General features: G+C 24.3%; 13 protein-coding genes and 1 long non-coding RNA gene across 20 annotated transcripts; 8 read left to right on the top strand and 6 right to left on the bottom strand.

Moving 5' to 3' along the window:
- Positions 1-250: 250 nt before the first annotated feature.
- Positions 251-58,805, bottom strand: LOC122503756 (solute carrier organic anion transporter family member 3A1-like). Its single transcript, XM_043614430.1, has 15 exons — positions 58,502-58,805; positions 22,356-22,666; positions 19,554-19,736; positions 15,625-15,678; positions 15,301-15,406; positions 12,270-12,486; positions 11,746-11,889; positions 7,380-7,595; positions 6,859-6,966; positions 6,537-6,773; positions 3,356-3,898; positions 2,898-3,087; positions 954-1,142; positions 628-779; positions 251-546 (listed from the first exon to the last, which is right to left on the bottom strand). The coding sequence occupies exons 2-15, from the start codon at positions 22,565-22,567 to the stop codon at positions 293-295; spliced, it is 2,805 nt and encodes a 934-aa protein (XP_043470365.1). The 5' UTR covers positions 22,568-22,666; positions 58,502-58,805; the 3' UTR covers positions 251-292.
- A 4,712-nt stretch (positions 58,806-63,517) lies between these two features.
- Positions 63,518-73,454, top strand: LOC122503778 (troponin C, isoallergen Bla g 6.0301). 2 transcript variants are annotated; one of them, XM_043614461.1, is made up of 6 exons: positions 63,518-63,772; positions 66,222-66,252; positions 70,922-71,065; positions 71,145-71,264; positions 71,571-71,702; positions 73,326-73,454. In XM_043614461.1, the coding sequence occupies exons 1-6, from the start codon at positions 63,770-63,772 to the stop codon at positions 73,352-73,354; spliced, it is 459 nt and encodes a 152-aa protein (XP_043470396.1). In that variant the 5' UTR covers positions 63,518-63,769; the 3' UTR covers positions 73,355-73,454. The 2 variants fall into 2 exon arrangements, with proteins under 2 accessions (XP_043470396.1, XP_043470395.1); XM_043614460.1 differs by having other exon boundaries at positions 63,520-63,793.
- LOC122503779 lies at positions 66,517-71,584 on the bottom strand. Its single transcript, XR_006301782.1, has 3 exons — positions 71,447-71,584; positions 69,786-69,947; positions 66,517-67,664 (listed from the first exon to the last, which is right to left on the bottom strand). It is a non-coding gene; the product is annotated as an uncharacterized LOC122503779 (long non-coding RNA).
- A 1,226-nt stretch (positions 73,455-74,680) lies between the features above and the next one.
- LOC122503777 (NCK-interacting protein with SH3 domain) lies at positions 74,681-84,839 on the bottom strand. Its single transcript, XM_043614459.1, has 9 exons — positions 84,593-84,839; positions 83,218-83,402; positions 80,628-81,503; positions 80,164-80,366; positions 77,750-77,853; positions 77,256-77,474; positions 75,911-76,083; positions 75,553-75,650; positions 74,681-75,462 (listed from the first exon to the last, which is right to left on the bottom strand). The coding sequence occupies exons 1-9, from the start codon at positions 84,618-84,620 to the stop codon at positions 75,372-75,374; spliced, it is 1,977 nt and encodes a 658-aa protein (XP_043470394.1). The 5' UTR covers positions 84,621-84,839; the 3' UTR covers positions 74,681-75,371.
- Positions 84,840-85,273: 434 nt separating this feature from the next.
- Positions 85,274-95,557, bottom strand: LOC122503803 (transcription initiation factor TFIID subunit 5). Its single transcript, XM_043614503.1, has 11 exons — positions 95,380-95,557; positions 95,034-95,219; positions 94,727-94,929; positions 94,286-94,482; positions 93,913-94,117; positions 90,098-90,217; positions 89,782-89,927; positions 88,269-88,406; positions 87,980-88,173; positions 87,537-87,828; positions 85,274-85,607 (listed from the first exon to the last, which is right to left on the bottom strand). The coding sequence occupies exons 1-11, from the start codon at positions 95,440-95,442 to the stop codon at positions 85,393-85,395; spliced, it is 1,959 nt and encodes a 652-aa protein (XP_043470438.1). The 5' UTR covers positions 95,443-95,557; the 3' UTR covers positions 85,274-85,392.
- A 1,760-nt stretch (positions 95,558-97,317) lies between these two features.
- Positions 97,318-109,898, bottom strand: LOC122503753 (annexin B9-like). 4 transcript variants are annotated; one of them, XM_043614426.1, is made up of 9 exons: positions 109,745-109,898; positions 106,549-106,603; positions 105,417-106,313; positions 103,129-103,305; positions 102,395-102,599; positions 99,439-99,591; positions 99,165-99,338; positions 98,893-99,074; positions 97,318-98,623 (listed from the first exon to the last, which is right to left on the bottom strand). In XM_043614426.1, the coding sequence occupies exons 2-9, from the start codon at positions 106,564-106,566 to the stop codon at positions 98,573-98,575; spliced, it is 1,857 nt and encodes a 618-aa protein (XP_043470361.1). In that variant the 5' UTR covers positions 106,567-106,603; positions 109,745-109,898; the 3' UTR covers positions 97,318-98,572. The 4 variants fall into 4 exon arrangements, with proteins under 4 accessions (XP_043470361.1, XP_043470360.1, XP_043470362.1 ...); XM_043614425.1 differs by lacking the exon at positions 109,745-109,898 and adding an exon at positions 109,009-109,412; XM_043614427.1 differs by lacking the exon at positions 105,417-106,313 and having other exon boundaries at positions 109,745-109,889.
- Positions 109,899-110,324: 426 nt separating this feature from the next.
- Positions 110,325-116,436, top strand: LOC122503755 (minor histocompatibility antigen H13). The gene is made up of 6 exons (XM_043614429.1): positions 110,325-110,542; positions 112,183-112,293; positions 112,432-112,514; positions 112,651-112,813; positions 114,620-115,113; positions 115,203-116,436. The coding sequence occupies exons 1-6, from the start codon at positions 110,354-110,356 to the stop codon at positions 115,273-115,275; spliced, it is 1,113 nt and encodes a 370-aa protein (XP_043470364.1). The 5' UTR covers positions 110,325-110,353; the 3' UTR covers positions 115,276-116,436.
- Positions 116,437-118,168: 1,732 nt separating this feature from the next.
- On the bottom strand, positions 118,169-119,592 carry LOC122503774 (proteasome subunit beta type-2-like). The gene is made up of 3 exons (XM_043614453.1): positions 119,403-119,592; positions 118,731-119,087; positions 118,169-118,434 (listed from the first exon to the last, which is right to left on the bottom strand). Exons 1-3 carry the CDS (start codon positions 119,491-119,493, stop codon positions 118,259-118,261), a joined length of 624 nt encoding a protein of 207 aa, XP_043470388.1. The 5' UTR covers positions 119,494-119,592; the 3' UTR covers positions 118,169-118,258.
- A 151-nt stretch (positions 119,593-119,743) lies between these two features.
- Positions 119,744-126,070, top strand: LOC122503771 (condensin complex subunit 2). The gene is made up of 3 exons (XM_043614450.1): positions 119,744-119,901; positions 122,120-123,620; positions 125,093-126,070. The coding sequence occupies exons 2-3, from the start codon at positions 122,259-122,261 to the stop codon at positions 125,786-125,788; spliced, it is 2,058 nt and encodes a 685-aa protein (XP_043470385.1). The 5' UTR covers positions 119,744-119,901; positions 122,120-122,258; the 3' UTR covers positions 125,789-126,070.
- A 138-nt stretch (positions 126,071-126,208) lies between these two features.
- LOC122503773 (probable malate dehydrogenase, mitochondrial) lies at positions 126,209-129,915 on the top strand. Its single transcript, XM_043614452.1, has 3 exons — positions 126,209-126,744; positions 126,883-127,269; positions 129,424-129,915. Exons 1-3 carry the CDS (start codon positions 126,343-126,345, stop codon positions 129,793-129,795), a joined length of 1,161 nt encoding a protein of 386 aa, XP_043470387.1. The 5' UTR covers positions 126,209-126,342; the 3' UTR covers positions 129,796-129,915.
- Positions 129,916-130,299: 384 nt separating this feature from the next.
- LOC122503770 (acyl-CoA Delta(11) desaturase-like) lies at positions 130,300-137,300 on the top strand. 2 transcript variants are annotated; one of them, XM_043614449.1, is made up of 7 exons: positions 130,300-130,457; positions 131,193-131,468; positions 131,999-132,129; positions 133,495-133,700; positions 133,935-134,123; positions 136,232-136,325; positions 136,405-137,300. In XM_043614449.1, the coding sequence occupies exons 2-7, from the start codon at positions 131,198-131,200 to the stop codon at positions 136,588-136,590; spliced, it is 1,077 nt and encodes a 358-aa protein (XP_043470384.1). In that variant the 5' UTR covers positions 130,300-130,457; positions 131,193-131,197; the 3' UTR covers positions 136,591-137,300. The 2 variants fall into 2 exon arrangements, with proteins under 2 accessions (XP_043470384.1, XP_043470383.1); XM_043614448.1 differs by having other exon boundaries at positions 130,300-130,461.
- Positions 137,301-138,042: 742 nt separating this feature from the next.
- On the top strand, positions 138,043-145,204 carry LOC122503782 (endoplasmic reticulum junction formation protein lunapark-B). 2 transcript variants are annotated; one of them, XM_043614465.1, is made up of 10 exons: positions 138,043-138,554; positions 139,455-139,496; positions 139,582-139,769; positions 141,571-141,757; positions 141,864-141,911; positions 142,119-142,371; positions 142,700-142,864; positions 142,962-143,153; positions 144,495-144,593; positions 144,732-145,204. In XM_043614465.1, exons 1-10 carry the CDS (start codon positions 138,528-138,530, stop codon positions 144,827-144,829), a joined length of 1,299 nt encoding a protein of 432 aa, XP_043470400.1. In that variant the 5' UTR covers positions 138,043-138,527; the 3' UTR covers positions 144,830-145,204. The 2 variants fall into 2 exon arrangements, with proteins under 2 accessions (XP_043470400.1, XP_043470401.1); XM_043614466.1 differs by having other exon boundaries at positions 138,045-138,554; positions 141,864-141,875.
- Positions 145,205-146,605: 1,401 nt separating this feature from the next.
- Positions 146,606-152,426, top strand: LOC122503781 (nascent polypeptide-associated complex subunit alpha). The gene is made up of 6 exons (XM_043614464.1): positions 146,606-146,754; positions 147,773-148,039; positions 150,634-150,753; positions 150,964-151,059; positions 151,144-151,302; positions 151,863-152,426. The coding sequence occupies exons 2-6, from the start codon at positions 147,785-147,787 to the stop codon at positions 151,875-151,877; spliced, it is 645 nt and encodes a 214-aa protein (XP_043470399.1). The 5' UTR covers positions 146,606-146,754; positions 147,773-147,784; the 3' UTR covers positions 151,878-152,426.
- Positions 152,427-209,022: 56,596 nt separating this feature from the next.
- On the top strand, positions 209,023-230,324 carry LOC122503730 (solute carrier family 2, facilitated glucose transporter member 1-like). Its single transcript, XM_043614391.1, has 3 exons — positions 209,023-209,101; positions 228,988-229,836; positions 229,945-230,324. Exons 1-3 carry the CDS (start codon positions 209,023-209,025, stop codon positions 230,322-230,324), a joined length of 1,308 nt encoding a protein of 435 aa, XP_043470326.1.
- Positions 230,325-243,793: the final 13,469 nt, after the last annotated feature.

Genomic DNA, 243,793 nt, shown 5'->3' with positions numbered 1-243,793 from the left:
TGAAAATTTCATTTTAGTCTACAGTTTTAACAAATCAATTAAATTCTAACGAATGGGATTCGTTTTTTTTTAAAAAGAAGGTCACGTATTCAAAATTATTATTATTATTAGTGGTAAATTATTTTCTAATAAATTTATTCTACTAGTGGGAGAAAAAAAATGGTCTAAGGCACAAAAAAAAATAATAATCTTACAATTCTACATTCATATTGAAAGAAAAGTAATTTACCACAAATAATAATTTTAAAAAGTGACTGATATTTGAAAATAAAAAGCTAGAATAAAGTAATCATTAAACAAGCAAATCGCGATTCTCGTTTTTATTTGGAGAATTTACCGTTTCAGTATCGAGATCATCGGGGGCCAAAAGTGCCTGCCTCGTATCAGAGATTTCCAAATCATTTTTTGAGCGACCCGAGGATTCAGTTTCCTCAAGATTCGTTGACTTTGTAGGCTCCGTGGGAGACGATATTGATGATTGCGTGGGATTTTCAGTGCTCGGCGAACTGCTTCCCACGTCCGTATGATGTGGTTTTTCTTCAAATACTAAAATATTCAAGGGAAAAATTAATAAAAAAGAAATCAAAATTAATAATGGTGAAAATCAATAAAATAAAAATTATTTACATTTGTCGAGACTGATAATAGAACCGACTAATTCATTGACTGTCAGAGATGGTGGCATGTCCTCCATGTGCTTTCTTCTTCTCACTAGCCACCAATCAATTAGAAATAGTGCGAGGGCGAGAATTTTTATTCCAGCACAAAGGCCAACGTACCTGAATTAAAAAAGAAAGAAACAATTTACAAAAGTCGAAGGGACAAATTTTTTTGCTTAAATAGAGAAGAAAGAAGAAGATAATTACTTTAAAAAAAAAAATAGAAAGAAAATAAATAGATTTTTAATTAGAAAAGAAAATAGAAAGAGAAGAAGAGAAAAAGAAAATAATTACTTGTATCTAAATTGCTCGATATCGTAAAGAAGGCAACGTCCTCCTTTTTCCCCGCAAGTGCTCTTCCATAACAAGCACGTTGAATCTATTAAATTTCCAAAAAGAATTGGCGCTGGTATATAGCCAAAAAGCCTAAATATTACAAACTGCATTCCCAAGGCAAAAGATCTTTCCTCCTCAGACACCGAACTGCAGGGACAAAATTAATAACAATTATATAATAATTTATCAATAAAATCCTGTAAGTAAATAATTGATAAAATTTACAGGCCACGAATCGATTTTAAGTCGATGAGTTGATTAAAAATACAAAAAAAGTTAAATATTTTATTCACTTCTTTGACACAAAACATTAATTTTGTATTTCCTTGATAATTTATAAATTCAATTATTAAAGAACTTCAATAACTTTGTTCAATAAATATTTAAATATGTACTTCATAATTATTTTTTTCACAGGAATTTAAATTTTTTAAATTTCAATTTGAAATTTTCTGAAATTTTATTATTTCTAAAAATTACAACTGTAATTCTTTCCAAGTTCAATTATTTTCAAAAAATTTAACTAAACTTCTTTTCTAAATCAAATATTTTTAATAATTTTCCAATAGTCTTCAAGAATTCAATTATTTAAATAAAAAAATTCAATTTTTTACAATAATTGTAATTGTAACTCTTCACAGTACTTTTTTAAAGAAGTTATTAAGGTGAATTATTAAAATTACGTAGATACCTAATCGAAAATATTGAAAATAATTGATTTCTGAAAAATTAAAATAAAGAAATTCAGTCTTAAAATTAGTATTTTTTAAATATTTTTTAATAATTTTAGAAAGATAATTGATTTTTCAATTATGTATAATTAAAAAGATGCCAAATAATTGAAATGTAGTTAAATCTTTGAAAAATATTCGAATTTCTAGAGAATATAAATAAATAATCAAGTTTTTAAAGAATTTTCATTAAAAAAATATAAAAATACATAATTTTCCCAAAATTTTAATGATAAGACTAAAAATATTGATTACCTTAGGTACTATTTTTTGAAGATAATTTAAATTTATAATAATTTTAAAAAGTTTTTTAATTGTTTAAAAACTCTGATAAACAAATTCTAAGAAAAACAGCTTTTTAGAAGCATTGTGAACGTAATTTTTCAAAAATAGGTAAATGAATTTCTTCAAAAAAAAAAAAACTTGATCAATTCAAAGAACTAATTAATTTTTTGAAAAATTTTAATTCAAAATTTTGATTATGATTGTTTACTCAAAAACTTTAATAATTCAAAAAAAATTTTAATTTCCTACAAAAATTCGAATGTAATAATTTTTTGTAGATATTTGAATTTTCAAAAATATGTAATTGAAAATATTGAAAATATAATTGAATTTTAAAAAAATATAATGAAAAAAATAAAGTAAATATTACATTTTTTAAAAATATAAATGTATTTATTTTAATATTGTTTTTTGAAGCTAATTTTCCATAATTTTCATTTAAAGATTTTTTATTTAAATTTTGGAGAATTCAATTATTTTAAAAATTTGTTATTAAAATTCTTCACGATTTAAATTTTGAATAATTTTAATAAAATACTTTTAAATAATCAATTATTTTCGATAAAATTTTACAAAAATTTCAATTATTCAATAATTTAATTATCTGAAAAAAAATATTTAAAAATAATTATGTATTGAATGATTTGACTAGCTAGGTTCACACTATAAAAATCGAAATAAGTTGTATACGATAAAAAGGATCTTTTGTTGCAATATTTGGAAGAAAAGCCGAAAAAGACGTAATTTTTGAAAGTTGCATTTTTTGAAAATAAAAAAAAGTCGAGGCCTGAATTTAAATTATTTATAAATTAAATGCAATCTTCTGTGAATTTAATTTATTTTAATAATTGAAATTACTTAATTAAATTAACTAAAAAAGTCTCACCGTAAAACTATCATTAATAGTGGCATTTGCGTGACTGCGACGACAAACGTCATGAAGAAGAGGAGAATAAGAAATGGAAATATCGTTCTACAAGGGGAAGTACAAGGCCCTGCTGTTGCCACAGGAACGACAGTAACTTCAGCAAATTCAGGAGCAACTGGTGGAACAATTGATAAATTGCTGTGAATACCTGCAAAAAAAACAAGAAAATCCTTTAGTTTTCATTTTTTTCTAAAATTACGCCAATTAATTTACAATTCATAAATTCTATCAATTTTAGAATAACAATTTTTTCCAAGAAAAACAGAAAACAAAAATATTGCCCTAAATTCTCTAAAATAAGTTCAGAAACATTAAAAAACTATTTTCTTCTAGTCAATAAAAAAATTTAGGAAAAATTTTCTATTTTCTATTGTCAAGAAATAAACGAATAAAAGAATTTATACGATCGTACTCACATGCGCAATTAGTGAAATTGGATTTGGAGCTGAAAGCAGTACATCCGGCATGACAAGGACTAAAGTATGTGAGACCATTATTTCCGCAAACAGGTTCAACATCGGTCATACGACACTCGCAACCAAAATTGCAGGCGGCAGTGAGATTAACTTGAAATGGTTCAAGACCTTTCGTACTGCTATTGTAATATGGAATTGTGGTCCCGGCCATTTTCACATTATCGCATCCAAGGAAAAATAATAATCCATAGCATGTGAGGCAAATAATATTCGAGACTAGAACAAATTGCACGGCGCCCTTTGGCCTCAATTCAAGACGTTTTAGTAGGCATCCACCAATAAAAATGCCAATGCAAGCTCCCGGTATCGCGATCGAACCAGTAAAGACGCTCGCTTGGCTCTTGCCCAAACTAAATTGCGTTTCCAAGTACTTGGGCAAAAATACGACAAATCCTGAAACAATCACTAACTCCATGCAGGCGCCTAAACACGTCACAATGTAAACTGGATTGCACAAAAGCCTCCACATACTTCGTGGAATGTCTGGAAAAAAAATTATTTATTACTTAGAAAGAGCGGAGAAAAAAAATTACAACTTTAATTCAATTATTAATTAAATTAATTTAAATTCTTTTTAAATAACTTAAATTTTGAACAACTATCATGAAATAAATAAATTATTTAATGAATAATTTTACTTAAATATTTCAAAATTATTTCAATTAGAATCAATTCAATTTTAATGAACTTAGATTTTAGAAAAATGTTAATAATTAAAAATCTTTTAAAATTAGTTAAATTTGTCAAAATATATTTAATTAATTATTCAAAATAATAGATTTATAGAAGAATTTTAGTTAAAAACACTAAAAAAAATTCAATTTTGAAGAAGTTACAAACGATTGTAGAAATTCAATTATTTTCAAAAGTAATAAAATTCTTATCACAAAATTCATTTATGTTCAAAATTTACAAAAAAATCTCGACAAAATTCCAATTCCTATGTTTATACATCAAAAAATCCTTCTTCAAAATCCAATTCTTTTCAAAAATTTTAATAACTTAGAATGAAAAATTTTAATAAAATTCTTGTCAAAATTTCAATTATTTTTAAAAATTTCCCTCATTTCAATGATTTTCAATATCTACTATTTTAATAAAATTACCCAAAAGAATTCATATTATTTAAAACCAATTTTAATAAAATTGTACGCAAACGTTTAATTATTTTGATAAAATAAAAATTTTACAGGAATTCAAATATTAACAAATTTTTTATGTTTCTTCTCAATAATTCAATTATTTTCAGAAATAATAAAACTCATCGCATACTTTCAATTACTTTTAATACAATTTTAATCGAATTCCTGGAAAAATGTAATTATTATTAAAAATTTTATTACAATTCGTCAAAAGAATTCAATTATTTAAAAATTTGTTAATAAAATTCTTTATAAGAATTAAATTTTAAGAAACATTCAATTATTGTATTAAAATTATAATTTTTTTTTCATCTTTAAAAATGATCTATAAATATAATTGTATTTTTGAAAATGCATTATTTTATATAAATTTACAAAAATTATTCTATTTAAACAATTCAATTCTCATAGTTGAACTCTCATAGGAATTGATTTTTTTAAAAAATTACAGTTATAATTTTAGAAAATAATTGAATATTTAAAATGTTATAACAGAAACTTTAGGAATTATTTAGATTTTAAAAAGTTTTTAAATTAAATTCCTAGAAAATTTAAGAAAAGCAAAAGTATAAAAATATTTAAATTTTTATTTTAAAAAATTATTAATTACATTATTTTTTTAAAAAAAATTCTTAAAGATTTTCAATAATTTTATTCAAAAATTCTAAAAAAATAATTGAATTTTGAAAGAATTACAGTTGCAATTTTTAGAAATAATTAAGTTTCATGAGCTTTTTTTATTGAAATTATTTAAAATTTTAATTCCTGTGGAAAAATAAATAAGAATAAGTTTTTAATTTTTTGTTTAACAAAAAGTATTGAAGTTTTGAATTATTTAATTTAGAAATTCCTAAAAATTTGTTTCTTGAAAAGATGTAATTAAATTTTTTTAAAAAATAATTGTATTTCCGAAAATAATTTTAAAAAATTGATAATTTTGTGAAATTTCATCTGAATTATATTTTAATAAATTTTATTTGTTTACTTTTAAAAACTATTTTGAAATATAATCGTATTTTTGAAAAATTCTAATTGAAAATTAGGAAAATAATTGAATTTTAAAAGAATTTAGAAGAAACTTATTACCAGGAGTAAAAAGTTATTATTTAATCAAAAATATTCAAGTTGCTGTTAGAAATATCTTCAATAATTAAATTTAATAAAAAGCTGTTAGAAAAGTTATAATTTTTAAAAAATGAAGAATTTTTATTAAATTTTAAAAAGCATATCTTTTAAAGTAACAGTGGAAATTATTGTTTTTGAACAATAATAATAATTATTATAGATATTCGTAAATAACTTTAACAGAATGATTTTTTTCAATAAAATTTTTTCCTTTCTATTCTAAAAATTCAAAAAATTTTAGTTTCATTTTCAATTAAATTTTCTAATTTACGAATATAATTTATAAACATTTTTGTCCTTTATTTAAAAAAAAAACTTTGAATTTTATTAAAACAATTGAAATTAAGAAATAGAATGGATGCAAATTATTTCCTTATAAAAATTGAGAATTTTCTACAAAAATATTAAGAAACGAGAATAACTAATGTTTTTCTTTCTAAAATAAAAAAATGAGTTTGTAAACAATATTATTATTGTGAAATAAAAATTTTTTAACAATTAACAATTTTCTAGTATTTTTTATGAATAAAAAGAAGAATAATTTGTATAATAATTTAGATCAGTCAAACGAAATTTGTTATAAAAAAACCATATAACGAAAAAAATTGGTATATTTTTTATTTGTTAATCATAATTTTTAAAAAAATTTCAATTTGTAATAATTATTTTATTATAAATCATGAAAAAATACCTGCATATTTTCCATTTGTCAAACAATATTTTTTAAAGAGAAAAAACCAAAAGCATACACAGAAACTAACTTCAAACTGCGGACAGAATGAATGAAAGAATACGGAGATTAATTAATGAAATTAATTAATTAATTAATTATTACTATTAAAAATTATTTTTACCTTTAATATCCTTTCCGTAAGCAGTGTCATCAGTGTCGATGACTTTCTTTATTTCTTTAGCGGGTTCCTTCTCCTTAATTGGCGGTGGTTTGCTCTTCTCGATAATTCGGATTTTTTCTTTCTCACGCTGCAAGGTTTTTGGGAAGCTGAAGAATGGAATTGCAGTTACAATGAGAAGCAAACCACATAGTAGAAATCCTCCCCACCACATTCCTACCCATCGATGATCACCCGGATCTATAGACAAAAGATAAATCGATTAGAAGATGAAAAGAAAAAGAGAAAATCAATAATAATAATAAAAAAAAGGAAAAATATTCACCAATGCTTATGATATTTCCAGCGAAAGAGTCCATATGATAGGAGAGAAGGAACGCTCCCAGAAGGAAGCCAAGAACTGGACCGAATGCTGCCATACTGTAGACACAGCCTGAAATCATTTTTTCCTTTTTAATTATATATTTTAATTAAACACAAATAAATATAAATATAATTATTATTTATAAGAAAGTACTATTTCTATCTATTTTATTCGTAAATAAATAATAAAAATAAATTCGAAAATATTTTTAATTTTATCGTAATTTAAATTCTGGAATCAAATCAAAAATAAATTTTTTATCTTTTTATTGAACTAATTAATATTTTATTTTCGTATTCAGAATTTTGATTTTACATTTTCATATTAATAAAGAAATAAAGAAAGAAAAATAATAAAAATAGCGTTTAGTGTAAAAAACTAAATGAAAATATAAATATTAAAAAAAACATGATTTATCACTTTTTACACTAAAATTTGTAATTGAATTTAAATTAAATTAAGAAAAAAAGTGAGGAATTTACCAATATACAGGGAAGCACTGTCTTGACTGACATGATCGTCTATGTACGTTGTACCTAGAGTAAAAAGAGGCGAACCCCCGCATCCTAATAAAAGTTGAGCAAGCACAAAAAGCAAAACAGGGCCAAATGTCGACGGAGTTCCTTGAATGCAATTATCACCTCTTAAATTGTTATGCGGCGCTAAGGGTGGTGACGCGAGACCAGTTGAAAGACGACCTAAAACACGAAAAACAAACATAAATCTCCATTTTTCATTCACAGGCAATATTTTTAAATTTGTCACAATTTTCTCCCCTTATAGTTAAAAAGCAATTTTCTTTCATTAAAATATGTTCATAATTTTTAATAAATATAATTGAATGAGAAAACTGAAAACTACAATTTTTATTAGAGAAACTATTTATGAATATTTTTACCATAATTTTCTTCTTATTCCATTTATATTATAGACAATTTTTCTTCAAAATTAAATTCGTAATTAAGGAATTAACTTTTCGTCTTTAAATTTTTAAATGGAATTGCCACAAAAATTAATTTTGTTTTTCCCTCACTTTTCCCTGATTTACAGACAAAATTTTGACTTTTCTGCTGACTCTAAAGAATATTCTGATTCACCCTAAAAATGATCAGATACTCAAAAAAAGGTTTTATTGCAATTTTTTTTACGAATTTCATTAATTGTAAAATTATTCGAAAACATCAATAGATTTATTTAAAATAAATATTTAATTATTATTTTTCCATAGGAATTAAGATTATCAAAAATTCCAATTTCAAACCTTTTTGAAATTCAATAACTTACAAGAATAATTTTTTTATTATAAAACATGAAAAAATCGATCACTCCGAGTCCTCGACTCGGAGCAATCGATTTTTTCATGTTTTATAAAGATGTCAAAAGAATAAAACCAATATTTTATATTATAAGAATGTTGTTACTGTAATAATAAGATGTAAAAGTTGTTGATCAGTGTTAATTATTTAAATAGTCAAAGATGTATTTTGTGTCAATTTTATTCGTCTGATCGTAAATAATAATAATAATATAAAAATGAGCTTTCGCTCCGCGACGCAGAGCCTCCTCAGATAATAAATCTGCGAAAAAAGGAAAAAGATTGTAAAATCCTCCCTTCACAAAAATATGCGAATCTTATAAGAGTTAACCTCAAAAACTTACCAAAACACGAGTAAAAAACAGATATTGTACATATATAATCATAAAAAAACTCTCCTCCAACGAAAAACATGAGTGACCGCCAACGACAAAAACTATTACAAATTAAACAAACGAAACATAACAATAAATAGAGGAAGAAAAACTCCCTCATTTTTTTAAGTCACATGTTGGCAGATGATTTTCTTTACAAACTTTTTTTTAAAAACGCGAATATAGTGCATGTGTTTGGTTGGTAAAACAGATTTCATTCATGCAACCTTTACGCACGGAATATAGGGTGCGTTACACTCTCACGAGAAGATTCAAAAAAAAAAAAAAGATTTTTTAAAAAAATTACATTTGGTTGGAAAATTTTATAATTTGTTTGTATTTAAAATTACATTTCTATAAATGTCATTGAGTGACTTGGTATCAGTTCTCAAATTTACTGAATTGGTATTTTTTACTATTTGGAACATTTCTTTGAAAGTTCTACGGGTGTAGCTCCTCTCTGTTTTTAAAATTTTAACGTTTTTAAATTGAAAAAGATGGTCATTCTCATGGGAGTGTTTAACAAGCGCTGATTTTTGATGGTCACGTTCACAATCTCTCATATGCTCTTTCACCCGATCTTTCAAATATCTCTCAGTCTGACCAATGTATACACTACCACACTCGCACGGAATACTATATACAACATGCGATTTCAGGTCGAAAGGTGTTAAATCCTTATTCTTAATAAAACAATTGTAAGGATCTTTTTCGTAGGAGAAAACCACCCCGATGCCAAAAGCATTATAAACATTCTTAAAAAAACAAGATAAGTCTTTACTGTAGGGTAAAACTATCATGTTCCTTGTATCAAAGTCTGTCCTCCTCGACACATTGTTTACATTAGAATTAAGAGACAGAAGTCTCATGTTCACATATTTTTTTATGAATGGTTCTGGAAAATCATTCTCTTTAAGTATATTAAAAATCAATTTTACATTTTCATCCTGAAAACTAATGTCGGATAATTTAATAGCTCTATCAATTAAACCATAAATGACTGAAATTTTATCTTTAACGCAAACTTCTGAATTGAAATTGACATATCGTCCTGAAAAAGTTGACTTTCTATACCAATTAGTTATAAGTCTATTGTTTCTTCTATAAATTTTTACATCCAAGAATGCAATCGAATTATTCGACTCCTCTTCGATGGTAAATTGAATCCTTGGGTGATAAGAGTTAAAAATGTCAAGCATGTCGGTGACACACTCTTCTGGTATACAGGTGATTATGTCATCGACATACCGGAAATAAAAAATATATTCAAAATTTAGTTATGTTTCGTTTGTTTAATTTGTAATAGTTTTTGTCGTTGGCGGTCACTCATGTTTTTCGTTGGAGGAGAGTTTTTTTTTATGATTATGTACAATATCTGTTTTTTACTCGTGTTTTGGTAAGTTTTTGAGGTTAACTCTTATAAGATTCGCATATTTTTGTGAAGGGAGGATTTTACAATCTTTTTCCTTTTTTCGCAGATTTATTATCTGAGGAGGCTCTGCGTCGCGGAGCGAAAGCTCATTTTTATATTATTATTATTATTTACGATCAGACGAATAAAAGTTGTTACTGTAACTTCTTCAAAATTATTTTCATCATTTCAATTCAATTATTATTTTTTAGAATTTCTAACTAAAATATTCTTTTCTAAATCAATTATTTTTAATAATTTTTTTGAAAAAGTTCTTTAGGAATTTTAAAATCCATTTGTTTACAATTCAATTTTACGAAATTTCAATTATTTGAAAGTTGTTCAATTAAATATATATGAAAATAAAAACTTCAAATAATTTCAACAAAATTCAATTAAATTTTTTCAAAAAGATTAATTTTACAGAATTGTCAGTTAAAACTATGAAAAATTCAAATTTTAAAATATTTTAATTTGAAAACTTTTCAAAATTCAATTATTTCTAAAAATAAAATTCTCATAAAGAATTTATCTACGAATTTTTAAATAATTGAATTCTTTTGACGAATTTTAATAAAAGTTTAAAGAATAATTTCATTTTTCGAGGAATTCGACTAAAATTGTATTAAAAATAATTGAAATTCTCCGATGAGATTTATTATTTATGAAAATAATTGAATCCCTGTAAAAAATTTTATCATTTATGAAAATAATTGAATTATTGCGAAAATATTTATAAAAAATATGTAAATAATTCAATTCTTGTGAAATTTTGATTATTTATGAAAATAATTAAATGTTTGCTTACTATTTTAATAAATTTTTTTTTAAATAATTGAAATCTTTTGGAAAATTTTATTAAAATACTAAATATTGAAAATCATTGAATCGAGGAAATTTTTTTTTAATAATTGAAATTTTGCCAAGAATTTTATTAAAATCTATGAAAATAATTGAATTTTGGAGAAGAATTTTATTATTTATAAAGATAATTGTAATTTTTGTTAGAATTTTAAAAATATTTTTGATAATGATTGAATTTCTTCGAAGAATGTTATTACTTTTGAAAATAATTGAATTTCTGAAATCATTTGTAACTTCTCCAAAATTTAACTTTTCGAAAGTGTTTTTAACTAAAATTCTTCTATAAATCTATGATTTTTAATAATTAATTAAAAAATTTAACTAATTTCAAAAGAATTTGAACTATTAAAATTTTTCAAAAATCTAAGTTTTTTAAAATTTCTAATGAAATTCATTCAAAATTGAAATTTTATAAAATTTCAAATTGAAACCTTTTTTGAAGCTAATCTTCTCATGAAAATTGTAAACGCAACTATTTTAAAATCCAATTAATTTTGAAATATTTAAGTAAAATTATTCATTAAATAATTTCTAAGTAATACTTTTATGATAGTTCTTCAAGAATTAAGATATTTAAAAAGAAATTATTGTCAGAAATAGAAAAAATTGAAGGTTTTGTAATTAGAATTCGTGGCAATTTCATAGTTTATGAGGCAAACAAAAAACACCAAAATTCAGAATTTTCTTATGAATTCTAATTTTTTTTTTCTAATTTTCTAATTTCTAATTTTTCCAGTACTTTTAATAAAAATCCCTGACTTTTCCCTGATTTGTGGCAACCCTGAATGAAATATTTTGCTTTTTGTGGTAGTCGTAAAATGTAATTAATTAAGATTTATTTTCCATTTTAGTGAGAAGAAAAGAATTATTCAATTTCAATTTACCTAGTCCCATATCCTGCTCACGCAGCGAGACTCCACGGCAAATATTATCTGAATTGGAGGCATTGGAAGTGGTTGTGAGGTTTGGTTCAGCTGTAAAATGCGGAATGACAAAAACCATTGAACCTAATCCTGTTATTACCGCACCTGGAAAATAAAGAATATTTTTAGCAATATTTCACCAATGCATTGAAACTAAAAAACAAACTTCACTTTACTATAAATTTCCATTTCTTTCAGAAGAAAAACGACTTTAATTTCTTAAAATTACAACTACTTTTAATTTATTTTTTTAAATTCGTAATTCAAATATATTGAAGTTTTTTTAATATAATTGAAGTTTTTTTTAATACAATTGAAGTTTTCTCAATATAATTGAAGTTTTTTAAATTAAAGTTACATTTTTTTAATTAAAGCTTCTTAATATAATTTAAGTTTTTTTTAAATACAACTAAAGTTTCTTAAATTTAATCCAAGTTTTTTTAATACAATTAAAGTAATTTAACAAATTGAAATTTGATACTCACCGATTGCTATCCAAACGGGAATGTGTCTTCGACTACCGAGATAACTGACAAAAATAACAGTAATAACATTTCCTATTTCATAAAAGCTTGCTATGAGACCCGAAAGACTGGACGGGATCTCAAATCTCTTCTCGATCGTTGTGATCACAGAATTAATGTACCCTGAGCTGAGTGCTTGTTGTAATGTAACAAGGAAGGACAACAAAAATACAAAGACCTGCAACAGAAATAAGAAAAAAATGTCACATACATCAAATACAATAAAATGAATGAAATGAATGAAAATCAAAAAGTTTTACAATCTATACGCGTTTATACATATGTAAATAAATAAATAAATCTGTATATAATTTATAAGAGAAAAATAAACATAAACTTTCCCGCGGGCAAATGAATAGTCGATATATACTTTATTTACACACGTGAATTTCTGCCAAGCAAACTGCACGTGCGGTGTAAACTATTTAATATTCATAGGAAAAGTAGCATGTGAATACAAAGTACTTTAAAATACGATAAGTGTATAGATTTAACAGAAATCTGATTAATGGTATAATAATTTATATTTGTCCTTTTATGTCGAGTGTAATCTTTTTTTTTGCTTTTCATATTAACAATAACATTCTTTTAATATTTAAATTTCTTTTAGAAAAAATTAGTTTTCAAAATAGAAAATAAATTTTATCCTTTTTTGTGAATTTTATTCTTTTTGCTAATTTTATCATTTTATAAATTTTATTCTTTGACAATAAATTTCATTCTATTCGTTAATTTTATTTTTAGACACTTTACCTTTAATTTTTAGTAAACCAACTTTTCTTTTATTAGAAACTTTTTACAATTTTTATACTTTTTTACTTTCTGGCTTCGCGCTCGTTAATTAATTGAAAAAAAGTAGCAGAAATAAGCTTTATGACTGAAAAGAAATAGTAAAAAAGGTATCTATCGAAAAATTAAATTTCAAGACTAAAATAACTCATTCTGGTAATAATTTTAAATCTATATTTTTGTAAAATTCAATTATACTTTCTGATTTTTCAGTTAGAACTATTTAAAAATACGATTAAATTTAAAAGAGTAAAATAAAAAAATTCTTTGAAATTATTATAATTATTATTGAAAAATATTTTCAAAACATTGATTTTAAGAATTTCTTTAGGTTATAATTTTTGAAAAGTAAATTATTGTCAATAATTCAGCCTAATAACTTTTTTTTTAAAAAGAAAACCATTATAGTTGTAATTTTTAGAACTAATTAAATTTCAAAAGATTTGAAGTTGAATTATCTTCAAAAACCTTATTTTTACAGAATTTCTAAATTAAATTATTCAAAACTTCAATAATTTTTGTTAAATTAATATTAAAATACTTATTATATAGTTTATTCTTCAAAAAGAAATTAAAATTTTTAATAATAATTTTAATGTCAAACCCTTTGAAATTTAATTATATCTAAAAATTACAAATATAATTCTTCCAAAATTGAAAAAAGTTTTTAGAATCCGATATTAGTAAATAAATAAAGTAATGAATTGAAATAAATTAATTAGTTTGGTATAATATTGAAAATTGTATCAAAATTTTTAAACATAATTGAATTCTTTCGACGAGTTTTATTAAGTTTTTTTTTTAATAATAGTTGAATTCTTTCGAGAAACTTTATTAAAATTATTTTGACACTAGTTGAAATTTTGCCAAGAATTATATTAAAATTCTTGAAAATAATTGAATTACTGTGAAGAATTTCTTTGAATGTTTTGAAAATTATAGATTTTTTAAAATAATTTTAATTGAAAATTTTGAAAAGAAATTGAATTTTATAAAGAATTTCTTACAAATTTTTAAAATAATAGCGTTTGTTAATAATATTGTAATTAAACATTTCATTATTAAATTATATTATAATTTTTAGAAAATAATTAAATTCTCCTCAGAATTTTGAATTCAATCAAGTAATTTGATTAAATTATTGAAAAATAATTGACTTCTTTCGAAGAATATTATAAAAGTTTTTCACAGTAATTAAATTATTTCTATGTATTTCTTTAACTTTGTTAATATAATCGTAATTAATAATTATATTATTAACTTTTATTAAAATTATTGATAGAAAAATGAAATTCTCTTGAACAATTTTCTAAGAGTTTTTCGAAAATAATTAAATTCTTTCGAAGAATAATTTTCTTTAAATCTTTTGAAAATAGTGTAGTTTTTTTAAAATAGTTTTTTAAAATAATTTTAATTAAAAAGTTTAAAAATAATTGGATTTTACCAAGAATTTCTTTCAGAGAAATTGCAAGTGTAATTCAAGAATTGTAATTTTAATGAATTGTAGATTTTTATCATTAAAGTTGTAATAGTTAAGAATTTGGATCAAGGGAAATTTGAAGCGACTAAAATTCTTATTAGATTAGATTAATTTGAATTGATAAAGGTTAATTTAGTATCTTTGTATATATTAATGAAACGAGGTGAATAGGTGAATAGATGATGATTCATGAATTTATGATTATTTTGAAGAAAATAAATATTAATTTTTTTATTTCATTAGCGAGTTCAAAGTAATGCAAATTCTCAAGAAAAAATTAAAAAATACTTCTTAGTGTCACAAATCTAAAAAAATGTACTCAAATGGTAGCAAATCGTAAAAAAAGTAATAAATAGCAGTTTTTATTAGACGAATACAAAACCTGTTCTTTTATACTTTTACAAAAAAAAATACAATATTTACTGTTAAAAGTAAAAATAAACAAAATAAAAAATTCTTTCTTAAATTTTGAAAATTGAATCATGTTTTTTTTGTTTTTTTAACATCTGCAAATTTGTTTTTCGTCAAATTAAAATAGAACTCAAAAAAAAATTTTAAATGAAATCATTGAAATGTATTTTCGAGACATTAAATTCAACACTTGCAACTTTCCAGGCCTCATTGTTGGATAATATGATGGATTAATGTATGTGTATTTTATGACGACACGTGATTTATTGCATAAAATGAAACCGAACAAAGAACAAAAATTTGATTACGAACCTTAATACTTGCAAATTTTTGAATGAAGGCCGGTCTACAAGTTAGGATTCCACAGTCCTTTGAATCAGGACTGAGAGGAGGTGTCTGTGGTTTTTCCTTTTCAGTTCTGGAAAATAGGAAAATTAATTAATTTCAATTCTCACTATAAAATTACGAAAATTAATTAGAAAATTTTAAAAATGTAAGAAATTTCAAATACGAAAAAAGTCTTGTATAAAATTCCTTATTTTGTTCTAAAAAAAAGAAAAGAAATAAAAATTGAAGAAATTGGAAAAATCGAAGAAATCCTCTAAGCAGAGGAGATTTGAAAAAATATTAATTTACCTGTCTATCATGGAAGCACTTGGATTCCTGCTATGACATTTGATGACAAAGTCTCTGTAAAAGTGCAAAAATAAAATGATGCATGATGTGGTGAAACTATTTCAATTCTTTGTTTATAAGAATTTAGATGGAAAATAACATTTATTTTTCTTCCTCTACATCTTGAAAAGCATAATAAAAAGGAATTGCAGCGACAGCGATTAAATCCCTCTGGGAATAAACATGCAGTCTTATGCATTTTAATATTTTCCCAGGCCTCAATTTATCAAATCTCTCGCGCAACTCTATAAAAAAAATTTCTTTGTTCACAAATCATCAAGGAAATATTTTATTTTCAATGATGATTTTTATGTAACAAAAAAAAATTGCAAAAACTGTTAAATAAACCATTTTTCCGTTTCTAGAAAAAGAATTTAAAAAAATTACACAATAATTATAGAAGATAATTTCTTTGTGTTTTCCCCCCTTTTTTTTATTACCGCTTTTATAAACTAAACTAGATTTTCCGATTTATATATTTATTAGGATAAAACTTTGAAACAATGGCAGTGAATGTGTATTAGTCAGAAAATTTCTATGATACGTTTATAAATTGTGCCATGGCCACCATGAGATTACTTTCTACCCGCGCGAATAGGCCTCCATATTACTTTTAGCGAACCATGTTTAGCATTTGATCATGAGAAATATTAAAAACTGATTTTTTTCGCAAGCAAAACAAGTAATAATTCTTTCATAATTCCTTCTCATTCGTTAATCACTCTACTACAATTTCAAGGCTTAACTTTTAAATGGAATTTAATTCATAAATTATTTAATGAATAGATGCAATTCTTTCTTGTGTATTGCTCAAAGTGAATAAGAAGAAGAAGAAGAAAATGTCTTTGTTGTGTGTAAAAAAATTTGAAATTCATTTCTCTCTTCCTGGTTAACATGCGCTCTTTCATTTTTCCTAGGAAAGAATGTTTTACTTTCATAAGATTGTCTTCGGGGCATTTAAAAAAAAAATTACTCACTTCAATGAACGGTAGTTTATAATTAATTGTAAAATTATTCGTCGCATGAAAAATGATAAAACTTTAACTAATGGTACTTTTAAAAAATAATTCTAAAGTGATTGATCATTTTCGGAAATTAACATTTCGTTTTCGAAATTTCAGAAGTGGAAAAAAATAGATAAAAAATTATTAGATACACAAGGAAAATGCCTCTAAACATTTTTGTATTTTCATTTACGAATTGTAATCTTCCTTTGTGAAATTATTGGAAACATTAAGATTTATTTTAAAAAGATGAATATTAAATTAGTATTATTATTTTTCCACGGGAATTAAAATATTGTCAAAAATTTTAATTTATGACCTTCTGAAATTTAGTCTAAAAATTTCTAAAATTTCAACTGCAAATCTTGAAAAATTTAATTATTTAGATATTTAATTAATTGTTGTTTAAATTTTTATTGTATAAATTTTAGAAAGTTTAAAGTTTTATTTATTAAAAATTTTAAAGTATTGAAATTTATAATTTATTTTAAAGTTTTATTGCTTAAATTTTCAAGTAAAATAATTCGCTAGATATTTATAAGAGAATTGCTACAAAAATTTGTTTTGTTCCCACTCTAAAAACAAGTTGTTCATTTTATGACCATTTACCTTTCTCAATATATAAAAATTGCGGTTTTGCAAACTTTTGAAAAACTATGTACAAAAGGGTTCGTCCAGAAGATTTGTTAAAAATAAAATTATATAAATCATTTATAATTTATAAGTTGTTATATAAATATTTGGTGAAATTTACACTTTCATTTGCCAATTGCTTCTTTTTTATGATAGAATAATCATTTTAAAATATTAATATTAATATTAAATAAATTATGAAAAAAATACAAAATTTGAATTTTTTTTTAAAAAGAAAAATATTTATTAATTTGATAAATTTTGATAAAATATATACTTTGTATACATCAATCGATTCGTTTTCTTGTCAGGAATGTAATTTTGAGAAAAATTAATGAAAATATTAACAAATAAAAAAATTATTTCAAAAAATACAAAAAAAAAATTTTTTCTGAATTTTAAAAAAATTGTATAAAAAAATTTTTGTAGATATTTTCAAAAATCCTTGTGTCAGATTTTAGGTATTAATGACTGCAATAAACCTGCAAAATTTCAGGACAATCCATCAAAATTTGTCTGAGATAATTTGTACACAATTTTTGTGACATACACACACACACACATACATCTGGACATTTGCTCATAATTGAATATACATATATGTGACGCTCCACGAGAAAAGGGACCTTATTTACTCTTGTCATAAGGTCCCTTTTCTCGTGGAGCGTCACATATGTTTTAGATGAAAATGAGTCCATATAACCTTCTTTTGAAAAATTGAAAATCGTCACCAATGAAAAGCTTCCTCATGAGGAAGCAATAAGTAAAAAAAAAATGTTTCTAATATTTATAAATATCTTTAATTGTAAAATTATTTGAAATTTATTCTTTTTTGAATAAACATTTAATCATTATTATTATTTTACCAAAGAAATTGACATTTTTAAAAATTTCTATTCAAAACCTTTAGAAAATTTAATTATTTATAAAAATTTCAACTATAACTCTATATCAAAACTCAATAATTTTTAGAATTTTTGAGTAATTCAGTAATTTAATTAATTTAATTTATTTAACTAATTTAAGCAATTTTTTAAAATATTCTATAAATGTAATATGAATAATTAATAAATATTGTATGAAAATTCTTCAAGAAATAAATTTTCTAAAATAAATTGTGTTTCTAATTTATTTGTAAATATCTTCAATTTATTACAAAATTATTGTTATTATTACTCACATTATCAATAATTCTTTTAACATAAAAATTTAATTATTATTAATATTCTTCACAGGAATAAAGATCTTAAAAATTTCCAAATTCCAAACCATTTGTGTCAAGTCTGTTATAGATAATAATTTTAAAAATGTTCTTTGAAAACGGAATTATTTAAAATAGATTCAATTGCGTATTCTCTAAAGTTCAAATATTATTGTTAGAAATAGAAAAAAAATTCGAGAGGAATAAATATTTTTGATATTTTCAAAGATCGCTGGATGTCAAAAACAAAAATTGTCATATCAATTCTAAAATTTTATTTTTTCACTATTTTTCATGAAATTCCTTTACTTTTTCCTTATTTCTCTGACCGATTTTACTTTTCCTGATTGTTATCTGATCTCTATAGAAATAATTTAAAAACACTTGTTCGATAATTTTTTAAAATGCTGATCCCCAATTTTTTGAACGTTCAAATGATAAAGAAACATTTTTCATTGAAAATATTTTCAAAAATTACTGATTGCTATAAAAATTGAAAAAATTAAATTTAACATTTACAAACTTTGTAAATAATTTTTGGATACGTGACGAAAAATTGTTGTAATAATATTTTATATTTAAGAAGCTTAATAAATTTTGCTCATTTGAACGTTTAGAACTTTGGGAACATAAAATACATTCAATTTGCAAATTCTCTAAAGTTTACTTATTTTTGTCAGAAATAGAAAAAATTCCAAAATTCGGGGTAATTTAAAAGCTTTCAAAACGAAAAAAAAGAAATTAAGTGTTTCCAAAATAAAAAATCGCTAAATGGCAAAAACCTTGAATTTTCTTGTAAATTCTCAAATTTTGATATTTTTCCAATACTTTTAATAAAATTCCCCCGATTTTTCTTTGATTTCTCTGACCAATTTTATTGTTCCTGATTTCCCTGACCTATATCAATCCTGTGACTGAATTAACTATTTATTACGATTGAATTTAATTTTGCATTTTTTTTTCACTTGTAGATAAAATGTTATTTTCCAAAGAAAATAGTCCAAAAAATTTGCATTTTGAATAAAATTGCCAAAAGGAAAATGCCAATTCACCTGTGGTCCATAATGCCAGAACTTGGATTTCGACTATGACATCTAATTACAGTATCGTGTGTCAATGGCAAATCTGAATTTTCGCCAGCATTACCACCGGTGCTCTCTGCATACAAACCAGTCATAGCATACATACTCTCATTCCTCCTGTGTCCAGAATGATAATTGCTACCCGAGTCCGACCTGTTGGAAAGAAAAATTCAGTCAGTAAGGTCAATAATTTCAAAATTGCTCATTTACACAAGAGCGGATTTCAAATTGTGTCAATTTTATTAATTTCTACCTATAGGTAATTTTTCTTCTCTCCAATTTCAATTGAAACGAAAATTATTTTATTCCTATTTTATTATTATTTTTTAATTTTGTATCATTTATTATTTATTAATTAATACTTACTATCAATATTAATAATCCCTTTCGCTATCTTTATTCTAAAAGAGAATTTTTTTTTATAAATCTTTTCAAAAGGAAATAATAAATAAAAAAAATAAAAAAATGATTTCCTTATCATTTTTTTATTATTCATTATTAATATTCATTGTCCCTTTACTTTGTCTTTAGAGGTGAATTCTTTTCGAAAATCTTATTAAAAGTGTCGAGTAAAATTTTCTTAAATACTTGCACGATTATTAATACCTGTCCAGACACAAAATGCCTTTATAAACATTAAGTCTATTATATTCTAAACCCATGGATTCTGAAATCTGATCTCTGTCGGATTTTCTTACCCTAATATCGATACGTGAATATAAATCTGAAACCCTTCAAAAAAAAAAAAAGGAAAAATAATATAAAACTACTGAGTATAGGCTTCTTGTATATCTAGATTGCAAAAACGAGATTTGAAAGTCACCAACGAAACGATTTTTAGATATGAAAAGATAGTTGGAGAAAAATTGTAATTTCAGACCTCAGATTAAAATAAATATTCAAATGTTATTGAACAATATCAATTATGTAAAATTTTCAAAATTAATTTGAAACCTTTCGAAATATAATTATTTTTTAAAATTGCTACTGTAACTATTCCAAAATTCAATTATTTTCTGCAATTTTTAACTAGAATTCTTCTCTAAATCAATTAATTTTAATAATTTTAAGAAAGTTCTTGGAGAGTTTAGGCAATTATTTAAAAAAAAAGAAAGTTCATTTAAAATTCGTCTGAAATTCAATTGTTTTCAATTCAATGTTATGAAATTTCGATTATTAGAAAGTTCTTTAATTAAATAATATTTATTTAAAAATTCAACTAGTTTCAAAAGAATTTTAACTATAATGGTTCAAACAATTAGAATTTTCAATTCAAGTAACTCAAAATAAAAATTTTCAAACATTTTAATTTGAAACCTTTTGAAATTTAATTATTTCTATACATTTTTACTAAAACTCTTGCAATATTGGATTATCTTCTAGAATTTTTAATTAAAATTCTTCTGTAAATAAATTTTTTTGCTAAACTTTAGACAATTATTCAAAAAAATTAATTATTTAAACATAAAAATTCAATTTTTTTTTATAAAAATTACAAACTGTAACTTTTTGTGGTTTTTTTAAAGAAGTTTTCAAAGTAAAAAAAAAATTTTAGAAAAGTTTCAAAAAAATTAAAATTTTTAAAGATTTCAATTAAAATATCTATTAAAATTTAATTACTTCTGATAATTCCTGATAAAAGGTTTTTAATATTCAATTATTATCTTAAATATTAACTGAAATTCATTTTTAAATCAATTTTTTTTTAAATTTCTAAGAGAATTCAATTATTTAAACAAAAAACAAATAAATTATAGAAAAATTGATTACTTCTTAAAATTGAATTGTTATAAACAATTTTATCAAAATTTTTTTAAATAATTGAATTCTGTCGAAAAATCTATGAAAATTTTATTAAAAATAATTTAAGTACTATGAAAATTTAATTATTTATGAATAAAAAATAATTCAAATAATTGAATTGAATAAATTGAATAATTGAATTAATACCTATAATTAATACAAATTGAATAAAAAATAATTGAATTAATATGCCTAATTAATTTCAATAACTGAATTTTTGCAAAGAATTTCATTAAAATTTTGGAAAATAATTGAATTCTTTCGAAGAATTTTTTATTAAAAGTATTAAAAATAATTAAATTTGTTCGAGAAATTTATTAAAAATTGCAGTTAAATAATTAAATTCTTATAAAAAAATCTTATCAAAACTTTTAAAAATAATTGTTTTCATCGTTTACATACGAAGAGTTTTAAGAAAATATACTTGATTTCTTTCGAAAAATTTTCTGAAAATTGTATTTTAAATAATTAAATTCCTGCATAGAAATTTTATTATTTATGAAAATAATTTTATTTCAGCACAGAATTTAATTAAACTTTTTCTTAAATAATTAAATTCTTTTGAGAAATTTTATAAAAAAAGTAAATATTGAAATTCAATTATTCAAAATTATTCAAATTTTCGAAAATTATTTAATCGTTTTAAAGACTTTTATGAGAATTTTTTCAATTGTTGCAAAGAATTAAAAACTTAAAATTTTTGAGAATAATTTTTTTATTTCAACTATTAGCAGATTTAAAGTGGAGTAAATTCTCAAAAAAGAAAAAAATTATTTTTTAATGTCTCAAATCTAGAAAAAGTATCCAAATAGTAGCAAATAGTACAAAAAAATATGAAATAATAGAGTTTTGAGTGCGAATCCTAAAAACGTTTTTTAAAAATGTTCGGAAACAAAAATTGGAGTAAAAAAATTTCTGTTCGGAATTAAATTAGGAAAATGGGGAAAAAATAAATTTTCTTTTTTTTACCTTCTGTGCCCAAAGCCAGTAAAATCGCTAGTTTTGTGAGTGCCGTCGGAGCGTTTTTGGCTAAAGGCACTTGATATGCTTTCAGCTCGTTTATGGCCACTTTCTGACCATTTGTGACCAATAAATCCACCGCCAGATTCCGTTCGTCTATGGCAAAACATACTGGATGACGAGCCATTTCTCTTGTGTCCGTTTGCGTTGTTTGAAGCCATCTTTTCCCTTCAACGACCCTAATCTCTTCCTCTTTGAAAAAAAAGAATTCTAATTACGTTGCTCTTCGCCACGACATAATTGCTACATCCTCCAGTTTACTGCAACAAACAAGACAACATTACAATTAATTCTCTATACAGTAATAATGATATTATAATTACGCTACAATTAAAACTATTATAAACCAGAAAGAGAAAGGAAATATCAAAATAAACAACAAATAATCAGATGCATAATAGAAAACATTCTTAAAGTTCTCAAAGTTCAAAATGAACATGAAATTTATTTTTTTCTTGTTCAAATTAAAATTTTTACAATAATTTTGCGAAACTAAAATATAAAAAATAATACCTAACAATTATAAAGTTTCTAACACCAACTTTTAATTCGACGAATTTAAATTTGACCAATTTTTTTATTAATTCAATTTTTCATTAGAAGAATATAAATTTAATCAATTTTTCTATTAAACTAATTTTTAAACAAAACGAATTAAAAATAAAACCACGACTATAAATAAAAGTTCGAATAATTACAATTGGATTAGTTTTATTCTCCAACAGGTTTAGATTTAAAATTTCTATTTAGCATGAAAAAATAAAAACCATTTTTATTTAACCAACTTTGCTATTAATTCAATTTTTAATTTGAGACGAATTTAAATTTTACCCATTTTTTAAAGAAATTATTAGCTAAATTTGAAAATTAAAAAAAGGAATGTGAATAAAAATTTGACTAATTACAATTGGATTTAATTATAAACATTTCTATTTATCAAAAAATTAATAAGAATAATTTTTATTTTACGAACTTTTCTATTGATTCAATTTTTAATTAGAGACGAATTTAAATTTTATCAATTTTTTAAAGAAATTATTAGCTTAATTTGAAAATTAAGCAATGAATGTGAATAAAAACTCGACTAAATATTATTGGATTTAACTAAAAACTTAAAATATTAATAGTATTTTAGCAGAAAATTATTAATTATTATTTTTCAACATATTTTTATGTAACCAATTATTATAATTTAAAAATCAACTTTTAATTAGACGAATTTAAAAATAAATTTTTAATTAAAGAAATTTAAATTCTTTTCATTTTGAATTCTATTTTAGTTCAAAATTCTATTTAGTAGGAAATTTAATTTAATTCTGTAACAATTATTATTAGAAAATAAACATCAATTTTTTTTTTCTAAATATTATTGTGGCAATATTGTTGCGTTATATTTTATTAATTTACTAAATGAATAATTTTTTTCGTTGATAAACGTTGTGGACTTCAACGTGGTTTTAATTAAAAATTTCTATTTAGAAGAAAATTATTACATAACAATTTCTATTCAACCAATTTTCTATTAATCAAATTTTTAATGAGACGAATGATAAACAGAAAAGAAAAGAAAAAATGAATTAATTTTTAATCAAATCAGATTTTTAATGAAACAAAAAATTAACATTTATTAATAATTCAGTTTGAAACCAAATTTATGGATTAAAAAGCAAAAGTTTAAAAAACGAAAGTCTGACGATTAAAAAAGGGAAATAAAAAACAATTCCTACAGCATAAAGAGAATGTTTAATAAAAGAAATGACTAATGGAATGAGGAATGAAGAAAAGTTCTTAAAGAACAAATTAATTATATTAAAAGTTTCAAGACTACACTTTAAAAAAAAATCCGTATTTTGAATATTTACTTTAATATCCTTTTTGATAATCTCTACATTCTTTCACACCTTTTTCATTAATAAAAATTAAAAATTAACAAAAATTGAAAAAAAATTTTCCTTTTTCTTTTTTTAATTTTTTCAAGTCTTTCTTCGAAATTTGTTCCATCTCTGCATTCTTAATTTTGGACTAATTAAAATAACACACTGGCATTTCCTCACACAGAGCCAAGTATAGAAACTGAAGAATAAATTTTGAGCATTTGTGATTGTCATTAACACTCTCTTTTGTTTCATCTTAATGAATTCCTAGGCAGCAGTGTGCTTGCTGCTGCTGCTGCTGACAACTTTTTTAGATTATCGATTCGAGTTGCTCTTGATTTTAGCTCTCATTGAAAAATTGAAGAAGCTTTATCCAAGCCACAAAAAATATATTCTCAAAGAAATAAAGTGCAACTTTTATTTACTAAAAAAAAACATTGTAACAAGTTTCTTTTTTTCTCTCTTCTCTTTTTCTTTGGTTTAAAAAAAAAAAATTTCTTTTTTTTCCCCTCGTAAAGTGTTTCCTTGAACTATTATTATTCATAATTATTATTATATAGTGGACGATAAAGTCTCTTCTTCATCATTTGACTTTTTGTCTCGCAGGTCTCACTCTTTTCTCTTCTTTCGTTATTATACATATCAGCACCGCGCACTGTTCCCATTTAGATTGATCCGGAGAAATTACACTTCTTCAAAGACAAAGAAACATCGTATGTGTCTTTAATTGACGACAATTATTTCCAATTGGAAACTGAGACATAGAATTTATTATTCATTACTTTTTTCTATAACTCTATTTGTATATTTATTTCTCTTTTTTATTTATTTTCTATTATTTATTTATTTATTTATTTATTATTTACTATATTATTAATCGACTAATTACTTTATTATATTATTATCCTATTTAACTTTTGTCAGCATTTTGATATTTAATTTATTTTTTATTATTATATTTATTTATTCAATTTACACGGGCAAATATTCAGTTATTATTTATATTTTTCATTGTCTTGTAATAAACGTAAAGTGTTTTGTTTATATTTCACTTTTGTCATGCAGTTTTTTATTTTTTTTATTTTATTACATTTTTATTTATTATTCAATTTATTATTTTAAATATTTTGTTATTTCTTTACCAATTTAATTTTTTACTATTTTGTAATAAATGAAAAACTTTGTTTATATTTTTCTCTTGTCATGCAGTTTTTTATTATTTATTTATTTATTCAATTAAACGGCCAAATTTTCATTTATTATTTATACTTTTCATTGTTTTTGTAATAAACGTGAAACTTTGTTTATAATTTACTCTTGTCATGCATTTAAAAAATGATTAAAAATCAGTGAAGAAAAATTGCTACCGATGTGAATTAGTGATTTTTATTTATTCAGATACATGGAATTTTTTATAAATAAAAAAAGACTTTTAAATATACAATACATTTTTTTGAAAAAACTAATATTTTTGTCAATTTTAACTATTGTATATTTTTTATTATAATTAATATAGTTTAATAATTATTTTCTTCCTATAAAAAAATTAATATTTAGAAAAGAGTTCAAAAAAGAAGTATAAAAAAAATTGCTCATTAAATATTCGATGAGTTTTTGATGTAATAATTATTATTTTTAATATTTAAGAATTTTTTTTTAATATTCAAACACAATTTAAATTTAAATAACATTAGTTAATTACAAATTTAATATTTTATTTAGACTAGGTAATTATAACATCAAATTCTAATTCTACTTCTGAATGAATAAAAGTATAATACTTAAATAATATTTATAGATAATATTTAAATAATATTTATAGATATAATATTAAAAATAAAATTTTTAATAATTGTTTAAATTTAGACTAAAAAATAAAAAATTAAAACAATTCAAAAATAGCAATACAATTTAAAACTTTATTAAATTTAAGCAATAACAATATTTAAATAACATTTAAAAAAATAGTTTAAAAGTGAAGTATGTACAAAATTGCTCATTGAATATTTAATGAGTTTTTTGAGAGAGATGTTGAAGTTTACAAATGACTGCGTTATTCATAAAGTATTTGGTTTTTTTTTCCTTCTTTTTTTGGCGCAACTCACACCTTCAGGATGTTTGCTAAAATCTCCACAAATTCATAAGTGAAAAAAAAGTTTTTTCCTCTTTACATATTCTACTTTATTCTCCACGCGAGCTCCTTCACTCCACACATGTTTTTTGTATGTTTTATATTTTTATTTATTTTATATTTTTTTTTCTTTTGTTAAGTGTATATTGTCTGGGTGAATAAGAAAAAAATATTACTTTGAACTCGTGTATAAATATATATATATATATATATAGGGTTCAACATTATTTCTGGAACACTGCTTTTCACTTTCATTTTCTTTTCAAATAAATACTTTTATACATTTTTATGATGTTAACAGAGTAATATTACATATACAATATATGTATATGCAGGTGGACAATGCACTCGTAAGGAAATGTCTGTTTGAAAATAACAAATTTTCGGTTAAAAAATTGCGAAAATTAAAAATAAATAAATTTTTAAACTAAAAATAAATTTACTCTCTAAATTTGAATTAGTAAATTAAATGTTTACTAATTTAAATTTATGACTGACTTTTTTGCTTTTGAATTAGTAAATTTTACTTATAAATAACCATTAATTTATTAGTCAATTTTACTAATTCAAAAGCAAAATAGTCGGTCAATAATTCAAATTAGTAAAAATGTTGACTATTTTTATTTAATTGCTTTATTTTATTTATTTACTTGAATTAGTGAATGACTTAATGCTTATGAATTATTAAAATTGACTAATAAATTAGTAGAAAAAATGACTATTTATTAGTAAAATATACTAATTCAAAAGCAAAAAATCAGTCACTAATTAAAACTAATAAACATTTTTCTAATTCAAATTTATAAATTATAATAAATAATAAAAAAATCTAATTCGTTGACTCTCAGTGATCGTTTATTTCACCAAATTTTTACCTACAAAAATAAATAAATTCAAAAATTAGTTTTGTTTCATTTTTTAAGGAAATTTTTCGGAAAATTTAGAAAACAAAATAATTTCAAATCTTTATAATTTAATTTATGCATATTTATATTTACATATAATTAAATTTATAATTTAATTATTTATGCAATATAGTATAATGTGAAATGTTATTACTAATTAAAATCACATGCAGTAACATACTAATTATAGTTATCAAATAAATAATATAATTTACAATTTAATTTAATCATTTTAATTTTTTTCTTTTCCAAATATTTTTTATTTTTTTTTTCAAGCATTTTTCTCAGTTAAGCAAATATAGTTTAGAGTAAATTAAGCGTTATTTGCTTTCGAATAGCTTTTGTCAAACGGGATTTTATCGAAAATTGTGTTTCGCTCTGTAAATTAAGAATTAAGGTTTCGAGTTGTGTGCTCCGAAAACGATTTCTTGTCCTTTAATTCTTGTATACCTATAATTATATAGAGTTGAAGGCGGAAATTCTTTGCATTCGAAATATTTTGTGCAAGAGTTCATTAACACGCACTGATTCATAATCGCGTAGGATCAAAATTATAAAAATAACTGTTAAGAAAAAGTACAACATTTAAATATTTATTTTCAATTTATTAATACCGGAATTCAGAAAACAAAAATTTGAATTAATTACTCATTGTCAGTATTTATAATTTTTGTATACGATTTCTAAAATTGTTGAATGTAAGTTTGTAAATACAAATTGAAAAAAATGTTTTCTATCAGTATATTTTAATGCTAATGATAATAATAATAATTATAATTAATAAAGTTTTTCATTTTTATTATTAATTACTAAAACTATTATTTGTTTTTTGTGTATACTTTTGTTTTTTTTTTATAAAAAAACATTTTTTGATAAATTGAAAATGCCTATATGTAGTTTGAGTTTCTTTTTTTTATAATAATATTAATATTTATAGAAAAGTTAAAAGAGTGAAAAAAAACTTCTTTTGGAAAATTGAACAAGTGAATGGATTTGATGTGTGTTGTCTCGTTAAAAAGCGATTTCAAAAGTTAGTAGCGTTACATGAGTAAAATAATTACAATAATATTAGACTCCTTTGTGAAATCCTGCTTCTTTGAGTCAATGAAGAGAGCTACTTATTTTTTCAGGGTATATGAACTCGCAATATTTTTGTAGTACACATTTTAATTTGCATCACTTGCTGTTCTTTTCCTTTTCGGTTCGATGATCTCGTGACAAAACAAACGGTATAATATATTTTTCAGAGATGAAATATATATAAAGTTCCGCGACTTTTGTAACGGTTCACTTTATTTTCGTTTAACTAAAATCTATTCTATTCAAAAATATATGTATAACTCTCAGCGCATTTGATTATTCTTTCATTTTTATTATCCGCTTTTCATGACACTATACCATTTTTGTACAACTATTTATTTTTCTTTCTTTTTATTTAATTTTTATAACTAAATTTTCATAACTAAATTTGTATAGTAGTAAATATTTGTTTATAAGATTAAATTTATATAACACTCAATATATATTTTATATAATTGTCAATTTATTTTGTCATTTCAACATTTTTATTATTACTCAAGTTTTTTTAATACTTCGTTTAAATTTGAAAATTTAATAGAAAACAATTAAAATCATTGAAATTAAATATACAATTTTCTTTGTAAATTAAAGGAAAAAAGATTCTTACTGTTGGGCTATTTTCATAAATAAATAAATACTGGAATAATAAAATGGTTAATTAATAATTAAGTAATAAATAAATATCTAAATATTATTTAAAATACTTTTATTATTCCGAAGTAGATTTATAAATAATTAGTCTTTGCTATTACCTACAATTGTTTTTAATAAAATATTTAAAGATATTGTAAATTGTATTTAAATTTAAATATTATTTGAATGCTTAAACAAAGTTCTCATTTATTAAAAATAATAATATTACATTAAACACACTCTTCGAATATTTAATTACTTTTTTTCCACTTTCTTTTAACTAATTTTTAATCATTTTTTAAAAAACTTCAGTAAAAAAACTACTGAAAACTACTAAACTACTAAACAGCTACTAGAACTACTAAAACTAGTAAAATACTACAGTAAAAAGTAGAAAATATTTTTAGTAGAATTAGTGACAATCAATTTTCCCTAATATTCAAATTTAGAGAGAATGTATTTTTACTCTTTCCATAAATTATTTTTAAATATAAACAACATTTTTTTTGATTTATTATAAAATAATTAAAAAATAAATAGGTGTATAAATAAATAAGAAAATTGATAATTAACTTATAACTTTACATCTTATAAATAGAAAAATATTTAAAATAATAAATTGAATAATAAATAAAAATGTACTAAAATAAAAAATAATAAAAAACTGCATGACAAGAGTGAAATATAAACAAAATTTTAAGACGAGTGCAGTAGCGTCGTGGTTAGTGCGCCTGACTGTGTTAGTTTGTAGATCGTACGTTCGATTCCCCCCAATGTTAATATAAACAAAATTTTACGTTTATTGCAAAACAATAAAAAATATAAGAAATAAATGAAAATTTTCTCGTCTAAATTGAATAAATAAATAAAACAACAATAAAATAAAAAAATACCAAAGAAGCTTAAAAAAGTAAAATATAACAAAAATTATCCATTTATTAATAGGAAATCAAAAATAAGAACTAAAAAAATTTTCAAAAGTAAAATGTAAAATTAAATTTTAGAAAGAATTAGACAAAACTGCATAAATGAATCTCTACTTAAAGTATAAGAGTGTATTTATCAATAATTCAGAAATAAAAGAAAGAGGAAAGCAAAAAACCGAAAAATATAAATATCTGAGCTTTATAGTTTCTTTTTTATATTGAATGTCGTATTTCCGATTTCCAAATGGTGAGAATAAGAACAGCTTTGTGAAAAGACGTCATGCAATTTGAGAGGGATTTCAACCCTGATGGAAATAGCGACCTAGAAATCGACCTATCTATATTATTATATCTACTTATAAAATTCACCACGCGATGGGTCATTCAATCTTTAAAATATAGAAAATATAATAAGAATAAGAATAAGAATAATAAAAGTTACATTTCTAAAAAAGAAATTAAGAAATGGAACCTAAATGGTCTCTAAAATTAGTTACAGATGAAAGGAAAATTATTTTCGATATAAAATTTTCCATTAATTAAGTGAAGTGAACCTTTAATTAATCAAAATGCGTCAAATAATGCAGACTTCGAACTGAATTTAGAAACAAAAGATAGTATCAAAAGTCTCATAAAATGTTCGTAATAGTTTCAAATAGTTGCACGTTATTTACAAATAATGGATTTTAATAAAAAACACAAAAGTGTAAAAATAAAAATAAAAAAGCGTCATAAATGTACGTTAAAAACAAAATTTATTATTCTCATAATGATAATTTTTTTTTTAATTATAAAAGTTTTCGAGGGGTAAAATGGTGGTTTAATTTCTCCACTTGAGAACGCCAAGGACATCACTAGGTGGCATGTGATTTTATCAACCGAACTGACATCTAGCGGTGACCTTGGCGTTCGCAGGTGGAGAATAGCATTTCCATATTAAATCACAAAATGTTCGTCAATATTCGTAATTCTATAATTATTTATAAAAATTTAGAAAGTTTGACAATTAATGTAAACGAATTTCAATTTTTAATTTACTTTCCTTTTCGAAACTTTTATCGTCTCTAATTTTTTTATAGTCTTAGAATTAATTTCTTCACTAAATAAATTGATATTTAAAATCTCGGCTTTAGAAATAGTAGCATTTGTCATTAAGAATAATTATTTAATAATTAATTATTTTAATTTAATAATTATTTAATTATAGGGGAGAGTGGTCCTAAGTTGGCCGCCTAAGCAAATTGATCGAAAATAGTAACAAAATGAAATTTAATCACTTCGGCAAGTATATATTAGTGTTCAGAGATCGTTTTGCTATAATTTTGTGGTATTTAGAACGTTATAGAATGGCTTTTGTAATCTTAATACAATAAATAGTGAAAAGCTGCATTTTGGACATTTCAGAAATAGCGGTCCTAAGTTGGCCACCACTTTTTTTCGCTTGTGTTTAAGGAAGAAATGCATATTCTTTTCAATTACGCAGAAATTTTACAAATTTGATACATTTAGGAGAATAAAAACGCATTATTTAACTATTTTTGTTTAGAAAATGAAGCATTATTTTATTTCATTTATTTGCAGTGGTGGATGGCTGTAGAGACAGGCGTTTTTGTACTATGTTTTTTCTAATGTTTTTTAAACCATTTTTTTTTTTTGTTTTTTGTCTTTGTTTACTTCCTACGTTACACTTTTACGGTCTTCCTCGTGATGAAAAACACAAAAAAGAAGTAAAACATAAATATAAACAAACAAAAACAATAGGTGGCAAACTTAGGACCACTGTAGATTTTTACAAGTTTCAAATTACTACGCTAATAAAAAAAATTTAATTAAAAAATCAACAGAACCTCTTATTACAACATTAAATAAAGGAACTAGCGCACACACTCATTTAGAAATTTTTAATTATTTATCTCTTGTAGCTGCTCTCGAAAAAACAAGAAAAATTAAATTTTTTTGGTCGTAAACAATATTATTGTCCTCACAATGCGTAGAAGAATCTTAGATTATAATTAGGTCCATAAATTATATCATGGTTTATCAATATATCATACCACAAAATTATAGATTCATCCAGTATACCATCTCTGAGAAATGCAGGGTGGCCAACTTAGGACCACTCTCCCCTATTCTTTAATAACAAAATATTCCCAAATTTTTTTAAAAAACATCACGAAATTTTCCATAACAAAAATTTTCGTATTTCTCGCACTTGTAAAAATAATTTTTAAAAATTTTCTTTTCGCAAACATTGCAAAATTCAATTTCACGTGCAGAATAAAAAGCATATCGAAATATAACAGAACAAGATGTTATTTTGTCTGGCAAACGATTGGCATAATCGTGAACAAGATTATATGATGATGATTATTATTCTAAAACCAATAGATTTTTCAGTCACGCGAATACATATTATAGCTTATAGAAAGAGAGAGAGAGAGCGAAATTGTTCAATTTGAAAGTAACTTTAATCAATCTTCTCTCCTCTTACTTATAACAACGATCTTTCCCTTATAAAATTATTACTCCTATTTTCTTTGTAGAAAATTAATAGTTTCAAACAATTCTCCCAGAACTTTATTATAATTATAAATTTTCAAACTTTCATACATGTTTTACACATTTTTATATTATGAAAAACTTGCAAAAACAGTTTCAGTCTACAGCAAGTCTCAAAAAGTAATTACAAAAGTGCATTATGTTTATATTAACATGGAGAAAAGAAGAATGAAGTTATAAATTTTCCACGGGATAGATAAAACTTTGAAATATGTTTCAGTGTGCTGTCGCAAGTTAAAATGTGAATATATAGTGGTATCAAAAAAAAAAAAAAAAAAAAAAAAATCCGCGTATCTCGAAATCGATTTGAAATAGTATACATATGGAGGATATCTGGCACACTAGACTCATTGCCACGAGTTTACTGAAACTTGTGTAAAGAGTCAAGGACTTTTCCACCTACAACCAATTCATTAAATCACATAGCACCTACTAGAATTTTTATTCACTGATGTATATATATATGCATATATACTCTAAAGAAAAACAAGAAAAGTAAATAAAACAATTATCAAGATTATAACAACTTTTGTGGAATTTTTTTTAAATTCTCCTATTGTCCAAAAATATACCCTTTAAATATATTATCAAAACGAATTTGTTAAAACGAACTTTTAGTCCATCGATAATTATTATTTATTTTATTTTTAAATAAATAATTGGATCTAATTAAAATTATTGTACACTTAGTGAAAAATTATTTAAAAGAATTTTAAATAATTTGATTTAAATAATAACAGAAATTGTTTCACAAATTTTTCTCTAACTCCAATTTTTAATTTGACGAATTTAAATTTCTACAATAGTTTTCAAATAATCCAATTTTTAATTAGACGAATTAACCCTCGAAGAACACACCTCTTTTTTAGACTATTTTTCAAAGCTCAACCAATTTTAAACTGCTCATCTAATCAAGCTAAAGAATTTTTTTAATTATAGTTTAAACTCTGTAGAATAAGTCTGTATACTTGAAAGTCCTTATTAAAAATATTAAAAAAAGATAAAAAGCTTTTCGTAAAAAAGGGTGGGGTCAATAAGACCCCATGTGTTCTCCGAAGGTTAAAAATTAAACCTCGAAACTAAAAATTCAACTAATTATAATGGGATTTAATTTAAAAAATTTTATTTAGTAGCAGAAAATTATTAAAAACATTTTTATTTCACCATATTTTTATTAAACTAATTTTTCTATTAATACAATTTTTAATTATTAGAGGCGAATTAAAATTTCACCAATTGTTTTATTAACGAAAATTTTAATTAGCAAAAATTGAAACATGAATGTGAATCAAAATTCGAAATTTCTAATTACATCCAATTATAATTGGATTGAATTAAAAATTTGTATTTAAAGCAAAAAATTATAGAAAATAATGTTTATTTTTCCGCAGCTTTATTTAACCATCATTAAACCATAAATTTTAATTAAACGAATATGTAAAAGACAATTTTTAATTAGACGCATTTAAAAAACAATTTTTTATTAAATGGATTAAAATTCTATTTTTATTTGAAATTGGATTCAATTAAAATTTCCCATTTATCAACACAGAAAAGAATAAAAAATAATTTTTATTTCACCGTCGCATTTTTATTATAGAAAAGAAAATTTTCCAAATTACAGAATTCTCATTTACGGTTGAAATTATGTAAATTTTTTTAAAAACCATGTTGAATATATATTTGTTTAAGCAGTAAAATTTCAGTTTTTAGAATGTCATAACAATGAAATTTTTTACCATCTTCACATGCAACACACGTGTTGGAATAATGTACACATAAATTTTGTTATCATAATTTTCCAACTTAAGAAAATATTTTGTCGATAAACGGAAGCAAAACTTTACAATATTTACAAAATTAGTAGGTGTAAACTGTATTTTTGTAAAATTCATTCACAATTTTCTAAATATTATAATTTTCCGGAAATCATTAGCAATTTAGGAAAAAATTCAAAGTTTTGCTACATTTCCTTTTTTACAAAACGAGAAAAAACAATTTTTTTTCAGAACTTTATTAAAATGTATTATAACTAATATATTTGGGTAAATAATAATTAATTATCAATTTTAATTAATTAATAATTAATTGTTGATATTAATATTAATGAATGAATTAATTAGTAATGATAATTAATGAATTAATTAATTATCAATAGTAATCAATGAATTAATCAATTAAATGTATAAATTTCTAATTTGTATTTAGAAAACTATTCTCAATATTGGTCAAACATAAAGTCATTTTCAAACAATAATTTAATCTTCAACATTGAAGCCAACCGCCGAATGAATTTATAAACAAAAGAAAGAATTAGAATTAATTTTATAAATAAGAAAGTACATTGTGAATGTCAAGGTAAACTTTAAATAAAGACAACAGAATAAAAAGCAGAATCACTAGGTTTAGTATATTAAAGAGAGATATGTTAGTATAACTTTTTATGAAGAAAAGCCGCAGTTCGTGCGTTTATAAGTCAATTACATTTTTTCAGCAAAAGAAAACAAAATTTTCTCCTTCAAAAAGAAAAAGAGAAACTAATAAATTTAATTTTGAAAAATTACCATTTTTTTACCCCTCACAAGAAATATTGAATAATATAAAAAGAAAAAAGTTTTTTTTTCAAATTTCACAGTAAAAAGAAAATCTTATTTTAAGGCTCGAAAGCTGCCTTAAATTAAGATGCAACATTTTTAAGACAGTCAATGTTGAATTTACGCACGTTTTTCGTATCCTTTAACATTATAGCAGACAGTGTTGAATTTAAGGCAGCTCTTAAATTAAGATTTACTTTTTACTGTGTTGTATAAAATATTATAATATATTATATATGTTAAAATGATAAAAGTAGGACAAAAGAAAATAATTCCACTTTCTCTGTGATTATGATGTTATAGAGAGAGAATCTTTTTCTCTTTCCACTGTGTTGGGGATTCTCGATTACTGGAATAAGAAAAAGTAATTTAATACCGATTGCGTTATAAGATTGGTATTAGCTCATGACGATGGTGGAATTAATGAAACATTTGCCGAGTAAAAAAAAAGAAAGTGACAGCGACTTTTGTAATAATCAGCGGGAGGAAAAGAAATAAACATCAACTTCGATTTACCTCTTTTAATGACTTATTTACTGTTCCTGGCGGAAAAAAATAAAAAGGATGTTACTCCAGAAATATTGTCAAAATATAGGGAATAATTTACATATAAAAATATAATTCATTGTCTATAGAAATATTACCTTTGTTTACAATTTTTTTCGCAATTTTTTTTTTGCAACATTAAAATTATATTCTACTATAACACTTTTTCTTTTTTATTTGTATTATTGTGTCACTATTCTTCACTACAATTAATTTACTAATGGTTTTTTATTTTCATACAGTTTTCAATATAATTTTTAATTACAATTGCTAAAAAAATATTAACGTAAGAGAGAATCCATATGTTTAAAGTTTAACAAAGACTTAATTTAAAAAAATATTTATTCTTCTAACTAATTAATTTAGTTAATTAATTATTAATTAAATAATATTTTAGAACTATTTTACAATGATCTAATTAAGCATTTTTAGTCAAAATCCATACAAAATTAAGTAATTCAATGCATTTGTCCAAAAACAAAAAAAATTTTCTTCGAGAAAATTAAATGCAGTTATGCTGTTATGCCTTTCTTCCACAGATTTGTCGATTGCTAAAATCTTTGTGTAATTTATTAAAATGTTCTATTTTATATCATTTGACGTAGAATATTTTAAACTTTTTAATGATATATTTGTTAATTTTCTGACATTTGTTTTTACAGAAAAATCGTGATTTAAAGATTGGTATGTTTTTGGAAATTGCACGTGCGGAGCCGTACTGATAATTTCCGACGGCAGTGTATATATATTATTTAAATACATTTTTTAATAATAAAATAATTCTATAACTAATAATCTTATTTATTTATTTACTTATTTACCTACATTAAAAAAATGTCCTTTTTTATTTTACTATTTTTTTTCTTCTATTACAATTATTTTTCCCTTTCTAATAAACTTACAAATGTGCAGTGTTCCTATAATATTTTATTAATGCATATAAAAAAATATCAATATTTCCGTGTACAAATAGTTGATGATCTATATAAGTGAAATTATTGCTGGAAAATTACGACTTTGTTAAAGGACATTTACTCAATATATTTATTAAAAAAATATATTTATTTTTATTCATATAGATGGGAAAAAAACCGGGTCACTCAAAAATATATATAATTTTCTCCATCACTCTGCCGCGTCATATTTTTATATTTGCATAGCCCCATTTTATAAACACATTTATTTACATTTTTCTTTCATTTTTTCATATTTTTCTAATGATTTTTCTAATGATTTTAATTATTATAATTATTTAGCAAAAAAAAAGTTAATTCTAAAATTAGTAATAATTTTTATCATATTTTTTTATTGTATGCATTACACGAAATAATTATTTTGCGATTATATCAAAATCGTGATAAGGAAATTTATCACTAAATTTAATAAATCAAAGAGACTTTCTTATTTCCTATTTTGTGTGACTGACACATTTTCCCCCCTTTTTGTGATTATTTATATAGATGATTAATTGAAATACATAACAAAAGTTTTCCTAAAAATTATTCTCATTGACTAAAAAAAGTACATAATTATATTATATTTTTGTACATCAATGGAAAAATTGAAAAGAAAAAATGGGTTTATACTTTGAAAATTATAAGGGATTAAGAAATGAAGGAATACATTTCCAAGAATAACAAATTATGTATTATATATGTATACCTACTTTCATAATAATTCTAAGTAAGATGATTTTTATGCTGATTCACGAAATGAAATAATAATTGAGATAATTTTCTCATTTATCTCGAATTGCAGTAAATGTGTATTAACGAAACTTATATATATATATGTATGTATTATGGCTACATTTACATAATTATTATGTTTACGATTCAATAATTTTAATATACAAAATCTAGTTTCAATGTATAGATCAGGAATAATTAATTAGATCGGGTACATACATTATTTTTGAATATTTAAAAACTATGCATTTAAAACATTTTTTTCTGTATTAAAAAGAAATAAATAACTCAATAAGAAAGTAAATAAGTTTTATAAATAACTAAATAAATAAATAAGTAGGAAAATTAATAATAAATTATTAAATTATAATTAATTTATAAATAATAATTTAATTAATTAATTAATAATTCAGTAAATTAATAAATAAGAAAGTAAATAACTAAATACATCAATGAATAAGTAAATAAATTATTCTACACGGAGAAACTTTTAATACCACTAATTCTTAAAACTGGTGAGACATTTTAGTATGTTAGGTTAGATTCAAGGGAAAAACGACATAGGTTATAGAAATTGCTATTGAGACTATCAAAAACACTCATTCAGTATATATTTTACAGTTCTTCATAAGGAAACTAACGAAAATTAGTATGTTGTTTTAGAAAGAAAATAATAATTTTTGCAAAGTTGGGAAAGCCATGAATTAAAAAGAAACACAACAAATTAATTGTCTATAGATACTCATAGAGACGATAGTGATACTTGGATCTGATGGTAGATGGCATTAGTGTATGTCACTGTAACTGTAGGTAAATATATTTAACACGACGTAAGAACCTAACCTATATTATTAACGCACACACGCACACGCAAGTAAAGACACGACGATTGGTCACGGAAACCGAAAGATCGCACGATTCGTTAGAAGTACACAGCTGAATCGTCCTTATATATTAAACGAGTGGAAAAATATGTGCCTTCGAGAGAGAGCATTTTTTAAAATAACTTACTAATCAAATTATGTAAATAAGTAAAAGTCGTGAAAAAAATTATGTTATATTGAGGAACAGTTCTTGAATTTAATTTGGCATGAGGAGACATTCACGTTTATTAATAAAAGGTTTTTTTCTTTCATACACGTGTGAATTTCAACTTCGAAAACATTAGGGTTAGTTCGCGACGTCAGGTGATGGACTCGGTGATGCTCGGGCGAAATCGGTTAAGTCCGCCCGCAGTCCTTCCAAAATTGGTATGTTACGTTAGAATGTCTGTTATATATTCTATCTATATGTGGAAAAAAGGTTAGAATTACCGTATTATTTCACAAACAAAAACTAGCATTTTATTCTTTTCTAAAGAAAAATAAGACTATTTCTAATGCAGATAGTAATTTTTGTACACCGAAGGTTGCTTAATATATAACGAACTTATCATATTTTCGTATTAATGTTGAAATTATTAGCACAACGCACGAAAAATCCTCACATTCTAACGTACTTTTAGAATAAAGATAACCAAATATATTCAATATTAGAAGAAAAAGTTTCTCCGTGTATAAATAAATAAAATGAATAAATAATCAAGCAAATGAATAAATAAATATGTAAGTGAATAAATAACTAAATAAATAAACAAATGAGTAAATTAATAATCAAACAAAGAAAGGAGTAAATAAATCAATAACTAAATAAGTAATTAAAAAAATAAGTAAATATGTTAATAAACAAACAAAAATTTTAATAACTCAATAAATAAATTAATAATTAAATAGAGAAATGAGTAAATACATAAATAATTAAACATATAAATAAATAACTAAAAAACCGCTGCGGCGCTGCCAAGTTGTACGATTTTTTTCGTAAATCTCGTTGTGTTCATTTCATGAACACTTTGCTTCCTCATAGAGATAATAATAATAGAAATCAATAATATAAAATGTTTTATATTTTCGTTAATTGATATTCAGCCAATTTCATTAAAAGTTAATTATTTTTTTTAATTGTTATTTTATAATTGTTTATATTTCTTTTGTTATAAGTAATATGGATTAAAAACAAATAATTTGTTAAGTAATAGTTAAGGAAAAACTCTTAAATAAAAAAATTTTAAAAATGTTATTTTCGACAATTTTTTTTTATTTTTAAAATACCAATAATTTCGTAATTTCTGGTCGAATCAAGTTGGCAAATAGGTCAATCGAAGCGTTTTTTAATGCTCTACAAGTTGGAAATGATACTTTAAAAGTTACATTTACATTTTTCAACAAAATTTTTAAAAAAGTCTTATTTTCCAAAAATTTAGATTTTTAAAAGTTTAATATCTACGGATAATATGGACGAAAAATGTTTAGTGATGGCTCAAAAGATGCGTCTGAAAAAACTCTGCAAAACTAAAGAAAAACATTTATAGGTGTCCTAACATTTTTTTAAAGTTATGGTCAAAAAACGTTTTTTTGAAAAATTAAAAATGAAAAAAAAAATTAGTTAAACTTCATGAATCGGGCTGAAAATACTCTCATTTTATGTCCCCCGAGGAGACCTACAATTTAAAAAAAAAATTAAAGCCTTTAGCTCTTTCTGGTTCTGAGATATTGAGGCAAATGTAATGTTAGTACAAACACACACACACACACATCCGGACAATTTTTTTAAATACGTTTTTTGGACTTCTGAGTTGAAATTACATAGAAATTTTTATTTATTTATTTATAACATTTATACGGGGAGTTCCTGTGCATATATAAAGTACTAAAGTATTAGGCATAATAAAAACATTTTTATAAATATGTCAAAAAATGACAATCTAAAATTATTTTGCTAATACAAAGCTTCCTTTATGAGGAAGCAATAATTGAATAAAAAACTTAATAAATAACAAATAAATAAGCAGGTAAGTAATTGAAAAAATAAGTAAATATGATAATGAACAAGTAAAAATTGAAATAACTCAATAAATAAATAAATCAACAAATAAACAAATAAGTTAATTTATTAAGAAAATAAATAAATCAATAACTAAATATGTAATTAAATAAGTAAATAAATAAATAACTCAGTAAATAAATTAATAATCAAATAGGAAAATGAGTAAATAAATAACTAAATATGTAAGTAAACAAATAAGAAAAGTAAATAAGCAAATAAATAATTATTGAGTAAATAAATAGGTAAATAAATTAGTAAATTAGCTAAATAATTAATTAATTAAATAAATACATTTTTATAAAAAACTATGAAAATTTGTTGTATAAATAAAAAAAATTTTATTATAAAGATTACTTTACAAAAATTAAATAATATTCGTAAATATTCCAAAATCGATTCTTTTCCTTTTTTTTAATTAAATCCCTAACTGAATTTTCTATATGACGTGATAAACTAAATCTTCCCTCTTTAAATAAAATATATGGACATATACATAAATATACACTAGCGTTAGGTTTGTCCTTTAAGGTTAATCTCGGGTCACTTTGTGTCAAAAATAAATTCTCTCTCTCGTGTAAATGAAGAGCTTTCAGTATATCTCCCACGTTGCGCCAAAAAAGATACAAAGTTCTTTGCGTGTGGTAAAATAAAAACCAATGTCTCGTTAAATGACCCATGGTCCAAATAAATCTTTGTCAATTTCAACGACGCACGTGAAATGAACTAACTACGAAAATTTAATTCACTTTTTATTGACTAATAAAAAAAAATTACACACACATTATGCAAATTATTTTCTTCATAAATATATAATTACAAAAAGCAGAGGAAAATTTATTCTTAAAATTATAAAGGAAATTATACAAAAATGAAAAATTACATTTCCCCCTCCCCTATTAAATAAATAGAGAATTTTGACTAAATTTTAGATGGAGAATATAGAATCAAATTCATAAGAGTGAAATATTTACTTAAAAGCAAGAGCTTTAAAGTCATTTATTATATCGCTTGAGATAAAATATAAAATAGAGAATTTTCCACTCGCAATTGCTTTTTGGGGTACATATATAGAAAATAAATAGCAAACTAGTTTTATCAGTCACATGATTGACGTTCTTATATAATATTTTATCTCCACACGATATTCTGAACCCTAATATATTTTTGGAATAGATCCAAGTGGCATTGAAAAAAAGTTTAAAATGTGTATATAAAGAATATAGGTATAGGAGCGATAAAAAAAAGGGACACAAAAAAACATTACCCGCATTGCTGCTTTTCAAAAGTTCACCATCGTGTAAAAAAATTAGAACACTTTTTTTTACCTATATTTAAAATTTTAAGAGTAAAATTTTAAAAATTTATTTTTTCCTTCTCTGTTTGTGTTAAATAAGACGAAGTTACCTAACTGGCACGAGCGGAAATGCATTTACGAAACTAAACTGACAGTTTTTATTTTATTTTTTTTTTGCAATTGAAGAAAAATTCGAGAAAAGGAAAATTTTTTTCTCTAAAAAAATAAGTGTTTGTGGGGATATTTCTGGAACTTTTAACTTTTCGTTACGGAAAAATAAAAAAAAAATTTTCGGGGCACAGTGTTTTGAAACTTTCTTTAACCCGTTGCCTGTTTCCGACCCACGGGTGGGTCGTGAAAAAGTATGGCCATAACTGTTTCCGACCCACCCGTGGGTCGTGTTCACTATCACTCAAAATAAATATAATTTGTATATAAATTGATAGATATTTTTCTTTATATCAAAATTATAAGAAATTATAAGGGTCATTAATGATATTTTAGAAAATAATTGAATAATTAGTTATAATTTAAATATATTATACTATTTGAAAAAGTATCTGATTCCGCTGGGCAGTTTGGGACAATCATGTTGCATTTTCCTCAAACAGTTAAGGGGTTAAGTATTTTTCAAGCCGAGAAGACATTATAATTCTATGCAAAAATAATTTTTGATAATTCTGTTTAATTATAAAGTCAACTTATAAGCTTAATCTCAAGATATAATCTCTAAATCTGAATTTTTTTTTATATTAAATTAAAATGTGCAGATTCGTTTACCAATCAATTAGTAAATTTTTTAAATACTAAACATTTTATTAATTTTTAGTAGAGAGCAACTACTTAGTAGAAAAAATTACTAATTTGATAGCAGAAAGTTACTAGAATAGAATAGAATTTATTTCTTGATGTTTTACATCTCTTTCAGCCTTAAAAATGCAGAAAGTTACTAATTTGATTGTAAAATATTTATTAAATGAAAGAGTGAAACTTTACAGTTTCAATTAATAGATAGTTTACCTTTAAATTAAAAGTAGTTTTCTCTAGTGTTAAATATTAAATATTCTAGTATTAAATTAGTAGTTTTCTACTAAAAATTAGACCAATCTTTAGTTTCAATAATTAAAATTGAATGTTTCATTGTACAGTAAAGATATTCTAAACTGAAAAAATTTATTTGAATCAAATAAACAATTTATTATCTGATAAATGTCTATTATTGCAAATAAATATTTATTTGTATCAAATAATTCTTATATTTAAGACAATTAAATGGTATTTGCCTAAAATACTGAAATTACTGGGTCAAATAGTAAGTAGTTCAAATTTATTGAATTTAAATAAAAATTATTTCATCCAAGTAAATATTTACATGATAAAAAACAAATGATCGGTTATTTGATTGAAATAAATTTTCTTTTCAGCTTAAGTTTGATTAAAATAAAATATACTATGTTTGATTCAAATGAACTGGTTTTAATTTTTAAAGGGAGGATTTAGTTTTGAAAAGGAGATTTTTCACAGAAGCACAAAAAAAATTATATCGCAGCAAATACAGTTAATTTTAAAGACATTTTTCTGTTTCTATTAGTTGCAGCTTTTTCAAATCAGAATTTATTGTTCAAATTTTACTGTTAATTACCTATTTCTTTTTAATTTTACATAGTTTATGAAATTTTTCTAAATTTGTTTAGAACACTACTTTGGTTTTGAAATTCAATGAATTTTGAATAAATTTCAGTAAACATTAGTAAAATTTATTTTTGACAAATTTTTGGAAGAAAATTAAAAAATTCTTATACGCAAAAAATTAACTATGGAAATATCTAGTAAAATTTTCGCTATTAAAATCGTTATTTTCAGAGTAAATTTTATGATATCTGAAGTAGTTAGTAAAACTTATTTTAGACTTGATAAAATTTCTTCCAAAAGTAGTAAAATTTACTATATATTAAAAATTTTAATTTCCAGAATAACTTTTACTATTTCTAAAGAAAATTTCTTTATGAAAAGTAGAAAAATTTACTTCGGAAGTAGTAAAATTTGCATCCGGAAATAATTTTTTTTAACAATAAAATGTATTTCGTTCCAAAAAAAATTTGATAAATTTTTATATACAAAAATTAATAGTATAGAAATAGTTAAATTTACTATTTGTAAACATCGCGTTATTTTAAGAATAAATTTTATAAGTATTTGAAGTAAATTTTATTAAATAGTTAAAATACACATTCAACTAAATAAAATTTATTCTGGAAATAGTACAAAAGTTGACAGAAATTTCAAACAATTTGGGTTTTACTTTGCAAGTAGTAAAGAAGTTATTTTCTATATTCGTTACCTCGTATAAAGAAATTTCTAAGTTTAAAATCTCTGAGAATATAATATAAAAAGATTTTTATAAGTTTCCAAAAACTAAAATTTTTCTAAAGTTTGCAAAAAGTAGAAATCTATTTCTTCTAAAAAAAAGGTATAACATTTTCTAACTTACAAGAAAATGACAATTTTTGAAAAATTTTCTTTTAAAAAAAGGGGAAAATAAACATAATTTTAGGTGCTTTAGATTTAGAAAATCCTATATTTAATTTAAGTCATTTAAGGCGTTAAAAAAGGGCCTGAAGTTTAGGGACTTATAATAAATCTTATTCACAATATTGAACATTGTTGAAAATCCTAGATATATTACAAATGGAATAATCATTTACTAAATAGAAATCTTTTGTAAATATTTGCTCGTTTCAAAAATAACTATATTTCCAAAAGGACAAAAAATAAATAAAATGATATTTTGAAACGTTTACAAGAAAAAATGAAAGAAAGGGGTTTCATAATTTCGATTTTTATTTTCTAATTTCGCAGATTAAAAATCAGTTAACGTTTGGCTATTAATAATGGTACCTATATGCCATTAATCCAAAAAAGAAATGCCGTCACATATATTACACTTAAAGTCAACGCCAGCAATGGAGAAAGTGAACGATTGCTATAATCGTCGATTTCCTCTTTTCAAAAATGGGGTTAAGGTCGATCATCAATTATTATGTAATCGATTAGGAAAAAAAATTGTGCGTGATAGAAATTTTACTCTCGTTTTTTTAATATTATGTACATATATATAACTTTCTTTTATATGTCCACTGCTCCGCATTAAATACTTTTTTTCATGTCCCTAAATGAATTTTTTTTTATTTCTTTTTAAATACTTCAATTCTCTTAAAACTTAAATTTTGTAGCTTTTCCGAACTTTACAAAAAAGAATAAAAATATCGCATTATACAGAAAATGAATTGCGAAAAAAATTCGTTCACAAACAGAACTCTTCAGGGACATATTTCCTTTTAGATTTCCAATCAATAGCCCAGATATAGATTTTCAATTCATATGTTACCGATAAAATAGAATTCATAAACCGGAAAAGGCCTTGTAGAAAAATTGAGTTCGAAATTTATAAACTTGAATATATATTCAGTGACATGCTTTTGTACATAAAGAGAGAACACATTTTTTTTATTTCCTCAAAACCTTGAATTTTTTTTTTCAAAATTAAATTTCCATCTCTCTTTCTCTCGAAATAATTGAAAATTGAATCAAACAGACCTTTGTCAATGAAAAGTACATAGCACAACAGTTTAAGTGCATTAGAAAATATAAACAAAATGAAATATTCAGACTTTGATTCGATAATGTGTATCAAAAGTTTGCAAACAAGTAGGAAAAAAATCGATTTGTACAACTGCATTTTAGACAGTTTGAAAGTCGATTGCAATTAATTATAAAAGAGTCAAGTCTCGAGCATTAAACTCACAAAATAAAAAAGTTAAAAAGTTTCCTTACGCTCAGATTTAATAAAAATAAGTATGTAAATTTTCCTTCTTTGTATTGAACTAAAATTAAAAATTGTATTTGCATAAGAAAAAAATATTTCAAAATTGAAAAAAATGCACTAAATTTAAAAAAAAAATTTTTTTGAATTTAAAAAAATCCCAATTAGAATTTTATAAAAGGAAAAATTATAAAGATGTCGATATTGATATTATTTTATTATTAATGGAGAAGAAATTGAATGAATGACGTAAATATTATAAATTCACCTTTAAACATCCTGTTTCTATTGACAATATATGAGTCAAAGTAAAAAGAAAAAGGTCATCGGAGTTTAAAAATCCCGTTATTTTTTTCAAACGAAAGAGAACGCGCATTTATTTCAATTTCAGTTTCGAATTTTTAAATCCGCCTTTTTTTAAGGAAGTGAAAAGAAACTTTATGTAAATTTTTGTTTTGCTATCAAAACATATATATAATGTACACGGCACAAAAATTTCTGTTGTGTCTCACGGAAAGAAATATTGTTAATTAAATTAAATTAAAAATAGAAAAATCGAGGTATAATATTTATATACTTTTTGCAGTTTTTAGAGATGACAATGTCACTAATTCAAATTCTTTTATTCATCTCGTAAGGTAAAAATAAGTTCAGTGCATTTTATTAACCTTTTTATTTATAAAATAAAATACAAAAAATTTGAAATTTCTTAAAAGTATTTCTGCTTCAACTTTTACTAAATCCGAAGAGTAAATTTTACTGAATTTTGATAAAAATTTCTTTAAAAATAGTAAAATTATGTCCCTAATTAAAGTTCGAAGGTTTATTATTATTTTTATTTTTTATTATTACTAATAATACTAATAATGCTGATAATGCTAATGAAACTAAAATAAAAATTTATTACTTATGCAAAATAATGTTTCCTATAATAATAGAAAATTAATTTTTAAATAAATAAATGTTTAATTACAATATTTTTCATCTCAGTTCAGTAATTATCCCTATAGACATTCGAACATGTTCAAATTAACGACGATTTTCTTTTCTGTTTCTTTAAAATTTGAATTTGGTTAAAAAATATTGTTTTGTCAATATTTAAAAAAATTCATTCCTTTCTTGAAATATTGAATTAATTTATATTTTTAATTTAATTTCAGTTATTTTTGAAAATATTTAAATAGAAAAAAATAATCCTGCATTTGAACGTCATAAAACAATGAAAACTTTAGGAAAATTAGTAAATTTTAGTATAAAGTTAGCGTCGATGCTTAGCGAAAAATTATTATTTGTGGTTTTTAGAGACGAAAATGTCACTAATTTTACTTCTTTCATTTAATTTTGGATTTAAAAAATCACTAAAGTACTTTTATAACCGAAAATTTTTGAAAAAATTGTTTAATTTTCTTTGGAAAAAATAAGTCTCTGAAGTTAGCGTCGAAAACCTCCAAATAGTAAATTACGACGCTGAGCGTTGACGCTAACTTCAAAGACCTAAAAAAATTATTGTTTTCGATGCTCAGCGTCGACGCTAATTTCAGCTACCTAATTTTTAAAAATAGTGAAGCACAGAAAACTATTTTTTGTTCATTTGAACTTTCGAAATTTTAAGAAAATGTCAAATTTATTTCAAAAATAGTAAAAAATACCAGAAATTAAAAAATTTTATATTTAAATTTTTTTTATGTGTTTGAATATATATAATGAAAAGAAGTTAATAGGTAAAATATTACTAATTCATAATAAAAATAACGTTAGTAATATACGAAATATTTTTCTGTACTCCAATATTTTAAAAAATTACTAGACGAAAATGAAAAAAATATTGTAATTCAACATTTATTTAATTACAATTGAATTTTTTAATATTACAAAAAGAACAATATTTTGTAAATAAAATTCAAATAAGTAAAAAGTTTTCTTTGCCTATAAATTTGCATTTCTCGTAGAATACTTTTAATTATTCAAATATTCAAGAAAATTCAATTTCTCAAATACAGTAGAGCAATTAACAAAAAAGTAAATAGGAAAAAATAAAAATATAAACTACATCGCCATACACGACAAAAACAACAATCATTTAATTAACCAGGAACCTAATTTACTACAGAGAGAGAATTGGATGTTACACATATATATATACAGTGCAGTAGGAGATGGAAGTTTCATTTCATTGCGATGGAGCAAGAACTTGAATAATAAATGACAACGACTTTCTTTGGGAGCGACGTTTTTAAAGAATATTATAATTTTAAAGAGCCTTTTCTTGTTTTTGCAAAGAGGCAAATGCTCTCTTAAAAATCGAGTAAATCTTGCATGTATAAGAGAGACGCGGCAAAAGTGAAAAAAAAGAGAGAGAGAGAGAGAGAGATCTACAAATATCAAAATGACAAATAAGTGGCGAGTTCCTTACACTCTTTAAATGACTCACCACTAATGTGTGTATAATGCACGTGGTTTTATTATATGCTGTATATACATAAATGTATATTTGTATTTTGTATATGCATACGCATCAAATCTATACTGGGATAGTCAACACAAAAAAAAGATAATTTAGTCAGAATTTATTAAACTATACAAGTAAACGAGACTTATCTTGACTTTTCAGATAAAGAATTTAAAAAAAAAGTGTAAGTCACGTGTTATAAAAATTCCTGCGATGAAAAAGAAATTTTTGTAATTTCTATTTTACTCCTAATTTAAAAAAAAACTTATTTGGGTTCTATTTCTATTATACTGTTTTTATTATTACTAAAATAATTATTACTACTACTACTATTATTATTAGGTACTATAAATATTACTGTTTTTATTATTATGAGATACTATTATTATTATCACCTGCAATATTATTATTATTATTATTATTATTATCATAGGGTAGAGTGGGGTAAAAAAGCCACATTTTCACTTTTGATGCTGTAAACTCTGTATTTAAAATTTTTTCCTCAAATTTCCAATTGTTATTGAAAGTTTAGTTATTAAGCTTGAAAATTCTTGACGGAAATATTTTCAGGGTGTCTAGTAATTTAGAAATATAAAATTCCCGGGGTTTTCCCGGTTTTTTCCCGGTATGTAAATAATTTTCCCGGATAATTGAAAACTAAAATTTTACAGTAAATTTAATCGTAATATTTGTAAAACTTATAATAAGAATTGTATTGTGATTTACTTGACGGTAATTTCATGTTTAAAATCAAAAACAGGTGTCGCATCACTGTAAAAATTTGGCACAAGCTTCCCAGTGGGCAAAAAACCATCATTGTTTTAAAAACGTTCCAAAAATGTTTTTAGAACGTTTCATGTCTGCCAAATAACGTCCCAATAACGTTATATGTTTCTAAAACGTTTTAAAAGCAATGGAACGTTTTTGGAACATTATTTGGCAGACATGAAACGTTCTAAAAACATTTTTGGAACGTTTTTAAAACAATGATGGTTTTTTGCCCACTGGATTGTCACATCGAAAATCATTTCCCATATAAGTTAGGTCTTAATTGGACAATAATAAAACATTGTCTAATATACGAAGAGAATCAATATACAATTCGAAATTAAAAAAAAATTAAGTTACGCGTTGAAAAAATGTAACTATTTTTTCCAACAACATAATAAAGTACTTCATAAAAAAATTCCCGGATTTAAAAGAAAATTCCCGGGGGTTTCCCGGTTTTTCCCGGGAAAAAAAAAATTCCCGGGGTTTTCCCGGTTTTTCCCGGATTCCCGGTTCGCTAGACACCCTGATTTTTTATCTCATGAAAGGACTAAGTTATAAGAGTTTTACGAAAGCACTGCAAGTGGCTTTTTTGCATCACCTGGTGGGGTGAAAAAGCCACCCTACGATTTTAGCAAAACATGTTATCAATTTAGGTATTTTTATAGTTTTCCTTTATTTATATGACAAATAGTCTTATTTGAAAAATATTTTAATAATTATGAAAGAGTTTTTAGCAAGCATAATTGAAAATTATATTAAGTTTACCTGTTTTCGATTTGCACTGCCAATTTTTCGTACCTTTTTTAGAAGTTCTCTTTAAGTTTCACCACAGATAACATACTTCGTTGCAACCGTTTATTCATTGTTTATTTTTTTAATGCACTTTGAACTACTTTTTCGTCGTGTTTAATTAATTTTATTCAATAAACACGAGAAATTTTGTGAAATAAGAAGGTTAGTTTAAATAGAAAACAAGTGAATTTCACAAAATATTCAATGGATTTTTTGCCCTGGCTTTTTTACACCCAAGACCATAAAGAATTGTAGATTCAAAGCATGTTGAAAGTAGGCTGAAAATTTTGTCTCGGGCAGTTATTAAAAAAGCAAAAATAAATTTTTAATTCAGTTCAATTTCCAAAAATTAACATTGTATACGTTTTCGGTATACTTTTCTCCTTATGTACAAACATTTACTTTTATTATTCGTTCACTTAATCAGATTGTATAATATGTTTGAAAAGTTCACCAAAATGTTTTCAAAAAAGCAACAAAAAATTAAAATTACAATAAAAACAATATTAATCTAGGTACAACATTCAAATTAGATTCAAAAGTTGCGTATTACCTAATAGTATTTATATTCTATAATTTAAACTAATGAAGTAAATGCCATTTAATTGACTTAAATAAAGATTATTATTTAAAAATTCATAAGATTTTTGTTATAACAATTATCATTTGTTTGTTTATCATAATCAGAAAACAGTTTTAACAAAAAGAAAGTATTATATAATTAAAAACAATCAAGTGTATAATTATTCAGGGTGGCCACTTTTTTTGTAAAAAAAAATTCACGGTCATTTTCCGGTCCATTCCCGGTCATAAATTATTTTTCCCGGTCATAAATAATAACTCTGAAAATAAATTATTCCATGAAAGATTGAAAGAATTTCCTGATTTTAAGACAAAACTTTGACTTTTTCCCAAACCTTAAAAATATTTTAGTTTACTCTAAAAATAATTTTTAACTTAAATAGATTTTTTGAAATAAATATTTAATTATTATCCATTATTTTTTCATATAGTAGGTACTCAAATTTCAAAAAAAAATTCAAATTTCAAATCCTTTAAATTTGAATAATTTTTAAGAATTGCTACTGCAACTTATTAAAAATTATTTTCAAAATTTCAATTCAATTATATTCTAGAAATAACTGAAATATTTCTAAAATCCACTTGTTTACAAGACAATTTCATGAAATTTTGAATAATTTGAAAATTTTTCAATTAAATATTACATATTTAAAAACATAACTAATTTGAAAAAATGTGAATAAAAATATTTTTAAAGACTAAATTATTCAGAATTTTTAATTAAAATCTTTTAAAATTCAACTTTTCTAAAACTTCAATTTGAAATTTTTTAAAATTCAATCTATAATAATATTAGTAATATTAATTTAACATTCTAAAAAATCGAAAAATTTGCTTATGAATAATTGTAAAAAAACTAATTGATATTAATGAAAAATACGGTTTTTTAAAATTTATTTTCTAAGAAAAGAAATTTTATTTATTTTTATTTACTTTATTTATTATTCAAAAATTCATTTTTATAAATTTCGTATCACTTTTGTTCTAATTAGTTCAAATTTTTAATAATTTTTATTTGTTTTGTTATAATAATAATTGCAAAAAAATTTTTAAATTGATTTATTTTTCATTATTTTATAGGATGTGAAATTTTTTCTCTTTGAAATTTTTTTGACAAATTTAATTAAAATTATATTTTGTTTAATTATTGTTAGAAATAGAAAGAATTTAAAATTAAATTTAATATTTTCTTTTTCTAAGTCTGTTATGTTGGACAACAAAATTCATAATTTTCTTATAAATTCTATAAATTGAATATTTTTATAGTACTTTTTATAAAATTCTCTGACAAAATATAAATAGATTTTATAGAAGATCATTCAATCTTTTTTAATGAAATATAGTTAATACCTAAGTCTTAAAATAAATATTTCTATTTTTTCTCACAAAGTAATGTGTGTTTTTAAAAAAAAAATTCCAAAATCCCGGTCAAGATCAAAATTCACTGTCATTTCCCGGTTTTTCCCTGTCCAAAAAAATTCACTGTCATTTCCCGGTTTTCCCGGTTTCCCGGTCCAGCGGCCACCCTGATTATTGTTGTCGTTGTTGTCGCCGTTTTGTTGTGAAAAAATCATAATATATAAAAAGAGGGGACTCGACGTAAGTATTATCGATATAATATATTTATAAATTATGAAAAAAAGAAGGGCAAAAAAATAACTTTTCTAAAATATATGGTTACGCATTACTTGAATGACTTCTCATTATAAATTTCCTCTCCACAAATTTTATCGTGTTTACAATCTGTTTTACGTCAAAAATTTTTTAACCCTAGGCAAAAGTAAATTTACGTAGGAGCTAAAATTGTCAAAACCTACACAAATTGCTTTATTTATTTTAATTTAATATGCAATTTTATGCTCATTGTATTAATTTTTATTTATATATTTTTACGACTGACATAATGGTTAAAAATGATTAAAACACAAAAATAATTTAACAACTTTAATGAAGTATTTTCTTCTCTTGCAGTATCCTGTTTTATTAACACGTATCAAGTTGAAGTCCACAACGTTGATCAACGAAAAAAATTGTTCACTAAGTAAATTAATTACAGATAACGCAGCAATATTGACACAAAAATGTTTAGAACAAAAATTGATGTTTTTGTGTTTTATTGATAATTGTTTTACAATTAAATATTAAATTATAAATAATATTTGAATGTAAATGAATTTTTTTCGTTGATCAACGTTGTGGACACGTACGCTATGTGTACATATATTTCGAAAATCTAAATATAGTGTATTTTGATATTTTTATTTTGTTATTATTATTATTAGTTATTATTATTACTATTTTTATTATTTTGTTGATCGTATACTTATTTCTTGCAATTTATTATATAAATTAATTTATACATAGTGTTATTATAGATTACTAATTATAAATTGATTCATAATAAATTAGATTATATATAAGTATTATTTTCCTAACGTTTGCAAATGAACGAATATTTTTCAAATTTTATTAAAAAAATGGTCATTTGAACGTTCGAATGCTTATCGACATTAAGTAATAATTCATTTATTATTAGATTAATTATAAATTAATTAAAAATTAATTCGGAATTAATTTATTGTGTAATAATTAAGAATTAATAAGCATTGAAAAGTGATTTACGAATTTCATTATAAAAGTTAATGATTAATTTACATTAATCATAAATTGAAAATTCATAACTAATTCATTATTATATACTTGTGAAGTAATTAATAACACAGCCAAACTAAAAAATAAGTGATAAATTATGTGTAAAATTTATAACAAATCTTATTTACTTCAAAACAATTTTTTTAGAGAAAATTTATTTTCATAGAATTTTCGGTATTAAAAAAATTATAGTACTTCCGTATTGCTTATTTTTTTCACGCTCTAACTATAAACGAAGAAGACAATAGAATCGTTATAGGAATCTTTTATCAACTACTGTTTGTGTCTAAAAAGAGGATTAATATCATTCTTCATTTTTCCCATGTTTCGCTTTGTTATTTCTTGGTCAATAATTAAAGTAAGTGAATCATCTTTTGAAAACGTTTATCTCAAGGAATTTTGGAAAAAAAGAAAAGAAAATTCTTTACTTTCTATAGAAAGAAATCTAAATATAGATACAAATGTGACTCCAACCATTTGGAATATTTTCATTATTTATTCAAATAAATTTTTTAAAAAACGATAAAACAAAAATTTTTCATAAAATTTCTTCACTTGTTTAAAACATATTTTTGAATTTATAATTTCTATTTTATTACCAGCTATAAAAGAAGGAAAAATTCTCAAACTACACTCTAAAAAATTCCGTTGTTAATTTACAACGTCGGACGTTGGAAATAATTTGCTTCACGTCCGACGTAGTAAGTTTACAAACTGCTAGTATATGTATTAAAACATAACTTGAATGCAATTTTACAATCGCAGCGTGTTATATTGCATTCAAGTTATGTTTTAATACATACTAGCAGTTTGTAAACTTACTACGTTGGACGTGAAGCAAATTATTTCCAACGTCCGACGTTGTAAATTAACAACGGAATTTTTTAGAGTGTATTTAAAAATTGGTTTAAAAATAATTTCTACTTGCTGTAAAAAATAATTTCCATTTTCTTTTAAAATAATTTCTATCTTTTTTTAAATAAAAAAATTAATTCTCTTCAAGTAAATATAAACGTACAATTTCCAGCAATGTTTATAAAAGAGATAAACTATACAAACTTTGCATATACATAGCATCTGTATATGAAGATTCTGATAAGACTGTTTTGATAATGAGAGAAATTCTTATGTAATGCAAAAATATGTTGCAATAATGCTGTATTTTACGAGGTATTGTTTTTTTTATATATCAATGCACAAAGTGATGATGATAAATTCACAACACCGCAGCTGATAAAAAAAAATAATTCAATATACGATTTTTATTCAATTAAATATTCCCGTTTATATAGAAAAAATAAAAACAAAAAAGAAAGAAAGAACGATTAATTCTATTATTAAAAAATAAACGAAAAGAGAAAAAAGGCACTCTCGACACGCTTAAAATATAAAAATCAAATTTTAATTACGCAAGCGTATCAGTTTCATAATTCACGCAATTTTATACTCTCAATAATTTTTCTATCACACGTTTATATAGAGTCAGATGTTTTTGAAAGTGCGATTCAAATACATACGTGTTCTCCATTTTAATGTTTCCATAAAAAAGATTCATTATGATTGTAAATATGTATAACCAAAAAGAATCAGGTGTTAAAATGAAGATGATGAAAAGAATAACAGTAACAATAAAATAATTATAATAATATAGTAATAATAATTAATATTGTAATTATTATAATAGTAGCAATGATAATAATATATATCAGAAATGTTTAAAAATATTTTTAATAGCAAATATTTCGTTTTTTGAGCGTTCAAAATAATAATAATTATTTTAATTATTTTTTAATAATTTTTTAATTATTAAGATTAATAATAATATTAATAAAAATAAGAATCATAATGAATTTATATTGAAATTACTTATATATTTATAAACGGGACATTTTGTATTGAAAATAAATAAATAAATAAAAATGAATAATAATATTAATGAACAAAAAAAACTATAAAAAATATTCCTAAGAACTAAACAAAAAGAAAACCTCGTTAAGAAACAATTTTTAGAAATTTTCCACTTCAACATTTTAAAATTATAGTTTTCTTCTAAAAATCAACAATATTAAAATATATCCAGATGATAAAGTCAATATTTGAGGAACTATTTTCAAATATATAAATTTTTAATGTCATATAGTGAAGTTATGTTCTTTTCGTGCACGACAAAGATATACCAACCAAAGCGCTATTATGTGGAAGATTATTTTTCAACAAAATACATATTATATAGTCCTTCAGCGTACATGTAGTAAATATTTTTTTCCTCAAAAATTACTTCATTTTAGTGCAAAAAGTGAACTAATATAAAATATGATCTAGTTTATTTTTTTTTCTTTTAAGAGGAAAGAGAAAAAAAAATTCTATACACAAAAGACACAGGAAACTGGTTAAAACAATTAAGAAATCCAATGCCACTGAATATAAAAGCCATTCGTATATATTGTCGCGAGGTCAATGCATTTACCAACAATTTAAATCGAAATAATATTTTTACAACAACTTCATATAGGTAGAAAGAAAAGAAAAAATAAAAAGTTCTCATAATACTTCCAAAGACAATTAAAAAGAAAAATGAACTGAAAATAGTTTCGAGAAATATATTTTTATAATAAAAATTCTAAAGGGATTTTTTTATAGTTTATATCTGTCATTTATTATAAATAATACCAATAAAAAAATTTTTATTCACTACCATTCTCCTAATAATGAAAACAATAATAATATTGATATTTACTACCACTCCCCCAATAATAAAAATAATTAGTAATAATAATAATATAAATAATAATAGTAACAATAACAGGGTTGACACAAAATTAATTTGAGAATTTTCAAATTTGTTTACAATTCAATTTTAAGAAATTTCGATTATTCGGAAATGCTTCAATTTAAATATATATTAGAAAATAAAAAATTCAAATATTTAAAAAAAATTTTTAAAAAACTTTTTCAAAATAATTAATTCTATAGAGTTGTTAGTTAAAATTATGAAAAATTCAGATTTTCAATGATTTTAATTTGAAACCATTCAAAAATTCAATTATTTCTAAAAAAATCCACGCTATTCAATTATTATCTAATGTTTTAACTAAAATTCTTTTTTAGGTCAATTTTTATTATACAGAATTCTTTGAAAATTGAATTTTTTTAAATAAAAAAATAAATAATTTATTGAATAATTAAATATTTCTTATAATTGAATCCTCGCAAAGAATTTTATCAATAAATTTTTAAATAATTGAATTCTTTTGACGAATTTCAATAAAATTTTAAAGAATTTTTTAACATTTTTTTAAACATTTTTCGATGAATTCGATTAAAGTTATATTTCTTTATTTATTTAATAAATACAAAAATAAATAATTTTTTTAATAATTGAAAATTCCTTATAATTGAATTCTCATAAAGAATTTTATCAACAAATTTTTAAATAATCAAATTCTTTCGAAGAATTTTAATAATATTTTAAAGAATTTTTTTTTTAACATTTTAACATTCTTTAAACATTTTTCGAGGAATCAGATTAAAATTGTATTAAAAATAATTGAAATTCTGCGATGAGATTTATTATTTATGAAAATAATTGAATTCCTGAAAAGAATTTTATTGTTTATGAAAATAATTGAATCTCTGTAAAAAAATTTATTTTTATGAAAATAATTGAATTATTGTGAAAAAATTTATAAAAAATTTGTAAATAATTCAATTCCTGTGAAATTTTTATTATTTATGAAAATAGTTTAATGTTTGCGTAGAATTATATTAAATTTTTTTGAAATGAATAAATTCTTTAGGAAAATTGTATTAAAATAGTATTAAAATTTTTGAAAATAATTGAAATTTTGACAAGAATTTTATTCAAATTTTTGAAAATAATTGAATTGTGGCGAAGAATTTTATTATTTATAAAGAGAATTGAAATTTTGACTAGAATTTTTTTTAAATCTTTAAACATAATTGAATTTTTGTGAAGAATTTTATTACTTTTGAAATTTTTTCCTGATTTCCCTGATTTGTGGCAACCCTGAATAATAACAAAAATTATAATTTTATATTCAACACCATTTCCCCAATAACAATAATAAATAAAAAAATAATATAAAAATATTAACAAAACAAATACTAATAATAATATAGAATCAAAATAATAAATAAAAAATAAATTATTTAAATTTAGAAATAATAATTTACCATTTTACGACGGAGTAAAAATTTTATAGAAATTTGTAAACATTGTAATAAATTCAATATGGAAAATAGAAGAAGATTGCCTAATTTTCCAAAACGAAAACAAAATTCTACTGCGACGTTTACTCTTCTCGAAAAAAAGAGAGAAGTGAAAAAAAAAGAAATTCAAGAATGAATTGAAATTATACCGTGAAGTGTTGTATATACTGTGTTTTAATTCAATTTTAATTAGTTTTGTTTTCTAAGGAAGGTTATTGCATCACGGCAAATCATAAAGCAGAAAATTCTCAGGGAAAATGGCAATTTTCCAACAATGCCTGATAGTATATGTAAGGCTGAAAAGAAACGGAAGAAGGTTTGTGACTCTTGAGAGAGAAAGATATATGGATGTTGAAGTCATATTTTATATAAAAGGAGCTTCACTTTCTTTTATAATTTTCAAAAGGCTCCGTGTGTAACACAAGATTCCCTTGACAGTGACTTGGTGTGTTGTCTTATTTCGACAAGTATACATTTACAAATCGATTTTTTTTTTTTGCGGAAAAATTTGAGACCCGAAAGGAGTGAACGACATCCTTGATACACGATACATGAAAGCCTTGGACAATCCAGAAATTATTCTAAATCCCTGGGTTTTAAAATACACGTTTGGAAGAATCCCTGAAGTTCTCATTTTACGCTAAATTAGGAAAAATGAAACAAAAGAACGGAAATGAGAAATAAAGTCGTTTCTTCCTTAATTGTAAACACTCCTCTCGTATTCTTATCTTAGGTATACAAAAATTACATACCGTTTATTAATGAAACGAAAACGAAGATATTTTTTTAATGCACTTTATTGTGTATATGAAAAAAAATAATTCTGAAGAGGAATTTCATAAACTTTGATTTATATTTAAATTGCTTAAATTAGTAAATAGTGTAACAAACAATATAAATTAAGGTCAATTTTATAGAACAATTAACTAGATCAATATTTTTAAAACAATAGCAGCTGTTATAATGTCAATTACATTAATTCAAACGATTCCAAACAATAAAAGAATTGTTGTTCATAACCTCATTTTTTTTTAATTTGAGAAAACGTTTTTTTTATTTACCAAGATTGCTGATACCGGATTTATAAAAAGCAAAGGTTATCAAAAAAAAAACTTTGTCATTTAATATTTTATTTCATTCGAAATAATCAGATAAGAAATTGATAAGAGAAAAATGTAACAATTAAACATGAAACATAAGAACACTAGTAATTTAATTCAATTCCTAAATAATATATAAACAATGAAAAACGATTGTTTCACACAACAAAGGGGATTTTTTCCAAAGAATTATTTCAAAGATTTCAAAGTGTAACAAAAAAGCAATTCTGAATTATTTACATAATACCGATTTGAAACATGATCTAAATTCTAGTGCAATATTTCGAAATTTGACCGAATTTTCTCAAAATGTGATACAATATTCAGATTTGTGAAAATGAAACTAAATAAGGATGGAATAAAAGAAAAAAAACAAAAATTAGAGAAAGAGATTTCCAGAAGATTTTCACAAGTATTTTGAAATATTGAATTTCTACTTTAAGGGATTTTTTTCTGAGTTAATTTCTTTGGGAGAATTTTTTTTGGAGAAATTAAGTCTTTCGAGATGAAGGAATTTTATCTGTTGGAGAATAACACTCACCAAAGGACGCTGTTGCGAGGTACTCGAAACTCCTTTGTATCCAGGGTAGTGAAAAATCCTTTTATGATTAACACAATGGTTTTTTCGTGAACCAGAAAGCCCAATGACACTTTCACAAGCACCTTAACTGCACATTAAATTCAATTTTCCTCACACAATCGTCCTCACTGTCTTTATCACACGATTTTATCATGAAAAAAAAACGCGGAAATCACATGGGGGAGCAATCAAACATTAAGTCGCATTGAAGAACCAGCTGCTCCAGCTGGCAACTGTGTGTTTTTGACCGACGAACTGAAATGCGCGCATGCGGTTGCAAATCGAACGACACTAGCGCCATTTCCTTTCCCTTTAAATAAAAAGAGCGCGCTTTTTCAAAATTCAAAATTTCTTACTTACCGACCGAGTTTCCCTCCTTTTTGAATTTAAATTTAAAATCAACAACGCGGGTAATAGTAAATTATTAAAATTTATAATAATAATAATAATAATAATAATATAAAGTAATAATTAATTATAATTATAGGAAAAAGTTAGAAAATTACGAAATAAAATAAATAATAGAAGAATAGAAATAATAAAAATAGTTAAATAAATAAAAAAGTTAAAATAGTTAAAAATAAAATCAATTAAATTATTTAAATTAATATTATTAAATTAATTGATAATAATAGGGGAGAGTGGGGCAAAATGGGGTAGGCGGGTCAAATGGGGTACCTCTGTTTTTCCATGATAGGTACTTTTAATTTTTTTAACCTCGACATATATCATTCATGTTGATAAGAAACTGTTATTAATTATGAAGACACCCGAAAGAAAATTTTTTTTTGAAAGTTATACAACTTTTAAGTTTTAAGCAAAAAAAATATGAATTTTTTTCAAAATTAAAGTGCTTACCAAACTTTTTGGGTTAATGCATTTAATTTGGCAAGTGTGGGATCTTTTTCAGTACTTATTCTAGAGTAATTTCCAGTAGAATAGATTGTTTCATTGTTTACAATAACTTGTAAACATTGCATTTTGTTTTAATATGCAGTGTGGGGCAGAATGGGGTACCTAAGTGTGGGGCATGCCGGAAGCTACGCCGTTCCATTAAAACTATTTAAAAACATTATATTATGCATATTTAAAGGTTTCCTGCAAAAGAATCGATATTTTTGCTTCGAGGCATTTATACTATCGATGTTTCATTATCGATATATCGATATTTTGCAAAAATCCATGTTTTTTTGTTAAATTCTAATAAATATTACTTGTTTTTTCATAGTAATAAAATATCCTACTTTTTGTTCATATTTATAATCTCATACAACAAGAATTTAATGAATTTTGAAAAAATATTCAATGTTTTGTACAGTTATTTGATGCCACCCCATTTTGCCCCACGGGTTAGGCAAAATGGGATTTTAGCACTTTCTTAGAAAATACGATATAAGTTCTTTCAAAAATTTTTTTCTCCGCTATTGTCATAATTTCCTCAAAGCCAAGTGTACAAAGAAGAATTCTGAAGTTTAGCTGAATCGATTTATTCGTTTGGTTCTCTGTAAACAGCCAATTTCAAAAAGGTACCCCATTTTGCCCCACTCTCCCCTACTTTGAAATTCATTTCAACAAATTTTGAATATTGAATAGAAAAAGATTTCTAGTATTTTCTTGTATAAAAGAAGATAAAAATAAAATAATATAACTGATTTCAAAAAAGAAGAAACTGCGATGATTGAATAATTTTTTTATTTCTTGATAATTTCAAAGATATCAAATTATGTGTATAAATATTTTCGTTTTTTAGTATTTGGCACCGATTCACTTATACTAAAAACTCCTATACCTATTTCTATTTCGTTATTTTTACAATTCTACTCTTCTTTCATTTCTCCTTTCTCATTATATTCCCCTTCGGAAAATTTTTTTTCCAATTTTTTTTTTTGGATCGATTTTTTTTTCTTTTGCCCTTTCTTCAAACAAAAAGTTTCCTATTGTTCTTATAAGTAGAGACATTTCACTATTCCCCCATTTTTGGCACCCTCACACTTATTTTTCCACTTGTCAGGATTTTCTGCGCTTTTCCTTTTGTTTCTTTGTCCATTTCTTTACCTTGGATATAATCTATTTTTATCGTCATTATTTATTTAATAATATTATTATTTCTCATATCTGTAGTTTCCCCCTTTTTTTATTGCTGGTGCAAAAATTAGAAAAATCTTATATTAATTGATTGAATGTATTATAGGACTTTTAATTATTGATTCATTAAGTAATTAACGAACTGATTTTGTTGTGTAAATAAAAAATTAAATGAATTAATTATGTTTTTCTATTTTTTGTTTATGAATTTTAAATCACATTTTTTCGTCGTAATAATTAATGTAAATGAAATTAATTAATAAAATTTATTTATTTGTTTATTAACTAGTTTATTAATTAATTGGTTAACTAATTTTTTTATTAATCAAAAATTGAATTAATTAACTGAATAAATTTTTTGTTAATATTTATGAAATTCTTTTCTTTTCTTGTAATAATTAAAAATTACTGTAAACAAAATTATTTAACGTAACATTTATTTACTTCTGTAGTATTTAATCTACTAATTAATTAAACAAATATTTTTCTTGTATTAATTAAAAATTGAAATATTTAACTTTATTTTCCCAGTTTCTTTATTAATTTACGAATTAGGAAATAGGTATAATTATTTTTCTTATAATAATTAAAAATTACCGTAAACAAAATTTATTAATAGCATTTATTTATTTGCTTATTAATTATTTCGCTAATTAATTAAATGACAAATTTTTTTTACAATTCAAAATTTAATTAAATAACTGCATTTTGCTATTTTTCTTTACACAAATTTACGAATTATGAAATAGTTATTTTTCATACAAGAAAAAAAATTAACAGAATTTAATTATTTGTTTATTAAGTTTACTAAATAACTATTTTTCTTGTTAATCAAAAATAATTGTACTAATTAACTGCATTTTTCTATTTTTTTTTTTTGTTTTCATATTTACGAATAATGAAATAATTATTATTATTTTTCTTACAATAATTATTAATTAACGAAAATAAAATTAGGTAATTAATATAATTTATTTATTTGTTTACAAATTAGTTCACTAAGTAAATATCTATTTTTCTAGTAGTAATCAAAAATTAAATTAATTAATTGCATTTTTCCATTTTTTTGCTTTTTATTATGAAAACATTATTTTTCTTGTAGGATTAAATACCATCGTCATCAAAATGAATAAACAGCAGTTACAAATATTTTCATTAACCCACTTTTTAATTAATATAAAAGAAAATAAATTAATTGCGTTCACCTCTTTTCCATTTATTAATTTATTCCTTTATATGACAATGAAAAATAAAATTGAAATAATGTGAATTAATATAATTTTAATTAATATAATATTGATTTCTTTTTCATAATTAAAAAGGATTATATTTCACATAAATATTCTATTTTTCATTATAATTGTTTAATTTTTAATTATTACACAAGAAAATAAAGTAATTGCATTTATTTATTTTTTACTTTTTATTTAATTTATTTATTTGCAACAATGAAAAATAAAAATTAAAGAAATTCAATTAATATAATTAGGAGTAGAATTTTAGTTTCCGGAGTTTGAAAATAATATCTATTAATACTAATTATAATAAATAATTAAACAAATAATTTTTCATCTAAATAAAATAATAATTAATAAATATATTTATTAATATTAACAGCAATTAGTTAAAATAATTCTATTAATACCTAAATATTAATTTATTTATTATTTCGAATTAAAGATAAATAATAATATTAATTTTTAAATTATTATTGGTTGATGAGTACTGTCAAATAAATATTTACTTGAAGCAAATAAAGTTCATTTGATTTACATAAACTACGCGCAAAAAATTAAGTATTTAACATGAATAACAATTAATTGATTAAAAAATTAAAGCAAAAAAAAAAAAAAAATTTGTCGATATATTTTATACAAACAAAAAATATTTGCCACAAGTAAAAATTCTTTGCTGTATTATTTTAAATAAATATTGCATTTACAGTAATTATTAGAAAAAGTGATTATTTGGTGGATGATAGAAATATTTGTCAATGCAACTAAAAAGGAATTTACAAGTAATTAAGTTAATTAAATAAGTTAATAATTAAGTTAATAATTATTAATGATAATAACCAATTCAGTTAAAAACTAATTAACTAGTTAATTATTATCATTTTTAATTGGAGAATTCTTATTCTTCCATCAATAATATTAATTAAACTAATTAAGTATTAATTACTAATTTAATTATTAAATACTATTTGTTAATAAAAAATTAAGTTAGAAAGTAATGAATTAGCTTATTATTATCATTATTAATTACTAAATCCTTATTTTTTCATCGATACCTAATATAAATTAAGACAATCAATTATTTATACATCGATAATATTAATTGATAGTTAAAATTCATTAATTATTAATTACTGAATTAATTAGCTGATTATTATCATTTTTAATTGCAGAATCCTTTTTTGTTCCATCGATAATATTAATTATAGCTAATTAATTTATTAATTACTAATGTTAATAATTAATAAACTTAAAAACTAATTAACTAGCTAATTAATTATTATAATTGCTAATTAATTATGAATGGCCAAATCCTTATTTTTCCATCGCTATAATTAATTAAGCGCCAAAAATTACGATCAATTTAAAAGCTCCAATCAATTGAAATTACGTTCGAAGCTTTTTGGGAAATTTGAACGATAAATCCCCCTAAGATAATGAATTTTTATACCTTTTGGTAAAATAGTTAAGCTTTCGAGCTTGCAAGTTCCAAGAATAGCGCAAGCGCAAAAAGCTTACGACTGTTGTTGTTTCCAAGGAGCTTTCGGACGATTGGCTGTAACATACAGCCAATGGGGAACTTTTGGATGTTGAATTTAAACTTTTTCCGGTTTCGAGGGATTCAAGGGGCCACGGGGGCAACTACGCAACCGCTATAACAGTCGTTTGAATATTACCACCGTTTCTACCAACAACTCGCGACAGTTTAAGGAATAAGCTCCAACTCTCAGTAACACTCTGGATAAAAAATTTTATTTGTGAAGAGTTTCATTTTTTTTCGAAAAAAAAAGAAAAAAGTTTCGTTCTCATTTTTGCTCAAGTGAATTAAATTTTGTTTTCAAATTTTTATTTTTTCTCTTGTATATATATATATTTTTTTTTTTGAAGTTAAAACCACTTAATCAACACGATGGTATGTTCTATTGATGATATTGTAAGTCGTCGCCCTGGTAAAAAAATTCCTTATTAAGTTTTTTATTTTTCTTTATTTATCTCTCTTCTATTTTCTCTATCTTACTCACATTCACAAACACTTTTCTCTTGAGAAAATTCTTTTATTGTAATCAATTGCAAGACCATATTATTTTCGATAAAAAAGTATTAACAATTTTTGCTTCTTATTATTGTGAAAAATTTAGAATTTAATTTTTTAATTTCATTTAATTCTAAAAAATCTAGAATTTCTATTTTTTTAAATTGTTAAATTTCTTAAATATTAATTGTTAATTAATAAACTGTTTTTTTTATAAAAATAAATTTGTTTAAATTGAAGTTAGAATAAGAAACTTTTAATTGAATTTAAAAATATTATTTAATTTACAAAAAGGAAGTGTAATTTGGTAAAGAAATAAATAAACTGTAAATCGAAGTTGAAAACAATTTTAAATTGAATTAAAAAGAATTTTTTTAAATCGAATTTAAAAAACACTTTTTTTAAAATTGAATCTATTGTTTAATTTTGTAACAATTACATTATTTTCTTTTAATTATTTTTTAAAATTCAATAATTTGAAGTAATTTAAATTGTCTTTTTTTTAATAATTAAAATAAGGATTTATGGTCTGTTTTTGATTAAAATAAAAAATTTTCTATTTGCATATCTGTTAGCATTTATATTGTGACTATACTTTCAATTATTCTATCTTGTGCATTAAAAATAAGCTTTAATTTTTAACTAGTACTGAAAAAAATTAATACTTTTTCTATCTTCTACTTTTTTGTAAAATTTCTCATAATTTCTTTTAATGCTCTGCTAATAAAATAATTTGTTTATAAATTCTCTATTTGTATAAATATAATTTTTTATCTACAAATATATTTCAGTTTATTAAAAAAATGGCAAAATTACAAATATTTATTGAGTTTATTTAATTTAATTAATTATTTTATAATAAAAAGGCCTAAATGCTAAATAAAATTAATAAATAACAGTATTTAGACCTTTTTGTTACGAAATAATTGAAACATGATTTTAAGGAAAAGCAAATATTAATTAAACTAAATTTTAATAAAAAGAAAATATTAATTTTAATAAATTTTAATAAAAAAATTCAAAGTTAATTTAATTATATTTTTATTTTTGCATTTTGTTGCAAATATTAAAAAAAATGAAAAAAAATTATAAAAACTTCTCACATACAGTACACTAAATACAACAAAGACCTCAATGTTAGTTCAAAAAAATATGTAATAATTTTTTGTAGTTATAAAAAAAATTGCCTATTCCTAATATTCTATCTCTTTTTCTACTGTTTCCTCTCTTTTTCCTTCTAAACGCCTGATTATTGTTCTTCTACTCTGCATTTTATACTCTCCTCGTGAAAATTTTTGCATCTTGATTTCTTTTTTCTTTAACAAAAAAAAAATACTTTTAATTCAGAAAATTTTAATTTGAACAGAACAATTATACATTGGAAAATTAAATTACTAAAAGAATAGTAAATGTGTACAAAAATAAAAGGAAAAAAAATGTTTAAAACAGAAATTCAATTTTTAAATTTTTAAATTTGGATATCAAGAAATAATTAATTTCTATAAAAAAATATAATATAAAAATAATTATTTCAATTTTTTTTTTTGATTTTTTAATAGAAAAATATCTAATAGTCTCAAGAAAATAATTTTAATAAGAAATAAATTTATATTATTTACTTATTAATGATTTGAACAATTTTCTTTTTCTTTAAATTCGAGAAACAATTCATTTAACTTAAATTGAAAAAAAAGTAGAAAAAATTTTCTAAACAATTGAAAATTTTCTTTTTGACATCAGAATGATAATTAAAATATTAAAAATAATTGTTATTGATTTCTCGCATGAATAGCTGGCATGAGAACTTTTGCGCTTTTGCAAACGTAATTATGAAAAAAAATTTTACTTTCAAAATTTCAATTAAAAAAAATATCGATTAAAAAAAATTTCATATTAAAAAACAAATGGAAAAAAAAAATTTTGAAAAATTGAAAAATTTTTAATTTTTTCCCATTAAAATAATTTAAATGAATCTGAAAAATTCTATTTGTTCAAAACTTTATTTAAATCAAAGTAAAAATATTTTTATTTTATAGATTAAATTAAATTTAATAAGAACTTTAATTTTATTTAATGAAATTTAATAAGAACTTTAAATTAATTTAATGAAATTTAATAAGAACTTTAAATTTATTTACTTAAATTTAATAAGAAGTTTAAATTTATTTACTTAAATATAACAAGAGCATTAAGTTCAATTTTAAAGAAATTCTAAATTTAATCACTAAATATAGCATTAATGCATTGTTTTTAAAATTATTTTTGCCGCATCTTTTGTTCGTTTACAAGAGCAAGAAATAATCGTACATTTCTTCGTATTTGTTTATAGGCTGACGAGCTCCCGCCAGAGCAGATTGCTGGTATGTATATAGCAAAAAAAAAAAAAAAATAGAATTCTATAATCTATTGACTGAAAGTCGATAAAAATTGAATTCACCGAATTACGTCAGTTTCAAATCGATACAAAAAGCAGACTTCCTCTTATAAATTCTTATCCCACGAAATACAATTCACCCTCCAAACAGTCTTGGTAATAAAATTCAAACAATTTTCTCCTGCAAATATAATTAAGTTTTCGAATTATGAAATTTAAAAATCATTAGCGAATAAATATTATTTCCTATTTAACAATATTTATTCTAATATTTATTTAATAGAAAAAAATTTATTGAAATGATTTAAATAATTATCTAAATATTATGACGATGATTATTTCATTCTTATGGAGAAAGCTATTATTATCTCTTCCGACCCTAAATTTAGTTTGTAAATTTATATTTTCCTGAGTCGTAGGTTTTTTTACGCTTCATTTTATTTCTTTTTATTTTTACATGAGTCATTGACAGGCTCTGGTTTGATTTTTAAATAATATGTTTACATTTTAACAAAACCTACATTTTAGCAAAAACGTTTCATCTTCTGGTGAAAGCTATTTGTCCACGATTCATTTTCCATGTTCAAAATCGTGAATCAAAATGATGGAAGCATATGTTATTCAACCGAGCTTTTTTTTTAAATTTTCTATTAATAAATGCAATTTTTTCACTCATATATCAAATTTCGCTATTTTTTCAAGTTTCTGCAGAAGGCGAAAAAATAAATAGTAAGCAAAATTCTTTTCTATTTATTGTTAATAGTTTGACGAAAAAAAAGTTTTGCATTAAAATAAAAATACACTTTTTCAGTGTAATTTTCTAAAATTGTATTTTTCAATTTTTAATATCCGTTGGAACTGTCCTTCGATGTGTGGACAAAAATTTTCATGGAGTGTTCCAAAATAAACACAGACCACCCGCCCTGGACTTTCTCATATTATTAGAAATCTAGATTTTATATACGTTCTCGTCGGTTGTTTTAGAGACGCGAGTAAATTTTGAAAATGATTGTTTCCGTTGAAAATGTTCAACAATATGTTCTTTATCGTTACAATATTGTTACTGGTATTATTATTATTATTATTATCCAATTGTGAAAAACGACTTACCTCGTTTATTCTCGATCGAACTAAATTTAGTTCTTCTCAATTTGACTAGATGTTTTGTTCGTCTCTCTTTGTCTCTCATTTCAAACCAAAACGTCATAGGCAAACCTCATTTACACGTTCCGGAAGGTGGCCCGGGGTCTGTAACTATCTTTAGTCCTTCTTTTAAACCAAAATTGCTCCCTTCACTCATCATTCGACTAGAAGTAATCCAAAAAGAAGATATTCCCCTCGTTTTCTTTTTTTTTCTTTACTTCAAATATTCCCCTCGTTAATCCGCAGCAGTAGTGCCTAAAATAAAAAGGAGATGTAAATAATTAGGAAATTTAAAATAAAACACGATTTGAGAACTGGAGTTTAAAATTACTGTTTTTAAATTACTAAAAATATAATAAATTTTATAAAAAGTAATTAAAAAAATAATGTAAAAAAATGTAAAAAAAATATTATAAAAAAAATGTTTGAAAAATTAAGTAAGGGAAAATGTAAAAAAAAGTAATGTAAAAAGTAATGTAAATGTAAAAATAGTATTAAAAATAATTAAAAAGAATAGAAAATGATTCTATTAGATACAAATATAAATTATGGAGCTATTTATTTTTTAGTGGTTGATGTTTTGTTTTAAAAATGAGAATGTAAAAATGAATTATTTGAAATGAAGATATTCAAAATAAAATATTTTGCAATAAAATTAATTTGTTACTTGTAAGAAGTATTCAGATATGATTCTAAATTTTGATAAGATGTGACGGAGAAACATGGATTTCCGGAAGATTTCTCCTACTTAGACTAGTTTTTAATCAAATTATTTACAATTTGTCGTCTATTCTGGCTGTATTCCAAAAACAACTCTTAAGCAAAAGTGCAAAAAACAGGCTTATAAAACTTTTTTCCAAAAAAATTTCCTTCAAATTAAAATTTATTCTCATATTTCTATGAATGCTTATTGTCATTTTTAATATATTTATGGTATACATATTTAGAATATTCATTTCAATATTTAATTCAGTATTCATTGAAATTTAATGAAAATTTATGATTTATTAAAAGATATAATTCTTCGAAATATAATCCTTCAAAAATACAATTTATTATATTTCAAAGTAAGTTTTAAAAGTACCTTATAAAATTAAATACTTTCAAATATAAATTTTGTTTCAATTAAATTTGACAAAACTTTAAATTGTTTCAATTTTTTAAATTATTTTCGGATATTCAATTATCTTCAAAAAAAATATATATTAATTACAATTTTACAAAAATCTAATTTTTTTTACAATTTCTACAATAAATTATTCCAAAATTCAGTCATTTTGTTAAACAAATATTTATAAACTTATTAATTGTTCTAATGGAAATTTTAAATTAAAACCTTTTGAAATTTAATTATTTCTAAGAATTGCAACTGCAATTTTTTCGAAAGTCAATTATTTCTTAGAATTTTTTAAGAAATGTATTTAAAACTTACTGGATAATCATATATTTATTTGAATAATTCGTCAACATTTTTTAAATATTATTTTATTTTTACGATGATTAAAATGTTAAAAAGATTTATATTTGAGAAACTTTTAAAATTTAATTATTTATTAAAATTTCTGTCAAAACGGTTAATATTCGATTATTATTTTAAATTTCAACGGAAATTCTTTTTAAATCAATTCTAATTAGAATTTAACGATAATGCAATTATTTAAATACAAAAATTTATGTAAAATATAATTCTTTTCCAAATTTTTAGTTACAATTCTTCAAAACATACAATAATATTTAAAATTTATTTTAATAAAATTGGAGAAAATTTCCTTTTTTTTAATTTTAAAAAATTGTAATTACGATTTTTTAAGAACCTCCTTTTTTCAGAATTTCTAAATATAATTAATTTTTGTTTAATAAATATTTGAATACTTATTGTTATTTGGTTGTTCACCAGGAATTAAAATTTTGAAATTTAATTATTTATTAAAATTAGAACTGCAATTCTTTCAATTTTGGAAATATTTTCTAAAATTTTAACTGAAATTCTTTTTCAAATTAGTTCTTATCACAAATTTGTACGTGAATTCAATTATTTAAATACAAAAATAAGTGACAAAATAATTGATTATGTATTTCTAAAAATTGCAACTGTAACTCTACTTATGGATTTTTTTTAATTTGAGAAAGAATATTATTTGTTTTTTTTTTAATTTAATAAAATTCAATTTTAATTAAATTAAATTAAATGAAAATAAAAATTGAAATTAAATTAAATTGTTTCGCAATATTACTTTCAATATTTAAAGAAAAGCTTTCAAAAATAAATTACACAAAAAAAGAAACTTCTTTTTCAATAACTCCTGATAATTATTTAGCTGGATCTGAATAATTAAAAATTTTCTTAAATAATGACTAATAAAACATTTTTCTTACAAGTTAAACGTTAGAGTTTCGATTTCTTCCTCCGGACTTTGATTTCGAAATTCGTTTATTCGTTTGCAAATCATTTCTCTCAATATATTGCTCATTTTTTCCATCAGAATTGCGAATCCCACCAAAAATTCAATGAGTCATTTCAATCATTATTTTGCCCATCTGGAAAATAAGTTTTTGAAATAAAAATTAACGAATTTAAACATTTTTATTATCAAAAATCTCAATTTTAATCAATTTCTTTCGTAATATGTCTATTAATTATTTTTGGGCAGTCTTTCTATAACTAAATAATATTAAATATATAATTAAATATTTAGTATCTAATAGTAATTTAATTAATTGTAACTTAATTAAATATTTAATTTAAAGATTTAATTTCAATTTTTCTTTAAATATCTATTTAATTAAGTTACTTAAAATTATTATTTAAATCAATAAAGTGAAATTAAAAAAAAATTTACATTATTATTAAGATATAAAATTGAAAATTCCTTTGATTTATTTTCTGAGTGTTAAAGATATTTATCAAATTGCAAAATTCCATCATGACAAAAATTGGTTTTACACGCGAGAAAATAAACACACAACTTGAAATTTATTGGTCACTATAAGATTTAATCGTGTAATGAATGTTTATAAGGGAGATCTCGTAAAGCATATAGAAGAAATCAAGAGGATTTCTAGAGCACAAGTTCTAGAGAGAAGTTGAAAATTCTTCTTCTTTTTTTTTCCTCACTGAATTAACGTTAGATCGGTCGTGGGTGATAAATAAACCGTCTAACCGGTAAAGAACGATGTTGCAGCGAGCCAAATAAGTTTCGGGCCAGAATCGCAAGGGGAATGGAAGGAAGGGCATTAACATCGGATCTAAATTCGAACACATTGGCGTCAGCGTACGCTTGATGATTTCTACACTCGGAAAACCAAATTTAACATTCCCTTATAGACTTTCATTTCATTTTATTTTCAATTATTAAATTATTATCCACACGAAGCTTACTGTAATAATCAGAAGGTTCATAACTTATAATATTTTCGAGAGTGAAAAATAGGGGAAAATAGAAAAAAAATAGTAAAATATAACAAGAAATAAAAAGTTACAGGATGTTTAAAAATATTTTCTTGATTTACAGTCTTGCGCAAAGCTTTCGACAGTTTTGACAGGGAAAAGAGTGGAAGTATTCCTACTGACATGGTAGCAGATATTCTTCGACTTATGGGTCAACCTTTCAACAAAAAAATCCTCGACGAACTTATCGATGAAGTTGATGCCGACAGTAAGAGAAATAGAGAATATTTTTGAATTTTCTATTTGAAACGAGGGGAGTAATAAATGTTTTTTTTTTTTTTTTACAGAATCTGGAAGATTAGAATTTGAGGAATTTGTGACTCTCGCCGCAAAATTCATTGTTGAAGAAGATGCCGAGGCTTTGGAAAAAGAATTACGAGAAGCTTTCAGACTCTACGACAAAGAAGGTACATATTGTAACCTAATAATTAATTATCTCAAATTTTCGAATTTAACAAAAATTAAATAAAATTTCAAAGAAATGAAAATAACACAAAAATGAAATAAAATTAAAAAGAATTGATATAAAATTGAACGAAAATGAAATAAAATTTTTAAAAATGTATAATTTCTTTGTAAAAATATTCACCATTTAGTAATAATTTTCATTGTGAAAACTCTTCTTGAAATGTCCGTTTCTTCTTTAAAAATACTCTTTTTCTATTTATTCTTTTTGAAATAATTATCCATTTCTTTGGGAATTTTTTTTTTAGGCAATGGATATATTCCAACGACATGCTTGCGCGAAATCCTCAGAGAATTAGACGATCAATTAACTGACGAAGAACTTGACATCATGATTGAAGAAATCGACTCCGATGGCTCCGGCACAGTTGACTTTGATGGTGAGCTAAAAAATTTACAAAAATTACTTTCAGTCAAATACAACAAACAAAAAAATCATTCCTCTTAAAAAGAGTTTTCCAAAAAAAAAAAAGAAAATCAAAGTATCAATTTGCATATTTTGCAAATTTCAACTTTCGTACTTTCAAATTTCATTTCCTCTTTTTGAGTAAAAAAATTTCTAAATTTTCATTTCCTACTATTTAAAAAATATTAATTTTACTTATTATAGTAATTTTATAATTTTATTTCAGTAATTTTATATTTTTATTTTAGTAATTTTATAATTTTATTTATTATAATAATTATAATAATAAAAATTAAAAAATTTGACTTGAAATTCAAAGAGAGAATTTGCTTGGATTTGAATACTATATAAAGTAGATTTTGGTCTTTTTCGAAGTTTGATCAGCAAGAGAAGGAGCACTTAGATCTCAGAGAGAAACACGTTTATTTATACATGTGCCATAATTTGGAGCGATCTCGTTTCCGCGCGCTACTTTAACTCGGGGGCGTAAGGAATCGTCGTGATTTATCATAACAGTTTTGCAATACACATACTAAATTTCCCGAAGCGATTGGAACCGATATTTCGCGAAAAGACCGAATCATAAAGTTGCTTTTAAAACCAATATCAACAAAATAATAACGCAAATTCTCAATTTTATTCAAAGAAAAGAGAAATAAAAAATCTACTTATTAGCAGAGTCAAATAATCACTACTACCAATTTTATTCAGTACTGATAAAAAAAACAAAACCGAATTGGAAATTCAAGTCACAATTAAGTAAATTTAAAATTGATTTTAATTAACTCTTGAGATTATTACTTTGAATTGATTGCTGACTTTCAAATTTACCATTTTTTAATTTTTCGTAATTTTCAACTAAAACATCCAACTAAAATTATAAAATTAATTAGTAAAATTGACATTAATGAGGGACTTTTTGACAAAATATTACCCACTTGTGGAAAATTAATGATTTATGTTAATCGTGAAAACTCATTAAAGCAATAAAATTCAATATGATTTTCAATTAAAATGAAAATGAGTTTAAAATAGTTTGCGAGACATTTAATTTAATTGGCCATTAAACTTAGGGCAATCGTAGAAATGTTGTGCGATCAGTTTTTGGCGAGAATTTTCTGGCTTACTTACAGAATTCACTGTATAAAATGTGTCAGATCATCAATCATAAACGAGGAGCTTAGGTTGAACAGAAAATTTTCCAACGCGCAACGAAGCGTAAAATTTGTGTAAATAATACTTCCACTCATGTTGGATGAAATTTTACACGAGAGTAGAAAAAAAGAAGAAGAAGAAGAAGAAGAAGACGAAACACTTCTCATTTTCCAAAAGTTCAGTATCAAGGACTTGGCATTCATCAAACTTCTTCCTACTTTTCTCAAAACATATACACGTATAATCCACCCACAGCGACAAGCTCTCTGAAAGAACATGACATTTATGATTTATTACCTGCATTTGCGATTTCTATCATCGTGAATGCAAAATGCGTCAGGAAATAATATTTCCTTTTTTCTATTCTATATATGTTTGTTAAAAAAAATTTCACTTACTCAATTTTTCGAAGTAATATTGAATTTTTTTTTTCATCTTCCAGAATTCATGGAGATGATGACTGGAGAATAAAAACAATTGCAGAGGGAGATGAAAATTGTCCAAATTGGTGAGGCAGTCATCAGTCATCATTTTACTTTTTACTATTTTCAACAATTCGATGAAATTGTCTGAAAAAAAACACACCAGAAAAAAAGTAATGTAAGTCAGATGGAAGGAAAAAAAATAACATCTTTTTAAAATATTGTCCAAAGATGATAAAGCGACTCTCTCTGGACTCTATAATTCGACAATCAAACTTTGGCTCCATTTTCTAATAAAATATAATTTCTACTATACATAAGTCACACTACACTCCGTTCTTACAAGAGCCTATTTAATTTTCCATGGTCAGTATTTATTGTTATTAATAAAATTCGCTAGAAAAAAACTTATCGTCTTATTCTTCACCAAATAAAAAACCAAATAATTATCGAAAGAAAACAATTTAATAACAGTTAAATAAAAATAAAAATCCAAAAAGAAAAGAAAACTTAAAACTGAAATAAAAAAGTGAAAACTAAATCAAAGAGGATTTAGTTGAATAAGACTTCCACTCTCCTAAATCTTGATTTATTTAACATTTAATAATTACAATCACAATTAATTTGAGAGTCCTCCGTAATTGACAATAGTCACAAACATAACAGAGTTTTATCGGTATTAATAGAGATATCGATAAAAAAATAGAGCCGCTAGCATTAGACTAGTTTTTTTTTTTATTTTATTTTTCGATCAAAAATTCTCGAGCGAAATCAATTTTTGTGCTCTGGCAATTCTTTTTCGTACGAAGAAGCGTTTGACTTGGTCATGGGCACTCGATATAAGAGTGTTTATTTAATATAATAATATCGCATAAACTTGGCATAGAATCAAAGGATTCACTTAAAAAAAAAAAAAAAAAAAAAAAAAAAAAAAAAAACTTAAGAGTACAATAGATCGTTATTTCAAGAAAATGAAATTTTTACTTAAATCTCTAACTCTCTAATCTTATGACTTAGATCTCTATTTAGATTTTACAATAAATTAAAGACTAGACTAGTAGTCTCTACGATATTTAATCGTAGAATTGGCAATTATTTATATTCTCTTCACTACATTTTGATCATTTATTATTTATATTTATAATATAGTATCTCAATATTTACGATCAGCAAGATAGAAATATTTAAAATCACTTTTAGCAAATTTCGAATATTTAACATCACAATTTGGCAATTTTAAATATTTAAAATTAACTCGTACATTTTAAATATATAAATCTAAAATTCTTTTCTTTTATTATTTTAAATTATCTAAAAATCACTTTTTGTATATATATTTTAAATATCTATTCCTTTTTCTCTTGTATACCTCAAATATCTAAATTTATTTTCTCTTGTATATTTCAAATATCTAAAAATTCCCTTTGAATAATTTATATTCATTAAAGCTACCTTTTGTTTGGACCAATAAAAAAATTAATTGGCCAAAGAAAAATTGGAATGACTTCATTCTTCATCTATATACAATAAATTCGATATTTTTAAAAACTTTTCGACTTTTCCTTTAATGGAAATTTCAATAGTAACTAATTTAAAATTAATAAACTTCTCAAACTTGAAAATCTTTGGATTTTGTCATTTTGATTTTCTATTGTACTAATTAATTATTAATTGAATAATAACGAAAAAAAAAATATTATAGAAAAAGTAGTTTCGATAAAATATAAGAAAAAAATAAATACTTTCTGTTAGTCATTATTAAAAACAATTATTCTTTTGGAACAAATATAAATGTTCTCTTTACAGCCATCTCTAGTGTATATAATTAAAAAAGCGATGAAAAATAAATACACGATTCTTTTTTACGTTAAAAAAATAAATTGTCTACTCTACTTTTTCAGTATAATATTTCTTTTTTGTATAAGGAAATATATATGAGAGAAAAATAGTATATCTGTGTTTTTTTTTTTGCATCGAAGGAATCGTCGTGAAAAGGCTTCTTAAACGAGGGTCTGTAGGTCGTCTTCGTCTTCCACCTTGACAGATGAAGGTGATTCAAGTAAATGTCACATTTGAAATAAATGTGGGAATTCATTGCTAATATCTCGCACCAATTGTTGATCCTCTTGACTTTCAGCAGTTTCCTCGCAAAATATTCTGCAAAAACATAAATCAACTTAGTGAATTAATAACGTAATGATGTGCAGTTTATTGCGATAATGCAACAATATACACGGTATTATTAACCTTGTGAAACTTTTTAGAACATCCTCCGAACGATGTCGATGATCATTATAATTTGATGTTCGCAATACGCGACGACACAATTCCAAATATTGCCTTCTCTAAAAATATTAAAATTTCTTTTTATTCATTATTCTTAAAAATTCTTAGATATTATTACACCTCTGGGCCAATAGGCTAAAGTTTCAATAAACGTTTATTTTTAATTATTAAATAATAAAAATTAAAATATTACTTTTTAATACAAAAAAATAGTTTTTTTTAAAAACTCTTAGAAATATTTGATATTTTTGAAAATTTACTTATTAGATATGAAAAAAGTATTAAAATTCGTTTGAAATATGCAAATTTAAAAACATACCTTATCACCTGGTGAAATATCAAATAATTGCCTCAAAATAATATCAAGCAGAACCTTCACGTCATTTGTGTAAAAAAGATTAGCCGTAATTTCTTTACTGAATAAATCGACAAACATTTTCAAAACAGAATCTGGTGGTGCCGGTTGATGATCGAAAATACGAACAGGATCCTCTACATCAGAAATAGAAATTAATATTTTCTCAAAATGTCTAACAAAACTATGATTTTGAATTAATAAACAATGGAAAAAAAATAGAAAAAGATATAAAATAAAAATAGAAATAGAATTAAAAAATAAATTAAAAGATAGAAATAAAAATATTGGACAAGTGCGAGTTGTACTCGCACTGCAATGGCGGGTTCCGTACACAAATATTAAAACAATACTTGCAACAAAATTTTAAAAATTATAGTTCCTCTGCTTATTATTGTTTACAATATTAGATACCTATACAATACTTTAATTTTTTTTAGTTATTTTTTTTTATCAAATGATTTTAATATATTTTTTTAATTGTTTATTTTAATTCTACCAATTACCGATCAATGTTGCAAGTATTGTTTTAATATTTGTGTACGGAACCCGCCATTGCAGTGCGAGTACAACTCGCACTTGTCCAATATTTTTTTATTTTTAGTTAAGAAATTAAAGTCAGAAAACAATCTCTCATTTATTCTCTTAAAATTTTACTCTTCCTTAAAATAATTAATGCCACGTATTTAAACTAAAAAAAATTAAAAAAAATTTTTTTTTGATTTTTTTTCAAAAAGTTTCTTAAATAAATTTTTTGTCGTCAGACTGTAATAATACACTAGGATACCAATTTTCAGCTCATTAGATCAAATAATGTAAAAGTTAGTGAAAAAAAAATTTTTTTTTTTAAATTTTTTAGTTTTTCCTTGACAACGCTATGGCCATCATTACATATCAAGTTCTCTATATTTTTCCTGTAATATTCGAGTAAAAATACACCAGCATGCAAAATTTCAGCTCTCCATGTCGAATAGTTTAGAAGTTAAGGGGGGGGGGGGATGGTCACTTTTTATGCATTTTTGGCCAAAAATCTTGTTATTTCTTTGACAACGCTATGCCCATCACGTCCAATCACATTAGCTTCCTTTTTCCTGTAATCTACGAGTGAAAATACATATCTGGACCAAATTTGAGCTCTTTAGGTCAAATAGTTTAGCCTCTAGGGGGGGGCAACGATTTGGCTACGGACAACAGAGTCTCACCAATAGGGTTCCGCCGATACACCGTAGGTGTACGGAACCCTAAAAAGAAATAAAAAAGAAATAAAATAATAGAAAATAGGAAAATTGGTAAAAGAACAAAACTTTACCTTCTCGATTCAGAAGAAATAAAATCTTTTCTGTAAAAACTTTGGCAATGGTTCTCCCTTTAAGAGCATTCAAAACAATATTTTCCGATGCCATAAATTGCAAATTGTACGATAGAATGAGATTCACAAACAGATCAGGAATTTGATCGTCCAAATCTGTGTCCGGCGGTTCTTCAATTAATTCAAATAAAAATTCTATAAAGTCCATTCCGAGTTGTTCTGTTAAGAGGAAAGAAAAATAAATATTAATATTTCGGTAGTAAAAATTCCAATGTAAGTAAAGAAAAAATTTGCAAGTAAAATATAATATAATATAATATTTTCAAATACCTAATAAAACTATAAAAATCAGTAAAAATAAAACATTTTTCTTTCCAAGAAAGAAAAATTCAGAATATTTAAAATAAGTGAAAAAATTTATTCAAAAAATACTAAATATAGTTTTTGGTATTTAAAATATTCTTGATATTTAAAAAAATAATTGCAATTATTACCTAAATGCGTAATTGGCATTGGTTCACCCATGGAAAATATCATTGTGAGTAAGAGAGACGAATAATTCAATTTTGGCACGTTTCTTGGATTAGCCCGCATATCTCTGTGTGAAAAGAAAATTATTAGTTTTAAAGAAAAATATTATTCTACAACTATTCAATTTTTTTTGAAAACTTTGATAAAATCCTTCAAAAGGATTCAATTATTTTCAAAACAATTTTAATTAAAATCATGGAAAGAATTTAATTATTTTGAAATATTTGAATAAAATTTATGTAAATAATGTAATTATTTTCCTAATTAATTAAATTCTTCGCAGGAATTCAATTACTTTCAATACAATTTTAATAAAATTCTATGCAAGAATTAAATGATTTCAAACTTAAAATTATAAAAGTTAAAAAAAATTATCACACTTTTTTTAACAAAAATAACTTTACTTATTAAGTAACGCAAAATTATTGAAAAAAAATCATTCCTTCTGGATCAATAAATAACAATAAGTATTCAAATATTTATTAAATAAAAATTATTGAAGTTTTGAATTATTTAATTGTAAAAATTCTGAAAAAATGATGGTTTTAAAAAATCGTAATTAAAATTTTTCGAAAATAGTTCAATTCCTGAAAATAATTTTAAAAATTAAAAAGATGGAAATTTTCTGAAATTTTATATCACAAAGAATTTTATTTTCTTACTTTAAAAAATTATTTCTAACCTATTATTGTATTTTTTGTAGAATTCAGGGTGTCCACTATTTTCGTTCAAAAAAATTCACGGTTATTTCCCGGTTTTTTCCCTGCTTTGTCCTAATTTTTCCCGGTTTTTTTTTCTCATCAAATTTCAATTTATTTGATTTCGAAAATAAATAAATCTACAAATGGCTTTCAAAATTTTTATTAGAAGTTTTTATGAATAATTATATTATAATTGAATTTCTGCAAACAATTTTACTATTTATAAAAGTAATTGAAGCCTTCCAAAGAATGTTATTACATATTTAAGAAAATAATTAAGTGTTTGCGTAGAATATTATTAAATTTTTTGAAAGTAATTGAATTTTGGAGAATAATTTAATTATTTATAAAGATAATTGAAATTTTTAGGAGAATTTAAACAAACTTTAAACATAATTGAATTTTTGCAAAGAATTATATTACTTTTGAAAATAATTGAATTGTTTTTTAGAATTTTATGGAAATTTATGAAAATAATTGAATTCTTGTGAAGAATTTTTTTTTAAAATAATATTCAAATAATTTAGTAAATCTGAAGAATTTTACTATTAATGGAAATAATTGAATTCTTGAGAAGAATTTTTTTATAGTTTCTAGAAATAATTGATAATAATTTTCGAGGAATTCGATTAAAATTGTATTAAAAATAATTGAAATTCTGCAATGAGTTTTACTATTTATGAAAATAATTGAATTATATTGAGAAGAAATTTTATTTATTTTTAATTGAATGTAAAGAAATTTCAATTATTTGTTTATAAAAATGCAATTATCTTGAAACAATAGAATTGAAAAATTTCAAAAATCTCATTTTTCAGAATTTTCAAATAAACTTTGTGAAAATTCAATTTGATTAAAAAATTTTAAATGTATCTTTTTTTAAATTACTTAACTAATAAAAATTTTAATTATTAATCTTCGCACTAAGAATCATGAATACATTAGAATGTGATTCTATATAAAATTCAATTATTTATCAATTACTAAATAAAAATACTTTAAAAATTCGATTTGTTAAAAAGTTTTTAATAAAATTCTTTAACAAATTTAATTATTTTCAGTTGAATTTCACAAAATTTCTATTAATTCGATAATTTTTTTAAATTTATTTCCATACTATATTTGAATCAATGACTGATTTTTTACTATCAAATTAATTATTTTTAACTAATTCAAATTTAGAGAACAGTATAAATATATCTATAAAAATTGAAATAAAAAGCGATTTTTTAAAAACAAATTAAAATAATAAAACTTTTTTTAATTTGGTGAAAGAATTTCTGGCTTATTCTAGGTCAAATAAAATTCCTGGCTATTTCCCGGTTAGTAGACACCCTGATTCAAAATTGTATCTAAAAATTTGGAAAATATTTAAAAAAAAATTGAAACAATTAAAAGTTTTGTCAAATTTTATTGAAATAAATTTGATATTTAAAAGAATTTAATTTTATTACTTTTAAAAATTGTTTTGAAATATAATCGTATTTTTTAAGAATAATATTTCGGAAAAATATATCAAAAAGGTGAGAAAAGAGAAAAGGAAATAAAATCAACTAACTAGAAACTGCGAACAGATTACTAAAATACAACCTTTTTTTTTAATCTATATCAATAATAATTGATATAGATTAAAAAAAAGGTTGTTTTGTAATTTTTGAACTAATAATTGAAAATACCTGGCCATCTCCATTGGCAAAATGCTGTTTAACATAATTGTCAAAGCTATCGGATCAAGACTGCACATCACTCCGAAAGATTGTAAAAGTAACTGCCTAATAGTCCATCTAGGTTCCATTTGATAATACTGAATCAACGTTGTCACTCCATTATATTGATCTTGTCTCAAAACATACCTTGAAACATTGGCATCAGCATTTGTCTGTTAAAAAAGCAGCAATAAATAATTAAATATAGTATTTTATTCTAAAATTAAATGTCAGATTTGTTATTGATAAATAAAAATTATAGAAATGATAAGTTAAATAAGTAGAGAATAAAAGAATCTTTTGTTATTAATAATTATAGAATTGATAAATAAATTTAAAAATGGAACAAAAGAGACATAGGTATTTTTTATTAGAAAATATTTTGAAAGAAATGATTGAAATAAGATATTTGGATAAAGAAAAGTAATACTTACAAGAATAGAAGTAAGCTCTTTGATATATTCTAAAATTATGGACTCGTCCTCATAAAGCATCCAGCTTCTTTGTTGAGAATCTTCCTTGCAAGTAGTAAGCTCTTTGAAAATTACTTTTAACCTATTAGCATCGTAAGTCTCCTCAATTGTCATTTTTGAAACACTAAGTGGAACTTGAAGTTGATTTAAAATCTCCTCCAAATAGTGACTCACTGAATGAGGAAGAATTTCATATAAACCCGCGACAACAACCGAAACGGCAACTTTTGACATTTCATAACTAAGTTGTGTATTTCGTCTCACTTGATCCAGTAAATGATAAGCCGTCCTCGGATTAATATCAGCCATACTCGATGTTCTATTCTTCACAGGCGAATGATTTGGCGATTTAATTTTATTTTCACAAATACTTTTTTTTATTTCCTCATCTGGCGGTGGAATTGCTTCGGAGGCCGATTGACGTGTTAAAGATTGTCTTCGTTTCTCACTCGTCGAATCGCGTCGAGCTGGTGGTGTTAATTCAGTTTTTATTGGTTTAATATCATTTTCAATATTTTCAATTGGCGGATTACTGTTTATTGTGGCGTATGTCACACTACTTGTTGCTGATGATTTATTATCTTCTGTGGAATTACTACTGACTATGGGAAGAGGAAATTCATTATTATCCTTGTCGGGTGTTGTACTGCCAAAATCAGGTGGCATTGGAGCTTGTTTTTTTGTTTTTTTACCCTGTTCTGCATGGCGTTTCTTATCCTCTAATTTTGATAAAATCGCCTGTTTATCAGTGACAATTGAACCTTCTTGCTTGTCACTGTTCCCCGAGAATAATTTAATACATTCATCTAAAAAGTCTATAAAGAATTGAGGTTGAACCTGGAAAAGAAAAGTGGAGAAGAAAAAATATTATATTCTTGTTTATATTTTCAGGCTTTGCACTCGATAGTTAATTTAAAAAAAGTAGCTTTAGAACTGAAAAAGTATTTGTCTGACTTTTTTCTAGATTTATATATATATAAAATATTAACTTTTTTTCTCATTCTGATAATAACTTCAAATCTAAATTTTTGTAAAATCCAATTATTTTCCAAATTTTTAGTAGAAAAATAAAATTCTTTTGAAATATTAACTTGATTTTAATGAAATTTGACAAAATTTTAATTACAATTTTTCAAAAGACTAATTTTTTTCATAATTTCTAAATTTATTAATAACTAAATAATTTTTGTTGAATAAATATTTAAATTCTTATTTATTCTTCAAGAGGAATTTAAATTTTTACTAATATCAATCAATCTTATTAGAAAGTTCTACGAGAATTCAATTATTTAAGTACGAAAATAAATAAATGATAAAATAATTGATTATTTCTTAAAATTAAATTCTTATAAAGAGTTTTATCAAAATTTTTAAAAATAATTGAATTATTAAAATTCTTTAAATAATTGATTTTTCTCGAAAAATTTTATGAAAATTGTATTTCAGAAAATTCAGCTCCTTTGAAAATTTGATTATTTATGATAATAATTGAATTTTTTTGAAAATAATTAAATTCTTGCGAGGAATTTTATTAAAATTAAAATCAAATAATTGAATTTTTTCAAATTATTTAATTAAAATTGTATTAAAATTGTAAAAATAATTTAATTCTTACGATAAATTTTATTAATCATGAAATAGTATTTTGAATACTTAAAATTAAATTCCTATGAAAATTTTATTACTTATGAAAAAAATTGAATTTTTGCGAAGAATTTTTAAAAAAATTTTTGGAAATGATTGAATTCTTTCGAAGAATTTTTTATTAAAAATCTTGAAAATAATTAAATTCTTTCAAGGAATTTAATTATAATTGCATTAAAAATTATTGATTTTATCGCAGAATTTTATAAAAACTTTTCAAAATTATTGACTTCTTTGGAAAACTTTTCTTAAATTAGAGAATATTGAAAATAAATAAATATTTGCGAAGAATTCTTATACTTTGTGAAAATAATTGAATTTTTTTGAAGAATTTATTATTTAAACTTTTTTGAAAATAATAAATTTAATTCTTTGGAGGAATTTTATTAAAATTAAAATTAAATAATTGAATTATTTCGAATAACTTAATTTAAATTGTATGACAAATAATTAAATTCTTACGATAAATTTTTTTAATCATGAAAATAATTACATTTTTATAAATGAATCTAATGTTTAAAAATTTAATTAATTTCGTTCAAAGAATTTTATTAAAATTTTTTTAAAATAATTAAATTTTTTTGAGAAATTTTCTTAAATTAGTAGATATTAAAAATAATTTAATTTTAACAAAGAATTTTATTATTTATGAAAATAATTAAAATATTGTTAAAATTTTTTTTAAAAATATTTTCAATTGTCTCTAAATTAAAATTTTTGAGAATAATTTTTTATTTCAACTATTAGCGAAAATGATTTTTTTTTAATTTTATTTAAGAAGATGTCCAAGTCGATGAGATTTTCTCATTATAACTCAATGTAAAAATCCAATCAACTTGGACATCTTCTCAAATAAAATTTTTAATTCTTGATAAATTATAATTTATAATTAATAATTAACTCATACCTTTTCTGTCGTCGCGTAATTAGAAGGAATAAAACCAACTTGACCCTCTTTGTTTATAACTTGCCACCAATTCCTTTGTTTTGTATTTGATTGTAAGAGAACAAAAAGATCATTCTCTCGAAAGCTGAGGGCTTTATGAAAAGTTGCATTAAAGTCATACAAAGCTTTCAGCATTTCGTAATTTCCTGGGAAAACAAATTTCAATGTTAACTTTTGCTTAAATAATATTATTAATACATAAACAATTTTAATTTAAAATTAAGATATACGTACAATATTTTGTATTGCAATTAATATTTTATACATACTCGTAATTAGTATTTCCAAAAAGTTAAATATAAATTTTAATGAAATATTATAAAAATACATTTCCTCTAGTTTTATTGATATAAAAATAATAATGTCGTATTAAATCCATTATTATTTAATTATTTAATGCAGAATAATAATTATAATTATATTATTGTGAAGAATAATTTATTAAATTACAATTTCTCGAATTTTAATTTTACATAATAAAAAAACCAAAAATAGAATTCAAATGCCACGCCTATAAAATATATTCAAAACTATGTATTGATTTCAGTCAAGGAAATTTTTGCCATTTTTTAATACATAAATTTTGTTTTAGAAATCCGAAATATTTTTAAACAATTTGCTAGCTATTTGAAATTGTAATAAACAAATTAAAATTAGTGACATTTTGAAAATTCTTTTCTGCAATTTCTTTTTATGATAAAAAACTACTTCTAATCTTAATTACAAATTGTATATTTTTAAACTCATTATCTAATGAGTCAGAAAAATAGTTATTATAATTATAAATAAGAAACGTGCAAAACTTAAATTTTTATGAATAAAAAATTGTTGCTTAATAACTGATTAGAGAAATAAATTTTTTTTCAAAATTACAGTTTAATTGACAATTGACAGAAATAATATGCATTATACATGAAGTAGACAAAAACATTTTTCGTTGTTTGCGAAAAAAAATTTTTTTGCAAAAAAAGGACATTGTCAATAATCTTTGGTAACATTTGGGTTATTTACAATTTTCGATAGTTATGAATTATTATTTAATAAATCGCTTTAAGTGAATAAGAAAAACAGGTGAATAATTTCGATTCGAAATAAATATTCGTTAAACGTGAATTTAATGAGCGGAGAAACTACCCCAATATAAACATGGAACATTCCTTGCACCCAAACGTCAAATGATTTTTGAAAAAAGGATAATTAAGTATTCAAAAATGATGATGGAAAATAAATTTGTATTAAATATAATCAAAAATAAGAGGGGGGATTCATTTTCATTCAATCATTTTCGATTTTTGGAAATAATAATTAAAAATTGAAATAAAAATAAAAGACTTACCTAACCTAGCCTGATTATTGTCACCCATGGTCGAAAGTGAATGATTAGTTAATCGGTAATATTCACTATTCGGGGCAACGCCCAGGTGAAAAGTAGACTATTGAACCTGCATTTACTATTCAACATTAGTTTCACTTTCATTTGAACTCGATAACATCATTTTTATTATCCTTTTTCACTTTCGGTTTATTATGCGGTGGTTTGACAAGCAGACAAGAAAGTCGCACTTTTGTAGCAGACAAATGGCGCAAAAAGGCGCAAAAGTACAAATTGAAGATGTCGCTTTTTGCAATCGGGTTACCGGGTAACTGATTCTATTTTTAAATTCAAATTTGCCCTATAAAATAAAAATATTTTTATTATATAAATAATAAAAATATAAATTAATATAAATTCTAGATTAATTTCCTTCTTTTTAAATTAAACTTTTTGTTTACAAAACTAGTGTTTTTTTAAATAAAAACTTTTTTTCTATTAAAAAATATAGAAAATAAATTAAGAAAATAAGTTTTTATTAAATTTATTAAGTTTATTAAGTTTAGAAAAGAAAATAAATTAAAATTACTTTAGTAAAAATTTGTAATTATTTATTATTACTAAATTAATTTAATATTAACAGTATTGTCAATATTAGGGAATTTAGGGAAATATTTGGTTTGATGATTTAAAAACAAATGGGAATTACTAATATTAAAATTTTTATTATGAACAACTTTTATGATACAAATACAAAATATGAGTTTGTACAAGTTCATACGAATGATATTAATTTTATTTTCTTTAAATAAATTTCGCTATTGTTAGGAGGACTCGAACATACCGACGCCATAAAGAAGATTTCTTCTTGTAAAATGAAGAGCTAGAATTGATGAATTTTTTGTTGAGAATGTTCTCAAAAGATAGGATTCGGCGTTTGTCCTCACATCAGGATTATGAGATACGTTCACATCTTCCAAACTCATTTCCTCTGCCAATTTCGTAAAGTCCCATAATTTTATGGTACAATCCAAACCACCTGTGAAAAAATTATTTTTTTTACATTCTTTTAATTCTAATATTTTATTATATAATTATTATGTTTCCATAGGAATGAAGATTTTCAAAAATTACAAATTCAATAACTTTTAAGAATATTTATTATAAAACAAGAAGATATCAATAGTCTCTCAAAAATAAAAATGTCTCTCAAAATTATTACGTTTTATAATAATTAAAACTTGCTAAAATAATTATTTTATATTATAATATAAGAATATTGTTACTGTAACTTCTTTAAAATTATTTTCATCATTTCAATTAAATTATTATTTTCTACAATTTTTAAATAAAATTCTTCTTTAAATCAATTTTTTTAAAAATAATTTTTGAAAAAGTTCTTTGATAATTTTCAAATTCATTTGTTTACAATTCAATTTTACGAAATTTAATCAATTATTCAGAAATTCTTCAATTAAATATAAATAAATATAATATATAATTTAATATAAAAAAATTCAATTAAACTTTATGAAAAAAATTAATTCTACAAAATTGTTTATTAAAAATATCTTGATAAATTTTAATAAATTTTTTTAAAATAATTGAATGTCTCTCAAATTTTTAGGTATAATTTATGAAAATTATTAAATGTTTGCGTACAATTTTATTAAAATTTTTTTTTTTTAAATGATTGAATTCTTTTGGGAAATTTTATTAAAGTAGTAGATATAAAAAAAATCATTGAATTGAGGAAAGTTTTTAAAAATAATTGAAATTTTGCCATGAATTTTATTAAAATTTATGAAAATTGAATTGAATTTCTGCAGAGAATTATAATACTTTTGAAAGTAATTGAATTCTTTTGTGATAATTCATTGAAATTGTAGACATTAAAAATAACTGAATTTTTACAAATTTTTGAAATTAATTCAATTTTTATGAAAAATTTTATTAAAATTATTTTGAAAAAAATTGAATTGTTACAAAGAATTTCATTAAAGTTTTTGAAAATAATTTAATTCTTTGAAGAAATTAAATTAAAAATGTATTGAAAATAATACTTACCTAAATTGTAGCAAAGGTTTTTAAAATAATTGAATTTCTTTGATAAATTATAATACAATTTTTTAAATTTTTTTCGAGAAATTTGATAAAAATTGTATTAAAAATAATTGAAAGTCTGCGATAAGTTTTATTATTTATAAAAATAATTTAATTCCAAAAAAGAATTTTATTATTGATGAAAATAATTGAATCCTTGTAAAAAAAATGCTATTATTTATGAAAATAATTTGTAAATATTTGAATTCTTGTGGAATTTTTATTATTTATGAAAACAATTAAATTTTTGTGTAGAATATTATTAAAATTGTTTTTAAATAATTGAATTCTTTTGGAAAATTTTATTGAAGTAATAGATATTAAAAATCATTGAATTAAGAAAAGTTTTTAAAAATAATTGAAATTTTGCCAAGAATTATATTAAAATTTTTGTAAATAATTGAATTTCGGAAAAAAATTTCACTACTTTTAAAATTTAGTTGCATTTCTGCAATCATTTGTAATTGCTTCAAAATTCAATTTGTTTTAGTGTTTTTAACTAAAATTCTTCTATAAATACATTATTTTTAATAATCAATTATATATTAAAAAATTTAACTAATTTCAGTGAATTTTAGTTTCTAAAATTTTCTTTAAATCTAAGTTTTTTTTATATTTTTAATTAAATTCATTTAAAATTGAAATTTTACAAAATCTTAAATCAAAATCTTTTGAAGTTCATCTACTTATGGAAATTGTAAACGGAATCCTTTTAAAATTGAATTAATTTTAAAATATTTAAGTAAAATTTGTTTAGAAAACATTTCCAGGTTTCCATGTTGCGTGGCAACCCTGAATATGTAAATATTTAAAAAGTTTGATCCTTGATACTTATTTGATTCGTGAATGATTTTGATTGTTTTACCTGAGACAAGAAGAGTTCCGTCTCTACTAAATGAAAGGCATTGAATAATGCTAGAGTGTCCCGATAATGCAGCTACTAAATGTCCATGTGCAAGATCCCAAACCAGCACACGATGATCTGCACCTGCAGACGCCAAAAATCGTCCCTCCATAGAAAATGCAAAAACGTAAATTGGAGCCTTATGACCGGTCATTAATCTCACTTGACTGCCTGAAACGCAGTCCCATAAACGAACAGTCATATCACTTGAACCCGTGGCCACGTAATTTGAATTCGGATGAAATTGAACAACCTGAAAGAAAATTTTTTCTGATTACAAAAATATTACGAAAAACAGAATTTTAATCTTTAATTAAATTTAATTTACTAAATTCTTAATTTTATTTAATTTATTAAATTCTGAATTTATTTAAATCTAGGATAAAAGTTTTCGTGTTCTTTACATCAACATCCGAATAGTGGCCGGCAAATATTCGAAGAGGTTGAGGACTATCGGATGACCAAAGTCTCGCCGTTTTGTCGTGACTCGCTGTCGCAAAATAATGACCGTGGGGAGAAAATTTCACATACCAAACTGGAAATAAATGACCCTTGTAGCAGACAACACACGTCCATGTATGAAGAGACCACAATCTCACTGAGAAAATTAAAAATTACATTCAATAAGAATAAATTCATATTTAAAAAAAAAGAAACTAAAAAGCAGAAATACGTGAAAATATTTAATTTTACCTGTTGTATCTTCAGAACAGGATAATAAGAGATTTTTGTCAGGACTAAATGATAAACAATTAACTGGTCCACTGTGTCCATGTAGAAGCTTCACCGATTCTGATGTTCTCTCATCCATCATTCTTACCAAAACATCATCTATTTAAATAATATAATAATTTAACAAATTCAAAAAGGTACTTAGTTTTTTTAGTATATTTAAAAACAAATATTTAGCATTTTTAATACGTTTAATAATAATAATTATTATTATACAATAATAATCGTGATATTCTGTCCTCACGTAAAATTATAGGGCTTTTTGATTCCAAATTGTTTTACGACTCAAATTGTCATGTCGAATGTTTGACAATTAATTTGTAATAACAGCATTTTCACAAGACATGTAAAGTAAGGAAATTTTATCAAAAAAAAAAAAATATCAAATTATTGAAAATCTTAAATAGTCTATGAATTTTCTTTCTCAAATTAAAAAAAATTTATAAGTAAAACTACAGTAGCAATGTTTAGAAATAATCATTTATTTTGTCACTTATTTTTGTATTTAAATAATTGGATTTTCGTACACATTTTTGATAAAAATTTATTTGAAAAAGAATATCAGTTAAAATTTTAGAAAATATTTCAAGAATTCAAAGAATTGCAGTTCCAGTTTTCAGAAATAATTAAATTTCAAAAGGCTTTACTTTGAAAGTATTTTGAGATTTTAATTCCAGGTAGACAAATAAATAACAATAAGTATTCAAATATTTGTTAAACAAAAATTATTGAAATTTGAAAAATTTTACTTAGAAATTCTGAAAAAATGGGGTTTTTGAAAAATCGTAATTAAAATTTTTTTGAAAACAGTTCAATTCCCGAAAATAATTTTAAAAAATTGAAAAAACAGGAAATTTTTTGAAATTTTATTAAAATAAATTTTATATTTCAAAGAATTCTATTTTCTCACCTTAAAAATATTATTATATTTTTTTGAAAAATTGTAATTAAAAATTTGGAAAGTAATTAAATTTTCCAAAAATTTTTGTGTTTAAATAATTCAATTATCGTTGAATTCTAATAAGAATTTATTGGAAGAAGAATTTCAGTTAAAATTTCAAAAAATAATTGAACATTTGAAGCGTTATAACAGGAATTTTAAGAAAAATTTGTAAAGGTTTTTAAACTGAAATCTTTTTAAAATTGTAATCGCCGTAAAATTATAATAATGTTTAAATGTTTATTTTTAAAAATTATTAAAGTTTTCAACAATTTTATTCAAACTTTCGAATAAAAATTGACTTTTGAAAAAATTGCAGTCATAATTTTTAGAAATAATGAAATTTCAATTAAAATAAATAAGAATCAGTTTTTAAATATTTGTTTAACGAAAATTGTTGAATTTTTGAATTATTTATTGTAGAAATTCCAAACAAAAAATTTGAATAATTAACTCTATAATAATTAATATGCCAAAACTTAATAATCCAATTAAATTAAAAATTCTTTGGTATTTCATTTAATATTCACTCACCAGCTTCTGTCACAATTTCAGCGAGCTGTTCAGTATTTTTCATTCCTTTCAATTTTTGAGGAAGGAGACTCCAAACTTTTATAACCGAATCGCTAAAACCAACTCCCAATAAAGTGGAATCTTCTGAAATCTCTACGGCCGTAACACTGGATAGACAAAAAAATGTAAATAAAAATTCGAACACAGCTAAATATAGATAATTATGATTATTAAATCTAATTTTGTAATTTAATTACAAAATTATCAAATAAAAAATAAAAATAGAATATCTAGTGAAAATAATTTCTGAATTAATAAATATTTCTATTTAATTTACCTGTGAACTACATTTAAGAGTGTGTAGAAGCAAATCGAAGGTAAACTTTCAGGACCAAGTTGAACACGTTTCGTTGCTTCTCTGAGAGCTTTAATTTTCTCCATTTTATCCGCGTCTTTTCTATTAGAACCAAAAGTTTAAAATTCATTCTAATCTAAATGTATTAATTATCAATATATATAATCTACATTAATAATCGTTGTATTCCGGTGATCTGATCACAGTATGAAGTTTGTTGCTGTTTGCTTTTTTGATTCCTAACTTTTTAAATAATATTCCTTAATTTTACATGTTTTCAATTTTAAATTTAATGGAGTTTTTTTTGATAATTTTTACTGACAATTAAATTTTGAAAGTAATTGAATTTTATGACGATTTTGTCCTATTAAATTATATTAAAATTATTCATAAAAAATTAAATTCTTTTAAACAATTTTATTAGAGTATTTGTAAATAATTACATTTTTTTAAAAAAGAATTTAATTAAATTTCGTAAAAAATGTAATTTTTTAAAATAATTTTAATTGAAAATTTTGAAAATAATTTAAATTTACAAAGAATTTTATTAAAAACTTTTGAGAACAATTGAATTGTTTAAAAAAATTGTATTACAATTTATAAAAATAATTGAACCTATTGAAGAAATTTTATTAAAATTATCTTGAAATTGAGTTTTTTCCTAGAAATTTAATTAAAATTGTATTGAAAATAATTGAATTTTTCAGAAAAATTTTATTATTTACAAAAATAATTGAATTCTTGAAAAGAATTTTAGTATTTATAACAATAATTAAATTGTTTCGAAGAATTTTATCAGAATTGTTGAAAATAATTGAATTTTTATTAAAACTCTTGAAAATATTTGAATTTAAATAATATTTTAAAAAATAATTGTATTCTTTCGAGAAATTTTATTAAAATTATGTATACAGGGTGGCCACTTTTTTTGTAAAAAAAAATTCACGGTCATTTCCCGGTCATAAATTATTTTTCCCGGTCATAAATAATAACTCTGAAAATAAATTATTCAATGAAAGATTGAAAGAATTTCCTGATTTTTAGACAAAACTTTGACTTTTTCCCAAACCCTAAAAATATTTTAGTTTACTCTAAAAATAATTTTTAACTTAAATAGATTTTTTGAAATAAATATTTAATTATTATCCATTATTTTTTCATATAGTAGGTACTCAAATTTCAAAAAAAATTCAAATTTCAAATCCTTTAAATTTGAATAATTTTTAAGAATTGCTACTGCAACTTATTAAAAATTATTTTCAAAATTTCAATTCAATTATATTCTAGAAATAACTAAAATATTTCTAAAATCCACTTGTTTGCAAGACAATTTCATGAAATTTTGAATAATTTGAAAATTTTTCAATTAAATATTACATATTTAAAAACATAACTAATTTGAAAAAATGTGAATAAAAATATTTTTAAAGACTAAATTATTCAGAATTTTTAATTAAAATCTTTTAAAATTCAACTTTTCTAAAACTTCAATTTGAAATTTTTTAAAATTCAATCTATAATAATATTAGTAATATTAATTTAACATTCTAAAAAATCGAAAAATTTGCTTATGAATAATTGTAAAAAAACTAATTGATATTAATGAAAAATACGGTTTTTTAAAATTTATTTTCTAAGAAAAGAAATTTTATTTATTTTTATTTACTTTATTTATTATTCAAAAATTCATTTTTATAAATTTCGTATCACTTTTGTTCTAATTAGTTCAAATTTTTAATAATTCTTATTTGTTTTGTTATAATAATAATTGCAAAAAAATTTTTAAATTGATTTATTTTTCATTATTTTATAGGATGTGAAATTTTTTCTCTTTGAAATTTTTTTGACAAATTTAATTAAAATTATATTTTGTTTAATTATTGTTAGAAATAGAAAGAATTTAAAATTAAATTTAATATTTTCTTTTTCTAAGTCTGTTATGTTGGACAACAAAATTCATAATTTTCTTATAAATTCTATAAATTGAATATTTCACAGGCCAACAAAATTTTGTTGCCCAACCAATGGAAGCCAATTCTTATAGGATTTTTTTCGTTGAATCCGAATTTGACCTTGAAAATATTGGATTGGCTCTAGTTTTCAAGCAATTTACGTTTCAATACGCAAAATACGTATTTTTTCCATTTTTTGAATGTAAGTAAAACCAAATACCGAAACAGTACATTTGTCCGCATAGGGCCAAATTAAAGCTTAAATACTGCTCTTTAATATCCAAAAACAAAAAATTTAATTTATATACAATTTAACCTTTAATGTCTAATGGAACATACGTTGTTTCATAAACGTATAGAAAATAACATTACTTTCGACCAGGTAAGACAATTTAAGTAAAAATTAGTCTCTCTATGGGTATTTGTGGTCGCTGCTTAGAAATATGTATTCAGATTTTAATATTCAAAATGGCGGATTCAATATGGCGAATTTTTTTTTATTTTACATTTCTATCATAAAGGTGTAAACTATTTTTAAAAATTAGTCCGACATTTTTAATTTTTATATATCATAACAGATTTATAAGCAGCGACCACAAAAACCCCCAGAGGGACTAATTATTACTTAAATTGCCTTACCTGGTCAAAAGTACTGTTATTTTCAATCCGTTTATGAAACAGCGTATGTCCCATTGGACATTAAAGGTTAAATTGTATATAAATTAAATTTTTTGTTTTTGGATATTAAAGAGCAGTATTTAAGCTTTAATTTGGTCCTATGCGGACAAATTTACTGTTTCGGTATATCGTTTTACATCCATTCAAAAAATGCCAAAAATGCGTATTTTGCGTATTGAAACGTAAGTTGCTTGAAAACTAGAGCCAATCCAATATTTTCAAGGTCAAATTCTGATTCTACAGACAAAATCCTATAAGAATCGGCAATAACATTTTAGGCAACATGCAATTGATGAAATTTATTTTTATAGTACTTTTTATAAAATTCTCTGACAAAATATAAATAGATTTTATAGAAGATCATTCAATCTTTTTTAATGAAATATAGTTAATACCTAAGTCTTAAAATAAATATTTCTATTTTTTCTCACAAAGTAATGTGTTTTTAAAAAAAAAATTCCAAAATCCCGGTCAAGATCAAAATTCACTGTCATTTCCCGGTTTTTCCCTGTCCAAAAAAATTCACTGTCATTTCCCGGTTTTCCCGGTTTCCCGGTCCAGCGGCCACCCTGGTATATTGAAAATAATTAAATTCCTTTGAAGAATTTTATTATTTATAAAAATATTTTAATCTTGCGAAGAATTTTCTTATTTATGAAAATAATTGAATTCTTGCGGAAGATTTTACAATTTATAAAAATAATTGAATTGTTTCGAAGAATTTTATCTGAATTTTTGAAAATAATTGAATTTTTTGAAGGAATTTTATTAAAAATCTTGAAAATAATTAAATTTATATTAAAAATCTTGAAAATAATTAAATTTATATTAAAATTCTTGAAAATAATTAAATTTATATTAAAATTCTTGAAAAAGTAATCGAATTTTATTAAAATTGTATGGAAAATAATTGAATTGCTCTAAAAAATATTATTATTTATGAGAATAATGAAATTCTTGCGACAAATTTTATTAAAATTTTTGAATAATAATAAACAAGAATATTTAATATTATGTACTTAATAAGTGAATTCTTTAAATTTTGAATCTGTAATCATTCAAAAATTGATGTTTATTTTTGAAAATATAAAATTTTTTAATTTAAAAATTAATAATAAATGTAATACCGCGTTCCGCGCGTATCATTATTCTTAAAATTTTACTTACAAATTTGGCAAAGGCATTCTCCCAACAGGCGGTGCGTTTGGATCGGATTTTGTTTTCTTCGAGAAAAGAGGATCTTTCTTCGGTTTTTTCTTCTTCGGTTTGTCACCTTCACCACCTCCCGTGTCTTCTTCCTCTTCCTCAGGAGGATTCACACACTGGATCTCGGGCTCCTTTAGAAGTCCGTAATAAACTTTTGCCTTATTGTCTAAAATAGAGAAAGTTCTAATTAATTAAGTAATAAAATAAAAGTAATTGATTAAATACCAGAGAAAAAATTATTCAATTAATTAAATAGTAGAGTAAAAAAATTGCCAATAAACACTAACTTATGAAAATAAAAAATTTTAATCAAATTATAAATTTGATTAATTACCTTGTCTTGTCGCTTCTCCTAAAGTTGCACCCGACGTGGCTTCGATTTGTTGCTTATTTCTAGCAACGCCTTCGTACATATCGAAATAAAGTCGCTCATTAATGATATTTAACAAGCTATTACACTTTTTTTCTTGTAAGTGACGTTTTAGCATTGATAGCGTATCCCTTGACATTCTTATTATAAATTGATTTGATCTAAAAGCGAAGGAACAAATCAACAAAATTATTAGTCATCTTGTTTAATTTTCCACTAGCAACAATTTTTCTCACTCACTTTTTTAAATAAAATTAGCAATTTTAAAAACAATTTTAGAACTTAATAATTTTTAGTTCAAATTTTTTTTTTATAAACTAACTTAAAACTGAGGACAGAATGAATGAAAGAATACGGAGATTAATATTGTTAATAATTAATAATTCTTTTAAATAATACACATACTTGAATGTATCAATCAGTTCATTTCCATCCATTTGTTCTCGTTTTGTCACATTCGACAATCGCTTCAAATCGGCCTGATAATAATCCTCCAAATTCTCACTATATTTCTCCAATATCTCCTTAGCTTGCTCAGAATGATTATTGTACACCAATTCCAAATACATGTGAACCAAAACTGGATATAAAATTGTGCCTAATTCGTGCTGCAATATTTTTTTTTTAATAAATAAACATTTTCCCATTCTGAGAGAGATCTGAATTTTTTGAGAAGTTACAAAAAAAAATAGAAGGAGAATATTTCTCTTACCTTATAGATATCCAAAGAACCCTCGACGAATAGTTTTAATTCACTGTAAGATTTTTCATAAAGTGCAGGATCACCTTCACTTTTATAAGCAGATAAAACATTGCTTACTTCCGAATCAGTCTGTTGGTTTTCTTCGACATGAACATCACTTAAATTCGCCTCTTTTCTAAACAAATCTTCAGTATTCTGAAATAATAAAACATTGAATACGGGAAAACGATTTGCAGTTTATTAAAAAATAATTATTAATTCAGTAAATTGAATAAGAATTGTCGATAATGTTTTCTGTTTACTCTTGATTTTTCAGGTTAGAATTTGTTAAAAATGTATTTTTCAATGTACTCACTTTGAAATTATACTTTCTAAGAAGCTGTAGCATAGCCAGCATAGTATTTTTATCGTTATCCATGTTGGATCTTTTTATTAAGACACTTTATACAATAATAATTGTTACTTTTTAAAAAAAATATTCACTCAGACATTTAATGTCACTTTGGCATTTTTGTATACAAATCAACTGAAGTTGTCAACACTTTACGTTCTCATAATGCTTCACAGAGTGCGCTGTTCTCACTTTGCTGCGAAATTCAAAAGATCTAGAATTTAATTTCAATTAAAATAAAAGATAAATTTTTCTTTCTTTATTAAAATAATATTTATTTTTATATTGTTCAAAAATAAATATCCTTAATTTATATAATATTTTTTAACTTTATTTATATTTTTAATTTATTTCAGGGTTGCCATAAAAATTTAATTCTGTTTTCCCTGCCTCGATTTCTTCATACTTTATAATAATTATTAATTATTCAATTATTATTTTCCAGAATTTTTAACAAAAATTCTTTTTTAAACTAATTAGTTTTAATAATTTTTGAAAAAGTTGTCTGAAAATTTTTAAATCCGTATGTTTACAATTCAATTTTACGATTACTCGAAAATTTTTCAATTTATATTAAAAAATAAAAACTTCAAGAGTAATTTAAAAAAAATCAATTAAAATTTTCCAAAAAAATTAATTCTACTGAATTGTTAGTTAAAAGTATAAAAAATTCAGATTTCAAAAGATTTTAATTTGAATCCTTTTCAAGATTCAATTATTTCTAAAAATTCACGCTATAATACTTTTAATATTCAATTGTTATTTAAAATTCATTTTTAAATAAATTTTTTTGGACATAAAAACGAGAATTCAATTATTTAAATACAAAAATAAATAATTTATTGAATAATTTAAAGTTTCTTAAAATTGAATTCTCATAAAGAATTTTATCAACAAATTTTTAAATAATTGAATTTTTTCGACGAATTTTAAATATTTTAATAAATTTTTTAAGAATAATTAAATTTTTCGAGAAATTTGATTAAAATTGTATTAAAAATAATTGAATCCCTGTAAAAGGTTTTATTATTTATGAAAATAATTGAATTATTTTGAAGTAATTTGTATAAAGTTTGTAAATAATTGAACTCCTGTGAAATTTTTTATATTTATGAAAATAATTAAATGTTTGTTTAGAATTTTAATAAAATTTTTTTTTAAATAATTGAATTCTTTTGGACAATTTTATTAAAATAATAGATATTGAAAATCATTGAATTGAGGAAAAAATTTGAAAAAAATTGAAATTTTTACGAGAATTTTATTGAAACTTTTTAAAATAATTGAATTTAGGAGAAGAATTTTATTATTCTTGAAAATAATTGAATTTCTGCAATCATTTGTAACTTCTCCAAAATTCAATTCTTTAAAATGTTTTTAAATGAAATTTTTCTATAAATCCATTGTTTCTAAGAATTAATTAAATATATACAAAAAAAATTTAACCAATTTCAGAAGAATTTGAATTATTAAAATTTTACAAAAATTTAAGTTCATTAAAATTTCTAGTTAAATTCATTCAAAATTGAAATATTATAAAATTTGAAATTAAATCCTTTTGAAGGATTCTATTTATGAAAATTGTAAACGCAACTCTTTTAAAATTCAATTAATTTTGAAATATTTAAGCAATTTTTTTTATTTAGAGTTTTACTATTTAAAAATAAGTTTTAATTTATATTTTTTTAATAAAAAGACTATATTTAATACTGACGAAACATTTTGTTTTTACTATTTCTAAAGCAATTGATTATTTTAGTTTTTTTTAGAAATAGTAAATATTTATAAATTGTTTTTATTATTCAATTTATTTATTTTATTATGATTTTCATTTATTTCATTAATTTATAGTTTAATAACTATTTTCATATTAATTTAACATAAAAAATACAAAACAATCAATTCATAATGAAAATATTGTATTTCAAATCGAGAGAATTATTACAAAACAATTATGGGGTTAGACCACCCTGAAACTTTTTAAAAATTGAATTGTTTTTGCTCAACAAAAAGAAGACATTTTTTCACTTTAGGAGAAGATTACTTCGTTAAAAAATTACGAGCTGAATCAGGGCCACCATCAAGGAATGTCAAGCGACAAGTGCCTCACAAAAAATCCTATACTATATGTATTTTTAATTTTTCCCGAATGCCTTATTTTCATGTCGTCAGGGTGGTCTAACCCATTATGTGTAACACTAAAAAGTGCAGTCAGAACAAGAACATTAATATTTAAATGTAAATTTTCAAAATTTTACCACAAAATATATTTATATATAAGTATAATATAATATAATAATTTCGCAATGTATAGCAAAAATGTTTAAAAATATATACTTTCTAAAGTCGAATAAATTTAAAAGGAATCAATATTCAAACATCGTTGGCACAGCGACATAAAAATTTACAATACTTTTAAATAGAATTTTTAAACACATTTTGGTCACAGTTAAGAGTTTAGGAACATTCGTTTAAAAATTGCAAGTACATTTTAAAAATGTATATCAATATATGATTTGAATTCATTACTATTCTTGATTATTTAGAGATCTTCAAAATTAATTTGCAACAAAAATGATTTTCTATAAATAGTCCACTTTATTACTTTTTAATATTTTTTTTAAATAAAAAAATAAATTATTAATAATTTATTAGTAAATAAAATAAAATTCGTTTTATAGTAAAATTGAAAGTACATGAAAATTAAATAATTTTTAATAAATAAAGAATATAAATGTATACAAGAAAAAGTATTTACCATCTTCAGAAAACTAATATGATCAAAAAATTTTGAAGATCTCTAAAATTTAGTCAATTCAGACGGAATTTTTTCACTTTTTTTTAAAAAATACATTCAATTGTCTATAATTTCGATGTATTTTTATCGTTCTATCAGTGTATTTTTTTCATTCTATTCAATTTCGCATTCCTGCTAAGAATATATTTTTTTGGCTAAAATTTCTTTAGTAATTGAATATTGTATAGAATATTTTTTTTTTTCAATACTGTGAAGAGATTATTTTCAAAATTTACTTGAGATTCTTTTGCAACGCACATCAATCGAAAACATCTATTAATAATAATTAGTTATCGAAAAATGCAAGATTACGGACAATTAACATGAAAGGACAAATGTAAACCAATAAATATTGGTGGATTACGAAATAAGAGCGAGCAGACATTTTTTATAGTGTCCAGAACAGTCTCCCTGAAAAGAAAAGAAATACGTTCCATTATAATGAATTTTTAAATTTTCAATAACGAAAAGCAAAGTAACAAAAACGACAAATTAAGAAAAAAAACCTAAAAAAGAAAAAAAAACTAAAAACAAAAAGTGTCAATAAAGTAATAAAATATGCAATAAATGAAATTTTGTCTAAATTAGTAAAAAGAGAGAAAAAAACTATTAGTTTTTACAAATATAAAAAACCTAACTGATTGGTATTTATAAAATTAAGTTTCTAAATAATTACTAACCGAAATCATGTCTTCTAACGATTTTCCGTATTTTTCCGTGAAAGCCTCTTTAATCTCTCCCATGTCAATTTCCGACCGAGTGACAGCAAGACGAATCAAACGTCGATCGTTCGTTCCAATTCCCTTCATACTCTTATAAAGTTGTTCTGCAAAGAATCCTGCTCGATCTTTGACAACTTTCACTGAAATAATAAAATGTTCTCTAAGTAAAATTTAAGAAGGCAATATTAAGAGAATAAATTGTTTACTTATAAATTTTATTTTCTAAATACCGATTGCAACAAGAGCTTTCTTAATATCTCCGGAGAATTCATTCTCAATTGCTTCTTCAATATCGTGTCCTGTGATATTTGCATATTCCGAGAAAATTTGATGCAATTGAGCAATATTTCTCTGTACGAGAATCGCATTAAATACAGACTCGTCAGTTCCAAATTGAAGTTCACCTTAAGAGGAAAAAATTGTGAGGAAAAATTTTAATTGAATTTAATTATATTTTAAATATTGTAATTATTTCTTCAAAATTGAATTAATTAGTAAACGTACCAGCTTGAAGAAGTTGTCTAGCGTCTTCTCGAGCGGCTTCTGGATCAATATTAAATGATTCGTCACGATTGGCACAACACAAGGAAATCATCAAACGCTTAAAATGTCCTGAAGTGTCGTCCATTATATCATCTTCCAATGGTTTGCCAAACACTAAAAAATTTACATTTTTAATTTAATAGAAAATTAAATTAAATTAAAAAGATTTATTTGAAAATAATTGAATTCTTTCAAAAAATTTCTTTATTTTTTTTTAATAGGTATAATCGATTTTGTTAATAATTGTAATTTAATAATTTTACAATTAAATTAAATTTCTGAGAAGAATTTTATTATTTATAAAAATAATTTAAGTCTTGAGAAAAATTTTACTAGGTATATTTATAAAAAAATTGAATTGTTTCAAAGAATTTATTAAAATTTTAGAAAATAATTTAATTTTTTCGTGAAATTTCATTTAAATTTCATTTCGTGAATTGAAAATAATTGAATTCTTCCGAAGAATGTTATTATTTATAAAAATAATTGAATTCTTCCGAAGATAATGTTATTATTTATAAAAATAATTTAATTCTTGTGAAGAATTTTATTAAATTTTTTGAAAATAATAAATAATAATAATTAATTATATGTGAATTTATTAAATTTTAAATCTGAATAAATTATTCAAAAATAGAAGTTTATATCTAAATATGAAGGTTGGGGTACAATGTTTCTAAAACGTATTTTCTAATTTTTCATTTTCTAAAACTTTTCTTTTCTAATAAAGATGAATTTCTAAAAAACTTTTTTCTAATGAAGGCGATTTTCTAATTTTCTTCTAATAAAGTTTTTAACAACATTTTAAAATAATCTAGTTAAAAATCGTAATTAACGAATAGAATTATTTTTTTTCTAAAGATATTTAAAATTTTCAAAAAAAAAACTGTTTATGAATATATTAATTTTTGAAATTTTGGTATAAAAATGATTTCAAAAAAGAACAGAATTTTATTAAAAAATTGTGTTAAGAAATAGGAATTTTATAAAACTTTTTCTTCATTTTCAAAAAGAAAGTCATAATTTTTTGAACAGAATTGTGATTGAGAAGCAGAAAATATGCAAAATAGTTTCTATTTTCTAATCTTAATTTTTTTAAAACAATTTTCTAACTTTTATCAAAATTATGGAATTTTACAAATTTCAGGAAAATAAATATTAGAAATCATAAATTAGAAAAACTTTTTTTTGACAAAAAGGGTTAGAAAATATTTTTTATAAAAAGTGACAACCTACCAAATATAAAAAATTGGGTAATTTGCATAATAATAATAATAATAATAATAATAATAATAATAATAATAATAATAAATAATAATTAAAGCTATCACTCGGCAAATTTATAATAATAAAGTTGAAATTATCGATCACTCCGAGTCCGGTTGTAAAAAAATATAACAAATTTTATTACGTTTCAACGGCACGGCCGTCCTCATCAGAAACTAAAATTTTATTAAACAATTATTAAAAGAAATTACATAAACAAAATAAAAAATATTCTTTAAATAAACAATATAAATAAAAAATTCATAAATGACAAAATTATTAAAATTTCTATTACCAGTAAGATTTTTTTTTTTTTTTTGTAAAAGAATAAAAATATTGAACATTTGAAAATTTGTAAATTATCAAACGTTCCGATCAATGCAAATTGCTACTTGACACTAATCAAATATAAAACTATTACACAGTAAATAATCAAAAGGTCATTAAACTAAGTACAATAAGTGAAAATAAATAGGAAACGTCACAGTACGATTAAACAGTGGAAATCACAAATATTTCCTATCGTTAAGAAAACGATAGGATAGGAAATAATTTGTGATTTCCACTGTTTAATCGTACTGTGACATGTCCTATTTATTTTCACTTATTGTACTTAGTTTAATGACCTTTTGATTATTTACTGTGTAATAGTTTTATATTTGATTAGTGTCAAGTAGCAATTTGCGTTGATCGGAACGTTTGATAATTTACAAATTTTCAAATGTTCAATTTTTATTCTTTTACAAAAAAAAAATCTTACTGGCAGGGTGGCCGCAAGATTGACTTTATCAATTTCCCTGACATTTCCCTGACATTTTACTGACATAACAACGAATTTCCCTGACAAAAATTTTTTTGTTTAGAGCAAAAAATGTATTGCATTACCGTCTTAATTTCTTTAATTGCTCTGACAAAAAAATTTTTCCTGACATTTCCCTGACTTTACTGACAAAAATTTTTTTTCCTGACATTTCCCTTCTTCTTTAATTGCCCTGACAAAAAAATTTTTCCTGACATTTCCCTGACTTTACTGATAAAAAATTTTTTTCCTGACATTTCCCTGACTTTACTGACAAAATATTTTTTTTTCCTGACATTTCCCTGACTTTACTGACATGTGGCCACCCTGTTTACTGACTTTACTGACATGTGTCCACCCTGACTGGTAAAAGAAATTTTAATAATTTTGTCATTTATGAATTTTTTATTTATATTGTTTATTTAAAGAATATTTTTTATTTTGTTTATGTAATTTCTTTTAATAATTGTTTAATAAAATTTTAGTTTCTGATGAGGACGGCCGTGCCGTTGAAACGTAATAAAATTTGTTATATTTTTTTACAACCCGACTCGGAGTGATCGATAATTTCAACTTTATTATTAATAATAATAATAATAATAATAATAATAAATTGAAAATCATGTTTCGTGCGTAACATTTGCTAGTAAAAAATATAATAGAAATAGTAGAAAATAATAGAATTAATAGAAAAAATAGAAATAATAGAAAATAATAGAAAATAATAGAAATAACAGAAAGTAATAGAAAATAATAGAAATAATAGAAAAAATAGAAATAACAGAAAGTAATAGAATATTAGGTAATAGAACATTTCAAAAATATTTTTAAATTAACTAAAAAAATACTCACTCGACTCGTAGGCTGACTTAATGACACTAATTTCGTGATTTGAAAGTGTGCAAAGAACTTCAATGAGTACATTTTCATCGGTACCAACACCTGACATTGCTTCGTGTAATTCTTTTGCGTAAAATTGAGGCAAGGGTGTCATCATAGCAAGAACAAGATTTTCGAAATTTCCTGAGAGCTCGGATTTCAAGTCCTTGATAAGATCCTATTTCCAATGAAAAGCAAACATTACAGCAAAAAAATTAATAATAATAATAATAATAATAATAATAAAAATTTCTTTTTTATCTACATTTCAATTTAAAAAGCAAATAATATTACAATAAAGTGTTCAATAATAATTTTTTTTCTATCTAAATATTTAAATTCTTAAATTATTATTTTTAATTAAAATTTTTTAAAATTTAAAATGAAATTAAAATTAATTCCTAATTATTTTTAAATGCAAAATTAATTTTTAAAATTCAAATTTGTAGCATAATTTTTATAAATTAAACAGAGGAGAATTTTTATCTTAATATTCACTTGGGAGAAAGTTCACAACGTTTATGATCAACGATTAAAAGAAATAAACATTTTTTACTCAGGAAACATGAGGTTGAAGTTCGCAACTTTTTTTAAAACGAAGAACCAAAAAAGAAGAAGAAAAGTGTTTTTTCATTAAAATCGTTGGTTTGAAATGTCTTCCAAATAATCGTTGATTATAAACTTTGGAAACTTTTCATCAACTTTACCTTTCCGTAAAGAGTCTTGAATTGAAGTTCAATTTCCTGTCGTTGCATATTGGGACGATAAGCCAAGACATTTATAATTGCCTTCTCGTCGGTTCCAAAACCTTTCATCGCTTTTCGTAATGCTTCAGCGTCAGCTCGTGGGTCGAAGTCCTCCTCTGGCACAACGGTCGGTGAAATCTGAAACAAGTGAAAAATTAATAAAATTAGAATAAATTATAACAAAAATTAGCGTTTAATAAGCAACTAAAGCATGTGACCGTATCTCCATTATTCTTGCTTTGTGACATAGATTTTTGGATTTCTTTTTTGTAAGTATAATAGAAAGAATAATTCAAATAGAAAGAGAGGATAAATGGAACGGTTGAGACGCAGGACAAAATACTTATGAAGCAACAATTACAGAGAGAATAATGAATAATTAATAATGAATAATTAATAGAAGTGAAACTGCTAATTTGTAAATAGGAGAAAATTATTAAGGATTTTAGCGGAGTTAAATTTTTTTACCTTAAAAAATATTTGTAAGAAATATTTTTTTTAACATACATACAAATAAAATACCTGGAAAATATTTTTAAATTTACATTATTCACATTAAAAAATTAAATTAGGACAAGAAAAGGTAAAAAAAAATTTCTATTTTCTCTCTTACGAAACTCGGTTTTTGAATTAGTTCCAAGTTTTATTCAATATATTGCTCTCATTTCTCGTTTTGGCCTTGAACAAACGTCAATTTGCATTTGGTACACAAAAAAAATATTATCTCACTCACGCTGCAGTCGATTAAAGATTAAAAAAAAAGTCGTTTACTTTATTCAATGCAAAAACGTAATTGTTAATTAAACAATTAATTAACCTTTAATTAATTTCCGAATTCACTTATTCAAAAATTCAAACATTTTGTTAAATAAGAAAAAATTTAAATTCTTATTTATTTTTTCAAAGGAATTAAAATTTTTTAAATTTCAATTTCAAATATTCTGAACATTAATTATTTCCATAAATTAACACTGCAATTTTTCCAAAATTTAATTATTTTCAAGAATTTTTAACTCAATTGCTTCTTTAAATCAATTAATTATCAATAATTTACCAAAAATTAAATTTTAAAGTTATTAAGAAGAATTATTAAAAATATGCACCAGAAAATATTGAAAATTTTTTAAATTGTAATAAAAATAGGACTATATAAACTAAATATTTCAAAATTTGATTTTTAAAAATTCTAGTTAAAAAAATCAATTATTTTAAAATTAAAATTCCAAAAAATTTTAATTAATACTTAAAAATTCTTTTATTATAATATGCCGAAAGTTTAATTATTATTGAGAATTTCTAAATATACTTTTTAAATTATTAGGTACTTACTTAAAAATATTTTTAAATCAATTTTGAATAATAGATTTTTTAATTATACCTATAATAATGAAAAGTAATATTATTTTTTGATAATAATTTAATTTCTTAAAAGAATTCTTGTAAAATTTAAAAAATAATCAATTTTTTAAGAATTTCAAATAATAATTTTAATTTATTTATTTTTTGTAGATATTTAAATTTTCAAAATATACAGTTGAAAATATTGAAAATAATTGAATTTTCATTTTGATTTTTAATAAAATTTTTGAGAGAATTTAATTATTATTTGAAAAATTTGCAATAAAAATTTTTCAAAAATACTATTTAAAAAAAAATTAAAAATTTTTAAAAATCAATTATTTTTAAACTAAAATTTTCGAAAATTGTAATTATTTAAAAAAATTTCTTATATAATATACCGAAAGTTTAATTATTTAAAAAAATTAATGAAAAACAAATTTTGAAATATTTGACTACATATGTAGTTATTTTTCACACTATAAAAATCGAAATAATTTACATTATATTTCATGCCCAAAAGTGGTATTTTGTTGCAATATTTAGAAGAAAAGTCGAAAGAGTGCATTTTTTCGAAAATAAGTTGAAAAAGACGCCTTTTCTAAAAAAAAAAATGGTTGAAAAAAAGTCCAAAAAGTCGTTCTATCTGAGGCCTGGAATAAAAATAAAGAAGCAAATTTAGTGTTTAATTTTAGTTAAATTCAAAAACTTGGCTAAATAGAAATTCGGCTAAACAAAAAATTCTTCACGCAAAGTATTAGCAAATTATACTTCTGCTACTATACTTCATGAACAACAAATAATAAATAACAAACACAATAAATCTAGTTAAATTGGAAAACAAAATTGGTTATCGTTTCAATAAAGGAGAATGGAAGGAATAAGGTGGCATGATTTTCTTTTAGTCTCACCTTGGGTTTGGCTTTAGTTATCCGGGGGGTTGGGGCAGCATAGTGAGTTGAATAAGAAGACCTCGAAGCAGCTTGTGGTGGAAAATTAGCCCCAGTCCCCTGCCCCCCGTGATAGCTCCCGCCTAAGTATGGAGATGAAACTGGAGTTCGAGGAAGGGACGAAGAATTAGGACAGTAGGAAGGATTTCCTAAATTCTGATCTAAATCAGGATAAATGCCACCACTTCTCGGTGGTAAATGCGAATAGGAATTAGAAGATTGATTTAAATTCATGCTTTGAGGTTGAGGCATTCCCATTTGATGACTCTGATGCTGAGGCATTCCTATAGGCATTGGCATTCCTGCTTGAGGATAGCATTGCTGTCGTGGTTGTTGTTGTTGTTGTTGAGGAAAAGGCATCGAACTGGGAACATGTCCTTGGTTTGGATAGGGATTTGCAGATGGATAAGAATTCTGATGGTGACCCGAAGAGGGATAAGGACCAGAATATGGATTAGGACCAGAAGAAGGATAAGGACCAGAAGATGGATAAGGACCAGAAGATGGATTAGGACCAGAAGAAGGATAAGGACCAGAAGAAGGGTAAGGACCAGAAGATGGATTAGGACCAGAAGAAGGATAAGGACCAGAAGAAGGGTAAGGACCAGAAGATGGATTAGGACCAGAAGAAGGGTAAGGACCAGAAGAAGAATAAGGAGAAGATGAGGGATAAGGCGCTGGACCGGAAGGATAAGAATTATTAGGTTGAGGCATTCCGAAAGATGCCGGAGGTCGTGAGAAACCTAAATTGCCACCTGGATTATTAGGCGGAGCACTCGGGGCAGAGGGTGTACCTGGAGGAAGACCAAAGGACGTCGGTGGATTTTGTCCCGAAAATGGCGTCACTGGCGGTCCCCCCTTTCAGATTTAAGGAAACAACGAAAAATGTGTAACATTCGGTGCAAACTACATAAATAATTATTTTCTAATATCAAACAGTTAGTCGCAGTTTTTTTTTCATTAAAGTGAATTTCCTTCAAAGAAAATCAAACTATTAATCAAATGAAAAAAAAAGAAAAAAAATTTCCTACAAAAAGAATCACGCAAGTTACATGAGAAAAATAATCAAAGATTTTATTGATAAGAAACGTACCTGATAGCCGTAACTCATTTTGTTTACTTTTCTACTTTCTTATCAGTCCTCTAATCTGAAAAATGAAAAACAAGATATTGTTAATTGTACGGTAATTAATTAAAAATACAAATAATTCCTAATTAGAACTCTTTTTTTACAAAACCTTTTACATTTTTTTCTTTTCACAAAATTCATTTTCTCCTTTTGTAAAGGAAAAGTTTTTTTAAAAATATAATTCCATCTAATATGAACTATAGTAATAAAGATTGTTACGACATAAGTGGTAATAATATAATTATATTTCTCTGGTATTATATTCTTTTCGAAAGGTAGCCGGAAACGAGATAAAATAACAAAGTTGGCTATAAACACCAGTTGGGGATAAATAGTAATTATTATAATTGACAAATGAGCAGAAAAGTGAATTTTTTAATTTTAAATAAAAATAAATTCGGTATTTTCCGGAATAAAAGTAATTCAAGTAATAAGTTAATCAGGGATATTACAAAAATTAAATTTTGTTTTTTCCCAACTTTTCTGTGATTTACAGACAAAATTTTGACTTTTCGTTGACACTAAAAAATATTCTGATTCACTCTAAAAATGATTAGATACTCAAACAAATTTTTTATTACATTTATTTACGAATTTCTTGAATTGTAAAAATTATTCAAAATTTCAAAGATTTTAATTTAAAACCTTTTCAAAATTCAATAATTTCTAAAAATTCACGCTGTAATACTTTTAATATTCAATATTATTACCTAAAATTTTAATTGAAATTCATTTTTAAGTAAATTTTTATTATAGAAAATTGTACGAGAATTCAATTATGTAAATACAAAAATAAATAAGTTATTGAATAATTGAATGTTTCTTAAAATTGAATTCTCATAAAGAATTTTATCAGAAAATTTTTAAATATTTGAATTCTTTCAACGAATTTTAATAAAAATTAAAAAATTTTTTTTAACATTTTAACATTTTTTGAGGAACTTGATTGAAATTGTATTTCTTTATTTCTTTATTTAATAAATACAAAAATAAATAATTTATTGAATAAGTTAATATTTCTTATAATTGAATTCTCAAAAAGAATTTGATCAACGAATTCTAATAAAATTTTGTGATGAGTTTCATTATTTATGAAAATAATTGAAACCCTGTAATAATTTTTATTTATGAAAATTATGGAATTATTGCATAGAAATTTAGAAAAATTTGAAAATAATTGAATTTCGAAGAATTTTATTATTTATAAAGATAATTGAAATTTTAAAAATAATTTAATAATTGAATTTTTTTGAAGAATTTCAGTACTTTTGGAAAGAATTGAATTTCTGAGAAGAATTATTATAAAGATAATTGAATTTTTGACGAGAAATTTAAAAAATTTTTGAAAATAATTGAAATTTTGCCAAAATTTTTTTTAAAACTTTGAAAATAATTGAATTTCTGCAATCATTTGTAACTTCTCCAAAATTCAATTTTTTTTAGTGTTATTAACTGAAATTATTCTATAAATCCATTATTTTTTGAATTAATTAACTGATATATTAAAAAATTTAACTAATTTCAGAAGAATTTGAATTATTAAAATTTTTCAAAATCTATAAGTTCTATAGAATTTCTAATGAAATTCATTGAAAATTGAAATTTTACAAAATTTCAAATTAAAACCTTTTGAAGTTCATCCATAAAATTTTGAACGAGACTCTTTTAAAATTCTATTAATTTTGAAATATTTAAGTAAAATTATTCATTAAATAATTACTAGTAATAATTTTATGATAGTTCTTCAAAAATTTAAAAAAAAAAATTATTGTCAGCGATAGAAAAAAATTGAAGGTTTTGTACAATTAGAATTCGTGGTAATTTTTTAGTTTAGGTATACAAAAAAGACATTAAAATTCAGAATCTTCTTATGAATTCTAAAAATTTAATTATTTCCAGTACTTTTAATAAAAATCCCTGACTTTCCCTTGACTTCCCTGACCTGTGGCAACCCTGTTAATTAATAAAATAAATAAATATATAATAATAATTATAATAATAAATAAAATAAATTGAATTAATTATTACTAATTGCAAAAGTTTCTGACGTAATACTCATAAATTAATTGCGAAATTTTTAATTTACAAATTCAATTATCAGAATTATCATAAAAAATTAAAAAATTAAAAAATCAATTAAAATGATACCTGTTTTATCATTGAAATAATTATGTTCTTTTTTAATCAATGAAATTTATCCGCTATAAAATAAGACAATTGAAACAAATATAGATATACACCTATAGTTATTGAAATGAGTCACATCTATATAATGTTAAAAATAAAATTCTCTACTTTTTTTTCTATCGATCTCACGTTATATTATTTAAAAAAAACATTCGCTCTGCAATAATAATTTACAATTGTAATTTTTAAATTCTTATTTTTTTGAAAAACCGGGTTTAAAAAAAACGTTCGACTTACCGATTTTATTATATTTCCTGGGAGAATTGAAAATAGCAAATTATAAACTCGACTCTTGGTGAATCTTAACAATAACACGAATTAGTAACAACTGGCTATCTGCAATGGGTACAGCGCAAAAGGTACAACTGAGTACAACTAGAGTGAGATAGACAAGAATGCGACAATTCACATATAAGAATGAATCATAATGAGTGGGAGAGAGATAAAAAAGAGAGAATGAGGGGGAGAGAAAAAAGTATTCTCCTCAACTCATACGTCAAAGAGCCACGTCACTGATTTTTACTGTTGCAACAACCATTTCTCACTAACACAATTACTTCATTATTTAAAGATATAAATTACAATGTATATCCGTTTTATATCGTATTATAGGAAATTCTTATATAGAGAATAGAAAACACGATGTCTACGCACGTTGGATGAAATCATTCTTTGTTTACTAATATTTACTATTCATATATATATATAGTTCAAATGAATCACGACAAATGTAAAAACAATCGTTAACTTTATTTATAATATGCGAATTATTTATCAAAACTATCTAATGTTTTGTATAATTATCTAAGATTTTAAAGAAGCAAATAAATTGTAGGTTATGTTGCTTACCGCGACACACTCTGTTCTGTCAATTATTTGATGGAATAGGCAACTAATTTTTTAGTTTCATCAGTTTGACATTTCGTAGGAAATATTATTACAAAATTAGCTGTTTATTTAAATAATTTCTTACCTTTTGAACCCTTTTTAGTTCACTTCAGTTCACGTTTGTTACAACAATAACGACAATATTCGTACAAGTTAGCTGTCAAATTCAATAACAAAAGACTTGCAGGATGACCAACCCGACTAATCTCTCTGCTCCAATATTGGTTATTAAATAATATGAAAACTTCTATTTATATTATTATATTAATCACTCCATAAAAATAATTGCCCGTAAATAGCTATTTTTCTTAATTTTTCCCTAATGCGGTCAATAAAAAAATTTTGATTTTATTATTTTTGAAAAAAGTATTTAATTTTATCATGTTTGCAGATTTGGTATTTGGTACTTTATAGTGATATTCAATTCTTTTGAAAATTATATATCAAGATTTTGCCAAGAAAATCTTGATTTACAAGTTTAAACACTGTACTTAATAACACAAAAGTAATTTGTTCCGCACTTAAGTAGAAATCTTTTTTATAAAAAATAATTTTAATTGAATTGAATTAACAATATTAAAGTCCTAGGGGAAAACTGGGTGGCTGAGAGATAATTAACCTACATTTGGCAACACTGCATTCAGCTCCACTTGCTTCATTGTTCAGATAACTTCAGTTCAGTTACGTTCCCAAAATGGCAGACATAGCGAACACTGTTATTAATCAGACTCTCGAAAATATAACAAAAAAGGAAAATGTTACCGGCAAAATTCCCGCAACTCCTGAAGGAATGGCCGTTGCCTATGGGAGTCTTATTATCATGGCAGTTATACCAATATTTTTTGGTAGTTACCGGTCTGTTAGACACCATAAGGAACAGCAGGTTAGTTACTGTTTTGTATTCTATACTATTTAATCTCTTACGTGTACTTTATCCTCATTTCAAAATTTCAGGGAAAAAATTAATTTCCCCCTTTTTTATTCTCTAGAAAATAATTGATATTGATATCTACAAATTTTTCTTTTTATTTCAATCATTTTTTTATATAATAAAATAACAGTTTCACGTGTATTATACTTGGAGAAAATTCTTCAATAAATATCTTTCAGTAAAAGTTTAAATTTTTCAATTTAATAAAAATGTTAAATTAATATAATAGTCAAAATTTATTGTGTAATAGAATTTGGGTTTAGAAATAATTTGCAATTTTCATTTTTCTTGAAATGTAAAGTTTTTTTAAATAAAATACTCTACTGTTAATGCCACGTGTTATTTCTTTTTTGATATCATACATATGTCAACGTTGTCATAATTTCTTTTTTATTTTTATACGTTTTTAAGTAACATATTTTATTGTTTCCAGAAACTATAGTTATTAGTTTGTACTTTTTGAATTCATTCATATAAAATGTATACTAAACAAATTTTATTTCTAATAGACTTTATTAATTCTATAAATTCTAATTAAATAAATCAAGAATATTTTGATACTTTTTCCTCAAATTGATAATTAAATTATTTATTCAAGTTGATAAATAATAACCAGAAGTAATTTAAATATATGCAAGTTTGCTAACATAATACGAATAACCTTGTATTTTTTAATTTACAAAAGATAAAGATTCAGAGCATTTATTATGATAAGGAATATGTTCAATTAATATGATATTGTACCTCGTGTTTGCATATTTGGTTTATAATTAAAATTTTTTATGTACATTTTTTTAAAGGATGCCCATTATTATTGATAAGAGTAATTTTTATTAATATTGGCACAAATTTTATTCTTTATTAATTATATAATTATTTTGTCATTAATTTAGTAAAATTTAGATTTAATAAATAATTTAGTCGATGTTACTTCTGGAACTTACTTATTATAATTTAAGTTATTTTCGTGTATTAAATAAATGTCCGTCATATAAATATTTTTAAGTGTGTTCCAATAGTTCTGAACGTTCAAGTAACGTATCAATGAATTTGATTGAAAGATTTCTAAATGTTAAATTTAAGTTTTTATTTTTTATTAGCATCAGTAATTTATGAAAATATTAATTAAATTAAATTATAATTAATAACTTTTCGATTAATTTTTCTAAAGTAACTCGATTTTTTAAATAATTGAAATTTTGTAAAATTTTATTAAAAATAATAAATTTGTTAAATAAATAAATTAATTATATGTAATTAAAAATCTATTATCATTCAAAAAATATTTTAGAATATTTTTAAACAATTAATTGTAAGAATTTTGTTATAATAATATTTTAAAACTTAAATATTTTCAGTATTTTCAATAATTAATAAATATTATTAATAAAAGAATAATATATTAATATTAATTAATTAACTATTAATATTAAATTATTCTTTTATTAATAATTTATTTATTTATTTATTACAAGTTTAACGGGTTATACCCTTGTTTAAATAAACAAAAAATAGAAAAAACTATAAAGTAAATTTTAAAGCAGAAATTAATTTTTACAACAAAGATAATAATGATTATTATTTTCTTTTAGGAACACTTTAAAACAAGTGGAGAGAAACCAGAAACAATGTCACACAAAGAAGCTGCAATGTTCCCTTTTGTATCAAGTGTAGCCTTGTTTGGATTGTATATATTTTTTCAGGTATGTATAATAAAATTAAAGAAATAAATTTAATGATAAATAAATAAATTATAATGAAATAATAAATATTTCATTAAATCTCTTTTTTTTAATATAATTATAAAATTTCTTTACTAATTTTATGTTTTTTTATTGCAGATATTTTCTAAAGAATATATCAATTTGTTATTAACTGTTTACTTCTTTTTTATTGGTATTTTGGCACTTAGTCATCTTGCAAGGTAATTATGAGAAGAAATTTTTGTATTTTTAAATTACTTTTTTTTTATTTCTCTTAATTTCTATTTTTAATTATTCTTCTTCCTACTGCTGTATTATATTTTTACTGCTATAATATTTATGAACAATATTTTACAGTCCACTGATCTCATCGTTAGTACCCGCTGCGATACCAAAAACAAGATATCAAATACATTTTACCGGAGATGATGATGATATTATAAATTATAAATTTACCCTTCATGACATTGTCTGTCTCTTTTGTTGTTCTATCGTTGGAATTTGGTATATCTTAAAGAAGGTAAAATTTATTTCAATAAAAGTATTTATGAATCCAAGTATTTTAGTTAAATAAAAGACTTGAATTTTTCCTGATCGAATGGTCAGAAATTGAAGATCTTTTATTTAGTTAAAATTATTCAGGGTTGCCACAGGTCACTCATAAACTATAAAATTACCACGAATTTTCTAATACGAAACCTTCAATTTTTTTATTTCTGACAATACTTTCTTTTAAATTACTCAATTATTGAAGAACTATCATAAAAATATTAATTATGAACTATTTAATGAAAAATTCTACTTAAATTTTTCAAAATTAATTGGATTTTAAAAGAGTTTCGTTCAACATTTTCTTAAATAGATGAACTTCAAAAGGTTTAAATTTGAAATTGTACAAAATTTCAATTTCAAATTTGAATTTGAATTTTGTTAATATATATTTAATTAATTAGGTATTAAAAATAATGGATTTATAGAAGAATTTTAGTTTAAAACAATAAAAAAAAATGAATTTTGGAGAAGTTAAAAATGATTGCAGAAAGTATAAAAAGTAATAAAATTCTTCACAAAAATCCAATTATGGTTCAAAAAATTTTTTTAAATTCTCGTCAAAATTTCAATTATCTTTATAAATAATAAAATTCTTCACCAAAATTCAATTATTTTCAAATTACTTTCAAAAATTTTCATCGATTCAATGATTTTCAATATCTACTGTTTTAATAAAGTTTTCAAATAGAAATTATTTTCATAAATAATAAAACTCATTGCAGAATTTTAATTGTTTTTAATACAGTTCTAATGGAATTCCTCAAAATATGTAATTATTTTTAAAAATGTTATTAAAATTAGTCGAAAGAATTTAATTATTTAAAAATTTGTTGATAAAATTTGTCATGAGAATTCAATTTTAAGAAACAATCATTTACTGAATAAATTAAATAATTGAATTCTCGAAGAATTTCAAGAAACATTCAATTACTCAATAAATTAAATAATAGAATTCTCGCAGAATTTCAAGAAACATTCAATTACTCAATAAATTAAATAATTGAATTCTCGCAGAATTTCAAGAAACATTCAATTACTCAATAAATTAAATAATTGAATTCTCGTAGAATTTTCTAAAAAAATTGATTTAAAAATGAATTTCAGTTGAAATTTTATATTTAAATAATTTAATATTAAAAGCTTGTAGCATGAATTTTTAGAAATAGTTGAATTTTAAAGGGTTTCAGATTAAAATCTTCGAAAATTATAATTTTCTATACTTTTAATTAACAATTCTGTAGAACTAATTTTTTTTGAAAATTTTTAATTCCATTTCTTTGAAATTATTTGAAGTTTTTATTTTTTATTATTTACTTAATTGAAGAATTTTCGAATATTGTTTTAATATAAATTATAAAATAATGATTTTATCACTCGATCAGCTTTCTATTGTTATAAAACACGAAGAAATCAATCACTCCGAGTCTTCGACTCGGAGCAATCGATATCTTCATGTTTTATAACAAATACTTTTAAAGTTGTTTAATTTCAAATGGTTTAAAAATTGAAATTTTTTGAAAATCCTAATTCCTATGGAAAAATAAGAATGATTAAATATTTATTTAAAAAAGAAGTTATTGATGTTCTCGAATAATTTTACAATTAGAAAAATTCGTAAATAAATTTTGTCTTGAAGTCAGGGAAAAAGAAAATTAAATTTTTGTGGCAACCATGTTATTTAAACATTTTCTTTTTGTTTAATTTTTTTCAATTTAAATAATTACATGCAGAAATTTGAAATTATGAAATTAATGGAAATTATTATTTTTTACAGCACTGGGTGGCAAACAATCTCTTTGGAATTGCATTTGCAATTAATGGAGTTGAACTGTTACATTTAAATAATGTCGTGACGGGTTCAATTTTACTGGGTGGACTCTTTATGTACGATATTTTCTGGGTTTTCGGTACAAATGTAATGGTAACGGTTGCCAAATCATTTGAGGCACCAATTAAACTTGTTTTCCCTCAAGATTTAATTGAAAGGGGTCTTGGTGGTAATAATTTTGCAATGTTAGGTTTAGGCGATGTTGTTGTACCTGGAATTTTCATCGCATTATTGCTTAGGTTCGATCATAGTTTAGGTAGGAAATCGAAAACATACTTTTATACCACTTTCTTCGCGTATTTTATGGGATTGCTTATAACAATGTTGATTATGCATTTATTCAATCACGCACAACCGGCACTCCTTTACTTGGTACCCATGTGCATAGGAACTCCTCTTTTACTTGCACTTGTCAAAGGAGACATCAAAGCCCTCTTTTCGTACGTATTAATTAAATTCATTTCATTTTAATCAAATTTATTTTTATTTCAATCTAATTTATTGTTAATTATCAAAAATTTTATTTCAGATATGAGGATCATCCCAATAAACCAGAGGAAACACAGACGCAAACGCAAGTTGACGCGAAAAAAGAGAAATAATTTTTTCATATACTTAAATTATTTGTAAAGTCGTGTGAAACATAGATAGCATATTTTGTGATTCATTCATCTCGATAAGAAAAAAATATTTGTATCATAGATAATTGATCATGAAAAGAAAAGAGAAAATGAGAAAAAGGAGAAGCGCGGAGATTTGTAATATATTTCATCGAAGTACCTCATATTTTGCATCTATGTTTCACATTAATGTGGTAAAAGGACAAGTTCCACATAATATTAGGAACTTTTCTTATTGTCATTAGTCAATGATAAACTACGTCTTAACAGTGAGTGAGAAAGTACTGATTTTTCCTAAACAAACAAAAAAACAAAACCGTAGTCTTCAAATTGCAATTTGTTTCTGTTAAAATATACACAGTTCCTTTTTTTCTAAAAAAAAAATTACTTTCCGTTCAATATGCAACAGATTGTGATCAAGTACTGAAATTTAGTGAATTTACTAGACTTTCCTTCGATATATTACACTTCTTACACTGTCCGTTAATAATTAAGCTAATTAACTGTTCATACACACAATTAAAAAAAAGCATTCCGCTATTATTTTATAACAAAATTAAAGAGAGACTTTTCGATTAATTGTTGAAAACATGCCAGTTTATTTATTCTTTTTTATCATGTTTCTTCCAACCCTTTTTTTAGGGTTTCTTTTTGTTACTTTTTTGTAATTATTGTTCTATATAATTATACTAGATATATATACATATTTTTATTGTTAAATTTAATTATAATGGATGATTGTATTCAGTTATAATTTTATTACAAGGCTTGTAATTATTTTATAATCTACTTTTATATTTTCGGTAAGACTTTTCTTTTAAGTACTTCGGCACTGAAAATTTCCATTTTTCTGGCATGTTATCAATTAATATATCGAATAAATAAAACGAGTAAAAAGATTTTTTTGGCATTGCAAAAAAAAAAGAAGAAATCCTTGTAATAATACAGGGCTAATATTCGCGCACAAAATTTGAAAAAAAAATTTGTATTCTTCCATTTAAAAAAAAGTCAAAAATTGTTATTTATTCGTATATATGTATATCTATACTTGCGATGTTTTAGATGTACAAATCAAATCGCTATTTGGCATCGCTTTAAAAATGTCCAAATATTTAATAAATATCATCTTATAAATCCTTTGAATTAATTTTGTCTTTTTCTTGTCATCAGGCCTCGAATAGTATAACTATTCTTGTGTAAAATCCAATCAAATTTCGATTTTTATAGAGTAAAAAATAACTAGTAAAATCTTTCAAAAATTATTTTTGAATAACTTGTTTTAATTTAATTTTTAAAATATATAATTAAAAAGATTCTGAATAATAGAAATATTGTAAAATTTTATTGAAAATAATTATTTTTTTCAAGTATCTAATTAAGTATTTGATTAAAATTTTTGAAAATCAAATTTTGAAGAATAATAATTGCAAATTTTGTAAATAATTCAATTGTCAATAAAGTTGAAAAATCTTCAAATGATAATTTGATAATGAGCAGAGAATTAATAAAAATTATCTTCAAAAAATTATATGACAATAATTTTTTAAAAAGAAATTCCTAGAATTTTTTTGTTACAATTTTTAAAAATTCAATTATTTTCAATTACATATTTGCAAAAATTCAAATATCTACAAAACAATATCTAGGTACATTAAAATTTATTTTTAAAATCTTTAGAATTATTAAAATTTTGGAGAAATCAATCATTTTCAAAAATTTTTAATTATAATAATTCTTAAAATTAAATTAAAATAATTCATTGATTAGTTTTTTAAATTGTTCAAACAATTTTTCAAGAGATTCAATTATTTTCGAAAAATTACATTACAGTACTTTACAATTTTTTATCATAATTTGCTAAAATTCAATGTTCTTCAAAAAAAGTAAATTAAAATTTTTAAAACATGTACTTTTCTAGGCTTATCATTAAAATTTTAGAGACATTTTTTTAATTTTCATATTTATAATTAAAATTCTAAAACTAGATTCTAATTTTAAATATTTTCCAAAATTTCCTTTAAAAAATTCAGTTATTATGAAAATTTTTACTAAATATCAATTATTTGTAAATCTTTTAATTGGATACAATAAAAAAATATTTAAAAACATTAGGTATTTAAAATTGATATTTAAATATTTTTAAATACTGATTTTAAGAACTTTTTTATTATATAGTTTTTTAAAAATAAATTATTCTTAATATTTTAGGTTAAAATATTTTTAATTGTTCATTCATTTTTTAAAAAATTATGAATAATTTATTGTAGTTACAATTGTTACGGAAAATTGAATTTTTATATTTAAGTAATGAAATTCTTGAATAACTTTCTAAAAATTATTTAAAAAATAATTTATTTAGAGAAGAATCTTCAGGAATTGAATTTTTAAAATATAGGTAATCCTATTTAATAAAAAAAAAACTTTTAAATCATCGAAATTTCGTAATATTGAATTCAAAAACAATTGAATTTTAAACGAATTTTAAGTGAACTTTTTTTTAAAAATAATTTTAGGCTTTTGAAAAACTTAAAATTTTTGAAAATAATAGATTTAAGGGAGAATTCTAATTAAAAATTCTAGAAAATAATTTAATTTTGGAACAGTTATACATACTAACAATTTCTAGAAATAATTGAATTTCAAAATATTTTAATTTAATTTTTTTTAAATTTCAATTAATATTTAATAATGATATTTAAATACTTATTTTATGAAATGATTCATCTTTTGAATAAATTTAAAAATTCTAAAAATTAAAAATAAAATTTATACGACAAATCTGAATAAAATAAACGATTTTTTTTGCCTCTTAAAGTCGATCCGATGCCTGTGTAATATAAACTATATTAAGGCTTCACAAATAATTTCCAAATTGTTCCAAATTCCTTATTTTTATTGAAATTATATAATAATAAAAACAATTGTTTTCTTTTTTTTATGTAGAAAATATTGAGAGTTTTATTAATTAAGCTTTCGCTGCATTCTCGACTGCTAGATTCTGTGCCATTATTGGTGCCAATTCCGTGATTCCATCCTTTGATACCTTTTGTACTTTAAAATTTGGTAGATTCACAATTAATCGCTTGTGAATTTCACGAACACATGTTTTCATTAGTTCATAGGCTTCAGCTTCTGACATCGCTGAAATAATAAAAATAATATAATTCAATAATGTAAAATCTTTATAGTGAATAATCCTAATTGATTGCATTTAATTTTAATTTAACTTTAATTAATTTAATTTATAAATTGTAATTCATTTTAGTTTAGTCTTTTTTCTTTCTTTTTTTTCAATTTTAGGTTTTTTAATCTTTAACTAAGTGTAAATTTTTTAACTATCATTAATAGTTGTAAATATTTTATTAGTTTTAAAAAAATGTTTACAATTTGAAAAATGGCAGTTTTTTAAAGAAATTTTTAAAAATTGAAAAACTTACAAGGATCGTAGAGCCTGTCGAGAATGGTGAGAGAGAAGAATCCACCATAACCGTGTGAAGCATAAGGAACTTTTACGCAGGCTGCTAAATAATCTATGAAATAAAGTTCGGGACCAGTTTCATCGTCATGGCCAGCCAGCAAAAGATTTACGTTGTATGGCGTGCGAGATCTCAAATAATCCGCAAGATTTCTACGAGTGTAACTGGCTACGGCTTTTGGCGATAATTCGTATCCATTTCGCATTTTATAAAGTTGCATATTTTTACTAATGTACTCGGAAAATTGAACCGAATCTCCAGCTTCTCCAGAGACTGCCATTATAACCTTTTCCGAAATCTTGTAGATTTTCTTCTCGTCTGCAATTTCGTTTCATTAACTACTTTTAAAACATTTTATAGTTTGCATATTTTATTTATATTTATCGTACAATACTTGTAAGAAGAGCAACAAGAGTTATCAATAAAATATAAAAACAAACCAAACAATGGATACTTTATCTTATACAAATAAGTAGACAAAATAATTAATAATTTTAGTGATCAAGTAGATTACGGAGTTAAACATAAACTTCGAATAATAATAAGCATAATAGAAATATAATTTACAAATAAACAAAGTTTCAGGAAAATATGCGCAAAGTTTGAGGTTAAGTACAAAAATTAAACTCTTACCGCTTTTTAATACAAGTATAGACATTGTATTTGTCATGTCTGCAGCAACAAGTACAAAATCCTTAAATTGAATTCCAATCGAACACTCCATTTTGTATATGAGGAATAAACAATAAATCCTTTAAAACACAAAACACCAAACTCACTGTTTCCACTATCGAAAAATCGTCTGTCATCCGAAAGGAAAGCTCATTTCACCGGCGAATATTTCCCTTCATTCAATGATCTCATTGGCTCATTTTCCGAAATTCATGAAAACTCTCCTTTACTAATTTAAAACTCACATTCTCTTGTAAATTTGTCCACTATACTCCAATCAGAAGGCAGAGTACAATACTTGATGTATTTCGGAACACACTCGCGCCAAAAATCATGTTTATACGTTAAAAATGTCAACCAACGCCAAATAATTTTTTTTTCATCTCTAATTGCTTGCATCTTGTAAAAGGATATTTTAAAAACTTTTTAAATTCAAATTATTTCACGAATGGATAATAAAGTAAGTGTACATATTAAAGGATTAGTAAAATTTTGTAAATTTTGTGTGTGAACTATAAATGTTTACGTAAACATAACCTATTTTAAAGACGCAACTTTTTATTCATTTTTTTATTAATTATTGTTAACATAATTAATATAAAAAACAGGCATCACAAATAGTCCCCTTTTTCAATGTTGTCATCTTTTCCCTATGTTTTGGTGATTTGTCCCCTTTTCCACCTTTTTCTAATAAAAAATAAAGAAGTTTTTCTTCTTTTCTGAAATCTTTCAAAGTGTAATAGAAGAATTTTAGTTAAAAACAATAAAAAATTAGAATTTTGGAAACGTTACATATTATTGCAGAAATTCAATCATTTTCAAAAGTAATAAAATTCATCGCAGAAATTCAATTATGTTCAAAATTTTTTTTAAATTCTCGTCAAAATTTCAATTATTTTTATAAACAATAAAATTCTTCTCCGAAATTCAATTATTTTAGAAAAATTTTAATAAAATTTTTAGCAAAATTTCAATTATTTTCAAAAATTTTCAATATATTAAACTATTTTAATAATAATTTTTCCAAAAGTATTCAATTATTTAAACAAACTTTTAATAAAATCATTATCAAACATTTAATTATTTTCATAAATAATAAAAATTTCACAGGAATTCAATTATTTTCAAATTTTTTACAAACTAAAGAAGAATTTTAGTCAAAAACTCTAAAAAAAACTTGAATTTTGGAGAAGTTATGAGTAATAATACCAATTTTTAGAAATAATTGAATTTTGAAAAGATTTCAAATTCAAATGTTTGTAAAGACTAAATTTTTTATAAGTTTAATTAATAATTCCGTGCACAAATTTTAATTTCAGTTCTGTTCAAATCAGTTAAATATTTTAATATATATTTAATATTAGTCCCTTATATTAAATATTATTTCAAAAACTGTAACGCCAATAATTCTTCGAAAGACTTCAGTTATCTTGATAAATATCGAAATTTTTCCCAGAAATTCAATTATTATCAGGAATTTTAATAAAATTTTTTTTATAAATAACAATATTTATTACAAGAATTTAATAATATTTAAAAATAATAAAATTCTTTGAAGAAATTGAATTATTTTCAAAATTAAAAAAAAAATTTTTTATATAGATATTTTTAATTAATTATTAAAAATAATGGATTTATAGAAGAATTTTAGTTAAAAAACACTAAAAAGAATTGAATTTTAGAGAAGTTTCAAATAATTGCAGAAATTCAATTATTCAATTATTTTAAAAAGTTTTAATAAATTTTTTTGCAAAATTTCAATTATTTTAAAAAAGTTTCTTGCATTAAATGGTTTTCAATATCTACTATTTTAATAAAATTTTCCAAAAGAATTCAATTATTTTCAAAAAATTTATAAAAATTCTAAGCTAACATTTCATTATTTTCATAAATAATTAAAATTTCACAGGTATTCAATTATTTACAAATTTTTTATAAATTTCTTCGCAATAATTCAATTATTTTCATAAATATTCGAATTCGAATTTTTGAAAATTTGAATTTTTCATATTTTTATAACTAACAATTCTTTAGAATTAATTTTTTTGAAAGTTTAATTGAACTTTTTTTTGAAATTATTTGAAGTTTTTATTTTCTAATATAGTACATTTAATTGAAGAATTTCCGAATAATCGAAATTTCGTAAAATTGAATTATAAACTTTGAAAATTCTCAAACTTTTTCAAAAATTATTAAAAATAATTGATTTAAAGAAGAATTTTAGTTAGAATTTGAAATTTTTTAAATCTTAATTGCTGTAGAAAAATAATAATGATTAAATATTTGTTTCAAATAAAACTATTAATGTTTTTGAATAATTTTACAATTAAAAGAAATTCGTAAATAAATGTAATAAAACATTTTTTTGAGTGTCTAATAATTTTTAGAGTGAATCAGGGAAAACAAAATTAAATTTTTGTTGCAACCCTGATTAAAATCGAATCATTTTAAAAATTTTTATACAATCTATATGATAAAGAATTTGAATTATATAGGTATACAAGTTGTATAGACAAATAAATTTTTGTAGGTTTTAATTATTTTTTTTTTAAATTAATATTTCTTCTTCCTCTTTTCACCTTTTTTTGAGTATAAAAGATACTGTGATGCCTGCAAAAATAAAAAAGTTTTGTATTGAAGTGTTTTTCAAAATTTAATATTTAAATTTTTTTCAACAGATTATATTCGAGGGTGTACAACGATTTCTATTTTAATAGTTTTGTCTTAAAAATTTGTCAAAGAAGGAACCGTAAGTAAAACAAAAGTGGCAATAATATAATTTCTATTTTAAATAAAAATATATAACATCTTTCAAAAATGGACAGAAGAAAAAGTTTAGGAGTCGCTCTACTTACAAATACAGTCGAAATGAATGAGGGAAATTCTTCTCCATTAAGAAGAAGATCAAGTTTCGGTCTCACAATACCAAAGTCAGTTTCGACAATTGTTGAAAATGACGACGAAGCAGAACGTTTGGCTCGACGAAAGGATCGTCGACAAGAAATATCGGAGACACCAACATCGTCAACATCAGATAAACGTCGTTCTCTTGGTCTATCGAATATTGCACACATTCCGGCGGGACAAATTTCGGAAAAAATCAGTCAATGCATCAAACTCAGTACTGAGAATAAAATTAATTCAAAAAATGCCTTTGGTTTGGAAATTATTGATTTCATGACATATCTCATTAAAAAGAAGGACAAAGAAATGTCAAATTTACAAGTGGCCAGTACATCTTTGGATGTGAGTGCAAAAATATATGGATTTCGTGTCGATGGCGTTCACACGGATATGTTGAAAATGATTGGCGGTCTCGATAAGCAGGACAAGAAGAATGATGAAAAAAATGACGATGAACAGGGTGAGAATGCTCAAGGTGTTGAGGGGAATAATGAGGCAGATATGCTGACACAAAAAAAGAAGAAAAAACGTTCGCCGAGAAATATTCTCGGTAGTGAAGAATCATTCAAATGTAATGTCGATGTTGTTAATCCCATGTCATTATTAATGGGCGAAGGCGATTCACAAACGACAGATCTTTTATTTCAAGCCATGTTGCCTTTACACGAAAATGGAAATATTTATTTAGATTCATTTAGTGGTGTTGTCTACGATACAGTGCCCGAGGATAAGCCGGCGGTATCAAAAGAAATTGAATTTTCCAATATTAAAATCAATAATGATCATGAAATTTGTCCTCCGTTTTCGAATTTTCAAATTATTGGTTGGTCGGTTGACGATGAACCGGAGGAACAACCTCACAATGATAGTAAATTTCAATTTGATCTGGATGCAAGTTTACCGGCTGATGACGTTGGTAATTCGCGAATGGATATTTTCGATGTTGATGACGATTATCACGAGGATGTCGATAGATTCGGAGCGAATACGAGACAAGTGGAGAATATTGTTGATTTTAGTGGTGTCATTGCTTCGAGTTGTACCAAAAGCAATTTTGAGTATTCATATCTTCAGGACAGTTTAGCGAGTCAAATACAGTGGGTGGGACCAATGCATTGGAAGGTTCGTTTGAATAAATCAATTGCCAATAGTAGAGTTGTTGGGAAACCGGCGGCTCACAAGGATACCGTGAGAAGAAAGAAGGAAGTCACCATTGATCAGAAGAAAGACGAGGTCAGGGACGCTATTCAAGAGAAATTTCTTCCTGGTACTGCGGTAAGATTCTTTTTTATCACTGACATTTCAGGAACTGTTTCTTTTTCAGGACTGTTTTCAGAAACGGCGATTTTTTCGAGATCGTATTAAAAAATAACATTTCCATCTTCTTTTTCAAATATTGCAACAAAATACCTTTTTTTGCGTATAAAATCCAACCAATTTCGATTTTTATAGAGTGAAAAATAACTAGTAAAATATTTCCAAAATTATTTTTGCATAACTTGTTTAAGATCATTAAATTTTTGAAATTTATAATTAAAAAAATTCTAAATAATTGGAATTTTGTAAAATTTTATTGAAAGTACATAATTGTTTTTTTTCAAGACTTGAATGATGTTTTAAGAAATCAAATTTTGAAGAATAATAATAATAATAGCAAATTTTGTAAATAATTAAACTTTCAATAATTTTAATGAAAAACCTTCAAAAGAAAATTTTATATTAAAAATTATTAATGGAAATTATCTTTAAAAAATTGTATTAAAATAATTTTTTAAAAAGTAATTCTTAGAATTTTTTCGTTACAATTTTTTAAAATTTAGTTATTTTCAATAATTAAATATTTTTTCAAACTCAAATATTTGCAAACCATAGTTTATAATATAATTTCTTTAAAAAATATTATTAAAATTTTTGAAAAAAAATCATTTTTAAAAATTAAATTTAAAATTCTCTTCAAAAAATTAATTATTTTTTTAAATTGTCCGAAAATTCTTTTAAGAAATTCAATTATTTTCAAATAATTTTACTAAATTTCAAGTATTTCGAAATGTTTCAAATATGTATAATTAAAAAATTTAATATCTTTCAAAAATGAAAATTTGAAAATACAATTTAATGAAAATTAGTTTCAGAAAGTTGTATTAAAAATTTTTTATAGGAACTACCTACTTCTTACAATCTTTAATTAGAATTTTTTTTAAATTAAATTACTTTCAATATTTTTAATTCTATATCTAAATTTTTGAAAATTAAAATATCTACAAAAAATAATTATATTACGATTTTTTAAAAAATCTATTTTTTAGAAATATTATTAAAATCTTGTTCAATGAAATCATTTCTAAAATTTTAATTTAAAATTCTTCAAAAAATTCATTTTTTTTAATTGTCTAAAAATTTTTTAGAGAAATTTAATTATTTTCGAAAAATTACATTAAAATATTTTTGAAAAATCTACTTTTTTAGTCTTTATTATTAAAATTTTGGGGAAATTGAGTATTTTTTTATTTTTAATTAAAATTCTCCAAAATTCTTTTAAAAATTCTTTTTGAATAATTTTTAAAAAATAATTAAATTTTCGAAATAAAATTTTGTAAGTAATTGAATTTTGTATAATTTTATTGCAAATAATTGATTTTTTTTAAGTATTTCATTAAAGTTTTTGATTATCTAATTTTCAAAACAAAAACTAATAAATAAGATCTAAATCAAATAAATCAATAATCATAATTTTGATTCTTTTACAGATAAAACTCCTCGTGAAAACGGCCAAAGTTGGATGGGCAGAGGACAAAATAACTTATCCAAAAAACGAGCACTACGATATGAAAAATATTGGAACATTTTATTTCCGACCACAATTACACTTCAGCATTCCTCGAGAAGAAAACATAAATGCAACACATTTGTCCGATGAAGTTGATAATTATGATTATAATAATGATAACGATGTCTCGAATTACTGTCCAAATATTCAAAATGACGACTATCAAGGTGGCGATGACAATGATAATGGAGCACTGAGTGGATTTCATTCCGAAATGGAGCACATAACACCATCGCAGGGAATATTTGCCGGTGATAATTTAGTCGCAGCACCAATAATAGCAAATAAAATTTTCATTCCATATTCTTTGCGTGCGAAGAAAATTGATATGCGTCAATTGAAGAAAACCATTTGGAAATGCTTGACAAGAACAATGTCCGATAAGGAGAATATCGATATTCGTGAGGCAGTCGAGCAGGAATTGGCCGATAATGTTAAGGAGGAAAAAAGCTTCTGTTCCGTCTATCAAGATTTGCCGAAATTCCTATCGAAATCAAATTCAGAAGCTCTGAGTTTACCGATTGCTTTCGTCTCGATGTTACATTTAGCAAATGAGAAGAATCTCGAAGTAAAATCAGTTGAGAGTTTAGATGATCTTCGAGTAAAACAAAATTAATTTGGAATTTTTTATAAATTCCAATTTGATGACTTTTAACTCATCAAATTTAAATGATTTAAATTTGATAATTAAAATTTGATTGATAACTAAAATTAAATTAAGAACATTTTAAAGAAAGTTGTAGTTGAATATAGAAAAATAGTTAATACGAACAAAAAAAGCTCTCTAATTTGTTAAGTGTGAAATTAATTGCCAATTGATTGGCAATTAATTATGTATATAAATACTCAATTGAGAGTTAATGACAATAATTAAAAATAGATTTTTTTTTATAAAAGACTTATCAAGTAATAAATTTAATAATTCTTTTCTAATCCTTTTTTTAATTTCTATTTCCCGTTGGCTTGGAGAATTGCGAAAAAGCTAATCTTTTTTAATTGATTAGAACGAAAGGCAGTTAACTTCAATTGATACAAATTTGACAATGTTTGACACATTCCGTTAACCTCTTGGAAATTCTAAAAAAAGTATATTAGAAAATATTTTTATTGAATAAATATTTTTATTTAAAGAAGAAGAAATTTAGAAAATAGAATTAGGGAGAAATTATTATGTTTCGAAACAATTTATCGAAATTATCAAAATGTGTGTTACGACGGGTGAAAAAAAAGATTCTCAATAACAAGGAAATTTCAAATACGCCAAAACCATATAAAACAGATTCGGATAAGTTGGAGAGTGAAAAGGATCATCACAAAAAAAATTGTCGTTACAATGAATTCAATGAATTACTACCGAGTCATAAAAGTAATGTATCTATTGGAATTATTGGAAGTGGATGGACTGCCGCGTACGCGACATTATTGCTCAAGCAGAATCTTCTCGTAAATCGTATTCATTTTGTCGACACAAGAAATACACTGGAGGGTGCTATAACCGATGCATCATTTATGGACACCTCGCCGAAAATTAAATATTACAAAAAGAAGTTTATGCGAAATGCTCTCAAAGACGTGAGTTATTGTTATCTACTCATTGCAGTATTTTAATATCATTACTATTTTTACTATGTTTACTATTTATTTAATTATATTAATTAACGATTGAAAAATTGATTTTTATTTCTAATAATTGTTTCTCCTCCTTTATAGATGGACATAATTGCTCTTTTGGACGAAAATGACTTTAAAATGGGAGACTCGTCAATTTACGCTCAATTCAGATCGTCCGTTAATTACGTTCGTAAAACAGCGGAGAAAATGGTTAATTCATGTCCGACGGCAATGGCAATAATTTTCGCACGACCAGTGACAGCAACATTGCCCTTGGTTTCGGAAATCTATAAATCAGCTGGATGGTATGATCCAAATCGAATAATTGGATCTGTCGCTCTTGAGGCAATGCGCGTGGAAACTTTTACATCAAGACTTCTCGATTTGAATCCTGCTTATCTCACAGTACCGCTTGCTGGTGGGGCTGATGTTTTCTCCACTGTTCCTTTATTATCAGTCTCAAGACCCGTCAACGAATTTAAAAAGGTACAAACTCTCATTTTTAATTCATATTCATAAAATTAACAAAATGAAAAAAGAATCAATGAATTTTAAAAGGTTTAAACTCTCACTTTTAATTCATGAATAATAATATAAATAAAATGAGGTTTCGCACTCGTTAATAAATTAAAAATAATGGGAAATGTAGCTTTAAAACTGGAAAAAAATTAGTAAAAATGTAGCAATCGAAAAATCTTAAGTAATCATGAATCTATTTAATTTAATATCTACTATGTTAATAACGTTTTTAAAAAAAATTTAATTATTTCAAAAAAATTTTAATAAAATACTACGTAAACATTTTTTTGTTATTTTCATAAATAATAAAATTCTTTTTAGGAATTCAATTATTTTCATAAATAATAAAATTTATCGCAGAATTTCAATTATACTTAATCGAATTCCTCGAAAAATATAATTATGTAGTCTTAAAATTTTTATTAAAATTAGTCGAAAGAATTCCATTATTTAAAATTTTGTTTATAAAATTCTACGCAAAATTTAATTATTTTCAGAAATAATAAAAATTTCACAGAAATTCAATTACTTACAAATTGTTTATAAATTTCTTTACAATATTTCAATTATTTTCATAAATAATAAAATTTGTTACAGGGATTCAATTATTTTTAGAAATAAAATTCTTTTTAGAAATTCTGTTATTTTCATAAATAATAAAACTCATCTTAGAATTTCAATTATTTTTAATCAAATTACTCGAAAAATGTAGTTATTCTTTAAAAATTTTAATTAAATTCGTTGACAGAATTTAATTATTTAAGAATATTTAATTTGTCGATAAAATTCTTTAAATGAGAATTCAATTTTAGGAAACATAAAATTATTCAATAAATTATTTATTTATTTTATTTATTTATTTTAACTAACAATTCTGTAGAATTTTTTTTTTTTGAAAAAGTTTAATTAACTTTTTTTTTTAAATTATTTGAACTTTCTATTTTTTAATATATATATTTAATTGAAGAATTTCCGAATAATCGAAATTTCGTAAAATTGAATTGAAAATTCTCAAAGAACTTTTTAAAAATAATTGATACAAAGAAAAATTTTAGTTAGAAATTCTAGAAAATAATAATTTTTGAAAAAGTTACAGTACAAATATTGAATTAAAGAAGAATTTCTTTAATAATAAATGTAATAGAACATTTTTTTTGAGTATCTAATCATTTTTAAAGTGAACCAAATTTTCTTTAGGGTCAGGGAATAAGTTAAAATTTTGTCTGAAAATCAGGGAAAATCAAAATAAAATTTTTGTGACAACTCTATTATAGTTATAACGCTTCTAATATTAAATTATTATCTAAAATTTGAAGAAAAATTCATTTTTAAATCAATTTATTAGAAAATTCGCCGATAATTGTATTATTTAAATACAATAATATTTAAAAATAATTGTTTAAAGTTAGAAAATAGAATTCTTTGAAATATAAAATTTGAGAAACTTTTCTTTTTTCAATTTTTAAAAATTATTTTCGGGAATTCAACTATTTTCAAAAAGTTTTAACTATGATTTATTAAAAGTCTCATTTTTTCAAAATTTTTAAATAAAATATTTCAAATTTAATTAATTTTTGTTTAATAACTATTTCAATATTTATTGTTATTTATTTGTCCACAAGGAATTAAATTTTCAAAAACTTTCAAAAACCTTTTGAAAATTAAAATAAAATTAGAACAACTATTCTTCCAATTTGTGAAATATTTTCTAAAACTTGAACTGAAATTCTTATCAAAAAGTTGTACGAGGATTCAATTATTTAAATACAAAAATAGGTGGTAAAATAATTATTTCTAAAAATTGCAACTATAACTCTACTTTTGGATTTTTTTTTACTTCGAGAAAGAAAATTCATAGAATATTTAAGATTTTCAATAATTTAATATTTTTTAAATATTTTTAATAAAATTTCCTCACATTACTTATTTTCCTGAATTATGAAAATCCTGTTATTGTCAAAATTCTAGGGGAATTAATTTAATAAAAACACTTATAACTCTATTTACAAATAAATTGTCAAACTTTTAACATGACAATTTGAGCTGTAAAACAATTTGTCTCGAAACTCAATGAAATTTGAAACATAAACGAGTGTCTCATAAATAAAAATTATTTTCCAGGCCCATGAAGATCTGCTGCTGAGTAAATTTCAAAATGCCGAGAAAGAATTATCACGAACGGAATTTGTTGGTCCTGTGCTATCATCAGCGACTGCGATTGCAAAATTTCTAACGACTGTCACGGCGGGATTGAATGGTCACAATAAAGCAATTGCCTCGGCTTACATTCGATCGAATGCATTGCCATTTTGTCGTTTTTTCACATCGGAATTGCAATTTGGACCGAATGGTGTTGAGAAGAATTTTGGCCTACCAAAAGTTTCGCAAAGAGAAATTTTACTTGTCGAGAAATCGGTGAATCTTATCAATGAATATGTGGATGTCGCAATCAGTGAAGCACACAAGCAAAGGGAGGCAAAAATTGCAAATTGATCATTTTTGCAATAAAATTCATTTGTTTTTAACGAGAAAAAAAATTTTCCTAATATTTCCCAACAAAATACGAATTAAATATTCTGTATATATAAATATGCATTTTAATAATCGCGTTTTTAATATAAATATAATATCAAAATACTTTATATATCTATAAATATTTTTCTACATTTTAAATAGTAAGTTAATTTAGTAATTATTTTTCTAAATAAAATTTGATTTGTTTTTAAATTAAAGGTGTTTTATGAAATTATAAAAAGGGATGGAAATTATAATTATAATTACATTCTTATTGAAAATATGTTAAAAACATTTCTATGGTCGAATTTTCCAATGGCAATTATTTGACAATTATTTGCCAATCAAGTTAATTAAATGATGAATTAAATATTCTTTTTCTTGTATTTATTATTTAAAATTTTACCGCGCTGTTCCCCCGATAAGTCAGTCAACGGCAAGCTCGAGAATCTCATGCGCTTGTCTTACAATAAATACACAAGCTTTTTGAAGATTCTCTTCAGTTTCAATTTATGAATAGTGTTTCTATTTCCAAATAATTTACTTTACACTTTAATAAATATTTTATCATTCAAATTAATTATTTTAATGGATTTTAATAAATTTTTGAGATTTGAATTCTCACTGAAGAACTGGAAATTGCAAGTAAAACAAATTCTTTATTAATAAATATCTAGATAATTAATTCATGTTAATCAACATATTTTATTGATAAAAGTTTTATTAACAAATATTTTATTAATAAATATTTTATGAAGAAATGTTTTATTAATAAATATTTTATTAACAAACGTTTTATTAATAAAATATAATTTTTGTCTCAGTACAAGTACAAATTTGTTCAGTTTGATAATTATTCTGTTTCGCATTATTTTACACTTAATTATGCTAATTAACTTTTTCTTATAGACATAAATTAGGTAATAATAATATTTAAAAATAATTACCATTTTTATATTACTTTTATATTACTTCTGCATGTGGTGCATTTTATTAAGCAAAATAATATTTCATTGTTATTCATGAGATATTCTTTTAGATTGATCTTTGTTATTATTTACATTAGTTTTGACTTCCAGTTAATTTTTCTGTGACTTTGGAATTTTGTTGTTCTTGACATTCAAAACAAAAATTCAGAAATCTTAAAGTTACAAAAAAAAAAAAAAAAATTGACTGAAGGACGAAACTAAATTTAGGGAAAATAATAAAATTATTATTTAAATTATAATTACAATTTTTTAAATAATAGTTTATTTTTGGCAAATAATTAACTTAAGTTAAGGATATATTTGTAATTAATATATTTTATTTTTATTATTATTATTATTATTATTAATCTTTTACAATATTTATTAATGAAAATGGCATTTTTGTAGGAAAAATGACCCCGACGATAGGAAACGCAACTGTCGGAGAGACGACAAAGTCGGTAGCAAATCCATTAGATAAGACTTACGTTAAAGAAAAGAGTGAGGCTAAATCTGGAATATATGACGGCATAGAACTTCAAAAACCTTCAAAATTGGGACCTTTTGAGTTTGACAATCAATTGCTATGGAATTATATTATCTTCTTTGCTGTCTGGCACAGCATAGCAATTTATGGAGCCCTCACGTTTCCTTATCTCACTCACAAATTAACAGCGCTTTGGAGTAAGTTTTCAATGGCAAAGTTATATTATATTTTTCTAAAAAAAGCGAACTTTTTCTTTAAAGATTCACATTTTTTATTTAATTACTTTAGTGGCAATTTTTTTCATTTATTTTATTTACGTATTATTTATTTATATTATTTGCAAATTTTTTATTCATTTATTCTATTTGAAAACTTTTATTTACCTAATCAATATAATTTTATTTATTTGTAAATTTCTTATTTATTTTCATTACAATTTATATATTAAAATTATAGACGGAAAATAAATTTTACCTGAAACAGTGATAAGTTTCTCTAGAATAGCGAAACTATTAATTAAAGCAACTAAAAACTTCGTTAATATAGTGAAATTTGGTGCTGTTTTAGATAAAAATTGTTCTTCGTGTAAATGAAAATATAAATTTATAAAAAATTGTAAATTAAGATAGAAATACCTATTATGTAGTATTATATTACAAATTTATTTATTATATTTGAAAGAAGGAAATTTTTCAAAAATTAATTAATTAATATTCTTTTTTTTAAGTGTTGGGGGTTTACACTTACACGAAAATTGGAGAAACGGCAGGTGCTCATCGTTTATATTCACACAAAGCCTATAAAGCAAAGACACCATTGAGAGCGTTGTTGCTCTTTTTCTACTATTCCAATGGCACAGTAAGTCAGAAACTATTAATTTTTTCCTTAAATTTTATTTGAAAATTCTCATATAATTAAATTTTATCAAGTCTTTTTTTTAAATTCTCAATTTTTACGTTGAAAAATTTTCTTCATTGTTATGATTTATTTTTTATAACTTTGGTCATTGTTCATAAAAAAATTGTTTTTTTTGCAAACAAATTTATGTTTGTGTAAGTATTTTATGTCTATTTTGCTAAAAAATTATTTTGAGTTTAGTAATTATCATTGTTATTGAATTTTATGAAGAAGAATTTTATTAAAATTGTATTGAAAATAATTGAATTCTTGGGAAGAATTTTACCTACTATTTATAAAAAAAATTTAAATGTTTCCAAGAATTTATTAAAATTTTAAAAAATAATTTGAATTGTTATGAAGAACTTTATAGAAATATTTGAAAATAATGAAATTTTTTTGAGAAATTCAATTAAAGTTGTTTCGAAAATAATTGAATTTCTTTAAAGAATTTTATTAAAATTAAATATATTCAAAATAAATAATTGAATTCATCACAAGAATTTTTTTTTTTTGAAAATAATTCAATTTTTTCAATTTTTTTGACGAATATATTTAAAAATTGCATTGAAAGTAATTTAATTTTTATATAGAATTTTTTAAAAATATTTTGAGAATAATTGAATTATTCTTAGAGAATTTTAAATTTTTGTTGAAATTGAATTTTATGGAAATTTTTGAAAATAATTAAATTCTTTCGTGTAATTTTATTTAAATTGGATTAAAAATAATTTAATAAAAATAGTTGAATTGTATTGAAGAATTTATTCAAATTTTAGGAAATAATTGAATTTTATGGAAATATTTAAAAATATTTGAATTCATCCGAGAAATTCAATTAAAATTGTTTTGAAAATAATTGAATTCCTACAAAGAATTTAATATTTATAAACTTAATTGAATTCTTGAGAAGAATTTTACAATTTATAAAAATAATTGAATTTTTTCGAAATGTGTTAAACATTTTTTTTTAAATATTTGAATTCATCCGAGGAATTCAATTAAAATTGTTTTGAAAATAATTAAATTTTTTAGAAGTATTTATTAAAATTTTAGAAAATAATTGAATTCTTTCGTGAAATTTTATTAAAATTTTTAAAAATATGAACAGTAATAATTAATTTTATACTTAATATGTGAATTTTTTAAATTTTGATTATGAAATTATTTAAAAAATTTATATTTGAAAATAAAAAATTTTATAATTTGCTTAACAATAGTAAATTGAATATCACGTTCCGCGCACATAACATTTGCTATAGTTATTAAATAATGAATGTGATCGAGTGAAAATAAAAAAAATATCTTAACTAAAATTCTTTACAGTTTACAATCAGAAATTGGGTAAAACTTCATCGGCTTCATCATAAATATGCTGAGACTGATGGCGATCCAACAAATCCAACTCGTGGATTCTTTTTTGCTCATATTGGTTGGTTAATGATGAAGAAACATCCGGAAATGATTAGGCGTAAGCGACAAGTCGATATTAGTGATATCAAAGCAGATCCACTTGTGCAATTTGGAGACAAGTAAGTTTCACTATTATTTGTATATATTACTAATGAATTACGAAATTATTAATTTACTTTTTTCAAAAATTAGTGAATTCAGTAGCTTTGTTTATTTAATTTAATGTTATTAAATTAAATTTATTTAATTAGTTAATTGATACAAATAATAATTATTTTGTAAGTAGTTATTTATTTTAATTTCTGAATAATTATTAATTAAAATTTTCTCTTTTTCTTTTGTTTTCCAAATAGATATTTCACAATTTGGAAATATTTGCTGTGCTTCATTTTACCCACTATTGTTCCAGTGTACGCTTGGAATGAGAATTGGTACTATGCAATTCTTTCGCAATGCTTTATTCGTTACATTTTTCAACTGCACGTGACATTCAGTGCCAACAGCTTTGCTCACTTATGGGGTCATCAAAGGCCCTACAACAAGTAAGAAACATGAATTTGTATTCCATAATTCAAGAAGTCGTTTTACGTTAAAGTTTTATTTTTTTACGTAAATCGTTAAAAGGATAAATTTAAAAAAAACTATATTAATATTGGCCCTTAAGAATTATTCCAAAATCAGGGTTACCTCAAAAATTTCATTTTATTTTTCCCTGACATTTTTAAATAAATATTTAATCATTATTATTTTTCCATCTATGTAGAACAAAAGATTTTTAAAACTCAAATTCAAATCTTTTTGAAATTCAACAACTTATAAAAATATTAATATATAATAAGAAGATATAACAAGAAGATATCAATCACTCCGAGTCTTCGACTCGGAGTGATTGATATCTTCTTGTTTTATGTAGGTATAATAATTAATAAAGATGACCGAGTCATAAAATTATTATTTTACATTATAAGAATACTGTTTCTGTAACTTTTTCAAAATTATTTTCATCATTTCAATTCAATTTGTATTACTTTCTAGAATTTTCAACTAAAATTCTTCTTTCAATTATTTTCAATAACTTTTGAAAAGGGTCTTTAAGAATTTTCAAATCCATTTGTTTACAATTCAACTTTACGAAATTTCGATAATTCGGTAATTCTTCAATTAAATATGTACATTAAAAAAAAAAATTCAATTCAACTTTTTCAAAAAAAATTAATTCTACAGAATTGTTAGTTAAAAATATGAAAAATTGAAAGTTTCAAAGATCTTAATTTGAAACCATTTCAAAATTCAATTATTTTTAAAAATTCACGCAATAATGCTTTTAATACTCAATTATTAGGTACCTAAAATTTTAATTGAAATTCATTTTCAAATCAATTTTTATTAGAAAATTCTACAAAGAAATTTGTTATCTAGAAAATTCTAAATACAAAAAAAATAATTTATTGAATAATTGAATGTTTCGCCGAATTCAATACTCACAAAGAATTTTATCAACAAATTTTCAAATAATTGAATTCATTGGAAAATTTTACTAAAATTTTTAATAATAAATACATTTTTCGAGGAATTCGATTAAAATTATATTCAAAGTAATTGAAATTCTGCGATTACTTTTATTAGTTATGTAAATAATACAATTACTAAAAAGATTTTTATTATTTATGAAATCAATTAAATGTTTGCGAAGAATTTTAATACAATTTTTTGAATTCTTTTTGATAACTTTATTAAAATAGTAAATATTAAAAATCATTGAATTCAGGAAAACTTTTGAAAATAATTCAAATTTTTAGGAGAATTTAAAAAAAATTTTGAACATAATTGAATTTCTACGAAAAATTGTATTATTTTTGCAAATAATTGAATTTCGAAAAAGAATTTTATTCTTTATGAAAATAATTGAATGATTGCGAAGAAAATTATTTTAAAAAATTGTAAATTATTGAATTTCTATGAAATTTTGATTATTCATAAACATAATTAACTATTTGCGTAGAAATTATAATCAAAGTTTTTAATGAATTGAATTCTTTTGGAAAATTTTATTAAAATACTAGATATATTGAAACTCATTGAATTGGGGAAAATTTGATTACTTTAGAAAATAATAATTGAATTTCTGCAAAATTCAATTTTTTTTAGTGTTTTTAACTAAAATTATTCTATAAATCCATTATTTTTAATAATTAATTAAATGTATATTAAAGGATTTAACTAATTTCAGAAGAATTTGAATTATTAGAATTTTTCAAAAATTTAAGTTCTTTAAAATTTGTAATTAATTCAAAATTGCCAACGTAACTCTTTTAAAATTCAATTAATTTTGAAATATTGAAGTAAAATCATTCATTAAATAATTTATAAGTAATTATTTTTTGATAGTTTTTTGAGAATTAAGATATTTAAAAAGAAATTATTATGCGAAATAGAAAAAATTGAAGGTTTTATATTAGAATTCGTGGTAATTTCATAGTTTATGAGACAAACAAAAAAGACACAAAAATTCAGAATTTTCTTGTAAATTCTAAAAATTATTGCTGAGTATTTTACTATTTTTTAATAAGTCTGAGCTTTGAATATTTATTTTCTTTTTTCGTTTTCAATTAAAAAATCTAATTTGACTAAATAAAATTTTAATCAACAGGAACATCTTTCCAACGGAACACAAAGCTGTCTCCATTGTAACCTTGGGCGAGGGTTGGCATAATTATCATCATACATTCCCTTGGGATTATAAGGTAAGTCGCAGAATTTAAATTATTTTTCAATTCTTGAATTTATTTTTTAGCTCAATTTAATTCAACATTTCACTTTTAGGCGGCAGAACTTGGAGATTATTCAATGAATATAACGACGGGCTTTATCGATTTATGTGCTAAACTCGGTTTGGCATACGATTTACGGCAACCGTCCAAGCAATTAATCGAATCTGTTTGCAAGAATAAAGGAGACGGCACTCATCCTCTGTGGAAAGAGGTTCATGAACCTATTGCTACTCACTAAACCTATTTTCATCCAAAAAAGAAATTTTCATTTTTCTCTCAATAATTTATTATTTGTTTTACGAAAATTCAATTTGAGTCTCAACAATTTTTACACCCCCTTAGAATTTTATTTATAATTTAATAATTAATTTTAATTTTTGTATAATTTTATTTCTTAATTTTGCTTTGTTTCCCTATCAATCAATTTACTTTCTTATTATTTAAATGCTAATTTTCCAAGTGATTATATTAAATTCGATTGAAGTATTTAGTAAAACAAATCTATATTCTATTCGCAATGAGAATTTATGAAATCTTTTTTGGTCCACCAAAGATTGATATAGGAAAAAAGACTGAAAATGTATAAAACATTATAGGAATGAAAACCAAAAATTGATACAATTTTTTTCAAGTGATAGAAAATTAAAGAATTTTTTTTTTCATTAAAAGTAGTCAATTTTGTGAATTGCTAATTAAAAAAAATATCTGTGAAAAAATTGTAGAAAGTGATAATCTTTTCTTTTAATATTTAAAAATAATAGAGGAAGTGTATCTACACACTTTCAATATAAGTATTTTATCGTATAACGAAAAACTCCATATTTCCCAATGTTTGTAATATTTGAAATTTTTATTTTTAATTTTTAAATAGAGATTGCCCAAGAATTCCTCATATTGTATTTTGTACTTGGATTCTTAATATAAAAATAAAAATGCAATCTCAATGGATTTTAAAAGAATTTTTCTCTCATTGTTGTTAATTTTATTATTTAATTAATAATTTTTAAATTATTATTAATTTTTTGGTTAATTGATTTATTAACAATTTAAAACTTAAAAATAATTCAAAACCTTCTTGCTTTAACTTTCAATTTTTATTTTCTATATCGAAAAAAATCAATTCTGTCTTAATATTAATTTTAATAAATACTAGTTTTATACTTTAAAATAAAATTTAAAAACATGAAAGATAAAACAAAATGATTTAATTTATAATAAACATAATAATAAAAAAAATAATATAAATTGTTACAATGAAAATAATTCAAAAGTTTTTTTCCAAATAATCAAATATGCAAAAAGACATAAATAAAATTTTAGTTTAAAAGAAAATGGTTAAAAAACACCTACATATTGATAAATCAAAAGTTATTTTTAAATTTCTCTTTATTTTTCATTGATAAAGTCATCATTATTGCATAAAAAGTGATTACGAGATTAATAAAGAATATCAAAAACAGTAAAAAACAAAAGGACATTCAACATTTTAATTTTATCTTAAAAAAACTCATTTACTCTTCATTCTTTTATTTTAAAAATAGTTTTTGTAATTTTATTGTTTAAATTAAATATTAAAAAATTGTTTTCAACTCTCTGGTTTTCAATGTTTATATTGCGCATAATTTATGCGCATTGATGCGCAAAACGCTCATGCGCAGTTTTGGTGTTGACTTGATTTTTTGTTCGTTTTGCCGTTTTCATATCGTTTGAAATCTGGCTCCAGAAAAGTGGAGAAAAAAAATATATACGTAAATGGATTTTGTGTGATAAATTTTTTTAAAATTGTGTATTATTACATATGAAATTTGTATTTGTCTTGAGTTTATAAATTATTTTACATTCAAAAGTGATATTTAAAAGGAATGAAAAGGAAATTATAGACGCTTTATACATTTTGGTGAACTTGATTGAACTTAACCGCAAAATTTTATTTGCGCGAATATATATTTTGCTTGGAGGTCTTTATTTTCTATAAATATCTTGAATTTTGTGGCATTTAAATTTGGAAGCTCATTGAATGCATTTCTCATTGAGAGGTGAAAATGACAATTAACATAAAGTTTAAGTTGTAATTTTTAGGAGAAATAGTCCATTATTCGTGCTTGTAAACAATATGCTTCTATGAAAAAAGGAATATTCTTTGAAATAATAAATCTTTGACTTGAAATTATAAAAATGGGTAATATCGTATCCAGATTTCGTGTAAGTATATTTTACTCTTAATATTTGAAAATTGTTATATTATCATTTTCCGGTGAATCATGTTTTTAAGGTTAGGATTCTAATTTTTTCCATCGCGTACAAATCATCTTTTTTTGAGGAAAAATTTAATATTTGTTATTAATATTATTTGTTATTATAAATATTTATTTATCTGCAAATTTTACTTTCTTTGTACTATCATTAGAAATTATTACTTTTAAAATATATGGATTTAATAGTTTTTGACATTTCTGTTTCTCGGCTCAAATCAGAAAATATTGAATGATTTTTCGAAATTGGACGATTAATTTATGTACAAGTATTAAAATGTAAATTAGACATTGTCATTCAATGACAAAGCAATAGGCAATGAACTCTTGAATTGTTATATTTAGGAATTCTTTATATTATATAAAATGAGAACATTTGTATGTAGATATAATTTATAAAAATACATAGTTGACATTTTTTCTAATATAGAAACTATCGGTAAATTTCTCCTCTAAAATTATTTTGCCTTAAGAGTTTTTTTTACTTAAATAAAATATATTTAAAATAGTTTTTTAATGATTCAAATTGATGATTCACTATTCTTCCTTTTGTGTGCCGATGCACTAGACAATTATGAAGTCAAGCCTATATTTAGAAGAAATGGTGTCGGAAATAAATTAACATTCAAGTCTTTTGCATTATAAAAAAAATTATTCTACTCACGTAATTTCTAATTTTATTCATTAAAAATTCATCCCTTAATTTTCATGTCATTTTTCGAATTTTCCGCTATCTTCTATGGATTTTAGACACTTTTTTTTATCCAAGAAACGTATTTTTAATTTTCGAATTGTTAATTTTATTATTTTATTGAATTTAAATAATTGAATTAAATTATTTATTTTTCAGAAAAAGAAAACAACCATAGAGATTCTTGAAAATCTTGACAAGGTACAGTGGAAGTAAATTACAAATTTCTTTTGTCTTCATTTAATAGTAATTAATTGAATTTTTTCTTGAAATTATTCTTTTCCAGAATATCAAAGAAATCGAAAAATATGGACTTTTTACTGAACAAAGGCACAAAAAAATAGTTGGAACTTTAGTTGCTTATAGTGTTATTCTGTACATAATAGCAGCATTAACATGTTACTTCTATTTTTTTCCTACATCGCCATACGATCAATTAATTTACGTCACGCCGCTGCTCATCTTTCCTATATTGTAAGATTTTCTATTTTTCTCTATACTGCTATAGATATTAAAATAAAATCAATAGAGTATATAGGAATAGTAGGTAAACTAATATAATAATTTAATATAAAGAAAAAGAGTAAATAATGAATTATTTTTAGATAAAACAGGGTTGCCACAGAATTGGTCAGGGAAATCAGAGAAAAGTCAGGGATTTTTATTAAAAGTACTGGAAAAAATTATATTTTTAGAATTTATAAGAAAATTCTGAATTTTTTAAATCTTTTTTGTCTGACTTATAAACTATGAAATTACCACGAATTCTAATATAAAACCTTCAATTTTTTCTATTTCTGATAATAATTTATTTTAAATAACTTAATTGTTGAAGAACTATCATAAAATTTTATGATTTATGAACTTATAAATTATTTAATGAATAGTTTTACTTAAATATTTCCAAATTAATTGAATTTTTAAAGAGTTGTGTTTACAATTTTCATAAATAGATGAACATCAAAAGGTTTTAATAAAAAATTTTAAAGAACTTAGATTTTTGAGAAATTGTGATAATTCAAATTCTTCTGAAATAAGTTAAATTCTTTAATATACATTTAATTAATTATTAAAAATGTCAATTATCTTTATAGATAATACAATTCTTCAACGAAATTCAATTATTTTCAAAAATTTTCTCCAATTTAATGATTTTCAATATTTACTATTTTAATAAAATTGTCCAAAAGAATTCAATTATTTAAAAAACAATTTAATAAATTTCTACGCAAACATTTAATTACTTTCTTAAATAATAAAAGTTTCACAGAAATTTAATTATTCACAAATTTTTTATAAATATCTATCTTTGCAATAATTCAATTATTTTCATAAATAATACAATTTTTTACAGGGATTCAATTATTTTCATAAATAATAAAATTCTATTTTGGAATTCAATTATTTTCATAAATTATATTTAATATAATTTTAATCAAATTTCTCGAAAAATATAATTATTCTTAAAAATTTTATTAAAATTCGTCAAAAAAATCCAATTATTTAAAAATCTGTTAATAAAATTCTTTATGAAAATTCAATTTTAGAAAACATTTAGTTATTCAATAAATTATTTATTTTTGTAGTTAAATAATTTAAATTTCGTAGAATTTTTTAATAAAAATTGATTTAAAAATGAATTTCAGTTATAATTTTAGATAATAATTAAATATTAAAAGCATTATAACGTGAATTTTTAGAACTAATTAAATTTTGAAAATGTTTCAAATTAAATCTTTGAAAATCGGAATTTTTCATACTTTCAACTAATAATTCTGTAGAATTAATTTTTTTGAAAAAGTTTAATTGAATTTTTTCTTGCAATTATTTAAAGTTTTTAATTTCTAATATGTACCTATTTAATTGAAGAATTTCCGAATAATCGAAGTTTCGTAAAATTGAATTGTTAACAAATAGATTTAAAAATTCTCAAAGAACTTTTTTAAAAATTATTAAAAATAATTGATTTAAGGAAGAATGTTTGTTAAAAATTCTAGAAAATAATAATTGAATTGAAATGATGAAAATAAATTTGAAGAAGTTATTGATGTTTTCGAATAATTTTCCAATAAAAGAAATTTGTAAATAAATGTAATAGAACTTTTTTTTTTGAGTATCTAATAATTTTTAGAGTGAATCAGAATATTCTTTAAGCTCAGGGAAAAAGTCAAAATTTTGTCTGAAAATCAAGGAAAAGTCAGAAAAAAAAAAATTTTTTGGCACCATGTAAAATTAATTATTAACTAACTAAAACTAATTATTTTTCTCGTTCTAGGATAATATTTGTCAAGAAATTGGTATCTTGGTATTATAAACGTAAGCTTCGAAGAAATGAGGAGAAATTATCATCAATGCAGAAAGATAAGAAGAAAATTTTGGATGAAGTAACGGAGACTGAAACCTACAGGAAAGCCAAAGAAATTTTATTAAAGTTCGCACCTGATCAATTGCGAATGTCTCCCGTAAGTTTAGCAAAACAATTCGACATTTATTGCAATTTTTTTCTACTTCTATAATTTTTTTTAATCCTTAAAAAAGTATCCTAATAAAAAGTACTTTATTTTACAGCTCTCGCCTCAGGTTAGTGAAAAAAACAATAAAGTGAAATTACACCAGGTAATGTAGATTAAAAAAAAAAATTAAATTCAATGAAAATTTGAACTATTTGCCGAAATTTAAAAAGGTAGACATTTTGTAAATTCCAGAAAAAGAAAATTTTACAAATTTTAAATAATAAAAAATAGAAAATAAATGTAAATAACTAATTATTTACAGTTAGTAAAAATTGTTTTAATGCTGATTTGTAATTATTATTTATTGCAGCCGAATTATTCCATAACTTCGTCAAGTGCAGAAACGCCTCGTCGAACAAATACTCCGCTAACATCTGGACCAGTTCTTCCATCCGGTGTTTCTGAATTGAGACGAAGGGCACTTACATCAAACGCTGCTCAAACCGGTAGATTATCAAATATTGGACCATATACTACAGCCATTGGTTCACCTCTCGCATCTCCCCTTGCGTCGTCGAGTTATCAGCCAATTAGGGCAAACAATGCACCAACAACCGGTCCCAGTAATTACTTTTCTTTTAATAAAACATTCGCAAATTTTTTAAATATATTTAAAGGAAAATTTATTAATTTATCGAATTTATTAATTCTAATAATTTTGACAGTTAAAGAAAATCTAATTATAGATTTAAATAATAATTATATGCAAATATTATTATTTAAAATTCTACGTATTTTTTTGAGTAGTATTTTTTAAGCTCCAATTAATTTTGAGCGATGCGTAGACAAAAGTCTGATTTTATAAATTTGAATATATTTAAAAAATAGAATTGAAATATTCCAAAAAATATTTATTAATATGTAAATTTTCTTTTCGTTTTTAAATTTTAGCTGGAACTCCACTTCCTCGGCCAATACTTCCACAGCAGAGAAGCTATTTAGATAAACTTGTCGAGTATCTAGTTGGAGATGGTCCATCGAATCGATACGCATTGATTTGTCGTCAATGTGAATCGCATAATGGAATGGCTTTGAAGGAAGAATTCGAATATTTCGGTAATTGCGAAACTAAATGTCAAAACTAAATTATGATCCATTAATACTAAAAAATTGAAAAAATTGATATTTATATATTGTTTAATTTTTTTCATAGGATTTAAATGCTGCTACTGTAATTTTTGGAATCCAGCACGAAAACAAAAACCATCGGCTCCTAAATTGGACTGGGACTATAATCCCTTGAGTTCATCCTCAATAACATCGCTTACAATGGCAAATCTAGGTACAAATTTACAAGCTCCAAAAAGCTCAGACAATGACGGGTCGAGCAGTCCTTCGGAAACTGGTAAGTTTCAGTACTAAAACCTACTAGAATTTTCTACTAAAACCTACTATTTACTACTATTTTTTATGATTTGCTACAATTTAGATGTTTTTTTTTATTTATGCCACTAAAAACTACTTTTTTGAGAACTTGCACTAGATTAAACGCGCTGATAGTTGAAATAAAAAAATTAATATTTGTTCTCTTCAAAATAATAGTAAATTCAAGAATTATCTATTCTTCTTGTTTCATTAATAGCTTTATAAAATTTTTGTTACTGAATTTAACTTTATTAATCCAAATGCATGTAATTTAATCTAATCTAATCAAATTTTAGTAGATTCAAAATTCTCTCGATGACAATTTTTAATTATTAAAGCTTTAACTGTTGATAAAAAAACTACAATTGATTAAAATTCCAATACATTAATTAATTCACAAGTTAATATTTTTTATTTAACATTTTTTAGCATCTTTTTTGAAAAATAATTCCTTCTTTTATTCTATTAGAATAAAAAAAATCTACTGATCTCACAGAACAGAGAAATAAGAGAACAAATTTTACCCAAAGTATAGTAGAAAAATATCAAATTATTGACGACCTTAAATTCTCTTTGAATTTTCTTTCTCACCATCAAAATTTTGAAAACACCTTAAAGAGTTACAGTTGCAATTTTTAAAAATAATTAATTATTTTAATAATTATTTACTTTTGTACTTAAACAATTGAATTCTTGTAGCTGAATTCAGATAAAAATTGATTTAAAAAAGAATTTAAATTACAATTTTAGAATATAATTGTCTATTAGAAACTTTATTGTAGAAATTTTCAGAAACAATTAAATTTCAAAAGGTTTTCAAATTTAAATCTTTGAGAATTTTAATTGCTGTAAAAAATAATATAATTAATATTTAAATATTTATTTTGAAAAATTCTAAAAAATATTTGAATTTTGGAAGAATTACAGTTGTAATTCTTTTTAAAGTAATTAAATTTTAGAATGTTTTACACTTAAATTAATAAAAATAAATTTTTTTTTTGAAAAATAAATAACAATAAGTCTTTAAATATTATTTTAACAGAAAATTATTCAAGTTTTGAATAATTTAATTTAGAAATTCTGAAAAAATGAGGTAGTTGAAAAATTGTAATTAAAATTTGTTGAAAATAGTTCAATTCGTAAAAAATTTTTCGAGATTTAAAAACGTACACGGGTCATTTTAATGCCACGAGAAGCAGGCATTGCGCCTGCTTCTCTGACTAATTTTTTAAATTGATTAACGAGTACGAAGCCGGTACTAGTAGAAATTTACAAATCAACAATAAATATAAAATAAACGAGTGTATTTTCTTTCTTACAGATTCGGACATTGAAGTAGTCGAAAAACCTGTCGAAACGCCAGAAAGTGAAACATTCGAAGAAGAAGAAGAAGAAGAAGAAGCGGGAGAAAAGGATACAGGTAAATTAATTTTTTTCTAAACTTAGTCGCATAAAATTAATTTAAAATTAAATATAATTATTTCTATTATTAAAAATAATAAAAATAAAAAAATATATTGAAAATATATTGAATTAAACTTTAATTACAAAAAAATAGGCGAAAGTCCAATTGGAAATGAAGAGGAAAGAATCGAGCAAGTTAGAGAGGAATCACAGAGTGAAGTAATGGAGGTCGATCAATCTCCACTAAAGTAACTAAATTATAATTATCCATATAATTTAATTGTCTCGATTTTTGAGAGAAAATCCACAAAATGTACCATTTTCATTCAAAAGGTCAATTCTTGAATGTGATGAATATTGATCTTCTATATTTTATAGGCACACTTGAATGTGTTTTTGTAAGCAAGAAAATAACATGCAAAATATTTCTCGAATATTTATCTCAAATGAATTTTTCATCGAAAAAAAGAAGTTAATAAAATTGACGAAATATTAAAGGCCACGGCACTATTAATATGACTAGAAAATTCTCTTGTTTACTATAAATGCTCAAAGAAATTTATCGCATAATGAAAAAGTTTATAGTTAAAAAAAAGGAAAAATTCGTAAATTCAAAAAAAAAAGAAAGAAAATTATTTCACACATGAAAAAAATAATTTGCATATATATAAAAAAAATGTTTTGCATAAAAAATATTATAGGTACACATAAAAGTGTTGTGCACTGGCAAAATCTTTTTTGCACATAAAAGATTATTTACACAAAAAAAATGTTAGAGAATGATTTAAGTTTAAAAAATGTACACTGAAAAATGTTTTACATAAAAAAAAGAAAGAAAGAAAAAAAAATTGTTGAGCAAAATCAAATTTGTATTTTTAGAAAGCAAAATGCATTTTTCAAAATGTTTTCAAAAATCATTTTTGTATTTTACACTTTTGGAAACTATAGAAAAAAAAATCATTCAAACATAAAACTTGTACATAATATTAATAATAATCAGGGAATTAAGAATGAAAAATAAAAAAAAAGTCAAATTTACATGAATAAGGACAATAGAAAATTAAATCTAATTTAAAACTTTGTTAAATTGAGTTATCTCGTGTGTGTTTTTGTATTTAGTTTTATTTATAAATTTATTTGTTTATTTATAAATAAAAAAAACTACGTTAAAAAAAAATGTTACTATGGGTTTCGATAAAAATATATTTTTGGGATATTCAACTATGTTTATAATATATTAGAATAAATATTGTGATATAATTTTTCTTACGTTAAACAAGAAATAGGATTACAAAGAATCGTCGAGTGCATATTATTATATAATTCAAGTAGATTCAATAATTTTATTTATTTGACATTCTCTCATTTATGTGTATGATTGTTAATAAACGTTTAATGTCGCGATTTTTAATGTAAAACTTGTATCACAATTTCGTACACAATTTAGCACAAGTAATTAAAATAATAATAGTTCTCATTTTTTTTTACGCTATGTTGAATATTCAAAACTGATAATTGTAAACTATTTAAGAATTTTGCGCTAGTATTAATCTAGGCAATATTATTTGCCATAAAATATTGAAAAAAAAATTATTAAATTAATTTATCAATAAAAAAGAAAAGAAAAAAATAGACTGAAAAATTGATCCTTGGATTAATTTGTCATACAATCGACGAATCTCCAATCGCTAAATAGTTTTTCTGTGTAATCAATTTCATTTATTTAATTAAAAAAAAAAACTTCGTAATTTTTCTCAACGAAGGAAATATTTTTAAATAATAATAAATAGTCTATTAATCAAAAATTGGGGAATTTATTTACATACCTTTTTGTTAACTGGTGAATTTATATTTTACTTTTTTATTTAAAAATATTTATTTAAATAAATTTGAATAAAAATGAAATTCATATTTCGCGCCATTTATCGCACTTTGAACCTTTGAAGGTCGTTCCACATTTTCATTTGTACGCATAATATTGGACTACATTTCCAGGCATAAATTCTGATTGGCTGAGGCAAAAGTCAAAGAAATAGGCAACCAATGAAAAAATCGAGTGTTCCTAAAGTCACGGTTCTTTTTAATCTCTCATGAAAACTAACCTCAGTGTCACTGTAAACTGTGAAGAGATTAAAGTCTCTGTAAAGTGATCGTTGAACGACAAATTATTTTACAAGGTAAATCCTTTATTTTAATCAACATCCTGAGTAAATGTAAGATAAATTCCAAATTGCTTGATAATTTATTAATCAATATTGCTATTTTTAACAAAAGTGCGCGATTTTTTTCCCCACCAACCACAATGTTAGTCTTGAAATGATATATGAATTATCTTGTTTCTCAAGCATTTAGCATCATAATTCGTTATTCGTCAACTATTTAACATTCATTTATAATGAATATTATCTATGGGGATATTTTTTGTCAAGAGATTAATGTGAGAAAGGGAAAATTTGCAATCATTGGGGAAACCGGTGTAAATCACGTTATACTTTTCGTTGCTTTGTTAGGCGCCATAATAAAAACCGCCTTTAATTGTTGATTTCGTATGCATCTGGTGGATTTAATGTTGTACTTTGTGTGATTTCGGTTGAAATTTATAATTAGTCAGCGAATAATTATAAATTCGACAAGTTTCCTTAAAAAGAGAATCGAACTCGTATATGATTATAGTTGGTTTAAGAGTGGGGTGGGGATGAATGGTTATATATGGAACACGTGCCGCTCTATGGGGTTCTTGGTTTACTTCAGTTTTCTAGAAAAAAATATTTCTTATGTTATAAAAGATGGGAGTAAAATAAAATTTAAATTCTCTAAGTTAATACTGTTCTATATTTAGCTTTCTTGATTACCTTCGGTTTTTTTCGTTAATTACTTTCTAATCACTCAGTTGTTTCTTTAATGCAAGTGGATATATTACCCTGAAGAGTATTTTAATTGTTTTTAATGGTTTTTGATGGATTTTAATAATTTTTAAAGATTTTTGAATTTTTAAAAATTTTCAGGAAATACTGTCTTGTTTGTTCATGTAATCTCTCTTATCAGTTGTTTGAGTGTATTTTGTTATATTTGTGAAATTTCAAATTTTTTTCCGTTGGGAGTAACATGCCTTGGACTCGCGAGTAATTTGCGAGAAGGCGATGATTTTAATTCTTGTGGTATTTTAATTATTGCAATTATATTGAATTTTTGCAGACTTAAAAAAAAATGCCAGAATTAACTGAATTGGACAAGGCTGCGACGTCTGAGCCTACCAAAGTGGAGGCTGCAGCAGCTGGATCAGGAAGTGATTCAGATTCAGATGACACTATTCCTGAATTGGAAGACGCCGCGACAGAAGATGCTGTCGGCTTTCCAAGACCCACTGTCACTGGACTTCCCATTGACATTGTGTCGAAGGCGAAACAAAGCCGAGGCGAGAAAAAGGCCCGAAAACTCATGAGTAAATTGGGATTGAAACCAGTAAGAAAATTGCATTTAATTGAGATTAATTTTAATAATAATCTTAATGGTTTATTAATGAAATTAAAATAATTACTTCATAATAAAATATACAATTATTTATTAATTAATATAATTATTCAATAACAGGGTTGCTACAAAAATTTAATTTTGTTTTTTCCTGATTTCCAGAAAAAATTTTGCCATTTTCCCTGACCCTAAAGAATATTCTGATTCACTCCAAAAATTATTAGATACTCCAAAAAATGTTCTATTACATTTATTTACAAATTTCTTCAAAAGTGAAATTATTCGAAAACATCAATAACTTCTTTTTTAAATAAATATTTAATCATTTTTAAATAGAAATTAAGATTCTCAACAATTTTAAATTCAAACCTTTTTGAAATTCAAAAACTTATAAGAATATTATTACAAAACATGATAAAATTGATCGATTTTTTCATGTTTTATAATAATTAAAGTTGATCGAGTGATAAAATCATTATTTTATATTATAAGAATATTGTTACTGTAACTTATTCAAAATTATTTTATAATTCTTCTTTAAATCAATTATTTTTAATAATTTTTGCAAAACTTCTTTGAAAATTTTCATATTAATTTGTTTACAATTGAATTTCATGCAATTTTGATTATCCGGAAATTGTTCAATTAAATATATACCTAGTAAAAAATAGAAACTTCAAATAAATTCAAATACACTTTAGGGGCCGTTCAAAAAATACGTAACGCTATTTTTCGGAAATTTGGACCCCCCCTCCCCCCATGTAACGCAATGTTGTATACATTAGCGCCATTTTTTCTACTGACCGTAACAAATAGCTCGACCCCCCCTCCCCCCAAAAAGCGTTACGTATTTTTTGAACGGTCCCTTTTTAAAAAAAAAATTAATTCTACAGAATTGTTAGCTAAAACTAAAAAGTATAACTAAAAAAGTATGAAAAATTCAAATTTTCAAAGATTTTAATATGAAACTTTATCAAAATTCAATTATTTCTAAAAATTTACGCAATGATGATTTATTGAATAATTGAATGTTCCTTAAAATTGAATTCTCATAAAGAATTCTATCAACAAATTTTTAAATAATTGAATTCTTTCGACGAATTTTAATAAAATTTTTTAAGAATAATTACATTTTTTTAAAAATTTGAATAAAATTGCATTGGAAATAATTGAAATTCTGCTATGAGTTTCATTATTTTTGAAAATAATTGAGATCCTAAAAAGAATTTTATTATTTATTATAATAATCGAATCCCTATAAAAACTTTTATTTTTTATGAAAATAATCTAGAGCTGTGCAAAATTCGAACCGAACCGAGTTTAGTTCGGTTTTGGGGCGCTGAAATGTCAAATATTCGACATCCGAACTGGGCTAGTTCGAATGTCGAAAAACCGACATTCGAACTAAGCTAACTCGAATGTCGAATTTTCGACATTCGAACTAGGCGAAAAAATTCGAACAGTTCGGTTCGAATTATTTTGCACAGCTCTAAAATAATCGAATTATTGCGAAGAAAAGTTATAATAAATTTGTAAATAATTAAATTGAATTCCTATGAAATTTTTATTATTTATGAAATTAATTAAACATAATTTGAATTTTTGCGAAGAAATTTCTTACTTTTGAAAATAATTGAATTCCTGTGAAATTTTTATTATTTGAAAAAATATCTAAAGGTTTGCGTAGGATTTTATTAAAATTTTTTTAAATAATTAAATTCTTGTCGAACATTTTATTAAAATAATAGATGTTGAAAATCATTTATGTAATTGGAAAATTAAAAAAAAATAATTGAAATTTTGCCATAAATTTTATTAAAATTTTTGAAAATATTTGAATTTCTGAGAAGAATTTTATTATTTAGAAAATTATTTATTTGTCGAGAATGTTTAAAAAATTTTTAACATAATTTAATTTCTGCGAAGAATTTTATGACTTTTGAGAATAATTGAATTTCTGCAATCATTTGTAATTTTTCCAAAATTAAAATTTTTTTTTAGTGTTTTTACCTAAAATTCTTGTATAAATTCATTATTTTTAATAATTGAAATTTTATAAAAGTTTTAATTAAAACCCTTTGAAGTTCATCTATTTGTGAAAATTGTAAACGCAACTGTTTTAAAATTCATTTAATTTTGAAATATTTAAATGAAATTATACATTAAATAATTTTATGATAAGTTCTTCAAGAATAAAGTTATTTAAAATTCTAAAAATTTAATTTTTTCAACTACTTTTAATAAAAATCCTGAATTTCTTAACTTCTTTGACCTGTAACAACCCTGAATAATATAATTATTTAATAACATAATTATGTAATAATAATACAATTAAATTGTATTGTGATATTAATAATAGAAATATTTCTCTGAATTTTTAATGTTTTGGAAGTAAAATATTTTGGAGTTTAGCAGTCATGAAAAAAAATTTAAATGATGATAAATGTGAAGGTTTCGCTTTTCAATTTCACAGTCGTAATCGAAACGTGTAGAGAACCTTGGCAGACTGATAGTTTTCCATTTTGAAATAAAGCACTTTCGAGCGCATTTAAAAATAGAGAGTAAAATGAATTTTTCATTTTCAGGTGCAAGGCGTTAACAGAGTGACAATTCGCAAGTCCAAAAATATTCTCTTCGTTATCAACAAACCAGACGTCCTTAAAAACCCAGCTTCGGACACTTATATCGTTTTCGGCGAAGCCAAAGTAATTGAATTCTCTATACAAAATATTTTATTCTATCTTTGATTTTCAGTTTTACTTTATTATTTACTATTTTTTTTTATTTGCTTTGTTTTCATTCACACGAAGTATAAATTTCTTTTACGTGTGAATAAAAAGCAAAAAAAAAGATGTATTTATTTAATTACGGGTTTGAAAATCGAAATAACTAATTTGAAATTGATATTCTTTTAGATTGAAGATCTTAGCCAGCAAGCCCAGGTGGCGGCAGCTGAGAAGTTCAAGGAACCGCCAGTTATCACAGCAACTGAAGCAGGTGGCAGTACGACGGTAATTAATACGAAATTATTCAAATATAAAGCATTTGAAGTAAAAGGAAATTCTTTTTTACATAATTATTTGTTCGTTCGATAGGTTGTGGCACCAATTCAAGAAGAGTCAGAGGAAGAGGTTGATGAAGCGGGCGTCGAAGAAAAGGATATTGACCTAGTAATGAGTCAAGCGAATGTCTCGCGAGGGAAAGCGATCAGAGCTCTCAAGAATAACCAAAATGATATTGTCAACGCCATAATGGTATTTTAATTTTCTCATCTACTCAAAGATTTTAATTTGCAAACTTTTTGACTAAAATATTTTTTAAATATTTAAATGGTATATTATATTATAAATATAATGTAAAATATATATTTTATTATTTATTATACATAGTTCGTGTCTTTCGGCTTTGAACAAGAATATATAATACACGGAAAGAAAGCTTTATCTGGAACAACGATAAGTTTCTCTGTAATATAGCGAAAGTCTCAAAAAAGCTGAAAATTTTGCTATTATAGTAAAATTTATATCTGTTTCAGGTAAAGCTTTTTTCCGCGTGTAATATAATAAAAATATGAATAAATTTAAGTAAATAAAAAATGATTCAGCAAAGAAATATAATAAACATTCACTTAAATATTTAATTAAAAAATGCCAATATGATGATCATTGTGAAGGTTTCGCTATTTTATTTCACAGTCATTAATTGAGAACTGTTGAAAACCTTGGCAGACTGACTATACTATCAATTTAATTTAAATTTACTTCTTGTTGCTCTAGAATCAATAAAATAATTACCTATTTTTTTCTGTTAACAGGAGCTGACGATGTGATGAAACAATTTTGAAGCATAATAGGCTACGGTACATTATAATTCACAATGAGGCCATTCTTTTATTTGTGTATCAACTAATCACTTTCTCTCTCTCTCTCTCTCTTTCTTTCTTTCTCGCGCTCTTTCCCTTTCCCCCTTGTTTCAATCCCCTTATCCATTATTAACTTCCTTGACGAAGTAAATTCAACATTCAACAATTTTTGGTCTCGAATGAAGAAGAAAAATTCATGTATATACACAAATTCAGTAAAAAAAAATAAACTTTTAATTTGTCTTCAAATCGTGCAAAAAATGAGGCATTTTTTTTGTAGCAAGTAAAATAATGAAACTTGTAAAAAAAATGACTGTTCTTTGATTTTTAATATTTGGAAAATATTTCGAATTCATGAATTTAGGAAATATTGTATAACCTACAGTGGATAATGTGAGATTTTACGTTTTCGAAATTTATGACTAGTTCGGAGTTTGTAATACAGATGACAGCAAGGTTCTGTTTTCAAGCAGTCAAAATTAATTTATGCAATAAAAATTATTAATTTCTGAAAAACGACGAATATTTCGTTCATCAAAACCTTCTTTGTAAAAAAAAATTGTTACAAAAGTTAAAAATTTATAATTTTAATTTTAATTTTTTCAAATTTGTAAAGTAAGTTTAAGTTTAAATTTGTTTAGATAAAAAATTACAAACTTAAAAAACGAATTTAATTCAAGTAAACGATTACTTGTCTATTAAAAAATAAATATTTTTTATTCAAGTCAATTAAATTAGTATTAGTTGTTTCAAATACTGAGTTTATTGGTTCAAAATTGTAATTGATTTAAATAAAAATTTATTTGTTTTATTTTTAAAATTAAATTTATTTAATTGCAGAATTTATTTGAATGCAATAATGTTTATTTAAATCAATTTTATTGATATAAAATTTTAATCAATTAAAAAAATTAGTCTCATAGGGTTGCCACAGGTCAGGGAAGTCAGGGAAAGTAAAATTGGTCAGGGATTTTTAGTAAAAGTACTGGAAAAATTATGGCTTATAAATTATTTAATAAATAATTTTTACAATTTTCATAAATACTAGATTTATAGAAGAATTTTAGTTAAGAATACTAAAAAAAAAAATTGAATTTTAGAAAAGTTACAAATGAATGCAGAAATTCAATTATTTTCAAAAGTTATAAGAATTCTTCGCAGAATTTCAATTATCTTCAAAAATTTTAAAAATATTCTCGTCAAAATTTCAATTATCTTTATAAATAGGAATAAAATTCTTCATCGAAATTCAATTATTTTTAAAAATTTTAATAAAATGCTTGGCAAAATTTCACAGGAATTCAATTATTTACAAAATTTTTAATAAATTTCTTCGAAATAATTCAATTATTTTCATAAGAAATAAAATTTTCACAGGAATTCAATTATTTAAAATACAAAATTTCATAAAATTTTTCAAAAAATATCAATTATTTAAAAAGATTTTTATTCGTCGCAAGAATTCAATTATTTAAAAAAATTTAACAAAGTTCTTTTCAAGAATTCAATTATTTTTATGAATACTAAAATTCTTCACCAAAATTCAATTATTTTTATAAACTTGAATAAAATTCGATGCAAGAATTCAATCATTTAAAAATATGTTGATAAAATTCTTTTTGTGAATTTAATTTTAAGAAACATTCAATTATTCAATAAATAATTTATTTTTCAATTTAAATAATTGAATTCATCTAGAATTTTCTAATAAAAATTGATTTAAAAATTAATTATCGAATAATTGATTTATTATTTATGAAAATAATTGAATTATTGCAACGAATTTTACTACATTTTTTTGAGTATCTAATAATTTTTAGAGTGAATCAGAATATTCTGTAGGGTCAGGGAAAAAGTGAAAATTTTGTCTAGAAATCAGGGAAAAGTCAGGGAAAAATAAAATAAAATATTTGTGGCAAAACTGTTCAAATACGAAAATTATTTGTTCAAAAAACAATTTACTTGACTCCAATGAACTTTTTCTTGTCTATTATGAAATGAATATTTATTTGAATGAAATAATTTTAATTTAAGTCAATTAAATGGAATTTGCGCTTGAAATACGAAAATTATTTATTAAAATACAATTTATTTGATTTTAATAAAAAATTTTTGTTTTAAGTTTTAAGTTAATTTTTTTTTCATACGAAATAATTTTTATTTTAGACAGTTAAATGGCATTTGATTCAAACATGGAAATTCTTGAGTCACAATTTCTCTGATTTAATTAAAAATTCTTTGATTCAAGTAAATATTTATTTGTATGAAATAATTTTTATTTAAGTCAATTATTTGCTTCAAATATCCTATGGAAATTATATTGGTTCAAATAAAATTTATTTGATTTGAATAGAAATTCTTTCATTTAAGTAAACATCTATTTGAATAAAGTAATTTTTATTTAAGCTAATTTTATTGATATAAAATTTAAATTAATTAAAAAAATTTGTTTTAAATACGAAAATTATTGGTTAAAATTAAATTTTTTAAATTTAAATAAAAATTCTTTGATTCAAGTAAATATTTATTTGTATGAAATAATTTTTATTTAAGTCAATTATTTTCTTCAAATATAGAAATTATTGGTTGAAATAAAATTTATTTGATTTAAATAAAAAATTATATGACTCAATGAAAATAAATGTTTACTAATACAAAAGCAATCGGTTATTTGAACCAAATAAATTTTTTTTCAGTGTAAATTTTGTTTTTAATTTACTTTTTCTACATTTTTTTTTCATTTTAAAGAAAAAAATATTTCTCCCAAAAGATCATATACCTAATAAAACTTTTTATATTATTCCACCGCAAAGGAAAAGTAATAATACAATATTTCATCGAGACAAACTATAAGATATGAAGTGTGTGTGTGTGTGTGTGTCTGGAAAAGATGAAAATTTGAAAAAAAGAGTTTTCTAAGTCGTTTATTGCACATGTTACCGTCGAAGATGTGCAAGAAAGAGGAGCGCGTTATTATTCGAAGGGGAAATCCTCCTTTCATATACAATATCGCTATCTTCTCTCTCTCAAGGGTTTTGCTAGATTCCTCACAGACTAATATTTGAGAAATTTTTCCTTTTTTTCCACCCTCCTCCATTGGCGACACGTGGTTGGGCTGTTAAAAAAACCCGCGTTATTGCTTGTGAAAAAGTTCCGCAAAAATCGTCACGCGATAAAACGCAAAAGAATAAGAAGAAGAAAGAAAAAAAATTCTTCAAATGCCAAAAGAAAAATTCAACCGCACACGAACAACTTTAATAGTTTTTAACTTTAATCTAAAATTTTGCACATGTTTCCACTTTTTAAGTTTATATAACGAGGGGTGGGGGGAGGTAAAGACACATTTATCTTTGTGAAAAACTTTTAGATTATCATCTTTGGAATTTAATAACTGCGGTTTTTATAATATTACCTTCTTTTAATAAAAGTGTCTTTTTATTTCTTTTTTCTTTGTTTTTTTCGCTTCTCTTTTTTATTTTTGTCCATTTTCTTTAGCGCTATTTTTTATTTAATTTTTTTATTGACTTTTCTGATTTTTTATATGTAACTTCAGGGAGTCTACTAACCGGAAATCCGGAAGAACCGGGATTAAGCCAGGAATTTTATTATTTTAATTTGTTTTTAAAAAATTGCTTTATCAAATTCAAATTTATAAATTTAAATTAGTTAAAAATAATTAATTTAATAGTAAAAAATCTGTCACTGATTCAAATATAGTATATGTAAATAAATTTTTAAAAAAATATCGAATTAGTAAAAATTTTGTGAAATTCAACTGAAAATAATTAAATTTGTTAAAGAATTTCATTAAAAACTTTTTAATAAATCGAAATTTCAAAGTATTTTAATTTAATAATTGATAAATAATTGAATTTTATAAAGAGTCACATTCTAATGCATTCATGTTTCTTATTATTAGTACGAAGATTAATAATGATTAAAATTTTTATTAGTTAATTTAAATAGAGGTACATACTTAAAATTTTTTAATAAAATTGAATTTTTGCAAAGTTTTTATAAAAATTCTGAAAAATAAGATTTTTGAAATTTTTATAAACAAATAATTGAGAAATTTTTGAAATACATAATTGAAATTATTTTTCATACAATTTTAATCGAATTTCTCGAAAAATGTAATTATTCTTAATAATAATAATAATGAAAATGATAATAACAATAGTAATAATAAGACTAAAAATAGTAAATTTTATCTATACTTGTCCCAATTTTGAAATACACATATGATATTTACATTTTTTCATTCTATTTGTCACTATAACAATAAAAAAACAAAAAATATGATTTTAAAATGCGCGATGAAATGAAGTAGCAAATGAAGCGATGAACATGTTTGAAATGGTTTTAAATAGATATTTTTTTTCGTGTGACTCCTGACACGCTTTGTAAAGAATTTTAGAGGCGATTAATTTTGCAAATTTTTAAATGTCGTGGCCATTTAAGGCGATGGATATAAAGTGAAGCGTGACGTGACATGACATTTGTTTGTGCGTGACATAAAGATGTCCAGGCAAAACGGTGGACGACGACGTGCGAAGAATTTACAAACTCACTTATATATATAGCATATACACAAATATACACACACGTTTATAATTTATATACCTATGTATATGTGTGTGTGTTATATATAAATGTATATTATTATCTGATGTCCTTTTATATTATATATATGTATATGTATGTGTATTATTATACATTTACTGTCGCAGGGTCGTTAGTTATATAACAATGATTCACTTCCTAAGATGGATTAGCGACCCATCAGGGAATATTTTTGCCAATTCACCCTGTCTTTTTATTTTTACATCTAAATTTCACTTTATTCACTCTTCACATTCTCATTATTTGTATATTTAACAATTAATTACTATTTACTGTATGTTTACTAATTGAGGGGCTGGATGCTATAATGTGTTACGCGCCATGTTAAGTGAATGGCGCGTAACACATTATAGCATCCAGCCCCTCAATTGTATAATTTATTTATGCAATCTTTCATTACTTTTTCTTAGATACTTTCGCTATTCTATAGAAACGTATTGCTGTCTCAAGTAAAATCTTTTTTACCTTTTTTAATAAATTTTTGATTGCATTATATATACAGAGAAAACATTTTTTTAATCCAAAAATATTTAACCAAGTAAAAAAATATTTTTGAATTAAAGATATTTTATAATTGAATTCAGCGTAATTTTTATTGAATTATTATTATGTTTAATTCAAAAATAATTTTCGGTTGACTGAATAACAAAGATAATTATATTTGATTCAGATATATTGTTTTTCAGTGTATTTTTCAGAAAAAAATGGAGATATAGAAGAAAAGAATGCATTTTTTGAATTAATTATAATAAAACATATAATACAATAATGTTATAATATAATAATAATAATGTTTATTACAAATTAATTTTTTCATTTAGAAAAAATATAGAACGAATCGTAAAAAAATGAACGAGGAAACTATTATTACTTTTTAAAGAAGTTCATGAAGAAAGAAGCAGCACTGTCTAAAAAATCTGAAGGAAGAAACTGAAGAGCGCATGAATAAAGAATTAATGGACCATATTCAGGGTTTTTTGCACTAAAGAACAATTTTTTCAACAAATAAAAGAGGAGAGAGAAAGAAAACGATTACAAACACGAAATTGGCTTAAACTTCTTACATAAAAGAAAGAAAGTATTACAATATAATACACTTTCCTTTTATTTTAAATATCGTGCAAGTTTTAAAAAGTTAATACGGTAATAATAAATATTTCCAATTTATAAAACATTTTTATGACTTCCTTAATATTTTTCCATTTGGAAAAATTTTATTTAATTTAAACATTTTCTTCAATTTTATATATACAGAATAGTTAGAAAAATATTCGTTAAATTTTTTTTAGTAATAATAATGGACAAAGATTAAAAGATTTTTAAAATATGAAGGAAACAAATTTTCATGATTTTCATGTTCTAATCATATTTTTTGGTTTCACAGCTTTTATAGTTTCTTACAGAAAAATATTACATAATATCTATATAAAATACAAAATTACTTGACAAATAAAAATCATCAATTTTTTCCATTTGTTTTCTATAAAAAAATAAAAGTTTTGAGTTGAAAAATGTTTGACTAATAGCAGTTCTGCAGATTTTTTTTATTTCAGAAAAAAATTTGAATCTTAATTATTTTTTAATCACAATTTTTAAGGAAATTCTGATTACTTACAGAAGAATTAATAATAATTTATTTTAATAAAACTAATTAAAAATAAAATTAATTAAAAAATAAAATACCTAATAATAATAATAATATTACCTAATAATTATAATTAATAATAATTATCTTAGTACAATCAACTATTTTTTAAAATTATTTTTTAAAAATTTACTAATAAAAATAAATAAGAACATAATGTGCACGTGTGCTTTGCTTGTGTAATGCTAGTTATGAATAATAATAAAAATACTAATTATAATAATAAAGTTCTTTGAATAGTAAGTAAATTTAAATTAAATTACTGTAAAAAATAAGTATTAATTGTTTTAAGTCTGATTTTGATTAAAATAATACTTCAATTAGTCCAAATATTGTCTAAATTTCTGAGTAGGAAACTGATTTCAAGACCTAAAATTGCCATATTTTTATTTTAAGCTCAAAAATGAATTGAATTTAACCCTTTGAGGACCAGTGTTGCTTTCAGGCAACATGAACATTTTTTTATTAACTCGTGCATAAATTTCTTAATTTTCAAAACTGAATATTGAAACAATAATTTTCACATAGTCTGGAAAATTTCGTATGACAGACACTGGTCTTCAAGTAAAAAACTTCAATAACTTTCCCTGAAAAGTTTGCTTAAAAATCAAAAATCGCGATTTTTTAAGAAAAAATTTGGTCCTCAAAGGGTTAAGAAAAAACTTTTTTGAGTTGTAAGTACTGTAAGACTTTGTTTATACAGTGATGCGCATCGCTAATTAAAATAAGAATAAATGAAAATTTAACATTTTAGAGTTCAATAACGATGAGCTATAGAGGTATACAGAAGAGGAACATCAGAAGACAGACAGGAGAAAATTTTTCTCTTCCGGGATACGCACGCAGAGGTTTTACTGTCAATTTCACATGGGGGCTATATAGTGGTTGTTTACAGTTTATATACGCAAAGACGATGAGCTCTCGTTACACGAGAAACTAAACTCTACCTTTAACGATCTCCATTTGAGGATTTCCGCATCGTATGGAGAATTATATATACCACCAAGGGGTCGCGTGCCATTCCATCTCTAAAGAGAAAAGGGCTTTGTTGTTCTGCGAGAATATATAATGGATTTACTATTAAACCTATTGGTATTCACATACCTAACAAGAGAAAATGCAAGGGAAGAAATTAATATATTTCTTATTCTTTACTGCTTCTGTATTATTTCCTTCGCGCTTCTTCTTTTTATGCAGAAGAGTTTATTCAATTTTTTTTTCGTTTTTTTCGAATTTTCCTCAGATTTGAACAAAATTAATTTAATTATTAGTTAATTTTTCCATAAGATTTGTATTATTTTTATTATTTACTTACTTTCTGCCACCTCAGTTCTTCATCTTTCTTATTCTCTATTAGTTTTTTTCACTTGTCTTTCTTATTTAAATTTCATTTCTTCATGAGTCTTTATTTTAACTATATATATTTCTTCATTCTGCCTTCTCAGTTTTTTCTTTCTTTGTCTTATTCACGATTCTTGCTTTTCTTTTATCAAGCTGGTTAACTTATCTTTCTGACTTTTTTTAAAATTTTATTTCATTTCTTTTTTTTCAATTGTTTCTTTTTTATTACCTCCATTCAAATCTCTTGCAACATTTTTTTTCTAGTTCTTTTCATTTCTCCTTTTGTTTATTTCTTCATTTCTGTCTTCTTTGTTTTTTCGTTTATCTTTCTTAACTAATTATTTGCTTTACTTTTCTTTCATCGACTATTTCTTCATCTTCTTTATTTTATTTCTTCACTTCTTTCTCTTTTATTTATTCAATTGTCATCATTTAATTTTATTTCTGATTTATTTATTTATTTTCAAATAGGTACCATCTTTCCTTCTTTTTTTCTATTACTCATATTCTTTATCGTTTCTTTTATTTTTCATTCTGTTTATTTCTTCACTTATTTTTCCTTTTTCTTTATTATCTTTATTTAATTTTATTTTTGAAATTATTCATTTTCAAATACCTACTTTTTTGTTTTTTTTTCTTTCACAACGTTTCCTCATCGTTTCTTTTATTTTCCATTCTCTTTCTTCACTTTTGTCTTTTCTGTTTTTCTATTTATATTTCTTAATCAAATAATTTGTTTTTTCTCTCTGGTCGGCTATTTTTTCATTATTTTTCCCTTATTTCTTCACTTGTTTCTCTTACTTTTTCGTCTTCATCTACTTTTATTTAAAAAAAAAAATTTCCGCATTTACTATTTTGTTTGGTTTTTTTTAAATATTTTATCTCTCATCATGTTTATTTCTTCATTTCTGTCTCACAGTTTTTTTGTTTTTTTATCTTTCTTATTCAAATTATTTCCCCTTTCTTTCCTTTATTCTTCTAATTGGATAATTGATCTTTATCCATATTTTAATTTAGTTATTTCTTCACTTGTTCTTTTGTTCTTCTTCCTCCATTAAACTTTCTTATTAAACCTATATATATTTTTTTCTTTAAGTATAGTCTAGTATAAATATTTTATCATTTCTTCACTTATTTCACCTCTCCTCATCTTTTCTTTATTTTTAACTATTTTTATTATTAATTTTTCTTCATTACTTTATATCCGTATAGTCCTTCTTTATTTCCTTCGATCGTAATCTTTTTATCCGTTTTCTCTTCTTCTACTTCATCATATATTCTATCTCTTATATTCACTTTATTTTTAAACTGTCTTTTCTACAGGTTTATTTCTTTTTTTGTCTTTTCGTTTTCAAATTATTTCTTCTTTTCTATATTCTTTCTTCAGGTTAATTACTTTCTTCATCGGCGCGTTTACTGTCGTTATTTCTTCACTGGTTTTTTATTCATCTTTCTTCTTCTTCTACTTCTTCTTTTCTATATTCTTTCTTTCTTCAGGTTAATTAATTTCTTTATCTTGTTTACTGTCTTTATTTCTTCACTGTTTTTTTTATTCATCTTTCTTCTTCTTCTTCTTCTACTTCTTCTTTATATATATTCTATCCCTTATTTACTTTATTTCTAAACCTATCTTCTCTATATGTTCATATTTAAATTCTATCTCTTATTCACTTTATTTCTAAAATAATCTTCTTTAGGTTTATTTCTTTTTTGTCTTTTCGTTTTCAAATTATTTCTTCTTTTCTATATTCTTTCTTTCTTCAGGTTAATTAATTTTTTCATCATACGTTTACTGTCGTTATTTCTTCACTGGTTTTCTGTTTTATTTTTTCATTCATCTTTCTTCTTCATATTATTTTTATTACTCCGATTATTATTGCTATAATTATTATCTGTAACTAAAATTATTTCCTTTTTTTTATTCTTATACATAAATTAATATAAAAAGGAGTGAAGAAAAGGCAACAAGGCATATTGCCTTGTTGCCTTTTATTCACTCCTTTTTCACCGCTCTTATCCCGCTTATTTCTTCTTTTATACCCCTCTTTTCTTCATTCCTTCTTAATTCAACTATCTAACTTAATTTACCCGTTTTGCAAAAAAAAAAAAGAAAAGAAAAAAAGATAAAATTATACAAAACTTGTTTTTCCTTCTCTTTTTAAAAATGCAAAAAACACCGATCAGAAGAAGCGAAGAGGGACGATTTCGAGAAATCGATGATAAGCATATATTATTACATTCAATATAATATGAGATTGGACGCAAGACTGAGGGGAAAATTAAGTAGTAATTCAAAACTGTTGGCTTCTCACGAGAGAAACAGAGAGAGAGAGAGAGAGGCTTTGAAGCGATAATTCGCACGCGGACCCAGTGTGTCGATCGCCTTCTGAGATCAAGGTCGCTCGGCAACTTTTGCTTGCTTTTGCTTATGCTTTTGCTTGCTTTTGCTCTAAACGGAGGCTCATCTCAACAGAAGGTAGCAGCGTTGATCCTGAAGCGCCGTCTTCATCAGTATCATATATATATATATATGTATAATGTATGTGAGATAAGAAAATGTTTTCGACACTCAAGCATAGGTTTATATAACTTCCTCCTCTTATTATTTCTTTCTTCATCGTCGCATTGCATCTTCTTTTGATATAATCACCTGGAGGCATGTTCTTTCGAATATAATCGTGAAATAATGGTGACAGAATGGCAACGAGGATGGTGATGATAATGATTCGTTCGATGATGGTTTGTACACACACGTATATATATAGAATAATAATATTATGCGTGTGTATTCTGCTGAACTGAAATGAGTGCAAGTAAAAGAATTCGTGTGTTTATAGGGCTTGAAGCGATTGCTCGACGCCATTACTCACACCGTTTGCGCTTGCCACATGGCACGTCATCTTCTCTCATACGCACGTATCTTATTCCTTCCCCATACGCACATATACTATATTCTTCTTTTGAAAAAACTTTTCGTTTATGCCAATGGCGTGTATTTTGAAAAAGCAGGGGGAAATTATATTAAATTGTGCAACAGAATTACAAAAAGAAAACAAGTTTCTAATATGGAATTTTTTTCTTCTTAACAAGCTTGCGGCAGGAAAATTATTCGGTATATCGCATACTTCAAAATAAATTAAAATATAACATCGAGGATTGAAATAATTCAATGAAAGCTGATTTTTTTCAAAACGTTTCACTAAAAATTATTCTACATTATGAAAATTCATTTCCAGCAAGCAAATTTTGAAAGTTTCCCTTGAATTGAAATATAATAGTGAAAAATATGTAATTAGACTGAAGGGGTCTTTTCAATCGATTATAATAATAGGTAACAGAGGGAAGATGAAAAATATTTCTTCGCATTATCCTGCGAATGCTGGAAGGCAAACTTCTCCTTCTCTCTCTCCTGCCAAATGGCCCAAGAGAGAAAGAGATAATTATCTCCTTCAACGCTTTGGGTGCATTTCTCGCGAAAGATGAGCGTTTCTGAAATAACTATCCAAGAAGAAATGCTCTTCCGACAACACACACTTATATATATATACACCATACCTTCAGTCGACAAAGCTACCATTTGCGGCAGTTCTCTAATTCCCGCCCCATCACACCAGTCTTTACGATGAGACATGGCGCATTTTCGAGCAACTCGCAACTTATATTCAACCGTGTGCCGGGAAATCTCTCTCAAGAATTCTCTCTTTTTCTTTCTCACTCGTTTTCTTTATTTTTCTCTCTCTCTCTCTTTTTTTTCTCTTTTTTTTATTTCTCTTTCTATATGTACCGAAACAAATTCTCGTCAGATATGGTTCGTGCGCCAAATGCTTTCGTTATATATATATATATAAAGAGCGCGTAATATTATCGGAGCGCACGTTTATATACATCGGGGAAGAGAGAAAGGTGGAGCAAACACATTGGCCTCGAAAAAGATGGCCGTGGTTCTCGACTGTATTTATATCTATACACCTTTAATCCTCCAACGTGTATAGAATCCATTTTTTTTTCGCCCGTTGATAGGTATTAATTTCGAAGTCTCTACGCCCCGCACTTCTTCGATATTACTGCTGCGCTGAGGGAACCACAAAAATCCCCTGGTTGTGCTTAGCGCAAACTAAAACATATCTAACTCCCATCAGGAATATATGCGCATATGGCCACAGGTAGTCTGGCATTTTGAAACATTTTTTTTAATGATAGTATATGTCATAATGAAACGCTATACAATATTAATGTGTTCATAAGGAATTCGGAAGCAGCTGGCTCTTTTAGAGATATACAGTATATATATATTATATGTGTATTCATTATTATTCTGCTTTATATATATAGAGGGTATATAATTATACATATAGCAAGATTGTTTTCTAATGGCGGAAATTTAAGAAAATAAAAAAAAATTCAAAGATGGTTTTAGAGCAAATTGTTTTCTATTTTGTTTCCTTTTTGTCGATTTTTCTCCTCGATTCTTTACGCGCTATATTTCTTCTTCTCTTCTTTTTTCTCTGTGGATTATTTAATGTCTTTATTGAAAGTGATTTTCAAGAGGAGGTCTCAGTTTTTGTTTTATTCATGCTTTTCTTTTTTTGCTCATAATTTTCTTCAATTCAGGATTGCCACAAAAATCTATAATTTTATTGTTTTTCTTTGATTTCGAGAAAAAAATTTTGACTTATTCCCTGACCCTAAAGAATATTCTGATTCACTCTAAAAATGATTAGATACTCAAAAATATGTTCTATTACATTTATTTATGAATTTCTTTATTTGAAAAATAAAACATCAATAACTTCATTTTTAAATAAATATTTAATTATTATTATTTTTCAATAATAGGGATTTAGAAATCAAAATTTTTAAAAATTTTAAATGGGAGCGTTCACAGATGATGTCACGCAATTTTTCGGGATTTTAGACCCCCCTGTCACGCAATTTCATTCAATTTCACATGTAAGAATACATTGTGTCACGTTTAGTACAGACCCCCCCCCCCTCCCCCCAAAAACGTGACATCATTTGTGAACGCTCCCAATTCAAATCTTCTTGAAATTCAATAACATAAAAAAATATTATTGTAAAACATGAAGAAATTGACGATCGATATCTTCATGTTTTATAATAATAATTAAAGATTACCGAGTGATAAAATCATTATTTTTATATTTTATAATAAGAATATTGCTACTGTAACTTCTACAAAATCATTTTTATCGTTTCAATTCAGTTATTTTTTAGATTTTTTAACTGAAATTCTTCTATAAATTAATTATTTTTAATGATTTTTGAAAAATTTCTTTGAGAATTTTCAAATCCATAATTTTGTTTACAATTCAATTTCACGAAATTTCGATTATTCGGAAATTCTTCAATGAAATATATATTAGAAAATAAAAACTTCAAATAACTTCAAAAAAAATTGAATTAAACTTTTTCAAAAAAATTAATTCCACCGATTTATTATAGTTAAAAGTTGAAAAAATCAAATTTTCAAAGATTTTAATTTCAAAATTCAATTATTTATAAAAATTCATGTTTATCCTAATGCTTTTAATATTCAAATATTATTTATATAATTTTAACTAAATTTCATTTTTAAATCAATTTTTATTTGAAACTTCAACGAGAATTCAATTATTTAAATTCAAAAAAAATATTTTATTGAATAATTGAGGCCTTAGATCCAATAACTCGCCCGACGCTCGAAGGCACGCGCTAATACCAGTCGGGTAGCAGTGAGTGGCCCAGAGGCGCTCACTGCTCACTGACTGGCAGTTGCGCGTTCCTCCGAGCGTCAAGCGAATTATTGGATCCAAGGCCTCAATTGAATGTTTCTTAGAATTGAAATCTCATAAAGAATTTTATCAACAAATTTTTAAATAATTGAATTCTTTCGACGAGTTTTAATAAAATTTTTAAGAATAATCACATTTTTTGAGGAATTACTATTTATGAAAATAACTGAATTCCTAAAAAAAATTTTATTATTTATGAAAAGAATTGAATCCCTGTAAAAAATTTTATTATTTATAAAAATAATTGAATTATTGCGAAAAAATTAATAAAAAATTTGTAAATAATTGTATTTTTTTAGAAAATTTTATTAAAATATAGTTGAAATTAAAAACCATTGAACTGAGGTAAATTTTTGGAAATAATTGAAATATTTCAAGTATTTTATTAAAATTTTTAAAAATAATTTAATTGAAATTTAGACAAGAATTTTTAAAAATTTTTGAATATTATTGAATTTTTGCAAGCAACTTTATTTCTTTTGAAAATAATTTAATTTATGCAATCATTTATTATAATTTCTTTAAAATTTAATTATCTTTTAGTGTTTTTAAACTAAAATTCTTTTATAAATCCGTTATTTTTAATAATTAATTAAATATATTTTAAAAAATGTTACTATAATTTCAGAAGAATTTAATTATTAAAATTTTTCAAAAATCTTAGTTTTATTAAATTTCTAATGAAATTTATATTTAAAATCAAAGTTTTATAAAATTTCAAATCGAATCCTTTTAAAGTTCATCTATTTATAAAAATTGTAAACGCAACTCTTTTAAAATTTAATTAATTTTGAAATATTTAAGTGAAATTATTTATTAAATAATTAATAAGTAATAATTTTATAACAGTTATATTCTAGAAGTTATTTAAATATAAATTATTGTCAGAGATAAAAAAAATTGAAGGTTTTGTATTAGAATTCGTTCTGTAAATTAAAAACTAAAATCTTAACATTCATTTCATTTATTCGTGGAATATATTATTTAAATATTATTATAATTTAAAGTTTTTATTTTTCTTATTTTTTCCTAAGGAACCTAGATTTAGTCCAGATTGGCTTTCGGAAAATTTCTACGTGGAATAGAAAAAATCTTGGAGAAATATCACAATGGCAAAAGAAATAGAAACTAAATCATAAAACGAAAAAAAAAAATCAAAAAAGGGAGTAGATTCAAAATAAGATATACAAGAAGAAAATATAAAAAAGAAGAATAGAAAACAATAGAAGAGATACATCACCAAAACGAATAAATAATGCCAAGAGAAAATAATAAAGAAAGAAAGGGAAAAATTGTCAAAAATTTATAATAATGAAAAAGGAAAAGAAGAGAAAAGAAGAAAAAAGATACAAAAATACCGCATAGAATAAACGAAATGCAAATATATCTTTTGACGTAATTTTTACACAGAAGCTGAAGTCAAATCCTTCCAATGTTAATTAGATGCTAATTTGAACGCTCCACTTTATCTACAACTGTTGCACTCAAAAACCACACCAATTGTCTCTCTATGGAACGAGAGTGAAAAGATGAAAGGAAAAACATAACTCTCTCAAGTTTGTATCAATTCTCATCTCGTACACATTTCGTTATGCTCTGCGGTAAAACAGACCCCAACATTAGTCAAAATACACTGTGTGCGAAGGTCTCGTGCAGGTACATAATTTTCTTTATGCGTGCGAGAGTTGGGTTCAAAATATTTTTGGTTTTGGGTCATTAATATTTTTCGCATTATACTTGAGAGGGAAAAAAAGTGCAAGAAGCACCTTGGAGAAAAATTAACGGATGCCAAATATTGTGAAACTTGCATTTAGATACACTCTACAAATTTTGAAAACTCAGGTTGCAATACTTGTGTACAATGGATGACCAAGGATGAATTGAAAATTATGAATAGGACCATCTAATGTTTTCTTTCATGCTTAAATTCTCGAAAGGAGACTATGGAGAATTATTATTCTTTTCAGAGTGTTTTGACTTTAGAGCGAAACTGAATATATATTAAATGTGAAATATCTGTCAAAGAAAGAAAAAATCTTCCACCTGTTTTATAATGTCCATAACAGGAATGTTAATTTCTTCGATATACAGGGCAATTTTTGTTTAACGAAATTTTTTTGGTTAAATCGAATGTAATTTATATTTAAATTTATTAAAAAAAGTATTTTTATCTTAAAAGTTAACAAACAGATTAATAATAATTATCCCATTTGTTTATAAAACAATAATTTTATAATATAAATAATTCAATTTCGATTTATTTCGATTAAGCAAAAGGAAGAATATCTTTATCTCGTATAAATCATTTAATGATAATTATAATATATTATTAATAATAATTAATTATAATACTAATAATTTTAATATAATTCAATAATATACATAATTTATTTGAATTAGTCAATAATTTTTTTTTCGCGAAGCTTATTATTAATCTGTTTGCTGATAAAATAATAATATTAGAAATAATTCAGTACTTAAATTATTTGAAATAATGAAAAAAAAATTTATCTCAGAGTTTATTATTAACCGGTTTGTTAATCAAATAATAAATTTAATTTAATTCAGTTCAATTTGCTTATTAATTGTTTAATTTATATTAAAGTTATATAGTGAAGTTCTCATAACGTTTATGATCAACGACGAAAGGAAAACAAGTATTTTTTACTCAAGGAAAGTATTAAAATTTTTTGTTTACAAATTTTTCTTTTTTAAATTATTGAAAAAGAATGTAAGTAAAACGTTTTAAATAAAAAATTTACAAAAATATTAACAGAAAAAATATATTTTTTTCTAAACTTTTTAGTACCTATAAACGTTGCGCGTGAACTTCATCAACGTAATTGTTACACTAAAAAAATTATTTGATTCAAATATAACTTTGTTATTATCAAATAAATATTATACTTGAATCAAATAAACTGTATTTGAAACAATAATTTCAGTTATTGAAACGAATACATTTTATTGATTTAAACAAAAATTAGTTGACACTAATTATGTATAATATTATATTCATTATTTATTTTATTTATCTACAAGAATAAACAAAACATTTCCTTTCTATTATTATAAATTAATTTATAACAGAAATTTTAATCTTACATAAGTATAGATTTTTCTTTACTTTTATTAAATTAAATTTATTTAAAACAATTAAATATTTATTTTTACCATGTGAATTGTATAATATATAGTTGTTTTTATTAATTTTTTATTTATCAAATTATTTGTTTATTCTATAATTTTTTTTGTAAATAGTTTATTTATTGTATAATTTATTTATTACATATTTTATTTATTGAACATTTTACTTCCTAAATATTTTATTTATTAAATATTTTATTTACTAATTTATTTACTTATAGAATAGTTTAGTTATTCATTCAATATTTTATTGTAACACTTTTCACCGACTATAGCTGGTTTTTTCTTTTTCTTTAATAATTTTTTATCTCCAACCGCACTTTATCTTCATATATATAATATATAATGGAGAACCGCAAAGTGTGAAGCAATTATTTAATATTCACATTTTCGAGTCAAAGTTATAATTATAATCGGCAGTGTTATATTTGCATGGCCTGCAATTTAATTGATAATTAGCGTTTATTTACCATGATAAATATACCTGGATTAAAGTCCGGAAAAGAGGCTTTACACTTCGTTTTTTTTTATTTAAACGAATTCAAAGATTCAATCTATATTGAAATTCAGTGCGCAAGTAGTAACAGTTAGTCACGGTAAGACAACGAATTGATACGACAACACTGATATATGTATAAAATCAGATGATACTCTGATTCCTATAATTTATGGCATATATTATTCAACACGTTCTTATATACTCAATTCTAGATACAACAAAGTTTCTAGATTTATATAATACAAAGTTATACGTTTCTTCTTTTTAAATTTTCATCACTATATAATGAGATGGTATTGTACAAAAAAAAAGAATGTATATTTATATACAAAAAAACGAATAGGAAAGGTTTTTAATTGATTTTCCGAATTCAACTTGACCTTTGACATGCACAATCAAAACTTCCTAACTGTTTAGGAATTTTTAAACATAAATTAAAATATTTACAATTTGTTTGTTTCTTAAAAAAACATTTTTTAATAGCCAATTTAAGTTTTATATGAAAATAACAATAAAATAATGAATAAGGAAAAGAAGAAATTAAAAATTGAAATATTTAACTAAAACCTCTTCAGGTTCTTATAGATTCTCCATATAGACAAATCAACTCTAAATTTCGACTCGGGCTCTCTGAATTTAAATTACATAAAAATAACTACAAATTCGATAACAAAAAGTCAGTCACTGATTCAAATAATAATATTTTACTAATGAAATAGTCAATAATTAAATAGTAATTTGAATGTTTTTTCATTCATTCACTTTTTCGGTCCCTCACACTCTGAAGTTGTCTTTTCTTCATACTTTTGTTTTTTGTTGTCTTTAGATAGATTGCATATTATATTATTACTAGCAAATGTTACGCGCGGAACGTGATATTCAATTATTTATTATTGTTATGCAAATTACAAAATTGTTTATTTTCAAATAGAAATTTTTTAAATAATTTCATGATCAAAATTTAAAAAATTTACTTATTAAGTACAAAAATAATTATTACTGTTCATATTTTCAAAAATTTTAATAAAATTTCAAGAAAGAATTCAATTATTTTCTAAAATTTTAATAAATCTTTCTAAACAATATTCAATTATTTTTTTAAATTTAGTAAAATCTTTACAGAAATTTATTGATTTTCAAAAAATTTTAATTGAATTCCTCGGATGAATTCAAATATTTTTTAATATTTCCATAAATTTCAATTATTTCCTAAAATTTTAATAAATTCTTCAAAACAATTCAACTATTTTTATAAATACAAAAATTCTTTGCAGGAATTAAATTATTTTTAATCAAATTTAAATAAAATTATATGAAAGAATTTAATTATTTTCAAAATTTTCCATAAAATGCAATTTCAACAAGAATTTAAAATTCTCTAAAAATAATTCAATTATTCTCAAAATATTTTTAAAAAATTCTATATAAAAATTAAATTACTTTCAATGCAATTTTTAAATATATTCGTCAAAAAAATTCAAAGAATTCAATTATTTTCAAAAAATAATAAAATTCTTGTGATGAATTCAATGATTTTTAATATACTTAATTTTAATAAAATTCTTTAAAGAAATTCCATTATTTTCGAAACAAATTTTAATTGAATTTCTCAAAAAAATTTCATTATTTTCAAATATTTCTATAATTAAAATTCTTCATAAAAATTTAATTATTTCTTAAAATTTTAATAAATTCTTCGAAACATTTTAATTATTTTTATAAATAGTAAAACTCTTCGCAATTATTCAATTATTTCTATAAATATACACGGAGAGACCCACATTCGTAAAAATTACTAAAAATGGTTGCAATGACCGGAAATAAGGGGACTTTTAGCATAATGTGCTACAGAATTAGATAAATTTACAAAAGAAATAGATAAATTTGCTACATTGAAATAGCAAGTTTTAATATTTTGTGTAAGAGTTGTAAATGTAGCAAAAATTGATTATAGTTTTCTCTAATTTAATTAGACAAAATCTGACAAATGAAAACATTTTCCACTAAAACCTACGATCCACTGTAGTAATTTTTGGTGAGCAAGTGTGGCTAGCGAGTGCAGTCATATGGCGCCTGCATTTCTATTGGTTGCTAACTTCGTCAATCTCCGTAAATGAGCCGATGCCATCCGATCATTGACAGTGACTATGTTTCGCGTATGTAAAATAAATTTGGATATTATCTACAATCATTAACAATAAAGTGAAACGTAGGTCGTTCGGTATCTCAGAAATTGACCATTATAAATTAATAAACTTTGCATTTATTCCTGTCCCAAGAACTATGTCTTATAATAAGTTGTTAAAAGTAAACTGCTTTCTCGTAAGTGCTGTAAATTTTCATCATTCAATATATAAGGAAACAAAGATGTATACTTTCAGTGAAATTCGTCGTCGTGCGTGCAGTTGTGTATTAGTGTATTAGTTAACCGCGTCTATACATATAAGTGAAATAAACATGTGTGTGTCTTCAAATATTTATACAACAAATATATAAGTGTGTGAGTGTGTGTGTCTGTGTATGTAAAAATCCTTCCAGTTTACCTCCATTAGTCAAGAATTGACGGAAAGCCGGCGATAAAAATCCGTATTTTTTCTTTCACTCTTTCTTTCTGCATTTACAAACGACTGTAGTAATTTTACGTACACAATGCTTCTGAGTTTACTACAGTTATTTGGAACTATTGGACGAAATAGTAAGAAACTTTGCTAATTTGGTGAACATTTGTCGGGATTAGTGACTTAGTGTAGAAAATAGTAAAAAATACAAAAAGTCCCCTTATTTCCGGTGGTTGCAATGTGAAAATAGTAAATTCTAGTGTGATTTTATACAAAAATTAGTAATCTCGGTCTCTCCGTGTAGTAAAGTCCTTTGAAGGAATTCAATTATTTTCAAAACAATTTTAATTGAATTCCTCGGATGAATTCAAATATAAATATTTCCATAAATTTCAATTATGTCCTAAAATTTTAATAAATTCTTCGAAACAATTCAACTATTTTTATAAATAGTAAAATTCTTCGCAAGAATTCGCAATTATTTTCATTTCACTTTTAATAAAATTCTTCTTCATAAAATTCAATTGCGTGTTTCAAAATTTTGAATTAAATTTATTAAAGAAACTGCATTAATTTAAAGAAAATTCAAAAAAATTCTTCAAAAGAATTTAATTAGAATTTTTAAAAATTTTAATAAAATTCTTTGCGAGAATTCAGTTATTAAATAATAAAATTCTTTGAAGGAATTCTATTATCATCAAATTTTTTGATAAAATTCTTTGCAACAATTCGATGACTTTCAATACATTAATTTTAAAATTGAAAATATTTGAAAAGAAAAATTATAAAAAAGTTCAGAAACAAAAAGGAAACAACATCTAACTTCAAACTGCGAACAGATTACCAGAACATGTACTTTATTATTATTAATTAATTAATGTTAAATTATTTTTATTTTATAATGAATTCGAAATTGTAATGACAAATACAAATCATCAGAATTTTTTTTACTTCTTTTCATTAAAAGACTAAAATTTTCTTAATTATTATGTTTTTTCAAATTGAGATTATGCAGATTTTTTATATTTACTTCTAAACAAAATTAGAAAATTGTTAAACAACTGTGATTAAGAAATAGAAAATTTATTTATTTTGCATTATTTTTATTTATGAATCATAATTTTTTTTAACAAAATTATTATTTTGTTTTAGACAAAGAAGAAAAATATTTGCACAATTCCTATTTTTAATCTTATTTTTGGAACAGGATTTTCCACGACATTGAAAAATATAAAATTCAAACCTTTTTTAAATTAAAGAACTTATAAAAGTTTGTTATAAAACATAAAGATATCGATTGCTCCGAGTCTTCGACTCGGAGTGATTGATTTGTTCATGTTTTATAATAATTAAAGATGACCGAGTGATAAAATCATTGTTTTATATTATAAGAATATTTTTACAGTATCTTTTTCAAAATTATTTTCATCATTTTAAATTATTTAATAATTGAATTCCTTAAAGAAAATTGATTATTTATGAAAATAAGGAAGAAGAAGCAAAGGGAGAAGTGAAGAATTGTTAAAATACAACAAAAATAATGAAATAATAAAAAAAAGAAAATGCAGAAGAAGAAGAAGCGAAGAATATACTCAAAGTTAACACAAAAATAATTCACAACTATCCAGAAAAAAATGTAACAATTATTGTATTGTACATACAGAAAGTAACATTTGATGAAGATTTATTTCCCCAACTCTTTTATTAACAACACCTCTCATATTATATATGTGTGATTCTATAATTGCGTATACATTTATAAAAACGAATGAAATAAAAAAAATAATATACGCTATATACATGATTACATGATACATATTATACATATATGCGTAATGTCTATTTCTGAATGAGTTGATTTCTTATTTTGAATTGATTTTTTTTAGAGTCGGTTTACAAGGCTTATAATTGACTCTTTTCATGCCAAGTGGTGCAGCACCCTTTCGAAGAAACGCTCTCTAATTTGAGGCATTCAGAATACGGTCTCAAACTCTACTCTTCATCCAGCCATCTTCATTTCATTTCTTTTGAAGCACCGCGCTTTGCTTGCACGGAAACACGCACCAATACGCACTCAATCGAATCCCCATACATTATATGTATATCTACATATGTGTGCGCTTATTTCATCTCAATCATCGAAGTGAGACTTCAATTACACCTGCAGGTTTGTATATATATATTATCTATACGCACAGCACATACTCTTTAGTGCTATGGTGATCTTTCGAAACACTTGTTATGACTCAAGACAAGACAGAGAGAGGATAATAATAATAATAATAATAATAATGTTGTATAGGTATATTTAAGTGGGAAAATTTATTTTTTTTCGCAACCACGCGTGTGTGATTACAACGAATTTTCATTCGTTACATGAATTTTCAGGTGAATAAACATTTGTCTTGCAGAGAATGTATAATACTTGTCAAAATAAGAAAGAGAGAGAGAGAGAAAAGGGAAAAAAATTGATGAAATTGATGCGAAAAGATTGTAAAAACTGAAAGGTCGTAAACGTTTTCGATTTTATAATATAATATTATAAATATAGTAATTAATTTTTAATTTAATATAAATATAAAGCGATTTCGTGCTTTTGGAAAAATTGTATTTGCGAGATTGTTGCTTTTGCAGTGATAATAAAGTAATAATTTAATTTCTATTCAGATCTTTATTTCATTTCTTCATTATTTATTACTTTTTTTCATTTTTCGTATTTTCATTTTCTTCTTCTTCAGTATTTGCTATTTTTCTCATACTAGTACTAGAATAATTCTAGGACTTTCTTATATTTTCTAATAAAAATTATATGCAACAGCCTTGTATTTTGTGTCCTATCCAAAAGTCAAGCACTGTCAAGGAAGGATTCACGTACTTTTTTTTCCGTGAAGAACAAAAAAATTGTAGAAAAGGAGAAATACTAAAAGAAGAAGAAAAACATTGACACTAAAAAAAGAAGAAATCTTTCTTTGTATCTGTATTTTGAATCGCATATAATAATTATTTAGCGAATTATTCCGACTAATCAAAAATAAAGAAAACGAAATTATTAATAATGAAATGTCAACAACAATACAATGAAGAAAACGCAATTATCATTTGCTCTTTCACTATTGGCATTTCTAAATAGCCATCATTTACAATTGTGGTTTCACCCTCATCACCACACAAAACCAATTGTCCGCCATAACCCATCAAAGTAATATTATTATTTTTTTTTTTGCTTTCTTCACAAAAAAGTTCATTTGCAGTTTAAAAAAATCCTGCCAAAGAGAATAATTTTTTCTCGTCAAATTTTCTTTATGGGCGAAGAAAGGAAGCGAAAGAAGAGTGTGCGATAATAAGTATATGAGATGAGAGAGAAAGAAGCATAATTTTCGTCTCTCCTCTTGAAGAAGAGTAATACTTGTGCGTCTGCGAACTGCTGGGCACACACTATGAGGTTTTTGTTGAAGCCCAGGGGGAAGAGGTAAATTAGAAAACGTTGCGGTTCACTCGAAAGAATAGATGTATAAATATAAATAGGTAATAGATATATGGAGCTCTTCTGACAATGAGAGGAGAGAATAAGGAGGAAAAATGAGGTGATATTTGTGAATAACAAGAGAAGAAAAGAGAGTTATGAGTGAAAAGAAGAAATGCTCCTATGGTGTGCACCATAGTCTTTGCGGTGAATTTAAAAACCACAGCGTGGCGATGGCGGACTGAAAGGATCTAAACCCAACTTAACTACATAACTACATCTTTCTTTTACGTTCCTTGGTGAACAGGCCCGCGGGCCCTTCCCCTTTTCTGTTTCTTCTTTTTTTCTTCTTTTCTCTTTCTCTCTCTCTCTTTCATCCTAACCTCTTTTTCTGACCCTCCTCCCGGACTGGATCTTTCGCCTCTTCCCCTTACTTTTTGCTATCCTTCCTCTCAGAGTTTGCTTCTTTTTTCCTTCTCACTTTTTCTTAAATATATTTTTTATTTCTTTCCCCCTTTTTTACCTTCCATGTGCTTTTTTGCCTCACACTCTCTAATTCTTTAATTTCTCCCTTTTTCCAAATTTTACTTTTATAATAGGCTCATTTTTGCTAAATGTACTCTTCTTCTTTCCTTCTCTACACAGTAAAAAGTAAATCTTAATTTAAGAGCTGCCTTAAATTCAACACTGTCTGCTATAATGTTAAAGGATACGAAAAACGTGCGTAAATTCAACATTGACTGTCTTAAAAATGTTGCATCTTAATTTAAGGCAGCTTTCGTGCCTTAAAATAAGATTTTCTTTTTACTGTGTATTTTCATGTTCTTGAATTTTTAATTGTTATTTTTTTTTATTTTCTACTAGTCCTCAAATTTTAATTCCTTCTTTTGGTACTGCTCTTTATTACTCTACTGTTTTTTTAGTTACCTTCTTGTCTTCAAAATTTTAATTTCAGACCTCGGTATGAATTTAGAAATAAAAAAAAAGTATCAAAAGTGCGACGAAATGTTGGTAATAGTAGCACATTATTTATTTACAAAAAATGAGTACGTTTTGTTTTTAAATAAAAAGCAATATTTATAAATGTGCACTAAAAACACAATTTAAACTATTCATCAAATAACATTTTTTGCATTTCTCAGGGCTCGAAGCAGTGAAAGTATTTAAATATATGGGATTCACGGACCAAAAATGAAAAATTACGGACCATTTACGGATCAATTGCTGACAAGAATAACCAATCCGAGTCAAATAAGAGAACATTTTACTTAAAACGAGAAATTCAATTTTTCATAACTATAAAACTATTATTATTATTATTATTATAATTAATAATAATTATTAATAAAAATAATTTATATTAATTAAAATATCATTATCAATTCAATTATTATTTTTAAGAATTTTTATCTAAAATTCTTCTTTATATCGTTATTTTTAATAATTTTCGAAAAAGTTCTTTGACAATTTTCAAATTCATTTCTTTACAATATTCAATTTTACCAAATTTCAATTATTCGTAAATTCTTTAATTAAATAAATATTATAAAATAGAAACTAAAAATAATATTAAAAAAACTCAATTCAACTTTTTCAAAATAATTAATTACAAAATTCAATTATTTTTTAAAATTCACCCTCTATTGCATTTAATATTCAATTATTATCTAAAATTTTAACTGAAATTCATTTTTATGAAATGAAAATCAATTTTTATTTGAAAATTCTACTAGAATTCAATTATTTAAATACAAATAAAATGCAAATAAATAAATTATTGAATAATTGAATGTTTCGAAAAATTCCATTCCCATAAAAAATCGTTATCAACAAATTTTCAAATAATTAAATTCTATCAACGAATTTTAATAAAATTTTTAAGAATAATTACATTTTTCGAGAAATTCGATTAAAATTATTGTATTAAAAATAATTGAAATTCTGCATTGAATTTTATTATTTATGAAAATAATTGAATTCTTGCGGAGAAGTTTATTAAAATTTTCAAAAAGAATTAAATTCTTATGTAAAAAATTAACAGGAATTCAATTATTTTTAAAAATTTTAATAAAATTCTTGACATAAATTAAAAATAACAAAATTTTTAGCAGATCTTCAATTACTTTCATAAATTTTTTATAAAATTTTTCGAAAGAATTTGAATATTTTCGTAAAATAATAAAAATCTTTGCAGAGATTCAATTATTTTCAAAAGTCTTAATAAAATTCTTCGCAAGAATTCCATTATTTTCAAAAATATTAGAATTTTAGTATAAATTCAAACATTTTAAAAAGTTTTGATAAAACTTTCTTTTGGTAGAAATTCAATTATTTTTAAGACAAATTTAAAAAAATGTCTCGAAAAAATTCAATTATTTTTAAAATTTTAAACAAATTCTTCGAAAGAATTCAATTATTATAATCTAAGATTTTAACTAAAATCTATTTTTAAATCAATGTTTATAAGAAAATTCTACCATAGAATTCAATTATTTAAATACAAAAATAAATAATTTATTGAATAATTGAATGTTTCTTGGAATTCAATTCCTATTAAAAATTTTATCAACAAATTTTTAAGTAATTAAATTCTTTGGGCGAATTTTAATAAAATTTTTAAGGAATTCGATTAAAATTCTATTGAAAATAATTGAATTCCTAAAAAGAATTTTTTTACTTCTGAAAATAATTGAAATTTTGCAATGGATTTTATTAAAATTTTTGAAAATAATTTAATATTATTACTTTAAAAAATAATTGAATTCGTGTGATAAATATTGTTAATTATGAAAATAATTGAAATTTTTTAATTAATTTTATTAAAATTTTGGAATATAATTGAATTTTGTCGAAGAATTTTGCTATTTATTTATAAAGATAATTGAGATGTTGACCATTTTTTTAAAAGATTTTTTGAAAATAATTGAATTTCGGAGAAGAATTTTAATATTTCTAAAGATAATTGAAATTTTGACGAGAATTTAAAAAAAATGTTTGATCATAATTGAATTTTTGCGAAGTATTTTTATTACTTTTAAGAATAATTGACTTTCTGCAATCATTTGTAATTTCTCTAAAATTCTCAAAATTATATCGTACAATTTACTAACTTTTCATCCTTTTTGAATAAAATTACGGACTTAACGGACCTTTTTTCAAAAAAACGGACTTTTACTTTAATTACAAAAAAGGTTTCGAGGGATAAAATGGTGGTTTAATTTCTCCACTTGAGAACGCCAAGGTCATCACCAGGTGGCGTCTTCAATTTTTTTTAGAGATAAAGAATCAATTTCTTCACTAAATAAATTGATATTTCAAATATAGGGAGTTAATTGCCACAAATGTAAATTTTTCTAATTAATTTAAACTACAGACCTAGTTTAACATTTTATACCTTCTTTTAGCATTTTTTTCTAAAAAAAAAAGAAAAAACAGTTATAAATTTCTCAAATTTTTGAAGAAATTTCAGACATTATGTATCTATATATTTTGACTCTGCGGCTATGTTTTGCGGCTATAGAGTTGATTATTCTCTTCTTTTCTTGTTCTTTTCCTTGTTCTTCTCTTTCCTCCTTTGCTTTAGAAAAAGAGAAGGAGCAGGAGCAAGAATAAGAGCAAAGGAGAGAGAGTCCTCTTCTGCATTACTCTTTCACGTTTTTTTTCTCTCTCTCTCACTCACTCCTCTCTTGTGCGCCGCCTTTCTGTGTTACGTTATATAGAAGAGAACGATCCGCCAGAGCCGCGTCGCTGGCGGCACGAAAAAAGGCGGCCCTAAAAGAACTTCATATTTTTTATGCTCTGACAGCAACTTGGGTGGTCCAAAATGGCTGCCAATGATATAATATAGTGCTCTTTCTCGCGAAACCTTAACTGTGCGAGTCTCGCGATTATATGGGCACTCGTGGCTTATTTCCTCTGCTCTTGCCAAGCGAGATGTGTACCTCTAAATATATATAAATATAAGTAAGCCAAGTGCACATGTTAGTCTCTCTTTTTCTCTTAATCTTTTTTTCTCTCTTTCTCTCTTAATCTTTTTCTCTCTTTGTCTCATTCGAAAAAGAGAGTGAGAGAGAGATAAGAAGGAGGGAAAAAGAAAGAAATAGACAAAGAGAGAATGAGTACTTGCGCTCAAGTACACTTAACTCAGTGTATATGGCATGTAATTATACTCGTGAGCGTTACCTTTCGTCCCTTATTTATAACTTTTTTTCTACCCGTAAAAAAAGAAATTCAACATTTACGAGGACTTGCCACTGAAGACTATATATATTTTTATTCTTCTTCGGGATTTGTAATGTAAAGAGCGCCATTTTTTTATATACGACACGTCTTACTTATATACCCGATCGATAATTACCTCGAAGATTTCATGTAATTATTATTATTATTATGTAACCATTAAAATATTTTTAATATTGAAATCGAAATTACACATGAAATGAATAAAGTGAAATTGAAAAAAATAGATTTAATTTTGAAAATAAAAGATTTAATTAGAAAAAATCATAAAATGAATCGAGAAATATAAGGATTTATTAAGGGGGGAAACCACATTAAGTGGCTCATTTTTATGGATTTTTAAAAAAATTTGGGGGGGGGGAAATATAAATTAAAATTCAATTACATTTAGGCATCTTTTTATTAGTGTTTTGAACAATGTTTATAAATTCTTTTGATTTATTTTAACCAGAAATAAGGCAGATATGCTGTCATAACCACTGATGGTCCTGATATTTTTTCTCGACTTGCGTGACGTGTAGCAATTTTTATTTTTAACTAAAATTAAAAAAAATTTCTCTTACATTCTTAACTTATTTTCTAAGAATATGAACTTCAATTTACTCTCTAAATCTGAATATGTGAAAATTCACATATTTGTACGTTATAAGTCGTCTTCTCGATCAATAAGTGCATATACACTGGTAATAAGTGAAATTTCACTCAGAATAAGTGAAAAATTCACTTATTTATAAGTGTATATGCACTTATTGATCGAGAGGACGACTTATAACGTACAATAAGTGAAATTTCACATATTCAGATTTAGAGAGTAGGTAAAAATAATAAAAATTTTTAATTTTGAAGGTGTTTGAAATTTTTTCTTGAATTTTCACAATTTTTTTTACACTAATTACACAAAAAAAAACACCCTTAAAATCGTGATATCACCTTAAATGGTGGTTAATATTCTTCGTAATTTTATAAAAAATAAAACTTCCAAATCTCATTATAATCGGTAAATATTTGTTTAAGTTAAACTGCACGCAATCATAAATAATGTGATTTTGAGAAAAACGCATTTAAAGTTTCAATTTATTTTTTTTTTGTTCAGCAGAAATTTTTTTTAAAGTCACAAAGAGTCATATAATAATAGAAAAATTAATAAAAAATTTCTAAATATATTTACTTTAAGAAAATTAAAAAAATAAAAAATAAATTTTTTGAAAGTTGCAATTAGGTTTCCCCCCTTAAATGAAATAGAAATCAAGCTTTATAATTATTAAAATACAGTCATAAATAATTTACACTAAGTATGAAAAGTTCAATTATTCATTCCTCAACACATATAACACAAACACACACATACATAACAATAAAACTCGAGTCGATGATAAAAATAATGCGCAATTAGTCAAAAGATCAATTTGAATTCTCATGAGAATAAATATATAAATAACATACGGACCAAATTTGAGAGTACTACTCTCCTGTAGTCGAGCGATTTGATTGAGGTATAGAGAGACGAGGTGATGTTGAGCCTTTTTTCCCAGTCAATGAGACACATTTAATTGACGAATTGATGAATTTCGATTATTTATCTCCATGATGATTAAATTTGTGCACGGAATTGAGGAGATCAATCTTTGAAATTACAATTCGTTGTCAAGGATATATTATAGGGAAGACTCTCCATAGATAGCTCCTCGCCATTCACGTAACAACCGCCACTCTATTAATACACAATAATTTTATGAATCTATATTTTTCTTATATACAAAATTCTCACCACTTTTATTTCGTTTAATTTTTTATTAATATATAGATTTTTAATATATATATATATATACCTCAATATTCTCGGCGAGACATTAAAAATGTCGAGAAGATCGTCGTAATCGCACGACTATAATTTGCGTATTAATTCTCCCGGTCACTCACGTTTGTACATTTCCCCACTTATTCTTTAATATAAAACCGAATAAGAGATCGGGGGCAAACGTCAAATTTCGGGAATTCAAGCGACACCTCTTTTACTCATCACTCGACTGTCCATCATAGTTTTCAGACTTTATACAATATATATAAATATATATACTTTTATATACGTGAATGCTTTATATCGCTACAATTATTATTATTATTTATATAAGAAACTTTGTTGGTAATTAAATCGCTGAGCTTTCATGCTCGATCAAGTAGCGCATTTAACGCTTGACGACTTCGCGCCGGAAATCACGATCATCATCATCTCTCAGGGGGGATGATGCTCGAATTGCATAGTCAAGTCTCAATTACTTTAATCGGATTATTGACAAAACACGTGCGATTTTCAAAGTTCTCCGCATTATTCAACTTGAGAAAAGTATTTTTTCAAGCATTTTTTTCCTTCTCTCTCTTTCTTTTCTTTTTCTTCTTTTTTTCAATTTATTATCTTCTTATTTTCGAAAAATAAACAGTGGAGAAAATTTAAATAACACTCCATTCTTTCCAGGAAACTTCGATTTTCAGAAAAAAATTATACTTCTATTTAAATTTTATACTTTTCTGACTATAAAAATTCTTGCTTCTTGAAATTAATAAATTTCGACATTTCCGACATTTTTTACCTAACGGAAAAAAATAAAGAAACTTTTACTATTTATAAAGTAAAACCTATATATATAAAATGTCTGGAACATAGGAAATATTCCGAAGGAATATTTAAACAATATTTTAGGAATATTACAATGTGTTTGATCTTTGGAATGTTCCGTTGGAAATAATGCACGAATATTCCATCAAAAATATTTTTTATTATATATTCGGTGTTATTGAAGATATATTAAACTATAATCAAATTTCACTTCATTTAAATAAATTTATCAATTAAATTTGAACTGAAAAGTTATAAAGTTAAAAGTTATAATATATTATCCTATAATATGACAATTAAACATTCCTACTATATTCCTAATATAATAATCTGATGATGAATATTCAGAAATCATTACAAGCGTTAAAAGTTTTAAAATTTCTTAAATGTGGATTCCTTTGGAATATTTCTAAAATCGGGAACGAATATTTCTTTAGAATATTCCTAAAGTCTGGATCGAAAATTTTTTTTGGAATATTTCTAAAATAGAGAACGAATATTTCCTTTAAAGTATTCGTAAAGTCTGGGATCAAATATTCTTTCAGAATATTTCTAAAATCTGGATCAAATATTCCTAAAGTCCTCACCGAATAATCCTTTGGAATATTTTTAAAATCGGGAACAAATATTTCTTTGGAATATTCCTAAAGTTTGGATGGAAAAGTTTTCTTGGAATATTTGTTCACAAACTACCTCACACTCCTAGAGGAGGGATGGTTGTCAAGCTGTGTGTGAGGGAGTGTAGAAAAAATTTTTTTTTGTATGTAAAAAATGTGACGAAGGTTGGAGGGGGTAAAAATCAGTCCAAAAAAGCGTGACGTAGTTTGTGAATGACCCCTAAAGTCTATAGGTATATAATATTCCTTTTCAAATATTTCCAAGTGTAGAATAATATTAAATTCCTCTCAATTTCTACTGTACACTCAGAAAAAGAAAAGATTTTTCTTTTCACAAATTGAAAAAATCAAAAAAATCCCATCAATAGCATAAAAGTCAAATTTCGTATTTTTTAAAATATGTATAAAGGTCGCCGAGTTTATAATATACGCGTATATAAAAATAAATATTATAGATGTTTTAATATATATTTCTTGCCGAGGAGAGAGATGATAAAATGGCAATTAAATCGAAAATTTAAAAACGATAGCAATGTCTTACTTATGTTTTTCATTTTGTGTGTTCGGCGCCGAATGCGCGTTAATATTATGTCTTCAGCAAGGCCATAAATAGGGGGAAATACCGGATCCAAAGCCCTCTTCTTGCAATCATTTTAGAGTTTAAACACCGGGTTCAGCAAAACCCGTATATGTGTCTGTATTTATATATATATACTTATATAAACGAAATAGTATAGTGGTGAACAAAGAATTTCTAGAGACGGATTCTTATTAAGACTTAATGTATTCGCTTGTATAATTAAACAGTCCTCCTTCAGGTAAAATTTAGCTTAAAACACTTCAAATTTTATATATAGACACCAAACACCAAAGTGTTAAGAACTGTATACATTGTACCAAAGCCTTTTTTAGGTTTTTTTAGAAGAGTTGTAACAAATATTTTAACTCAATATTTGAGAAAATATTTAAAACAGTAAAATTACAAAAACAATCAATTTAAATTAAAGATCAATTAAATTAATTACCCATATAAACACTTTATATAACACAGATTAACGCAAAATTACATAAATAAAAATAGCAAGATTAATTTATATAACATTTAACAATTTATTAATATTTATCTAAAGTCAAAAACTTATTCTTTCTCTAAAATTAATTTTGGAGACGCGTCTCAGTCACATATACACAAAACATACATACATAAATAGATAAATATAATTATTATATACAATAAATATTTCAATGAAATCTCACATAAAATAAAGCATACAAATATAAAAACAAAATGATTCGAGTCAACCTTTTATCTAAAAATTTAAATTTGCTCTCAATAACAATACATTACATAAATCCCGAAAATTAAATAAACAATAAATATATATATATTAAAAAATAATGGTACTCATCTCTCAAACAATTTTGTGTGGAGTTACCAAAATTATCCATATTCCAGGAATGTACTAAAGTTTTCCTCCTGCGATGGGAGTCCTGGATGAATGTTGTGAAATCCAAGATAGAGATGATGGATGATAATTAATTAAAATTCGGGACTATTATAACGGCCATACTTTAAATAAAAGAAAATAAACAAAATTTATAAACGCAACTCAAAGAAATTAAACATAAAACACTTGATAATTAAATAATGCACCTTTCCGTGTCCTCGGCCGGCACGTGAGAGCATGACCATTTTTCTGGTGTGGTCGACAAAAGGCAAAACTCGAATAAAAATGAATTTTCCTAAATCGACAATCAAACCCAAATTAATCAATTCCCCACTCCTAGAGAACACGGAAATTACCAAATTGCAGAAATGTTAGACAGTCAGTATCATCCAGGAGCTCCCTATTATAAATATAATTAATAATCGACAAATACATGAAGTAACCGCTTCAGAGTGCTTTCTTCTTTTTTGTCTCTACTTCTTCTTTCATAAAGAAGAATAACATTTAGTCACTAATTATATATATAAAATTTTAGTATTATAATAACTTTATAGTAGAAATTGTAGTAATATATACTACACTAATCTGTATAGCAATTGTTCACAGTAAACTTAATATTTAGCTCCACCTATTATTTAACATTTAGCCCCAGAGCTGCATTTTTGGCTTTAACAACAAATATACAAAATCTGACTAAAAATATTTAGCAAATACTTTTAGGTACATCTTCAGGGGACTCAAAGAATAAATCCAAAAAATATATTTAAAAGTTGAAATTTTCTTAGACGTAAAAATTTACAAATGTAGGGTCACATAACTATACGGACATTTATTTAGAACGATAAAACCCTTCTACAGTCAAAACTGCAATGCTCTAATTATTTTCGTTCAAAAGATAATGAATTTTAACTGTTTTTATACTGTTTAACATTTTGCCCCAGTCTCCCTTAGTGTTTCTTGGAAAAGTACTCCAAAATATAATTATTCGAGGAACAAATAATTAATTTTTCGTTAAATAAATTATTAAAAAAATATGTATAGTTCCTGAGCATAAAAAAATCTAAAAGTAGTATATTATTTTTCTCTAATTTTTTTTTTCGAAACAGGACTTCTACACCTTGAAAACGTTAATGAGTCCTTGCCCTGCTGCGGGGTTTTATTCACGAGAACGATAATTTTTCTTCCATGGGAGATTGTTGATTGGACGTTTTGTGAGCGATAGTTATACAAGAATATGAGCGAGAGAGCGCAAGGAGAGAGAAAAAGAAAGGGAGAAGTTTATTACTCTCAGCTGAATCGTAAAATTAGTTGCTCAAGCATGTAACAGCGCGTAATTATCGATAACCGATGTTTTAAGGGAAGAACCACCGAGTTCGCGATTAAAGGATGCGAAAGAGCGACAATGAGTGCGCGAGCTCCTCACTATATATATACCATCGCGCAATTATTTGTGGTGAAATTCGTCTCGGCATTTCAAAACCAAAAAAAAAAAACCTTCAACGGGAAACATTCAAGAATAAACTAAAAAAGGAATTCTCATTTACAATTAGTCTTTAAATTGCTCCTGATTACAACAATAACAACTTTATAGCCGTGGTTACAAAGTTTACGGCGCGCAAAATCATATCCTTTTTCTTCTTTCTTTTGGTTCCCGTGAAGATAATAAAGACGGAAGGAGAAAAAAATCCATTAAACAATATTTAATTAGTTTTTAATTATTGAATAATAAGTAATTAGTAATTAACACTATTAATTATATTGGTGTATTATTAACAGTATTAATGTTTTTTTGGAATTAAAATGTTCGATTACAAGACTTATATGTTATCTTAATCATCTCTTTATAATAACTTGTTTAACATTCTTTACTTTTTTCTTAACTTTTCAATTTCTTTACTTCCAAATTTTTCCCTTTTCCTATTTACATTCTTTCTATAATAGTTTATTTAAATAACTACTAAATTAAATAATTAATTAAAATAATTAAATATTCTTTAAACTTTTTTAATCTTCACAATGTTTGTTGCTTCTTTACCTTTATAAAAATCTCAAATTTATTCTGCATTTTTTTAACTGTTTTTTAATGTCTCTATAGAAGAATACATATAAAAAAGTAAAAAAAAATTAATTTCTCCACTTGAGAACGCCAAGATGGAATGATTTTAAGGAATGATTTTACCAACTGAACTGCCATCTGACGGTCACCTTGGCGTTCGTAGGTGAAGAGAAGCATCTCCATATTGAATCTCAAGAAGTTCGTAATCGTCGTAATTCTACACTTTTATTTATTAATAAATCAGTGAAAAATAAAAGTAAATAAGTGCCCGTGTAGAAATTGCCCTACTAGGGCCATAGTAAGGAATGAAACGCCGCGCCCGATCAGGGCCAGATCGGGGCGACAAGAAAATGTGGATTTCCTGATCAGGGCCACATCGGGCGCGGCGTTTCATTCCCTAATAGGTCGGCCCTATCCGGCCCTGATCAGGGCCCCAGCGAAATTTCTACACGGGTGAAAGATTGAAAATTATAACTGTCAAAAATATATCAATAATATTGACACCGTTAATTATTAATTTTGTTTATTAATAAGAAAACTAATTGTCGAAATTTCGGCTGACTATATCGAAATCTCGATAGAAATGAAGTTATTTGATAGTATTTTTGACCCTAAAGAATGAGATGTATTACATTTATACAAAAAATAAGAGAAAATTATTCAATAAAAGTAGAAAAATAATTTTTCGATCTTTTTATTTATTCTCAATTTGAATGCGCCTAGAATAATATTCCTTCTATGACCGACGGACTATAACGCCTTGGAGCAATATAACGTGGCCGAAATTATGGGACCATTAGAGCCAATTTGCGATTAAAATATTGCCTGTTATAATAAGATCGCACCAGGCGTGCACGATGCATAATTGTATTATTATGTTCTCTGCCTTTAGCGAAACAAATTACCCTCCCATCAAACCGCAACAGGGTTTTTAACGTATATATACAACAACGCGATATAGCTATGGGTCCGAAATAAGCGTATATATATATGTATTCTTCCTGAAAGTATAATTTCCACTTCGCGAAGAGAGCGCGCAAAACTTAAATAAGTGCCGATACTAAATATGTTGAAATTCGTAAATTGTAATACGTTTATCGTAAACGAATAGTTATAATGCAATAAAAAACAAATTTATATTCACTTTTATAACAGGGAAAACAATTCGCGAATGAGCTTCTCTCATTTTGTTTATATATATATAAATAATAAATATACTACTTCGCCTCTTTAAAAAGTGAAATCAATATAATTTGAATGTAATTTACAAAAATACTATAATTTTATTTTTAGAAATTACTTATTATTTTTATATTTTTCTTTAAATCAAAACTTTGTAAAGAATTTTTTATTTACTTAAAAATACAACAAATTTTTACTATATTAATAAGTAAAAATTTTCTTTTTATTTATTACTTAGTTAATTATTATTTAATTTAAATTAGTATTGGAATTAATTTATTTTATTATAAAATTTAGTTTGTTATAAAAGTTAAAATTACTATTTATACATTAAGAGAGAAATTACTGAAAAATATCTTAAATCTTTAGTAATTTCATGAATTTTATTTTTATTTATGTTTTCATTTCAGTTAGAAAACTGACAAAAAATATTTATGATTGTAAGTATTTTTTTAGTAATTACTTAGTAAACAAACAAAAATTATTAAAGACTTTAAGTATTTTTCAATGATTTGCAAATTAAATTTTAAAAATTCCAAGTATTCTTTTAAGTATACTTTTCAACTTAATTTTTAGTAAAAAAAAAAATAAAACTAATAAAACTTATTTCAATTACTAAATATTTTTTACCTATGTATAGTATTATTTTTCACTTGATTATTCATTAAAATATTAATTTTTATTCATTTTTTATTTAATTTTCGCAATAAAGAAACAATATAGAACAACAAAAATTAGTAAGTAAAATATAAAACTAATACAAAAATTATTATAATTCTAATTTTTTTTTACTAAAAGATAAGTAAAAAAAAAAGAGTTGGAATTTTTACTAATTTACTTTAATTACTTTTGAATTTTTTAAAAAGAATGAAGTGAAAAATTACTGACAAAATACGAAAAATCTTAAATAATTTTAAGCATTTTTGTAGTTAAAGTCAACTTAATTTTTAGTAAAAAAAATTAATCGAATTAAATTATTATTATTAATTATTAGATACTTTTATTCATTTTATCGTTTTATTAAATTTAAATTTCGCGTCATTACATAATAATGGTTCAAATGCCTTTAATAATTTTAGTTAGTTTAATTATAACAATTCTGAATTTTTTTCTTTTTTTTACTAAAATTTATAAAAGTGTAAAATTGCAAAACCATTTAATTGTGAATTAGCGAATTTTGGAAAATTTTTTCCATTTAATTTCTGATTCAATCATATAGTTTAATTATAGTATAGTTCTATTCTATTGTTATTTGTCAAAATTATTTTGTGCAAATTGTTAAACAAAATTTTACATTGTTTTATTAATTATATAAATAGTTATATATTATATAAAAAGTTATAATATTAATTTATTATGATTTTTAATTTGTTTCTAAATTGAATTTTTATTAATTTTAATTATAAATCTTTCTACTAATTCAGATCGAAAGAATTTTCCATTTTCATTCGCATATGAAACTATTTTAATTTCAATTTATTTATTTTATTTTCAATTTAATAAAGACTTATCAAATTGTGTAATTAATTTAATGTTCTATGTATTTTAAATTGATCACAGAGATAAATTTAATTAATTCAGTTGCATGTCAGAAAAAAATAATTTTTATATGTAACTTCCTATAACTGAGAAGTATGAACCGTGCTTTTATCACTTCTTTTTTATTAAATATATAAAATTACTATTTAAAATATTTTTATATCATTTTAAACTTTTTTTAAATTTGATTTTTTTATTATAAAACTTGAAGATATCGATCACTCCAAGTTAAAGAAATTTAATTCTTTTTATTATTTCATTTATTTTCTGCTATTGAGTTTTATTATAACCTTAATTACTTTTGTTTTGCTATAAGATTAAATTCCAAAAAAAGAGGCAATTAATAGGTACCAAAAAGCCAAATTCCAATGAAATTAAAAAGAAAAGAACAATGGGCATTAAATGACTGTAAATATGATACTTCAATTGCATGAAGTAAAAATAATTGAAAAAGAATAGAAAATTTATGTGAATTAGATGAAGCGGATAAAAGTCGAGAGCTTCATATATATATATATACATACATTGTGTATATACATATATATAAAAGCGAAGAGGGGCTTTAAATGATTGTGTCTTGGAATATAAAATTTTTCAGAGTGGAAAATTTAAGTCCTGAATTTTGATTCTAATCAGTGACAGGATTTATCCTTTCCTGCCCCTTTTCGGCACGGTATAATATCTATCGGAGCATATACAGCTGCTGCCGTTTCGGCAATCTTTTTGGTAGGCGGCGACTTATCTCTCTGCTTTACGACTGACTTGCTTTCGATGTTCTACTCTTTCCTTCTCTATATATTTACATCTTTCTCTCTCTGTTTCTGGTTTCTGTAATATGGCATCGCGGCAACCACTCCAGAGGGAATATAACCGCACAGATAAAATGGTGGATTCAATTCTGTTGCGAGAGAAAAAGAGAGGATCGGCCATTTTGACTTTAATTAATCGAGAAGACGTTGCATTATAATACGACAACGCATCTTGAGTATCGTGTTCTTCTAATCTCTATTTCAAGTCGCGGCGCCTTTTCCCGGGCGCGCAACTTTATAATGCGGGGATATTTTAACTTTTCTTATAAAGTGACCGTGCTGGTGCGCCTCCCGCAATCTAATAAAAGTATCATCAAATTTAATTTACTTGTAAAATTTACAATTTAATAACACAGTTCTCAATGTGTTTTTAAATTTTATTCTTTATATTTTTCCAATTTTCACCTATTATAATTTAAAAATTCAAGTCAATGATCTCAATTTGATTTATTTATTCATTCATAAATAAAATTTTATTTAATCATTTATTTTATTCTTTTTATCTCTTTATTTTTATTATATTATTTTCAATTATTTTTTCCAAAAGTTTCAATTTTTTATTCATTTTTTGAATTAAATATATATTTAAAATGAACACGGAAAAAAGTTTTGACCTAATACAGCTACAAATTTCATTATTAGCGAAAATTCTAGTTGTTTCTATTTATCAATCTTATTATTTTTATAATTTATTAGTTTCATTTCATCAGCTTTTTTAAATCAAATTATTTTTTTTTGTTAAACTTTTTCTGTTAATTACTGGTATTTTTTAAAATCTTTTTCCGCTGTCCTTAAATTTTTTTAAATTTTCAATCAAAATTTTTATTACAACGCTACTTTTGTTTTAAAATTACATGAATTTTAGGATATACGAAGTAAATTTTAGAAAAAAAATAGTAAAATTAACTTGGGACTTGGAAAAATTTCCTTCAAAAATAGTGAAATTTAATAGATATTAAAAATTACTATTTCTAGAATAATTCTTACTATCTTCAAAGACAATTTTTTTTATAAAAATTATAAAAATTTATTTCAGAAATAATAAAATTTACTCTAAAAATAAGAATATTTAATAAGCTATAATAATTGTAATGTTCCAGGAAAATTTGAATAATTTTTATAAAAAAATTGACATTGAAAATAGTACATTTTGTTATTAAAAATTGTTATTTTCAAAGTAAATTTAATTGAAAATTAAGAAAATATACTTTGAATTTAGTAAAATTTATTCTGAAATTAATGAAAAAATTTCTAAGTTTAAAGACTGATAAATTTTTAAGTTTTAAAATACTAAAATTTTCCGTAAGTTTGCGAAAAGTAAAATTTTTTCTTCAAGTCTAACTAAAAATTTTTCTAACTTATTAAAAATGACAATTTTTACAAGTTTTTCTTAAAAATAATAAGGGGAGAAAATTTATGATTTTAGGTGTTTTAGAGGATTTTATTAATATTAATTTAAAGGGATAAAAAAGGGAATTATGTAAAAAAGGGGATTAACTGTGATCCCTGAAAATTTATTATTTTATTATTTTTATGAATTATTATTTTACTAAATTGATTGTAAAAATTCATTTTGAATAGTAGATAATTAAATTCCTATATAGAAATATAAAAAGTGCGTGTTCTAGAATTATTTTAAAACATTTTTATTAGTACACGCGTAAAACAGTCACTAAAACGACGGTATTTTAGAGTCCAATAAACACTAACAGTCTCCTAATTGAAAACATTTTTATTGTCTTCGTTAACAAACATATTCACGTCTTCATTAAAAAATATTTCTATATCACTCTTGTACCAAATGTGTCGTAACATTTCTAAAAATTTTTTCGAAAGAAATTTTTACAGACAAAACCGCATGTGTCCATAAAAAGCAATAATAGAGAAAATTATAATATTATAGATTTTGATGGATAGATGCGCCGCGTTAAACGTAAAAATTCATATCTGATATAAAATTCAAATTTGACAGTTTTCTTTCTTAAGATCTCAGAAAAAAAGAAATTTAATCTATTTCCGTTATTATTACCTCTTTCAAAAAAATGTATATACATATATACATAAAAATGCTAACGAGAAAAAGAGGTGATCTTTGAGAGGCGAGAGAAAAATCCCATCAATCAAATTTCACGCATCTACTTCAAAAATGAAGAATATCTTTTTCTGAAAATTTTCATTAGATTCTCTTTAAAAAGAAAAAAATTAAACGACAGGTGAATAGAGGCGAGTGATCAAAAATGAAGAAATGTCATATATTTTAATCAAACAAAAGTTGTGAAAACCAAAATGTCAAAATTTCGAATTTAAATATATTTTACTAATATTGATCCAAGTGATATTCCAATCGCTCATATAAACTAATTTTCAACCAAAAAATAAAATTTATTTAGTCAATATAATGTATTTTAATTTTATAACTATTATTATTTTTTATGATTATTATTATTGTAATTATAATAATAATAATAATTAATATTACTGCTATTACTATTACTAGGTATCACTATTATTTTTGTTATTAATATTATAATTATTATATTTTCTTAGTTATCAATATTATTATTATTACTATTATACTATTACTATAATACTATTACTCTTACTATTATTATTTCGTTAAATAATGTAAATATTAACGACTAAAAATAATAAAATTTCTACGAGTCACTAGTGTGTCTTATATTCCCGGTTTTATTTATCTCGTTTGTGAGCGAGTTTTCATGTCCTCTAGGCGGAGGTTTACGGAATTGCAATGGCGCGAAATTCAAATTTAATAAAACAAAAAAATGAATAAAGTGAAATAAGACCTAAGATTATAGTCGAGTATTATAAACACCAATCAAATTAATATTAATTTTGTAATAAAAATACTATAACGCATGCATATTTGGATATTAAACTAATAAAAATGAATAGAAAAAAAATTTCCGAAATGACAGAATGTAAACACTAAAGAAAAAATAGAGTGAAATTCATCGTAAAAATGAAATCCCAAAAAAGAAGAAAAATTTTCAAATAAAGAAATACTAAACAGAATATTAAAAAATACCTTCTCCTGTGATGAGAATATATTGTAAAAAAAAGTCTATATATTAAGTCGAAATGTATATACCCAAAATAAAAGAAGCAATAAAGAATCGAGCAGATTCTCGATTTCTTCGTATACCGCGCATATAACATCAATCTCAAACAAATTCCTAATTCCTTTTTATTTTTATCTATACAGTAAATTAATAATAAATTCAATTTTACCGTATATCAAAAAATAACTCATACAATTAAAATTACAGAAAAAAACCACAGCTCATATATATAAACAGCATATATAAGTAATAAGAAGAACCATATAAAGAATATGAATTCCAGGAAAAGTCAGTGGTATATATATCAGATTTTGAAAAAGAGAATGGTCGCGAAGAGATTGTGCACAGAGCTTACAAGTGTGTGAGGCGATTAGTCCTGGTGGCAATAGCATTGCGAATGAGAGAGTGGGACTTTAAAGCAAGGAAGGTGGTCCATACAGAGGACATAATTTACACGGAGAAAGGGCGGATAGCGACAGCATTAGTAGCTAAGTGGGGCCTTAAGTTATCCTATCCCCGCGTGGTATGTACATATATATATGCCCGCACAATGAAGCGAAGAAGAAGTAGAAGCAGAAGAAGAAGAAGAGGCTGGTGACTTTCTGTGGCGATTCCTATCTGGCACCCGCCACGTTTCAAGTATAACTACACACAGCATCCAAAGATTACAATCATTGCGCGCTTTCAAATGGCACTTCTATAAATGTCCATTGGCATCGGAATCAGACCAAAAAGAACGGGTTAGATAACATTCTATGCGCTTCTCGCTTCTCGCTTCACACCATTTTTATTTCGCAGTTTCAATCCTAAAATCGCTAACTGGTCCGATTCGTAATCTTGAAGCAATCTTACATTGCAAGTTTTGCAAGATTAAAATTATACTCGCACCTATATTGGAAAGCTTGGCGAGTAAACTTGCTGCAATATTGCATATTACACATGAATACACATGTATGTGTTTGTCAATCATAATTCATAATACATTTAAATTATGTTGATTTGAATATCCTTATATACAAAAGTGATGAAATCAACACCGCTTGTGAGAGAAAAAAATTAATTTTTCAAATAGATACAGCGTAGGTTCAGTGGCGAAAAATAAATATATTACATCTATTCAAATTGTCAATACTATTTATGACTTTAACAACATTTTATTTTAAATAATTGCAACACTTATTTCAAACTAATTAATATTTTTTTAATAAAATTGTATCGACCCTACATCTGAAACATTTCAAATATTTTACTAGACAGCATTATATATGCTTCTATAAGTTGCAAATTATAAACACAGAAATTATTGCATCAAAAAAATTAATCGAATATATAGCATTGGCGCAATGACTTCTTCTCTGAGATTAAGGAAAATTCCTATTCACTCTAAAAATTATTAGATACACAAAAATTGCTCTATTATACAATCATTCACGAATTTCTTTAATTGCAAAATTATTCATAGAAATTATGATTTTCAAAAATTTTAAATTCAAACTTTTTTTAAATCCAACAACTTATAAGAATATTATTATAAAACAAAGATATGGATCACGAGTCTTCGACTCGGAGTGATCGACAGCTTTGTTTTATAATAATTAAAAATGACCGAGTGACAAAATAATGATTTTATATTATAAGAAATAAGAATATTGTTACTGTAACATATCTTCAAAATTATTTTTATCATTTCAATTCAATTATTATTTTAATTTTCAACTAAAATTCTTCTTCAAATCATTTATTTTTAATAAACTTTTAACAAGTTTTTTTGATAATTTTCAAATCTATTTGTTTATAAAATTTATTCAATTGTACGAAATTTCGATTGTTCAAAAATTCTTCAATTAAATATATATTTGCAAATAAACAACTTTAAATAATTTAAAAAAAAATTCAATTTCACTTTTTCAAAACAATTAATTTTACAAAATTGTCAGGTAAAAGTATTTAAAATTTCACATTTTTAAAGGTTTTAATTTCAAACCTTTTCAAAATCCAATTATTTCTAAAAATTCACAGTATAATACTTTTAATATTCAATAATTATTATCTAAAATTTTAACAAAAATGAATTTTTCAATCAATTTTTATTAGAAAATTCCACGAGAATTCCATTATTTAAATACAAAAATAAATAATTTATTAAATCATTGAATGTTTCTTAAAATTGAATTCCTCTGATGAATTTTAATAAAATTTTTTAAGAATAATACATTTTTCAAGGAATTCGATTAAAATTGTATTAAAAAAATTGAAACCCTGGAATGAGTTTTATTATTTATGAAAATAATTGAATTATTGTGAAGAAATTTATTATTTATGAAAATAATTGAATTATTGCGAAGAAATTTGTTTAAAAAATTGTAGATAATTCAATTCCTATGAAATCTTTATCGCATTTATAAAAATTATATTAAATGTTTGCGTAGAATCTTATTACATTTTTTTTTAATAATTGAATTCTTTTGGAAAATTTTTGAAAATAATTGAAATTTTACCAAGAATTTTATTAAAATTTTTGAAAATAATTGAATTTCGTAGAAGAATTTTACTATATATAGATATTGAAAATCATTGAATTGAGGGAATAATTTTAAAAATAATTAAAATTTTGACAAGAATTTTATTAAAATTTATGAAAATAATTGAATTTCGGAGAAGAATATTATTAGTTTTGAAAATAATTGAAAATTTTTAAGAGAATTTTACAAGTTTTTCGAACATAATTGAATTTTTGGGAAGAGTTCTATTACTTTTAAAAATAATTTAATTTCTGAAATCATTTGTAACTTCTCAAAAATTCAATTTTTTTAGTTTTCAGCTAAAATTTGTCTATACCTAAATCCGTTATTTTTAATAAATAATTAAATTCATATTAAAAAATTTAACTGATTTCAGAAGAATTTGAATTATTAAAATTTTCAAAAATCTAAGTTCTTTAAAATTTTTAATTGAATTCATTCAAAATTGAAATTTTATAAAATTTTAAATTAAATTTGAAATTTATCTATTTATGAAAATTGTAAACGCAACTCTTTTAAAATTGAATTAATGTTGAAATATTTAAGTATAATTATTCATTAAATAATTTATAAGTAATAATTTTATGATAGTTTTAGAAAAATTAATTTATATAAATAGTAATTATTGTCAGAAATAGAAAAAATTAAAGGTTTTGTATTAGAATACGTGTGTAATTTTATATAATTTTCTGACGAATTCTAAAAATTAAATTTTTTCTAGTACTTTTAATAAAAATCCATGACTTTTTCCTTACTTCTCTGACCCTATGGCAACTGTTTTTTCTCAGTGTAAGCGAAATACCCTAAAACATCCAGAATGCCTCTGTAATAAGCCGTAATACCAAGTAATAAACGTAATAACAGCGTAATAACGATAGTCCCTGTATACTTTCTAAATCAGTAAATTCCCCTCGGATTATACTTTCTAATTGACACGAAATTCCCTTCACAGGGGACTTGAAGACTGTCCATAAGGAAAAGGGCGATAAAGTTTAAAATCTATGGCCTCACGTGCTGGGTTTTATAGTTATACCTTTCTTCAGTGTTTGCATATTACTCATACATACATATATACGAAAACCTGATGATGGAAACTGTTATTCACAATATATAAAAGTGACGATGAAAAGTAAAATAAATTAACGAAACATTATCTATTTCGGTTTATCGCCTCTTTTGTATGTAATCACTTTGTACAATATGGCATTTGGTCTATTAATCGACATCCCACGCACAAATATATGGTTTCTTTTGAAGAAACCGAAAAATTCTCAAAGCACCTGTCACTGAATTCCATATATATATATATTTAATAATATGTAAGCTTGAATAATGTGTGACATATAATTAACATCCATTAAACGAGATGAGGTGTAGAGGAATTTTTATTTCCATTATTATTGAAAACATAAATATATTTATATTTCCTCATGTACACATTCAAGTTTTTATTTTAATTTAAAGCGGTAATAAACGAACGTTATATTATAGACATGTAGTAAAAAAAAGAATTTAAAATCTTCTTTAAGTATGCAATTTTATTGCTTGAACCCAAATAAATTAATAATTACATTCTACTGTTACAAAAATAAATAAATTAATTTAAGTAAGACCTAGAGGTTAATTTCTTCTCTTTGAAGAAATAATTAATAAATAAAAAAAGTTAAAAGAAAATAAGAATTAATAAATAAATAATGAAAAGAAATAATATAAAACAATAAGAGAAAATAGAAAAATTTCTCGAAAAATAAAAAATCAACAAGCGTTTGAAAAAATAAAGTCAAGTAAAATTTATACAGTATTTATACTTCGTGGAATTGCGATCGAACTTGTTTTACTTAGCACTGGTGTGCTTTTAAATTCATGAAAAATAACATATAAATCAAGAAGATTTAATTGATTAATTAAGGGGACCGAGCACTGACTTTGTATATACTTTTATATACATACGGAGAAGATACGACATTTTGCACCATCAGTATTCAGAAGAGGCAACAATGTTGCAGACAAGTAATCCAAGATCGTGTCACAGTAAATAAAATTAATTAACAGGACTTATAAAACGATACTTTGAAACAGCAGGGGTGTCTTGGGCGCATATACATCTGATGCCAATGCTGACAAACTCCATAAGAACGAAAAAAAAGTAACGCATCAGTCAAGAATCAAGATTGAATTCTTCTAAAGTGTTTGTCGTCAATGATAATGATAAAAAGGCGTCTCATTATTTTTGACTGACGTTTTGTATGTGTATTATGCGCGTATTTATTTTTCTGTCTCCTAAATCAATCTTTACACTTCTATACTTTTATTGGGATGAAAATATTTCTTTACTGCGCCTGTTTAGAAAACCAAAAAAGTTGCTGTCAACACTCTAAATCTATACATAAATGGAAATTTCACTAATTAAATCAGTTAACGTGTTTTCTTATTAAATCCATCAGTGGAATTTTACTGAGATTCAGAAAAATTCTACTAATTCTCAATGAAATTCCACTGATTCCTCGATTTCTTCTACTAAATAAAAACCAAAAGTATGAAAAAATAAATGAAAACTTTTAGAATCTGATTTGAAATTAATTGCTAATTGGAAACATATAACTCTCTAAATTTGAATCAGTTAAAAATAACTGATTTAGAAGTAAAAAGTCAATCACTAAATCAAATAATAATATTTCTGCTGACAATTATATAATTAAAAATAATTACGCAGGACAAAAAATCCAATCCAAAAAATCTAGACCGAAAAATTCAAGAAAAAAAGTCCAAAGTACAAAAAATACAAAATAAAAATGTCCAAAGTAAAAAAATCCAAAATAAATAAAAACGTCCAAAATAAATCATCAAACATGTGAAAAAGCCATGTTTTTACTTTTTACGCTATAAAATCGTAATTTAAAATGTTAATATTAAAATCGCAGAATTTTAATTATTTACATAATTATAATAAAATTCTTCACAAAAATTCAATTATTTTCATAACAAAAAAAATTCTTCACAAAAATTCAATTATTTTTATAAATAAAAAAATTTCAGCAATTTTGATAGAATTCTTTTAAAAAATTCAATTATTTTTATAAATAAATTTCAGCAGTTTTAATAAAATTCTCTAAAAAAATTCAATTATTTTTATAAATAAAAAAATTTCTAGAAAAATTTCAGCAATTTTGATAAAATTCTTTTAAAAAAATCAATGATCTTTTTAAATATAATTCCAATTAAATTACTCGATTACCTAATTTAATTATTTTCAGTTTAAAGTCGTTTACCTATATATTCAATTCAAAGTCATCGAAATGAACAACTCAAAAAAAGGAAAATTTCATTTAAAGCAGACATTTAAATTTTTATATCTCAATTTTTTTAAATGGATTTTTAATTTCTTTGGACTTTTTAATGACCAGGACAAAAAATCCAAAAAATAAGTCCAAAGTGAAACTATTTTTATTTTACTTTTTTGGATTTCATTTACTTTGGATTTTTTGATTTGGACTTCTTGTCAGGATACCATTAAAAATAACTGATTGTGAGTTAAAAATAACTGATGTTTCAGCAAATTTTTTTTTATTGATTGATTCAATTAGTCAAATTGAACTAATTTGTTAGTTATTTCTTCACTGAAAATCAATTATTTTTAACTGATTCAGAAGCAAAAAGACAATCAATGATTTTTAACTGATTCAAATTAAGAGAGAAAATACCGAGAAGAAAATATAAATTAAAAAAAATTAATTAAATGTTTCTCTCTTAATTTGAATTAGTTAAAAATCATGGTTTCAACTCACAATCAGTGACTGACTTTTTGCTTATAAATCAGTGAAAAATAACTGATTTTCAGTAAAAGTAACTGAAAAATTAGTTAAATTTGAATAATTGAATCAGTCAAAAAAAAATTTACTGAAATATCAGTTATTTTTAACTGACAATAAGTTATTTTTAACTAATTATCAGTAGAAATATTTCTATTTGAATTAGTGACTGACTTTTGCTTCTAAATCAGTTATTTTTAACTGATTCAAATTTAGAGAGTAAATAAAACCACAAATAAATGGAAAAATTTTTAAAAATAGAAAATCAAAAGCATACTTGAAAAAAGTGTTGAAAAGATAAAATGAAAATATTAAAAAATAAGAAATCAATTGCTAAATAGAACACGAAAGTATTCAAAAGAAAATAATATGGATGAAAGAATATAAAAGAATAGATATTAATGAAGAAGAAATCAAATACTAAAATAATAGAAACAAAAAGTAACGAAGGAGTACATAACGAATATACGCATGTATATTGATAGCAATTATTTTCCTTTTCTTTTAAGAAAAAAAAGAAGAAGAAATTAAATATTAAATGAAAATCAAAAATTTTAAAAATGGAATTTTTAAAGAAGAAATAAATTACAAATTATGGAAATACCAAAAGTGCATTAATTAAATTTTTTTTTATTAATTAATTTTAAACTGCATATATTTTTTTTCAAGTAAAATACAAACAAAAAGTTTGATTAAACAAAAGAAAAAGAAGAAATCGAGTACTAAATGGAAATAGGAAAAATACGTATATACAGAAAATAACAAAAAAAACCTGATTGAACAAAAGAAAAAGTAGATTGCTAAATAAAAACCAAAAACTAGTTTTTGGTTTCTATTTAGCAATCGACTTCTTTCTAAATATGAAAATTTAAAAGAAGAAGAAATCAAATGCTATAAACTCAAACAGAACACCCAACAAGACAATCTATTATACATCGTAAATATCCGGAACAAGCGAGGGAACAAGTGAAAATTACAAGACATCTGGAGAAAAAAACCTCAAATTTTATAGTCTCCACCTTTCCTAGTCTCCTTAATATCGAACTAACCTAAACATATCCACCGCATTAGTTAATACTCATCAAAGAAAAAAGCAACAAATACACGTGTCCTCGAAAATTTTTCTCTTTATTACCGGCCATCACAGCATGTGCACAGTGTTTAGGCTTTTTGTCATCCAAGTGTTACATAACAGATATAATTCTCCAAGAAGAAGTCGACGATGAAGAAGGAGAAGAAGAAGAAGGATACACGAGGCATCTGCCCATACAGTCAATTTGTGAGATTCACTGATAATTTGTAAGCTCTGAGGTAATGTGCGCCCAAGCCAGGTGGTAACCCGACATCGACCATCTTCTCCCGTCCGTCGGCTGGTCGTCTTTTCACGCATTATTGTGTCGGTTGACGTTTGAAGCGTGCTATTTTCCTTCTGCGGTGTCACATAAACACAACCCAAAAATGTTTTCAATGAAGTAATGCAGCCAAAGCGAGCTAAAGCATACGCATACATAACAGAAAATTCAAGAAAAAGCTAAAAGGAAAAAAGAAAGAAGGCAAGAAAAAAGTCAATGGCTGGAGGGGAAGAAAGAAGCCAAACGATTGTAGATACAATACAATTTATTAAAGGGAGGCTGTTTAAACGTGACACGCGTATGGACCCGCGGTCGGTTTTTCATTGTTGCACAAAAGTCATTTGTACAAATCTATAATGCTTTGTTGGGACTCTTGCTTTTATTGTGTCTTGTGGTAACACCAGCTTTAACAATAAACATCAAAATATTGTTGTGACGATTCAAGTGGGCGGTTTGTATGCGAAAATGCCTATTTGTGTGTGTGTTTATCCGGAAATTTCCTTCTCACTCTCTTTCTTCAAGTACAAAACTCATATATTCCTCTCTCTAAGGAGAGAAAAAGAGGACGAGAGGAATACAGGAAAATTTTCCTTTTTCCTATATGTGATTTTTAGGATGACCATTTTCGACAAAATAATACGACACGCGTTCATTCTCCTAAGAAAGAGTCAATTCTTGTATATATATATTTTTACAATAAAAAATACGCTTCTTCACCCGCTGTTTCCTTTTTCCTTCTTCCTGCCGGAAATCACCGTTTTTTTTCCATTATGAAGATCTTTATGTAAACACGAATCCTGCTGATTCGACACGTGTACGCACCTTTTCTTGTATTTACTTTGAAAGAGAAGGAAAGAGCAATTATTTTCTAATCGCACGAGACGGATGTTGTGTTCGAGTAAAATATATTTTAATTTTTTTTCGCTTTTTTCTATTTTTCTATGGACAATATAGCCCTAGGACAATAATAGTAGACGAAAATAAAAATGTGAAAAAATTGCTAATAAAAATAAATTTAAACATAATTATGGATAATATTAACAGGATTGCCACAAAAATTTAATTTTTTTCACTGACTTTTTCATGATTTCCAGACAAAATTTTGATCTTTTTCCTGATTCTAAAGAAAATTTTTTGATTCACTCTCAAAATGATTAGATACTCAAAAAAATTTTCTATCACATTTATTTACAAATTTCTTTAATAAATTGTAAAATTATTCAAAAATATCAATAACTTCATTTTTAAATAAATATTTAATCATTATTATTTTCACATAAGAATTAAGATTTTCAAAAATTTCAAATTCAAACCTTTTTGAAATTCAACATAACATATATACAAGAATATTTCTTATAAAACATCGATTTCATCATCATTTATAATAATTAAAGATGACCGAGTGACAAAATCATTTTTTTAAAATTATAAGAATATATTGTTACTGTAACTTCTTCAAAATTGAGGGTCCCGCAATCAAAGAACCGGTTATAATTTTTTTAAGCTCAAAATCATTGCCTTGTAAGTCGAAAATTAAACTGTTTTTAATCCCAATTTTTGGGAAACATTTTGGTAATCTTTATACAAATATACAAAATGTTTTCAAGAAATTGAAATTTTAAATACTTTTTTTATTTAGAGGTCGAGAATTTTGAGTCTCAAAAACTTATAACCGGTTCTTTGATTGGGAGCCTCAATTATTTTCATCATTTCAATTCAATTATAATATTCTAGCATTTTTAACTAAAATTCTTCTTTAAATGAAATATTGTTAATACCTAATTTTTGAAAAAGTTTTTTCAGAATTTTTAAATCCGTTTGTTTTATAATTCAATTTTACGAAATTTCAATTATTCGGAAATTCTTGAATTAAATATATGTGACAGGGAAAGTTAAAAGGGACCTTCGGTTCGAAAAAATCAGTTTTTTATTATGGCACATATATTAAAAAATAAAAACTTTAAATAATTCTAAAATGAATTCAATTAAACTTTTTCAAAAGAAATTAATTCTACAGAATTGTTAGTTAAAAGTATGAAAAATTCCAATCTTCAAAGATTTTAATTTGAAACCTTTTAAAAATTGAATTATTTCTAAAAATTCATGAAATAATGCTTTTAATCTTCAATTATAAATTTAATTAATTAATTAATTAATTTTTATTTAATTATAAATTTTACTTTTAAATCGTTTTTTATTAGAAAATTCTACGAGAATTCAATTATTTAATTACAAAAATAAATATGAATAATTGAATGTTTCTTAAAATCGAATTTTCATAAAGAATTCAATAAACAAAGTTTTAAATAATTTAAATTCTTTTGGCGAATTTTAATAAATTTGTTAAGAATAATACATTTTTCGAGCAATTTCATTAGAATTGTATTAAAAACAATTGAAATCCTGCAATGAGTTTTATTATTTATGAAAATAATTAAATGTTTGCGTAGAATTTCATTAAATTTTTTTTAAATAATTGAATTCTTTTGGAAAACATTATTAAAATAGCAGATATTGAAAATTATTGAATTGAAAAAAAATTATGAAAATAATATTGAAGTTTTGACAAGAACTTTATTAAAATTTTTGAAAATAATTCAATTTTAAAGAATAGATCAATTGTAATGACTAACTTTGAATTACATTTAAAAATTCAAAATAAAATTGAAAAATAATTGTGAATAATTATTGACATTTCATATAATTTATTTTATTTTTTAATTGGTTAGTAATACAGATATATTATAGTTTTACTAATTAACTGAAGCAAACATTTAGTCAAGATATTATTAACTATAAGTTACTTTTAACTAATTGTTAAACTAATATAATTATTAGTTATGTTCTACTATAATAGTTATTCTATACTAATTACTGAAGCAAAAAATTAGTAAAACCAATTGTAATTAGTAAAAAATAATTAATTTTTAGTTTAACAAGCAATTGATTGATTAAATTTCATTAATTATTTTAAAAAAATTACTTAAATATTTAATCTACTAATTTTTTATGCATTTAACATACCCTAAAATTCGATTTGCTAATAAATTTTCTTTTCAAAAAATATGCAACCAACCTTAAAAATCTCCCCCTCCCTCCCTTGAACTTTTATTTTTTCTTAACGAAGAAGAAAATAAACCTTGAATTTTTAAATAAAATTCACACCTATAAAAACGAACGTATCATTATCAGCATTTCTCTTAATTTCTCGCATTCTCACTTATTTTTTATTTTTATACTTAAAATACCGATTTTCGTATATATAATTATACATATATACATGCGCCAAGGAGAAAGTTTTTTGAGTATCGAAAAACCGCAAACCTGTACTTATACACAATAATTTAACACCGTTTATTGTTATTTATTTTGCAAAACGTTTTTTGCAGGAAAACTTGTTAAGCGAAAAATAAGTGCCTAAAATAATATGCGCGGAAGTATTGTTTTCGAAATCATCGGATCAGAAATATATAATATGTACTATCAAAGAAAATAATGAAGAAAAAAGTTTGTTTGATTTCTTCTTATATCTCTCCACAACATTTTTTTCCTTCTTCTCTCTTTTGTTGTTCGTAAAATAGCAAGTTTTATAAACTTTGAAAAAATTTTTTTCGCAATTATATAAAATTGCGATAAAAACTTTTTTTAAAATTCTTTTTCGCAATTATATAATATACTGCGATTTTAAGAGCAACAAAAGATAGAAAAAAATTCATCAACTATGAGATGAAATTAGTAATATTTTTATTGTGTACTAACAGAATACTAAAAAAAAGTTGCCGCGGTTTATTGGTAGCAAACGCCATATAAAAGACGCGATTGTTTTCGAGTATATATATATGACACAAAAAGAAGAGAGAAAAAAAGAACGATAACAATGAAAAATTCTACGAAGTCGTTAAGCTCATCCATGCCTTTTTTTACAATCAATATAGGTCCAGGAGAGGACATAAACTCGGGTGATTTTCGTGCGCTGATGATCCGCGTGTGAGGCGCCAGCTGGCTAATATTGAAACCAGACCCTCGACCACAAAACTCTCTTTGCCATCGCTTTCTACAGTCAGCGGGCATACGAAGAACCCAACCTAAATCATTTTCAACCCCCTCCTGCCCTCCCCCTCGTCGTACTGTATGGCCCTCTACCATCGTTTTCTAACTACCCTTCGGTTTCTTCGGGGGGACCACACCCTGAATTTTCAGGCTCCACCCCTTAAGAAGATTTCATGTATATATACATGTTAGGATGTTCTAATCAAACGATATGTATAAGGGACCACTGCTGATATATCGTAAACATCATCCTCTCATTATATGGGAAATGAGTTGTTCTTTCTTTCCTCCAGTCATTCGATGACTTGGGAGATTATTTTTTTCCTTGCTCAATCAAATTTCAATTTAGGGGGCCATGTATGTGTACTCAAACTTACTTATATTTCTTTAGGAAATTTTTTTCTCTATTTTCGTGGCTTTGAAATTGGTTCTTATAATTAATGACCTCTTGTTTTGATTTAATAAAAAATTCAAAACTTCCTCTTCTTTCCTATTGTTCTTTTTTTTCTTTGGGAATCTAAATTATTTTGATTTAACAATATTTTGTAATTACTGATAAAATTTTACAGTAGTTCAACTAAAAAATACAAAAAAAATAATAGTATTCAGAGTAGTAAAAGTCTTTATTTAGTCAGACAGTGAATTATTAACAATTTATAATTAGTAAAATAAATAGTAAAACTGAACAGTATAGTCAGACAGGAAGGACAATCTTAAAATTATTCATCATTTTGTAATCAGTATAGAATAAGTCTGTTTTGGTCAGACAATCTTGAAATTATACGTAATTGGGTAATCCAGTAGTAAAAGTTAACTATACTGTCAGACAGAAAAATAAAAATCATCTTCTAACACATTTGTATGTAAAAAGTCGCAGGTAATCTTTATAAATTAGTCGTAATTTATTAATAATTAGTGGTAAAAATTAACAATAATCAATCAGGAATTTTTTAAATGTCAATAAATTTTTAGTCAGTAATAAAATCGTTAGTTAGTTATTGTTATACATACAAAGAATCTGAATGGTATTTTTAGAATTTATAAGAAAATTTTGAATTTTTGTCTTTTATGTTTGAATTTAAATAGAAATTTTAAGAACAACTGATTACAGAAATTCAATTATTTTCAAAACTGATAAACTTCATCTTCGCATAAATTCAATTAAATGTTGAAAAATGTTTTAAAATCCTCGTCAAAACTTCAATTATATTTATAAACTAGCTGTCGTACCCGTCTTCGACGGGTTTTAGTTTCTACCAATACATTTAAGTTTCTACCAATCTGGAAAATCAGGAAATAGCTAGGGAATTTAATTTGACCGGAAAAAAATAATAATTAGTTACCATTATAGCTATTTTAGTAGGAAAATATTACTATTTGAATCAGTGATTGACTTTTTGTTATCAAATTAGTTATTTTAACCAATTCAAATGCAGAGAACAATATTTATCAATTTGTAGTACTTTAATTAATGTATTAAAAAAATTAAATTTTCCATACAGTTTTTGGAGTTATAGTAGAGTCTAATTGGAACTAATTGTATCGCAAGTAGACCCTACGTTACGACTGCTAAAACCTAACATAAGACCTAAATTTTAGGCTGAAAGTAGGGCTTAAATTTTGACTCGGGTCTGTTTTCATAAATATTATACATCAATAAAAATTGAAGTAAAAAGCAATTTTTTAAAAGCGAATTAATATAATGAAACTTTTTCTTAATTTGATAGGAAAATTCCCGGTTCGGCATATTCCCAGCTTTTTACAGTTTTTCCCGTTTGGTAGATACCCAGTTAAATGTATTAGTATAAACAGAAAACTGTACGACAGCAAGTAATACAATCTATATTTATATGAACTTAAGAAACAGTATTTTCATAAAATAAGTAAATTTTTATAGCCATTTGTAGATTTATTTATAGATAAAATCAAGTAAATTTAAATTTGACAAAAAAGAGATAAACCGTGAAAAGTTTGGACAAAGCAGGGAATTTTGTTAAACAAAAATAGACACCGTGTTAACTTTTGTCTTTACATTGCTCAAAACATCTCTTAAAGTTAAATCTAGAGTTAAAATGAAAAAACGTTTTAACATGTAAGTTTTTGCCTAGTGGCATAATATGCTTGTATTGTATCACAGGTGACTTACAATTCTTGACATCCTGCGAAATCATTTTAATCATAAAAAATTTCCATTTTCAATATTTCTGAACTTCTTGAAAATATTAGATTGATTTGATAAATAATTTTGAATTGCACTATTTTGACATCAAAATATTAATCAGAGACTCCAAAAATACTACTGAATTATACTTCATATAGTAATTAGTATCGATTTTTTGATATATTGAAAATTTTTTTATATTTCTTGTAGGATAGTATTTTTTGCAAAATTATGATAAAATCTGACTAAATAACATATAATATTCATTTTTAGAAAGTTTAAAAGCTATCCATTAAAAATTGTGAAATTTGGAAATTTTCCATTTTTCAAGTTTTTGAAAATATTTTTATATTTACATCTTAGTTGTAGAATAGTATTTTTTGAAAAATTATGCTAAAATGTGACCAAATAACATGTAATACTCAAATATAGAAAGTTTAAAAGCAATCCATAAAAAAATGTAAAATTTTGAAATTTTCGATTTTTTGAAAACATTTTTATACTTACATATTAGTTATAGGACTTTATTTTTTGCAAAGTTATGCTATAATGTGACTAAATAACATATAATACTCAAGTATATAAACTTCAAAAGCAATCCATGAAAAATAAAAAATTTTGAAATTTTCGATTTTTTGAATTTTTTGAAAAAATTGAATATCTCCCGTTCTAATTAATATTTTTTAAATCTGTAAATTTATAAACCTTCCTTGGGTCAATACCTAATAACCTACCAAGTTGGACTTAAATCGATTCACATGTTTTTGTGTGATTGGGGTACAAAGTTTTTGTGACAGACAAACATACATACATACATACATACATACATACATACATACATACATTAAATTTTTTAAGAACATTTTTGGAATCTCTGATGTCCATAATAACTAATCATGTTAACATTTTGAAGTTTTAAGCAATGTACAGACAGACATCTGATTTTATTAATAAGGATAATATAAAATTCTTCTCCAAAATTCAATTATTTTGAAAAATTTTAATAAAATTCTTGGCAAAATTTCAATCTGCTAATTTCATTTATCTGCTAATTTAATAAAATTTATCAAAAGAATTCTATTATTTAAACAAAATTTTAATAAAAATTTAACAGGAATTTAATTAGTTACCAATTTTTTATAAATTTCTTCGCACCAATTCAATTATTTCTAATTTTTCAATAGAGAGAATTGAAAAAAATATTTCTAAGAAATTTAATTATTTCGAAAAATTTAAATAAAATTATTTTAAAAGTTCTAATATTTTAAAAAATTTTGACAACATTCTTTACAAGATTTAGTTAATAAAATTGCAATTTTAATAAAATTTTCCTATACAATTCAATTATTTTCAATACAATTTTTCTTAAGAATTCAATTATTTGCACAGATAATACATTTTTTTATGGAAATTCAATTATTTAAAAAAATTTTAATAAAATTCTTCGCTAGAAATCATAGACTACAATTATTTTCATAAAATACAACATTCATCCTAGGAGTACAATTATTGACAAAAAAGTTTGTAAAAATTTCCAAAACAATTCAATTATTTTCGTAAAAAATAAAAATTCTTCGAAACAATTTAATTATTTAAGAAATTTTAATAAAATTTTTTTCAAAAATAAACATTTTCACAGGAATTCAATTTATTAAAAAAAAAAAATTTTTTTAATTCTTTGTCAGATTTCAATTATTTAAAAAAATTTGAATAAAATTCTTCACAAGAAATTAATTAGTTTCATAAATAACAAAATTTCTCGCAGAATTTCTATTATTTTTTATACAATTTTAAATAAAATGATATCTTACAATCTTTTTTTTAAATTTGTCGAAAGAATTCAATTGTTATTAAAAATTTTGATAAAATTCTTCATAAAAATTAAATTTTGAGAAACATGCAATTATTGAATAAAATATTTATTTTTATCTTTAAATAATTGAATTCTCGGGAAATTATCTAATGAAAATTGATTAAAAAATGAATTTCGCTTAAAATTTTAAATTGTAATTGAATATTAAAAGCATTATATACAGCGTGAATTTTTAGAAATAATTGAATTTTTAAAAGGGTTAAAATTAAAATCTTTGAAAATTAGAATTTATAGTTACAATATTCTTATGATAAGAAATAATGATTTTATCACTCTGGCGTATTAAATTTATTTTAAAATATCAGGAAATAATCGATCCGAGTCGAAGACTCGCAGTGCTCGATTTCGTCATGTTTTATAATAAATATTCTCATAAGTTATTGAATTTGAGAAACTTAATTCCTATAGAAAAATAATAATGATGAAATATTTATTTAAAAAAGAAGTTATTGATGTTCTTCAGGGTCAGAGAAAAAGTGAAAATTTTGTCTGGAAATCAGGGAAATGTCAAGGAAAAACAAAATATTTCCGAAGATCTGGACCAAATTTTAATCTATACACTATAAAAAATTTTTGAATTTCTTTTTCTTTTGAGAAAAATTTTCCTCTTTTTTCGAGAAAGAAAATGTAAAAATTGAGACTTATGGGAAAAATTGAAAGATATGAACCAGTACAGAAATATGAGGAAAGATGGAAGCTGATGGAGGATGCAATGGAAGAAAAAAGATGAAGGAAATGATGCAAGCGGTACTTGGACCAATCATTGAGTGTTCGTGTTCTATTAATCCAATGAAGATTTGCCACGGGGGTTTTTATGTTCGTGATCAAAAGTTGGGGTGGCGCTGCGGTTAGAGCTGTGGTTTGATTTATCTCCGACTTGCCTCTCTCACGCAACCGCGATAACTCATTGCCCCTTAATTTCTATTTTTCTCTCTCTCCCCACCGAAAGTCCTCACAAGTAACTTTCAACCCTCTTTTTTATTCTTCTTCTTCTTCCTCCTCTTTTTTTCAATCGTACGTCTACGTACCTGTTCATAATGACGCACATACACACAGCGCACAAATATATAAATGTACCCGATGATAATAAAAGTCAACAAGATGTCCGACTTTCTCGCACAATTTTCGCATTCTCCTCATTGAAATATCTCTTTTACCTTCAAACGTCAAGTGAAAGAATTTCAGTTGTGAAAAGAAATTTAACTTTATTATCGGTTCGTGTACGCGCGTTGACGAGACGATGTGGGTTTTTTTTTCTGTTGTTCTTTTATCTGAAGACTACTATACTTCAAGTCTTTTGCCACAGGAAATGATTGTTTATGACTACTGTGGAATAAACTGTCCGAGTTTTTTCTTTTTTTTAATGGTCTCGAGTCAGTGAGCACATGACCATTAAGAACTCAAGTAGCAATATATATGTGTGTACACAGTGCATAATATAATAATAATCCTTGATGCAAAAAATCATTAACAAACTGGTGCGATAATGTTTAACATTGCAGAACCTCGTTTAGCGATGAAAAAGAATTTTTAACCCAAATCAATGTTAACATTTTCATGTTATTATATAAATATAAAAGTATATACAACAAAATAAAGAGTTTGGTTTGGTTTCAGTTTATGATTGGACGGGACCATTAAAATTTATAATTTTTTCTTCTTTTTTTCTTGTTTGTCTTTTAATCGTTTATTTTCTCAAACATATTTATTTGTAAAAAGCCCGCGTGCAGTGTCTGTTATATACACACAGTCGTAAATAAAGTATTTCTGTTACAAGTGCAATAAAATTTTATATTACATTCTTTCCTGAATACAAATACGACCGAATATTTATATACGGGTGACGAGATAAAAAGAAAAGAAGAAGTTGTACTAAGCGGAATAATATTGTTTCACTTTTATGCATTTAAATGTTATTTGCTGAAAGAAAAATGCTGAGCTAGAAAAAAAGTTGTTTATAACTGTTTTTGGTTCTTTAAAATAACTATTGCCTCTAAGCAATATAATATATGCCACAGTTTTTCTAAGGATATGAAATTGAGACTAAAAACGAATCAAAAGTGTTACGAAGTAACGTTTTATTTATTTTACCTGTAACTTTTTCAAAATTAATTCCATTATTTGAATTCAATTATCATTTTCTAGAATTTTTTAATTAAAATTCTTCTTTAAATCAACTATTTTTAATAATTTCTGAAAAAGTTCTTCGAGAATTTTCACATATTTGAAATCCATTTGTTGCGAATCAATGTTTTGATATAGGTATGTTTTTTCTCTCAATTTTATATCCTTAGAAAAACTGTGAAGATAAATATAATACCAAATAAAATTGTTACGTAACTAGAAAATAATTTTTTTGTCCAGTAGTTGCATGTTTGAAAGAAAATACACTGAATTATTCGAAACATTTTTCTTGTCGGAAATCTGATCCAGCGTGATGTAATAATGATAAACGGATAATTGAATAGGATTATAAATAACACAAACACAGTGTGAAGTGGTTTCAAGTTCGAACCCATCCATTTTCCATGGAAAAATAAGAAGCGACGAGTAGATGTGGGTGGAGCTGGTAATAGGTATATATATGATATAAGAAAAAAGTATACATATTACAAGAATAGATGTAGCAGATAAAGGGCGTGAGAGGAAAAAAGATGGAGGATATAGGTGGAAAAAGAAAAGGACCAAGAAGTGTGTTTATATATATATATATATTATATATATAGAGAGAGATAGGAGAGTGAGAACTCGCAAATGATGAGGCGATGACGGTGCACACTTGTCGACCATAAAAGAGAAATGGATAACGAGCAGCAGCCATTGGAGATCGCTTATGCTAGCAGGATATTATCGATTATGATAGGTGCTCTTCACGATCGATCAAGCAAGCTCTTCGTATATAACCACCTACTTCAATCTCACCCTCCGCGCGTAGTTTCTCTCCATTTCCAGTCATTTATTTACTGCGATGAGATGAGACTACCGCAGTCGAAACTTCTTCAAACTAATTGACTGTTTCCATTTACACCACGTGAGTTTCTTTGCTTTCTTCGGAGATTTTTTTTCTTTTCAATGAACTGCTCTCTACAGATGGTGTGTTTCTCTCCACACGGCATCAATTTCATCTCGGCAATCAGGATTCTCGTAACCATAATATAATAAATAGGAAATATATAATATGTATAGAAAAATGTGTATATTAAAAAAATGTTTCATCTTTAACAAAAACATCATTTTGGTTCGGTACTCTTGGTTCAAAATTCTACTCTATTTATTCTTTTTGGTAGTTTTTCGAAGTAATGTTTTCTCCGGGTGATAAATTGATATCGAACTGGATCAAATTGATGCAAAATTAGATAAAATTGTGATGTTAAATTGGTACTTTTGATCGAACTGATTTTTCCTATCAAATTGGAACGAATTGATACCCAAGTGGACCCACATTGATATAACTACCAACTAATAGCAAAAAATATCAATAAAGACTATTCCTTTTATAATACTTCATTATATTTTTTTAATACTCCGACAAGTAAAATAGCAGATAATCATCATGATAATAAGATGATGCAAAGAACAAGAAATTCGTCTCCACATAAAAAGAACTCGAGAGGCCAAAAAAGGAATTAATTAACAGAAAGGATTAGCAATAATTCAGCGTAATACATTTTCGAGCACACACAGAAGTTGGGCGTGTAAATGAAATTGAAGTAGTTCGCGAGTAACTAAGAGTACTTATATATATAAATGAGAGATTCAAATCTAAATTGCGGCAGTGAGGCATTTGTCTACTTGCGTGACAGTGACGAGTGTCGGTGACGATCTTATCATGAAAATATAATATGAAAGTGCACATATAACATGTGCAGTACATTGGCATTATCTCGTTAGGTTTGTTTCACCATCGCGCGCTCTTCACACCTGACCTCGCCATCATCTAATCTATTCTAATTACAATATTATTATTTTACGATTGCGTAATGAGGTAGCTTGTTTATGACAAAGATAAAAATGTTTGCAGTTTGTTAACCTCGTTCAACACACTTGTATAAAAAAGTATTTATAACAGGAAGTGGCGAATATTATGAAGTGAGGAAGTTCTTATGTCTGTTACTTCAAAAATGATATACATTTGTTTGGAACGCTTTTTCTTGATTATTTACTGTCTTACTCTTCGCATCGAAGGATATATGCATATCTTTACGAAAGGTGTACAATTTATATCTTCAACTTACAGTAAGTTACCACAATTAAAAGTTTGTACCATTCTCTTGAAAGATGGTTAAGATTTTCAAGAATGTTGTCCTTTTTCAAAAAGTAAATGGTGAGTCAAATATGTTACAACTTTTACAAGTTTGTACATCTTTTTGTTTCTAGAAAGATGGTTTAGATTTTAAAAAAGTTTCCCTCCAAATTTTAAATCGTAACCAATTGTTAAAGCCAATTAGCCAAATTGTCAAAGCCAAAGTAACAACTTCATCAAGAAGAGAAAAGGATATAAAGAAACCCCAAACATTTCTTCACGTCTCGGAACATTTTCAATTTCTTAATATAAATTCAGATTATGGATAATTAACATTTTAAAATTTTGCCGTCTGCAAAAGATAAATCTCTAGAAATGTCTCTCTCTCGCTATATCTCATTCTCAAGATCTTGAACATGATTAGCAGTAAAAATGATATTAAACCTATTTGTATAAATCATTAGCATACATTAAGATAATGACAATAATTTCCTCTATCATCATCAGCAAGAGCAAAAAAAAAAAAAAAAAAAACGATGAAAAAAATTGTCCTCCTAAAAGAATACCACCACATTCCACATGCTTTTCTATAGAATAAATCAGACGCAAATATTTATTAAATTCACATTCACCAATATAGCAGCAGATAGAAACATTATTTCCAACATTTGGAGAGGTATTTCTTCCGAGAAAGGGGAGGAGAAGTTTATATAAACACACTATAATGCTATAGGAGAGAACTTCAGAGATATGTTCCCATCATCTGTTCGAGAATTAGTGTATATGTATATATGAGAAACGGATCCTGCTGGGTTCTATTTCACGAGCTCGCAACACGGGTTGGCCCTTGTATCCGCCATTGTTTGGCCCATGTCAGTAGGCATGCGGCCATGTTTCCCTCGTGTACGAGGCGACCGATAAAAAGAGGACGGCTGAGGAGAAAGAGGGACGGATGGACAGACAGACGGAGAAAGAGATTATGAGAAAGGCGAGTTGCGAGAGCAAAAGGGAAAGAGAAGTGGAGGGGAAGCTGCTGGTCCATAGAGGAAGAAAGTCAAAGAGAAGAGAAAAGGAACTTCATATAAAGACTTGCCCAGTTTAGAAGAGGACTGGTTTAGCTGATGGTAATTATAACCCAAGAACGATCGGTTCATCAAATCTGATCACCTGGATGGTCTATGTGGTGTATATACAGACATACGTGTACAATGTGTGTATATGTACCTACAAGGCGAACCTACCCATCAACCTTCCTGCCTACCTGCCTGCCAAGTTGCCTCTTTGCCTGCCTGCCTGCAAAACTCTTGCTAAATGAAGCTTTTACACACGCCTCTGGGATTGAGTTTGTTATGGGATCAACACTTCCTTGCCGACGCGTATAGTAGGCACATGGCGTCTCGCGCGATGGAAGAGTAATCGTTGCCTCGAGAAGACGTGCACGTATCGATGAATAAATCGATGTCTGGCCATCATGGACCATTCCCCTCTCCTTCACTCTCTCTTATTCTCTGTCTCTATATCGCGAAACCAAAGATGCATCTCCTCGAGTTTAATGCATATGCTTCGCCATCATCCCCTCATCGTTTTTACGGTCAATTGTGTTCATGGGAGGTTATTCCCGATATACATTATCCATGAGCTATATACACACAATAGGAGACAAAGTATTTTTGATAATCTATATATCGGCAAAAAAAGAACCCCAGGGAATGTTTGACGATCATCTTAATACGCAAAATTAAGCTACCATGTGTTGCATGCTCCTTTCATGATGCTGATGTAGAGAATCATAAATTTTTCTTCTTCATTTTATGTAATGTACTGCATTATTTTCGGAAAAGGGAAAACTGAATTAATTTATTTCCAGAATCTGTGACAAACAATATTTCCTAAGAGTATTACAATCAAATTTTCTTGTATTAGAAATAAAAACATCCGCACTGTTTCAATTAAAATTTGAATATAAGATTCTAATTCATAATTTTCAATTATCCTTAATTTTTAATCGGATGATTCTAAACTGATTGTATTTTTTGGTATTATATTTAGATTCAAATTTTTCCTATATCAAACACTTGATCCAATTCGATACCATAAAAAACAGAAAATAAAATTTAATTCAAACAGAAAATATAAACTTGATATTCTTAAGATCTATACGATCTTTATAAATTGCAACCAACTGAAGTAATTTCAATATAATCATCAAAACAGGAATATTATCCAATAACTCCAATCCATCGGAAGAATTCGAAAAATTAAATAAAGAACGTTTGTATAGAATACCTTGTTCATTTTCTTTCCTATATACTCATAAATATTTACAACTTTGAATATCAACTTTCTTTATAAACACTACACAAATTTCAAAAATCCATAAAATAAATTCTAAAAGATCCGAATGGAATTTCCCAGGAAATTTCAAAGATGATTAAATGTTTCCTTGTTATAATACGCACCTCTCAAGAACCTTGTACATTATGTGATCATTTTCGAAAGTGTAATAAAATTAATTGTATAATGAGAGCAAAGTATTATTTTCAATATTTCAACTCTGTATATAATTGGTAAATTATAACCATATAAAAAATATATCTATAATATATATGTAGAATATAATAATATATAATAATATATTTTACTTATTGTTTACCGATTACTTAAAAATCAATTGTTTTCTCCATTTGTTTACAATTTTAAAAAATTTAGTTTCATATAACTCTTTTTCTCTTATAGATAATAAGCGTGCAATTTAAAGTTGTTCTTTGCATAACAATATCTACGATTGTTTAGTTTAGTAAGTTTTTTTTCTCTCGTAAAATATCAGATAACGATTCTTTTGTGCGACTAAAACTAACTGTATAACGAATCCACATAGATAAACGGGATAATATGTATGATTATTGTATAACTATAGAAACATGAACACTGCAAAGGAATTTAAATTAAAATTAAAACATTATTTCTACTTTTGTTCTGTAGAAAAAGATTCGAACAACGCGCAGCTCTTTTAATGCATAATATTACTATTTTCATATTTTTTATTTTTTAATTTTTTTAATTTTTTATATTTTTTATTTTTATATTTTTATATATTTTTTTTTATTTTACATATATTTACAATAATGTTGATAGAAAATTTACTTTAACGATGACGATTTAAATTCTTGATTGAATTCTTTATTATATGATACACAAAATATAGAAATATATCTTTATATTATGATAAATATATACAGTCATCTCTCGATAATTATTACAAATTTTCCATAAATTGAATTTTTTGATAAATAGAAGTTAATTATAATTCCAAAAGTTCTGAACGTGCGAATCAATGAAATTTATTTCTTTCTTCAAATTAAAATTTTATTTTAATAATTTTATGTCACGTATCAAAAAAATTAATTATAAAGTTACAAAATTTTTAATTTATGTTTTCAATTTTTATTGCAATCATAATTATTTATGACAATACTTTTAATTAAAAAATATTTTGTTTATTTGAATGTTCAAATCTTGTATTAGATCATCAATTTCGGGTCGATTGAAAATATGTTGATACTTAAAACATTTGATAAACAAAAACCTCGAAAATTTCGCGCATCATGCTATAAATCATTGTTCATGTACTTTCATATTGATAGCATGTACTATTGATTCGAAATAAAATAAATAAAATAATAATAAAAATCGTACGTGCTATTAATGTTATATATAATAGATTTAAGTGTACTAGGTACGAAATATATTTCTTGATATTATATCATTTTCTGTTAACACCATAACTTCTGTAATAATATAATGCAAGATGAATTTAAATCTACAGTGCAATAATCAATAGCACATGTCATTAAGCTAACAGTATTTGTATTCGAACGAATTAAGTATTCCGTTTATTGTGGCAAACAAATATATATCATTGATTCAATAGCATTTTTTTCTCAGTGTAACTAAAATCAGTTTTTATCATCTATTTTAGATGTAATGAAGACCTAAACAGTAATTCAGAGTTGTTTTTCTATGTGTATATATTCATTCAAAAAATTGAAAACATAACCTACAATTTTTTTTACCTTTCTTCGGAGCGCGTCATGTATGTATTAGTATGGTATACAATATAAGTAAAATCCGTTCATGAATTCGCGGCATTACTTTAATGGGAAAACAACCTGAGTGTATAACTATATACGAGCGATTATAATAGGGTGAGCGGCGCAGATGTGCCTGCGGCCACTAGGGATAATTGAGTATTGTAAGGCGACAACAAAATTAAATTTGGATGTGTTCACTCTCTCCCTCTCGTCTATCTGGTCTCACAGGTCTTCCCTCAAGCTATATGGTATACCATATTCTTGTTCGATGTTCGCCATGTTTCTTTTTTTTCTTCCTCATCTTTTTTTCCTTTGGTTTCACGCAATGTGCGTGTGTATAGTCGTGCGGTCTCTGTCGGAAACATTCGTCATGTCTCATTGTTGCCAGATGGAACGTAACCATTTGTAAGATACAGGGAACAGCCTCCAATACAGGCCAGATGTACCCTTATTGGCGAATCAACGACAATTCGCTTCACGCAATGTCTCGAGGGTTGATATAATGATCTGTATACACATTTTTTTTACCCCCACATTTATATATGTGTCTATAAGCTCCCCAAATGTATTTATCGGTTCAAAATGTTGGACAATCCAATATGGAACGCTTTTCAACGTTTACAGAATGATAGCGGTTTTTGTTTATTCAGCTTGAAAGGTGTAGTTTTTCTTTATTGGTGGCCTTTGCTGGAGCAAATAGGACGTTACATTTTAATCGTCCAATCAAGAGGCATTAAGGATCGATATGTATCGAGCATGCGCAGTGGAGCATAACACCTCTAAACAATGTACATTTTGCTTCCTCGTGAGGAAGCTTTGTAGTCGTTTAATTTACAAAATTTTTAAAAATCCTTTTAACAAATTTTCTTCTATATGGGACTATGTTATATAAGACCCTGAACAATTGTCCGGATGTATGTATGTGTGTGTGTGTGTATGTGTGTGTGTGTGTGTGTGTGTGTGGATCCCGATTTTTGTGAACACGATAACTCAAAGAGGTTTTAACGAATTTGGCTAAAATTTACCAGGTATGTTTATCCTAAAAATATCTCGAAATGGATTGATAGACTTTAAAAAATTCTCAAAAAAAAAATTTTTTTTGACTTTTTTCTAAAAAAATTTTTTTTTCAAAAAATTTTTTTTAAGTTGGTTATTGAAGTTAATAAATAATAAAATCTTATTCTTTGCATCAAGACGAATCGATTGGTATATAAAAAGTATAAATTGTATGAGAATTTGCAGAGTTAATCACAATTAAAGCTGAAAAATTCGCGTTTTTATCAAAAAATGAGTGCTTTCCGCAAAATTATGTTGCCGTATAAGAAAATCTTACTCATTTATTTCTAAAATCTTATTCTTTGCACCAAGACGGATCGATTGGTATATATAAAGTATATATTGTATTTAAATTTATAGAATTAAAACCAATTATAGACAAAAAATTTGCACTTTTAATAGAAATTCATTTTTTCTTAAAAATCATGTTGCTGTACAATAAAATGTTATTATTTATTGAAAAATAAATCAAAAATCTTATTCTTTGCATCAAGACGAATCGATTGATGCGTATATAAAGTATATAATCTATTGAAAAATATAGAATTAATTACAATCAAATTTGAAAAATTCACTTTTTTACTAAAATTTTTTTTATTTATTTAGATTCATATTACTGTTTAAGAAAATTTTATTCTTTCTATTAAGACGAATGCACTTTATTTTATAAATGTTAAATTGTATTAAAAGTTATTTAAAAATTAAATATTCTTATTGTTAATGCTTCCTCCACGAGGAAGCAAATTTTTTTTGCTGATCGTAAAGAGGAAGCAAAATGTTCATGTAATGAACATCTGGATTTACAACTTGTTTGGAATATTTTTTTAATGTTTGGTACTCTGCTTCTAATGTTGAATAGTCTGCCACTCTTGCGCGACTTTATTAGATTGAAAATGCAAGTTTAGTTTAGTAGCGATGATGGCGATAAAAGAGACGCTTCGTGCAAAGTGGTCGAGATTGCAAGTTACCGTGTGCGCCATAATCTCGCAGTGAGCGAATGTGTATACACGGACACAACAATGAACGCGCACGTTGCACTGCTAGCTCGTTAGCGTATCGATTACCCTGCCACCCAGTCTTTCGAACTTGTTTTTATTTTTCTCTTACTCTTTTTTTTCTCCCTTTTTTCTTTCCTCTTTTTGCTTCATTTTAATGCAAGCACACACCAAGTTATCCCTTTCGGTTTCACGTCTCCAGCGGAGTCTTCACCACCTTCTTTTTCTCAATCTTCTTTCCCCTAATCTTCTCTTTACGTCGTTAAGCGTTTTCTGGTCTCGCGCGCTTCGTAATTAGCCTCAATGTCGACATAAACATTCGTTTCTTGGTATCGTTTTGCCACAACCGCATCAAGTTTCTTGTACATATAAAAGCGAGGTTTGGTTCAAGAATTTATCAGATTGCTGGAAATCAACAACTTCGGGAGTGAATTTCATATATATAAATAAAAAAAAAGAATATCGTTTTGATGAAAATTATCTTCATTAAGGAGTTTAATTTTGAAATTCCTGAGGATATATTCACTACTATAACTAGTATCTTATATTCACAATTAAAGCTTTCAGATATATCAGATACATAAAATAATAAAGTTTCGATAAAATGAGAGACATGTTTATGATTATTAGTAGGTAGTATAGTAATAGTAGTTAATATTCCTAATCTGGACCATAATGAAATAATCCAACTTTCTGCACTTTGCGCAAAGGGAAAAAAACCCAACAAATATATATACACAAGTGAAGGAGAAATTTACGATCGGACAAGAAATACACGACGTGTACATTTGTTTCATCGTAATTGTATCAATTTTATGATTATTGGCTTGAACACGCGGTAGTGAATTTGTGAGCGATTGCGCTGCATATCTTAAATTACAGCACGTACATGCCAATTTCACCTCTCGTCGCGGGGGTATATCACTGCGCAATGATCATTCAGCATCATTTCAATCACTCAACTTCACTTGTACTTTCGAGAGCGCCTTATAAAGTAATAGACTCACGTTTCGTATTTTCTTAAGATTCGACGTGCCAGACGGGCGAGTCACGTGACCAGAAGTCATTATATCGTCGAGTGGTGGAGAGCCCGCGGTGAGCCACGCGATCTCCGTCACCTAATAACGTTCAACTTCTAATCGTGCGATAAGAAAACCCTACTTACTTTATACTATGGGCATATATATAAGAAACACGCATATGTAGTCAGCCTGATAAAGTCAGAGTTGCGCGGAATTAGTTGATCTTTAAGCACCTTTGTTCGCGCGATCTCACAAATTACTTCTTCTTTGCTTTCGAAGTCTTGTGCTATAAACAACGAAAATTGTCAAGATAAGAGTTGGTGTTTCGTTTGTGCGCATATATTATTTTGGAATTTTTTTTTCTTTTGATGGAAATATCACATGAGTGAGCAATTCAAACGTAATTGAGAGAGGAAGTGAATTGTTCTTTTGAGTTTTGTATATGGATTACAATACACATGGAAATACTTCTGTTGGAAAAAATTTTAAAAATCTGAGTAGGATAAATAATAACCAAATCGTAAAATAAGTAATTTTGCAAAGAAATGTGCAAAGAAATAAATTGTACAAGCAAATACCGAATCGTAATAGTGCGTAATTACTAAATTGCTTGTAAGAATTTCTGGTATCAATGCTTAAAATGTTAATACTTGAGAGAAACTTTTGTAATTGCTTGCAATCACTTTAACAAGCATCTTTGGTCGTGGTGCTCAAGGCACTGCAATTCTCTTCATCTTACTTTCGGGGTTCGAATCCAGGCAGGTGAAATTTTTTCCTCTTAGATTTTGGATATTATAAAAGTATTCAAAATTAAACACAATTAAGTATTTTTAATTCAAAAATACCTACTGAATGTAAACACACAAATAATTATATAGTTGCAAATATATAAATATTTTATCCGATTCAAATTTCGAGTGAAGAATCACGAAAAAGTAATACTATTATTGAAAAATGGTAGCAGCAAATAGTAATTAATTATTCAGTTAAGAAAAACTTATGTCAGATTATGAGAATAATCATTAAATTGAGGAAATGGTTTTCTCAGGCAAATGATGAACCCAGAATGATACAAAGGTTTTACAAAATAATCAAAGAAGCTACAAACATAATAAACAGGATTATCGCATATAGCGAAGAGGTTTCTCGATCATTAATAAAAGTACGCACCTGAATAAAAAATTAGTATCAATGTCCGCAATTTGACACATGACAAATTACCCGCAAGCATCATCCTTAAATGATAAGCATCATCCGTTTAGTATGATAATGAAAATTGAACAAAACTAATTGTGGATTTACAAATCGTATCGTTTCTAAATTGTACGAAATTAACGATACACGTGCGTGTATAGTAGATTTGTATACAAACACGTAAACTTGCACATATATATATATGTATACAACTTGCATTATACAAGCAAACAATTTGTATCCACATGTACACAACTTGTACATACACAAAAGCGTAAACACGTCAAATATATTCTATTAGCGCTACTGCAAAACATCCACAAAGTGAATAGAATGACAAACGATTTTAGAGGACCAAAAAGAAGATGAAAACTTTCTAAATGCGAGAAGAATGATGTTAGTACGGTGACTCGACAAGGTGAAGGTGCGCGCATCTGCATCTCATCTCTTTTGCGCTTGTGGGAAGAACGAAGAGCGAACGTGTGTGAAGAGATTGCAACATAATAAAAAGAGGAGAGAGATATATAGTTATGATGCATCGCGGGGCGTGACCGCGTGCACCAAGAGGATTTTCGTGGTCAGAATTGTGTTTTGACGTGTTTTGACAAACGGGCGCCATTATAGTTATAATCCCGACGGCGCTTTGAGTGTAGTCTCTCTCTCCAACCGCGCGACCTAGGTGGTCATCTACAAACGCCAACTAACGAATGGACCATCTCTCTCTCTAAAAACAATTATCCGTCGAGGCGAGATGAAACCTCATTTTCTTTCGTTGCCGCCTGATCATTTCGTCCACATTTCAGATTGGTTTGTTCCTTCACATAAGTGCAAGGCCAAACAGCATTCTCTCGTCCTGATAAATGTATATATATATATACATTCTATGCTTTTTCTCACAACGAAAATTGGTTTAATGATGGACATCCTTAACTCGCTGTTGTCTGACAAAATACTCCTCTTTCAGAACAAAATTATTTACAAACTTTTGTGTCTGGCTTTTGGATTTTTTTCCCTCAAAGAATTCTTTTCGACCAAAGATCTAATTGGACCTGAAATTACCGCAGTGTTTTGGTAATTCACTCACTTCACAGATAGCACGTAATAAGCTTAAGGCAAACTTGCTAAGCTTTCATCACAAGATTTTCTTAACATGAAAAATTTGGGGTGTATCCAAAATTGCTGCAAGATTACATTTTTCGAGGAATTTAATTAAAATTTTATATAAAAAATATATCAAATTGTGCGATGAGTTTTATTATTTATGAAAATAATTCAATTCCTATAAGGGGTCGTCCATATACCACGTGGACACTTTTGGGGGGAGGGGGGGGGTTTAAAAAAGTTTGAAAATGTCCACGATCCCATGTATTTTTGTGTCCACAAGGGGGGAGGGGGGGTCAAAAATCTTTGAAAAACTGTCCACGTGGTATATGGACGGCCCCTAAGAAGAATTTTATTACTTTCGAAAATAATTGAATCTCTGTAAAAAAAATTTATTGTTTATGAAAATAATTAATTTTTTGCGCAGAATTTTATCAAATTCTTTTTAAATAATTTAATTTTTTTGGAAAATAATTCATTAAAATTTTGGAAAATTTTATTAAAATAGTAGTTATTTAAAATCATTAAATTCCGGAAAATTTTTCAAAATGATTGAAATTTTGCTAAGAAATATATTCAAATTTTTTAAAATAATTGAATTTTCGAGAAGAATTTTGTTAGTTATAAAAATAATTGAGCTTTTGACGAGAATTTTGAAAAAAATTTTTAACATAATTGAATTTCTGAAAATCATTTTATTACTTTTGAAAATAATTGAATTTTATTCCATAATTCAATTTTTAAAATTGTTTTTAACTAAAATTTTTCAAAAATACATTATTTTTAATAATTAATTAAATATATTGAAAAATTTAACTCATTTCAAAGGAACATAAATTATTAAAATTTTTTAAAAATCTAAGTTTATTAAAATTTTTAACTACTTAAATTCATTCAAAATTAAAATTTTATAAAATTTCAATTTGAAACCATTTGAAGTTCATTTATTTATGAAAATTGTAATCGCAATTCTTTTTAAATTCAATTAATGGTTTATGATGGCTTTTCAATTAGTAAAATACGACAAATTCTAATGCATCAGAGAGATGAAAAATATTCTCGAACACTTCGATAATAAATATATTAATAGCATTATAGTATTGGGTAAATTTAAGTGCAACAGACATAAATAGTAATCAACACAATATGTTTTAGGTGAAAATCCCTTGTAAATGTGAGATGATATTTTGGAATTGCCGACTGCTATTTTTTTCTTGGGGCGAACATGATAAATCTATGTCGTTTGGTAAAAATGTTATTTCGACACCAAGGGGAGGGAGGGTCCATGAAAAAATAAGGCAGGGGACGTGGATTTCATGTATGGCATTATGTCGCGTGGGAATAAATATAGAGAATCCTTGATGCACCTCTCGTATATATGTATCTGTCTCTCTATTATTTTCTTTTTCATCTTTTTTTCTTCTTTCCTCTCATCTCACACCGACAGCTGTCCAGCTTCCCAACCGTTCTCTCCTCGAGGTCTTGTTAGTGCTGCCCCCTTTCAAACCTTCACTCTACATGGAACATTTGTATCTCGGCGAAAGAAGTACAGACTTGAATTTCTCCCATATTCTCATGTTTAAAATAATTCATTAAATTTATTATTTTATTTATTATTTCATCTATTATTTAATTTATTTATTAACGTTACTTTTTAAAAAAAAATTTACTCTAATAATTTAAGGTTTTTTTTATTACAATTATTATTGAATTAAGTTCAATTAAATTAAAATTTTTAAAGAAATAAATTAATGATATATAATTAACAATTCTTGTTTTGAATTTAAACAACTAAACAAATTAAAATTTCCCTGAAGTTATTCACAAAATTATTCATCCAGATATAGATTTTGGGTTAATTCGATCGCCAGCAGAATTAGTCCTCCATTTCTTTTATTAGTTTTAATTTTAAACTCTAAACAAACCTAAATAATTTAAATTGCATAAAAAATAAAATGTCATAATAAAAATTAACTTTCCAAGACATGGATTCCATTGCCACTTTCATCGTAATGTATGATATGACATACTTGTTCATGACAACAAATCACAATTAATTGTTCAAGGCACTTATAACAAGAGATAACTGCGAAATGCATCTATTAGCGAGTATACCTACATATATAAGTATGTATTTTATAAAACATATATAGATTAAAGTGTGCTATCGCTGCGACTACTTCAGGTAAATGTTGAGGAGGCAAAACGACTGGTGCAATTAGAATATTGTGATATTTATGCATAAACATATTACTTTCGGAAAAAAGGATCTAAACTAGGCTGCATATAATTAATAATTATGTATTCATGCTGCTTCAACAACTGCAGCAGTAGAGAATAAAATAATAAAACGATAACATTTCACGACCCACACTAATAAAAAAACCAATAAGCTTACAGGAACTCTATTGGATATTAATTAACAAATAATAAATTGCAATAATTTAATAATTATTTTCATTAAATTATAATTTATAACTGAAGAATTGAAACAATTATTTACTCTCTAAATCTTAATTACTTAAAAAGAACTAATTATTAGTAAAATCGTGGATGACTTTTTGCTTTAAAATTATGTAGTTATTTTTAACTAATTTAAATTTAGAGAATACTTTTAATTAGTTTTTACATATTGTTTAAATTCAAACAGGTTTAATTTCTTATTTAATATTTAATTATATTTGAAATTAATTAATACAAATTTTAATATTCAAATTCATCTATAATATAAATATATAGTTATACAGAAAAAAATTTCATGTTCAGCAATCAATTAGTAATATAAATTTGAATTAGATAAACATTCCTTATTTCATAGTAAAAGCCAGTTATTGATTTTATTAGTAATGTTTCTACTAATCAGATAGTCATTAATAACTAATTATTACTTAGATTCACTTTTTATGATTATGTCAAAATAACTAAATTTTTAGGTAACGAATTCAATAAATAAAATTTGACTATATTTTCGCATATTTATTTGTAACAGCAGATATTCTATACTAATAATATTAGTTATTTATTTTCTAATAATTACATCATTTCTACTAATAATTAATTATTTATTTTACAATAATTACTTAATTTCTACTATAATAATTATAGTTATTTTTTCCTGATTAGTTAGTTTCTACAGATAATTAGCTATATATATTCTGACATAAATTAGTTTTTTGCAACCGATAATTATTTATTTTTTTACTACTAATTAGCTATCACAATCACAGTTTAACTGACAATCAGTGACTGTTTTTTGCTTATGCAATCAGTTAAAAAAATATCTGATTGTTAGTGAAAAAATGATTGATTTTAAATAAAAAAAAATAACAGAAAATTTAATAAAATTTGACTAATTGAATTAGTTTAAAAAAACTACTGAAATATCAGTTGTTTTTAACAATAAATGAACAGTATTATTTTTATTATACAATAATACAGTTAATTATATAATATTATAATTTATAATTTTTTAATTTTATAATATTATAATTTACTATAATATTATAAATATTTGTATTTCAATCAGTGACTGACTTTTTGCTTCCAAATTAGGTATTTTTAACTGATTCAAATTTAGAGTTTATTAATAATTAGTTATTTATTTTCTACTAATAATCAGTTGTTTTTTAATACTTAGTTATTTTTTACTGATAATTATCTACTTTCTACTAATAATTAGTTATTTTATACTACTATTAATTACCTATTTTGTATACTAATAATTAGTCAGTTTTTACTAGTAATCAGTGATTTTTTATTTATTTACTAATCGATGAATCAAAAATTCAGCCAATATTTTACTAACAATTAATAAGTTGTAACAAATTTTAGATTTAGAGAGCATAGTTTCAATTAATAGTAAACTGGTTCATATTATATATATATAGTAACTTGAATCAATGGTAGAATAATATATATAGTAGAATCTAAAATGGTGGACCTAGCAGATAAACTATACATATATAACTCCAATCATTAGAAGCTCCAACTAAAATTTTTCAGAGATAATTTCAAATAATTTTTTCCCCTTAATAGTTTCTTCGTTTCAATAAATTTTCTTAAATGTTTCGTGATTATATATCCTTCTTCCTGGAGGATCTAAATTATATTTGAAATAGCTCTTGGCTTTCTAATTTACTATAAAATCCCTTGGCGTGTCGAACGTTTCGATTGCTTCTCGTAATATCCGGTATAGAAAAAGAATTTAAAAAAAACGAACGTCTTCTGCGCGATTCGTTTATAGACTTTTTTTTGCTCTTTTTTTCCTTCATAGTTTCTGTATCTATTTTCTCTTTACGCACGATAAAAAGTTAAGTTGTTAAAAGTAATTTAGAGTCCTTGCTAAATTGATTTGTCTTAACGAATGAGTGCATGATTGTATATCCAAAAGACCTATTATAGATATATTCGTGCGATACGTGTTTTACCACTCCTCGAATAAATTAGAGAAATAGCGTTAACATTTTATGCACAAAAACCTACGTGAATAGTTCTATACTTTTTTTTGTTTAAAAAAGAAACTTTAAAAATCGAGTTTCAATACTTTTAAAATAATAAAAACTTTTACTACTTTACTACTTTTAAATAATAAAAGAAGTACCTCTAATTATTAAACACATAAAAAACAACAATATTTATTTGTTCCGTCCATAATATTTTGCTATTATCTAATTTCAATCAGTTTAAAATTTTTTTAATTTCGATTTTTTTGGGTTAATTTTAATTCTTTTAAATAAATTTCAAAGTTTACAAATTATAATTCCTAAATCTATTGCAATAATTTAAAAAATTACTAAGTTGTATTTATATTATATAAATAGACTTAAGTGTAAAACTAATAGTTATTGACTGAACGTTATGTTTCTTGTGGCTATTCAGCGCACTATCAATTTTAACAATAATGCATTTTTAGATAAATGAAACAACGTAGCGTTAAATATAATACATTCTTGCGTAATTTGTTATTGTTGTGACGCACGTGTTTTACAAAAGTATAATAGTAAAAACCTATTATTCGAGCGGAATATTTATTCTCAATAAAATATTCAAAATTATTTTTACTACTACAAAGTATGAAGATATCGATCAAAAATTTCGAACTATTTCTAAAAAGTAAAATATATCCGAGAAAATTAAACGCCAAGGACAATGTTTCCTCACAAATTCCAGTGGAATATACAAATCAATTTTATCACTATACAGTTGGAATTTGCGGTGAGTTTTTTTAAATAAAATTTTTAGAATTTACTTTAAATAATAATTGATTAGGTATTTAATAAATTGAAAAATTAAGGAAATTAGTTAATTTTATTTATCTTAATGATTTCTTGATAAATATTTTCTTCTATCTTAATTAATAATTTCTTGATTAATAATTTTTTCTATTTTATTCACTATAATTAATAACGAACCAATTATTAGTTAAATTTATTTTTAGGTTACGTCAAAATTATAACTCAAATTATTGCCAAATAATTGATTTTGGCAAATTTAACGATTTTGTTAATATTTATGAACTAATAATGAGTTATTTTCTACTAATAATTATTAGTTTTTTTGCTAAAATTAACGAAGCAAAAAATTAGCGGAGATTTTACTAACAATAAATTCTAGTGAGCATTCAATAGAATGTCACTAGAGAATAATTTAATAGAATTTCTACACGAATTCTAATAAATATTAGGTTTACAGAAATTTGAATAATTATTTTTAGGGTAAAATTAGCAATTTTAAAAATAATAGAATTTAAAAATTTGTAATTCACATTTTTGTTGAAAACACTAAAAAAATCCAATTTTGGAAAAATTACAAATAATTGCAAAAATTCAATTATTTTCAAGAGTGATAAAATTCAATTATTCAATTATTTACAAATTTTTTTACAAATTCCTTCGCAATAATTCAATTATTTTTATAAATAATAAATTTTTTTAAAGCATATTCAATTATTTTCATAAAGTTACTGTAATAATATTCTTATAATATAAAAAAATGATTTTATCACTCGGTCACCTTTAATTATTATAAGTTATTGAATTTAAAAAGATATGAATTTGAAATTTTTGAAATTCTTAATTGCAATGGAAAAATAATATTGATTAAATATTTATTAAAAAAAAAGTTATTGATGTTTTCGAATAATTTTACAATTTAAGAAATTCGTAAATAAATGTAACAGAACATTTTTTTGAGTAAAATTTTTTCCTCTATTTTCTAAAAATTTAAAAAGTTTCAATTTCATTTTCAATTAAAATTTGTAATTGACAAATATAGAATAGAATATGTAATGTTTCTTCTCCAAAAAAAGAACGAGTTTCTGAACAATATTGTTATTGAGAAATATAAATTATGCATGAAATGGGTATATTTCCTATTTCTTAATTATAATTTTTTAACAATTAACAATTTTCTCATATTTTTTATAAATAAAAAGGAGAAAAATTTGTATAATTTAGATCAGTCAAACGAAATTTGTTATAGAAAAAAGCATATAATAAACAAAATTTATTTATTTTTATAATATTTTCTAATTTCAAATATTATTTTATTATAAATCATGAAAAAATACCACCTGCATTTTTTCGATCTGTCAAACAATATTTATTAAAGAAAAAAAACAAATAAAAAGGATACACAAAAACTAACTTCAAAGTGTGCGGACAGACGCAGAATAAAAGAATGAAATACGAAGATTATTATAGTTAATTATTATTATTATTATTATTATTAATATTGCCTTTCAACTACTCCCAATAATTCAATAAGTCCTCAACTGAATTTAAAAAGTTGTATTCACTACCAAAAATAGTAAAATTAACTACGCAAACATTGTTAGCATAACTAAAAACTAATTAATTTAACTACTTTCCTCTCAACAACATAATGTTTGTTGAATTTTTCGACTTAATTTTTTTCAGTATATAGATTCCCTTGTGTTCGTTTATATGTTACAGCTTGTCTCGGAGGTCTGCAATTCAGTGGCTATCAAGTTTGGACTACCTCCTCATTACCCTACTTAACAAGCACAGAATCACCTATTCGAATCACAGAAAGTCAAACAGCTTGGATGGTGTCTATTTACCTACTAGGCGAAACCATCGGTCACATATTAACTCCTCTCTTTCTCAACCAAATCGGTCGAAAATATTCAATAACCCTTTCAATTATTATCGGCCTAATGGGTTTATTTCTAATCCTTTTATTCGACTCCTACATTTGTTTGTGTGTAGCACGACTCTTGGGTGGCACATCCCAAGCGATATTCACCGGTTCTATCATAATTTACCTAACAGAAATTTTTGACAATTGCAAAGAATTTATAATCATTATCCTGCTAATTGACAAAGGTGGTATGTTCCTCTTCTCACTGCTCGCATCCTTCGTCTCCTACACGACACTGATCCTAACAATTCTCATAACGGTCGTTTTAATTTGTTTGACCCATTGCATCCTACCGGAGAGTCCATATTTCTACTTTCTCAATAACAAGGACGATAAGGCCATCAAGTGTTTGAAAAAATTTAAAACTGATATCCAAATGAAGAAAGTCGAGTCCGATATTTTAAAAATAAAAGCCGTCATTATGGAAGATGAGAAAAATAGAAGAGAATCATTTAAAGAATTATTCCGGAACATTCAGTACCGAAGGAGTTTGATGATTCTTGTTGTATTGGAATTAACACATCAAATGACGGGGATTCACTCTATTTACGGATACTTGGAACAAATATTGAACGAATCGAATTGCCCCCTAAATTCCAAGTATGGTTTTATGGTTTTTAGCTTCTTTCAATTGTCTGCAGGTATTGTGGAAATTTTCATAATTGAACGAGTGAAAGAGAAAATTTTATTTCTATCAACAGCATTATTACAAATCCTATCACTCACAACGCTTGGAATTTTCTTTTTAGTGAAAAATTATTTTCATCAAATTGACTTGTCGACTTTAACATGGCTTCCTCTGGTTTCTCTAATTTTATTTGGAATCGTTTACACACTGGGCGTAGCGCCAATAACAAATTTACTCCAAGGTGAACTTTTTCCTCCAAATATTAATCGAACTGCAATGACATTTGGTTCAATTTTAGGATCAATTTTCGGTTTTATTGGTACTCTAGCCTATTTTATATTGAGAGAAAATTTTGGCGATCATTCACCTTTCTTGGCTTACGCAACAATATCCTTTCTTACGTCACTGCTCGTATTTTCCATAATTCCAGAAATCAAAGGCAAATCGCTTGAGTATAATAAGCAGATGGAGAATAATAATGCTAATTTTGGGGAAAAATAAAATGAATTTTAAATTTTTGTTAGAGAAAAGGTATTTCACACATGCACGTGTTATTGTTATGGCTAATAGTATATACAACAACAAAAAAGGTAACGAAGGAGATTGGAGATAATTTGGATTAATTTCAAAAAGTATAGTTCAGAATTGGTTTAAAGATATTCCGGAACATTGGATAGAATTATTTATAATGTGTGTTAACTATCTCGAGGTTCGTTTCGATATAATTCGAGGATACTTGACGATATTCAAGAGAGTTATCAACATAAATGTATACGTATAGGTACTTTCTGCTTTCGAATATTTTAAGGTATTAAAAATATTTCAGAGCAAAAAATATTGAAAAAAACAATATTTGTAAATCGTCCTAGCCAAAATTGAGCTTAAAATAAGACACATTTTCTACTGTATAAATACAGTAAAAGTTACTTTATTCCCATTTCCCCTGTTTATTCAAAATGCAAGACCAATTTGGTGTTCATCACTTGAGAGAAGAATTTGTATACCTCGAAAAGAATTTGCCCTTGAAGGAGAACATTTCTTTTTCTCTTCTCGATCTGCATTTGAGTATAGGGTACAGCAGTCTAAAGAACATTTTTTGAATTCAACAACCAACGACGACATTAACTTATCTCAATATACACTACCAATTTCCGTTCCAAAAGCTATTAGCCGCAACGAATTCTGTGTAACATATATTCTCCCCACCACTCTGGAGTCAAGGATGCTGTGACCATTAGATAAAAAATGGTGGAGATATAAAAAAAATTTCTATTCGTAATTGGACTGACATTCTAATTTATCTTGATCCAAGGACACGAATCAATTGTACGAGCGATGTCCTCTTTGTCTATATATAATCGTAGACGAGACATATATTTGTAATGTCCTCCTCTCGTATGGAGTGTCTTATCGACGAGCTGTCGAGAGAACCTGAGGAAGCCATTTAAGAATGAGACGTTGCCGACTAATGGACCGAAGAAAACGTGTGTAGGTGCCATGGGGTACGGAGATGATGATGATGAAGAAGAAGAAATAAAATAAGAAGGAGAAAAAGGAGGAGAAGAAGAGGTGAACAAGAAAAAGAAGAGGAAAAAGGAGCTGAAGAAAATGAACATGAAGAAGAATAAAAAAAGGAGGAAAAGAAGATTTAAGAAAGAATAAGAAGAACAGGGTTGCCAAAAATTAAAATTTTGTTTTTCTCTGACTTTCCCTGATTTCTAAATAAAATTTTTAAGTTTTCCCTGATCCCTATAACAGGGCTCGGACTAATTAGGTCTGTAAATCCCATAAAAGTCCGTAACTATATATGCTTGAAGTCCGTAAAAGTCCGTTTTTTTGAAAAAAGTTCCGTAAAGTCCGTAAATTCATATAATTTGGATAATTTTAGAGAAATTTCAAATGATTCTAGGAATTCAATTATTTTCAAAAGTAATAAAATTCTTCGCAAAAATTCAATTATGTTCAAATTTTTTTAAAAATTCTCGTCAAAATTTTAATTATATCTTTAGAAATAATTAAATTCTTCTCCAAAAGTCAATTATTTTCAAAAATTTTATTAAAATTCTTGACAAAATTTCAATTATTTTCAAAAATTTTCCTGAATTCAATGATTTTCAAAATCTACTATTTAAATAAAATTTTCGAAGAGAATTCAATTATTTAAAAAAAAATTTAATAAAATTCTACATAAACCTTCAATTATTTTCTAAAACTAATAAAAATTTCATAGGAATTTCATTATTTACAAATTTTTTTATAAATTTCTTCGTAAGAATTCAATTCTTTTCATGAATAATTAAATGTTTTACAGAGATTCAATTATTTTCATAAATAATCAAATTTTTACAGGGATTCAATTATTTTGGTAAATAATAAAATTCTTATTAGGAATTCAATTATTTTGATAAAGACTCGGAGTGATTGATTTTTTCATGTTTTAATGTACCTATAGTTATTATGAAAAATTTAATTTATAGTTTTAAGTAAAATGTTCTTTTATTTGACTCGGAGTGGTTAAATTTTTGTTAGTAATTGGTCCGTAATACTTTGACTGGTTTGAGCCCTGCTATAATATAATCCGGAAGAGTTCAATTATAAAAATAATAAATAATTTTTAGAATCAACAATTAAATTTAGAATTTCAAGATTTTGTACTATTTATTATTTGATTATTTTCAAAAATTTTATAGTACAGTCAAAACTGTCGGAATGCAATTATATTTAAAAAATTTTTTTGCATTTACAAATGACAAACAAGAATTATTTTTGCTTAGTTCCAGAATTTTCTAAAAATATTACAAAATTAAATTTTATTAAACAATTTTTTAAGGATTGTTTACTGTAATAAAAAAATCGAGTTGCATCAGGTTTCACTGTACAATTATTAAAAAATTCAATTATTTTTAATTGAAATCTTGGAATTTTAATTATTTTAAAAAGCTCCAATTACTTGTTCATAAAAGTTCAATAATCTGCATAAAAAATAGTATTAAAATAATTTAAAAGCCTAAGTCTTCAGAATTTTGAATAAAATTTGTCGAAACTTAAATTTTTAAATACAATTTTTAATTCCAATCTTTTTAAAATTAATTAATTAATTATATAACTCTTTCAACATTCAATTATTTAAGATGCAATTATGTTTCTATATTGCTGCTAGCTTTTTACACTAACAAACATAATATGTTTGTTATTTTTTTCTAATTTTTTTTAAAATACTTAAATTTTGAGAATTGAATTGTAATTATTTAAATTTGTTAAGGGTACTTGAATCATTATGACGTCTGGTTCAAATGGCCTAAAAGAATTTCATTAGATATTTTAAAACAATTAAATTTTCAAAAAAATTTAATTTAATAATTGACAACAAATTTCATATTTTGTAAAATAAAATTTGCTATGAATAATTATTAAATTCAAATATTTTCAAAATATGATTCTTTAAAAATGTTTAGTAAAATCTTTTAACGAATTTAATTTAGTTGGTAATTCTTTTATAAAATATTGTAATAATGTTCGTCTATAAAATTCGAGTACCTTTAAAAAATTGAATTATATTTTTTTTGGAACGTAATATTTTCAGAATTTTAGATAGAATTATTTAAAACTTAAATAATTTTTTTAAATATAATTAATTAATTAATTATAAATAATTTCTTCATAGAAATTAAAATTTAAAAAATTTTTATTTTAAAATCCTTTTAAGATTTAATTATTTCTGAAAATTGCAACAGTTTTTAACTAAAATAATGATTAAGTAAATTATAATTAATAAGTTTAAAAAAATTATTCTAGAATTTTATTATTTAAAATAAATTTAATTATTTACGGAAATAAGATAAATCAAGGTATATTATTTTAAAACTTATTGTGATTTAAAAATTTGATAAGCGAAAAAAAAATCAAGGAGAAATAAAAGTTTTTTACTTTTAAAAAAATACTTTTGAGCATCAAAAACCATAATTTTTTGTTAGTAATTCTAGAAATTAGATATTCTTATTCTATTTTGAATAAAATTTACTGACATTTCCCTGATTTTTCTGAACAATTTAATTCTTCCTAATTTCCTGACCTGTGCCAACCAAAGAAAAGAAGGAGAAAATAAAGGAGAAGAAGAAAAATAACAAGAAGAATAAAAACATAAGAAAAAGAAGAAGAAATAAAGAAAGATGAAGAAAAATAACAAGAAGAATAAAAAGATATAAGAAAAAGAAGGAAAAAAAGAAGAACAAGAGAAAGAGGAAGTAATAGAAGAAGAAATAAAGGAAGATGAAAAAAAATTAGAAGGAAAAGGAAGAGAAGAAGATGAAGAAAAATAACAAGAAGAATGAAAAGATAAGAAAAAGAAGGAAAAAAGGAAGAACAAGAGGAAGAAGAAGGAATAGAAGAAGAAATAAAGGAAGATGAAGAAAAATAACAAGAAGAATAAAAAGACAAGAAAAAGAAGGAAAAGAAGATGAAGAAGAATGATAAGGAAAAGGAGAAGAAAAAGTGGAAGGTGAAGAGAAATAAAAAGGAAAAGGAGAAGAAAGTGAAGAAGATGAAGAAAAATAGAAAGAGAAGAAGAAGAAAAATAAAGAAGAGTACATCGGAAAAGATGACTTTCGAAAAAGAGAAGAAGATGGAAGTAAAGTAGAAATAAAAAAGTCGATAGAAGGTCAAAGTCGGCAGATCAAGGCTCGGATGTTACGTTGCCGCGAGATACGATCGGACCTCGAAGGATATAAGGAAGCTTGTGAGCTTATTCGATGACCTGAGTTGAAAAATCAAGTCCCAATGGCACGCCCCCGAAAAGCGGTTTCACATCAATGGCATGAATGGTATCCCCCGAAAAGTCATTCGGAACCGACACTGGTCTACCTGCGAGCGCCCTTGTCACCTCTATCTTTTCGATTTAGAAAACTTGGCTCTTTTTGGGTCGACTTAATAGATCCAAAGTCGCTCGATGTTTGGACGTTTGTGGTAAACAGAATGACACCCGGTGATCTATGTATGTCCTGTGACGGGGATAAAACGGACCGCCACTAGTCTCGGCCAGCAGGGTGGCCCCCAAATAGCCACCCTTCAAACACTATGTATCTTCTTTTCTCTTTGATTGCCTACTGGTTCTTGTATACACATAAATACGGGAGTTACGTTCGCAACTCAAGGACGGACATTTTTTTCTGAGACGTTTAAAAGTCACGTGTAAGGTGTCAGAATATATTCTATATAGTGAAATTGGAAGAGGGTTGACAAAGAAAGCCCGCTGAGACAAAAAAAGCATTTTCTCATTTTATTTTATTCTTTTTTTTTGCATGTTCACGCGACCTTATTTTCGGCGTCATTGAAGTTTCTCTTCGCCATTTTCTATGTACCAATTTCCGGTGAAGAGTTTCGAATCTCCTTTGAACTTCTTTAAAGATCTTTTTCCCTTTTTCTTAAGCCAACAGTTTTACCAAGTTGAGTTAACAAGTAAATGTCGCACTCTTCTTTTGTATTACTTCAATCAAAGGCGGTGGCTTTGATCTTAACAGGAAGTCTTGTACTTTTTTAAGTACTTCTTCTATACTTGGAAATTTTCTCTATGTATAATTGACCAAAATTTACAGGTTCAAAAGAAGTAAGAAGAACAATCATAAAGAAGAAGAAGACCGCATGCGGAAGCAAGAAGAAGGATTTTTTTAGCATATTGCAAAAAAGCTATCGAATCTTTTTTGTTCTTTCCAATTTGGATTTTTTTTTTTGCAATTGGAAATTTTAAACAGAAATTGTTTTTAATAAAGCTATTTGAATTTAATTTTTGTATAATTTTATTGCAAATAAAAGTGTTTTCTTTATAAAGAATCAGAGCCTTCATTCACGCGAGAATGTTAAATTAGAAAGTCACGAAATAAATACTTAATGGAAAAGTATTAAAAACGAATCAAATGTTTTTTCTTCTTTTAGTGCTGAAATTTTTGTTTGCAACTTTCGCAGTTATCAAGAGAAAGCTATTTACGATTCAATATTCACATTTTATTGTATATTTATGAATTTCTTGTGGTTTGTATATTTAATATTGCGCTTCTGGAACATGCTGATATAGGTAGGTGAGAATTTTATTTTACAAACAATTTAATTACTTTTTGTTTTCAAGAAATTCCACCAAATTATATTTTCTTATAAATATATTTTAATTTTTTACTTCAAAATTTTTCATATTATATAAAAAATACTTTATAAAACGTTTATTGAATGTGATAAAGTATTTTCTAACTCATAATAAAAATTATTAATAGCAAATAAATGAATGTAATTAATTATTAATAATTTTTTATTATTATTTACTACTATAATTTAAAAAATACTATTTATTACTATTCTCTTAATCTAAATTAGTAAAAATAACTAATTATTTGAATAAACAACTAATTCAGTAGTCAAATTTAACCCCTTGGCTGTCAACGAGATTTCCACTGTTTGGGCCAAAAGTGTGTTGAAAAAATTTTTAATGGAATTTTATGAAACTTGGTACCTTAAGGTTTCTGGGGTCGCTGATTACGAATCTGACATCAATTTTTCGAAATTCAAAATGGCGGATCCAAGATGGCGGAAATTTTTCAAAATTCGTCGAATTTGCTTGAAACTTGTTACTCGGGGGTTTTAAGGGTCACTGATTACGAATCTAACATTAGTTTTTCAAAATTCAAAATGGCGGATCCATTATGGCGGACAACGAAATAAAAAATTGATGAGATTGGCTTGAAACTGAATACTTGGAGATTTTCAGGGTCGCTGATTACGAATATGAAGTCAGTTTTTAAAAATTCAAAATATCTGGTTCAATATGGCGGAAAATTTTTAAAAATTTATTGAATTTGTTTGAAACTGGTTAATCTGACATCAGTATGATAATTTTTGGTGAAATCAAATTTCGATAAATACCCTGAGAAAATAATGACAGATTCGTAATCAGCGACCCTAAAAACCCCCGAGTATTCAGTTGAAATCTGAATTAGTACAATTAATGTTTACTAATTTGAATTAGTAAATTTTACTAATATAAATTAGCAGAAATTAATATATATTTATTAGCAAAGTTTACTAATTTAAAAGCAAAAAGTCAGTCACTAATTCAAAAAATTTACTAATAAATTAGTAAAAATTACTATTTATTAGTAAAATTCACTAATTCAAAAGCAAAAAATCGATCATTAATTCAAATTAGTAAACATTTTTACTATTTCAAAATTTAGAGAGAAGGATACGGTATGCTGTTGAATTAGTGACAATTGTCTAATACAGATATAGAGTGTTATTAATTATTATATTATATTATTATTTGAGTTTAAATTTTTTTAATTTATAATTTATATACAATATTACAGCGTATATTTTATAGTAATAAATAATAATAATAATAATAATAATAATAATAATAATAATAATAATAAGAAAAATAATTTTTATTTATTATTAATTAAAATTGTTATTAATAATATTACTCATTCATTTATAAACAATATTTTTAAATAAATTCTATATACCTATATATTTGTATAAATTTTAATGAATATTTTAAGCTATTCTGGATAATTTAATTGTTTCAAAATCTTTAAAGAATATTCAAGTTATTCAAAAGACATTTAAGGGTGTTGTAAACTGTACTTAAAAATATACCGATATTTATGTACCAATGTAATTTGAGATATTTCAGAAATTTCAGATAATTTAAAAGTATTTCAAGGTACTTGTAAATTATTAAAAATGTCGTATACAAGACATTCCGAGTAATTCAAGGTATTTTAATTACTTCATAATAAAATAAGGAAATTCAAATATTTATAAAGATGTTTTAATTTGCTATAAAATATTATACTCCAAATCCAAAATATGTGTATAGATATTTTAAAACAATTAAAATTTATGAATTTACTTATGAAAATATACATCAATAAGATATTTACATATAAATTTCAAAAAAAAATGTATATTATTTAATTATAAAAGTTGATTTTTTTTCATATTTTGGAGAAATTAAAAATGTTTATTTATAAGTCTGTTTGTAAATATAAATACACAGTAAAATAAAAAATTTTAATTTTCAAAACAAAATTAAAATTTGAATTTCACTGAAAATATTTTTTTACAAATTAAAAAAAATTAACTTCTAATTAATTAATTGTTTAATTTATCTTTTAATTTTTCATTTTACTATAATAATAATGTTTGAAAATATTGAAAGAAAAAAAATGTTCTTTTGAAGCTAACAATTTTAATAATTAATAATTAATTTAATTTATTTTTTAATAATTTTAATCATCATTCAAAAAAAAACACAGGTAACAGTTTTTTTTACGTTTTTTTATGGGTGAAAAGAAGGAGTAACAAAAATAACCCTATAGAATGTCAATTGTTTGAATAACTTCACAAGTTTTAACTTATTCGTTTAGAGGAGTAAAAACGACTCTGCCATAGAAATTACACTTTATGTTGTACTGTGAAAATTTGATGAAAAATCAATAAAGACTGTCTTAAAATATTGTTATAATAATGTATCTCAAAGTAAGACTCTTTTGTTCTCTTAAAATAAAATTTTCTTTTTACACTCTATTTTAATTACACGGAAAAAATATTTCGCCTGGAACAGTGATAATTTTATCTCTAGAATCTCTAGAATTGTTCCAGATAAAATATTTTTTGCGAGTACTTTAAATATTTACAGTATTTCAAAACACAAAAAATTTGAATTTGCTTATTGCAATATTTAAAACTACTTTAGAGAATATTCCAAAAGCCTTTCTGCTCTTCGTATAAACGAAATCCTAAACAAAATTCAAAGAATATAATTTCTAATCCCCTTGAGAAAACTACTCGAAATGAACATCTCGAAATGGTATACCAAATACACACAATTTCAAAAAAGAAGTTTTATTCTAAAAAGTCGATTTTTTCTTTCTCTCTTTTTTTCTCCAAGATTTAGCCGACAAAAAAGAAACTTCTTTATCAAATACATAGTTATAAAAAGACGTGCCGCGTTCATATCGTAATAAACACGGCATGGGCGCAATTCCATTTTTTGCCTCAATGGCGTTTCCCATGGTATATATAGGATGAGGGATTTTCGAAAAGTCCTTGTGTAAAACACGAGATGCCGCAAAAGAAAGATTCCCTACGGCTCAGGTGAATTGTGACCAATAGGTGGTAGCTGAATCAATCAACATGAGATTGTCAACGCGGCTCGAGCGAAGTAGAGGCTTCAAGCGCTAATCGTCTTATGTTAGGGCAGTCACACACGCGGCCACACACCATAATACTGCTTGGGTGGCCCTATAAAACGCGTTTGCTCCTCTTTAATATTATGCAGGTCGCGCAACCAATGCACAACCCATACGCGCTCTCAATTGTCCTGTCCATACAAAAACCAGGGAAGGAAAAATTGCCCTCGAACAGAGCCGAAGAAGGAGTTTGGAATGCATCGAGAATCCTACCTTTGGATTATGTGTTTTTTATACTATCTCTCACTATACTATATAGTTGACTAAAATAAGTCGATCTCTTTCTCTCTTTCTTCTCTCATCACAAATGAAAACCATCAACGTCACAAGTCATTGTGTCGCGTGCTTCGCTCCAAATTTTAATGTCTCGAATTTTAAAACGATACCACATTGTTATGAGCAACGCATTTTCGAGACGATAAATAAAAATAAAGTGCGTTCTCAAAAATTACGAATTGGTAATTATTTTATTTCGTATATTTCAAATTAACTATACAATCGTATATGAATAAAAGATGTAATTTATCATTGATTATTATGAGTTAATTATAATTTTTGTCCTGGCGAATATTTGAGACAACAATTTTAAAAGAATTCGTTTACTTCTTGCTATCTTGGATTCTGCTTATTGTAATTATGTGTATCAAGAAAAGAAAAATTTAATTTCTTCGCCGCTTATGCACTTTTTTAATTATTGTATAATTTATTTTCATTCTTATAAGTATTTTACTTTCGTTCGAGAATGTTTTTCTAATTCTAAATTAGTGGAATACTACAAACAAATAGTGAAATTTTAATAATTGTTAGTCATTATCATTGAGCTTTTATTTGATTTTGATAAATTAATCATTAGGGATAATGCCACAAAAATTTAATTTTGTATTTATATAATACAATTAAACGAGTGATAAAATCATTATTTTATATTATAAGAATTCAGATTTTCAAAGATTTTAATTTGAAACTTTTACAAAATTCAATTATTAATAACTTCTCCAAAATTCAATAATCATTTAAATCTTTAACTGAAATTATTTTTTAAATCAATTTTTATGAGAAAATTCTACGTGAATTCAATTATTCAAATACAAAAATAAATAATTTAATGAATGATTGAATGTTTCTTACATTAGAATTTTTATACATAATTTTATCAATAAAATTTTTAAATAATTGAATTCTTTTGGCAAATTTTAATAAATAATTACATTTTTCGAGGAATTTTATAAAAAAGTTTCAAACAATGGACTTCTTTAAAAAAAATTTATGCAAATTCAATTTTAAATAATTGAATTCCTGTGAATTTTTTATTTTTTTTGGAAAATAATTGAATCTTTGTGAAGAATTTTATCAAAATTTTTGTATAATAATATTAAATTCTTTTGAGAAATTTTATTAAAATAGTAGAATATTAAAAATCATGGAATTAAAAAAAATTTTGAAAATAATTGAATTATAATTGAATTTTGCAATGAATTTTATTAAAATTCCTGGGAATAATTGAATTTTGCCGAAGAATTTTGCTATTCGTTTATAAAGATAATTGAAATGTTGACAATCTCTTTTAGATTTTTTTGAAAACAATTGAATTTTTGCGAAGAATTTTGATAATTTTAAAACTAAATGAGTTCTTGCAATTAATATTGTTATTTATGAAAATAATTGAATTTTGCAAATGAATTTTATTAAATTTCCTGAAATTAAGATAGTTGAATTCTTGTAAAGAATTGAGTTAAAATCTTTAAAATTGAAACTAATTTTAACAGAATTGAAATTAAAATTTTAAACAAAAATTCTTCATTAAATAATTTATAAGTAATAACTTTATGTCAGTTTTTCAACATAATTAAGTTATTTAAAATAAATTATTGTCAAAAATAGCAAAAATTGAAGGTTTTTTAGAATTCGTGGTTATTTCATATACTTTATGAGTCAAACAAAAAAGGCACCAAAATTCAGAATTTTCTTATGATTTCTAAAAATTAAATTTTTCCCAGTACTTTTAACAAAAATCCCTGATTTTTCCCTGTCTTTTCCCTGATTCCCCTGACCTGTGGCTTCTCTGATCATAGTCCATTCCTGATTTTTATTAGTGAAATTTGAATAATTATTAACAAATAACTAATTTGTCACTATTGGATATTTTTTAGTACAGGATTTCACTAATTGCTATAGTCATCTGATTCATTGAATGAATTAGTAAACCTGTTTTTCGACTTTTAGTAAAACAGATTTACCAATTTGTTAGTGATATTCTACGAGCAATTAGCAAAATAGCACTGATTGCTATATAGTTATTATTAATCAAAATCGAATCAAATTTCAGAAGTTCTAATTTTTAGTGTCTAAAAATAAAATTTTCATAGCTACTGCTGAATGATAAACTATTAATTCATTAATGATAGACTCAAGTACTTATAAATGACAAATCGCCCTTTTCCAATTTGACAAAAATATATGTCAAGAGCAACGATTACTCTCAGCCTCATAAACAATTTTTCCTTTTTTTTTCTTTTTGAAAAATAGAAAAAGATTCTAAAGGACTGAATCTTGAAGAGGTAATAAACGAGAGATATATAAAAGCTAAAAAAAGAAGCAATACTCCCAATAAATTCATTTTATTGGTTTTCCATAATAAACATATAGTGTTGATAAAAAGACGGAAAAAGAAATAGTAGGTAATAGAAAATGGTCCATCGCGGATACATATCGCGATGCTTATGGGAATATCGTAAATCTCGATTGAATAGATTGTTTGCCATCATGGTGGGTATATAACGCATCTTCTTGAGGAGACAAACAACTATAAACGATATAGCGGGTTTTTGACAGAGCGAGATGAGACAGAATGAGACTAGAAGTCAAAAAACTCTCTGATAGAAAAGAAAAGAAGAAGAAGAAAAAATTTGGAAACCCTTAGAATTCGGCATCGACAAAGGAGCTTCCAAAAGCCATTTGTCGCGATCCAGGAGATCTCGACAATCTCCATATAGAGGTGACAGGCTCGAACAGGTAAATATCCAATGGGTGACCTTTTTTCTTCGTGTTTTCACGTGCGAGTGTAGTTTTCAAATAGAATAAGAGCCATCTAAGAAAAGGAAGAAGACTCGCAGCCGCAAAGTCAAAATAAAGTAATTGTTACTTTTGTTATATTGTATCCACGCTATTTATATATAGCGCGCTATTGCCTCCGCCTTCCTTAAGGATTTTTCATGCTCCCTTTTCAAGATCGAATATTATATTACTTATTATAGCATTCCCTGTGTGGTAGAACGAATCTTTAAATTCTTCCAGGTCCTTATAGGAATTATAAATGTTTTGGTTAGTTTTTTATGATTTTTCACTTATACGCTCTCACGCATTTCTCTCTCAGATGAAAAAAACGAATTTATTATCATATATATTATTTGGAGAACTATCTATGGAATTTCTTTTCAATTCCCGCGTGGAAAACGAACTTTGGGCAAAAGATAGCGAAAGATGGCAAAACATGGGCACAGTTTTCGGCCAAGGTTTATAAGCTTTCAGCCATACTTAAAGTATGGGCAAAATCTATCAAACCATTGCTAATGAGCGTTTCCCATACTTCTGAACTTTGGCAAAAACATGGGCAAAGTATGGGAGACAAAAAAATCGACTTTTTTCTATTTTTTGTAACGAAAAAATTACTATTTTGAACTTTGGCAAAAACATGGGCAAAGTATGGGTGACAAAAAAAACGATTTTTTCCTATTTTTGGTAAAAAAAAAAAATTAGAAATTTGAACTTTGGCAAAAACATGGGCAAAGTATGTTAGAAAAAAATCGATTCTTTCCTATTCTTGGTAATGAAAAAATTAGAAATTTAAACTTTGGCAAAAAGATGGGCAAAGTATGCGAGAAAAAAAATCGATTTTTTCCTATTTTTGGTAAAAAAAAAATTAGAAATTTCAACTTTGGCAAAAACATGGGTAAAGTATGGGAGAAAAAAAATCGATTTTTTCCTATTTTTGGTAACGAAAAAATTACTATTTTGAACTTTGGCAAAAACATGGGCAAAGTATGGGAGACAAAAAAATCGATTTTTTCCTATTTTTGGTAATGAAAAAATTAGGAATTTCAACTTTGGCAAAAAGATGGGCAAAGTATGGGAGACAAAAAAAATCGATTTTTTCCTATTTTTGGTAACGAAAAAATTACTATTTTGAACTTTGGCAAAAACATGGGCAAAGTATGGGTGAACAAAAAAATCGACTTTTTTCTATTTTTAGTGAATTACTATTTTCAATTGGCAAAAAGATGGCAAAATGGGAAGAAAATAGAATTACGAAAAATTACTATTTGAACTTTGGCAAAAACATGGGCAAAGTATGGGTGAAAAAAATCGAATAACGAAAAAACTTTGGCAACGAAAAAGATGGGCAAAGTATTATTTCTTTCCTATCTGGTAACTTGAACTTTGGCAAAAACATGGGCAAAGTAATGGGGAGACAAAAAATCGACTCGATTTTTCTATTTTTGGTAAATGAAAAAAAAATTAGGAAATTTCAACTTTGGCAAAAACATGGGCAAGTGGGAGAACAAAAAATTCGATTTTCCTATTTTGTAACGAAAGAAAAATCGAAAAATTACTATTTTGAACTTTGGCAAAAACATGGGCAAAGTATGGGAGAAAGAAGAAAATCGACTTTTTTCCTATTTTTTGGTAACGAAAAAATTACTATTTTGAACTTTGGCAAAAACATGGGCAAAG

Source organism: Leptopilina heterotoma, unplaced genomic scaffold (assembly GCF_015476425.1).
Source record: "Leptopilina heterotoma isolate Lh14 unplaced genomic scaffold, ASM1547642v1 Lhet_27, whole genome shotgun sequence".
NCBI lineage: Eukaryota > Metazoa > Arthropoda > Insecta > Hymenoptera > Figitidae > Leptopilina > Leptopilina heterotoma.
This window is presented reverse-complemented; position numbering and strand designations above follow the sequence as displayed.

What these genes read in the sequence shown, in the direction of transcription:
- LOC122503756 (XM_043614430.1), bottom strand. Translation starts at nt 22,567, where the DNA reads ATGGCTTCAAACAACGCAAACGGACACAAGAGAAATGGCTCGTCATCC. An exon ending in ACTGGCTTTGGGCACAGAAG is followed by an intron (nt 19,737 to 22,355) that starts GTAAAAAAAAGA and finishes TCTTTCCAACAG; the next exon opens with GTCGGACTCGGGTAGCAATT. An exon ending in CAGTGCTTCCCTGTATATTG is followed by an intron (nt 6,967 to 7,379) that starts GTAAATTCCTCA and finishes AAATGATTTCAG; the next exon opens with GCTGTGTCTACAGTATGGCA.
- LOC122503778 (XM_043614460.1), top strand. Translation starts at nt 63,770, where the DNA reads ATGGTATGTTCTATTGATGATATT. An exon ending in TATGTTCTATTGATGATATT is followed by an intron (nt 63,794 to 66,221) that starts GTAAGTCGTCGC and finishes ATTTGTTTATAG; the next exon opens with GCTGACGAGCTCCCGCCAGA. An exon ending in CAGACTCTACGACAAAGAAG is followed by an intron (nt 71,265 to 71,570) that starts GTACATATTGTA and finishes TTTTTTTTTTAG; the next exon opens with GCAATGGATATATTCCAACG.
- LOC122503777 (XM_043614459.1), bottom strand. Translation starts at nt 84,620, where the DNA reads ATGGGTGACAATAATCAGGCTAGGTTAG. An exon ending in TTGCCAATGGAGATGGCCAG is followed by an intron (nt 77,854 to 80,163) that starts GTATTTTCAATT and finishes CTTTTCACACAG; the next exon opens with AGATATGCGGGCTAATCCAA. An exon ending in AATGCCAATTACGCATTTAG is followed by an intron (nt 77,475 to 77,749) that starts GTAATAATTGCA and finishes TCCTCTTAACAG; the next exon opens with AACAACTCGGAATGGACTTT.
- LOC122503803 (XM_043614503.1), bottom strand. Translation starts at nt 95,442, where the DNA reads ATGGATAACGATAAAAATACTATGCTGGCTATGCTACAGCTTCTTAGA. An exon ending in TTAGAAAGTATAATTTCAAA is followed by an intron (nt 95,220 to 95,379) that starts GTGAGTACATTG and finishes TTATTATTTCAG; the next exon opens with AATACTGAAGATTTGTTTAG. An exon ending in GAACTGATTGATACATTCAA is followed by an intron (nt 94,483 to 94,726) that starts GTATGTGTATTA and finishes CTTCGCTTTTAG; the next exon opens with ATCAAATCAATTTATAATAA.
- LOC122503753 (XM_043614426.1), bottom strand. An exon ending in TCAAGACTCTTTACGGAAAG is followed by an intron (nt 102,600 to 103,128) that starts GTAAAGTTGATG and finishes CATTGGAAATAG; the next exon opens with GATCTTATCAAGGACTTGAA. An exon ending in TAAGTCAGCCTACGAGTCGA is followed by an intron (nt 99,592 to 102,394) that starts GTGAGTATTTTT and finishes TAAATTTTTTAG; the next exon opens with TGTTTGGCAAACCATTGGAA.
- LOC122503755 (XM_043614429.1), top strand. Translation starts at nt 110,354, where the DNA reads ATGGCAGACATAGCGAACACTGTTATTAATCAGACTCTCGAAAATATA. An exon ending in GACACCATAAGGAACAGCAG is followed by an intron (nt 110,543 to 112,182) that starts GTTAGTTACTGT and finishes ATTTTCTTTTAG; the next exon opens with GAACACTTTAAAACAAGTGG. An exon ending in GCACTTAGTCATCTTGCAAG is followed by an intron (nt 112,515 to 112,650) that starts GTAATTATGAGA and finishes AATATTTTACAG; the next exon opens with TCCACTGATCTCATCGTTAG.
- LOC122503774 (XM_043614453.1), bottom strand. Translation starts at nt 119,493, where the DNA reads ATGGAGTGTTCGATTGGAATTCAATTTAAGGATTTTGTACTTGTTGCT. An exon ending in TATACTTGTATTAAAAAGCG is followed by an intron (nt 119,088 to 119,402) that starts GTAAGAGTTTAA and finishes ACGAAATTGCAG; the next exon opens with ACGAGAAGAAAATCTACAAG. An exon ending in CGACAGGCTCTACGATCCTT is followed by an intron (nt 118,435 to 118,730) that starts GTAAGTTTTTCA and finishes TTATTATTTCAG; the next exon opens with CGATGTCAGAAGCTGAAGCC.
- LOC122503771 (XM_043614450.1), top strand. Translation starts at nt 122,259, where the DNA reads ATGGACAGAAGAAAAAGTTTAGGAGTCGCTCTACTTACAAATACAGTC. An exon ending in AATTTCTTCCTGGTACTGCG is followed by an intron (nt 123,621 to 125,092) that starts GTAAGATTCTTT and finishes ATTCTTTTACAG; the next exon opens with ATAAAACTCCTCGTGAAAAC.
- LOC122503773 (XM_043614452.1), top strand. Translation starts at nt 126,343, where the DNA reads ATGTTTCGAAACAATTTATCGAAATTATCAAAATGTGTGTTACGACGG. An exon ending in TGCGAAATGCTCTCAAAGAC is followed by an intron (nt 126,745 to 126,882) that starts GTGAGTTATTGT and finishes CCTCCTTTATAG; the next exon opens with ATGGACATAATTGCTCTTTT. An exon ending in CCGTCAACGAATTTAAAAAG is followed by an intron (nt 127,270 to 129,423) that starts GTACAAACTCTC and finishes ATTATTTTCCAG; the next exon opens with GCCCATGAAGATCTGCTGCT.
- LOC122503770 (XM_043614449.1), top strand. Translation starts at nt 131,198, where the DNA reads ATGACCCCGACGATAGGAAACGCAACTGTCGGAGAGACGACAAAGTCG. An exon ending in CTTGTGCAATTTGGAGACAA is followed by an intron (nt 133,701 to 133,934) that starts GTAAGTTTCACT and finishes TTTTCCAAATAG; the next exon opens with ATATTTCACAATTTGGAAAT. An exon ending in CATCAAAGGCCCTACAACAA is followed by an intron (nt 134,124 to 136,231) that starts GTAAGAAACATG and finishes TTTAATCAACAG; the next exon opens with GAACATCTTTCCAACGGAAC.
- LOC122503782 (XM_043614465.1), top strand. Translation starts at nt 138,528, where the DNA reads ATGGGTAATATCGTATCCAGATTTCGT. An exon ending in TTCTTGAAAATCTTGACAAG is followed by an intron (nt 139,497 to 139,581) that starts GTACAGTGGAAG and finishes ATTCTTTTCCAG; the next exon opens with AATATCAAAGAAATCGAAAA. An exon ending in ATCAATTGCGAATGTCTCCC is followed by an intron (nt 141,758 to 141,863) that starts GTAAGTTTAGCA and finishes TTTATTTTACAG; the next exon opens with CTCTCGCCTCAGGTTAGTGA.
- LOC122503781 (XM_043614464.1), top strand. Translation starts at nt 147,785, where the DNA reads ATGCCAGAATTAACTGAATTGGACAAGGCTGCGACGTCTGAGCCTACC. An exon ending in GTAAATTGGGATTGAAACCA is followed by an intron (nt 148,040 to 150,633) that starts GTAAGAAAATTG and finishes TTTCATTTTCAG; the next exon opens with GTGCAAGGCGTTAACAGAGT. An exon ending in AAGCAGGTGGCAGTACGACG is followed by an intron (nt 151,060 to 151,143) that starts GTAATTAATACG and finishes TTCGTTCGATAG; the next exon opens with GTTGTGGCACCAATTCAAGA.
- LOC122503730 (XM_043614391.1), top strand. Translation starts at nt 209,023, where the DNA reads ATGGAAGCTGATGGAGGATGCAATGGAAGAAAAAAGATGAAGGAAATG. An exon ending in ACTTGGACCAATCATTGAGT is followed by an intron (nt 209,102 to 228,987) that starts GTTCGTGTTCTA and finishes TATATGTTACAG; the next exon opens with CTTGTCTCGGAGGTCTGCAA. An exon ending in CTTCTTTCAATTGTCTGCAG is followed by an intron (nt 229,837 to 229,944) that starts GTATTGTGGAAA and finishes TTTTCTTTTTAG; the next exon opens with TGAAAAATTATTTTCATCAA.